The following is a 238281-nucleotide window of genomic DNA, read 5'->3' as shown; positions in this document are numbered from 1 at the left end:
TCAGTGGCGTGTAGGTCGGATAAATGCGACCTGGCCGTGAGGCCTCATGTAAAGCGCTTTGAGCACCGGAAAGGTGGAAAAAGCGCTTTATAAGTGCAGTCCATTTACAGGTGTTCCAGCCTGGAGCACAGAGCTGCCAGGCCAAGTGGATTGGAACGAGAGGCGTGTTTGTTTTTACCAGCGTTTGTGCTGTTGTTTGCACACACAGTCCCTCCAAACCAGCCAGGTGTCCATTCCTTTCAAATCCTCGCCACATTTTTCTGCTGTGAACATAAAACATCTCAACACAGCATTCTGCCTGCAGCAGCAGACTCCATCTGTTCTCGTTCAGACGTGGAACAGGTTGGTTCAAGTGTTCATTCAAACCGATTATTTGCAGCTTTGAGCCATGACTTTTTCTGAAACAGTTTAACTTTGACCTGTCACAAAGCGATGCCGTGGGTCATTGGAGCATTCTGAAGCCTCAAATTTGATCATATGATGATGCACAACACAAAACAGTAGACACAAATCAGAAAAACTTAAATATGTAACGTGAATAAATAGCAGAATAGAGTTAACCGCTGACTTTACTACCACAGTAGATTCCTCTTGAGATTATTTTCCTAAAACATGCGAAGCTTGTTGGTCAATGTTATCCGCAGAACAAACTGTGTCACTGTGCCTTTATGCTTCATATGTGGAAAACATGTGTTTCACCTTCCATTTGGATATTTTAATCGTGCTTAAGGCAGGCTTTAGTTTCTAAAACTCTGAATTATAGTTAAAAAAAATAGCTGTTTTCCTAAAAACACCTATAGTTCACTACACCTATTATTCATTTGCATGTTGTTCAAAATATGCATTTCTGGAGCCACACAGAGAAGCTTTCTCGCTAAGAAGACCTTGATTGTTGGCTGAAGCAAAGGTCTCTCTCTCCCTCGGCACCACATTAAGGCATCCTTTAAACGTCACAAACGCAGCTCAAGTTTGGTGTTGATGCCAGAAAGGTGCCCCCCCACTGAATGCCAACCTGTATTTTTCAGTCATCACGCTGTCTTCCTCCTCTTCGCGTTCTGTTATTTGAATCCCCCTCCTCACCCTCACACGCACACGCTCACACTGTTATCTGGTGCCGCCAGTCAGGAATGCAGGCCTGAGATCAGAGGAGCAAGCAGCAACAGGTCCTCCTGAAAAGAGGTGAGGAAGATCCACACAAAGAATCTGCAGCTGGCTCCGCTACCACGAGGTAGGAGTCAGAAGAACGTAGCGGGGCTTTGCTATGGATGCTATGTATTTCCTGGACAACTGGAGGAAGGTAATCAGCCGTCAATCAGTGATCATAATAATAATAATAAGGTAATCAGCCTTCATCATCAGAGAAGATGAAGGCTCTCTGCGTGAGTAAGAGAACTGGACTTGTCTAGGTCTCAAATACTCCCCCCCCCCCTCCCCGGCTAGTTTATTGTTATTTTGCGGCTGTTTTGAGTTTGATTTCCTGGGGCTGACTCTTCAGAATCCTTTCAGGTCTATCAGAAAAGGAAATATGGAGTAGTGTGTCGTTGTCCCGAGGGTTCACAATCTCACCTCTTCTCATGTGAATGACGGCGGGTTCTCTCCAGTTCCCCTTCATTGTTCTAATGATTTGCTCTGACTTCTCCTGTGTGGCTTTCTGTTTGCTCACAAGCAAGCGCAAGAAGGTACCGGGTTCGATTCCCATCTGTGCGGACTGCGGAGTTTGTATGTTCTCCCCGTGTGTGCGTGGGTTCTCTCGGGGTTCTCCAGTTTCCTGTCACCACCAAAAGCATGCAACTCAGCCAAACTGGTTGCGCTAAAATTATCCGTAGGTGTGAGTGTGCGCGTGAATGGTTGTCCATGTGCGGCCCTGCGATTAATTCCTGCAATAAAGACAAAAGCACTTTTAATGCTGTGTTTTCCTGCAGAAATGAGCTCGTACACTCGTACACTCAACCAGTGTCCTTTCCTCCTTCAGGATCTTCATGTGTCTCAGGGAGCCGAGGACATCTCAGTGGACATGGACCTGAACAGGAACATGCCGGGGACTGGACAGCAAACCTGGCAGGAGTTGTTACAGGTGAATGTGTGTGTTGTGGAGCACTGAGAGATAGAGGGTGTGAGGGAGGGAGGAAAGAGGGGGGGGGGGAGGGGGAGTGAGTCATAAACAGAACTTACTGTTCTTCACAGAAACCGTCTGTATGTCTGTAAGTCAGTTGGTTTCCAGTGTGGAGTCAGTCACACAGTTAAAGCTTTCATTGAGGGTTTCCATTGTGCTCAATGTTGGCACACAGGCTTCTGGGAACTCCCATGGATGTGAACATTTAGCTGGAGGTCCAGCAGACGAGGCAGCAGGTCAAGCTGCAGCAGAGACACTTCCTCCATGGCATCCATTAATGAAACAGACCTGCAGGTTCAACATCTGAGATTCCCGGCTGAGCCTAACAATTCTCTCAGGCACTGAGGAGGGGGTCATGTTTGTGTGGAGTGTTTTCTTATGTGCATACAAGAAGATGGATGGATGGATAAAATTATAATTTACAGTCAAATAAATGGTGCAAGTTTTAAATTTTCAGTGCTTTAAAAACATCTCACCCAAAAGCACATAGCACACAGGTAAGTCTTTAACCTGGATCTAAAAGTCCGAACCGATGGTGCTGATCTCAGTTCGCTGGGACCTTTGTTCCATTTGTGTGCAGCATCAAAGCTAAATGCTGCTTCACCGTGTTACGTTTGAACTGTGGGCTCGACTATCTTACCTGAGTCTATTGATCTCAGAGCTCTGTCAGGTTAATTAACTTATTCTGGGTTTAACCCATTTACTGATGCATCAACCAGCAGCAAAACTTCTAAATCTATCCCATAGCTCGCTAGGAGGCAGTGTAAAGATTTAAAAACTGAATAGATGTGTTCTGATCTTTTCGTTCAGGTTTTTGTTCAACACTTGAACTGCAGAGTTCTGGATAAGCTGCCGTTGTTTAATGCTCTTTTTGGGGGAGCCCAGTCAGGAGATCTCCTGGTCTTGACTTGATGTGACGACTAAATGTCGGATCCGAGTCAATCAGCATGACTAGGTTCCGGACTTGGTCTTTGGTCTCTAGAGACGGGGTGGGGACTCATTATTAACAGCAGTCCTTTTCTCTTTGTTAGCAAAAGGAATAATCTCAGTTTTAATTTCCTTCAATATGATTTAATTGAAGGAAATCTTGGTTCATCCAATCAGTGATTTGTTCTATGCACACATACAGTGAGTCCAGTTGACTCTTCGTCTTTGTGATCCTGTGGGCAGCAAATTATCATCCCACGGACCACAAGTGGCCGCGACTTTGAGACCCCCGCTTTACAGTCTGAAATTCCAACTGTAATTGTCCTAAAACAACAAAGGTGTTGCTGCTACCCTTTGAGAACATCCCCGGAACCACAGATGTTTGTTTCATTATCACCAGTCACCATCTGTTTGTCACCTTTCCCTGCAGAGCACTTCACTGGACCTGACTGAGAGCAGGAGGGGGCTGACGTTCCAGGCAGAGCGCCCCCACCTGGTCAGCCTTGGTAGTGGACGACTGAGTACAGCCGTTACCCTGCTGCCGCTGCCTGAGGGTGAGGCACCTACGCCATCACCAGCCCAACAGTTCCTCTGCGCATCGTTAACGCTGTTTAATGTCTTACAACATCCATCCATCCATCGTATCTGGGGCCGGGTCGCCGAGGCAACAGTCCCAGCAGGGATTTCCAGGACTACCCTCACCGCAGACTCCTCCTCCAGTTCGATTCCTATATCTGTGCAGAGTTTGTATATTGTTTCCGTTTCTGCGCAATAATTCTCTGGCTTCTCCAGTTTCCTCGCACCTCCAAAAACATGCAATTTAGGTTAGTTAGTCAGTTAGGTATTTACTTTTTTATATAGGGACAGTATACAATGAACATTAACCACTAAGGAGCGATGCATTGTACCGGGTTATTGCAAAAAATAGGAACAAATCTATATATTTTATTATTTGTCATTATGCATACAATACAAAGTACAAACAGACACAATTAGATGCTTATTTCCACCTCTCGTCCCCAAACTACCAGCAATTTATCATCTTCAATTCACCGACGTTGCGTGTTTTCGGTGGAGGGAGGAAGTTGGAGAACCCCGGAGAGAACCCACGCCGATACGCGGGGAGAACATGTAAACTCCTCACAGAAATTCCCCAAACCCAAAGTTGGATTTGAACATGAGAATTTGAGACCCCGCTGCTGTGAGGCAACAGCGCTACCCACTGCGCCACTGTGCCACTGTGCTGCTGCGAATTGACCATTCCAAATTGTCTGTAGGTGTGAGTGTGTGCATGAGTCGTCTGTCTATGTGTGGCCCTGCAATGCGCTGGCGATGCATCCGGGGTGCAGCCAGCCTCTTGCCTGTACTCAGGTGGGATAGGCTTCAGCAACACTCGGGGCCCGCAAGCAGGATAAAGCGACTGTAGAACAAGAACATGGATGTATAGGCACACACACACACAGACACACACACGCACACGCACACACACACACACACACACACACACACACACACACACACACACACACACACGCACACACACACTGGTGGCCTGACTTATTATTTCTTTCTCTCTGTCTTTGTTTATGTCTGATGATCTTTTGGTCGGACAGTTAAGATGCTGATCTGTCTGTCTACCCGCCGATCTCTGTCTGTCTGTCTATCTGTCTGCCTGTATGTCTGGAGACAGTGTATGTAAGATTCCCTTTCTTCTTTTGTGTAAATTCCACTGGGGATGGAGATTTTTACATACCGATCTAAGCCCACACTCGCTAATGTTGCTGCCATTTCTTCCTTCTTCAGGAAGGACCACGCTGGGTCATGCTGCCATGGACATTAGCATCCAGGGCCCAGGAGTGGCTGCCCAGCACTGCTACATAGAGAACAGTTCAGGGGCCGTCACCTTGCACCCTTGTGGGAACCTCTGTGCTGTCGACGGGCTCCAGGTCCAGCAAGCTGTCCGTCTGTCACAAGGTGGGAATCACTGCCTGCGTCTGTCGTGGTGCGCTGCTTTCTGCTGGACTGACTGGAAATCCCAACTGCCTGCTGATGTGGATGAGCTCATTCACTGCTAATCATAGATCAGCCCCTGATAACGGGGTGAAAGCAGGTTCATACAATGGAAGGCATGGTTTTAAATAGTCGTCAGTCGAACAATAGCCTGAAAATAAAAGCTTTAATGTGCTGAGATGTTCGGACACTGAAGAAAGAGAGATGGATTCATTCTGAATCTAGAAGAGTGTGGGTGGAGCTTAACCCGGGTTATCGTGCTATCATGTGGAGGCAAATAAGGATTTTCATAGAGGATGACATTTCAGTTCTGAGGCAAGGGTTAGGGTTTCATTTGGGACAAATGAGTGAGTGTGGAAGTTTGGAACCACTGGTGAGTAGTTTAACCCTTTATTGCCAAACGTATCATATTTGATACACATGGTCTTTCAGCATTTTGAGACTTCTACTTCACAAATCGCTGATATGTATAAGCCAACACATGCATCTGCATTTTCCAATAAAGAAATTCTGGATTTTGCAAAATTTACATAAATTAGAGCACTTAGATAAAAATGTATGTTTTTTTCGGAGGGGGGGGGGGTTTGTCAGAAGGGTTAGGGTTAGGGTTAGAGTCCTCTTGTTGCAGTGTGAAAACAACCTTAAGACCTTAAGACCTAAGAGTGTTCTGACGATTACTTCATGGGGCGGCCTTTAAAGGGTTAAATTCACTAACAGGTATATTTTTTATAGCCCAATCAGGGCAAGTGCTGATTAAGCCAACCAGAGGGGAAGTCACACTGTAAGCCATGTAATTGTGATGACAACGTTTACATCAGAGCCTCGGAGGGCGCTCAGCGCATTATGCAATACGGGACTCTTCTCCTGGTGACTCACATTGCTGCTGGGGAGTCGATAAGAACTTATCTATACAAAAGGCAATCAGGAAATACACACACGATAACGTTGCACCTGCCTAAATGCCCTCTGCATATTGTTTCCTATGTCCTACGTGACTTTGAGATGTATCGCTGAGGAACTTGTGTATTTTGTCAGTCAGTCTTGGCTGTGTAACCCTGGCTGTGTAACCTGAGCAGGGACATGGGGCTATTTATACTGCCTCTCTACCCCAGACAGACACCACTCTGGCCCATGAGGGGGGGGGTTTTAGGTCAAAGAGCGAGTTTTGATGGTAAACCAGAATTCATTTTCTTGACCCTGGAGGAGCTGTTATCAGGAAACAGTTCCGGTCGTGATGTCGAGCCAGATTTATGGCAGGAGGTGGAGCAGACATTACTGGTTACACAATGTGTTACCAACAACGCCCATGAGCTACACACATTAGGTGAGTAACAGGGGGCGGTACATTTCAGTGGTACGTGGGCCAGTGACGGATGGATGGAAATGATGCATCATACTGAGTCATGACTGGATGTTGGTGTGTTTCACATTCATTTTAAGGCAGCTCAAGAGTCTGACTTGTCTTGGCTACAATTGATAGAAAGAACATATATTTACTCATTGTTTGGAAATCTTTGGTGTTCTACTGCAATCTACGAGAGTCGAGTACTGTCTACTACAGTGTACTACAGTCGAGCACAGTCTACTATAGCCTAGTACAGCCTGGGACAGTCTACTACAGTCTAGTACTGTCTACTACAGTCTAGTACTGTCTACTACAGTCTAGTATAGTCTCCTACAGTGTACTATACCATTGACTACGGTCTACTATATACTAGTACAGCCTCTTACAGTATAGTAAACGCTCTGTAGTTTATTTCCCTCCTTTCTAACAGCCTGTGTCTCACCCTCTTCCTCCTCTCTCCTTAATTTCTCCCCATCCTCTTTGACAGTACATTATTCCTCCTCCGTTCTTCCTGGGTTCTGTCCATCTTCTCTGATTGCCTACCTGTCTTGTCGTCCTCATTTAATTCCCCTCTCAGTTTTTCCCCTTCTTTGACAGCCTGTCTCTCTTCCCTGTCCTCCCTCTCCCCCCTCTGACAGCCCTCCCCTCGGGGGATGTCTGTGTGTGAACCAGCTGTTTCTTGCTGGAGCCCCTGTTGGGTAGCGTCCTGACGCCCTGGGGAGACAATAAGCGCAGGTCGCGCCGGCTTCAGCGAACTGAGATCTCACGACGCACCCGTCGGTTAATCCGAGTTTTAATAGGTGGGACCAGCGGCCGCTCCGAGCGTCGATCTGCTGAACACATCCCGTGTATCAGGTTAACTATCACACCAAACCCCAGTCGGGATTTGAGCCCGAAACGCCCCCCGTTGCACGTGTCTGGATGTGAAGGAGGAGACATGAAAACGTCGGAGGGATAGTTGACGAACGTTCACCGGAATTAAAGTAAGTAAAGTCGCTCCTGTTCTACGAGCTGGACCCGGTGGCTTGTACCGACCTGAATGGGCTTTGGTGTCTGGTGTCGTTAAAGTTCTCCAGAGTGTTGGACGGAGCTGTCTTGTGCCTCTGCCGGGTTAACTATTTGTTGCTCGAGGAGCAACTAGAGCTCTCTTATTTTAGATAAAGTGTTCTATCGGCTCGTTTGGCTCTCTTTAGAAATCCAATGAATAGAACTTCTGTGTCTCATCAGTCAACTGCGTGTTGTGGACGAGCATTAGTTCTGGGTTGGCCTGGTTTCAGAGGAGGAGGAGGAGGAAGAGGAGGAGGTGTTGGCTCCTTCACTGCTAACTCACTTTGGCTTCCTGTCACTGAAGTTGACAGTGGGGCTGATTGCGAGCTGAATTAGTTATTTCTGATATCTCCTTTCAAGATGAGCCCATTATAAAGGATTGGGGTCTTAATCCACAAGACATTTCAAGAAGAAAATGTGTAATTTACACGTAAGAAGTCATAATGCATTCATAATATTGCAATAAGATACTTATTATATTAACGTCATGGTGTTGAAATAAAATAGCCTTATGGAAACAGTCATTAAGTTGTAATTTAAGTAAAGAAAAAAATGGAATGTATTTCCTCACACATATTTCAATTAATGTTGAGAATTGACACGATGTAAATAAAGTTTTCTTGGCTTAATTTTATGATGTTATTCTAATATTACGATATTATGAATTCTTGTAATATTCTGGGTTCGTTCTTGAAATCTCCATTATTTTTCCTCAGTTTGGCCCCAACACCAAAATATAGATAAATGTGAGACAGTAAATGTTGGTGTGTCACACATGGATCGGGAGCCTGTTGCTGTGTACAGACAGTCAATGCTCGGACTCTGAGCGCTTCCTGCATGTGACTTCTGTTTATAGACTACAAACATATACAGGTCTGTAAATCCAGCCTGGCATGAGCGGACCTCACTTTGTCTGTCTACTATTACACTGCTATTCCTGTTTGCCAATGTGACCAAACCAGGGCTGGCCACTGGAATAGAATAGAGATTTCCTTTCACGCACATTGCATATTCTGAGTACTCCTAGACCCTGACTTCTAAGACTATCAGCTCAAATCCGGAACCAGAACTGTGCTGCAGCTCATTCACGCTCCAATGCTGCGTCATCTGTCTCTGACAGACTGTGGCCGCCTCCAGTGACGTGCGGTGAGGTTCGTGGCTGAGGAGGCCTTGACTCTTTCAAAGTCAGATTTACAAATACTGTATTATATGTGAATTCTACAGAGTAGCATAAATTCACCAACTTGGCTGCTTGCATATTGTCTACTGGTTATGTTTTATATCCCTTATCAGCATTCTTTACACACAGATAAGCAATACTAATATGTTACATGAAATACATGACCTACACTATAAAAAATACACAAATTCAGCGATATTGCCAATACAAACGATTGGTCATACAATAATAACATTTCTGTCACAGATCAGTGGACAAATATTAGCAAATGTTTTTTTTTTTAATCATTATTTGTTTTTTATGATGACACAGGGACAGGCACTGCCTCCCCTGACTGCACGTCACTGTCCGCCTCACTGTAGGGAGAGGATGTGAGGAATCTGGGGGGAGACCCTCTTCAAACGGGCCTCTATGAATGGGATGTGGATCCCAGAGCTGGTAGCAGCTGGCGCTCAGTCAGCGGGTCAGCGGGTCTTCCTGCATGTTGTCTCTGACCAGGCATCCTCTGACAGCACTGAGGTCAAGGAAATGTGTCTGACTGGTTACTGCGGAACAGCAGCAAATGCACTGCGACTAAAAAAACCTCAAGCACACAAGAAAATTAAGATAACACTGAATGATGGGAGAATGATCTCCAAAAGCCACTCATAGGCCTGTCACCTTAGCAACTATCAACTATCAACTATGTAACAGCCAAACATCTAAATCTAATTTTTGCACACAGTTACAGAACCTCAACCTCTAAACATGACAGTTGTTTTCAGGAACTAAAATTTATTCCCAGAAAATTCAAAGTCAATGTTGAATTTTATTTCATCTAAAGTTAAATAAAGTGCTTAAAATGTCTGTCCATTATGGTTTCCTGTATTGAGTCCATCCAGGTTCTATTGCTAGGGAATGGTGAAGGGTTTGGAGTAAAGAAAACTTTCTTTACTTCCAATAAAAAGTTCAAGACTTGAAAATGAACTGATTATCGTGACACTTTACATTAATAAAAAGACTACAATTGCACATCTACAGGTAATTGTCACGCCGTTCAGGCCTGCAGCCTTCTGTCAAAGGGAGCATGTTTATCAGCAGGGGTGTATGAGTAAAGGGGTGGGAGTGGGAGGCATGGAAGGGAACATCTGTTCAGACGAGCGCTAACCAGCCTCTGACATGCTGCTGAGATGGAGGCAGCAGCTGCTGGGTGCTGCATCTGGCATGGATGGAGATGATCATGCTGCATTTTAAAGGTTCTAGCGAAGTCCAGTATGTTGAAGGATGAATTCTGTAGTGTGGAAGTAAATGCCTCATGTCTGTAACTCCAGCAGGCGCCTGATTAGATATACTAAGTTGCTGCATCATTCTTGACTCTAAAGATGGATTGGCTTGGTTTCAATCCTTTTGAATTTTGCAATTCTCCATACTGCATTCAGATACTGGAGGAGTGTGTCAGCTGTTATAATCATAGACATCTGATGTAAACTCCAACACAAGCCCACACCAGCCCACCACATCTCACTGTGGGCAATACCAGCCCTATGGAGGGGTTTGGTTCCAGAGCCTAAACTGTGGGTGGAGGTGAGTCCGACTATATCTAGACAGCACCTCTCAACCTCCCTCCCTCCCTTGTTTTATTTATTTATTTCATAGGAGCTTATGAACTGCCCCTCGTCTGACCTGTAACCCAGGACCTGTTTGCCATGGGAACCCCTACCAGGAGCAAAAAAAGCCCCCTGACAACATAGTCCCTGGGATCATTCTGGCAGTCAAACTCCCACACCATGATAAGGTGGCAGTTCAAGGGGGAGTATGTAAAATAATAGAAATAAAAAATGGTTAACCGGTGGAAGGCATAAATCAGGAATGAGAGAATGTTTTTACAACGAAGTGAGATGCAAATATGCCGGAAGTACAACAGAATAGATTTCATGTAAAACTCAGTGGAATGTTGAATATAATAATTATTAATATAAACATTTGAGGCTGAGAATAGAGAGACGCATCCAGTTTTTTGGTCATCTCCCATCATGGTAACTCATCAGCATCACTCTGCTTTCAGCATGTGATCATTTCTTACAATCTATCAGGCGGGTTATTCCTGCATGGTGGGAATGCAGGGTTAGACCTCGGCTCACCCCCCTCCTCCTCTTCCTCAGTGTACTCCTTTCAACCCAGCACCATATCATTCTCTGGTATGCGAGTCTGTTAACTGGTGGGGTTGACTCTCTGGCCTTTGCTGAGGCTGTAAACCATCAGGTTTCCAAAGCAACCATTTGCCATAGTTTTGACCATCCCTTTGTCTGCAGTGCTTTGTTGCTTTTCAGTGGCACTGCAGTAAAATAAAAAGAAATTATCGTTAACTGAATTAAAGTCAGAGCATCTACAGAGTAGTGAAGCATTAAGTGGTGATTCAAAATGAAAACGAATTAATTTTCAATACCATGAAACTGAAAACACTGAACTTTGTTTTCCTAAATACAACAAGTGTGGAATTCAGAGGGAGCGATGTAATAACAGGCTCTGTGGATAATGTGCTTTTCCACAGAGCCACTGTATGTCTATAAAGCAGAACTTAGGCCAGGGGTGGGCAAACATTTTGACTCGCGGGCCACAATAGGTTCTAAAATTTGACAGAGGGGCCGGACCGAGAACAGATGGATGAAGTATTTGTGTGAGCTAATATAAATGACACATGAAAGCTATTGCATTAAAGGATTTGGCCTTTTACAGGTAGCATTACAGGGAAAAGGTCAAATGAATGAGGTTTAATTATAATACAATTTTATTTAATGATATAATTTGGACAAGTTTGGCGGGCCGGATTAAAAAGATCAACGGGCCGCATATGGCCCCCGGGCCTGGGTTTGCCCATGCCTGACTTAGGCTATGCTCACACTGCAGGCTGAAGGGACCCAAATCTTATTTTCTTTGCCTCTATTCTACCTGTATCCTATATTTTCTTTGCAGAGACGTTGGTGCTACTGCCCAACAAAACGCCATGGCTAAAAACCTGGCGCGCTTCCTTTTTAATCTTCTTAAAAATATTAAGTTGTAAATGTCCTGCTCTGGTTGGACAACAGTTTTAAAATCGCCACATATGCGCCACCGTTACCATTAGGGCTGTAGCGATACACTAATCCCGCAATATAATATGATACACAATATTTGGCTCACGATACTTTTCAGGTATTTTTCATTCCTGTATCTGTAAAGTGAATCACCACATTCTTGTGTCGACACTGTGGGTGTTCCTTAATGAAAGACTTCATGATGTATGATCCTGACATTTTCCACACTGAATATGAAAAATGGCCCGTTTCGAGCATCGCCGTGTCTTCAGGGAACTGGATAACTCTTCCAGGCCTCAAAGAAACATACATCTACAACAGAGATTAATGGTCTGTCAGCCCCTAAAGAGTCCCCTCATTGCAGGGGACTCTTTATCCTTTATAATAAATAGCTGCATTGCTTTGAATGGTGAATTGATGAGGGCTAAGTTGTATCCATAGAACAGCAGTAGCAGACTTTAGGAAAGCCTTTTAACCAGATGGATTGATTGAGAAAATATCATCTACTCAGCTGCAGCCCTCGTTTTGATGCTAATGGCTTTGCTTTGTGAGACCCTTTCATTTTCTTCAGAAGGTTAAGTTAAAGGTCGGTTTTGCTACATGCTTTTCTTGACCACTACAACTATACTTTCGGCTTGTCCCGTGAGGGGTCGCCACAGCAAATCAACCTTCTCCACTTCACCCTGTCCTTTGCATCGTCCTCCCCAACACCAGCCACTCTCATGTCCTCCCTCACTACGTCCATGTACCTTCTCCTGGGTCGATCTCTAGCCCTGTTCCCTGGCAGTTCCATCCTCAGCATCCTTCTACCGATATAGTCCCTGTCTCTCGTCTGGACATGTCCAAACCATCAAAGCCTGTCCTCTCTGACCTTGTCTCCAAAATGTCTAACCTTCACTGTCCCTCTTATTGTCTCATTTCTAATCCTATCCAACCTGGTCACTCCCAAGGAGAACCTCAGCATCTTCATCTCCTCCACCTCTAGCTCCGCCTCCTGTCTTTTCCTCAGAGACACTGTCTCTCCGCCGTCCATCATGGCTGTCCTCACCACTGTCTCTAAGCCGTCCATCATGGCTGTCCTCACCACTGTCTTGTAGTCCTTTCCCTTCATCCTCGCTGACACTCTCCTATCACAGAGCACACCTGATACTTCCCTCCACCCTTTCCAACGATTCTTCACTTCCTTTCCACATTCTCTCCATCACTCTGCACTGTCCCCCTGGGACCTTCTCATGTACACACATGTACTCTGTTTTACTCCTGCTCACCTTCATTCCTCTCTTTTCTAGAGCAGACCTCCACTTCTCTAAATTCTCCTCTACCTGCTCTCACTGCAGATCACAATGTCATCTGCAAACATCATATTCCAAGGAGCTTCCTGTCTCACCTCATCTGTTAGTCTATCCATCACCATTGCAAACAAAAAGGGGCTCGGAGCTGATCCCTGGTGCATCCCACCTCTACACTAAACTGCCCTGTCAATCCTATTGCACACTTCACTGCTGTTGTACAACCATGTCCGTGGTACAAAACAACAAGCAGTACCACGAACAGATGCAATTGGCATTAAGAAACCCACAGGACGCGTAGAGCAGCAACGGAGAACATTGCTGTAGAAAACAGCAGCGACAATTAGGGAACGGTATTGGCCGGTGAACGGACCCGCACACGTCTGCAACCTCACTGCAAGGCGAAGATAACGGACCTGCATTACACGTGGGGACTGGAATAGCAGCCCAACAGGACCCCAAGCAGTCTGGCCAGCTCCTCCGTAATGTTAACGATCAGCTGCACAAATTGGAAATAGTGTGCACAGATGGTGCACATGCTTCAGTCATGCCAAACATCTCCAGCCTTTAACCAGGAAGAGAAGCGACACACACCTGGCTATAATGGGGAGCGGAAATGTCGCCCAGTACGGAGAGACCCTGGCGCAGCACAGAGGAAAACTACGTATGGCTCAACACACAACATGCTAAAGTACCATTCTGACTGGGAGGATTTTTTTTTATAAAGTTGCTTCTATAAAAAAAAACATTATATCCTTTTTTCAGCGTTTTTGACCATCTAATACTCAAAGGACATTCTTGAGACAGCATTGAATGAATAAACAATTAAAAAAACTTTGTGGGCCGCATTAACAAACTTTCCTATCATCCTGCTGGCTTGCAAATTATCATCTCATCGGGCCACGAGTTTGAGACCCCTGATCTCGACGAAATAGGAGCTCGGTGAAGTGAGTCAGACGGTTGCTGATGGAAAGACCGTGAAGACATGCTGGCTGAGCTGACGTGGCGCTGCAGACCGCAGCATTAACATCTTGATGAAGGGTTTCATGTTTTTTCCCTTTCACGACCGGACTGATGGTACACTCACTTTCCAAAAATCAACGGAAACAGTTTCTGCTTTGGAAAATACTGTGCAGAGTTATGTTAAAAATGATGTTACCGCCGCTAAAAAATATGGGTATGGACGTTTTACAGTCTGGCTTCTTCACGCCGCATAATGAAACGTATGGTGAAAAATACAGATGACTTTATAGAAACTAAGAGACTATGAGATGACTGCAGGTGTAAGTCATTTATTATCCTACCTCATACTGTACACTACAACTGGACTTTCGGTTTGTTCCGTGAGGGATCGCCACAGTAAATCAACGTTCTCCACTTCACCCTGTCCTTTGCATCGTCCTCCCCAACACCAGCCACTCTCATGTCCTCCCTCACTACGTCCATGTCTCTTCTCCTGGGTCGACCTCTAGTCCTGTTCCCTGGCAGCTCCATCCTCAGCATCCGTCTACCGACATAGTCCCTGTCGCTCCTCTGGACATGTCCAAGATCTTATCTCTTTAATGTGAGGAATTTTCTGCTGATGTGTGACAAATGGCTCATCAGACAGCTCAGCTGTGTTAACTGATAGAATTGCCTTTCTCTCCTACAACTAAATGAGGTTTCTGCTCTGCTCTCCTCTGTACGGTTTATCTTAGCGGCTAAGCATTGCTCGTTGGTCGCTTAGACTTACAATAAAAATGATTAGCCCCTTTTAAAAAGTGTTAACCCTCCATCACTGCTCACAGCATATGCTAACGGCTCAGCACACATTACTCTGATGGAAATGTAGTTTTTCTTATTTGAATCTACCCGCTGTTTTCCAGGCTGCATGCTGTGTTTTGGACAATCGGCCTTCTTCCGCTTCAACCACCCTGAAGAAGCCATCAGGATGAAGAGCATCGTGCCCCAGGGAGGACGTGTCTCCACTGGGGACTACAGACTCTTTCCAGGTACTTTATTACAGCTATATCGCGGTTCACCTTCCACGGCTTCACTGTATTGCCGGTTTTCTTTCATAAGTATTTATATATCACAGATTTTCCACTGTATCACGGTATTCTGCAGTATGTTTGATTTGTAGGCGTGTGGGAAAGGATAATACAGTAGAGGGTGGGCTAACAGTGCAGGGACGGTTCTTAAAGGTAAAAATAAGTGAAACAATAATAAAATAAATATGTTGTCACTACTTTGCGGATTTTCACCTATCGTTGGGGGTCCTGGAACGTAACACCCATGATAAACGTGGGACGACTGTACTCCATTCAGTACTTCACTGTGCTTCAGCCTTAACCCTTCAAAGACAAGTCTGTCATATTTGATGCACTTGGCTTTTCAGGATTGTGAGACTTCTATGTTAAAAGTTTGAATTTTGTTTAGAGTCCAGGCAAATATCCTTGGGCACTGCTGAGAATGTGTCGGCACACGCCAGACGCGTATTTAACTTTGCGTTCAAGAGTGCGAGCAACGCTTCTGCCATCATAACTTCCAGCTCCTGTCTGTCCTTGGTAGTATCCGTGTGTTTGGTGACATTTAACGCCGTCCTCCCACTGAGGTGTCTCTCATTTGGGCTGTGTTTTTCTGTCTCCTCATCCGGAATGCCCGATATCGATCTCTGTGAAGCAATAAATACAGGAAATACTATGATCATTTCGTTTAGATTTACGGATACAATGGCATTTATCCTTGTTTTCGCGTTTTTAATGAAGTTTAACACAAATCTACGACTTTTCTCATCCTGATGTTGCTTCCACTACTACTACTGCACTTTCATCTTGTCCCGTGAGGCGTCGCCACATCAAAACTATCTTTCTCCACTTCACCCTGTCCTTTGCATCGTCCTCCCCAACACCAGCCACTCTCATGTCCTCCCTCACTACGTCCATGTATCTTCTCCTTCCCTGGCAGTTCCATCCTCAGCATCCTTCTACCGATATAGTTCCTGTCTCTCCTCTGGACATGTCCAAACCATCAAAGTCTGGTCTCTCTGACGTTATCTCCGTAATGTTTAACCATCACGGTCCCTCTTATTGTCTCATTTCTATGTTACTTGTTTGATAATTTCATTGGTCTGATGTGAAGAGACTAAATGTATTGGTGGCATTTGTAGCCCATAAAAATACATAAATTAGCCACATCATTGCATATATGGAACAGGGTTTAAAGCGTGGGGTAAGTACAGTATACAATCAGACACATGCATCAGAATTTTGCATAGGAATAAATTCCAGATTTAAAAGTAAAAGTAATTATATATAAAGATCATATATATAAATGTATGTTAATTCTTTTGACAAATTTGTCAAAAGATTTTATTAAGCCGTTTATATATATATATATATAAACGGCTTAATAAAACGGCTCAATAAAAGGGTTGGGGTCACTTAGAAATTCCCTTATTTTGAAAGAAAAGCACAATGTCTTAGCCATAACAACTCCAAGGACTGGCCACAGTGTTCTGGGGCTCTTATCGACTTTACACACATCTGCACACACACACACACCCTATCTGGTTTGTCTGTTCTCGAACAGATAAATGGCAATTTCTCAGGTTGGCCTCGTTCATTCTTCTAATTGAAAATATCCAAGCGCGTGTCCTGTGCAGCGTGTCATTCCTATATCTGTGTGTGTGTTTTGGTGCTGATTGTGATTGTTACTGCTGCTTTCGGTACCTTCTCGAAGATGAGAGTTGTGTTGGCGGCGAGAGAGATTTCTGAGGCCCAATTTTCACTCATCAAACTTGTTTCGTCGTTGTACTGTGAGGACAATGGCAATAAAAGCATCCATTGAAATGGATGGAAACCTCAACATCGAGGTGTACAGAACCTAAGTGTGTCTGTGTGTGTATCTGTGTTTATGTGTTTGTGTATGTGTATTTATGTTTATATGTGTGTGTATATGTGTCAAATACGTGTGTTTGTATGTTTATATATGTCTATAAACATGTCTTTGCATGTGTATCTTTGTGTGTGTGTGTGTGTGTGTTTGTGTATGTTTGTGTGTCTGTGTATATGTGTGTTTTCAGTGTGTGTGTTCATGTGTCTTTGTATGTGTGTGTGTGTGTGTGATGTAGCAGCAATCCTTGGATCAGTCTGAAGAAGAATGTCTTTAGTAGCTTCGCTGGCTGGGGGACAGTCGAACCACAGACATGCTGGCTGCTGTGGACCTCCTGATCCAGTAATTAAAGCTTTCCGTTGTTTAGGAATTCATTTTTGTCAGCAGTCATACATTCCTTATTTGCCTTCAGATAAAACCTGTTTGTACCACACCCATGGTAATCTGGACATAGTTACCACGTCTACTGGGAAACACAGATCACACACAGATAATAAGTTCCGACCTGATGAACTTTACTGGACTTCAAGGTTCAAGGAAGGACTTCAAAAAAACAAAAAACAACAGAAGAAACACCACTTCAAAATCAAAATATCATTCTGACAGTGGCCAAATCCATCAACCAGCTTGCAGTAAAAGAACATACAATAGGCAAACTACACACAAATGAACATCACAAGTGTGTGATGATCAAAACCGCATTTTAGGACCTATAGTATGTTCAGGGTTAAGTGATTTAAAAATATGAGATTCATAGCACTTTATTTTCTGCATTCCACTAAGAATAAAATGACTGTAAAGTGTAATACTAGATAATATATGATTATGATATCAAATGCATAATGAAAGGGGTCAGGAAAACCCTTTTTCCTGTAAACAGAAAATGAAAAGTTTTCATTTAGCTCTATTCTGGACCAAGTTGTGAACCCCCGTAGATTACTCTTTCCTTGAATGGTCAGATGGTCAGAATTTTTTAAAGCGTGAATCCTATTAGTTCACAATTTGACGGCTGCTGCAGTCCAACACTTAGCAATGGCGCCATTGTCTTCAACACGGCCTGGTCACGTGTGGCCCTTCCACGTAAGAGGGATCAGTGACCGCGCAACGCTCGTAAAATATCTTTGGTGTTACGTCAAGGCAACTGTGACACAGGAAACGGAACAACTTTCTTTCAAAATAAAGGTCATTTTCTTTTTTAAGAGAATGGCGTGTGATGTAAAGTTATTTTTTTTTATTGATTTGTGATATAGTTAAATATATGTGTTTGTTTGATCTCATTTATGTTTATGTTCGAAATAAACTTACTCAATCAATCAATCAATGTGTTCAAAAGTAAAAAATAAAAGTTCAGTATTTCAATACGCCCCAGATAGATATTTTGGTATCCAAAATCATATCAGATTCATTATCACAAAATCCATTTCTAGTTTAAATGGACATTAACTTAAAAGCTATTTATTTATCGGGACGTTTAAGGCATCTTATTATTAGAGTATCATCTTGTACCGTACATTTTATCTTGAAGATTGTCACCGGAAACCCAATGCTACGCTGCGTGTAACTTGACACCGTGGCTCCCAATGCAGCAGCTGTGGCTGGCTAGCTCCAGAGTCCCCGGCTGAAGCATCACCTCCACGGTGAATCTCTCACGTTTCCCGGTGTGCGGGTGGAGCCACGCACGGCAGGGTTCCGTCACGCGAGGACGTGGGCCCCAACGCGCGTCGTGCAGCGGGTGAAGCGCACCGGAAGCTCACCGGGTCGCGGTTCTATCTCATCGTGTGAGTAACAGTGACCGCTCGCTGCTGGAGCGTTACCCCGAGCAAATTACGGGATACGAACCAGCCGAACTCCATCACAAACAGGAGTTCCGGATGTTCGCTCTCTTCTCTGCAGATAACATAGTTTAATAATTAGTCACTGGGATTTCATTTTGTAATTCTGCTCAATTAATTAGTCTTTATTCGACAGCTAGCGTGCTTTACAGCGACCGAACGTGTTCTGATTCGGGAACGCGTGGAGCGAAGTGAATGTTCCCAAGACGGGAGTCGGCGGTCCCATCAGTCCTGCGTTTTACCGGCACGTTACCGGTAGCTTAGCCCTGAACGGAAGTTTGGCCTGATGCGCTCGAGACGTATCAATGACGTCATTGTTTTGGCTCTCATCAAGTGGGATCTATTTTTTTAAATAAATTTTTTTTGTTCCCCTGCTTGTTTTGGGGTCGGCAAATGGGTGCAGAGTCAGGAACCAGCGAAGCGGCCACTGATTTGAGAGAAACAGCAGGTTTGATGGAGAGCTTGGACACCCTGTGACCATAGTACTTATGTTCATATCGGCTGTGAACCTGTATAGTATGTATAATATGTAATTAACCTTCTTATAGTATGTCCACCAGTGTATGTTCATGCACTATGCATATTCTAATTTAATCTGTAAACCCATATATTATGACTAGTTCATAGAACCAAATCTGTGTACACAGCAACTGTTAATCTTGTCTAGTACTGTCTAGTAATTGCACTTCTGGTTAGATGCGAAACTCTGTACTTGTACATGTGCAATGACAATAAATATCAACCTAATATTTGTTCCACTCTATGAATTTGCATGTAAGTTTCTGTTGAGGTTTGATAACCTCTCATGTTTGAGGTCTTAGACACAGTCGCACCAAGTAGTAGCCATGACTCGTGATATTTCGTATCCATTTTGTCTTTGATTTTTATAACTGTCTTATGTCGGTTGTTTTCTGTCTTCCTTCTCTGTGACACCAGAGTCTGGCATCAATGGGAATCACCAGGCCGGTTCAGTCCAGTCCCACATAGCTGCACGGGATAGAGTCCAGTCTGAGCACCATGCGATTGTCAGCTCCATTGAGAAAGACCTGCAGGATATCATGGACTCCCTAGCCATGGATGACCCTCAGGCTTCTTCGTCAGAGGGCAAGAAGTCCACTAGAAGTCAACCTCTTCGCCACTCCCCTTTATCACCCGTGTACAATGGAGGAGGCCGGTATCTGCTTTCGCCTCCTACCAGCCCTGGTGCCATGTCTGTTGGATCCAGCTATGAGAATGCATCCCCTCCCCTCTCCCCCCTCTCTTCTCCCTCAGCAGCCAGCAGTGGGAGCTTCACTAGCCCAACTCCTAGTGGAGAAACCCAGGACCAGACTTCAGCTCTTCCACCAGTGCCTGTACGCTCCTCTAGTTACAACTTCACCACCCAGCCTCCACCTTTGCCCCATCCACGAACCACATTGCCTAACTTCAACAGTGGTGGGGTAGGTCAGAAGGTTCAGGAAAGCCCCAGGCTTAAGAGGCATATCTTAACGGAGGCTCTTCCAAGCCCCAAGCCCAGCCGCAGAGGACAAGGCCAAGATTGGTCTGGAAGCCTACACACCCCTCTTTTCTCCTCATCTGAATCCCTTACTCGAAACACCGTGCCAAGTAGCCCCAGACCTGCTCACAAATTCCCTACCTGTCCATCCTTATCATCCACCAGTTCCAGGACCATGGCAGCCTCAGTGCTCCAGGAAAGGCCTGCCAGCCCCTTCAGAGAGCAGAACAGTCTAGTTGATCGCTCGCTAACTTCCAGCCCCTCCAGGCAGCTTTCTCAACCCACCAGAGCCTTTCAGCCTCCTCTAGACCCCATTATCCATATCATCCAAGGCTCATCCCTCCAGCAGCATCCACGCTCGCTGCAGCCCCCTGAAAGCCCTGGCACTGACCGTAGAAATATGGATTTGAATGGCAGTACTGTAGGGGGTAGCAGTATGAGAGAGCTGCCGCCTCTTAGCCCCTCAATGGCTCGTAGAGGGGTACCGGTATTCCAAGGGGCGCTCCCAGGAACAGTCACCACACTTCGGACTCCAGACAGCCCCTCAAGTCTATGGAAATTAGCTCCTGAAAGTCCACGGCTTCGTCGCAAGTCAGGATCTACATCTGAGGACACAACATCCGGCAGGGTGGTCCGAGCACGCGGCCCGTCACCCACCTCAATGATGATGGAGGGCAGCAGTGGCACGGAAGTATGGAAGCTATCACCTACTAACAGCTTAGGATCTTTGCCTGGTTCATCCCCCGTAGCCAGCCCCAGGACACAGAGGAAGACGTCTGCAGGAAGGCCCCACCCGGGCATGAGGGAGAGGAAGAACAGCATCTCGGAGATCAGTGACAATGAGGACGAGCTGCTTGAGTACCACAGACGACAAAGAGAGGAGAGGCTTCGAGAGCAGGAGATGGAGAGGCTGGTGAGTCTGGAACACATGATAGCTTACATCACAGAATCTTTCAGGTGTATAGTCCAAAGACAAATTTACTCAAATAGTTTATTTGAAGTTCAAAAAAGGTTTTATTTAAAGGGTAAAATCCGATTTTATTTAAAGAATAAAACATATTTTGTTTAAAGATTCAAATTTATTTGACCTGAAGCTTAAAACAGATTGAATGCAATATTTAAACCCTGTGGATTATTTGCTTCATAGTTGCTTTTTAGCTGGAAAGGATAGCATCAACATTTACTTGCTGTACTAGAATGAATGTCACTGTGACTTCATGCAAGTAATGCGGGCAGGAAAAACTAGAAAAAGCACTCGGAGAGGGCGCAGACCTCCGCCACGCAGCTCATTCCCCTCGTAATTAGATTTACACCATCCACATGGTTATCTGCTATGTGTAGCATATACACGTAGCTTGTTCACGCAGCTTTGATTTAAATCCTTAACCATTAAACATTTAAATTGATTTATTATTTCGGTTAAATTGCATAATCCAAGGTGTTGTACCTCCTAAAAGGTCATCTCTCTACCCCAGGGGGGGTGCGAGCACCTCCCATTGGGAACAAAATTCACCCCCCATGCTTACCGATAGTTGGGCTACTGCAGACACACTCTGCACCTACACGCTGCCTGAGTGCTACACATCCCTCGGCTCCAGGGTGTTTAGCTTCCACCATCAACCGGCCTTTTTGCGTGCTTGTTTGAGTGGTTTAAACGACAGGAGGTAGAATTCTGGCACTTTCGTGGTTGGAGGCTGAACTGTTCCAGCAGTGCAGACTGTTGGTGGTATTCATGCCAGTCTATCTGGGATGGAGAGGTGACTCTGCTTCTCTGTCCAGCTGCTGTAAACCGGTCTTTAGACAGGTGCATGACTCGCACACATCATGTCTGTTGTCTTCTTTTCACTCATTTTCAGTTGACTGTATAATGTAGGAATGAGCAGTCCAGACCTGGTACAGTCTGTGGGGCTACACAGTCTGCCGTTTGGTCATTTCTCCACTAGGGGGAGTCACCTATCTACCTAGCACTACATTAGGAACGCACATCCTCGGCCAATAGCTGCATGTCCATCTACCAATCCGGGTTTCATGTTATTAAAAAGGAAATGCTCACAGTTCTTAGAGATACCTTTCAAATAAATGTTTCTCATAATACGTCAGTTTCTTTTTTCCTTTATGCCATTCATGGATACAGTGTATTTAATTTGGCCTTTGAACTAGTGCCCGATTTTAAACGTAACAAGAATTGTTGACTTGATTGCAGTTTCGATTGTCTGAATTTGGTATTAATAAGATCAATCTAAATTGTCTACTAGATATTGTCTGACGGAACCAAGTAAACCTTGGTTGGTTTATTTGTGTCTTGCTTCATGTACCGTGTAAAATAAATGTCAAGCTGTTGTTAAGAGGAGAAACATGAATGAATAACACACTTAGTTTAAGGATTGATGAACCCTGAGTCTAATCAGTGCATGAAGTTAAAAGTCAAGTCAATTTGTCTTGTCATCTGTTTTCTCTCTCCCTGTATTCCCCCCTCGCTCTCTCTCCCTCCCTCTGTTTCTCACCGCCACTCTCTCCCTCTGTAATTGTACCCCTCACACAGAGGGATAGAGAGAAACGCATGTTTAACCACTTTTAACAGCATTACACATGATGATGATGTCAGTGAGTGTCAACCATCATCCCAGCAGTAGATCATCTCCATGGTAACCTGAGTAAATAAAGTACAAAAGCTCTGGTGAAGACCCGACGTTACTGAATGGAACTAAGTACATGAATGTGTAGAGAGAGAGAGGAGGAGAGAGGCATTCACTGCCCCCCCGCCCCCCCGCCCCCCCCAGCAGTCTGAATAATTGCGTCGTAGCTGAGGACTAACCTGAATTCTAATCGTTATTGAAATTAATGATTTAAGCTTACATGTAGGGAGGAGCCTGTCTCTTGGACTGAAGACGGTTCCACGGGAGAGCGGCCTGAGAACCAAAGGCTCTAAATCCTGTTTTAGTTTTGAAGGCGTGAGGGATCACGAGTAATCCTGCGTCCTGGGAGTTTAAGGTGCTGGATGGATAGTAGGGCACGTCAATGGGGTTGAAATTCTGTTCTGAATTTAACATGGATTCGGTGCAGAGAGGCTTTGTGCAGGATGACGTTGGTACACTTTGTATAACCCTCTGGATGCCAAAAAGGTCCTAAAGGACCGGCACAATCCAGGAATAGATGCTCAAATGGTTGGCTAATTGCAGGAGTGGGCTTAATTTGCTGATTTATTTTTCTCGTGAGCTGATACACACGACAGGTTTTAATAAGAAGCATTTTATATAAAATAAAAATAATTCAGAACGTGGAGGGTCTTCCTCACCTGACTGATCATGAGCCAACTGCATCATCATCTGGCACTACAACCTGAAGAACAGGTGCGCCCACACTCCTCCCTCCTTGGGGAACCCCCTTCCTCACTAGCACTCCTTCCTGAATGAAGTATGCATCTTCAGCAGTCGAAACGGCTACAGCAGAAACGTCACTCAGATCTGCACGAGACACAGAAAGTGGAAAATATGTTTAACGCACAGGCTGCTCCGTTTGGGTTTCCTGAGCACCTGCATCCTGATAATCATGTCCCGTAAGTGAAACATCAGCAGCCCTTTCAGACTCTGCTTCCCATGCGTTCTCTGTCAGACTATTTTAGCTGTTTCCTCGTGCCACGCTGACTCTCGCTGCCTTATTCCAGCTTTCACTCCGCGTCGCCTCGTCTGTGTTGGTCACAGCCGTCCGTCAGTTGCAGGTTGAGTCTAGATGTTACTCCGGGTTGTGTTGTTGTGTTTGTATCCTGACTTGTTATTTCTGCCCGTTCAGGCTGCTTTCTCAAATTTCATTTGTTTCCTGACCGAGCCCTCGTCCGTTTGTTTTTCCAGGATAAACTAGTTATTTCTAGTTTCTCCTGTGGCTGGTACTTTATGTTTAACTCCTTGTCGTGACACCAGCCAGTCGCCTTTTGTCTAGCAGTGTTTGTTTATTTTTCGGCTGTGGATTTTTCTTGATTGGACTTTCAGGGTTCCAGCTGACCAGTACCTTCGTTACTGCTTTGGTTAAGTAAACCATTCAACTTTTCCTGCTCTCTGTTCTCTGCCTTCTGGGGTACACTCATATTTATTTATTTATGTATTTATTTAACACATACCATGGGGTCTGCAACACCAGACAGGACCCCAGGGGCAGGCTATTGAAGGAAGCCCCTGAGAGTGCAGCACATCACACCTTGCAGTCAAGGCATGCATGGAACGACATAACCAGGTAGCGGCATGGAGTACAGGAACATCTGTACCGAGTATAGACTCGAGACCCCAGAGCCAAGTCACATCCAAAGGTGGTTGAGAACAATCAAGGCAAAATCCTGTGTGATGTCCAGATCCAGGCGAACAAGATGCTCTGCATTCTGGTGCAGAACCAGAATCATGCACTCAGCTTTGCTAAGCCAGTAGTTGTTAAAGTGAGCTTCAGCAGATCCGTAAGATCCTTTGAAAAGTTCACTTGACCATAGTGGTGGTGGACAAACATCAGAAGACAGCATTAGTGATAGATGCAGCAATCCAGAGCGACAGCAACATCAGGAAGAAAGAACACGAAAAGCTTGCGAAACACCAGGAGGCAGTGCTGAAGGAAGAGCTGGAGAACATGCGAGTGAAGGCATCATTGGTGCCAGTAGTGATTGGGGCACTAGGGGCAGTGGCCCCCAAGCTGGGTCCATGGCTCCAGCAGGTACCAGGAACAGCGCCCGACAATTCCGTCTATGAGAGCGCAGTCCTGGGGACGGCTCGGATCCTGCGCAGAACCCTCAAGCTCCCAGGTCTCTGGTAGAGGATTTGAGATTGAAGGAGACACCGTAGCGCTATATATGTATATGGGTGGCCTTTTCTTAAAACAGATGGAGAATGACCCAAAACATACACCCAAAATGCAATGTAGAGGTCATTTGTTCATAAAATGCTGATGTCTGATATAAATGTGGATTTAATCTGTGTCTGTCTGTGTTGTTCAAACATTTGCTCAGATTATTCTCATGTCAGAATGACGATGTGTCCTTGTTTGCGATTAAAAGGGAAAGATGGATCTAACATGATGTGTCTCTGTGGTCTCTGAATGTTGCTGCAGGAGAGGCAGCGCCTCGAGACCATTATGAACCTCTGCGCTGAATACAACAAAGGAGAGAGCACTGGCTCGGGGCCCCCGGGCCCTGGAAGGATGGGTTTCCCCGGAGGGCCGATGGACGGCCTGGGGCAGAAGCCAACATCCTCGGCCTCGCTCCGTCTGTCGCAGAAACAGAGAGAGAGTGATGAGGACAACCTAAAGGAAGAGTGTAGTAGTACGGAGAGCACTCATCAGGAGGTGAGGACATCTCCTGCTGCCAGCACAGCATCAGCACTGCACAATGGAGACAGACAGGTCAGAGGGACGGCGATGCTCTATTAATAAAGATGCTCTGCGTTCTGCTGCAGAACCAGAATAGTTGTTAAAGTGAGCTTCAGCGGATCCATAAGATCCTTTTGTAAAGTTCACTTTGCCACGGCGTCTTAATGCATCTGAACTTATATATATATATATATGGTTATATTCCAAGGTAAAAATGTTTTACCTTAGGTTCTGTGCTGTTCTAGAAGTCTAACAATGAGATATTCTCCCATATTGGAAGAACCTAGCTGTGTTCTTTTGTCAGTAATGCCACTGCTGGGATTCTAAAGTTTCTCCTGCTCTCACTCTCAGTCACGGACAGAGTTGTCTTGAAGCCAGTATGATCTGTTGTGGGCGGGTCTACAGGTGGAGAGATATTGCTGCATTAGAGCCGAGGCAGCACATTTAAATTAATTTATTTAAATTGGACAGGAATTAGGTCTGACCTCCAGTCTTCCTATCCTCGCTGAACTTAATTTCCTCCCTTTTATACCTGACCTCTAGTTTCCTCTCAATGCAGCATGAAGACTCTTCCGGTTCGGGCGGCGCAGGTCGTCTGGAGCTGGGGTATCTGGAAGACGATAGGTTTTGCGTGGTCGCTTGCATCGATGAGCTCAAAAGCCGTCTGATGGAACTGGAGCAACAGCTGCAGGAGTCCAAGCAAGAGGTAGACAGTACAGCAGGTGGATGCTAGCGGACTGTTAAGACCACATGATGGTGAGTCTGCTCTGCCAGGACTGCCGCTGATAGAGGGAATGTGTGGCATACCTTTCCAGGCAGAGATGGAGTGTGCCTTGCTGCAGGGCGAGAGGCAGGCAGAGCTGGACCAGATAGAGACTGAAGCAGACACCATCTGTCAGCTGCAGCACAAGCTGGACAAGCTGGAAAGCAGCATCCAGAGGGAAAAGGACAAAGTGAGGGTCCAGACACACACACCTGGGGCACAGTTCTGGTCTTTGTTTATTGTGCGTCTGGGTGACCTCACAGCATTGGAGTTCTTGTGGTTCTTTGGGTTAGGGGGTTAGGATTGACCTCTGTCCCCAAAATCCACGACAACCAGCCACACCTAAATGCAGCTCGACATAACGGCTCACCTGAGGGTGGGGGACAATTGCAGACAGTTCTGTCGCAAAAAAAAGCAAACAACAGTGACCATACAAAGTGATGAAATAAAAATAAAAGACACTTCAGCCAAATGAATCATAGAACAGTGGTTATTTGCTCATTAAAAATGCATTACTTGAATTTTTCGTGCTGTAAAAATCCTAATTTTTTGACCTGCGACCACCTGAATGTAGATATTGCCATATGTGGTTTAATACCATGACCAGATATAGTATAGCTAGTTAAAGGGCAGTAGAACCGATGCCATTGCTCTTCCTGAGTTCTAGCCCCTCTCAGAAGGTTCAGGCCCAGAGCTCAAGCTGTGGGTGGAGGTGGGCCCGACCCTATCTAGACGGTACTTCTCAACATCCGTCACAAGCCGCCCCCCCCCCAGCGAGGTGACATTCCATGTCCCTAGAACTAGTCTCTGTGTCCAGGGATCCTGTCACCGAGCCCCCTGCAGTCGGCTGCCACCCAATCCACATTGCACCCGTCCGCTATGGTTCCCTGGTCCACCGGAGTGAAAAAAATCTATCATTTGATTTCTTTATGAATGATGTAAAGTAATCTGATAAGTCTAAATGAATTGGGTTGACCCAAAGAACCAACATGATGGACTGTTAAATTCCTGTCAGACTGTTTGTAGAGGTTGATGTATGTGATGTTCTGTGTGTGTGTGTGAGTGAGAGAGCATTAAAATGAATCCGGACTGATTTTTGAACTTAGGATCTCCACAGTTCAGCATCCAGGCTCCTGCCAGACCCAACAATCCGTCACCACCTGCTTGATGGCTAACATGACCTTTGTCGTGTGCATGGCATGGATTTTGAGCAATGTGTTTCTCTCTCCTTCTCTCCTCCACCCTTTTCTCTGCGTGGTTGTGTCTTCCCAGGAGAGGGCTAATGTTGAGCTTGAGCGCCGGGCCCTGCAGAGCCTCCAGGAGGGCTACGCTGAGTTGAAGAACCAGCTTCATAACTGTCCCGAGTCTCTGCGGGAACAGTTGCAGGAACAGCTCAAGAGGGTGGGTCGTCAGTGACACAGAAGCTTCTAGAGCGCCCCCACCAACCCCCAGCCAGAGGCATCGCTGTGTAGTAACGTGTTCCTGTCATTGAGCCCTGAGCCATAGTACAATGACGAGGTTTATTGTACTAGCTAAGTATTTGGTGAAAACCGAGGAGCTAAATCTGACTTGTGACATCAGTAACGATAACAAAGAGACGTCATGGGATGGGTTTTCTTTTAAAAAGTAGGTTGCTTCACAATGTCCAAGCCTAAAGCCTTTTATTATTGTCATTGTAACACTGCAAACACACAACGAATGACATTTACACCCTAGTTCAACGGGCCCCTTGAAACAACCACACACACGTGCATATAGCATGCAGAGAGGGAACAGGCTGAAGGTGCCGCCATGATCGGCGCAGTTGGGGGGGGGGGGGGTGCTTGCTCAAGCGTATGCTAGTGCTCTGGAGATAGACTGGACCCTCTCCAGCCACATTTCGTCTGAACCGGACTCGAACCGGTGGACTTCTCCGCTTCCCAGCCCAAAGCCCAACCCACCGAGCCACAGCTTGCTTTAGCCAAAGCTAACTCATTGAGTGCCGGCCATTTTCAGCTCAGCTATATGCTGAGTGCGCCAGTTTTCGTGCATTTCCCCCTATTTTCCAAGCCTCACAGAATATTCTTTACTATGACGACGCACACAATGAATCTACCAAATGAGAGACGAAAGTATCTCCCGTCATCAGGAAAAAAGAAGTGTGTTCCTACCGTTGTTCGTTCTGGAGTTATTGGCCGCTGAAGAGAGGCAGATCTCAATGTCAGGGTTGGCAGTGAAAGTTTGGGTTAGAAAAACCGTCTTTAGACATCAATGGCACTCGATAAATTAATGTCTCTAAATGATAAAAAAAATAAAAAAAAAACTCACTTGGCGAACATTGTTAGTTTCCCCACTTAAAAAAAAAAGGAATGAAAACAGTCATTATTGTGGAGAGTTAAGGCTCCACTAACTGCAGCTAGCTTAGCATTTCTCTGTCACGGCCGTCTCGCTCAGACCGTTTGTTATCCTAAGGCTAGGCTGCGGGAGCCCCCCCCCCCTCCTCCTCCAGTCCAGGTCATCGTACTCAGTCACTGCTCGTGATAGTCTGGTGTGATTTGGTCACTGCATGTGTGAGTCTGAGCTGTGATTCGTCATTGCTTGCATCAGTTGTATAGCCTCACTAATCCATTAACAAAGGCCTGAACTAGATCCATTCTGTGTGAGCTCGCTCTCCTGTGATCATTAATGATGCTGTTTTTATTTGCGTGACTGTGTAGAGCAACAAAGTTTTTGTTTTATTCTCACACGTTCTCAGTTTGCAGACGCCAATACATTCTAAATCATATTCTTAGTTTTTATATATCAAGATGTTCTCGACCACGTTCTCTGCGTTCATTCAGATATATCTGCTGATGTCCCTGTTGGAGAACCCAACCAGCCACCGTGTGCTGCAGAGGGATCATGCTCTAGAGCGTGGCTCCTCTCAGCCACGCTCTAAAGGATTTTAGAAAGCTGCTGGCTTTCCTCTGAGCAGCTAGCGTATGCTACTCTTAGAATGAGCTCTTAAATGGATGCTGGATCCCGTTCGCTGATGTTGCATGTGACCCTGCTCCAGGATGGAGAGCTGCTGGATGCAGGAACCAAGAAGTTTGAGGACCTGGAGTTTCAGCAGCTGGAGCGAGAGAGCAGCCTGGAAGAGGAAAGAGAAACTATGAGCCAGCAGCTGCTCCGGGAACGAGGGGAGTACCAGAGCAGCGTGGCACGGAGGAAGGTGAGTTCACACCCGACAAGCGGTGCCCATCAGCCCTGCAGCAGTATCCATCCATCCATCCATCCATGTTCACAGTCACGGGATTTGCTGCTGCCTCTCCCAACTTGTTATGGGTAGAATGCGGGGTACACCTCAAATGTGTCGCCAGGGCATCACGGGGCCACACAGAGACAGACAACCACTCACACACACACTCATACATGCACTACGGACAATTTGGAGGAACCGATTCACCCAAATTGTATGTTCTTGGAGGTGGGAGGAAACCTGAGAGAACCCACACAGCACAAAGAGAGAAGACAATAGGAGAGAGACAGGCAGAAAGACAGGCAGCAGGCAAAGACAGGTAGAAAGACATACTGCAGGAAGAGAGACAGGTAGAAATACATGTGACAGGCTGCATTAATTTAGACCGATGGGCTGCAGGCAGAGAGACAGGCAGCAGGCAGAGACAGGCTGCAGGCAGAGAGACAGGCTGCAGGCAGAGAGACAGGCAGCAGGCAGAGAGACAGGCAGCAGGCAGAGACATACTGCAGGAAGAGAGACAGGCAGAAAGACATGTGACAAGCTTCATTAATTTAGACCGATGGGCAGCAGACAGACAGGGTGTAGACAGATGACTGGTGTGACACTCGGAGGATTTTGGGTCTTCACCCTTTCATGTCCGTCCTGTATTCACCGTTAAGCAGGACTGTTGCCACAGCTGGGACCAGAACGACAGGCAGGGAAGTGCAAACCTCTGCTGAGACCGAAGAAGCCCGCTCAGCTGAATCTGCTGAGATAAATCACACTCATCCGTCTATAAAACTCCTTACCTCAGGTCAATGATGGAGGTTGTGTGTTTGTAGTTACGTAGTACGTACAATGACCATGACACACGTGAAAACTGTTTTTCCACCACGACTTCCTGGCTGCTTGTGCGATAACGCCTCATCATGCGTTGCTGGATCTGCTCCTCCATCCTGATCGATATTCAGTGGCTTCTGCTCTGGCCTGGTCAGGGGTTTTGGTTTAATCGATTAAAGATGGACGTCTTTGTGTAGGAGAAGATGTCCTTTCTGGAGAACCAGGCCAACCAGCTCAGTCTGCAGGCGTCTCAGGAGTACGAGCAGGTGGCCAAAGACCGGACCCTTACGCTGCAAACGCTCCAGAAGGTAACCGGTTCAAACTGGTTTCGGACAGGTGTGACGTTTGCTCTGCAGTTCTGTCCTGAAATGCGTTCTGTGATGACGTTCAGGAGAAGGAGAGGCTGGCGTCCCTGGAGAAGAGGTACCACAGCCTGACAGGAGGGAGGAGCTTCCCTAGGCCGTCCTCTGCAAAGAGAGAGGTGAGGCCTGCTGAAACTGTGTGTGTGTGTGTGTGTGCGTGTGCACACGCACTGGACTGGACACACACGCATGGTTGACCTGCCTGTGATTCCTCTTTTTTGTCTCTCCCCCTAAAACTGACATAAATAACGACATGAAGCGGGGAGAGACGGAGAGAAACGGGAGCAGACGGAACATAAACACGAACAATATGACCAGTGGTTCATTATACGCGGATGAGAGCTGCTATACAGGAAATACTAAAAGTAAAAGTTCAGATGCTAATGCTAGCAGTGATGGTAGGGTTCTGCAGTGCCATGGAGAGAAGGACCTGCAGAATGACAGGATGACTGAAGGATTGTGCGGGAGAATCAATCTCGGCCTATGGCAGCAGTCGGGCGATAGTGAGCTCTTCATGCTATGCTGGGATCTGGCTACTGCGTTAGCTGGCGCTGAGATGCCTCCACCACTTCCTGCTTGGGCTAGACTCTTACTCTGTGCTTTCTCTCTTCATCCTTCTCTGTTCATGTCATGTGGCTCCATCTGCTGTTCTAACTGTGCTGCATGTGGTGTCAGCAGCGGCCTCCCCTCAGGAGCTACATTTAGCACAGCTATTATGCCAGATTGAATGGAGTTGTGTTGTATATTAATAATTGCACTTGCTAAGCAATGTTTTTTTTTTTAAACTCTGACTGTAATATGCAGGGATGGGTCCAGGTCAGGCAGAGTGATGTCCTGTTTTGGCCTATGTGGTGTGTGTCCTCACCAGCGTTGTGTGTGTGTGTGTGTGTGTGTGTGTGTGTGTGTGATATGTGCTCACTTTTTCCTGCGTCATGATGTTCTTCAGGTAGCAGCATTTAAACCTTTTGTTAGTTTCCTCCGGCGAGGCAGAGGTGATGTAATCACCAGCCTTTGTCTGTCTGTCTGTCTGTCTGTGTTCTGGACGGATCTGGCTGAAGTATTCTGGAAATGTCGGGAATGTTACCAGGAACATATTATTACATGTTGGTGATGATCCAGAAGAGATCCTGGATTCTGGATCACTGACATTTATGTTAACATTGCAGTCAATGGAGCTTCAAAATGTGTTCCTCTGTATCTCGGTTTATTAATGACCGAGGCTTCTGGAATTTGACCCAGTCATGGAGGGGTCTCTATCCCACCACCACATTTCAACCGGATAGGATCCAGAATGACGTTGGGGGGAAAAAATATTACATTTTAACATTGAAAACTCAATTTACCAAGCTTTTGGTGCTGATCCAGATCACCGTGTGGACGGTGTAAATCTAGTTAGGAGGGGGACGAGCTGCTCGGCGCTCTCTGAGTGCTTTTCTAGTTGTTTCTGGTTTATTCGTGCTTCCTCATGATGAAGACGTAATCAAGTGTCCCTCCTGCTGCCGCCTGTTTTCACTGCTGTCTTCTTCCCTTTGTGTGTGTGTGTGTGAAAGGACTACCTGACAGTAGGCCAGATGGGTCACAGTTATGGGATGCCTAAAGTGGAGTCTTCCCCGACTTCTCCACTTCACCAGCCCTTTCAGTCCAGAGAGCCAGACCCCGGCTTCTCCTGCCTCCCGTCTCCTCATTACTCCCCCCACTATTTCTCTGTGGAGGTTTGTTCTCTATCTCTTTCTTTCTTTCTTTTTTTCTTTCTTGCTTATGTGCTGGGAGAACGTAGCGTTTGTGTATTCTGTTTGGTCATTTTTTCCATTTTTTCCCCCCACATTTAGTTTAATATAGTGTAATCATAATAAATCTTGGTACTATTTTGGGTAGTTTTCAGAGGTAGGGAGAAATATGGCCGCCCAAAGGGACAACATGTCCGTAGGTACCAGGGTCGAGCAGCTGACACACCAGCATACCATCAAACTGCTCAGTGAAGGTTGGGTACGGCGGCATGAAATCAGCCCCCCCCATATGAACAGCACGGTGGTGATATGTCTCTATAATGTGGAGAAGGTGAACCAGGTGGCTGAGAGTGGTGTGGTAGTTCAGAACACCTTTACCCCGTCCTCAATCTGGCTAACCCGGCTAAAAAGGTGATCATCTCCAAAAAATGCCACATAAAATACTTACTAATAAAGTAATACAACAAGTACAATAAAAAACATCTGTAAGAAAAATTTAAACCTAAGAATCAAGGTATATTATTTGAGCGAACCACTTTGTCCAAAGCCTTTTTTTTAATCTTTCAGAGTAAGATTAGCAAACCACACAATAATACCAGTTTAAAAGCACTTTTTAACATGAGAAATGTTGCAGGAGCCTCAGTGGAGTCTGAATTCACAGCAGCAAAAAACTCCGTCCTTGGACATGTGGTGGAGGTGTGTCGGCCCACTCTGGAAGATGCATTTTGAGTCTTTTATATCCAGATGAGACTGATCCCGTCCCTGTAGAGAGCTTGTCTCCTTGTTTTAAAGACTCTGAGTCTGACCCGATCAGCCTCAGTGACAGTAACAGTAAAAGCATTGATTAACTGACGGTAAAATGCTTAAAGACAAACTCAAGGATTGGAGGGTTCACCTCAGCGCTGCCCTGGAGGTAGGCCGGCCCGTCTCCGGCCACCAGCCCACTTTCAATATTTATTTTTTCTGGTCCTGGACTTGAACCAGTGACCCTACGGTTCCCAACCCAAGTCCCAACTCACTGAGCCGGTGAAGCTATTTAAAGTCATGGTCATGGCTGGATGTGAATGGCTTGTCTCACTCAGCTGTTGTAAATTGGCTTTCGGAACACAGTTCTCAGGAACAACGGATTTTTTGTTTGGGATAATGTAACGCTGAAGTAAAACAAAATGAGATTAAAACTTCAATGTGAGAAACTGGGTCAGTGCAGCAGGATTAGAACAGAGACATGTGAAACAGGAATATGGCAGCTGGAGGGCAGATGTTTAAGAATGTTCAGTCCTAGAATCACCATAATTGCTTTTTTATGGTGCAGAAAACAAATGTTTCTTCCCTTTCCCTGCTGTCTTAGGATGCTCTCTAATCCCTCCTTGTCTTCTCTTCCTCTTCTCTCCTCCCTTGCCTCTCATTGCTGCTTCCCTGTGCCCTCCAGTGCCAGGCTGAGGCCTCGAGGCCCCCACTCTCCAAGATAGATTTAGAGCAGTGGTACCAGGAGCTGATGGCTGGCTCCAGCCAGCTCTGTGGTCCTCCTCTGCCAGCCAAGGCTCCGTTAGGGCGACGGCCTGTGCTACAGGTAGACGCCTTTCCTTCTTCCTCCACTTGTTCCTCGGGGTGTGTTCTCTCCTGTGGGGCTGCAGTTATGCATTGATTATTCTGATGATTAATACAGTAAAAGAGAATATAAGACAGGTTTCTGAAATAAACATCTAATTGAGTGCAAAGTAGGCGCAATAATCAATAATAAAAGTGTCATGTTGAATTAAGCAAATATATTACAGGTCGTCGTAAACCTACGACGACAATTGGTTCCCAGGTTTTTGTCGTAAGTCGATCCAGTTAAATTACTGCAAGTATATTATGCTGCGTCGTGATTCTGTATATGAGGAGTAGATAAAGACAATTTCCTCTTGGTGGACATCGTTGTGGGTTCATTTTGAGATAAAACAAAGTGAAAATGTACTGTCTCCTGCTAGGTCAATGGATGTTCAAATCGTGCTGGAGGTCCAGTTAAATTGAGGTTTTATAGTTTCCCCGTCGTTAGACTTCATGGATGTGAGAAGACAAAGCTTTTGTCAGAACAAAGACGGAGATTCTGGCTGACTACAGGAAAGATGCTCCCTCAAAACATGCAAGAAGTAGCTCAGATCACTTTATGTTAGGTTTGAGGTTTGTATCGTTACTTGCTGACAGATGTAATTTAATCAGTACTATCTTGTGTAACTGTTTTAAAACATTCTTTTTCGTAAGACAGACGATCTTTTACCGGCTTGACTTGACATTCACATTACAGCAATAGTGAAGCCAACACATTATAATTCAGAAATAAGCATTCACGCAAAATATGAATGCAGATCTAAACACAATTAGTAGTGATCGAAGGAATCATTTCACCCCATCCAATGAGATCCATACACGCTACAAGGGTTTTAGAACAGGGGTGGGCAGACTGTTTAACTTGCGTGCCACAATGGGTTCTAAAATTTGACAGATGGATGTTTGTGTGAACTAATATAAATGGCATGTAAAAGCCATTACATGAAAGGATTTGGCCTTTTACAGGCAGCATTACAGGGAAAAGGTCAAATAAATGAGGTTTAATTACAATCAAATGTAATTTAATAATATAATTTGGACAAGTTCGTCGGGCCGCATAAAAAGGCCCAATGGGCCGTAGTTTGCCCATCCCTGTTTTAGAACAACATTGGATTCAAATATGGCTGCATTCACCCAGGAAGTATTCATGCTTGATGTTTCCGTCTATCATTGAACAAATGCCATTTGGGGGGGGGGTCATCAATCTGTTCATTGTGGCAGAAGCAAGCAGGAGTAGTACTGTGTACGAGAATACAAGACTTGCTATTGACCGCCTCAGAGCAATGAATGAAAGCGAATCATTTGCGGTGTGAAAGAGCTGCTGTGCTCGGTGTTCATTGAGAAGCTTGCGTTCAGACGGTGGTTGGCTTCGTTTATTAGTTCACGTATAGTTGATTAGCGTCTATATTATTCACTTATTTATTTGTTGATTGTGACTCTCGTTTTCCTTTCTTTCCTTTCTAATGTTTGTATGTGTGATTAATATGTAAATTAGGTTTTTGTAAATAAACATGCTTTTTACGAGCAGGAATCTGGTCATACTGTAGAATTTGATTTGCTCCTCTTGCAGCTGCAACAACCAAATACAGCCACCAATAGCATGCTTGGCTATTGACTAATATCCTGTGCCATTTGCAATTCAGACTATAATTTGCCTTAGAAGTCATGAAATAGTCAAATATTTGCAGAGGTTGAAATACATGGTATCACACATCTGGACACATTGAACATCTCTGTCATATTATTGTCAGAGATAGAGAGTGACTCGAGTTGGGCGCTTGGTGTTCCACCCAATCAAAAGCCAGAAAAGGTACTCGTAAATTATCATGTGAACAAATAGAAGCTGCGTAGTATAAAGTTCATTGTGAACAATACAGAAGGCGTAAAAAAACCATGTTTGTAAATTACCGGTAAGCTAAATTGTTCTGACATGAAAAGTAAACGACTTTGACAGGGTGGCAGGATGGTTATAGCAACTGCAACCAGGAAGACGTCCATTCGGCCAAATGATGAACTCTTGCTTCCCCATAATGTCTTTACTGCAGCAATTAGCTCCTTGCTATTTTGAAAGGTTGTCTTATTTTGCACAGGCGAGTTTGATCGGGTTTGGATAATAAAGTGGAAAATTTAAACAAAGGACACGTATTCATGAAGCATGTTGGGAGGATCTCCCCATAAGATTATCGACGGCGGTTAAATATCACCGCTTTCATGAACATAAAAAAACCATAAAGATGGTTCAGGAGTTGCATTTGGAATAAGCTGAGTGTCTGAAATCATCATCCATAAATAACGTATCAGTAAACTAGAACGACAATCAGAGATTGCAGACCCTCGCCTCCAAAAGACTATTGGATCTTGTGAGACAGTAAACAGGGCTTCCGGATCAGAGGGGCCAAACCTGCTCTAGCTTGCTGCTCCGGAATGTACTACAAGCCATCTTCTGGACTCTTTTTCCCATCATGCCATTCGTGTCCCTCCCTCTTAAAGTGGCAGTTTACAGCACAGGCACAATTCCAGATGTAAAAATAATTCTAGAATCTGGATCCAGATCCGGATCAACGCCATTCTCGGGGAGGACCGAGCCACGGACAGAACCTTGCTTGTGTAAAATTTTCAAGTCGATTGGGTTACTAGTTTTTGACTTATGCGCTCGGACAGACAAACAGACAAACAGACAAACGCACCCAATTGCAATACCCTCGCTTCCGCTTCGGCGAGGGTAATGATTACAGATAAAGTCTGAGTGTGTGTCAGACGGAGTTTTTCATCTACCGGTATTGTTATCAGTGAGGTATCAATTTCAGTGAACCAGTGTGATCCATCGATTTTTCAATCTCCTACAGAAGGACTCCTCTCGATACCGTTCTTGGTTTTTGTCTTCCTTCAGGTGTTCCGCTCCAAACCGGACAGTGATCCGGATCAGTCTCTTCATCAGCATAAATCTGGTTCTGTGTCCCCTCTGCAACACGGAACATCAACACTGGGACGCAACACGAGCTCGAGGGTACTCAGGCTTCACCCTCTGCACCGTCAGCCTTTGCATTTAGCCATTTAGTCAGCATGCTAAAGCCCGACGCAGGTTTGTTTTTCTCTCGCATGACGTCTGTTCCCTGTGACCCAGCAGAGCCACCTGCTGGTAGCCAACTGCACCGGCAGCCTGCCCAGGAACCTGGCTGCAACCCTGCAGGACATTGAGACCAAGAGACAGCTGGCTCTGCAGCAGAAAGGTAGCGTGTGACACCGAACGATTCATTCTTCAGCACTTCATAATGTACATGTTAACCCTGGATGACAGGACTGAGATAAGCCTGCAAGTTCCTGAAGACGTAAACTGGATGGAAACTGGGCTCCGCTGTTTCACCTTAACAGCTGACTGCTGACGATGCTTGTGATTCCACCAGGTGATCTGTGCGTCATATCAGAGAGGGTTCTCCACCCTGCGCTCCAGAGCTGGTCAGTTTTTAAAAGGAACCATGCCGAGCTGCAGAAAGTCAGGCCCAGAGACAACACAGATAATCCCATCAGTTCTCTTTAGCTATCTCAGTTTCACACACACACACACACACACACACACACATTCAATCTGGAAAGAGGAGCAGATGATTTAATGTCAGCAGTTTGCAGAGAACAGAACAGGGAGCCAATCAGGAGCCAGTTTGAAAACACGCGTGAAAACCAAAGGCTGTCTTGAAGACTACGGTGGAACCTCGGTTCTCGAGCATCATTTGTTCCGTAATACCCTGTTGGCCTCGGATCCACTCGTGTGTTCTACTCCCGAGGCATTTTATTTTGTTCGAGGACCGAGGTTCCACTGTATGTCTCACGGTGAACCTAAGCCCGTCTGGCAGCTTTTATTTATGTATGAATCTTAGCTCTGCCTTCATCCAACCTTCTTCATCCTCCTCTTCTCTGTTTCCTCCATCTCTGCTATGTCATTAACTCGTCTCCCCCAAAGCTTTCTTTTTGTCTTTCCTTGTTTCTGCTCCATGGAGCAGGCCGTTCTTCTCACATCAATTTTCCACGAATGCTTCTGCCAGCAGAGAATACATGTTGCATGTTGACGTTCAGTGAGTTCTGCCTCTGGAGTTATTGATCCGGGCTCTTTACCAGTCATCAGGTGCAGCAGCCATGCTTTGAAATATGAGGAGGCAGATGGTTAGCGTTGTGGTTTTGGCCTGCTGGGCTTCTGCAGGTTTCTTTTACCACATCCTCATGTGTGTGGTTCATGGTTTCCTGGTTTGTGGCGATTGTTGTGCAGGAAGAGGTTCCTCTGTTCGGGTGCACTGCGGACGTTCTTCTTGAATGAATGTTATTTCAGTTCACTTTTCACAGAAACTGAGACGAAGGACAATATTTTAAAAGCTTTTTAACCCTGAGGAACTGAAAAGGCTTGGGTTGAAGCAAATTCTTATTTTGCAACTACCCATTTTCTCACAATAACATCCAAGATACGGATCAACATTTGGACGTTGTGAATCCAATCTACGAGGGGATTGAGATGCTTGGCGGAGGTCTGCGCTCGCCGAGTGCTTTTCTAGTATTATATTACATATTATATCATATATAAATTGATGCATTGGGTCCAGGCTGAGTCTCCCCTTGTCAGAATGTCCACTCTGCCGTTCGCTCCCCCCCCTCCAGGGCAGCAGGTGATCGATGAGCAGCGCCGTCGTTTGGCTGAACTCAAACAGCGAGCTGCTGCCGAGGCCCAGTGTCAATGGGAGGCACTCCACAGCTCTCAGACGCACCTCATGACCTTGTCGCCCTCGTACTCCCCGCTGATGGCCTGCAGTCCTGCACCTCCACCCCTGGTTCACCACTCCATCCTCCATCATCAGCCGCTGTCTGCCGGGGAGCAGCCATACGACACCCTGAGCCTGGAGAGCTCCGACAGCCTGGACACCAGCGTTTCAACAGGGGACAACTCGGCGTGCTCACCAGACAACCTGTCCAGGTAGGACACGCCCAGTTAGTACACACCCAGATAACCTGTCCGGGTAGGACACGCCCAGGTAGTACACACCCAGATAACCTGTCCGGGTAGGACACGCCCAGGTAGTACACACCCAGATAACCTGTCCGGGTAGGACACGCCCAGATAACCTTTCCGGGTAGGACACGCCCAGATAACCTTTCCGGGTAGGACACGCCCGGGTAGTACACACCCAGATAACCTGTCCGGGTAGGACACGCCCAGATAACCTTTCCGGGTAGGACACGCCCAGGTAGTACACACCCAGATAACCTGTCCGGGTAGGACACGCCCAGGTAGTACACACCCAGATAACCTGTCCAGGTAGGACACGCCCAGATAACCTGGCCAGGTAGTACACGCCCAGGTAGTACACGCCCAGATAACCTGTCCAGGTAGGACACGCCCAGGTAGTACACACCCAGATAACCTGTCCAGGTAGGACACGCCCAGGTAGTACACACCCAGATAACCTGTCCAGGTAGGACACGCCCCGGTAGTAATGATAGTAGTAGTAATGATTAATGAGTCAAATCGGCTTTTACTTGTGTTGAAAGTGTGGTTCTGGTACTTTGGAGCTCTGAGATGTTTTGTGGCTAGCTGTATGAGTTGTGGGCTTGTGCTAATGCTGTGTTTTTTGTATTTCACACCAGTGTGGGAGGAGTGGACACACTGAAGATTGAGGAGATGGAGAAGATGCTAAAGGAGGCCCAGTTGGAGAAAGCCAGACTTATTGAGTCCCGGGTAAGAGTCCATACCTAGGGAGCCAAGAACCGGTTCTCAGTGTTTCAATTACTTGGAATCATTTGCCATTTTTGAAATTGATTCCAGTGGACAGGCATAACGTCGCTATGCACGTATCATAATTTACGCAACTTGAGTAGCGACGCCACTCACCAGGCAGCCAGCTGGAAACATGGTGCCTAAGAGGCACAGCTGCTCCAAAGTTTCTCTTTATATCACAAAAAAGGGATGACAGCAGGGCAACTTGCAATACTTGCAAGGTTGAATTGAACTTGCTCGCGCAGCATACGATAACGTTTTGCACGAACGTCGTATTTTTGATCAGCTCCGGAGACAATCTCAACCCGGCAACATTAGCACATCCTCTCCTGCCGCTAACTAACTAGCACTGCCTGACATGTTAGCGCTCTTTGTCTGATTGGAAATAACTGTTATTTCTTAAAAGAATCACTCACGCATTTCATTTAGATAGCATTGTGAGTCTATGCTAACGGTACTCGCTCCAATCTACCGCTAGCTTCTCCGTTAACCGAGGCTGGGAAGACACTACAAGTCCAGAAAGATCAAAGCATATTAAATCATATTCGAGGATCCCTTAAAAGACAAAGAATGTTTAATTGGTTCTCTCTGCTGAAGGGATCAGACATGTGTGACTATCACTCCAGCTGAAAAGCGATGATAAAATGTTTCATGCCCTGTCCTCCAGGAAAGAGAGAGCCTGGCTCGCCATCAGATGCTGGAGGAGGAGAGGAGGAAGAGGGAGGATGCGGAGAAACGGCTGCAGGATGAGACTGTCAACAGGCAGCTGCTGGTAGAGAAGGAGGTGAAGATGAGAGCCAAGAACTTGTCTCAGGTTAGTGAAATGAGACTGGTGGAGTCTGAGAAAATGTGGAACATGGCATCTACTGCACAAATCATTTTCACACCAGCAAATTTATTTAAAAAGACCCGTATGAAGTCTCTTCGTCATTGACGTCATCTATTATTGAAGACCGATCATGATTAAATGACTTATCAGAGCTCGGGGTTCACAGCCAACTGAATTTTAATTTTTGCTAACTGATGCGATGTTCTCGGAGCTCTAGAGGAACATTTATGTCACTTTATCATGTTTTCCTGCTCTGGCACGGTAAAAACTTCAAACGTCTTCTTTGTCTGGCTACAAACTGCGATTATTGGCTGACCTCCCTGAATGTTGTGTTGGACTCGACGGGTCTAGATGCTGAAAATGTTTCATGTTTTAAACCAAAGGAGGTTAAACTGTAAACAATTCACTGGGTTATATTATTTATTCCTGATTGGTTTATCATCAATGTATTGACCTACCGTAATTCCCGGTGTACAAGCCGCTACTTTTTTCCAATATTTTGAACCTTGCGGTTTATGCAACGACGCGGCAAATTTACGTATATTTTCCCACTTTCGTTACGAGCCGTGTTTCGTTAAAGCCTATTTATTTTCGTTACGAAATTAACGCCCGCCCGCGCAAGCGGGGCTTTCCCCCTGGGCGGGCGCCGTAGCTGGGGAGATCCGCGAGAAGGGCCCGGCGCGCGTCCAGAGTCGCCGCCGCCGGACCGCCGCCTGCCCGCCATCCGCTACGCGGTGTCGGACGCGCCGCCCCGCGGGGAAGGAACCCGCCCCCCTCGACCTCCCGGGCGTCCCCACCCCTGCCGCACCACGCTCCCGCGGACGGAGGATGAGGGGCAAGGGGGACGGGGAAATCCCGCCAGGCGGGCGCGCGCGCCGCGCAGCCTCCGACGGGCGGAGAGGGGAGGGCGACTGCTCTCCCAGCCGCGGCTCGAGCCCAGCCCCGCTTCGCACCCCAGCCCGACCGACCCAGCCCTTAGAGCCAATCCTTATCCCGAAGTTACGGATCTGATTAGCCGACTTCCCTTACAGCTACCTTGATCTAACATGCCAGACGCTGTTCACCTTGAAGACCTGCTGCGGATATCGTTACGAGCCGTGTTCCGTTAAACATCATTTGTCTCAATGCACTTGCGGCTTACGAATATGTGCGGCTTATTTTAGTACAAAATATTTATTTTTTTTAATTCAGTGGGTGCGGCTTTTTCACAGGTGCGCATAATAGTTCAGCAATTACGGTACCTTTACTTACCGCTGATGGCCACCCTTTAGCTGCTTACAGTGGCAGCCACCGATTGCGCAGGTTATCCCACTTAAAAAGATGAGAGGTCTGTAATTGCATGGGTGTGGAAACAGGACGACGGATCCGTATTGAGGACAGGATGAATGGGGCCACGTATCGTGAGATTTGGGGCAAAAAAGTCCAATCTGTGGGAGCTTTGAAGATGAAACGTGGCTGGGTCCTTCCAGCATGAGAATGATTACAAACACTCCGCCCGGGCAATGAAGGAGATGCTCCGTAAGAAGCCTGTCAAGGTCCCGGAGCGGCCGAGGAAGTCCCCAGACCTCAACCCAATGGAAAATCTGTGGAGGGAGTTGAAAGTCCATGTTGCCCAGCAACACTCCCAAAACATTACAGCTCTAGAGAAGATCTGCTTGGAAAAGTGGTTCAGAATACCAGCTACAGCACAAAAACCTTCTCAAGAACTACAGGAAACGTTTGACCTCTGTCACTGCCAACCGAGAATACATTATAAAGTATTGATTTGAGCTTTTCCTATTGACCAAATATTTATTTTCTGCATCATTATAATAATAACACATTGACAGACAGTTGAAGTGTACCTATGATGAAAGTGGGACAACCTCTGCAGTGCAGACAGGCAAACTCTTTTGCTTCACTGTATCTCCTGTCTGTGTCCAGGCCCGTCCGATGACTCGCTACCTGCCCATTCGGAAGGAGGAGTTCAATCTGCGATCCCATGTGGAGTTGTCGGGCCACAGCGTGGACACCTGCTACCAGGTCATCCTCACAGACAAAATGTGCAAGGGCTACCTGGTGAAGATGGGAGGCAAGATCAAGTCCTGGAAGAAACGCTGGTTTGTCTTTGACCGCCTCAAAAGGACCTTCTCTTACTACATTGGTAAGCACCATTCAGACCACAGTTCTGGTTCTGGATCAGAGTCATTACTGGAATGGTTTTCAATCTGAAGTCAGTTAGAGGTTGAAGCACTGGACCCAACGGTATATTTTATCCTGGCCGTAAACTCACATCCGAACATGACTCTCCAAATAAATCCATGCTCCCTTGTCCAAATATGTTGGAGCTCGGTTTACTGTGTTAGCAATGCTAACACAGCTGCTAAGCTAGCCGACTGAACTTCGAAGAGCCAGGCGGTGACGCGCTCAATCAAGGACGTGCACGATCACATCTGCGCACTGACAGCATAATGATTTACACTACATGTTAAACAGTTACTACTACTGCTATTACTACTGTAGCTTGTCCCATTAGGGGTTGCCATAATTAATATAATTTAACAACGTTTAGTGTGCTCTATTTCTTGCCAGGTGTTAAATTTAATAAAATACAATATATGTGTGCCAAAATAAATGCCCTCGCGTGCTAGCCATGACACACTTGTCTTAGGTTGCCGACCCCCAGCATAGCCTCTTGGCTAAAAGCATTAATATAGCGCGTGAGCTACAACGGTTAGCATAGCCTGTAAGCTGAAAGCGTTTTCATCTGTTCTGTTTCATTAAGGTGAAGTTCATGAATTCAGTCCATTATGTGTGTGCTCAAATGGTCCGCACACACAGAATGGAGTGGATCCACGCTCATAGAGTGCTACTGTGGGGTCAGTGGGACACACTGTGTTATCATTGCATTATATTATCTATATGTAAATGGCAGCGGTCACAGCTGGTTAAATTCTTTTCACATGTAAAGCAGCAGAGCTTCTTGCCGGGGATGACTGCCAGACAGAATACGTGTCCTCCGGACCTTGAGCAGCCGTACATGTGGCGTGTAGCGGTGTAATTTGATTGGGTGTTGTGGGCTCAAGGACGCTGACTTGCTGTCAGGCCTTTGAAGTCCTCAGACGGTTGTGCTTGAAGCATACCTTGTTGAAAGGGAGGAGGTGCAGTGAGATTAGTCTGATGGTACTTATCATGTTCAGCGTCGCTCCTCTTTGCCTGATTGAGATGCATCTCCTGTCCTCGTCTCCCGACCTTGAACGGGAAAGAGGAGAGGTGACGAGCAACAGTCGTAAGCACAACTAATTTAATCAACCTCAACCAGCAGCGGAGCTCTGCTCATTACCATGCAGGCTGATGAGATGCAGATGACGGGCTGTTTGAATGTTAAAGAGGTCATTATGCGATAATAGCTGCATATTGAAATGGAAAGTGTTATTCCTCGAAATGAAGCGCAGCTCTTCTACCCAAGTTAGCTGGTGGAGTGTTTGTGCCTGGAGGTGCAGAGGGCTGCCGAGTTCCCCACCGGTTCCTGACTGCAGTTCTGCAGTGGCTGATGAAACAAACTGCAACCATATACAAGAGTGCTGTAACAAAGCAGTCAAGTGTGAAAAATAGAATTAGAGGCCTGTTGGTTTTAAAACAGAGGAAAAAGTGCTGTGGTTGTCTTTTGTCACCCATCATCTCAAACCTGTAATTGTTGTGATCAAAGTTTGATTTTGGTTTTGGTTTTCTAACTGTCAAGCATCTTTATTCTGGAGTGATGCTTCTTGGCTTCGCTGGGGCAGAAAGTCTGTCATGTCAAAGCGTGAAGTTTTTTTTTAATGAACCCTTTATCTTCCCTCCCACAGACAAACATGAGACCAAACTGAAGGGCGTGATCTACTTTCAGGCGATAGAGGAGGTCTACTACGATCACCTCCGCAGTGCCACCAAGGTACACTTCATGTTTCTGCTCGTCTCTGCTGGCGAATCCTCCATGAAGCATGTTCACTTAATATTTTTCATCTTTTTATTCCGCCAAATCTGTGTCATCCCAGTGATCCTAGTGTTCCTAGTGATTTCAGTTAGAGAACAAGTAGCAGAACAGTAAGACAAGACCCCCCCCCCCCCCCAGGTCGGGACACCCCTCCCTTACAGGTTGCCATATACAGTCGTCCCTCACTTCCCACAGATTCACAGTATCGCGGATTTTCTTGCTGAACATATGTATTCAAATATCACGGATTTTCCGCTATGTTGTGTAAAAAATAAAAATCCATTATTTTATTGAGCAAATAAGCATATTCTAGCCAAAGAAAAATGAAACATTCAAAAGATAGTAATGAAAATAAAAACACGTAAATGGACTGCACTTGTGTATCACTTTTTAAACCTACCCGAAGCGCTTTACAATTAGGCCTCACATTCACCCATTCACTCCAGTGGGCGACTGCTGCCAAGCCCACTTGGAGCAACTTGGGGTTCATCGTCTTACCCCAGGACACTTTGACATGTGGACAGTCAGCACTGTCCTATCGATCACTGGACGACCCGTTCCACCAACTGAACTGAACCACCATTATGACACATAAACAGTATTGCAGCATATAAAATACGGTACCGCTACATTGAACACGATCTGCGTTCGGAAACCACAAAGAGCCGCAGCTACTGTTACTGTGTTAAAATACAAAAGTGTGTGGAAAGCGGTTTATAACTGAGCATGGGGGGTTCATAAAAGGTAAAAAATACATGTTACTCCCTCTGACTTTTCATCAAGGCTCAAGTCGTTCTTGGTTGTTAACAGACATTTATTTATTGGACGCTCAAGCTAAATAAACGTGCAAAAAAAGGGGCACTTTTAGCTTCTTCTTTCAGCCACTCGGGTTAATTGCCTCGTCATTTCGCCTGTGGAGGTGGATCAGGCCTTGATGTGGTTCTGGCTTTGTCTGTTTCTTTGAACTGCAGAGCCCGAACCCTTCCCTGACATTCTGTGTAAAGACCCACGACCGGCTCTACTATATGGTGGCGTCCTCAGCAGAGGCCATGAGGATCTGGATGGATGTGATCGTCACTGGAGCAGAGGGATACACTCAGTTCATGAACTGACCTTGTGCGCGTGATGAGCAGATTAACACGGCAGGGTTAATCTTCATCCAAGACTGGACGGGCCGTTTCCAGTGACACTACGCCTTGTTTCAACATCACTCGGACTGTTGATTTCATCACATCATTTTCTCTGTTAATTCTGTCTAGATAGATAAAGGGACAGTCACACTGTATATAAACCCAACTATAATAATTTGAAAATGCTTTTGTATACCAACAAATGTAGATCTTGTAGTTACTTTTGTATTTGTTTGTTTCCTTTTTTTTTTTTTTTTTTTAACTTGGAGAATTGCCAAATGACGAAATGCCAAGGTTTTTGTTTGAGTGTTCAATCATGAGGTTGTTCCGCTTAGACAGAGTTTAAAGGGTTAAAGGGTTAACTTAATAATACTGGGTTAAATAGTGAGTCGGCGGCGGGACTGGAGATGACTGGACACTCCAGGGTCATGATACTACACACACCAAAGGCACTCTGCCCGACGACGGCTCAGGACTTTACTGCAGTTCTATGGTTCCCCAGGAAATGATGTCACACAGGCTGTCTGCACAGCATCGGTCAATCAGTAAAAACAGCGAGACGCATCACGTTGATTGGTCCCTTTGCTAAATGTTCCTGCTCACCTATTGGCACCGTTAGATGTGCAGATGATGCTCTTATGTTTTTGTTGTAGCAGGAAGTAGTTGGCTTCATAGAAATATAGGAAACGGCTTGGCTTGCTAGCGCCCTTAAATCAAATGAAATTCCAATGTATGGATGACTGTTTAATTAAAGCAGATATATTATTCATAATTTAATCCAAACAAATCTTCAAAAGGCAATGAATATGACAATCAGCAGGGAGATTTGTGCTGGAACGACTTGTACTTGTGCTTCCAGTCGTCATGCTTCCCGTCATTAATCTGGTTCACTGAGCCGCGCCTAGCAGTGTGCTTATCAGAAGTTAGATTGCAGGGTTGATGCTATGCCTTGTTCCTAAACATGCAGTCAAACACACTAGTTATCTTAGCATTAAGGCCAGAAGCTAGCGTAGTTAGCTAGTCGGTTCTTAATATTTTCATTGTATGAATTGTTGGCAGATTATTTTTATCTCCCGTTAGAACCAGGCTAGCCTTTCCTCCTCTCATGTGGTAATCTGCTTCCAGTTTTTGTGCTAAGATTAACAGAGCATGAGAGTCGGGGTCCGCTCTGTGTTCAGACACCCCTGTATGGTAATGTTAGTTTTTAGAAACGTGGAAAATTTATCAAGTAGATTTTTCTCCAGGTAAAGCTACAGGTATAATACTTTATGAAATAATTCTTAAAATCATTAGTTCAGATTTATTTGCCACTCTGTCATGCTATGATGACTGACGATGTCAACCAATACGCTTTTCCAGTATTTCTGTACGTGGAAATCTGGTTTTTCAGCAGTACGGCGTAATGTGGAAATAGGGAAATCTGTAAATTAAAATTAAAAATAAAGCAGTGATTCTGAAAATACAGGGCCAAAATGATAAACGAAGCTACGAAAGGAATAGTTAGCGATTCAACCCCCCCTGGGATCAGAGTGGACACTAAATGACTCTCACTGAGGTCGGTGTTTTATGTTTAACACTTGACCATTTCATATTTTTGTATTGTCGCAATTTCCTTTATATCGCTTTTATTTTGAAGTGCTTCCTGCTTGCAAGCGGAAGTTTGATGGATGCATCAAAATGAGACGTTATGATGGTTTTTCTCGTTTTTTTTCTACTTGTTCCGGCTTCTGGCTAGAATTGAGAGAACAAGCTCCAACAGTATTTCAGGAGATTCACCGGGAAGGAAATGTTCTCTAGCATTCTCAAGGCTGAGCTTTATTAAAGGCTGCAGAAAACCAGTCATCTTCATCAATGTCTGCCCGGGGTTTAGCGGGTTAAGGGGACCGTCTTAAGTCTGAACCTACTCAATGGGCTGGTGCAGCCTGACAAAATTACCCAGATGCATTTTACATGGTCATGTGGGAGGGTTCTATCATGTCATTATGACTAAGCTCATTGGGTTTTTTTTTATTCATTTGGTGGATCCTCAGAGGGCACCAACTCGAGTGGTGGGTGGAGTTGGAAAAGGGTGCCCCCCTGGATCATCGCCAAAGTCCAACCCAGAAAGGTGTGCTGGCTTCAATCTTAACCAGACATGCAGTGGAAAAAAGAGAGGCACAAATGGAACCTCATTTCCAAAACATTCGTCATGTTTCAGAACAACTGTTTAGTTTGATATAAACAATTTTCACCCTGGGGATAAACGTACGGTGATATCAACACCTATTTACTCAATGCTAACTTCCTTCAACCACTCGGGGGCACTAACACAAGCGTCCCTCTTTGGCCTGAGGATGCAGAAAAATTCAGCTTTAAGACTCTTCTTGGGTCTTTTCAGGTGTCGATCACCAGGTTGTGACTCAGAGAGGTGAAGCAAAAATTAAGAGCATGTGTGGGTGCAATAATGGTTTATTGCTGTGGTGTCTGAGATGCAGTTACTTGAAAAGACTTTAATATATTCTGCCTTTACTTTTCTCTGCATGTGTGTTGATAGGTGCTTCATGCATTATTGTGATCTGTGTTGGAAAGAGATGAACCTAAAATCTATAAAGAGGATGCTCGAATGAATTTATCTTATTGTACGGAAAGAAATACAATTTTTACTTTCGTGATTTTAGAAACTTTATTATGAATCACATTTCAAATTGTACGGCAGCGATTTATCAGCCTAGTTTTTAATTACTCATGTCATGCGGTAGAAACATGCACACAGAAGTCAGCATCACTGATGTTTTCTGAACACATCCTATTTCACACTCAATCACAATCAGCATTCAGACTGTCGCTGGTACTCTGTGCCTCGTGCTTCTTTTATATATGACGTTATAAAGCTCTTAAAACAGCCGTTTCAGAAATTGTCTGCTGTTCTAAGGTTCCAGTGTTGGGAATTAGCAGTAGAACTATTGGTGCTCTTGTGGTTTCTAAATCTACACAGAATCTAAGATTAATTATTATGAGATTTTTTTATTTTTTTATTTTTTTCACAACTAGCTGTGCGTGTTCAAGACTTTCCTCCACCCCCTCCGTGCTGCTTGCCGACATCAACCCCGTCATGGTTTAACAGGTACCCTTGTAGGTTGAACACGTCTTGTCGGTTTAACAAGTACCCCTCTTGTAGGTACAACATGTACCAGTTCGTTCTCCTTTCCGACCACACCTGGAAAAGAAAGACAATTGCTTATTTAGGTTGGCTGAGGAAGACGAGCCCATTGCAGTCAAATCCGTTCCTTCATCAGTGTCAGATTTTACACTTTAACACAAACTCCTGAACACATTTCACGAGTGGCTCGAATGTCTATGAGACAAGAACTTGTTGCTGAATTTGAGTGAGCTAGAAAAGCACAATTGCCCTAACCGCCGCCAAGCAGCTCATTCCCACTTGGTGAAATGAGTGATTGTGCTGTGATAGTCCACTGTGGATTTGTTACCTGAGAGACGTGCAAGGATGGCTGTATCGTCTGAGTATATGAGATATGATGTGGTGGGTGAGATGCTGAGGCAATCATTGGTGCGTAGAGGATGTACAGGAAAGATCTCAGCACACATCCCTGTGGCACCTCAGTATTGATGGCGAGTACAGGGAATGTGGTTGTACCCTACCCACCCTTACTGCTTGCAGTTTGTGGATGAGGTGGATCAGAAAGTTGTTTCTGTTTGGTTAGACGTTTTGGAGATAAGGTCAGAGAGACTAGACTTCGATGGTTTGGACATGTCCAGAGGAGAGACAGGGACTATATCGGTACAAGGATGCTGAGGAAGGGACTGCCAGGGAACAGGGCCGAAACTGCAGTAGTAGTAGTAGATGACTAAATGTTTAGTGGTCATCGCTAATTACATTTTTAGTGTACTGAAAATGTGACTTACTCTTTACACAGGCGGAGGTGTATTTAGTGACGGCTTTATCACCTGCAAACAGGAAAATATCAGATATACCGTAAACATCCTAATAAAAGAGCACCCCCAAAAAACAGTCTCTTAATTTTACAAAACCATCTTGATTATTCATAGATGTAGGTACCTCAAACTAAAATTACTCCTTTCCTATGTAGCAACAAAACATGCATAGCGCTAATATGTTGAAAACAATTGTTTGTCATAATTAAAGGACTTAATCTTCGGTTTAGATTTTTTATAAAAAACATCGCACAATATTTGACTAATAGACCATATGAAGAAATGTCTTAATACTGCATGAACAAATGAATTGGCTTATGATAATACAAACTTTACACAGGCTGAACAGATTAGTGATTTGGCAAAAAAAAAAAAAACACCCAAAAAACTAGATGTACAAAAAGGGCTTGTACATGTAAACATGATCAAGCCCTTCCATGTGTTTGCAATAAAGATTAGTAATCAGAAGAAATCAATCAAAGTCTTACTGGTCTTGTAGTAATCGTAGACCTTGACAGTGGCTGGTTTCAGGTTCTTGACAGGCTGATCCTCCACCAGCGTCACGCTGTATGTCTTCGCGATGCCCCTCTTCAGCTGCAGCCATCACACAAACACATTTTTATAATACACAAAGTCGTGGGACAGTTGTTTTTAGCTGGGACTAGTCAGCCCTGAAGGTTTGTGCTCTCCAAGTGTTGTCATGTATTTGATTGTATCTTAAATGTACACAAAAACACTTACATGCATGCTGCAAAAAATGATGATTAAATGAAAAGAAATATATTTTTAAGCCATTAATGTACAACACGTGTTTCTTTTGTTAGCATGGTTGCTGTGGTTAGCTTCTTAAGGTCGTACTGTTGTTTTAAACAGTCCCTATCATTTAACACAGTATGTGTCGGTCTACCTCTTCCAAGTAGATGATAATGAATCCGTCGATGACGTCCACTTGCTTCACGTTCTCCTGCTGAGAAAGCATCGACGCTCGTCAGACAGGCAGCAGGAGCCACAAAACAAGATGGCACTGAAGCAGTGTTGACTGACCTGCTTCAGTGACCCCTCTACGAAAATGTATCCAGACAGCAGCTTGATCTCGATGATCACCATGTTGGTTTCAGTCCTCCTGCCCTGGTACCTGAGCACACAGACAGTGAGCATCATCTGGTGAATCAGGCTGGACATGAGTGAGCTGGATCCATGAAACCCCAATCACGTGAGAAGCATGTCTCCTTTCTCTCCTTTTCTGTCCAGTTCGAGGTAAATGATGAACAGCAAAAGCAAAGGATCAACTTGACTTGTTCAAGTTTCATTGAAGACGTTTCTCCCTCTCATCCAAGAGGCTTCTTCAGTTCTAAATGACCGGTAGATAGTCCAGATATTTATACTCCTGTTGGAGCAGAAAACAAAGGACCGAACCCACCACGATAAAAAGACCCCTCAGAAAACATTAGCAGGCAAAAGGTCAAGGGTCATTGTCCCCCACCCTCAGGTGAGCTGTTTTAGGTGTGGCTGGGGTTGTGGATTTTCCGCATCTCTGAGTCTCCGTATTTTGGGGTCCACTTGGTCCACCAGATGTTTTACCCAGGTGTCATCCACATAGTCCCTGCTTTCCACCTCTTCCATGTACAAATTGGCTTCTATCGGAGCTATCAGTGATTTAGAACAGAGGAAGCCTTTTGGAAGAGAGGTGAAACGTCTTCAATCAAACATAAACAAGTCCAGTTGATTATTTGTTTTTGCTCTTTGTGATTTATTGTTTCCTTTCTCCTTCAGACTCAGAGATAAGCATGATACAGTTTCTCCTGTGTGCGTACCTAACGGTAACGAAGAGGTTGATGTGAAGTCTTTTGATGTTACACTGAACCTTGGTGGAGATGTAGAACGTAGTGAAGTCAGGAGGAGGAGGAATGTTGTAATGCAGGGAGATCTGTGGAAAGAAGGCCGTCACTCATTAGCTGTACTCTCAACATTGGGAAGCCACACGGAAAACGATGTTACATGGAGCGGCGCTGTAAAAAGTAGAGCTGAGACCCTCTGCAGTCTGGATCAGCTCCATCTTAATCCTGTTGGTTCAAACATAGTCAAATGACTTAGAAATGACTTCTTTGACCAATGCATGAGGCTTATTAATAATGATCATTATTATTAGAGTGATGACAGAGGCAGAACTCCGGGTTGCGGAGGCAACAGTCTCAACAGGGATATCCAGACTTCCCTTGCCCCAGACACCACTGCCAGCACTTCCAGGATCCCGAGGCGTTACCATGCCATCCGAGAGACATAGTCTCACCAGAGTCTCCTAGGTCTTCCCCGAGGCCTCCTCCCAGTGGGACATGCCCGGAACACCTCCCCAAGGAGGCGTCCAGGAGGCATCCGAAATAGATGCCCCAGGCACCGCAGCTGACTCCTCTCGGTGTGGAGGAGCAGCAGATACCCAAAGCTCATGGCCATAGGTGAGGGCAGGAACATACCGTAGATTGACCAGTAAATCAGAGTGAATCTCATCCACCCCAATGCCTAGCCACCGAATAACTTGACAGCCACCTCAGTGACTTCAGTTCTGCATCCTTCATAGAAGACATGGTAACGGGTAAGTATTCTTCCCACCGCCCAACAATATCCCCAGTTGAGGTCAGTAGCAAACTATGAAAATAAAGTGTGACTTATGGTCTGGCAAATATGGCACTTTTAAGGTGCATTTAGTCTTTAGGTTTACTACTTGTCCTACCTGTACCAGCACACAGCCCTTGCCCGTGGCACTGATGGTGTAGACTCCAGGGACTTTGCTCAGCTGTTCCTCCTGGTACAGCAGCCTGTTGGTCTGATCCACTGTGAAAGTTTGCTTCAGGCCTCCTGAGGATGCCACTGTCACAACCGTGCTGCCCACCTTCTTGTAGGTGACAGAACTATACTTAGCCAGAGCCTGGAGGGCTATCACAGTGTCCTGAAGAACAGAGGGGTTAAAACAGTCATGAAGAATTAGTGAGGTTGAAAGGTTCCCATGAACCTGCCTGTGAGGTCCGTCCCACCTGCGTTGTGGAGTAGCCACCATACGAGTTCTGCTGCTGGATAAGCCAGCGGACGATGCCAGACGCGTAACCCAGATCAAAGCCAGAGATGGATGGGCCGGAGAGGATTGACAGCAGCACATAGGCGGTTGTCTCCACCTCCAGGGAATCCAGGCCTGTGCCAGAAGCCCCTGTTATCTTCCAGTGTCGGGTTCCATCTGCCAATCAGATCAATGGAATAGTTCCATCAGATAAAACACGTTAACATTTCAGTTTTTACGATGTTTTAAGCTCTTTTGTGTCGTCATAATGAAAGTGGTGTTTCGCTGCAGGAGAAGAGATGTTGACTTCAACATGGAATGACATATAAAAAGTAGCACAATAAATGTTTTTTTTGTTAAACATGAATGGGTGACTCCCCACTGTGTGTAATCCTCATTTAATTTGTGTCCACCATATACAGCTGACATACTTTCATGGGTCTACCAACACTCTGGTATCTAGTTGAGGCCTCTGGATTCAGACTTTCAATGTTTACAGTAAATTAATTCAGTTTCATTAGACACAAACATGACATGGATATTATGCTTTCAGCATAGGCTGACAGATAACCAATAAAGCCACAGGCTTCAGGTAACAAGCCAGAAATGAAATGTGATTGCACACACAGGAATGAAGCACATCTGACTTGTCTTTTGTGCACCTGTTATCTACAGCTTGTGTCTCAGATTAGGCACAGCCTCATAAATCATGAAGAGCAAAAAACAAAGACTCAGCTGGACTTGTTAAAGTTTGATTGAAGATGTTTCACCTCTCATCCAAGAGAGGTAGAGAGTCCAGGTACTTATACTCCTGTTGGAGCGGAGAACATACAAAGGACCGATGCCACCAGGACAATGAGACTCCTCAAGTGTCATTCACCTTCAGAAGGTAAAGGGTCATTGTCCCCCCACCCTCAGGTGAGCTGTTTTGTTGAGGTGCACCCAAGTATGGCTGGGGTGAATCTCAAACGTTCCAAAAAATATTATACTGAGGTTAAGCTTCACCTTCAGAACCCAGTCTGGACCAGTCGTCACCTTCACCTGGACTCGTTCAGTCCACGGCACGTTGAAAAACACCAACACTTCGTGTTTTTCACTACTTCAACTACTAGACTCGAACGACAGCAGTGAAGACATCTGAGTAAAAACAGGTACTGGCGTCTCACCCTCGGTGATAGACTGCTGGTCCAGGTCCGTAAGGAGTTTTTTCCTGATCGACTCATCTTTAGCCAGGGTGAAGGTGTAGGACAACAGGGCGGTGAGGTACAGGTTGTCCAGCTTGCTGTTTATTGCCTTCTTAAGACAGCTCAGGCTATCATCAATGATATCCTGATATGGAATAGAGACACAGTCAGACTGAACAGGTGGAATAGCTATTATTAGCAATAAGAAAAATGGCTTTCATCTTTATAGAATGATGGTAGACATGACCCAAAATAAGCTCATGATGACATCACACTAACGGATTGAGTCTGAGGGGGAGGAGAGTGATTCAGACTCACATTAAGACTGTCATCCACCTCCAGCAGGGCAGCTGTGATGTAAGCAGTCAGGGACAGTTTGTCATTGACTCCTCCCTGTTTGAAACACAGCAGGACCAATCAGAGAGTAGCTCCACCTTCATGTCGGAGATGTTCAGTCTCCAGCTGTTCGTGGTTTTCATGCAAGCAGATTTTACGACATCATGTGCCCTGGTGGCGATTTGTGCCAATCCAGCAAGCCCGATACTGGGTCAAGTTTGACACTGGTACACAGAATACAGAACCACTGAGCACAGATCAGTTTATTACTTCTGCCCTCATCCAGGATACTAAACACTTTACAGCCGTGTTGGGGGTGGGCTGGTAGGATGGTGGGGACCTTGGACCACATTTAGTCCCGAGGTTAGCGCAGTGGACTAGGAGCCCCACATGTCCCTATGGCTACGTTCCATAAATATTTACAAATAAGAAAAGATTTCTGTTCACATTGAAACTGAAAAGTGACTGACTGTTTAATCACACATTAATAGTAATTGTTCTACAATTTATTTTAAATCTATCTGCATCTATTATTAATTCACTCATTCATTTATTTGTAGACAATCAGTAATTTCTCGTCTTCATCCGGGTCACACTGGAGTCTATCCCAGCTGACTATGGACGGAGGCCGGGTACACCCTGGACAAGTTGCCAGGTTATTGCAGGGCAACATAGATGGACCAATGGACCACTTGGAGTGACCAGTTCACCGAGGCTGCATGTTTTTGGCGGTGGGAGGAAGCTGGAGAACCCGGAGAGAACCAACGCAGACACTGGGAGAACGCACAAACTCAGCACTGAAAGGCCCCAGTTGGACTCAAATCAAGGACCTTCTTGCTGTGAGGCAACTGCACTATCCACTGCACCACTGTGCCACACTAATATTATTATTCAGTTTGATCTCTTCATTTTTACTGAACTAGATGTTTGTCAAACTGTTTGTTTTTCAAACTCAATCCAAATACTACTACTACTGTACTTTCAAGCCCATTCTGGATGTTAACCTGTGACACCTGCGGTGTTGGTTACCTGAAGAGTTTTAGGTAGAAAAGGGTTACTTTTAAACATTGGGTGGAATCTGTGCCCTTCTGTGTGACTGAAGGTGATTACAACATGAGGGGGTGGGGCTGAGACAACCCAGGGAGGGGACAGCCTTGTGACTGGGCTCATGGACTGTAACAGTACACATATAAATATCGCAAGGTAACGGCATCCGTGCTGTCACTTTCTCTGGCTGTGTTGAAAACAGACGTCAGTCTCCTCACAACTTTTGGACGTGTCAGAGGCTGTAGCTCAGGGGTGGGCAAACTTTTTGACTTGCGGGCCACAATGGGTTCTAAAATTTGACAGCGGGGCCGGGCCAGGCTGGAGTGTTTGTGTGAACTAATATAAATGACATGTAAAAGCCATTACATGAAAGGATTTGGCCTTTTACAGGCAGCATTACAGGGAAAAAGGTAAAATGAATGAGGTTTATCATAAAATTTTATTTAATGATATTATTTGGACAAGTTCAGCGGGGCGTATATGGCCCCCGGGCCTTAGTTTGCCCATGTCTGCCCTATACCCTGGCGTAGTCCTACTGTGGAGCTGTCCGTGGTGCTGAAACGCGCCGCTTTGTTTTGGAGGGCCCCCTGAAACAACGCTTCCCCCCCACACAACAAAACAAAAGAGGCGTGTTTCAGCACCACGGACAGCTCCACAGTAGGAGTACGCCAGGGTATAGGGCAGGGGTCGGGAACCTTTTTGACTAAAAGAGCCATGAAAGCAAAATATTTGGACATTTATTTCAGTGAGAGCCATATAATATATTTTAAAAGTGAATTCAACTAAATGTCAGTATAAGCGGTAAGCAGGTAATAAAACTAGCATAATAAGCCTCTGAACGTTACGGACTAACGTGAGCGGACCCCAGAAAGCAGAGAACAGACAGTGCGATGGTTGAATTTATCATTTACACCTGGCGCTGCACACAGGACGAGGGGCGGCTGGAGCCCAACGATAATACACAGCCGAGAGAAAACAAAAAAGCAAGTGTTGCCCTCTTGAAGCAAACGCAGGGCCCCGTCTTTTTCATACATTTATTCCAAAAGAAGGTCCCAGGTAAAAATACATTAAAATAGCTAGTAATCTGGAATTAAGGTGGAGCCAAACAAAGTCCACTCTTGCCACCGTGCACACAGCTGGCCACGCCCACCCCTAATGGCGGGATGACGGCCTACTTTTAAAGTGGCAGCCCAGGCTCAGGGCGTAACCGTGACAGCGTGCTTCCGCTCTTTGACTTTTCACAATAAAATGCCAGCCGTGCAAAATGCCCCTGCAACACAAGCTCTACTAACAGGCGGCGACTGGCTGGTGCCGCAAAGAAAACGGAACATAAGATCCAGACACAAGTGAACAAGTTACTTACAACAAAAAACACAACACACGACCTGGGCGCGGAAACCAGCTGGGGTCAGCACGGGCAAGGCGAGTAAAAAAAAAAAAATATATATATATATATATTTTTTTTTAAATCTGAGCGCAGCCATATGCGATCATCAAAAGAGCCATATATGGCTCGCGAGCCATAGGTTCCGACCCCTGGTATAGGGCATGGGTGGGAAAACTTTTTGACTCGCGGGCCACAATGGGTTCTAAAATTTGACAGAGGGGCCGGGCCTGGCTGGAGTGTTTGTGTGAACTAATATAAATGACATGTAAAAGCCATTACATTAAAGGATTTGGCCTTTTACAGGCAGCATTACAGGGAAAAAGGTAAAATGAATGAGGTTTATAATAACATTTTATTTAATGATATTATTTGGACAAGTTCGACCGGCCGTATTATAAATCCTAACGGGCCGTATATGGCCCCCAGGCTTTAGTTTGCCCATGTCTGCTGTAGCTGCTATAATGTACCCATGAAGACATTTTATAAACATGCTAATAAATCTTGATTCATACTTCAGTCGTAATGCTGGCCAACCAAAAACCTTCGGATGGCCACATTCAAAAACCATGACATTACCTTAAGCTCATTGTGGAAGAGCTTCCCCACTGATTCGAAGCACCCATCCTTCAGCTGCCGTTCGTACAGCCAACTCTTGGCATGGTCAATGTGTTTGTTGTCCACAAAGATGAACGGCTTCGCCGCGTGAAACGACTTCAGCACAAAAGCAGTCAGCCTTGGAAGTAACACAGAAAACACACGCAAGGCTGATAACCAGGAATCCCGGCTTCCTCCTTCCACTAACCCTGTTTTGTTCCTATGAGCTGCACCTGAACCAGGAATAACATTAAATATCAGCTGTACAATCTGGATAATATACAGTATCATGAAGTGCAGGATGTATGGCTACTTCTAAACTCTCGAGTTCCCAAATTATAAACTATTTGAATTGATGTGGAAGACTCTCCCCTTTAGGCTTTAATGGAACTAAATACTTGAGCCCTACTTTCTCCCAAACACAAACACACACCCACACACACTCTCAAACTGCCAAACGGCGCAGAAGCCTTCCAAACAGCAGAGGGGTTTGTTTGGCCCCAGGCGATGCGCTTTAAGCCCGTTAAATGCAAATATTAATATTATGTGGCAGGTTCCCCAGAAAGAAAATCATTAGATGCCTGGTGCTGCCAAAGACCTCCCACTGTATCGTCACGTTTTATTCTCCCCTTAAATGAAGTGTGAAAATATTCAACTCCACATCGAAGCTGTTCTCTGACCACTGATGCAACACCAGAGTTACACAAGCATCTGTTGTTCACGATGGCGCTTCTGTTAAAACATGCACACGTTTAAAGGTTTAGTGACAGGTGAGTAACTAAAGCCAACACAAGGAACACGTGCGTACTCTGTTACTGTGTGTGGAAAGTTTCAGAGAAGTTCATCCATATTCTCAACCGCTGCATCCATAACCGGGTCACGGGTCTGGAGCCTATCCCAGCCGTCTACGGGCGAGAGGCGGAGTACACCCTAGACGAGCCGCCAGTTCATTGCAGGGCCACACAGACAGACAATCATTCACACAAATGGGTGGAAGGATTATTATTAGCCCTCATATTAATCCCACCCCAGGGTCAAATCTTTATTAACATGCAGCCATGTGCTCACCCAGGGTGCATTTATTTATCCTCACGACTTTTCTTTGTTTCTTCCTTTGTGTATTGTATGTGATGACATAATATGTATAACTGTGATATTAATATTTGCATCTGGGGAGAAATTACTCGTGACATTTGTGAGGGGATTTCACTGACCAGGATTGTCCAGATGAATCGCGATTCCCAAAGGCGCTGTAGGAACCATCAGTACGCTTGTACAGGAGCTCCCTCTGATACCCTACATCACACACACACACACACACACACACACACACACAGGTTTAAACTAGACACCTGATAGCTTCGTTAACATGTATTAACATGTAGATTCTCAGTCATCCTGCCGTTTGTGTGAGTTTTAGCAACTCAAACCTTTAGGATTTAGCTGGAGATTGAGGGTGTCATGTTGAATATTGTTAGTGGGTTCGCTCCACAGGTAGGAGGTGAGTTAGAGGAGAAGGAGAAGTTCTTACGTTCCACAGGTAGGAGGTGAGTTAGAGGAGAAGGAGAAGTTCTTACGTTCCACAGGTAGGAGGTGAGTTAGAGGAGAAGGAGAAGTTCTTACGCTCCACAGGTAGGAGGTGAGTTAGAGGAGAAGGAGAAGTTCTTACGCTCCACAGGTAGGAGGTGAGTTAGAGGAGAAGGAGAAGTTCTTACGTTCCACAGGTAGGAGGTGAGTTAGAGGAGAAGGAGAAGTTCTTACGCTCCACAGGTAGGAGGTGAGTTAGAGGAGAAGGAGAAGTTCTGGAGTGACTTAGATGAAGTGGTTCAGAGCATCCCCAGCAGTGAGAGAGTCGTGATTGGAGCAGACCTCAATGGGCATGTTGCTGAAGGAAATAGAGGAGATGACGAAGTGATGGACAAGTTTGGTATTCAGGAACATAGAAGGACAGATCGTGGTGGACTTTGCCAAAAGGATGGAAATGGCAGGAGTTAATACTTTTTTCCAGAAGAGACTAGAACATAGGGTGACCTACAAGAGTGGAGGGAGGAGCACACAGGTGGACGACATCTTGTGTAGACGGAGCAGTTTAAAGGAGGTTGGGTGAGAAGGATCTGTACGGGCTGGCCAGACAGAGAGACATAGATGGGAAGGTGTTGACTGAGGCCAGTAGTGTGTAGGAAGATGGAAGAAGCATTTAGAGGAGTTAATGAATGAGGAAAATGAGAGAGAACAAAGGGTAGTAGAGGCACCTGTTGTGAACCAGGAAGTGACAAAGATTAGCAAGAGTGAAGTTAGAAAGGCGATGAAGAGGATGAAGAATGGGAAGACAGTTGGACCAGATTACATACCTGTGGAGGTATGGAAGTGTCTAGGAGAGGTAGCTGTAGAGTTTTTAACGGGGTTGTTTAATACAATCTTAGAGGGGAAGAAGATGCCAGAGGAATGGAGGAGAAGTGTTCTGGTGCCCATTTTCAAGAAGAAGGGAAACATACAGAGTTGTGGAAACTATATTAGGATAAAGCTGATGAGTTATACGATGAAGTTATGGGAAAAGGTGGTTGAGGCTAAACTCAGGACAGAAGTATTTGTGAGCAGCAGTATGATATGCCAAGGAGGATTGAGGATTTATTTCAAGAGGAGCCTGGGCAATATGAAGCCATTGCTGTGAAAATGTGGAGTGTAAGAGTTTAGGACTAAACACGAAAAAAACCCCAGTGCTAGCAAGTAAACTAAAACAGAGCAGCACCCTCAAGACATTTTGTGCTGTTAAAAACCAGGCAACGGAGGGGAGTTGTAACTTTTCTCACTGCATAGCGAAACATAGAAAACGATTTGCTGACGGAGAATACATGAGAATACAGCCCTGTCGACTGTGGTAAGTTTTGTGTGTGTCTGACACAGCACTGATTTACTATTACATAAAGTAGTTAAGTATAGATGTTTAAACACTGCAAAAAAAACTGTAAAAGCAACAAAAACGAACAAAAGATCTAACCAAATATTCCCTTTTCTATATAAAAACGAGTCAGACCACATCAGGGCTCACCAGACTCTAGAAAGTGTATTGCTCTGTCCTGAATCTCCTTGGTCAGCTGACCCGTGATTTCCAGGTAGATTAGGATAAAGATGTTGGGAGCAAACCGCAACATGTTCTGCTCGCCGCACCCGGACGGCATGGCAAGGAGCTTGTCCAGGTTTTTCATGGCCAGGCCCATCAGGTCACCTGCAGAAGCACCAGGATATGGATGAGAGACTCCAAGGTCACAACCTGACACGGCTTTACCCTGAGCGGGTCCATTAGATGCACATGGTGAACATTCAGTAGAAACATAAAGTGCCTGCAGGTCGTCACCAACCTATTACAGAGACAGAGGCCCAGGCTGACCCAGCGACAAACTTCACAGGCAGCAGAAGAACGACAGTCTTCCCCGCTGGACCATCTAAGAAAAGATAGACCACAGAGGAAACTTTCCAGTGATTTCTGTCTGAGTGATGGATGTGATGATCCAAAGCACTCTGATGTCTGTTTGGCTGGTTAGCTTAGCACATAACCAAAGTTTCACTTTTAATAGACTACACTGAAAAAACATATTAAACAGTGAGCTTTAGGGGTTCGGGTATGGTCTTCTACCACATGACTCAACCACATTAGCTCTTTACTCAGTTTTCAAAATTCCCTCATGCTAAGCTAAGCTAGCAGTCGCTTGGACTTGTTGGAAGTTTGTCCACGGTGAATTTCCAGTCCAGTTCAGATGTTTGCTTCTTCACATCTAAATTCCAGCTGCTGCCATCCTTCAGAGAGGGTGTCTCATTACCAGCATCCAAACGTATTCCACCTGATAATAAAATAGTTGGCCTATCCAAATTACTATCCTGGAACAAACGTCACGTTAACGATGTTCTGATCAAGTCTGCTCACCTGCAGCACAGATGAAGACATTATGGCTGATCGTCTGTGGGGTTCCTTCAGCCTTTTGGAGAAAGACGGAGATTCAGGTCTGCTGGACTCACACACACACACACACACTGGAGTCACGGTTTGCTTTCGCGTGTCTGACCTGAACCAGCAGGGTGCGGATCACTGTGTCAATCCTGCCTTCTTGAGGTACAATGGTCACGGAGTTGCAACACTTCTGGGTCGTTGTCTGGGCCTCAGCGCTGACTATCAGACTCACTTGACCTGAGATCAGCACAGAGTGTGGCTGTAACACGTTTTATGTTTACATGCACTTCAATCTTTATCATATCAATCCAACTCATTATTCTCCATCCCTTCTGCTTCCCATTCGCCCTCATTAATCCCCATTTGTTATACTGTCTCTCCTCCATGCTGCTCTCCCGCTCTCCCGCTCACCCAGTCCCCCACCCCAGCAATCCTTCACACAGACGACGAGTACAGATCAGCCCCCCCCACCACCACCCACCCCGAGGGAGAGGTTTCTGGGTGTTTCGTCAGGGATGCTAGCTGACTAGTTAGTAGAAGTGATTGTCAGCGTTCCTCTGAGGGGGAGTTAGGGGAGCTCAAGCTGTCATTCATCAGAGCCTCGTCTCTACGCCTGCTGAAGGAAACGGAAGGAGACCGATACCAATACTCTGCTTTCACGACAGCAGTCTCTCTTTGCTTCAATCAGCTATTGAGGTTGTACTTGCTTAAGGTTGGTTGAAGAGGTTCCACCTCATCAAAGAGGCTTCTTCAGTTTTTGTTTTGTCTTCTTGACCTGATTAACTGAGAACCTGCACAGACCAGAGCTTGTACTTTGTTGTCTGTCACTTAATTAAAGTTTGAGCTAAAGAGAAAACATCAGAATGCATTAGACCATCAGCGGTCGTCTCTAGGTCCGGTTTTTAGTCAGTCACGACTGTAGGAACCCTTGAACATTTTGGGGTTTTGTGCTGTAGCATCCAGAGTCTGCTGAAGCGGAAGCGGTTCTCATGCGGCGTCACCAGTCTGCTCAATCAGAGTAAACTCTGCATCAGAGTTGATGCAGAGTTTACTCTTAAATTATTTCGCTACTAGTTTCCCTCATTTTGTTTGTGACTCATTTTTAAAAATTGCACAAAGTTGAAAGTTGAATACAAAGTGCCTCAAATAGAAATATTTTGAAAACCATAAAACAAAGAAATAAAACTAATGAATGGGTCTCAGGCTGATTCTCTGTTCAGCCATCGTTTGATACCTAGAGCAGTAGGAGTTACAATCCAGGAGAAGGTCTTGCTCGCCGCTGCACACAGACATACAGTGTACTTGCAATCAGGACAGGGTTTGAAGGTGTACTGGTCTGAATTAGCCAGACTAATCTTCACCTGAGAGACAGACAGACAAACAGACAGACAGACAGACAACCAAGGATGCTTAATATTTACTTTGCATTTTAATTATTTTAAACCATGTCCCTGCAGCAGACTCACTGTGATGCTATTGGGGAGGAAGTTGAAGATTGTGCCTTTGAGTGTGAACACCTCCCCCCGGATGACAGAGGAAAGCAGGGTGAGACTGACAAAAAAGGGCTTGAAGACCGTCAGTCCAGTTTGGGGGGACACACCAAATCCCCCAGCGGAGATGCAGAAAGCTCCGGCGGCCCAATTGGTAATGGTGTCAGGGACCGTCTTCTCCACTGCCAAGGACCCACTCTTCCTATAAAACGTTATGCGCAGAGAGAGAGAGAGAGAGAGAGAAAGAGAACCAGAAGCGTTTCTCAGAACGACGCAGGATTGACTGGATCGTTTATTTAGCTGTTTTTGGGTTGATAATGACCAAAACCCACCATAATAATATGTCCCCTTTAAGTCAACATTAATTATTTGCTTCTTAAATGTGAAGATTTGCTTTTTATAATTTGATATCTTTACAACTGTACTTTCTTCTTCTTCTCTAAGCCGCTCCAATCACGACTCTCTCACTGCTGCGAACCACTTAATCTAAGTCACTCCAGAGGAGCGTAAGAACTTCTCCTTCTCCTCTAACTCACCTCCTACCTGTGGAGCGTAAGAACTTCTCCTCCTCCTCTAACTTACCTCCTACCTGTGGAGCGTAAGAACTTCTCCTTCTCCTCTAACTCACATCCTACCTGTGGAGCGTAAGAACTTCTCCTCCTCCTCTAACTCACCTCCTACCTGTGGAGCGTAAGAACTTCTCCTTCTCCTCTGACTCACCTCCTACCTGTGGAGCGTAAGAACTTCTCCTTCTTCTCTAACTCACATCCTACCTGTGGAGCGTAAGAACTTCTCCTTCTCCTCTAACTCACCTCCTACCTGTGGAGCGTAAGAACTTCTGGCGGTCGTTGTTAACCCGGGTCTCGACGGATCCGGTATGACGTTCACATTTAAAGTTGATTGTACATTTTAATTCTGGCAGTTTTATGCCGGATGCCATTCCTGCCGCGACCCTCTGCATTTATTCGGGCTTTGGACCTAACCCTAACCCAGGGCTACATTAGCTCCTGCTAACCGTGCTACCTATGAGGCTGCATTCAATTTAATAGCTTGTAATAACTACTAACTAACTCTTCAGATTTCCCACTATCAAGATAAATCCAGCAGTTGTTCCATAATCCTGCTAACAATCAAACAGACAAACACATGCAGTCAAAAACATAACCTCCTTGGCGGAGGTCATAATCGGGGTCCATAGCTGTTCTTCATTTTAAATAAGACCTGTCATACTTGTGAACAGCTTCAATATGATGAAATATGAAGTGTTGATCATTTTGAACAGGATATGTGCTATTACCCCACAGTAACTAGGTCCCATATCCAAGTCTCTGGGAAGAAGCTCCTGACGTTCTCCTCCTCCTCACCTCTCTCTACAGCACCTGAATTCTCTTTGGCTAATTCAGGCTGCTTTGGGCCAACTAAGAACACATGCATAAAGAAGAAAAACCCAATTAAATACTTGAACTTACCCAACAGAAACCAGCTCCCAGATCACAGTGAAGCATATTCTAATACTTTTTATCTTCAACAAAATCCCCAGAATACTTGGCAACTGCCGTTTCTGCACTTCAACCAAACCACATGGCATTTTCAGCACAATGGTAGTTACTCATTCTAGGGACAATATCAAAAGACAATGCCTGAGGTAAACCAGCAAACATACCACCTTTCCTGAACGGAAATGGTTGCCATGTAAAACACCCATTAGGTTTTTTCACATCGGCGCTGGTCAGTAATTTCAATCCAATTCCCTAAAACAAGACAAAGAGAGACAATGAGACCAAAACAAAAATTCCCTTAGATCTGCTCCTATCCTTCAAGAGTCATATCAAATGACAAATGTCATACTTTAAATACACCGTAGACGTCATCCTTCTTATTGGGTGGGAATTGGCAGTCGTCAACATGATAGTTGTACCCACTCAGCTTCTGCACGGGCAGCTGGCTGAACACCTGCACAGACACACATGTACATGGGACAGGGTAAGCACAAGACCCTGTCCAGGTGTTTGTGCGACACCTGTCACAACAATTAAGTTGTCATTTGATTAAAAATTCTATTCAGTGGCAGCGATACCTTTATCCAAACAGAAGAGTGGTAGATTAAGGATTTCTCGTAGTCTCTCTAAATCACTCTCTTTGCTGACACATCAACATTTTCTTACAGCTCCAGCTAAATAAGATAGCATCGTTTCCCCCTTTGGCACTCATGAACCCAGCCTTTGCAGGTTTTTCGATTCAAACACCATTTTAGAAGTGCAGCCGTTAACACAGGTGTGCGCCGTACATAGTTGGCAGTGAGTTCCAGCTCTGGGTACAGTAGGATGACGCTCTGGTCAATGGCTCGGACGGAACATAGGGAATCTGGATCCGCACGAAGACTGAGCACTGTCTTCTCCGCTGGGCGCTGCTTGGCGGATGAGAAATTCAGTGACACCTGGACAGGAGACACGTAGGTGGACAGGCGGAGAGCCGATTGGAGGGGACCAGGAACAAGTATGAGACTTAAATACATTGGGCTTTATTGTAAATCACAAATACGGTTTCTTGTCGCTCAGCTCAATAAACGCTGTGACGTGTGGTGTACCTTGTTGGGGAGGCAGAGTTGAATGGCGTAGTTCAGGCTGTCAGCGACAGGCTCTCCGCTGGGCAGCACTGTGTAAATCAACACCTGGGCAACCGGTGCCAGGCTGACGATGTTGGCAAGTGGAACGAAACGTTCTCCTTTGTTGACTGAGGCCAAAAACACAGAACAGAACATCCAGAACATCCACAATGCCAACCTTCAAAGCTTCAGGTCAGCATGAAGCTTCGAAGCTTGGCCTGAACTCGACCAATTTACGTGTAGCAGAAGATGGACAGGACCTCCAAGCCTTTCTGTTCCATAGTACAAGTGGATTAGTTAATACTGAAGACTCGGATAACACTGAAGGCTCTGCATTTGGTGTCCACCGATTCCTGAATTAACCTAATGTGGCTCCAAACATTACATTTTACAGATAAATGTGTGGGCACTTTTCTGTTCTGACCAGATGGAATCTTTGTACCGGTATGGTTGTTGTAGAGCAGGTTGTGCATTTTTAAATTGCTCTCAAATCAAACTAATTATTTATAATGTTTTTAAGGCTGTAAAGGTATGCTTGCTAAGCCAACGTTTAATGTTAAAGGAGACATATTATACCCTTTTTCCTCAAGACAGCGTCCGTCAGAAACGCTCTAAACCCCGAAGCAAAAGTACGTTCATAGCGAGCACACTACCATGGTAACCCATGAGGGACGTTCCAGCACACACAAACACATTTTTGCCAATTTTTGCCAGAACATTACCACAAAAAATTTACTTAATCCACTCTGCTCTTCTTCGACTCATGCAGGAGATAGGGAACAGTGTCTCTACACACACACACACACACACACACATCGCGCTGATGATCAGAATAAACTCAGGATGGAATAAAAATGCTTTGAATCCTCCATCCATCTTCAAACCGCTTATCCAGGATTGGGTCGCGTCGCTGGGCCGGCAGCCCCACACTCCCTCAGAGCGCGGAGAGCTCCGCGCTCTGAGGGAGCGTCTCACATACTCTCCGGAGTCTCCCTACGGAGGAAGCTCATTTCAGCCGCTTGTACCCACAACCTTGTTCTTTCGGTCACTACCCAAAGCTCGTGACCACAGGTGAGGGTAGGAATGCAGACCGACCGGTAAATGGAGAGCTTTGCCTTTCAGCTCAGCGTCCTCTTCACCATGATGGTGAAGAGAGCGCAGACACAGCACGCATGTGCACGCTCATTGTGCACATTTGTCCCTTCTGACATCAGAAGGGGCACGATTTCTTCCAGACGTGTTTCAGGAGGTGATTACAGACCTACACAAACTACGAAGAATTGACTGGATGGTTTATTTAGATCTTTTGGGTTTGATAAGGACCCAAAATCACCGTAATAATGTAGAAACATGAGAAAAGTGAGTTTTTCATAATATGTCCTTTAAATAAAGCTGGTGTTTACCTTTTCCTTCTCCGACATTTACCGCGATACGATCATAATATATGATTGCTCCTTTGGACATCACCTACAAACAAACAAAACAAAGAGTGAAGAGTAAAATCTGGGCTGCAAATGCCATGAGAACAGAATACAGGAAGAGTACCACAAACACAATATTTGCATTGAGGCTAGCAAGGGAGAAGTACAGGGAAGGTCAGAAGGAGCTGCATTGTGTCTTTGTAGATCTAGAAAAAGCCTATGACACGGTGCCCAGAGAGGAACTGTGGGACCGAATGAGTCTGGAGTGGCAGAGAAGTATGTCAGAGTGTATGACAGCAGTAAAGTGTGCAGTAGGAGTAACAGGGGAGTTTAGTGTAGAGGCGGGATGCACCAGGGATAAGCTCTGAGCCCCTTTTTGTTTGCCATGGTGATGGATAGACTAACAGATGAGGTGAGACAGGAAGCTCGTTGGAATATGATGTTTGCAGATGACATTGTGATCTGCAGTGAGAGCAGGTAGAGGAGAATCTAGAGAAGTGGAGGTCTGCTCTAGAATAGAGAGGAATGAAGGTGAGCAGGAGTAAAACAGAGTACATGTGTGTACATGAGAAGGTCCCAGGGGGACAGTGAGATTACAAGGAATAAAGAAGGTAGAAATTCAAGTACCTTGGGTCAACAGTGCAGAGGGATGGAGAATGTGGAAAGGAGGTGAAGAATCGTGTGCAGGCAGGCTGGAACGGGTGGAGGAAAGTATCAGGTGTGTATCAGGCAATAAGAGGGACAGTGAAGGTTAGACATTTTGGAGACAAGGTCAGAGAGACCAGACTTTGAGGAGAGGAGGAGAGACAGGGACTATATCGGTAGAAGGGTGCTGAGGATGGAACAGGGAACAGGGCTAGAGGTCGACCCAGGGCTGGAGGTCGACCCAGGAGAAGATACATGGACATAGTGAGGGAGGACATGAGAGTGGCTGGTGTTGGGGAGGACGATGCAAAGGACAAGGTGAGGTGGAAAACATTGATTTGCTGTGGCGACCCCTCACGGGACAAGTCGAATGTCTAGTAGTAGTAATCACACATTATACCTGAATATCATTGAAAAATGCAATCTCTTAGGCTAAAGACGTTAGCCATCCTTTCTTTTGTCATGCCTTTAAGTCCCTGTGGTGTTACTTGTGGCCAGGGTGAAAAAGGTCATTAGATGTCCATAAAATTCAGGTTCAATGAATGAATTCCAACTAAATCTAGTTGTTAGTTTTCAGGGAATAAAGGGGGTTTGAGGTGATCATGAAAGTATCTCTATTGCTTCTGACTCCTTTCAGGCTTTGAGTTTTTCTTTTTTCTCAATTCTATTTTGTCTTCCTTGTAATCCAACAAATCCAAAGCCTGAAACTGCCTCATATTCAAAGTTTCTCTTTTTATCTTGAGTCCAACTGTTGCACATCGAACAAACCTATTAGTTGAACTTTTCACTTGTAATGAAACCAGAAGAGATAAAAACGGCTTCATCCGTACGGGCCGGCTGAAATAAGTGATTTTCTGGATGATATTGTCCCAGTCTCACCAAGTCTACGTGGTTTTTATGCAATAGCAGCATCCTGCAGATTATCACACGAGTCCTACCAGGTAATTTAAGTTGAGGACAGTCTGTCCTTTCTTTAGCTCCTTCCCGTTGATGATGTACTGAGCGCGCACTCCGGAGTCTTTGTTGCAGGGGATCTCTCCGTTCACTTGCATGAGCTTCACATAACTGCTGCTACTGGAGTAAAATGCTTCCACCGTGAGATAGGCTGACCTGTACACTGGTTTTCGCTCATTGGGCTCAGATGGCTTGTCCCCCTCAGGCGTCCTATATATTGCCTGTTGGCACAACAGCCACAAGTTGAAAGTCAAAGCCTCTAAAACAGGCTTAAAGGTATCAGGAATTCATACATTGCGAAATATTATGTGTCATTATATGTACATATAGAATACTATAATCAATAAATATTGGGAACTAATTAAGTTTAATTTAGAACAAAAATCAAACAACCTCAGTATTTGTGATACAGAAATTATTCATTAATAAAGCCCATGGCTGGAAAATAATGTGACGCTATGCAAAAATCAGCTAAATGCTTTATATGGAAACATTCCTTACTCAAGCAAAAAAGAGCCAAAATAAAATTGATTCAACAGGTATTGATTGTTATTGATAGATCCTGATACCAACCCGTAGCCTGACAGTGCCAGTCCAGTCGACCGTGTTGACTGAAAATGAAGCCAAGCCGCTTTTGTCTGTAGTAAGTGTTCGGTTCTGGTGCTGGACCTTTCCAGTATCCAGGTACACAGTCTCGCCAGCCACAGGTTGGTTGTCTGCGCTGACCAGTTTGACCTGAAACACAGGAAACGCTCTGAAATCTACTGAGACACAAGATGGGTCAGCCCTAATAGTTTCACTGCTGCTGGTCACCAAAGATGAACGTGTTATTACAAAGATGATATAAACCGGAAGCTGATGTCTCATCATCAATCTACCAGTAGAGGATGATATGTGTCCATCTGTAGTGGTCAGGCAGGTCTCCACGGGCCAAAGAGTTTGCAACACAACTAGAAACAGCTCATTTCTGTCACACTGCACATTTACTGTTTGCAGGCGAGCTCAAACATGTTGCACAAGCATATTTCATGCAGGAAAAACTTAAATAAACCCCTGAGAGTCCCAATGTAACAAAAGCAGTGTGTCATCCCGAGAGCGAAGAAAGAGAGAGAGGGAGAGAGAGAGCGAGAGAGGTGTGCGTCTTATTTAAAGAAACAGGACTACCCAGAGAGGCAATCATTACAGTGTCCATGACAGCTGCTAAGCCCAGCTTTGTATCAAAGAGACATCTCAGCATCAAACGTTTAGATTGTCATCTTTAGGTTATCAAAGACTCAATCATTGTCTCTGAGAATGTCCAAATAGAGAGGATTAACAGAGTTCCTATTATACAACACACAGAAGTAGAGCATGAGATCAGTCGATTCTGGAATTATAAATCACAGAAATGTGACAGTCACCTGTTGGAAGAATAAATAGATATCTTTTCAGCATATGTAAAGTAATATAAAAAAATGTTCTACTAAAAAGCCATGTGACTGCCTCCCTGTGGCACTGTGGGTGCCACAGGGAGGCAGACATTGGGGGTTCTCACAGATTACCTTTCCTTCAAATGGTATTCCAGACTTGTAGGCTTCAGGTAAATCTACAAAGGTGACAGTCCTGATGTAGACGCTGAAGCCGGTACTCCCACTGCCTTTCCCAACAACATCTGGGTGGAATGAACACACAGGCCACAGATCATCAGGAATAAATCGTCATTGTGATGCAGGTTCTGCTGTCCAACCCACCTACCTGTGCCAGACTCCTTTATTTCAGCACTCAAGTGAAACTTGTCTTCATAATTGTACTTCTTAACTGCAAACTGGATCAGATTCACAGTTTGTTTCGCACAGCCACTTCTATCCGTCTGTAAGATGAAAAGAGTCGGCGTTAAACTATAGTAAAAGAACTGTATAATGTTTATTTTTTGTTATCAGGAGCACTGACCCTGAGACCATATGTCTTGCACTGGTCCTTCACGGGAATCCAGGTAAATGGGAGAGCTTTTCTGCAAAACGTAGCCGTCACTAAACCAACCACCGGCTTCCCAAAGGTGTACCTGCAGAACAAAACAAAGACACCTCATTCTCAGACCAGTCACCGGACATGGTTTCAATCACAGTTCAGAGAATACTAGTAGTTATTTATGGAACAAGTGTGCTTTTAATTCGCTTACCATAAATTAATTTTAAATCTCATGTAAACTAAACTGCATCAAAATCACATTTAGTGACTTCAGATTTAGAGTAAATATTGATCATATACAGAAGACCGAAATACAAATGAATGATGTGTAGTCTTTACGCTCACTCAGTGTGCTGTCGTATAAAACGGTCGGCTCAGGGGCTCTTGATTTGATCCTTTTATTTACACATTTTGTTTAGATTATTTTGAGTTTTAGTTCAGATATGTTTTCCGTAAAAAAAATGGATTTAATGTGACTAAACATTTAATTCTAGTTGTAGTTTGGCCAGGGCAAAAAAATAAATAAAATAAAAATCCAGTTAAAGGAGTGGATCTCTTTCTTTAACATTGCAAAAAAAGAAAAAAAGCATTTAAATGAATAGATAAAATTTTTCCACAGTGATGGCTCTGCCAACAGACGTCCTCCACACGAGGACAGTGCTTGTGTGTTTTTTAATGGAGGTACGACCTCCTTCTGTGTTCTCCAGGGTCCATAAGAGATTCCTCCCTTCACATGCATACACTAATAAAGTAGGACTTTTTAACGATGCTATAAAGGTGATCTGCAGTCTAGATCACGGACACTTCTAATTGCCGTCTGTCCTGTTCATGGGCTAAACTCACCTTCCACAAATCTTGAATGATACTTCTCGGTCCAGGATGGTGATCACACTGGGCAGGTGAACCGTCACTTCAAACTTTGGCAAAACTAAAGCAGAAGGAAGTAGAATCATTCATCTGAAGGAGCAATCCTTATTTTGGGCTGTTTCTGATTTTCTGTCAGGTGACTGCAGCAGACCGTATTCATCGATGACAAAGCTGTTTGTTATTAGTTCCTCTTCTTCCTCCGTCTCGACGGTGATCTTGTATTTTCCCTTCAATGCCTCGGGAATCGTGGGATAAGAGAGATCAAGGATGCCGCGGTCGATTGTCTGATCCAGCCACTGGGCGACGATATTTGATTTTGGATCCTACATGAAAACAAAGCCTGTTCACTGGCAATGTTTACTGCGGGTAAACGGGAAGGTTTCCAGAGAGCAAGCATAGCAGGCTCGTGAAGATTGAAGGAAAGCTAAATCCCCGATTAGAGGATATATATGTACGATATGTTTGCTAAACATGTTCCAGGTGCCATTCAGGGTCTCATGAAACTTACCACAAGCTGCACGTTGTACTGAAATAGAAAAAAAACCCAATTTTACTTCCCTCAGAATTAGCACAATTCACACCATGCAATAAATCTGCATTTTCTGCTTGTTCAGGAGAAACCTGTTTCCCACCAAAATGCTTTGACAGAATAGAACTTTGTGAATTTGTTCTGAATTGCGCTCCAGCACGAACCCTGGCGTTACTTCTAATGTGATTCGAATATTAAGTCCTATCTGTGCGTCACTCCCTTTGCTGTCTCCTGTGAGACCACCTTGGATCCTCCAACCAATCATCTGAAGGAACTTCACACGATTTCTGATTTAAGCTTGAAAAGTCAGAACGGACCTCCAGCCTGTATTGGTTCAGATGTTTGGGTCAAATGCAGTGGATGTTTATCCCGCTGGTGTACACAGAGCTTCACGCCCACGCGGCCTCCTTTCACCTCCCACTCTCCTGAACCAAAATAGACCTCGCTCCACAGTCACCCACTGCTTGGTAGGAATCACTCCAGATCACAACACACAAAAAAGAAAAACTCACTGTTTGCTTCACTGGGAGGAAATTGGCATCAAATGAGACGATCCGGAACTGGACTTAAAAAACAAAACAAAATGCGGAATCAGTGATAAAAGACTATCGACACAAACATCTGTTCAAAGAGGAAAGGAAGGAAGATTCCATTGAAAGTGAGAAGCTTGTGATGCGTTCACATTCTGAGCCTCATTGTTAAATCCCAGTTTCCCATGGGATCAGATTTGTTGGCTGGTTTCCATCCATCATCCAGAGACCTGTATGCAATCAGCAGACATGTGATCGCTGATATGGCTTAGGATGTTGGCCAGTTCAAGACCGGTGTCGACCAGCATGTACTGTGGCTGGGCTGGAGAGGTGCCAGTTCACCTTTTGCTAAGGTGCTCTTGAGCAAGGCAACAAAGGCCAAAGGCATTTATTCTCACAACCATTTAGCTTCTCTTCTAAATCAACACTATCCGCCCGGGACCGCTCCAGGACAAGCTGCTCCAGCTCGACGTGCCCGACTCCCTCTGCAGGTGGATCACTGACTTCCTGACGGAGCGGAGGCCGCACGTGCGGCTGGGGACTACGGTCTCGGACACCCTGACTATCAGCACCGGATCCCCCCAGGGCCGTGTACTTTCCCCCTGGCTCTTCTCCGTGTACACCAACTGCTGCACCTCCAGCCATCAGTCCGTTAAAGTTATTAAATTTGCGGACGACACCACCCTCATCGGGCTCATCTCGGATGGTGATGAGTCTGCCTATAGGCTGGAGGTGGACCGGCCGGTGTCCTGGTGTAGCAGCAACAACCTGGAGCTGAACAGCCAGAAAACAGTGGAGATGATCATGGTTTTCAGGAAAGTCACAGCCCCACCGTCCCCCCTCGCCCTCACAGACTCCCCTACCCCCATCCCCATCGTGGACTCTTTCTGTCCACGATGCGAGCTGCCATGTGATCTTGTGTCTCGCATGCAGTTGCAGTTTAACATGGCAGCATTGGCGTCTGCAAACATCACAGTGTCGCAGGATTGGCCTCCACGCAGTCACAAACATTCTCTCGAATAAATATATTCATCATCATACTCATCATCAGTCTAAGCACAAACCCCACCTTCAGAGCATTGTGTGGAAGGCACTAGAGATCTCCACCAGGCTTCCAATTTGAAGTGGGTCCCATTTCGTACGACCACCACATGCAGTAACTTTGACGGGCAGGAGGATTCGTGCTGCAGAATGCATCCTAACCCGAACCAGCACCAGCTGGTTCAGGAAGAGGGTCTGTCTGTGAACAGTTGTCATGAACAGCAGAACGGCGTTACAATTGAGATCTACTACATCCCGCCCAAACCGGGAAGCACCGCCCTGTGTACTCAACAGAGACACAATTCCTAATGTTGAAACCACAGACTCAGCATTATGCAGATTCCCTAATGTAGTCCAAAATCATGCAAGTTCAGCAGTTGGTAAGCAGAGAGAGAGAGAGAGAGAAAGAGAGCTGTATTAACAGGAAGACTGCATAGGACATATCCTTACGAAGAGCCATAACATCAATGCTTACTCAGTTGGCCTGGCTTGTAGATGGGTTTATCCGTCCTGACGATGTGGATGAGGGCAGAGGCTTTGATGAGGACCTTGGTCTCCTCTTTCAGAGACACAATCGCTCCCCGAACAATGACATGAATAAGTGCCACAGTGTCGGATTTTACTTCAGGAACCTGCAACACCACAAAGCACACACTCAGAGTAAACCCCAGGATGCATGGACCTCTGAGGACATCCGGCATCCCAAACAGCTGACATGAAGGCCTCGAACCCAGCAACAGAACTCCACCGTTCAAGGTTCAGGGTACAGGTTGTCCTCTTGCATCGACTGAGAACGAACCCCCTACCATAACCCTCTAATCCCAACCCTCTAACTCTAACCCTCCAATCCTTAATCCTATTGCCCTAACCCTCTAACCCCAAACCTCTAACCCTAACCATTTAATCCTTAATCCTATCGCACAAACCTCTAACCCTAACCATTTAATCCTTAATCCTATCGCACAAACCCTCTAATCCCAACCCTCTAACCATAACTCTCTAATCCTTAATCCTATTGCCCTAACCCTCTAAACCCAACCCTCTAACCATAACCCTCCAATCCTTAATCCTATTGCCCTAACCCTCTAATCCCAACCCTCTAACCATAACTCTCTAATCCTTAATCCTATTGCCCTAACCCTCTAAACCCAACCCTCTAATCCTTAATCATATCGCCCTAACCCTCTAATCCCAACCCTCTACCCTAACCCTCTAAACCTAACCCTCCAATCCTTAATCTTATTGCCCTAACCCTCTAATCCCAACCCTCTAACCATAACCCTCTAATCCCAACCCTCTAACCATAACCCTCTAATCCCAACCCTCTAACCATAACCCTCTAATCCCAACCCTCTAACCATAACTCTCTAATCCTTAATCCTATCGCCCTAACCCTCTAATCCCAACCCTCTACCCTAACCCTCTAATCCCAACCCTCTAACCATAACTCTCTAATCCTTAATCATATCGCCCTAACCCTCTAATCCCAACCCTCTACCCTAACCCTCTAATCCCAACCCTCTAATCCCAACCCTCTAACCATAACTCTCTAATCCTTAATCATATCGCCCTAACCCTCTAATCCCAACCCTCTACCCTAACCCTCTAATCCCAACCCTCTAACCATAACTCTCTAATCCTTAATCATATCGCCCTAACCCTCTAAACCTAACCCTCTAATCCTTAATCTTATCGCCCTAACCCTCTAATCCCAACCCTCTACCCTAACCCTCTAAACCTAACCCTCCAATCCTTAATCATATCGCCCTACCACGCGAACCCTGACCCTAACATGCTACTGGAGCTACTGTAATCAATTACACAACGCGGATTGGAACTCACTCACGCAAGAGTTGTGAGGCGTGTTTTCTATGTGTTTGTGTGTGTGTGTGTGTGTCAGGGGCACATGCAGGAGTGTAGATGGCCTCAGGCAGAAAGCAGTCTTTGTGGAAGACCAAGACAAACACCAGGGCGACTGGTGTTGTCACAGAGCTGATTGGGATTGGCGGATCATTTTGCATCAATACGTTGCTGCAGTGGTGTGAGGGAGACCGGAGAGGACATCTGTACAGGGATGTGTCAGTACGCAGCGACTAATCATTGTGCCGTTAATTCGAGGGCTGGAGTATGAGAGGAGAGAACACAGTGCCTGAAGATGGATTTAACATTGTGCTCTAGACAAACAAGTGTTATTCTTTCAGTGAAACGTGACGTGCAAAAGGCCTAACTGTGTCCAAATGTCAGACCTTGAAGTTCAAACAGGCGAAAAAGTCCTTTTCAGGACCCGTCTCCTGGATATCGATGATGTCATTGCCCAGCTGGAGGGTGACCGTCAGAGCGATGGGCTCCGTCGGGGCATGGATGTGGACACATAAAGTCTCCAGCTTCCCTGACGTCAGCTCGGAGCTCACAGTCACTGCATAAAAACTTGGGGGGAAGAGAGATGACAGTAAGTGGGCAGGGTGAGGACATGAAGTGGTCCAGTGATCCAAATGTTCCTCATAGGTCACATTTTGGGTTATATGACCATAAACCTTATTTCTGCATTAATGGGGCCTGTGCCCACAAACAAGGACACCTACCGTACTATCTAGTATCATCTTAGTCAGACAGACACACACAGAATGTAAGAGGATCACAGCCCAGGCGCTACAAATCTCTTTAGCTCACTGCTACTTTTCTCTGCAAAACATCCATCCATCCATTTTCTTGTAGAAGAGACGATCTCAACCGTCTCGTCTCCAGCCACTTCATCCGCCTTGCGGATCACGGGTGTTGCCGGAGCCTATCCCAGCTGGCTACAGGTGAGAGGCGGGGTACACCCCGGATGTATCGCCAGCGCATCGCGAGCCAGACAGAGACAGACAACCACTCACACCTACGGACAACTGGAGTGATCAATTTACTTAAATTGCACGTTTTAGGAGGAGGAAGGAAACCGGAGAACCCGGAGAACCGGGTGAGAACCCACACAGACACAGGGAGAATAAAGAAACTCAAAGAAAGGAACTGAACCCGGGACCTTCTTGCTGTGAGGCAACAGCGCTAACCACTATGCCACCCCAAGTAAAAAAAAACACTGTACACTAAATTCCCGGCATCACACAGCAGATAGATAAAGCTAGAGGCTAACATCTGGTCTAGAGTAGAAGCAAACCAACGACATCTTCAAAACACTCCACAGGAATTACTGAGCACAAGGAAAAGTAATAAAATAAAAATCACTTCCCTTTTAATCCGAGCTGTATTTATGAAATGCTTTCAGACTGATGTTCAGGTAGCGAGAATTATGTCTTAGATGTCAAGCTGTTTATTGGGGTAGATCTTCTACCACTAAAACTCTTAATGTTAGTCTGTTGTTTATAAACAGACATTAATATTTAATGTGATATTTAACTCTTGTCACTTTTAATATTTATAATACATGCTGAATAGAACACTTGTTTATCTTCCTCTAACCTGGAAGCATACTTATGAAGTACCTGCTGACCACCACAGTGTTAGGATTGATTCCATGTAACCATAGTTTTCACTCTCTCTTCACTCTCTCTCTCTCAAAATCTAATGGGGTCTAAGTTAGACCCATCTTCAGATTTTTATTCATCAAGATCCATCCAGCAAAATCTCAATATCTGCAATACGGATCTGATCAGGATTAAATTCAATAAGATAGAGACTCGCGCCCTACATGATTGCATCATAATCCACAAACATCGGTCAATAATCAACAGAGATGCTGAGGAACAAATGTTAAAGCTTCAAAGTGATCCAGAATCCAGGATCTCTTCTCGATCACAAAACTTTTATCATCTGTTCCTGGTATATAATATTCCCAGCATTTGATCAAGATCTGGCCGTAACTGTTTGTTATCTTACTAATAAACAGACAGACAGACAGAAACATAACCTCCTTGATGGAGGTAACAATTGTCAGGTATTCCACCTCACCAAGACTCTTCCTCCTGCGGGCCCCCCTGCTGAAATTATTGATGTACTTCAAGTGGAATTTGGATACCGATGAAAGCTTATGAAAGGCCTTCGGGTCATAATGAGCACAGTACGGATAACATGCAGGAATGTACAACAAGGTCAGGTCAAACGTTCTTCATGACAAAGACCTGAAAACACGATGAGAGGAATTGCAACCCTCCCTTTAAGATGATAATTGGTCATTACATCAGATAATTTAGAGGATTAACCACACACACCCATGTCAGCCATCAGTCCTGGTGCCGTTTAGTCTGAATCCGCTGAATGACACAATGGTTACGTGTTTACAGACGGAAAGCGCTGACACACGCAGCTGTAACACACACACATACATCGGATTTCTGCCTCTCTGCAGATGATCCTGAAACCAACCGCGGACTCCGCTCAGCAACGGGCCGATGTTGGATCAGGGGCGCCTTCAGGAGAGGCCGACCTGGCAAACATTGGGGGGTCTTCACAAAGTGAAAAAGGGGCCACAAAAATATTAACTTACATCAGTACTTTTGGCAAAGCAAATATAAAGGCCCTTCAACCTCCCGGCAAGTCTGACAGTTGTCTTCGTCACTTCTCACATTTGAATGCCACTGTCCGAGACTTAAAATGCTAACTCAGCAGGAATTCATTGTGTGGAATCTTTGCACATTCTGTGAGTTGGAGATTAAGTTATCGGTTAAAATATTGAGCAGTGAAGTTAGTGTGTGTGTGTGTGTGGGGGGGGGAGTAGACGCATTTCTCCTTTCCACTAGAAATGTGATGGTTTGTTTTCCTTTTTAACAGATGAAACAAACGTCCTCCTCATTTAGTCAAGTCACACTTCAAGGAGACAATAAACCAGCGTCTAATACAGGGGTCAGGAACCTATCGCTCGGGAGCCAGATGTGGCTCTTTTGATGGCTACATCTGGCTCGCAGACAAATCTTTAATTATAAAAAAAATTGTTTCGTTACACTCCTTTGCGAAAGAGCAAACCGGCGACTAGAAAGCCGGTTCGCTATGAGGCAGCGATCAGACAAAGTCCGGCTTATGTACGGCGTTCTGCTCACTGGGAAAGGGACAAACGGCGATTAATAGCGGCTCGGTCTGCGTTCAAAAACAGTGTCAAACCAGTCATTTCAGTAGGTAAGTGGTAAACATACATGCCGTTGCATCTATCTATCTATCAATCACCTAGGCAACGCAGTTGAGGCAGAGACACCGTTCAAGTGGGGTGGCTGTATTTCGCTGTTGAAAATAGCGGCCGATGTGCGCATGTGCAAAAGTGTCCACACGACGGCCCTTTTGAGAAGATAGCTGAAAGAAAAAAAGACGAGGAGTATCGTACTTTTCACTTTGTAGTAACAAAGCCATCAACAAAGCCACGCAGCACCAGAAATCACATTAATAGTAAGAAATATCCATCATTGGTTAGCAACAGAATAACAATGTCATTAAAAAGAATTCAGAGACTTATTGTACTTTAAACGTGTTATTAAATAAAATGCACACATTTACTCGTATTTACTTTTAAACATATTTTATGGCTCTCAGGGAATTACATTTAAAAATATGTGGTGTTCATGGCTCTCTCAGCCAAAAAGGTTCCAGACCCCTGGTCTAATATCTTATGATGCTGGGGCCTCTGGGGCCCTTGGGGCCCCTGGGAGTCTGGGCGCTGTCAGAACTGTCTGGTAACCAGAACCAAGAAGAAACAGGAAGTAAAATGCATGAAAAGTTGATTAGTTCTGTCTGATTTCCTCTCATACGTGCCGTGAGGCTCACAACAAACTTTGTGAGCATTTATTTCAGAACTTACGTGCCGCAGATGTTGGCCGATGTCGCGGTTTGCAGGAACACTGTTGCGATGATGACGGCAATCATTCGGAGGACAGACGCCATGTCTGCAGAGTCGGCGTTTGGAAGCAGCGGGACGAAACGAGACGACCGGAGACCGGTGACTCAGATCACAGCCAGCCGGACGATTCCCAGGAGATGGTGATTTGCTGTTTATATGTCCAGACCAAGGCCCCCCTCCCATGGTTAGAGTCACACCCTCCCAGTGCTGGATCCTTGCAGCCTCCTCATTATTCTCGGAGAAGATTAATTTCCCAGAAGTTGAACCAGTGCCCAGAGTGCAGCCACCAGTTGAAAGGAGGAAAAGACCAGTGTGACAGAAACACGAGAACATGTCAGCCTGTTGGTCTGCTGACGAGCACGCTGACAGGAACACAGAAACCTGATGATAAGAGGACTGAGCGGATTGAAATACAAGCGTTCTTTCATGAACTCAACACGGTGCGTTTAAGGTTTGACCGCCACGTCTCCAAGTAGCAGCAGAGCAGACCACAGGTATCAATGAAAAGACGAGAAGCTATGAGCAACTACACTTAAGACGATGAGCAGAGCATCAGTAGCATGAACTAAGGCTTTCAGGTACATGTATGTAACGCGACTCCGAGACGCTACAGGATGGGCTGGCTTCTGAATCCCTTCCATGGCGTTATCAGAGAAGATGAGTTCAAACTGCTGACATTCATGGACATTTCGTCCACTGCATCCCTCTCTCTGAAGACCTTTCATCATGTTGGACATTCAGTTGATGATGGTTGACAGTTACAAATAATCACATCTGGTGGGTTAAACCAGGTCCACAAGTTTGTTGGATGGCTTCAGGTGGTTTGGCTTAATTAGAGAAGAACTGCATTTCTAGATGTTTTAGAGAAAAAGGAAAACATTCTCCCATTTTATTGGAGCTTCAACACTTTTCTAAAAGAGCAAAAAGAGATAGAAAAGAATCAACTGGACCAAAGAGTGGTGGTCAGGACCCAAGAGCATGAATAAACGTCATATACAATAATACTTTGACATACGATTATAATTTGTTCCAGGACCGAGCTCATATGTCAAATCAACCATATATATAAATATATATAGGGGTTATAGAATTTCTGCTTGTGAATCTTATTGGTCACATGATACGTGACTCAAAAAGATAAAGCCATAAACTAGCGAGAATGAGTAAAAAAAATAACAAATGCCCTTAGAGAGCTTCTTTGGAAAGGGGAAAAGTCCAAGCAAGGAGAAAGAAGAGAAGGCGACGGCCTCCAGGAAAAGAAAGCTTCTTTTAACAGACAAACCAGGAGTCATACCTAAAACACAGGTTTATCTGCAGCAGACTGTGCCCCAAGTTATCGAAAGGGGAGCATTTCCTTACCTCCGTTACCAAAGTGCTGGCTCTTGTGGGGCAATTTAGTCATAGTCATAGTTAACTTTATTACCCCGCAAGGAGCAATTTAAATAAATAAATAACAGCACATAACCCAGGAAAACACAAATTACAGTGACATTCACAAAGAGTCTAATAACTGCTGATAATACAGGGATAAATGATGTTTTTAACCGGTTGGGTCGATAAACGAGGCTAAATATAACCGTGACCCGAAGAAAGCAGCGTAAATTCTCCGTACAAAGGATGACTCCCATCAGCCAGGATAGATCTGGCTCTCTCGAATGCCCTGACCTGGTACAGCGCCTGCAGGTCGATGTGAGGAACGCCTGCAATCTGGCTGCATAAGGTTACTACAACCTGATGTTTCTTTGTTGTGCTTCACAGCCAGCGAATGGTACCAGCAGATAAAAGAAACGGTTAAAACAGATTCAATAAAATAAGATAAATAAATCATTCTCATATAACACCTGCCAACATTAAAACTACGGAGCTTCCGATGGGAGCACAATCTATGGTGAGCCTTCTTACAGGCAGATGGTACCTATAAGTACTTGTACTGAGGTACCAGTTCCACCTCCTGGCTGTGTATCATGACGGAGGAAATGACCCAAGGGGTCCTCTTAAAATCGGTGGTCATCTCCTTAGTTTTAGCAACATTATTTAAAAATGATGACCCGCACCAGTACATTTACTCCAAATGTTTTAAATATGGCACCCTTCATGATCACTCTGTCATTCATTGGGTGTATAAAACAAACGAAAGCCGGTAGAGGACATAGCCTTGGGGGGGATCTGGTGGAGGAAAAAAGGACATCAGATAAAACACCAACCCTCACCCGCTGTGACCTGTAAGTTAAGAAGTCCATCAGCCCCGAAATTGGACCCACATCAATGTTAAAAATGTTCAACAACCTGTTGGATGCAGTTAAAAGCAGAAGAAAAGTCCAAAAAAGTTAACGGACTAGGGACTGGGTCCCCTCAAGATGCTTAAAAACCAGGTTGAAAATCGTCCCTGTCGTGTCGTCCACACCTCTACCTGACCTGTAGGCAAACTGAAGAGAGTCCAACTTATCATAGACGGAGTCCAGCAGAACATTTTTAACCAGTTTCTCAAAAGTCTTCATGACCAGAGAGAGACCAGAGATTTTTGATTTTTAAAAACAGACACCTCCTCTCTAAAATCATGCACATTAAAACAATTATAAAAAAGACCATTGAGTTCATTAGAAAAGTCCAGATCTGATGCCCCATTAAAAGTGATGGACAATGCTTAGACTTCATCCCCAGCCTGTTCTTCACCCCGTCCCATGCAGGGCGAGAGTTATCAGAACTCAACAGGTGTTCCACTCTGTCTTTATGCTTAGCAAACTTGAGCTTCCTTTCCCCCTGTTTGGACAGCTCCCGATGTCGCGCCTTGTCCCTCTGGTAAAAACGAATGTTCTTCAGAGCTGTTTTCACAGATTTAGTAGCCCAAGACTTATTATTAGAATAAATGTTAATAGATTTCCAAGGAGTAATCATCTCCTCACAAAAGGAGATATAAGCAACTTTGGAACTCTTTAGACAAGTCGTTAAAAAACTATTATCTACGTACACAATGTTTAAGTCTAATTTGGTGAAGTATATTCTGTCCAGACATGTATAGTATTTTGAAATAAATTTGTAGTTTGTATGATCTTTGTTCTTTTTGTTTTTTTTTGTTTTGATTTTGGGTTTTATTTTTAAAATTGATTTTATTTTACTTTATTTTATTTTCTCTATTTTCTTTCTTTCTTTTGCTCAGTTTGTTTGCTGGGTTTTTCCTTGTATCTTTTCCTTGTTAGCTTTTATTTAACTTCCTTTTTTTTGGTTTTATATATATATTGATTGATTTTGTTTAGTTAATTTGAACTTGAGGGGAGGATTTTTATATAAGCCCTTGCGGCTTCTTTTCCTCTTCTGCACTATTATTTGCCTTTGTAATGTTTTGTTTATGTTTATTATGGTGAATATGAATAAAATGAAATGAAAATGAAATGAAGCAGACACAGTTTCAGCCAGTGCCCATCAGTGTGTGAATGATTGTCTGTGCGTGTGTCGCGGTGGTGACGTGTCTGAGGTGTGCCCCGCCTCTCGCCCAATGCAAGTTGGGATAGGCGCCAGCAGACCAACTGCTACCTGCAAAGTGGGAAAGCCGCTGTGGATGAAACGATCGTCTCAAATAAAATGGATGGATGGATAAATTCAGGGATGAACTGAATTTCAGACATGAACAGAAATGTCAACTTGCAGCTGCTTAACAAAGATTCATGTACCACCCGCTGAAAACCAGTAAATCACGCTGCAGTCTTGTTTATCATTGGAACTGCTTGTTCCTGATTTGTGGCTGATTAAAGATCAACCCCCAAAGCAGAGACCAGTTTGACACTGTCTAGGTAACATGACCACTTCACATGTCTCTGCAGAATCTTATCATGTGCATTCTTTGCCTTTTCCAGCCGACAATTAATGTTTTGGTTTGGGCTCACGTTTACTTGTTTTTTGACCCAAGCAGGGCACCATACTTGTATCATGAATCCATATAGAAATAACCGGTTTTAATCAACAACATGCTGTTTGATGGTTTTATTTTTTGTTGCTAGACATAATGCGCATTTAAAGATCTAAATCAATTATAATGTCTTGGAAAGCTTCTCCTTTTTAAAATATTGAAAATACTGTAACTGTAATGCAAGAAAACGATTGCTGAAAATAAAAAGCCAGTCATCATCTCCTGACTCCAAGCTGCTGGATTACAACACGCACTATATAATGAATAAAATGTCTGTTTCTGTATTGGATCACACATTCAGGAAGGTCCTGTTCACCGACCTACTGACAGAAGTTTAAAGAAGGCCCAGAAATGTGAACAGCTGTATAAATTTAAGAGTCTTCTTCGTGTCAGATGGATTTACCACCAAAAACAAACCTCTTTCGGTGTTTCCATCTTACAAACCAACCCCCAACTGGCTGTGTGTGTCTCTCTCTGCCTCCCAGCATCAGGCTGTGGCTCAGCTACCACAGGGAGCCTGAAGGAGGTGCTGTGGGAGAACATTGTTTGAACTCCAGTAAACCGCAGCTCCCTTCAGCTTCGAGATCAAAGGAGGAAGATTACCAACAACCTTCTCTAATGAGAACACAAAGCCTGGGACACACTGGTACTACTCCCCCAAACCACAGCCTTCCTACGAAAGGAACAGAGACAACTGTAATCTAGCAATGTGCGTTTCTGTGGATGTTGAGTGCTGCGACAAATGGAGTTCATAAATAGCTGTATTCAATGAAAGAAGCTGCGCTATCATAACAACGGTCCACTGAAACTGGTGGATGAAATAAAATGGTTTAGTGGTGAACAATAGGCTAGGAGAGGTCAGGGTAGGATGGGGTAGGCTCTTAGTGGTTAGGGGAGCGTACTTAGAAGAGGATGGGGTAGGGTAGTTAGGAGAGGTTAGGCTGGGGTTCTTAGAAGAGGATGGGGTAGGGTAGTTAGGAGAGGTTAGGGTAGGGTTCTTAGAAGAGGATGGGGTAGGGTAGTTAGGAGAGGTTAGGGTAGGGTTCTTAGAAGAGGATGGGGTAGGGTAGTTAGGAGAGGTTAGGGTAGGGTTCTTAGAAGAGGATGGGGTAGGGTAGTTAGGAGAGGTTAGGGTAGGGTTCTTAGAAGAGGATGGGGTAGGGTAGTTAGGAGAGGTTAGGGTAGGGTTCTTAGAAGAGGATGGGGTAGGGTAGTTAGGAGAGGTTAGGGTAGGGTTCTTAGAAGAGGATGGGGTAGGGTAGTTAGGAGAGGTTAGGGTAGGGTAGTTAGGAGAGGTTAGGCTGGGGTTCTTAGAAGAGGATGGGGTAGGGTAGTTAGGAGAGTTTTGCCCGTAGGTGTGAGTGTGTGTGTGTCTGATTGTCTGTCTCTGTGTTGCCCTGCGATGAACTGGCGGCTTGTCCAGGGTGTAACCCGCCTCTCGCCCATTGACTGCTGAGATAGGCTCCAGCTTGGCCCGCGACCCGATAACAGACAAAGCGGTTGGCAAATGAATGAGTTTAATCCGTTCCGTCTAAAAACACTCAATTCAACAGAATGACTATGGAAAAAACGTCCAATTGCTATATAGATACACACAAAATGATATAATGAATGATATACAGTATTACTGCAATATAAAATGTTATTTTATTATGAGTTTTACCTTTAAGACAGACGATAGCGCGAACAGCGGCGTGCTGTGCCAGGAGGAGAGAGGGAGGGAGGAGGGGAGAGTTGGACGGTACGTAACACTTTATACAGTACTTATACCTTACAGGTACTACATGAACTTAGACATAGTAGTTCTGCCTCTGGAAGGCTTTGTGTTCTTGATTGCATCCTTCTGGTTGAGGATTGTACACATCGTCGATGTACTGGCGTCTCCCATCACTTACGGACACCACGGTCACGTTGATGGATCATTTCATGCTTCATCTCCATCGTCATCATCGTCTTTCCTTCTCACTGACATCCTCACCGCTCGCTTTCTTTGGACCCATCACTGATCAGGAATACTCACAGGTACAGCCAGAATCACTGAACGAGTGAAGCGCGCTCGGAGCGCTCGGCCATCTAGCGTCAGCATCGGGAAGCGCACTCGCACCTCAAATTTATGCTCGCATCTCGGAACGCTTTTATGTCAAATCACTCTTATGTCGAGGTATTAGTATATATATATAAATACACACATATGCAAATGTAATTTTCCTTCAGGATGAATTAAGTATATACTGTATATTTAAAGTTAAGGACAATGCCATTTGCGTGTGTGTGTGTGTGTGTTCTGGATGTGTGGGCCTGCAATTCTCCAGCATGGATGTTGGAATTCTCTCTGGGTGTAACACTCCCTTGGCTCTCTATCGCAGAGATGAGGGGAGAGAGAGTGACACCCCCCCCCCCCCCCCCCCCTCCTCACATCTTCTCCTCAGGGAACACTTATCAAAACAATATGCCGACTGTCATTCTCTTGTTCTCTCTCAAACACTCACACTCGCGCGCGCACACACACACACACACACAGCATATTTTACCACTTTGAAGTCTCGTCATCCTGATGCTTTTTTAATCCCCCTCGTCCTGTCTCTCCGTGTAATCCCACTGTAACTGCAGGGATTCTTAACAATTCACTCCACTCGGCTATTCAAATACAACTGCTCATCAACAAATGACAATATGTTGAGACCAACTATTGAATGGAAGGCTGCGTTTAAACGGGCTGAAGCTCTGGCACCGCCATGCCTCGCTCCCTCCGAGTTGCCAATCCCTGTAAAAACTTAATGTAAGCAGGATTCACAGGGAGCTGCTGGTGATGAAATTATGCTGTAACTGATACCAATGTACCATCGTGGATGGGAGTGCGGCTGCCGGTGTGTGTTTGAAGCAGGCTCTTCCCATCCCACGGCGCTAGTGCTCCCGGATGGGGGGTACAGTACAAACGGATGGAGGGCAATCCAGCACAAAAAGCAAGCAATCGTTGACCGCGGCACGGACGCAGCCTGAAGCGAATGGGCTCACTGCTGCATCCGATGCGGCCGTTCACCTTACTGTAAATATTCAACCTAGAAGCAGGAGGCCAGCTTTCATGCCAAGATCCCGATGGCTTTTCAGCTTTCCTGGGACTGAGATTTGGATTTTAGATCTGAGGCTGAGGAGGAGGCTGGGGAGAGGACGGCTTGGTCTGGACCTGCTGGACCTGCGGCCGGGATCGGCAACATGAATGAATGAATAGTATTAAAAACAGACTCCATCACATCTGAAATTTATAATCTGATTTTAAAATGAGTGAAAAATCAAATATTCCATGTTTTTTTCCCCTTTTACATCCTTAAGGAACCGTCTCTATCATATATATATATAAACACAGTCTTTAGGAAAGACTGGTTGGAGATGATTGCAGGAGCATTGCATGCATCACCACAACTTTTTCTGATCCCCGTGACCCGAGATGATTAGGAATTCATGCGCAACTAAAGAGATGCCTCATGCATAATAAAACTGCACTGTCTGCAAAATAGTGAGATGAGCTCTGTAAACAATGGGGGAGTTAGAGGCAGAGAAACCCAAACCACAGCAAAGCCAAAAAGATATAGATATTTATTTGGGGGGTGGAGGCAGAGTTGCCTATAGCAACAGAAAGGTCTGGTTGTTTTTAATCAGCTTTTGGTTCACGGCGCGGCAAAAGAGCTCACCCACTCAAGTAATGCTATCCTGTGCTTACTAATGAGGGTGGGGAGGGGGGGGGGTCCTACCGCAACACCAGACCAAACAGGTACAAGGAGTCTAAACAGAGGGGCATATTAACCCCCCCGACAAGTGTTGATGTGGTTGGTTCTAAAGATGAACCATCTCTCTCTCTCACACGCACACACACACACACACACGCACGCACACACACACACACTGTTGTTTTAAAAGCAGTTCCTGTAAAACAAAGAAAAACGATCCAGTGATAAATAAACCCTGTTGCCCCACAGCAAGAAGGTTCCGGGTTCCATTCCTATGTTCTCCCTGTGGGTTCTCTGTGAGTCTATGTGTGGTGAACTGGCGGCACGTCCAGGGTGTACCCCGCCTCTCGCCAGCAGACAGCTGGCCTCGGCTCCAGCACGACCCGTGACACAGAGTTTTGGATAAGTCGCTCAGAAAATGAATGAAAGTAATTGTGGATCAATCCCTTCATCCAAATCCATCACTTATATCACATGTGTCAAACTCAAGGCCCGGGGGCCAAATGTGGCCTCCAAGTCATTTTTTGTGGCCCACGAGAGCTGTGTGCAGACATTAGTTTTTGTAAAATGCTGCATCTGTCACACATGTTCTTAACAGCCCACAAGTGTTGGTTGTACTGCAGTTCTGCCCCTCTCAACTGTAACAAAAGAGTTTTGAACAAGTTTAATGCCATAACTTGTGTTGGATGATATTTTTCTTTATTTATTATTTAATATTATTTACTTGAATAAGTTTGATTATTGATCGATGGAGTAGTGTGGTTTTCTTAACCTGATCAATTGAAAGGATTTATGTTATGATAACAGCAATAATCTATCCATATATTTTTACTACTATACAATTGAATATGCAATGTTTGTAACTTAAGTAGTGAACTGATCAAGCGGAAACATTCAGCAACATGGCAATAACAATAGCAACACGCTGCAGTCAGGAAATCAATAATCTGCTGGCAGTGACTATTGAATGTTATTTGAACTTTTTTGTTTTTTCCAGCATGTGCTGACATGTTGACCCCGGCGACATATGGCGCTCAGGATCAGCCCTGGACAGCTCCATAGGGCTACATATGGAGCTGTCCAGTGCTGAACCTGAAAGTGACGCGGCAATGACTCGGGGAATGTTCTTTATCTTGCCCACTTCGGTTGTTTTTTTTTGGTTTGCTCATGTCCATGACAAGACAAGGTGGTGGCTTTTTGGTTTTGCTTTGATTTTGTATCGATTATCTTTGTTCCTGCGTGATGATTGCATTTGAATGGAACTTTTCCACATTATTAGATGTGCTAATTTATTCCCATCTTGGTTCATACTTATGATTTTATCGTTTACAGTATGGCTTTCTCTAACAATTTTTAAGTTACAACCTTTTCAAAAAGTGATATCAAAACTGAATATTTTATTGTAATTACTGTGGTGGCTAAAGATATAAATAAAAAAATAAATAGTTATTTAACAGCATGTTAAGGAGTAGTTACATTCATTTTACATTAAATGACATTACATTTAGTTACATTTTTTTACTGTGTTACGGTTTACATTTGGCCTTTGGAGGGCAAACATGACGCTAATGTGGCCCTCGGAGAAAATGAGTTTGACACCCCTGACTTATATAATTGATGGATGGAAGGATGGACAGACAGACACTTATCAAAGCGTCATTGGGCAAGATCCTGATCTCCGAACTGTCCCAGTATCAGTTCCGCTGGTGTGTGACTGGTTACTGGTCCTAAGGGTGATAGAAGTACAGGCAGAAACACAAACATTCTGGCCAATCAGCTGGTCTCTGGGCGTAAACATTTTCCTCTAAATGTTTACATGTATAATATCATGTCACATTCTGCGTCTTCTTGTTCTCCGTGTTCCGCAGAGGAACAAAACACACAAATAGAAGAGATTAATCATTTGTTTTCTCATCATTTTCTGTACTCCTGTATAAAATTAAATAACAACAACAACAATAATGCTATGGTGCATATTTGTGTGAAACATAGTTATGAAGTGACTATATATATTATTGATATTTTGGACTGTAGACTCACACAAATTGATGGAAGCGATGTTAAAACAGTGGATCAACGATAAAATAAAGTTTCTTCTGCTCCCCACAGCTCACTGGTGGTAAACCAGTCCCACGCTGGTGCTAATGTGTGATGATTAGGAATCAGTGGAATGAAAAAAAATCCCTCCATAAACCAATGGCGTGGCCTCAGTGTTACACAGCTCAACGAATCCCCTGCGGATCTGATGCAACAGGGCTGCAACTGAACTGACACCTCCGCACTGCAACAGCGTGTCCTTCCGCCGCGGCGCTGCTGAAACTAGTGCCGCTGCTTCCAACGTCGGCGTTGCTGCGAGTGGCGGCGGGTCACGATTCACTCGGGCGTTCCAATCAGTTCACAGACGGGACTGAGATCATGACGTCATCGTCACGCAAATCCTCTGAGCAGCAAGCGAACAAAGAAACCCGTCCGTTCCCTTCCAGAGGAGAAAACCAAGCTGGAGCCTGTCCCTATACTGACAGCGGGCCAGAGGCGGGGTACACCCAGGACTCGTCGCCAGCGCATCGAGGGGCCACACAGACAGACAACCACTCTCACACACACACACACTCACACACTCACGGACAATTTGGAGTGATCGGTGCCCGTGAGTTGCATGTTTTCAGATACATGTATGAGGAAGCAGGAGAACCCACACAGACACGGGGAGAACATACAGACATGCATAGAACATACCACCCCACACAGACACGGGTAGAACATACAGACACGGGGAGAACATACAGACACGGGGAGAACATACAAACACGGGGAGAACATACAAACATGCATAGAACATACAACCCCACACAGACACGGGTAGAACATACAAACCCCACATAAAGAAATTGAGGCTGAGGCCCCTAATGAAGTCTACAGTTTTCAGTAATACAATCAGTATTTCTACCATGTTTATAAATAAAAATAGAAAATACCATGCAACTGTAGAACACTGTGATTATAATACACTTAAGCAGTGTTTCCCCCGTGGGTCTATGAACATGCAGAATAAAGAAAGACTTTGGTGAACCGTGTGACTGAAATGTTTTGGCCATTATTATTTGTGCCCAGTGGAGTCTGACAGGAAACGGACTCGGTCTGAGGCGGTTCGGGCAGAAAGCACTTCGGATTCGTTGCGTCTCTGCAGAACGGGAAAGTCCCCAGCCTGATGACGTAACAGCTGCGCGAACGCTGCAAGCGGCGGATGAATCTTGCCCTCTGTGATCAGGTCCGGATGAGAGGAGTTTGGAAGAAGTCGCGGATTTAAAAACTTTCTTTGCTGCATGTGTGCCCGTTGAAATCTGTCTTCACGCCGCCTTCCTGACGCGGGAGCGGAACATGGCTCTGTGAAGAACCCGCCGTCGTCTTCCTCAGCAGGGACGCTCGCGCGCTTCGCTTTCCGCAGCGCACTTTCCCCAACTCTCCAGAAACTATGGGGTGAGTACGGCAGCCGGGGAGGTCCATTCCGGTCCAACCTGACGCTCCTCCGCTGCTCATCGAAGCTAGTCTAGAAAATATGGTTTATTTGCTTCATGCTCACTTTGAAATGTTCCATAAAAAAAATGGAAAAGACGTATTTTAATGGTTTCTCTGAACTTCCTGTTTTGTTTTTGTGATGACATGAATTAATTGTTGCTTCACATCACAAAGTCAGAGATGAAGGAGAAATTCAGAAACAAGTTGCATAAATCTTTAAATAAAAAAGTTACTCTTTTGTCTCTGAAATGGGAACTTTTGCTCACATTTGTCGAAATTAAGTTGTTTATTTTGATTTCGTGGCTAAATATTTGTGTTTGATTCTCCCGCAGGTCCTCAGGCGTTTCCGCATCGCTCGCGTCCATCCAGTCTGCCGTTTGCGCTTTTGAACAATTCAATCGAAGCAGACGACACAATGGCGGCATCGATCCTTCGCAAGAAAATTCCCCCCATTTTCACGGGCGATCTCTGCGCTCCCTTTTTCCGACAGGCTAGCCGCAGCCAATCACGGCTCAGGAAGGGGGTGGAGCCAGCGGCGAGGCAGCAGTTAATTGGTGAGTTCGGCCGAGACGCTTTTTTATTTTTCCACATCCCGAGGTCGGAGCCGCAGTGCAGCGCGGGACTAATGTCGTACAGTGAGTACAGCTAAGTGGATGTTTATCGAATGCAGACGATGCTGTTCAATCATTTTCAGATGATCGGTTAGTTGTTCATTTGGACTCGTTGGATTAGTTGCTTGGTTTTTATTTTATTTTTTTTCACATTTATCGTCTCCACCTTGTGTGATTTCATGTTTCTCGCCTGTATTTTTAATTCAGTTATTCCACAGAGCCGAGGAATGCCCGCACTGACGCGATTCTTTTTCTGTTCATTTTCACAGGCAATGGTCACTCAGACTGGATGACGGAAAAGGTTGATCTGTCTTCATTTGTATCGACAACCGAGTCTTCGCCGAGCTCATCCCTTCCGCCCTCGCCATTAGAACGAGATGTCAAAGTGCCCTCAGATCTGGAGGTCATGACCTCTCTACTGCAGGAGGAGCTGGCCCAGCTGGAGGATTACTTCCGCGCCGAGTCCACGACCACGACAAACAAGTTGGACAAATCCTCAAAATGTGAAAAAGGTGCCCAAGCCATGGGCTCCCAGTCTTATTATCAGTTACCCTATGGCTCGTATGGGACTGGCCAATCAGAAACCAGCCCTGTGGTGGTTACCTTGGCAACAGGGGAGCTGGACTTGACCACCTTCTGTGGCGGACCCATCAGCAGAACTAAAATCGCTCGCCCCGCTCCGTACAACTACCACCACCGCTACCACCACAACAACGGGCGAAGAATCCTCAGCGAGGCCACGAAAGTCGGGGAGGAAGCGGGACTGGATTCGTGGGGCTCCAGAGGGAGTTACTCAGGAAGCACAGAGTTCTCTGTGAACCACTACTCCACGCTGAAGACAGTCAGCAAGAACAGCCTGGGCGGCGTCAAGAAGGTGAGAGAATGTGCTTTATCGTTGAAGGAAGAGGAGAGCTATTGTTTTTCCGAAGGAATGTTTTGTAGCGAAGAGATTGCCCGGGGGTTCTGCCTCGGGGGTTCGTACGACGGCCACCACAAGCGAGAGGGGCAGTTGATGCACAACGTGAAGGTCAATGTGAGTTACGACAGCGCGGGGCTGGAGGTGTTGCACTGCAGCAAAGATGGAGGACTTTCTGCCGGTATCCCCCAAGAGACAATGATGGCGGGCGACGGCTACTTTCACCAGTCCATGGCCAGCACGGAACCTTTCCACAGCTTTATCGGGGACCTGGACCCGCCGCCACAGGCGCAGGCTGCAGAGCCCCAGCACAGCCACTACCTCTATCCAGAATGCCTTGCAGACCAAAGCTATGAATGTCTGTCCAGAGGGGATGGGGACGGGACTCTGTTGGGTGCCTCCATCCACCGCCCCGCCCAGAGGCTGAAGGACGATCCCTGCGCCATCAAGCCTGCCCTGGTGATGAGCGTCGGCTCCCTGGAGTGCGGCGGCGGAGAGAGGAAGCAGAAGAAGAGAGACCAGAACAAAACCGCTGCTCACAGGTAAAGAGGCGCGCCTAATCTCCGTATTTCGTGCTTTTAGTCCTGAACACCTGACTCCTTATTCATGACTGCAAAAATGAAACGTTGTCACTGTGGCAGGCTGTTATGGACGATCAGGCTTCGAGAGTTGGTCGGATCATTGGTGCTCTGCTTTAAATGTTCTGTGGAGTGGAGGAGGGAAGGGAAAGCCCCGGTCTGCCTGCCAAATGCAGCCCCACCTAACAATTTCCTGATGTCTCTGGTAGTTCCGTGATTCACAGGCTGGACAGAGAAGTCCTGGTCATAATGTTAGAGAGAGCAAAGCAGTAAGAAGAACAACCTGCTGCCTGAACACAGATGGACCGGCATGGTCTTTCGGGGGGGGGGGGGGGTCTGCCAGATGTGGTTAAAAGATCAAATCATCATGAATGAAGAAGCAACAGAGCGAGAAAAAAAAAATCTGTACATCTCACTCTTTTTCCACTGCAGGTACAGGGTGCGTAAGAGGGCGGAGCTGGACTCTCTGGAGGAGGAGCTTCACGGCCTCGAGGGACAGAACCGGGAGCTTCGTGACAAGGCGGAGTCGGTGGAGCGTGAAATCCAGTATGTCAAAGACTTGCTGATCGAGGTCTACAAGGCTCGCAGTCAGCGGCTCAAACAGGATGGCAGTGCCTAAAATGTCTTCGCCGGCCTCGCCGCCGACGTCCCAACCAGCACCGAGAAAGACGTCAGGTCAAGCACCAGCTGGGTTTCTGCCTCCGCGGAAAGAAATGGTCGTTTGCATGATTTCGGTAGTTCTTTTCTAAAAAAAAAAACCAATAAAATAAAGCACAATAAAATGAGACGTATGTGGAATTATTCAGAGTGGATGGAGGCGAAGATACCTTGAAGAGGAGAGGAGGAGTCTGGGACCGGATCGGAACCAGCCTCGGTGGGATGGACTGTGGATGCTGAACTTGTCCGTGACCACTGTGATCCGAACTGCACTCAGCCTCGCGACGCTCACGCCCGCAGCGACTGGTTGGCTCCAGTTAGCGCTAGTGACCCAATTCACTTGTGGTTGTTGTGATGAAATTTAGCAGCATTGAGGCAGATCCGTATTAAATATATATATATATTTTATTGTATTTTTCCTTAACGATGTTCAGTTATTTCATTAATGAGTCATTTGCAGAACAAAGGGGGTTTGCTGGAGACGCTGCGTGACGTGCTCCGCAGACGGGGACATTTTTGGAACCTTTGTATCGCTGAAATGTTGCGTATCTGCTCCGCCGAAGACCCGATGCATGTTTGATTTTGGGAAAAGCATGTGTGAGCGTGTTTTGAAGGTGCTATTCTGTTAACTTGCATGGCTTCCCATCTCCAGTCTGCCTTCATCTTTGTCATCCGCTGGAGATGGTTCTCTTGGTTCCCCGTCAGTGATGCTCAGGTCTTTGTTTTTTTTTTGCTGTGAGAAACTTCCGTCGACCTCTTTCCTTTTCTCTCTCTCTCTCTCTCTCTCTCTCTCTCTCTCACTGTATTTTGCGAACAAGCAATCACCTGTTGATGCGACAATAAATCCTTGTTGAATTCATGGGAATTCTGTTTTCAATTGATCCATTAGACGTATCTGAAATTCTGGTCCTTTTTAATCAAGGTAAGGTATCAGGTCAGTCTTAGCCAAATAAAGCCGTTCTCTAGTATCCCTGATCTCTGGACTCTCACACATGCAGAGCATCGATCCGTCATTCCGCAATGTACGCCAGGAAAGAAGGGGGGATTACGGGGTAGGAACAACCCCTCCTGCCCGTACATCTCTGTTTCCAGCCCTCTTTTTGCAGTCAAGATCTTTTCCCAGGGGTCACTGCTGGACAGCAGCAGACATGACACCTGACCGACAGAGCCACGCCTTACCTTAGATTGGTCACCTACTGAAAAACAAACAGGAAGTGTGTTGGGTAAAACGCCACCGCCTCATTTTCTCCGCTACTTCAGTTTTGCTGCTGCTGAGGTCGAGCCTCGGGCCTGACGGGAGCGATGCGGCGCTCCAACAGACAACGCATCTCATCTCCCAGCTCATGTCGGGTGTGTGTGTGTGTGTGTGTGTTTGAGAATGTGTGTGAAATCCCTTGGTATCCGAGCAGTTGTCCGCCTTTCAAGTGCATGAGGCAATATCACACAATAGTTGCAGGAAGAAGCGAGAGACGCGAGTGAACTGTAAGAATCCAGAAGCGGAGGGCGGACTGAGGATGATGCCGGGTATTGATCCGGCAATCTTGCTGTTCTGGGCTTAATGAAAGGCAAGGTGAAAAATAAATGTACTCATTATCCTGTTTAAAATGTGTCGAAGGAAGCGCCTCTGTATAAAACGAGTTAGCTTTATGTGAGGTGATCTGTTTCCAAATAAATTTCATATACCACACAAACAAATGCACAGAGAACAATTTGATATATTTAACAAATTATTTAAGTACATTTTAGCAAAATGAAATATTGTTTTAAGATTAATGTGTAATGTAATGTCTTTTTACACTTGAATCTCATTCACTTTTTGATTATTGTCATACATATACATATATACATATACATACATACATACATACATACATATATATATATATATATATATATATATGAGGCCATGTAAAATTCAAAAATCTATCTCTCAATTGATTTGTACTAAAAAATATACTTTACATTTAACTTCAACAGCTTTAGATTATTTTTTTTTTAATCACCCATTTATAGTTTAAATACTGAGACGAGACGTGTGGTGAGGCAGCAGCCAGCTGAGCCTCACCATGGATTACACCAGGGGGCCCGAACCTTCTTCCTGCCACGGGTTCATGCCAGACAATGTTTCTGCTGACCAGGGGGCAATTAAATAAAAGGGAAAAAAAAGTGGTGCTATGTGTAAAGAATGCTGATGTGAGATGTTTAACATCAACTGCCGCCAATCAAATTGTGACTAAGCTCTGTAGGGTTCATAAAATTTGCAAATCTGATCGTGATGAAGCCATGAACCTCACACACACACACACACACACACACATATACAGTTGAACCGGTTCTTGAACAAAAATATGTTGTTTAAAATGCCTCGGAAGTTGAATACATTTTCTGAGTTCAAACACACGAGAGGAGCCAAGGCGAACCAAAAACACGAGAACGGAGGCGGAGTCTACCCGAGTAGGCTCAGTTTGAGTCGACCTGCCGTAGGAGAAAGACTGCGCACATTTTTCGCTTCGTGTCCGTGTTTTTACACATTTATTATTTTCAACTCTTAGCCATGGATCCAAAGAAGGTGGCAGTAAAACTCCTGGCAAAGAAAAGAGGAAACTTGTGAGAACAACTGTTGAATTGAAGAAGGAAAAAATTGGCAAATATGAAAATGCCGTTTGTGTCTCGGGTCTTGCTGCAGTTTGGTATGGCAAAATTGATGATTTAGACTTCTTTAGAAAGCTGAGATAAAGAGAAAGAGAAGTGGAAAACTCCCAGGATAGTTGCCCAGTCATTTTATGGAGGTGGACTCCCTTTCAAAGGAATAACCCTCCTACCTTCCGTCTGTCCCTCCACGCCCCTCCTGACACCACAGCATGGAGTTTGTAGGTTCTCATTGTGGGTTTTCTCCGGGATCTCCGGTTTCCTCCCATCTCCAAAAACATGCGATTTAGGTCAATTGATTACTCTAAATCGTCCGTAGTGCGGCAGTGGTTGTTTTTCTCAGCGTGGCCCCTGCGATGCACTGGCGACGCATTCAGGATGTACCCCGCATTTTGCCTATATATAGCATGAATAAACAACAATGAATCAATGAACAGAATGGCGGTGAGAGACGGATATAGTGAGACAAACAAAAGTCTCCCGAAAGCTAAGATGAGGAGGTGGATATTTTTTGTAGCCAGTGCAAAGAGGATTTAAATAAATACATTTAATAAACATTTGATATATTGTATGTTTTTACATTAGTAGCTAATTTTACACAATACACATGATTTGGTATTAAATTAATTTTGCCAACAACAACAAAAATCTGAGGAGCCACTTGTGAGCCAAAAGAACCGGCTAAATATTTTTCTTTATTTATTATTTAATATTATTTACTTGAATAAGTTTGATTATTGATCGATGGAATAGTGTGGTTTTCTTAACCTGATCAAATGAAAGGATTTATGTTATAATAACAGCAATAATCTATCCATATATTTTTACTACTATACAATTGAATATGCAATGTTTGTAACTTAAGTAGTGAACGGATCAAGCGGAAAAATTCAGCAACATGGCAATAACAATAGCAACACGCTGCAGTCAGGAAATCAATCATCTGCTGGCTGTGACTATTGAAACTTATTTGAACTTTTTTGTTTTTTCCAGCATGTGCTGACATGTTGACCCCGGCGACATATGGCGCTCAGGATCAGCACTGGACAGCTCCATAGGTAGTCGGCTATATATGGAGCTGTCCAGTGCTGATCCTGAAAGTGCCATCTTTTCCCCGGCATTGACTCGGGGAATGTTCTTTATCTTGCCCACTTCGGTTGGTTTTTTTGGTTTGCTCATGTCCATGTCAAGACAAGGTGGTAGTTTTTTTGTTTTGCTTTGATTTTGTATTTATTATCTTTGTTCCTGCGTTATGATTGCATTTTAATGGAACTTTTCCACATTATTAGATGTGTTAATTTATTCCCATCCTGGTTCATACTTTTGATTTTATCATTTACAGTATGACTTTCTCTAACAATTTTTAAGCTACAACGTTTTCAAAACGTGATATCAAAACTGAATATTTTATTGTAATTACTGTGGTGGCTAAATAGTTAAATACAAAAATAAATAGTTATTTAACAGCATGTTAAGGAGTAGTTACATTTATTTTACATTAAATGACATTACATTTAGTTAAATGTTTTCCTGTGTTACGGTTTACATTTGGCCTTTGGAGGGCAAACATAATGCAAATGTGGCCCTTGGAGAAAGTTAGTTTGACACCCCTGTTCTAGACTTTTGTGCATAAGAGGTGGCATTTAACTGGTTAAATCAAAAACACAACAACAACAACAAAAACAGCATTTAAAACAACTCTACAGCCAAAATCTTGTAACTTATATTTAGAACCCTGATGTGTATTGTAATTGATATCTTTCTTTCATAGACCGTGGCTGTCCTTTGCAGGCGTCATTGTGCTCAGTGTAGCGTCGTCATGGCTACAGAGGAGGAGAGTGTTTGCTTGTCGAGAGCAGGATAAGGTTCTGCAGGAAGTTCCAGACAGTACCAAGTGTATCATGGACCGTTCCCTCTTAACGAAAATGTGTTGGAGGCAGCTTACCTGCAATCACTATGGCAACGTGGATGATGGGAACATCTGGAAGCGTTATACAGCTTACAATTTACTCCAGGGTGCTGCCATTATCTACCAGCCTGTGTTGTGAATACAATTACACAGACATTTGCAATACAGAAACAGAATGTTGGGTTCCGATACGCTGACATGCTTTGTCGACCCAGTTCTCTCAGTATTAAATTTATGAATAAATTACATTCATAAATGTTTCATTAAAAGTATCATTTATGAATGTATTGTTTTTATTTAAATCAAATCTTCATACTTTTTATGGTGTTATTGCATTTGATGCTTATAATTGTTTGTGTAAAATACCTGAGTAAAAAAATATTTCAAAGAAATATTTTGTCTATTAGTGCAAAATACCACAATAAAAATTATTTCAAACAAATATTTTAAAAAGTGACTTTTATAATCTAGATAACGTCAATCAATCAACGTTTTCAAGTTTTCTTGTACACATACTGAAACCAAAGCTAATAGGTGCCCCTCCGCAGCCCGGCTGGGTCGTCATAGTCATCATATTCAGCTATAGCATAATTTGTGATTGTTTCCAAAGGTCTGGAAATGTTCCCCTGATTATAGATCAATTGGTTTTGCAATATTTTAGCAGCAACTTTAATTATTTTCCAATCTAGGTTGTCAAAACCAGGATACGTGTCCTCTGGGGGGCCATTTAACATCTGTTTAACAGTTTTAAGATCAACTATCTCGAGATTAAAGTGGTAGTTTTTACCATACATCGAGTCTCCAATAATTTCACCGTAGAAGTTAAACTATTGACTTTGTTGGTAAATTGTTAACCCAGTTTGGCGCCATCTGCTGGCCTTGTGATTTATGTCCCAGTGACAACATCTGCCACAGTTGATTTCGGTCATTAGCAGAATCACAGGTGTTTTTTGTTTAAAGTAATCTCTGTTTTTAAATTTTAAATTTCAGCTCGTAAAAGACAATTTCTGATACAAGGGGCAGTTTTTGGAGAAATAATCTAATAATTGACAGGCCCTGTCAATATGTTTGCATTCTTCATCCACATAGGATGCTCTGGAACCCGAAGGCCTGTAATAACAGCCAATTGTTGGCTTATAACGTACACGACTCGTCTGATATTTCATTATCAGAGTTAATGAGATGTTCTCTTAACCCTTGTTAACCGTTGTCCTCATAATCTGGATACACCCCGTGTCAAATCTGTCTTTCCTGTACAAGTTGCATTCACTAAAAGTTCAGGATCAGAACTCTCATCTAAATGTGTTCGGACAGTGCCAGGATGGGACTGGGTCGGCGAGAATCAAACCTTTCTTTGAAAAAACCCAAAAAAGCGAGTCAGGTTTGACAAAAGACTCATCCTCGCCAACAGCAGCTTCTTTAGGAGGCATCTTACTGAGCTGCACCAGCAATAGATCTACCTCCAGAGCACTGCCGAGGTGCCCTTGAGTAAAGCACCGTCCGCCGATCACATGGTGGCACCTTCACCCAGTGCCCTGCCCACATGCTATGGGAGGGCCCCCTGTTTGTGTGTGTGTGTGTGTGTGTAATGCTTTGAGGGGCCCCTTGCAGTAGGGTGTAAACATAATTTCGTTGTTGCGTGTGTGGTTTCCGTTCATTAACAATGACCCGAATAAAGATTTCTTCTTCTTCCAGTTCGCCACTAGGTGTCACTAGTAGATCGGAATGTAACAGTCAGGATGGACAGCTTGTTCTGTCGATTCGAAATCAATGCCTTTTTTTTTTTACTTTTACATGACATGTAAAAGGCATGTGTGTGTCCATGGAAACAGAAAATAGGTCTGCCATACAATGAAACACAACTTGTCACTGATATTAGACAAATAGACGGGGCCTTTATTTGTCGAGCACTTTTCAAAAACGTAACACAAAGAACACAACACACATTTAATATCTTCATAACTCGATAGTTAGAAGTGTCAATGGTAAGAATGAAAGAAGAAATGCTGCGTTACGTCAGCAGAGACAGCGAATCCTAAAAGCATAGGAATAACCAAACAACTCAAAAACATATCGGTACTAAAAACAAAATAAACGATCAACCATCAATTATTCTTTGCTGTTGTCGTCATCGCCATTAAAAAGGAACGCTGTTGTGTGCGGCGTCTTCCGTCGCAGTTTCATCTGTGTCCTTCTGCAGAAACTCTGCAAGCCCCCACTTGCAGATCTGAGGTTGGATTGTCGAGACGAGATGAGAGATGAGTTTCTGTGAATATTTTCACTGCCGCTTAAGGCGACGCTTTTAGCCGCAGCTCCTTCCTTCCTTCTCTGACCGAGGGGAAGCCAAAAGCTGCAGTCAGTCACTCTTCATCCTCAGAACGCGTTCATTAATTAACCCGTTAAAGCCCGCACCATCAAGGAATCGTCAGAACACTAACATTTTTGGGAAAAATAAGGTCTTAATGGAACCTTCTGACAAATGTGAAGGTAATTTTATGCTGCGGAGGACGAATAATTGCCCTTTCTTTCAGACTGTGTGACCTTTGTTTTTACTACACTGAAAGAAGCAAAACCACATAGAAAATATTAAACGGCATTTTCTTTTTCTTTTTTTAAGAAAAAAAACCTACATTTTTATGTGAATGTATGCGAATGTATTTTTAGTTATTTTATTTCATCAGTTACTTATTTACATTTAAATGGCTCCTGTGAGCGTTGTAATATAATTGTGTTAATATTAGCACCAAAAACAAGAGTAGCGAGGCAACGTGAAAATGGAACCTTCAGGGTTTAAATGTAAAAAAAATAAAAAGGTGAGATGGCTCCACCCCTTTAAGCAGAAACTCATCAAATCAAGTGCTCCTTGTTTTGTTGGACAGTAAACACTGCAGCAGCTTTCCTGTAACTGACCCACAGTTCAGTTGAACTTGATTTATAATAAGGGATAAGGGTAACCGATCCTGAACAAGCGTGGAGCAGTTTCAACACTCAAAAGACTTAAGGATTAAAACAGTGTCCAAAAATTGAAGCATACATTTTCTTGTTAAGATAAATGTTAAAAGGGGCTTTCGACGTTGCTGATGTGGTGAACTGGAACCGTAATTTTTATTAAAAATTTACATGAAACAATAAAGTACTAACATTAACTCATTGAGTGCCAGCCATTTTCAACTCGGCTGTATTCTCAGTGCCCCAGTTTCCGCGCATTTCCCCCGATATTCCAAGCCCCACAGAATATTCTTTACTATGATTATGCACACAAGGAACCTACCGAATGAAAGATTAAAGTCTCTTCTTTCATCAGGAGAAAGAAGTGTGTCTCATTTTTCGTTCTGGAGTTTTTGGCCGTTGAAGAGAGGCAGATTTCAATGTCAGGGTTGGCAGTGAATGTTTGGATTTTAAAAACGTGAACGGCACTCAAAGAGTTAAAGGGGATCTGCATTTTAGTGTCATAAACTGCTCATTGTAAAACAGCATGTTACTTGAAATTAATGTTTGAAGGACCTTTGGCTTCTTATTAACTGCACAAACAGCTGGAGGGACTTTCCAGATGTGTTTCAGTTGTTCGTGCAGCTTGCTTCATGCCACGCCGTGCTGCTCGGCACCTGAACTTATTCTGCACACCTGAGCGTGGCAACAGAAGTAACAGCGCCTTTTGTCCGTCTCTCTGTTAAACCACAGATTCACAGCAAGCAGCTGTTCAAGCGACTCCCTGTGTTTTCCAGCGCCCATGGGCCAAGGGCCGCCATTACTGCAGCGTGCACATGGTTGTGTATTGTGTTCAAACGAGAGACAAACTGGTGGAAAAAAAATGAGCGAGAGTAAGTGAAAGGTGAAAGCCAGGCACAGCCCCACAGCGGATTCGTGTGGCTTGCGGGTCGAGACGTGTCTCGGGCCTTTAAGTGTTGGCGTGTGATACACGCGGGTCAACAGCAAGCTGGAGCCTCCCTCGAGCTGCCTGTCTGCTATCTCTGCTCTTATCTGCGTCACATTCCTTCATTTTTATTTCAATGCTGAAATGCCAGCATCCAAGCACGCCCGCTTTACCGCCTAGGAACACATTATGCAGCACACTGTAAAACTCCAGCTCCCGGTAAGTTACAGGGAGTTACAGGTTACCGAAAAGGTAACCTGTGTAAAACTAAGTAAAATAAAGTCAGATATGACACCTCCACTGAGGAATAACATGGCGCCTGGGAGGTGGACAGGGTTACACCCACCTGCCTTTAGGGGCGGTATGTCCATATCTGATGGTTTTGATAAGGCCATCCACGTCCTGAAAAAACCACCGGGCAGATTTCTAGACCCTTCTCCCCATTCGGGACTTTCTCTTCAGTTAGCTCCATTACATTACTTTTAGACACATTTGAACAGTAGTTTATATTATTCTGCTGTATGACAGAGGGTTTTTTTTCAGTGCTGGGAGATTCCCTGGTGGTGCCAACCTTTGCTAAGGACTCTAGTTGGACTTTCAGATGAGAAAGGGGGCATGCACAATCTTAGTGGTATTAATACAAGAAAAACATATTTCATTATCCTCAAAAGCTTGAATCTGAAGTTAATTTGCTGCACCAACACCCTCTTTAAATACAGGACGTATATTCAAATAAAAATGCTCTTAATCATCAGTATTGTCAGGAGAAGGAGAAGATAGATAGATAGATAGATAGATAGATAGATAGATAGATAGATAGATAGATAGATAGATAGATAGATAGACGAGACGATCATATATGATATTATTATACCATAAATTATAAACAAAAGTAAATTAATAAAAAAATCATTGGATTGATATAGATTTTCTAGGCACAGTTAGACTGAGAGATGGATGTCGATATGGGCCAATGGCCTCGCCAACCACCACCAAAATGCAATGGAGCAGGATTTGAGCCGCCGTCTTGAGGTTGTTGGATAACCCACTCTGCCATCTGAACCAAATCACTTCTGTTAAGGCAGAAATCCATCGTGGGTCAAAGTTTCACTGATTTTCCGTCAAAGCTTTTGACTTGACAGGAACAGGAAGTCAGTTCTTTTGTGAAATGTGGACATAATGAGAATGAAATGACTCATTAAAAGCAATCGGGAGGTGAGTCACACTCTGCTTCCCCGGAGTGCCGAAGAAGCAGACTGCAGAACCCAAAGGAGAGTAGAGGAAACAACTGGTGCTTCCCTCATCAGATGGCCCCATCTTTCTCTCGCCCTCTGCTTTCTCAGCTTTTCATCCCACAGTCCTTTGTTTCACGTGGTTTAAGGCCACTTGTCTGACTGAAACACACTTATATTTATTTGTACAAGATCTCATTATGAAAAACAGAACCCTATCCTCTTCTGAAAGCCGCTTTCCATCAGCTATCCACTTGTAGCAGTGGCAGTGAGGTCCGGATGATGTGAGAGTAGCTGAACGTTGTTCAGGAGTTTGGAGCGGTGTTCAGAATATCATGAGAGGGGGGGACCTCACAGATGAAATGGTTACGATTGTTTGCTATGCTTAAACCTTCTGCTACTGACCTGCCATGGCACTATTTATTCTACTGACAGATGAAAAGGGGAAGCATTCTTTCCTGAAACAGACATGTGGTTTCTGTGCATTGCTGGTCAGTGGAGTCTGACGTACAGCATATGCAGGTGTTTCCCGCCTGTGCCACTAATGGACCAATCGCAGGAAGTTTGACAGTCATCAAGTGTCGACGAATGTGGCCTGTAGTTTCTTGCAGCTGCTCACGGAGCAGGTATTATTCCTTTAAATGTGCATTACAATGATTATTTAGTTAAAACTCTCATCCTTTTAATATCATTAATATCCAGTGAGGATCGGGTCCTCACCAGGGTATTTTATTTACCCTGTAGCACTTTGAGACTCCCTGGAATTATTATTCATTATTATTAAGCAGCCAAAGAGACAAATCCACTAGGCAGGCAGTGTCAAAACACAGGAGGTCAGCCAGGAACGCAGGAAGGTAGGCATCATCACTAACAATCTGATAGAGAGCAGAGTGTAAGAGCAGTATGACTGATGAGGAGATGAGCAGCAGGTGTCCTGAGCAGCACAGGTGACGTGGATAAGCTGATGACGGGTGTGGCAGGCGGAGCAGAGAGAGATTGGAGCTACGTGGAGCAGGAAGCTCCAGCCGAGAGCTTGACACAAGATGCAGTGGGACTTAAGCTTCCAGACTGAAACACAGCTGCTAACTGACCAATTGGTGGTGGTTATAGAGCAGAAGAGGACTGTGGTGATACCAGCTAACAGCAACATCAGGGGGAAAATGTCCTTCAAGTCGTTGTGGTTGCTCTTTCTGGAGCAGGAATCTCTAGTCATGTTATCGCACCTTGTGTTGCATTAGCAGCTACAACATGAATAGACTCTTGAAAATGGTTCTAAAGTTCACTTGTTGTCGTCCAATTCTTGTGATTTAAGTGTTTTATAAATGACGTACAACATGAAACATTTGCATTCTATCAGATTTTTAGGTAAACTCTGGCCTAGACAGTTTTGGGAGGTTCAGTAATAAACTGTGCCCTCGCCTTCTTTTCGAACACTGGTTGATGTCTATTAATACAACGAACAAGATGTTAGATTCATTGGTCATGTCACAGAATTAGTGGGTTCCATTTTGAACTTTTCAGACAGCTAGCCTCGCTGATTAGCCTTATTACAGTCTTTAAGCTAAGCTAGGCAAACTGTTTCTTGAGTCTGTGTTCTGAATTTAAAGGAATAGTTCACCCATGAATGAGCTGTTCCTGTAACAGAAAGAAACATTTCTGTTTTTGGCTTAATTAGCATTGAACTGACCATCTCATTGACTTTTAACCAATGGAAGTTAAACACCTGTGTAAAGTTTTTATGAAGCCTGTTTTACACTTTTTTTAATCAACAGTATAACTGACAGTATAACATTTGTACCTTGTAGTTATGACTTCGTGTCGATTCTGAAATTAGACGCATGAGTGACATTTGTAAGGCTGTGACATCCCAGGGGACGTTAGCATATCTAAATATATAAAAACAGACCAGTCAACCAGGGCCTTGATTTTCTTCCACTTTAACGCTGTGATAGAGAGCTAGGCAGTATGCACTGGGAAACAAGTAAGTACCGGTAGATTGTTTATATAATTGGTGATATGCAATAACCCACGTTATCGCTAAGATAGCCTGTTGGTTTGAGTAACGATTTAAATGTGCTTCAGTTTTATTCATTCAGATCAAAGCAGCATTTTAATGAAACATATCTTTATGTTTGCTCCAGTTGTGGATTTTGCATTATTTGTCATTTAGAGATCGAGGGTTAACACAATAAAATGAATTTACAGCGTATAACAAACAAAGCCTTTTAGAAACACTGATTGGTTTGTCATTTTACAAAATAATCCGGTTGTTGGACGAGAACATTTCAGCTGAAGTCGTTTGTTTATGCTCGTGTTCCTGTTGCGATCAGAATCCCTGCTGTTGTGTGACTCTTTGGAAAGAGGAAGGCTGGTCATTTGTTAGTTGGCTCGGCGTTTCCACTGACCTGTAATCTTGATATGCAAAATGGAAGCAGTCCCTCAGTAAAATACTGCACAGCTGTGTGGCTTCCTCTTTATGAGTCCTCGGTCATGTTGATTGATTAGGTGTGTGTGTGTGTGTGTTTGGGTGTGTGGTTCAGTTTAATGATCCAGCTTGTTGCTCAAATGGCTTTTCCTGCATCAGGGAAACTTTCTGGCAGTAAAAGTGGCAGATAATATAGAAAATGATCATGCATCATTTTATTCAGATATTTACAGCAGTTTCTTCGTAATACACTGTCAATACAAGTTGTTTTCTCTTCTGTTATATTCTGAGCCGCCCTCAATGTGCAAGAAGTTCAGAGAGAGTTGCTTGCCGATGTCTTGGTTCTTTACGGTGACTTTTAATGCAGATAGTTAAACATGAAGATCACCACATCACCTACTATCAGGATTGTAAACCACTGGCCTTGATAAGAGCCACACCTTTGTTTGCAGTGCCTTCAATCTGCCAGGCCATGTTGTTGTCGGCTGTGTTGCAGGTGTAGCAGGGAACGACAACTTGACCCACAAGAGCAAGCACTTTGGCGACAGAGGCGAGGATAAACTTCCTTTTATTAGGCAGAAACCTTGGACAGGACCTAAGGCTCATAGTGGGCGGCCATCTGTCTTGACCGGCTAGGTTGAGAAGGAGAGAGAGCGACAGCGAGGACAGGTAGGAGGAGATTCAAAAACAAAGAGGTGGATAGAGAGTGGAGAGACAGAGAACAGGAGCAAACAAAAACACAATGAAACATAGAGGCTGCTGAAGATACTGACTAAAGAGCTGCTATATAAAGCTATATATGCTAATGCTAGCGATAGGGACACACACCCCGGCCACCCTCTACAACAGCTCTTCGGTCAGTGTTTGAATCAATCACAAAGTTAAAACTGGCCCCACGGTGCGCTGCCAACGCATTCGGGGTGTCCCCCGTCTCTCGCCCATAGCAAGCTGGGATAGGCCCAGCAGCTCCCGTGACCTGCAAAGCGGATAAAAATAGATGGATTGGCAAAGTTAAGACCTCACTAACTGTACATGCACTCAATTACTCTTCCATTACTCTTCGAATATCTGGAAGTCTGACACATTTGTCACAGGAGCAGACTTTTGATGTACGAGAAGCCCCTTCCCAAACACTGATTGATTATATTGATTGTGTGTTCTTCTGTTTGAGCTGCAAATATTAACATGACAGCTATAACTATCTTCCTACGTTTTTGGGGCTTGAGATAGTGCTTCCACTGCTGGTAATTTCCTTCCAGTAAAAGCTGCTCTTGGATCAGAAGTCAAGTGGCCAGAGCGAGAACCATTCCTTCACATGAGACAATATTCAGGACGCAACTGCAATTCCCTATGCCAAGCATGAATCAGGAAAATAGCTAATTAAATAAAATAAGAGGAATTTGATCTTACCAATAAAGTTTATATAATGCACTTGCAATAACTATAACATTACATAAATATCTACCCGCCATAAATTGTGGTCTCAATAACTGCTTCTGTCCTTCATGTTCACGTTTTTTTCTTTCATAAATTCCACATTCTTGTCTTTTAATTCAGGGTTCTTGGTCTCTATGTGTTGAAGCAGTTTAGAACCCTTCATTGCCTTGTTAACGAAGCTAATCAGTTGTTGATAAACCGTGTTTTAAATCTGACTCCTGGTTTGTCTGTTAAGTGAAGTTTTATTTTCTTGGAGGTCGTCGGCGCCTCCTCTTCTTCCTCCTCAGAACTTTGGACTTTCCCATTAGCAAAGAAGCTCTCCAAAGACGTTTGTTTTTTGATTTAATTTTCACTAGTTCACGTCTGTTTTTAGTAACGCATCACGTAAAGTATGAAAATTCACAGGCGAATGTTACGTTGGTGAAAATCCGGCCTTTTTTCAAAATAAAACACCTTTTAGACGCTAATAATCAATACAACGGAAATTGTATACATTCATTATTCTTTTTGTGCAGCCCGGTAACAAATGCCTCACGGACCGGTACCGGGCCGTGGCCCGGTGGTTGGGGACCACTGATCTAAGACATGCCTCCAGATTTCACCCAGTCATATTGGAATATGGTCAATGCAGTCTCAAATCCTAATGATGACAAGATATCGAAGGTTCTCACAGGACTTGAGAGTTGTGGCCACAGACTTCCATGAAACAGGAAGTTGGTTATATCTCCACTGTTAATGGTGCTTTCTTGAACAGTATGCAGTTACAGTGATCGTTGAAAGTAGTATAGTCCTCATGAATGTGATGCCTGTGTTACCTGTTGATGTTTATTGTGTATTGCTAGTCTTTGTCCCACCACAACACTCAGTAAACGTTTGGGAGGAGATTACACTCATTGTCTGTTTCCTGATTCATGAGATTTGCATGCTATGGCTCTCCTTGTCTTGCTTTACTTTTTCATCACCAGTGCTCAGTGGTTGGCTTTAGGGGTTACACAGAGATGCTGCATGGAAGATGCCCATAATGGAATCAAAAACAAGAAGAGGAGCTTCACATAAAAATCTACACAAAAATTTGTTAATGATGGAAAATAAAATTTGACTCTAGAACTTTGGAGCACAAGCACAAAGATGCTGTGGTAAATGTCTTAATCTCCAATTATAACATTGAATTATTCTAAATTAAATATTTCTCTGTCATGATGAATGTTAACCTAAATGAATTCACCCATTTAAGTTGGTGGAGTTGCAGCAATTCCTTTTAAAACTCAACTGCAATCATAAAGCTGATTACAAAGATCTTTTCTTAATATTACAACCCCTCCCCAGAATGACAATGAAACCAATTACTTTCTTTGAGCCGTTCCATTCTCCTGGTCCCGAAGCAGATTTTAAAGCTGAATTCTCAGACTCCCTTTCAATGATAGTCCTTAAAACATAACCCTTCTGCTCTCCCAGACATAATCCCAATAACAACCAACCAAAAACAAGAGATCAGTGTTTTTCTGATTCCTTTCTCTCATTTAAATAACATACAAATATAATAATAATGCTTTGGTTTTATATAGCGCGTTTCTAGACACTCAAAGACGCTTTACATTGTGCATTATTCATTCACTCCATACTTGGTGGTGGTAACAGCCACAGCTGCCCTGGGGCAGACTGACAGGAGTGAGGCTGCCAATTTGCGCCATCGGCCCTCCTGACCACCACCGGCATTCACTTGCTCACAACATTCACACAGGCAATGTGGGTGAAGTGTCTTGCCCAAGGACACAACGACAGTGTACACATATGCCAGAACAGCCAACCTCTCGATCATAGGTCTACCCGCTCAACCACCTGCGCCACTGTCGCCCCTAGATATGCTGCATCCAATAAAGTTTCTAGTCTTTTTACATGATACAAAGCAGTAATATTACTAGTATTGTATTATTGGACAAGTTGCCAGAATTAAGCTTGCAATCGACTGGAAGGTTGATTTTCTGTGGCAACCCCTGACGAGATCACTGGAAACGTGTGTCAGCCATTTGTTCACGCTGCAACATGTTGCTGTCATTATTAGGGTCAGAGCACTTTAACCTCAGTGACACTGAGCCTCCATCTGAAAAAACAAAAAACAAACTCTTGTCAATCTCTCTCTCTCTGGCCTCTCTAGCGCCAACGTCAGCGCTGACAAGGCCTAAACCCTATCAAGGTGTTCGAGTCAGAGACCCAGTGAAGGAGCTGCTAAGGAGGAAGCGAAGTCTGATGCCACGCTGCACCAAGATAGCGCCCCGTACTGCGGTGAGGACATCCCGACACATGGGATGAACATCCATCTCCATTCATGAACATTTGTTCATGTCACATCTGTGATGAGGCATATATTGACATATGAATGTCGATTTGATCATCTCCCTGCAATCTTCTGTATCACAGAACATGCATTCTGCAAAGGACAAATCCACTATTCATTCATTGGTCCTCCACCCTTTCCAAATAAAATAACTTTTCAAAGTGAACCAGTGACAAGGTGCTTCTATCACTGTGTCATTAATCCTTAACCCAGTAAGGCTGACTGCAGCAAATTCTGTTGTAGAGCAATGATTGCTCAGGATTAGGTGCTGCTGGACTAACCAAACTTTGATAGCTTCTTCTTTGTGAGGCTTTCAGAGGCTAAAATGATAAATAAGAAATGCACAAAAGAAAAATCTATAGCAGTCATGTAGGCTATTCATGATTCTATTCATTATTGCATGTTTTACTGCTGCTTTTTTAAAAGCAGCTTCTGAAAAATGCAAGTGCAGACATTTGTCTGCATATTTAACCTCTTATGATGCAGTCCTTGACATACCCATGCACACCTGCCATTTCTGCCTTTAATGCATGCCTGAATAGTAACTTAACATGTTGCATTCCATTCAGTTCCGATCACTTGTCACCACCGTTCTCCCAGCTCATGTTCTTCACTCTTCAGTCGTGTCATCTAAAGAAATTAACTGAATGATCTCCTGGGACCTTAGTAATTGTCTGGAGGGTCTGACCCGCCAGATAATCTGAAATGTGGCGCATAAAGAAAGAGGCCAGAGGCCTTTATATAACCCAGGTGTTTTTCCATGACAGTTACAGATATTCCCTGTGTAGCTCCAGGCCTGGGCACATAGCCCTATGCAAAATCGCCTGTAATCGTGCCAAAGGTCCTGCCCACTTCTGTAGAGCTGCTACCACAGCAGACACACATTGCCATTTACATACCTACAGTTATATTTCTATGTAACTACATGTATCTAAACAAACGATAACACATAAAAGTGTAAATAGTTCTAAAAGCATAATGCCTTTTTTTAAACCCAATTCTGTTTCTTTTACATGCCATTTTGGCTGCGGTGTCGGGAGAAAGGGAGAAGGGTTATTCCTTTGAAAGGGAGTCCCCCTCCATGAAATGACTGGGTAACTGTCCTTCTGGTGTTCATTCAGTCATTTTCCAACCGTTTTGTCCGCTACCGGGTCGCGGGCCGTGGTGGATGCCTTTTTTTAAACCCAATTCTGTTTCTTTTACATGCCATTTTGGCTGCGGTGTCGGGAGAAAGGGAGAAGGGTTATTCCTTTGAAAGGGAGTCCCCCTCCATGAAATGACTGGGTAACTGTCCTTCTGGTGTTCATTCAGTCATTTTCCAACCGTTTTGTCCGCTACCGGGTCGCGGGCCGTGGTGGAGCCCATCTCAGTAGTCAATGGGCCGGCAGTTCATCGCAGGGCATCCTTCTGGTGTGTTTTTTTTCTTTCTCTTTCTCTTTAGCTCAGTTTTCTTATGAAAAGTCGAAATCATTGATTTTTCCATACCGTACTGTGCAGCGATATCCGAGACACAGACGCCATTTTCATATTCTGTGATTATTTCCTACTTTAGTTCAAGAGTTGTTCTCACTGCTTTCCTCTTTACTTTGCCTTTCTGCTGCTGCCTTTCTTTGGATCCATGGCTAAGAGCTCAAAAGAATAAATGCAAAAAAACACGCACATGAAGCAAATAATTTATTAATAAAAAAACAGAATATGTAGAAAGAAAATAAAGCTTTATTTATATCATTGATACACTGCAAGCATACAATGACATTTTATTTACACCCTAGTACAATGGGCCCCTTGAAACTACCACACATGCAGGGGCCCTTTACTGCGGCGAGGGAATAGGGTGAAGGCGCCGCCATGATCGGCACTCACGGAGCAGTTTTGGGGGGATGGTGCCTTGCTCAAGGGCACATAGGCAGTGATCTGGAGGGAGACTGGCCCCTCTCCATTCACCAATCCACACTCCACATTTCATCTGGGCTGGTACTCGAACCGGTGTCTCTGCTTCCCAGCCCAAGGCCCAATCCCCTGAGCCACTGCAGCAGGTACCCATGCTTTGTTGGCTGTTATCCTTCTATATTAAAGGGACTCTTTGAAATAGCGAGAGATGTGTGTGTTGCTGCTCTTGCCACAGACTGATGTGTGAAGATTAATTCTTCTCATGAGTGAACAGAACAACCCCCCCACTCCCCCCTGAGCCAGCAACATCAGGGTGATAAGGGCTTCTCTCTTAGCACAGAAAGGAAGTCTGAGCGCCTGGCTGGCTGTGATCTTCACAGAACATGCTCAACATTTATATAGTTATATTGTCTGAAACCTAATTAGAGGGTAGCAATATTTTTAGTGTGTGGTGGTCAGAAGGTCGGCATCATGTAAGAAATATTGAAATAATAAGATAATACATGGAAAGATTTAAACAGATTTATTCATTTATCTTCTGAACCGCTTTGTCCGTTACTGCAGCGGTCCCCAACCTTTTTCCTGCCACGGACCGGTTTCATGCCGGGCAATTTTTTTCACGGACCGGGGGGGGGGGGGGGGGGGTAATTAAATAAAAAAAGAGGAATATTATCTTACCAATAAACGTTATAATATGCACTTGCAAAAACTATTAAACAAGTATTACACAAATATCTACTCACCATTAGTTGTGGTCTCAATAATTGCTTCTGTCCTTAATGTTCAGGTTTTTAAATTCCACATTCTTGTCTTTTACTTCAAGGTTCTTGGTCTCAATGTGCCGAAGCAGTTTAGAACCCTTCATTGCCTTGTTAACGAAGCTAATCAGTTGTTGATAAACCGTGTTTTAAGTCCGACTCTTTTCTTGGAGGTCGTCGACTCCTCTCCTTCCTCCTCAGTTGGACTTTCCCATTAGCAAAGAATCTCTCCAAAGACGTTTGTTTTTTATTAATCTTCACTAGTTCACGTCTGTTTTTAGTAACGTATCACGTAAATCATGAAAATTCACAGGCGAATGTTACGTTGGCGAAAATCCGGTTGTTTTTCAAAGTAAAACACCTTTTAGACGTTAATAACCAATACAACGGAAATTGTATAAATTAGTTATTCTTTCTGTGGGGCCCGGTGGTTGGGGACCACTGCGTTACCGGGTCACAGGTCATGCTGGAGCCTGGTACTATCCTGGTACAGGCACTATCCTTGGTACGACCGAGATCGTTTCCAGCCTGGTCGGAAGTCAAACAAAAACAAAATGGTTGACATGAGAGCTGTACTTTTTCTGCCACAGCGTTTTCTTGCTTGGCAATTTTTCCGCTCTTTGGTACGGATGATGGGCGTTGTGAAAAGTTATTGTGTAGATTTCAGACTTGACAAGATGCTATTGAATGCATCACAAGTCTTGTCGGATGCAAGCTAAAATTGTTGTTCCCTGTTTTAGGATGCAGATGCACAAAACAGCCGGTCATCATACACACAAGGTACGTCTTCATAAAAGTACAGTTTCATCAGTGACTCTGGAAGATATGTCTCTGGATGACCTTAAAGACTCATCTAAATCTCCCTCTGAAAATTAGCGACCTCTGACTCTGGTACCAACTCCCAGGCTGAGCCATTGACTGTGGGAAGTGATGGAGGGCTGCAGTATGCAGGGTGGAGACCTCTGCCCCCTACCACCAGTGCTGGCGTGCATCCCACAGCAACACTCTGGTCCTGTGATTATAGCCAGCAGGAGCATCCAGCCCAGACTCCTGCATCCACAACCAGCCCAGCACTGACGACTGATGTGTCCATGCAAACCCTGTGCCCCAGCTACACCATGCTGACCTACACACACACACCGCTGCTCACTAGCCTTGGCGTGAGTAGGGTTGCTGACGAAGCGCTTAGATCACTGGGGAGAGAAAAACACTATGGATCAATGTAGCTGAAAAAGACACTGAAACTGAAAACAAAAAACAGAAATGCAATTCAATCTGCCCTGAGAGCAGTCTCACAGACAATACAATAAATACAACATAATACAATACATAATACTGTATGTATATATGTACAATACAATACATAATACTGTATGTATGTATGTACAATACAATACAACATAAGCAAGTTACCTTTGCAAGTCTAAAAAAAAAGTTGCCGCTTCATGGAGTGGTGAAACACTCACGAGCAGTAATGGCAAACCTTTGATTGTAGCTGATGCTATCCTTCCTAATCTCCCGCCTTCAGTGTTGACAGGAGGTGACTGAGTTATCAGATTATATTTAGTCTGTCACTCAACACAAACATTGGTTGTACGCTTCCTTCTCTTCCTCATCATACTGTACTCACCATACTGCTGCTCACAAATACTTCTGTCCTAAGTGTAGCCTCAACCACCTTTTCCCATAACTTCATCGTATGACTCATGAGCTTTATCCCTCTATAGTTTCCACAACTCTGTATGTTTCCCTTCTTCTTGAAAATGGGCACCAGAACACTTCTCCTCCATTCCTCTGGTATCTTCTTCCCTTCTAAAATTGTATTAAACAACCCCGTTAAAAACTCTACAGCTACCTCTCCTAGACACTTCCACACCCCCACAGGTATGTCATCCAGGCTAACTGTCTTCCCATTCTTTATCCTCTTCTTTGCCTTTCTAACTTCACTCTTGCTAATCTTTGTCACTTCCTGGTCCACAACAGGTGTCTCTACTACCCTTTGTTCTCTCTCATTTTCCTCATTCATTAATTCCTGAAAATAATTCTTCCATCTTCCTAGCACACTACTGGCCATTGTCAACACCTTCCCATCTCTATCCTTAATTCAATTCAATTCAACTGTATTTATATAGGGCCAGATCACAACAGTTATCTCAAGGCACTTTACAGGATTACCAGGGAAAGACCTGCAGGGAAAGGCAGAACCCAACTTGATCCACAAGAGCAAGCACTTTGGCAACAGAAGCAAGGAAAAACTTCCCTTTAACAGGCAGAAACCTTGGACAGAACCTAAGTTTCATGGTGGACGGCCATCTGTCTGACTGACTGGGTTGAGGGAGAGAGAGAGAGAGAGATAGGAGGAGAGTCAAAAACAATGAGATGGATAGGGAAGTGATAAAAGGACAGAGCAGGAGCAGACAAAAACAAAATGTATAAAATGCATCAACCTTTCTCCTCATCATCATGTCAACCGGCTCTAGTTCTAACACGTTTACCTGCTTAGAGGTCTTACCATGTCACAATCTTGATTATTATTATTGATCGAGATGAACATTTAATTCAGATTTGTCTTTGTTTCAAACGATACCCATTGCCACAACAACCTCTCTCCATCAGATGGAACTCCCAGACTCCGGGCTGACCTACCTCCCCTGGGCCCAGCCCCTCACCACCATATCCACCCTGCCCAACCCAGGGGTCAAGTTAGCACCTGGCTCTGCAGTGTTGGCTGGGTCCCCTCTTGTCCACATGCCCTTGTCCATGTCTTTGACCACCATGATCCCTCAGCTAGATTGTCAAAGTATGGATCTTCAGCCAACGAATGTGGACCTACCACTGTATCCGGGTCACCAGCTGGACTCTGAACCACAAGGCCACTCTCTGGATGATGATCTGGGCGTAGAGCTAGAATCACAGAACCTCTTGGACAAACTTCTGGAGAATCAAAAGGCTGATGGTGTCGATGTGGACAAAGAATCGAACAGAAGCTCCTTCTTCACCCTTCTTAGCTGAAAATATGAATGAGTATTTTTCGTTTTCTTTGTTTAGAAAAATAACTTTTGAGACTGATTATAGTTTCAGGATTGTTTATTGAAAATGATTTTGTGGTAATTTGATCAATTACAAGTAGAGTTATATTCCATGTGTAAGTGTAATAAATTGAGACCTGTTCTCGTGCAGATATCCTGAAGTTCACATGCTGATAGACAGTCAGGTCTCCTGACAGTGTTGGCCTGTCAGTGTCCTGAAGAGCTGCGTTTCTTGTTCCTCAATGATGATTTGTGACACAACACATGAAGAGTCTTTCTCCTGCTTGTTGCTGCGAGCTGACCAAACAGGACCAAATGAATAAATAAAAGGTTATGTCAAGTATCATTCATCAAAAGTGAATTGAAGAAGAAACAACACTTAGTTCTGCCTTTAGGAAAGAGACAACGGAAGCTGGGAAGCAAATGCTATGCCTTTTAATGACCAGTCAGCATTCAGCTGACGACAGTTCAATGAAACCCGGCTACAGGCTAAAACAGGTTTAACCGCTAAAACATCGAGGCATATTTAGTACAGTAGATCCAGCAGTTATTAAGATAATAACGACGAGTCAATGGAAATATCTACAATCACCAACAATTCAATACATCAGAAATGTAAACCCACAAAAAGCAGATACTGAAGGGTTTCAGTGGCTGGCTTTATTTGTATAGTTTTTTACCATTTGAAGCTGCTAATATGCTAAGCTGCACTGCTAGCCTTAAATGATTAGTTGGATGTTCTAGCCAAAAAAGGATCAACGAGGATGTCTTTCATCTTTATTACTTTATTATTAATGTTTCTCCATTTCTAGTGGAGTCCACAGAGGAATCCTTCCCTGCATGCGAGGACCCCAGGCTCACATCTCCTGCAGATGGTGAGGGAGGCCTCAGTCCTCCTGTTTCCCCCCCCCCCCCTCCCCCCCCGCCCCCCCCCAGGGGAAACTGACATTGTTGAACAGACGTGAAGGCATCCATCAATCTTACCTGGAAACACCAGATACCGTATCTCAGAGGGAAACGAGCTAGGTGGGATCAACTGACGCAAACATCAAGAGGAGTAACATTTGCTCACACACACACAATTCAAAACTGCAAGCTAGCGTCCAGGTGACACTGCGAGGAGCCCCAAGAGTCTGGCGGGGGGGAGCAAGGATCAGGCTGACAGCCGTGAACAGCACCACTGAAACATGACTCTGTATATTGCATACTTTACAGGAGAGCGTTGCACCAATTATGTGACTGCAGGTTTGTGAGTTCATTTTCTACACCAGCAGCCCATAATCCAAGAGGTCAAAGTTCTGTTGAAGTGAAAGCATTAAGAACATCAAGCCTGTCTCTCATCACCCAGCAGACTGGTATTAATGGGAAATAGTTTTTATGGGTTGTTGACGGGTGAGTCGTAGTGGGACAAGTCCAGGACTGCTCCTTCTCCTTTCAAAGCATCAGCCGAACATTTTATTTGATCTTACATTTTAAAGTCCTAGCTGTCGTGTTTGAGAAGAGCCGCCCCGTTGAGTCAGGGAGAGGGCCTTTAAAAAGCTCCACCTTTGGGCTAAGAGGCATCCCAGAAACATGCCTGTACAGCACCTCTGATTGCATGCAGGGGTGGGACACATGGAGCAATGCCCAGAGCTTTTCATGGAAAGATTGTACCCCTAGGACTTAAAATCTGGCACCCAATGGTGGCTGGGGATTGCAGATAATGGCTTATACCACATAGACCTCTTTCATATTCACTTCACTGTTGCTCAGTAATTGCTGCTTGCGCGAAAATGGTGTTATTGTTCCACATGACAGAGAAACAAGTTTGCACAGGCTTTGTAATTGGAAGTCGTTCATTTATCAATAATATATTCACATTTTACGGATCAGTTTTATGGTATTAAATCTACTCTAGAATGTGAGTTTCCAGTTTGACATGAGTTGATCTTTTCTCTTTGGAGAAAATAATTTTCCTTTATATAGAAAACTAAATTCCTAAAAATAAAAAACAGAAATGTTCCTTCAAAGTAATCCAGAAGTGATGAACAAAGTATTTGTGAATGATTCACCAGATGTAAAACTCTGAAACCGAGGCTGCTTGAGTGAATAAAAGGATTGATTGAGGCCTTTTATTTAAATGTTTCCATGAGCAAATAGTTTTGCTTTGAAATGTTGATGCACGAGTGCATGAACTTTCCTCCAATGATGTTAACAATTCAGAAGCCTCGCTCTCAATGAAGGTTTTCTGTTCACACAGCGTCGAGCTGGGCAACACGATTCAGGACAGGAAGTTCGTTCATGCTGTACTTTTATTTTTGTAAACCTACTAATCACTCTCTTTGAGGTCTACTTCCTGGAGGCACACATGGGACAACAGCCACAGGTCTTCAGTGGGCAACTGTGACGGAGGTGGTTGAGCGGGTCATCCTATGAACGAGAGGTTGGTGGTTCGAATTCCAGCCCCACACTGCCATTGTGTCCTTGGGCAAGACACTTCACCCACATTGCCTGTGTGAATGTAGTGAGCAAGTGAATGTCGGTGGTGGTCAGGAGGGCCAATGGTGCAAATTGACAGTCTCACTTCTGTCAGTCTGCCCCCGGGCACCTGTTGCTACCCCAGGGTAGCTGTGTCTACCCCTGGGTAGCTGTGACTACCCCAGGGTAGCTGTGTCTGCCCCCAGGGTAGCTGTATCTACCCCTGGGTAGCTGTGGCTATAACAGTAGCATCACCCCCACCAAGTACGGAGTGAATGAATAATGCATGATGTAAAGCGTCTGACTGGTCACCCCTGCCCTACTGGCTGCAAAAAACATTTTGAACTTCAGCAAATTTAGTATTTATTTGAGTGCTATAAGTATTTTCATTTAAATTTCAAACAGATTTTAAATAAAATTCATAAAATCATTCCGTTATGGCCAGCAAATTTGTGCTTTGAAAGTAAATCGGAACGTGTTGTCATTGCAGCCGCCACGCTCTCCTCTCGGCTGCTCTCACATCGTGCGACTGTTAGTGATAGTTTTATTGAACACAATCTCATTTTTGGAATAAAAAATGTTATTAGAAAAGCTAACGCTAGCTGATGCTATTGTTTGTGACAGGGCTTGTTCCCGTGTGCTTATCAAGATGGCTACGATTGTGTTTCAGCAGGGCGATGCTCGAACTTCTCAGGAGCTGCGATGAAACAGACCTGTAATATAAGTAATATCCGCTTTTCCCAGGTTGTGATTCAGTCATTGTTGTGTCACAATCAGTGGAGGGATGGAGATTAAATTAATGGCAGTGGCTCAGAGCGAAAGAACAGTGTGAACCCAGCCATACTTTCCTGCTGCTGCACGGTTTGAACTGTAAGTAACAAGTACCGTATCCGTCTTCTTCCAGGCAGCGGCTGGTGATGCAAACAGACATTTGAGGGAATAAAAAGTGTTTGACTGGTTGTACAGGATGTGGGGAAACCCCAGAAATAACATCTGCCGAGATCCGGCCAGGGTGTTTATGTATCCACACAAACGTCTTCACTGCAATAAAATCCGTCCAGTAAGTAATAATAAACCTTCCCAGTTTAAAAACTCAATCAGACTGTATGACTGTGCCATTTCTGGAGCTGCCTCTGTTGTTAAACACAATTTGATCTTGTATTTGTCTGTGAAATATTCATCTGCAGCAGCCGTTGGTTAAACTGGCTTACCCTAAACACTGGAAACAGGCTTTGGTTATGCTAAAAGACGAAGGCCAACCAAGGTAAAGCTAAGTGGTGGGGTTTTTTTTGGCATAGGTTATGTAGATGTGTCCTTCCTCTGCTGTTTATTTCCTTTGTGCTTTTGGTTCAACATGCATTTTTTTTTTAACTGGGGAGAAAAACAACCTTTTCAAGAGTTCAAATGAAATAGCAGGAAGCAGCTCAGTCATGTCGAGACGTGTCCTCAGCTCTGAGCAAAAGCGGGAATATGTAAGATCAACCCGAGACACTGTGAGATGCTGCAGGTCAAGACAGCAGGGCAGTAATACGGTCTGGAGCCGTTGTGCAGAGTCACATAATGTACACCGGAAACCGGGCGAAACCGCTGGCAGAATCCATGCCGGAAATGTTCTCACTGAAAAGGACGGATACTCTCGAACAGAACGCTCTTTCTATTAGCGAGTGTTGTGCGAGTCATGAAAGAATCATTCAATACTCGTGATTCTCTTCACACACTCATGAGTCACGATTCTTCGTCCTCACGAACCATCCCCTGCTATGAGCTGTGAACGAAGGAGAAACACTCGTTACAAGCTAACATCAACTCAGCTCTGCTCCGCTCACAACACAAGATAATTATTCACTGAGTTGTTCACACCTCCCTCCCTGTTGCACATACGAATCACTGAGTCGAAGCTCACATACAAATCACTGAGTCGGAAGCTCTCAGGTACAAATCACTGAGTCGAAGCTCACATACAAGTCACTGAGTCGGAAGTACTCAAGTACAAATCACTGAGTCGAGGCTCATGAGTCACTGAGTCGAAACTCACAGTGTTTTACTGTCTTGTTGTTTGTAGAATCATGACAATAAAGGTGTCTTGACTTTTTGGACTTTGCCAGTACGTAGCATCAGCACTCTGATGAGTGACTCATTTAAACTCGATTCAGTCCGTCGACTCTTCTGAACGACTCACTAACCCCATTCCGCCCCGTTTTCAGCGGCAGCAGCCACTCGACTTGAGCCTGGGGTAGCCATCAAAGAGGATGCTTCAGAATCACCGTAGATGGCAGGGGGTTGTCGGCTCGGGCATAGTTATTTTGGGAGTAAGGAGTGAACCCCCTAGACCAGTGGTTCTCAAATAGTGGGGCGCGACCCCCTCGGCCTAGGGGGTCGCGGTGCGATGTCAGGGGGCACGCCTGTGACCCCGGAGAACATGCTTTTTTTTTGCCATACGAGATAAAAGTGTAATTGCACATCCACTACAGTAGTTGGCAGTGACGTCCTGATTGTCAGAGTGCGCGCAGGGAGTATTATCTCTATGGTGTTTTTGCAGAGCATGCGCGCTGCACACACAGCACAGAGCAGGCGATATGAAGAACAGTTGTAAACAAACCCTCAAGGGACAGCGTGGAGAAATATTTAACAGAGAGACAGAGATGATAAAACAAAGGAAGGTCAGTCGAAAGCCAAGAAGAGGAAATAAGACATAGCGTATGTAGCGCTTTGCTTCACCGTGACTACGGTGGGAGAAGCGGAAAGAGCGGTGTGTTTACTGTGTCTGAAAATGTTGGCAGCGGACAGTATGAAGCCAAAAAAATTAAAGCATCACTTAAAAACAGTCCACCCCAACCACGCTGATAAGCCCCTTGAGTTTGTTTTTCTGCGAAAACGTGCCGAATATTGTCAGCAATCATCTCGCTTTGTAGCTGCTAGTTCAGTAAACCAGCGAGTGATGTTAGCGTCATACAAGCTGGCCCACGCCATAGCAGAGGAAGAAAGAAAATAAGCAATGTTTCTATAAATTTGTCATAAATTGCTCTCAATTGTACAATTTTAATTAATTATCACAGGTCCTAAAGGGTCCTGACAGAGTTAGGTTATAACTAATTTTGCTTTTGAGATAAAAATGAGTTTGTTAATAAACTAACTGAAGCAAATACTTAGAATTTAGAATCATTTTAAATAAAATTGAAGAAATGTACCGGTATCAAGAAAAAAAGGGGTTCGAAACATTAATATAAAAAAAAATTAGAAAAATTTAGTTTTCCTCAAATATTCACTCTTCATTCTTCATTTTTTTTTTTAACTATCAAAGTCATTTTTTATGTGATAATATTTATTTAAAAAAAAAATCAGTTCACATTACTACTACCCGTAGTTGTAGTTTAAGGATTTGATTATTATTATTTTTTTCAGGCAAACTGATGCAATTCAATATTTTCTGTTGCAGACTAAAAAACAATGGTAATAAAGTTAGGGTTGTAAGTTGATCTATATTTCTTTCTTTTTCATGTTCCTTTTTATGTTAATAAGGATATTGGGGGGGGGGGTTGTTTTTTTCTTCCTAGGGGAGGCGTAACAGAAAATAATTGAGAAGCACTGCCCTAGACACACCTACTTGACAAAGTGAAATAGCACCATTAAACGTGAGACATGTTCAAAACGGTCCAGGCGACTTTCTACTATCAGGGTGTGTGCTGGAACTTTGTGTCGAGAGCATGAACAAGCCTCTATAGGTCTGATTCATTCAGTAAACACCCTGTAACAGGCTGCACACCGCTGAGGGACTCACTTATCAGCTGTTGAGAAACACAGTATTTACTTAGCCACTATTCACCTTTTCTCCAGGCCTGATAACGGGTGAATTAGACCAGTAAAACTTTCTGCTGAGAGGAGAGTGACTTTCATTTCTTTCCGACCCAACAGGGAGGATTTAATATAATGTCATTGTTGTGTTCCTTAAACATTAACTAGTACAAGAGTAGCATGACGTTGGGACACAAAGGATTCAATTCCATTTACATAAGTCTGATAAAAACATCGTCTTTTACAGATCCAGTTTAAATCCGGGTAACTTTTCACAGCAAAACACTTTTGTTTTTGGACCCTTTTAATAATTTCTCCCTCATTACCTCCACAAAGGAGGTTCTGTTTTTGCTGACCTTTACCAAGACACTGTTGAATTAATAGTGGGCAAATGGATTTGTTGTGTCTTCAGAAGCTATGGATCTAGATCCAGACGAATCCCCCATTACTGAAAGTGTGCTTTTAGTGAGACTTCGATGGTTTGGACATGTCCAGAAGAGAGACAGGGACTACTGTATATTGGTAGAAGGATGCTGAGGATGGAACTCCCGGGGAACAGGGCAGACGTCGACCCAGGAGAAGATACATGGACGTAGTGAGGGAGGACATGAGAGTGGCTGATCAGTGCCCAATTGGCCATTGTTTCAGTTTAATATTGATAGACCATGTTGACCTTATTTTATTGTGCTTTCATCAAAACCATATTGTATTTTTGTCTCGTTGGTCACTGATCTTTGAAAAACAAGAACTATCTTAGCGAATGAGAGATTCTGAGCACTGTATCAACTGCAGTGTGAGGCCATGGGCATGATTAAATAAAACCCTCACAAGGTCATACGCTTTGATCCGGATATGCTTTTATAATCAGAGGATCGGATCAGGAGATCCATAGTTGGGTCAGGTCAATGACTGTATTGATGATGTGGTGCGTTGCGTACAATTAAATGTATGTTCCTGCCCCCATCTAGAATCATGATATTTTAAAGCTCCATTCACTGAGCTTCCCCTGAGGTCTGGAACCACTCTGGAGGGGGGGGGGGCTATATCTCCAGTCATATCTGTAGCATTGCCAGCACCCTATTATTCCATTAATGCAGTTATAGCCTCAGGCTGACTTTGGCTGCAAGATCCTTGTCAGGAGTAATTATCTTCTTAGCACTTACTTTTCTTACTTTTCCATGGACATGGAATTAAAATATTGAAACAGTTCACCTCATAAGTTTGATAAAAATGTTCAAACCACATTATCTTGACCATATTTAAATCCTGCGGTTACTGGGAGGTTATGAAAGATAAGTCTGTAGACACCACTAATATTCCACACCCTGGAATACCTGATTCATTAGTCAACAATATTGTTCCGTAAAATGGCTTGCCTTAAAATAATGAAAGAAAACGTTTCATGGAATAAAAATGCTCTTCCGTCAGCACTGAGAGAAAACAAATCCCATAAAATAATAATGTGATGTAAAAACATCAGTTTCAGCAAAGAGCTATGGGCGTTTCTTCCTTGTTCATGTCTGTGCAGGGGGATTTCCACAATTACTGGTTGCGCAGGAGCATGAGGGGGCTCACCAACAGATTCTGTGATACACACATGCACACACGCACACACGCACACACGCGCACACACACACACACACACACTCACACACAAATCGCTTACTGCTTTATTCCAACACCACAGAGAGGACTCCTTGGTGCAGTCAGTAAGGTATACATTCATGATTTTTTTCAACTAGTCAAAGTATTTCATTAGAAAACAGTGGAAAATAGGACTAAATTAAGATCACATACATGTGCTGCCTTTTAATGAGTCTGGTCATAAGGAACAAAACACTGATGTAAAGGCTAAGAGTTAGACATGCCAAAATAGCTTTAAAGGAAAAATGTGCTCTGAATACAATATTTACATGAATGCAAACTTTCATACAAATATCCATTTAGCTGTCAATATACAATATGCATATTGTATATTACATATATACATATATACATACTTCTTCTTCCAGAAGGAACCTTCCAAAGCAGCAACAACCTGGAGCTGAACAGCCAGAAAACAGTGGAGATGATCATGGACTTCATGAAAGTCACAGCCCCACCGTCCCCCCTCGCCCTCACACACTCCCCTATACCCCCATCTCCATTGTGGACTCTTTTCACTTCCTGGGCACCACCATCACCCAGGACCTCAAGTGGGAGCCGACCATCAGCTCCCTCATCACGAAAGCTCAGCAGAGGATGTACTTCCTGCGGCAGCTGCCGACCCAGATGTTGGTGCAGATCTTCACCTCAGAATTTCAGTGTTGTCTTAATCCACCATGGAATGCCTCTGCAGTCAATTTTTGGCCCAACATTGTTGCCAACATCACCCCACTGTGATTGGCACTAGTAGTCTTTAGATTCTGGACTGGCTGGGGGTCATGAAGTACAACAGTGCTCATTAGTCCATTTTTAATGTGTTTTGTCAACTCTTCCTGTCCTTGTTTGTCTTGTTTTGTCACGTGTTCCAGTTGTTCCTCCAGGGAGCATCCTGACCAGATGTCCGAACTACCTCAGCTGGCCCCGCACTACCTCAACCCTCTCTGGGATGTATAATAATGCATTAGCTTTATATAGCGCTTTTCTGACACTCAAAGATGCTTTACATTGTGCATTATTAATTCACTCCATACTTGGTGGTTAGTTACTATTGTAGCCACAGCTACCCTGGGGTAGACTGACACAAATGAGGCTGCCAATTTGCACCATCTGCCCTCTGGTGTCAGCAAAATCAAACATTATGCAATTTATAAATGGGCCGAATCAATCTTGACAAAAATCTAAATAAAATAATTTATGGGGTTGGGGAAAAAAAGGAGAGACTGTAACCAAAGGTCACTAGGCTCTGTGAGAGATCCACAAGCTGCAGTGGCAGACAGCCTCCCTATTTATGACACCTGGTATAAAAGACATCCAAGAATGTATCCCCCGAGGCATCATTAGGAGACACCGGTGAAGAGAGGGGAAGAGCTGTCAACCACAAAAACGTTTATCAAAATTGTGTGAGGAAACTTTTTAGGAAAGGATCTCCATCAAATGTAGTGGAGGAGAGGAGAGCACGTAGGGCACCTGAAGGAATGAAGTGCCACAACATACACCTCTGAAATCCACATGGAAGTCTCACCAGTGCTGTTGGCGCGATCCTGAAGGTCAATGGGTTCACCTCTGGAAAAAGCTGCCTTGTAAGAGTAACAGTAAGAGAACAGAGTTCGGAGCAGCAGACAGCCAGATCACATCTCGATCTACATTCATTTAAGTCCCACATTCCCCAATCCTTTCACTTCAATGCCTCAAGGGCCGAATCCTGTGTGTACCTGCAGCAGATCGCTATGTGCCTTGCAGGTGTACACTTTTCTATTGGCTGGGATTGCAAAGGAAAAAATAATGCAAAACAAAAATGAAATTTGCTGTTCTGCAGGTTTTACTTTATCAGGTTGTTCCAGCTGAGGGCAACAGGGAAATATTGTATCTAATATCCACACCAAAAATAAAATAAAATAAAAAAGTAAAGTAATCACAATGGTTTTCGAAAACTCCGATCACAGTGAAAAGTTGTGAAAAGTCCAGTTACACATCTGCATGTGGATGCCTAAGTTTTAAGTTTCAAAACGTCACTGCTTGCGACGAAAACTGCTCTGACATCACATATGCAACTTGCGTTTACATTCAGAAACAGCCTGGATGCCTTCAAAACTGTGTTGCTGTTAACAACTGTCCAGCCGCTTATTGCTTACTTGATGACTTTATATTCCCAAACTGGGTTTAGTAGCAATTCTGCCTCCTTGTTGGTCCACGTGAACAAGCCTGCTGCCATGTTTAATTTTTTGCAAAAGTGACGATGAGAGGTGGAGGGTTCTGATTGGATAAGGTTTGGGGAACTGCACTGCTGATTGGTTTGGCATGCTTAAGAATGTGCTTAAGAATGCGGTTACAGGTGGATGGAGGTTTTTTTTTATAAACAAGGTCGGGTGGATTAGCGCAGGTTTATAATCTTTACAAACAAAACTCTATCCTCGATGTCACTGGAAGCTGAAACGGGATAACTGTGGCCTCTTTTTCGTGTTGCAGTCGGTAATCAGGAATCGATGGATGGGCACAAAACATCCATTATGTACTGATGGACTTTTAAATTATAATATTATATTGGCTTTCCTGAGTAGGATGTAAGTCAGATGCTAAATCTTATTAATTTGTTTGAACATCAGAAGAATGATTACATTCTCACTGTCCTACACTGAGGTTGGGGGGGGGGGTTAAGGTTATAAACCACACCCTTTATCCTTAGCCCCTTTGGGATGTTTGAAGTTAGAATATTTCTGAATCTTCCTCCAACAGTGATGGTAATTTTGCTGCCTTTAGAAACCTCCACGCAGCAGATGAACTTCAGTCCAGTGTTGTGTTGCGGCACAACTCACCCCAAGGTATTATTATCACCTGTTGGTACTTGTTTAAGCCCCCCCCCCCCCCCCCCCCCCCCACACACACACACACACACACTTCTTTCTTTGGTGATATTTGAGAATAGAGCAGGGCGGAGGTGCTACAATTTGTTGTGTGAATATATGATTCTTTAAAAAGCAGATTTTGCCGCCGTCTGTTTGGTGCTGTTTCTCTGTTTTGCCTTCGTTCCGCCCTCGTGTCATGTTCTCATTGCTGCCCTTCCTTTCATTGCGTTCTTCATTTGTTCCTGCGTAAACTGATATCAGGAATAAAGTGCGATTTCACAACCGTGGCTTATCTGCTGTTCTTGTTCTTATCAGATCAGGCGTGTTTTCTTCCGCTGAAAGGTGGATTGTGATGCAGATACACTCGTAGACAGGGAAGCTGGCTCTCCATCAATTATACAAAAGGCATACATTGGTGCATTTTATTTTATTTTCTATAACAGCACAATATAAAGTGTATGAAAAATAAATCTGAGTAGTAAAACAAAAATATCCGTCTTTCCATCCATTCATGACTCATATTCACTCCACCAAAGCACAATCCAATCATTGAAATGCAAAGCAGGCCATCAACGAACAGCCGAGCTGGAGGCGACCACATTTACATTTTCAGGACAGGGTGGCGGTCTCATCATAGTACATTGTAACACATGTCTGAGCTTTTCTGCATCTCCCTCTTCAAGTAGCTTTCCTCCACAGGACAGGTGTACGGATAGTCTGAGGGGTTGTAGTAAGGGGTGTATTCGGGGGCAGGGAAGCTCTCCTCCTGGCCGGGCCAGCAGTGGGCCTGGCAGTAACAGTCCTGGACGTTGCAGTGCTGATAGTGGAAGTGCTCAGAGGTGAAGCCACGGTAGCTGGACATTATTCTGGTAGGAGAGTCGAAGCAGGAGGAAGAGGAGGAGGAGGAGGAGGAGGAAAAAGAGCCCTGTGGTGAGTAGCTGTTGTGGTCCGCCGGATTACAGAGTTTCAGGGACTCTGGTGAAGAAAAGGGAGCCTGAAAGAGAGGAAGACTTGGTTGAAGGTGAAGAGTGTCTCTGAGTTTAGCTCCTGCTGACCAAGCTGATTATCCCTGATCATCGATGGCATTCTATCAGATGTGTCCAGATGTTTTCACATCAGACTCGCTGCTTCTTTAGACTAACTGCTGTACATACAGTAAACCCTGATAGAGGTCCCTGCGAGGGACAAAATAGAATGCACTTGACACGTCACCAACACTAAACATCATGCAAGGACGTGCTTCACACAGAGCCTCCAGGTCAATCACGTAGGGACCCAGACCGGTGTCGGTTACAAACCTACCATCCCATGGCCATAGTAGTCTGCGTCAGAGGAGAGTCCATGGCACCAGGGCGACGGGAAGTTGGGCGGTGGAGGCAGGGGGGTGATGTTGTTGCCACTGAAGCCATTGCTTGGTAGCGTCATGTCCCCGAACTGCTGCTGGATATCATTGAAGATGTTCTCCTGCATCTGAATGCTGCAGGAGCTTTCAAGGAAGGGGAAGGAGTCGCTGCGCATCTGGAAAGCTTGCGCGCTGCAGCCGTTGGCGTCCCCAGGGGGGGCGGTGGGAGGAGGATCCGTGTAGCGACCTGGCGGATCGAGCATAGAAATGAGAATACAAATGCAAGCTAAATATGTTAACAGTCGCTCGGTTCAGTGTCCAATCCTCGTTTGGGTTGGAGGTCGCTGGCCAGAGCTGACATTTCATCAGATTACGTACTTTCAAATCTGTGTCTGATATTTTAAAACGGGGAATTATAATTTTCATGCAGATTTGGCTCTAGATTTATCTTAGCTTTTGTCTCTGGCTGCTAGAATTAATCTCATTTCCAGCTGTTGCAGGAGGATTTACCTGGAAAGGTGGATGTGCAAAGGTCCTGGAGATCTAAGCAGGCCTGAGATATCTGGAGGAGGAGCATAGCGCAGATGTTATGTCAGCACATCTGCTTGAAATTTGAACGAGAACTGTTCTTGTGTTTTTCACAATGGCTTTGTTGCGTGTCACTCATTCATTCATTCATTCATTCTCTTCTGCATTTCCGCTTCGCGGGTCACGGGAGTTTCTGCAGCCTATCCCCGCTTGCTGTGGGCGAGAGGCGGGGTGCACGCAGGGGCCGCACATGCACATATGAACAAGTTGGAGTAACGAATTCACCATTTATTGCATTTGGGGAGAACCCGGAGAAAACCCACGCGAACAGAGTGACAGTCAGGGTGTGTATGGGGAGGGTGAGATGGCGGTTATGGGCGGGGGGTTGAAGTTACCGTTTTAACCTTTTTACTGTTGGCCTCCCGGGCTCGGTGCCTCTGAAGCAGCTCCTTCACCGTGGTCTTCACTCGGACACCTTGGTACACCCGAGGCTTATCTGCATGAAGAGAACAGCGTGTCACTCATGTTTACTAAACAACGAAACAACCTCGTCCCAGCGGACAATAGCGCACTGACACCCGCCCCCCCGCCTGATTCCGACCTGCCTTTAAGCCCAATATGCGTTTTATTTTCTCTAAATAAAAATGTTTAACTTTTGTCATTTCTCCTTGAAATCGCATCTCCACGCTGTCCTCTGCTCCACGAACCCGTTAATGGGCAGCACCGATCGTGACACAAAAAGCACGTTAAAAATAAAAGTAATATCTGTTTAAAGTATCATTTAAAGTATCAATTAAAGTATCATTTAAAGTATCAATTAAAGTATCATTTAAAGTATCAATTAAAGTATCATTTAAAGTATCATTTAAAGTATCATTTAAAGTATCATTTAAATTCGAGGTGCGTAAAAATGATTTCTCAGCACTCCGTGGCTCCTCAATTTCCCCGACTTGTCCCGACCTTAGACCCCAGTTTGCGCCGGGTTAGGGCTGCTTCTTTATGGCTTCACACGGCTCCGTATTTGCTCGTTCGCGGAGCGGAGACTGCGGACTCCGCTGCCTGTATCTGATCCGCCCTGCGCAGCCGCACCCGGTAAAACCAGAAACAAAGACAAAAACTACCCGAGTAAGTAAACATTTCTGATCGTAGACGCATATATAAAAAAACGGACGTTGAACGTGTGCGTCTGGCTATGTACGCGTTATGACTTGGAATATGCGTAATAGTCTGATACAAGCGGAAAGCGGCGCGTGAGTTCATCGCGTAAAACGCTCCAACAGAGCTGAAATCGGTCTGTCTGAAACCATTACCGGGGGGGGGATATTTCGGTGTAAATATGTGGATGTTGTGTTCATGAATCGCACAAAACTAAAGATCGATTCGGGGAAAGCGACGACACCACGATTCAGAATAAAATGTGACTGAGATCGTATTTCATTTGCGTTTTGGGAATGCGCCCTTTGGTTTAAAGCCCGACGCGGATTCCCGTTTAATCGAACCGGCGTTTTATAGAACATTTAATTCGATATTTCAGCCTCGTGCTGTTTTATAATTCACTTGTAAACTCCACTCCAATCCGTTTTCTGTTTTTCACGCTGCCTGCTGCGCATTCCCGTGACAGTGAAACGCTCCGACGCGCACGCAGCAATAACTGGCTGTTTATTTTCTCTATGTCAAATTTTATTCAGGAAAGCGCACATATAAAGGTCTTGAATGGGGGGGCAGATAAATTAGGAGAAAAGGCGTAATATCGTGCGTCTAGAAGTGGCGCGCCGTTTGGAAAAGGGCGATTTGTTACGGAGACGAAGCATCTGCTGGAAACATCATCTGATAAATATTCATACAGCTAAATGCTAGTTGATGATTTGGCGTAAAAGTGCCGAATAGTGGGACAAAATTACGAAGCAGACACATCCCACTCCAAAACGGTTACTCCTAACGTCCTGTTACGCACCAACAGCCCGCTGGCAGAGGCACGACGGCTGAAAACTTTCATGTAGCTGGACTCAATAAAAAAAAAAAAACTATATATATTTGATGGTCATAGTTGCATAACTTGCGTTTTTACCAATATACGGTGATCACAGTAACGCATGCCGCATAATAAATCCTGAAATGTCAGTAAAATACAAAAAATAGGACGGTAAAGCAGATAAACAATTAGTAAAAACTACAAAGATAGAATATGAATGAGGTTAATTGTACTGTTTCTCGTGTTTAGTTTGATGTCAGCCTGCAGTAGAATTCACATCGACAGGGAAACCCTCCTGGTTCTGCTTGTGACGCTGTTGTGCTTTTGATTGTTGCCACTAACATCCCCATTTTCTCTTTTCTCTTTTCTGGGAAAACAAAGCTACAAAGTCTTTTCCAGATTGGAAAAGCTGTCGTGAAACTCACCTGACATGATGGCTGCGATGAAGAGAGGCTCCCTGGGGGAAGACCTGTGGGACTCCACAACGTCCTTTTCTGCCTCAGCAAAATGGCCAAGAACGAAATTTGTTCAAAAGTCTAAAAAAATCTCGACACAAATGTCTAACAGCAGGGTCAGAGCATCCAACAATATTGTAATATAGCTGGGGACATATTAGTTTGAGATTTTCTCCCTCCATGCCTACTATTTAAAACCCCTAGAACACAATGATTTGACAATGATTTGATTGCGCGTTACTTTCAATTTGAATATTCAGAGGCAACAGACTTGTATCACTTTTTAAGTAAAAATCACTTCATATATACATTGTAAAGGCTCCACTTTAATGTAATACAGAACAATTTTACATTTTGACCGAAAAGAATCCACACTTTTATTAATTTTATCCTCCTTTTGCAGTATCAGGGCATCGCTCCCCCTCATTAAGCACTGCAGCACTGAGGGCTTCAGGTGCGCAACTTTAACACCGCATTTCGTTTTAAATCGACCTTTAACCGTTTGCTGCGGCCACTCCTCACGCTGAGGACATTCTCAAACATGTTTTTAAGCTTTATTTCAGAGAAAATGGCATAAAAGTGGGGAAGAAGTGGGCGTGGCAAAGGGCCATAGCCATCTTTGAGCTCGCAGGCCTCCAGCTGCTGCAGTCAGCGCACTCACTCACAGATGGCTGCTGGAGACTGGGGGGGGGCAGCTTTTAAATACTTTTAATATTGTACTTTTTTAATAAAACAATGTAACAGAAATGATCTGTTCCGCAGCTCTGGACCCAATCAGATCTTTAGCCCGCCAGTGTTTCTGTTCATTCTGCATCACTTCACCCCGCAGCCATTCAGACAGAGCGCAGCAGAGCAGAGGATAAATGTCACCGGTTTATAAAGACATTTATTTTATTTTATTTCCCCGTAAAGTTGAATCCAGTTGAATAATAACACGCGCAGGTCAGGCCGAGTAGAGGTTTCATGATGTGGGACCCGCACGTTGCCTAAATAAATGATTCTAAATATCCTGCTGTCTGTCCCGTCTGCTGAATGCAAACATCAAGGTTTAGCAACCTGCTGATTGAAGTCTGGCATTAGCATTAGCACGACATGTATAACTGGGGGCGGCGCGGTGGAGTCGGCGGTAGCGCTGTCGCCTCACAGCATGCATGTTCGGATCTGTGCACGTTTGCATGTTCTCCCCGTGTCTGCGTGGGTTTCTCCGGCTTCCTCCCACCTCGAAAAACATACAACTTAGGTGACAGAAAAAAAAGTTCGTATAGGTGATAGTGCGCGCGCGAGTAGATGTCTGTCTGTGTGCGCGCACGGCCCGATGCGCTCGTGGCGCGTCCGGGCTGCACGCCGCCTCTCGCCCGTCGTCAGCTGGGATGGATGGATGGATGGATGGATGGGTGGATGGATGGGTGGATGGATTGATGGATGGATGGATGCATGGGTGGGTGGATGGATGGATGGGTGGATGGATGGATGGGTGGGTGGATGGATGGATGGATGGGTGGATGGATGGATGGATGGATGGATGGATGGATAGATGGATGGGTGGATGGATGGATGGATGGATGGGTGGATGGATGGATGGGTGGGTGGATGGATGGATGGATGGGTGGATGGATGGATGGATGGGTGGATGGATGGATGGATGGATGGATGGATGGGTGGATGGATGGGTGGGTGGGTGGATGGATGGGTGTGTGGATGGATGGAGGGATGGATGGATGGATGGATAGATGGATGGGTGGATGGATGGATGGAGGGATGGATGGAGGGATGGATGGATGGATGGGTGGATGGATGGGTGGATGGATGGATGGTGTTGTCAGATTGTAAGCGTTGCAGTGAAAGTACAAACACTTGCCATGTGCAACATTCCAGATGTTGGATGAAACCAGCTGTTTGCGCATCGCGCAGTTAACGTTGGTCCTCGCTGCGTCTTGTCCTCACTCCATCACACCCAAGCTCTTTGTCCCTGTCTCCCGGGCTGTCATGGATCATGGATGCATTGTTTAATCCCGGCTGTGGCAGAGCAACGCTCATCGTTTCCCGATGCATCAGTTGGATCGTGGCGCCCCCTCGTGGACAAGAAAAAAGACAACTTCTTCCATCTCGTCCTGCTGTCCCGTTAGAGCGAATTATCGTTCCCTCTGCCAAGGAGGTTCTGTTTTCGCCTGCGTTGGTTTGTCTGTTTGTCTGTTGGCATTGGCAACATAAATCCAAAAGTTAGGATCGTGATGACATTTTGACGAAATGTTGGGAATGTTACCAGGAACAGATTATTGAATTTTGGCGATGATCCGGAAGGGATCCTGGATTCTGGATCAATTTGATATTTTGTTAACGTTGCAATAAATGGAGCTTTGAAATGTGTTCCTCAATATCTCTGCTGATTATTAATCGATGCTTATGGAATTTGACCCAGTCATGTATGGGTGAGGGTCTCTATGTCATCAGCAAATATCATCCCGATCAGATCCAGAATTGAGTCAGTAATAAATAATTAATTTTAACATTAAATCCCATTTATGGATTTGAAAATCAGTTAAAAAATACTCATCAACTCTGATTCACTTTTACTTTTCATGGTTGGTGTGTATAAAGATACCAAGAACAATCTAGAACCTTTTGGTGATGATCCAGATCACCATGTGGACGGTGTAGATCCAGTTAGGAGGGGAATGAGCTGCTCGGTGGAGGTCTGTGCTCTCTGAGTGACTTCCTATTTATTATTATTATTATTATTATTATTATTATTAATATTATTATTATTATTATTATTATTATTATTAATATTAATATTATTAATATTATTATTATTAAAGATAAATACTTATTTTTTTAAAGTGATAAAGATAACACACAAGTATCGGTGTCTGAACAACTGTGTTCATTTTCCTTAGCCAGTTGCATTATTAGAGAGAGCAGCACGCTGTGATAAATTAACTGAACCAGTAGCCCCCGCCATCCAAAATCCAAATCCCTCTTTTGGAACCAGAATAAAATTGTACTGGATCTGTATAAACTTGGCTTTTAAAACTGTTGGATCCAGACTTTAATTTGTATTAGCAGCAAATTCCACACAACTCCATAAACGATGATAGACTTGTCCATGTTTTGTTATTTCCTCAGAAGGAAGTCATATCTCCACCCGTGTCTGCGTGTCAGCATGGATTGCACTGATTTCACCACTGGTCCAGAAGAGGATTGTCTAGATTTGGAATTAGTTGTGTTTTCCTCAGATTTATATAATGGAATAACTTTGAATCCCAAATGTGTTCAAGAATATCCATAAATCGTGGATTTGCCCTTTGACCCAGGTCATCCACTGGAAACGTCTTCAGTCGTCGTACTTTATTAAACCATCATGTTATTTTTTAGAGTGATTGTATGGAATGCTTATGAGTTCTTCCTGTCATGATTTTTGAATACTATAAGAATTGGTCCCGCTTCTCAGGTTTTTCATTGTTTTATTTTCTCAAGCTAATTATGCACACTTACAAAACGCTGCACAAAGTCGTGCCGCTGCAGAGCGGGGATTCCATCGGAAGGCTGTTCCATCATTGCCACCTGTCAAGATCAAAGCCGGTTCATTTGCATGAGCCTCAAACAGCAGCGGCAGCGACAGCGTGGATGATGTTGGCCGTCACATAAGGAAATGATGCTTTAAACACTGAATTCAATTACTCAAATTCATTTTAATAGATAAGGCCAAACAAATGTCACATTTAATGTCGAGTCAATGTGAATACATTTATTAGAGATGACAGGAGCTTGGTTGGAATGATCACACTTTAATAATAATAATAATAATAAAATATTAATTTTACGATTGAAGTCTAAATGTTGTGACTTAAATATAAGGGGTTTATATAATTATTTGCAATTGCAATTTGCAATTATTTGTAATCAATTAAAGATTTAAGTGTAATTACAAAACTTTTATAATTTCATTTGTCTTTGAGTTTTCTTCTCTTCTCTTTAGCTTTGAGAAGTTGCCGCTGATTGGTTCTTCTGGTCATAAATAGCAGATCGGACCTTTGGAAATGCGGCCCTGCATGTTTTCAACTAAACACACACGGACATAAGAACTGCACGCGTCCGACGAGCCGCTCCCCGGTCGGTCTGCAAGTACCTCTCGGCAGGACTTGGTGGGACTTGGCGGGACTTGGTGGGACTTGGACCCTGTAAGTCCAACGGCCTTTGACATTTTTCATATCCGACACCACAAACCTAACAGCTCTAATTCATTAACTTTGTTTCCACTCTTAACGCTTATGAGGAAACTGTATTTGATCACGTCCAAACTGCTTACAATTTCTTTAAACATACAATACCGTAAATAAATACAAAAAACTTCCGACCAGACCAGGTCGAGAACATTCTTCTGAAAACATATCAAAGTGAAGCTATCCAATCAGCTGAGTGTTTCTTGAGGTTGCCACTTAACCCCTCCTTCTGTCCTCAGGTTCCTCCAGTCAATAGGCTCTCCTGATCTCATAGGAGGACCAGATGCTCCCCCCATCCTCTTTGGGCCAGCAGGAGTGGGCATCTTCATTGGGGGCCAAACTGGCATGGCTGTCGGTGGCCTCCTCTGTCACAATTCTGGACACCAGCTCACTGACGGGGCTGCTCATGTAAGGAGGGCCGGAGAAGGAGGCGGAGGGGATGGGATACGAGCTGCTGGTGGTTAGTGGATGGTAGTGGGTGTCCTCCAGGGTGTGCAGGGTGTAGGGTTGGCTGCCGGATCCCATGGAGGTGCCGCGGCTGGGTGAACGGTATTGGGAGGGGCTTCCTGGGGTCTCTGGGCTGGGCATGGAAGGCGGGATGCTGCTGGAGGCCAAACTGTCGGGACACAGAGCTTCCACCTGTGATGCGGAGTCTGGAACTGACTGCTCCCAAGAGTCTCTCTGGGGGGAAGACAAGAGGATCAGCGATCAATTCATTTATGTCCTGCTGATTGGAAAACCTGCCACTACTAGCGGTTAACGTTAAATGAATCCCTTCTCATGCATCACATTGAGATGAAGTCGATGAGAGACAGAGTCTGACTGGCTCAGACGCTGGCAGTGCTCGCGCCAATCTACCGCTAGCTTCTCCTTCCATCGAGGAAGGGAGTCTGCTGCCGTCATTCCGGCGGATCAGGAGATTCAGCTCTATGGAAGCCCGCCCCCATCCCCTGCAAGGATAATGCCCACTATGGGGGGGGGGGTTATTCTTCATAGTTGTGGTTGCACATTGCACAGTTCCATTGGACTTGAGATGATTCCATCAGTCCCTTGTACTCAAAAATAGTTTTATTTTTGAGTACTCGCCGCATATATTCTTCTAAAAAGGAGATAATTTTCATTTCTATGCATTCCTCTGTAATTGCCACAGAATTGTTTGGTGTCTTTTGTTCACAATGCTAATTTTGTTATGAAAAAAAGAATTTCTGGGGACCCCGTAGTACCCCATCAAGGAACACTCGGCTGTGAGCCTCTCGAGACCTCACTGTTGGGTTTGTGAGGTCATGTAACTGGAAAATTCTGAAATAATATATAAGACAAAGTTGATGTTAATCGACCTGTTTGTTCTCCTTTTTCCCCACAGAGGATCGATCAATAATTGAAAACACGGAATCGAAAATGGAATTGGAATCGTATATATCTTATCAATTCCCCTCCCTGGATAGAATAGCTCTTTTTAATAATGTTGAATTGGCTTGGAAATAATTTCACCAAAGCTTCTTGAGTATTGTGAATAAACACGTCCCTTTTCAATCATTTAGTGTTGAGGGACATGCTAATCCATCCATAATCCGACCTGCCAGATGTGCTGCATGGGCCAAGGCAGGCATGTTAGGATTAGAAGCAGATTGGCTGTATATTTAGATAATTGAGAAGTACATTCACATCTCTCCCTTGGAAAGTAAAATCTGAATTTTATTTCTCGACAACAGAAAATTGCAAAAAGCCAAATCATTTTTGGAAGACCATCAAATCTTTGTCTGCTTGCTGTAACTCATGGAATCTTCCATCTAGTAAACGTGATGGTCTCAGAGTAAGTGAGAAAAGTTATTTCAATAATCATTTTATTTCCTCTTGTTTTCTATAGAAATCTGACAATTCTGTTGATGTATCGTTAATTCCAGAGAGACCCATTGGAATTACTCAGGTTTTTAGCTTTACTCCCTTTATCATTACAGATGTCCTGAAAGTTCTAAAAGTAGTCAAACCCACAGAACCAGCTGGCTCAGATAGCGTAGAGCCGCTCTTCCTCAAGATGGAATATTAGCGAATGCTTCCGCTCACTGCCTCCTCATGCTGGATAGAATGTACCAATGGGCACAGACATTTTTTTAACCAGCTGTGGTCCACTTACTCACCGCTGTACACTCTATCCCAGGGGTGGGCATATGTTTTGACTCGCGGACCACAATGGGCTGTAAAATTTGACAGATGGGCCGGGCCAGGAACAGATGGATGGAGTGTTTGTGTGAACTAATATAAATTACATGGAAAAGCCATTACCTGAAAGGATTTGGCTTTTTAAGGGTAGCATTACAGGGAAAAGGTCAAATGAATGAGGTTTAATTGTAATACAATTTAATTTAAGGATATAATTTGGACAAATTCGTTGGGCCGGATTAAAAAGTCCAGAGGGCCGTATATGGCCCCCGGGCCGTAGTTTGCCTTTGCCTGCTCTATCCTAAGGTTAACTGGACATCTTTATGTGCTTGTGGCCTTTGTCGTTAGCACATGTTCCTATTTATTCTGTCTTTTAACTAGGAAACTAAGAAGTTTTAATCTACGATCGACGGCTCTTAGATTAAAAAATCAATTTATTGTTTTATTGTAACTTTGCTGCTGCCCTCTTGGCCAGATCTCCCTCGTAAAAGAGATCTTTGATGTCAATTGGACTAACCTGGTCAAGTAAAGGCAAAGTAAAAGGGGAACACAACATGCAGTATGTAATACCATCTAGATAAATACTTGCACAAGTCAAATGAAATTTATATCTTTAATTTTGTGTTTACCGATCACTTTATGAACCACTGACTCTCAATCCTCGCATACTCAATCCTGCACTTCTCTTTATTTGCCTCACTTAATTCAGATGAAGACACCTGCGACCTGCCGCAATTAAACATCTACAATATTTGATCAAAATATCAAAATGTCTATTAACTTGATTTCACAATGAAAAAAACGAAATCCATCACGTCACATAAATGTGTCCTACCAGAAAATAATGTGAGGTCTCTCCACCAAAGGGAGGCAGCAGTGCGGACAGGGCCGACGGGGACAGGTAGGATCCTCCGGAGCTGGAGAAGGCAGTGGCGCTGCGGTAATCCCCAAACGTCTCCGGGTAGTAGCCGTCAATGAGCGAGGAGTAGCCCGCCACGGTGGAGGGGTCACATCCCAAAGGCTTGCCCACCAACGTGGTTGAATACACATCAGGGGAGAACTGCTTGGTGGACGAGCAGAAGTCTGCGTCTGAGATTGTGGGACGCCTCATGCCGTAATAGCTAGAAAGCATGTGAGAGCCTGTAGGATGAAGATTTCAGACTGATAAATATGTCCTCGTCCTCGTCGTGGTGGCAGGTTGCTCTGTAAAGACAACGTATTCTAGGTGATGGAGGTGAAGAGACATCTCACCTGTCATCGGGACAAACGAAGGCGGGGTGCTTGACCCTCCCTGGGACAGAAATAGCATACAGGATGTAAGATGGACAGCATTATTTCTTTGTGGCTTGCCTGTTGCATCAGGTAAATTCACTTTACTCACATTTCTTCTTGGTTTTTGCGTTGGTTTGAGCCGTTTAACTTTTTCAGAATCCTGTTATCCTCAAATATTACTAACACATTTTATCCTTGGGGTCAAGGATATTTGCCTCTAGAAAAGGATTGACAGAAATTGTTGACCAAGCTTTGATGGATTTGTTGAATAAAAAACAACAACTTGACCTTTCCTCTAGCGCCACCATCAGGCCAAAATCTTGAATTAGTTAATTATTAGGATTAATTTATCTTGAAAAGAAAAAAATAGTAAAACTTAAGAATTCAATATGATGCATTCAGCTGGGATAAGTAATTTCTAGTCAGTGACTTTAGGAACTTCTACCAAACAGCCAAACACACTGATGAACACCAATGAAGTTGGGACTGCCTCATGAACTATAAAGCCTGCCTTCTGGAGCAGATGCTCCATTTAAGATGTGAAGATGGAGACACGCTGGTCTGGAAGAGAGGAAGATCGTTGAAGCAGGAAGTAAAGGAACAATGGGAGGAAACAATGTCGCAGGGGAGTTGTGGAGCCCTTTGAATTATTTCATCTTCACTACAGTGGAAGCTGTGCAACTAAATCAACTGAGCTACTGCAGAGCTTTCTAGATTCATTTTTAGTGTTTCCATCTATTTACTTTATAATTGACGACATCCTAGAGGCTGCTTTTAACGAAGACACTAGATAATAAATATAGTTAAACAACAGAGGCTCTCGTGTGAAAGTAAAATATCACAATTATCAAAGGTTGATAATGAACTTCAAATTTAACACTTAGAGAAAGAGAGAGAGAGAGAGAGAGAGAGAGGCTTTTATATGCGCCTCACTTATTTTGCATGAACTAACAATGTCCTTGTGGGAATACCCCGCCCTCCACAACACGGGAAATATTGGTTCGACTTTAGCAGATGTGAGTAGGACGGTAGGTCTCTCTCTCTCTCTCTCTCTCTCTCTCTTTCTCTCTCTCGCTCTCTGACACATACACAAACATAGTTACACTCCAGAGGAACACCAATGCGTGCAGTGTGTGTTCAGTACATTGCTAAAATATCATGATAATTTTCGCTTAATCAATTGTACAAATCAAATTAGGAAAAGTCATAAAATATGAAGTGAAAAAAAAGTGAGTTATTTTTTTGAATGGTAAATATTGATTGGGATTAAATTGACCCCAAGGTAACAGGACAGCGAGCGTTAAATGATAACATATTTTGACAGGACACATTTTGACATGGCACAGGTGTACGATGAAAGTAAAACAATATACCACATGGAGCGAGGCAAGAAGTGGATAAAGACATGTTGAAATGTAAGACATGTACAGTATAAGGCACAGAGCAAAGGTTGAGGCAGTTCTCAAAAACAAGTGAGAGCCACAGGAAGTACAGGGAATCACTCACAGGAAGTACATAGATCACACATAGTAGGTAAGGAGATGAACCAAAAAAAAAATCATCTCGCTGTCTGTATTAAAAACGTTTGGTTCTCGACTGCAGTTCTGCGCTTTGGGCACCGCTAAGGTGTAAACAGTGCAGTACGTAAGTGTCGACCATTTAACATTAAAATAATGTGCTTGCACAGTGTCAATTTAGAAATGCAGTGCGCTTGTTTATTTGTCTCTATCGTTTATAGCCAGTTAATTTCCTCATGCTTGATCAGTAATATCTGTGATATGTAATTATTACATATTACAACTCCTTACTGTTCTTGATGACATACAACATGGTTGGACAGGAGAGGCTCTCTTTGCATATTGTTAACATGAAAGAGTTGATATTCAGCCCATGTAGGCTGGAACGCAGGCAAATTTTGAGGCCAGAATTTGAATGTAATTTGTTAGTGCCAAGACTTCCTCATGTAGCGCAGATACGGCACAGTGCATCTCTGAAGGCTGCATATGGAAATCATCATTGTCAGTGTGTGTGTGTGTGTGTGTGTGTGTGTGGGGGGGGGGGGGGGTAATAAGTTGATACTTCAAATAAATCATTAACTAATTATTAATTGGGAAAATAACTACATCCTATGTAATAATTAACTATCAGGGAAGAAGTGAGACAGGTTTTGAGTGTTCAAGAGAGGCTTCCAGAAGACTGGAATACAACAGCTAAGGTGATCAGGGAGACAGGTAGGAGAGTACTGGGTGTGTCTTCTGGGAGAAAAGGAGATAAGGAGACCTGGTGGTGGAACCAGTAAGTGCAGAAGTGTATACAGGAAAAGAGGTTAGCTAAGAAGAAGTGGGACATTCAGAGGACAGAAGAGAGTAAACAAGAGTACAGGGAGACAAGACGCAAGGCAAAGGTCAAACAGAGGTCATATGATGACCTGTATGTCAGGTTAGATAGTAAAGAGGGAGAGAAAGGATCTGTACAGGCTGGACAGACAGAGAAACAGAGATGGGAAGGATGTTCAGCATGTTAGAGTGATGAAGGACAGAGGTGGGAAGGTGTTGACAGAGGAAGAGTACCAAATTGAGTCTAGCAAGGGAGAAGTACAGGGAAGGTCAGAAGGAGCTGCATTGTGTCTTTATAGATCTAGAGAAAGCCTATGACAGGGTGCCCAGAGAGGAACTGTGGGACTGCATGAGGAAGTCTGGAGTGGCAGAGAAGTCAAGTCTTCATGTCAATGAAGCTGCCAGTGTCATCAAAATGAGAAGTCTTGACACCATAGTTTCTGGACAAGAGATTCAAATGGGGTTGTCATTTTTTTATTTTGACAGTTTATTTTCAGCGTTTTCCAGTGCAAAAAAAAAGGTCAGAACTCGGTGAAATGACCTGAAAATGCTCAAGACAGCACTAGACACTACTTGTACAAAACAACAGTAAATGTACACATTGCTGTAGTTAGGGGAGTAAGTGAACACAAGATGCTGAATACGTACGTTTCACATTTTTACTGTATATGCTCTTTGCAATTCTACAGCATTGTGCAAAAGAAAAATATACTACAGTCACTGATTTACAACAAACATAAGAAACACCGTTTTGGTAGAGCTGTGCACAAATGCGAACAATATTGCTACATATTGTATCTGAATACGGGTAGATCATTCTGTCACATGAAGAAGTTCCTGTCTGTCTGGACACATCATTTCATCTACATCACAACGGATATCATCCCTTGCAATTCAGCGAGGAAAGAATCTCCTTAAGTGGTGAATCCAGCCTCTGCATGACTCTGCTGTGATTACATGTCCACAAGCATTTGCAATTTGTTCAGAGGAAGGAAACATTTGCTACTATGATGTGCACAAAAGACAAAATGTTGTGGAGGTTGAACTAATTTCATTCTGATCAGAGAAGAGCACCAAAGCGACTGCTGTTTTCAGCAGTAACCCATATGGAGTTGTTTGCGATCACTTTATATCATATACAGGTGGTCCTCACTTTACGACGACTCAGAGTTATGACGGGCTTTTGGAAAAAGTATGTGTTGAGTGAGAGAGTAGGGACTTTGAATGTTGGGACCATGAGGGGAAAAGCTAGAGAGCTGGTGGACATGATGATGAGGAGAACGGTTGATGTGTGGTGTGTCCAGGAGACCAGGAGGAAAGGAACCAAGGCTAGAAGCTGAGGAGCAGGATTCAAGTTGTTTTATAACGGAGGTGATGGAAAGAGGAATGGAGGAGGAGTTATCTTGAAGGAAGAGTTGGTGCAGAGTGTTCTAGAGGAGAATCGAGTGTCGGAGAGACTGATGAGTTTGAAGCTGGAGATTGAGGGTGTCATGTTGAATATTGTTAGTGGATACGCTCAATGGGTAGGATGTGAGTTAGAGGAGAAGGAGAAGTTCTGGAGTGGAAATGAAAGGAGTTAACACTTATTTCCAGAAGAGACTAGAACATAGGGTGACCTTGTGTAGAGGGAGCAGTTTAAAGGAGATTGGTGACTGTAAGGTCGTGGTAGGAGAGAGTGCAGCCAGCCAACATAGGCTGGTGGTGTGTAGTGGTGAAGAAGAGGAAGAGGATGAAGGCAGAGCAGAGGACAAAGTGGTGGAGACTGAAGAACGAAGAGTGTTGTGTGGTTTTCAGGGAAGGGTCTGACTGGCTTAAACAATTCAAGTTGCAGTTCTGCTCACATAAATTATTTTCAGAAAGAGAGTTGCTTCATAAAGGATTCTGTTATTCCGTTCTTTTTACTGCCAAGAAATCTTACAAGACAAAACCCAACATGACGTTTGTCTGTGTGAAAAAAATCAGAAACAATTTAATCTCCAAGAAACTCGAGTAATTTTCTGGAACTGCAAACCTTTGAGGTTTTTAGGTAACGTGACTTTTTGCACAGCGGTGCATGAAAAGTCCTAATGGTGCAAAAGTGAGTGCTGAGGTCAAACAACAGGGGATAGACCAGTGTATATAATAGACCCCTAATAATAAACGCAGTGACCTGCTGTTTACATCAAACCTCATAGCTGGAGAAGGTTAGCTTTTCATTTGAAGACGGCGACTGCAAGGATATCCAGGGAGGAAAAAATCTACTCTGGAGGCTCAGTTTAAGAAGCTGAACCGGACGGCACTACAAGAATGAGGTAATAAGTACACAACAGACTGAGCACACATGAAGGTTCGTTCATAGTAAAAACAAGCTGTCTTGAGTTATATCTTGTTGTCTTTCCCTATCAAGATCCCCATCATCTTCCATTCTGAGAAAATCCCCGCAGCCAATTTTGCTGTGAATATTCCTTTAATGAATTTTGCAAAACTTTACCACACTATCTATTGGTACAGGGACGACTAGATAATGGCTGTGTTTTTATTTATGAGTGAACTTTCCCCTTAATACTGAATGTTTGGATCTAATGTCAGAAGGCAAACCTGCAGCTCGTGTCTAAATGAGATGTAGATGAAGGCTAACAGTGAAGTATCTGCAGCCAAGATGAGGCCAGTTGATTGTCAGCACTGACTTCACCAGCTGATGCTCGACTCATGTATGCTCGATCCTCTGCAACAGTTCTGCCTCCACAAGATGGGCTTGAATAAAGCTACGTCTGTCCCCAGCAGGAGTTACTGTCCTCCTGTCCTCCTCGGGCATCCCTCTGTACCACGATGTAATCTCTAAGCTACAAACTGAATGCAGCTGGAACTTGTCAGAGCTGCTGTGTGGACCTGTCCTCAATTCATCTGTTGCTATCTTCTCCTTTATCTCCAGCACAATCCCTGCATTAGGTGCGTCTCTGGTGGACTGTGTGTCTATAGAGTGGACCGTGCCGGTGCTACACAGAGAGCAAACAGTGAACACTGTCCTGTCGGAGTCTTTTGACTCTGCTTTATGGGGAAAGAAAAGCCAATCTTGCTTGTGCTTGCAGAAGTCTGAGGCCGACCCTGATGCCTCTGGTTGTGTTGCTGTGCTGCAGTGTGTGCATTTCTCAGGCAACAATAGGAGGCTTGTCTGTGGCCAGTACACAGCAGAGGACAATGTCGGCTGACAGGTGTGCATGGAAAAACTTTGCATAGGCAGCCTCCTTCACTGCCCTTTCTCTGTCTTTCTATGCGACCTGTCCAGCTCAGCCTTCCCACCCACCCCCCACCCCCACCTCAGGGGAGTTTTGGAAGATGATGGCCTTCACCGTTGGGAGCATTGTGTCAGTATTCTTTTGTAAGGTCAGGATGGGACTTGGCGCTTTGTGTCTCTCTCTACACACAACGCTCAGCTATTTACAGATTGGTTCAAGGGGAGTAGAGAGGGGGGGAGTGGTGGGACGCACGCGGTCAATGGATCAACGCTGGATCGTTGGCCACAAAACCAGACAAAATGTAAACAGGAGAGATTTTTAAAAGCAACCTCAACCTTAATTGTGTTCCAAAGAGAATGTCAACTGTGGCTGCACTGTTTGGTCAGGGAGAAAAATGAAGTGGTAGGAGACAGAGAAGGGGGGGGGGGGACAAAGGGAGGCAGGTTTCGAGGAGCTTACGCTGTATCTTGGCCCACTGGTCTGCTGGGACCTCTTCTCTGCCAGTAGGTCTTTGACCGTGTGCTTGACTCGTACGCCTTGGTACACTCGCTTAGAATAGTCTACAGAAACATAGAGACAGTTCCACTTCATACAAATTTTCATCCATCCCCACAAATGTGTGTTCATTTGAATGTTTCACAGTTTTATTCATGTCGCTCAATGACTCTTTGGGATCAGCGTGTAAATGTCATGGAAATTATCGTTGGATGGTTAATGCAAATGGTCGGCGAAAACCAGGCAGGTTAGAAGCCGACATTAGTTCAATGAGTTTACAACATAACATCAACATTATCATTTAACAAACTCATCACGAGCATCTGAAGATACGAGCATGTCTATTGACAGAAACAGAAACATATTCAAATACAAATGTTGGTTAACAGACAGGTTAAGAGTTAAAGCTGGTTTTCCACTGACGGACAGACAGACATACAGACAGATAGATCATGTGTGCAGTAATGCAGCAGTAGTGTATGAATATGAATGCCTGGGTCTTACCTGTGTCCATGATGCTCCTGAGTGCTGACACACACACACACACTCTCTCCCACACACACACACACACACACACACACACAGAGGCCTCCCTGCTCTATTTACCGACAGTAGCTGACTCCAGAGTGCTGCACCATACTGAGTGGATGGGAGCTTTAACTATGCCGTCAGGAGGGCAGGTACGTGAGCATGTCATCAGGAGGCAGCTTTTCAAAATGACCTTTATCTATTTGTTTAAATGCAAATGTTTGGTAGGGACGTTTTTGACACTATTTGCATCTACAGTCAAGATTCGGGTTTGGAGGCTTCAGAAGCATGGAAGAGAGACACTGGTATACTTCAATGAGCACTCACTAGTCATTTAAATGTGAAAGGAATGTATTATTCCACATACAGAGTATGAGTTTGGAGTTCAGGGTTTGTCTGTGCATCTCTGGAACAAATGAAACCTTAAAGAGCACAAAATACTCTTGTAGTGTTTGCAGGTACAGTTTTGGCACCTCCACTATGATGGGATAAAGAAATGTGAGAAATCTTTGCATAAAAGGATGTTGTTGTGTCATTTTCTACTTAAATATACTACTACTATACTACTACTACTACTGTGTAGTTGTAGAGTTTTTAACAGGGTTGTTTAATGCAATCCTAGAAGGGAAGAAGATGCCAGAGGAATGGAGCCCATTTTTAAGAAGAAGGGAAACATACATAGTTGTGGAAACTATAGGGGGATAAAGCTCATGAGTCACACAATGAAGTTATGGGAAAAGGTGGTTGAGGCTAGACTAAGGACAGAAGTAAGTATTTGTGAGCAGCAGTATGGCTTTCTGCCGATGAAGAGTACCACGGACGCAATGTTTGCGTTGAAGGTGGCAATGGAGAAGTATAGGGTTGGTCAGAAGAAGCTGCATTGTGATTTTGTAGATCTAGAGAAAGCCTATGACAGGGTGCCCAGAAAGGAACTGTGGTACTGCATGAGGACGTCTGGAGTGGCAGAGAAGTATGTCAGAGTAGTTCAGGACATGTATGACAGCAGTAAAGTGTGCAGTAGGAGAAACAGGGGACTTTAGTGTAGAGGTGGGATGCACCAGGGATCAGTTCTGAGCCCCTTTTTGTTTGCCAGATGAGGTGAGACAGAAAGCTCCTTGGAATATGATGTTTCCAGATGACATTGTGATCTGCAGTGAGAGCAGGGTGGAGGTAGAGAATAATTTAGAGAAGTGGAGGTCTGCTCTTGAAAAGAGAGGAATGAAGGTGAGCATCATCATCCTGGCTGTTTACATTCCACCGAGAGCCGACCAAGATACAGCACATGTGGCCATTTCCACCACCACCTCTAGTCTTCGGACACAGCACCCAGAGGCTCTCATCATCATTTCTGGGGATTTTAATCACGTCACACTGGAATCCTCTCTTGCTAATGTATTTCAGTGTGTTGACCGCCCCAGACAAAAGAACAGAACAATAGACCTGTTTTACACCAATGCCAAGGAAGTATACAAACCCTAACCCTAACCCCTTCCCCCCCACTGGGTAAATCTGATCACAGCCTAGTTCTCTTTGTAAAGAGGATGCCCATGACAACTCGACAGATCAGGAGGAGGTCCCTGGAATCAGAGGACACTCTCAGGGACTGCTTCCAGAACACAGGCTGGAACGTCATAGTGGTTTTGCATGGGGAGGACATGGAGGGGGTGGCACAGTGTTTAACAGACTATTTGAACTTCTGCATGGACATGGTGGTCCCTCTCAGGACAGTCAGGTGTTAATTAAATTTAAATTCATTGTTATTTCTATAGCACCAGATCATAACAGAAAGGTTATCTCAAGGCCCTTTACAGGTTTAGTACGGAAAGACCTGCAAGGAAAGACAGCACCCAACGTGACTCACAAGAGCAATCACTGTAGCGATGGAGTCAGGGAAAACTTCCCTTTACAATACTTTATTGATCCCAGAGGGAAATTCAGGCACATACTCCCCCTGTCTGCTATCATCTCCTCCTCCCCGCTTATTTGCCTGTTTGTTGTCATCTGCTCCATCATGCTTCACTACTCTGCCATCATCTGATCCTCCCTGCTTCATCTGTCTGCCATCATCTCCTCCTCCCTGCTCCACATCTCTACCATCATCTGCTCCTCCTTACTACAATTGTCTGTCATAAGCTGTTCCTCCCTGCTCCACTTTTTTTGTCATCTTTGCTGTCTCCGGGCTCCACCTGTCTCTCAGTGTCTGCATGCGTCTGTGCTCCACCTGTCTTCTATCATCTACCCCTCCCTGCCCCACTTGTCTGTCAACATCTGCTCCTCCTTAATTTATTCGACTGTCATCATCCCAGCTTCACCTGGCTCCACCCGTTTGCCCTTCCCTGTTTCATTTGTCTACTATCTTTTTTTTAATACATTTTATTAACAAAATGTGACATCACTTGCCACTTTGTGTCTTTGTTATTTAGTCTTTTTCAGTTATTTTGTACCGTTTTTCTCCTTGTGTTTGCTCCTCTGAGCGCTGAAATTACAATGCTTCATCACAGTCATGAGCAATACTTTCAATTCTTCAGAGACTGGATGATGCGTTTTGCTGAATGGGGCAATAGAAATGTTTATTCGAGCCCTGCCTGCACAGATTTCTACATTACCTTTGTGCATGAAGGCTAAAACAGTTTAGTTTTGCTAACCTTCGGGGAGGTGATGAAGGCATGGTCCCATATCTTTAGTGAGCTAAACACTTCACCTTTAAATTGGAAAGTTGTCCAAATATGGGTGGAAGTGAGAACCCACCATTCACACTTATCAGACATTGAAACACAAATACAGTCACAGCCGGGTCAGTTGAGGTTACACTTGGAGTAATCAATAACACATTCTATACAGACCTGCAGGCTAAAGGACTGGTACTCGCGAGACTGAACCAGGTAGGAAACTCTTAAATAAAAACAATGCTATACTACAGGAGCTCTTGGACAGGCCCATGGAAACATATCGAGCCAAAGTGAATATAATCCTTCTCTTCAACACTTTATAAACAGTTTATCGGTTTAAATGCGCAGGAGTGAACGTGAGCTGAGGAGATTCTTGAAGTAGACACCTCTGTGTTGAAGAAATAAATGGAAATATGAGGTAATCCAGATAGCCAGACGCTAGTGATAAAGCTATAATATGAACCGTATTTAGACATGAATAATGTGGAGAAAAAACTTTAGCCATTGCCAGTGACTGCCTGGTTGTCATTTTTGCTGCACTGAGGTCATAACTCTTTCTATACCAAAACGTGTATATATATATATATATAATACATACGTTAAAATAAACCAATACCTTTGCCACCCGCGGAGGGGTGGGGGGGTCAAGAGGACGATCTTGCCCAGGTCTGCAGTGAAAATCAGACCTCTCCTGTACTGTAGTGAGGACCTACAACCTGTGGGTGACAGCACAGCATATTTTTGGGTGGGTGATCACCGTCTATTACTACTACAGTATATAACAGGCAGCAGAATCTGGAAGGGCACAGAATAGGAAGAGGAAAAAATGATGAAGCAATGGAATCTGAGAGATACATGCACCTTACAACCGTGGAAAGTGTTAGTCACGGTACTAAACAGAACGCAGCTGTTTCAGCAATTGAAGAAGAGGATTGTTATGACCAAGGTGAAGTCATGGAGCAGGGGAATTGAGCGCTAGAGATGCAAAGTGATCAACCCCAACGGAACTGATTTAAGATCATATTTATCTGATAGATCTCCATTTGTACGTGTTCATAATAAGTCTACGTATACAGAAGTTAGATATGGAGTTCCACAGGGTTCAGTGCTTGGACCTGTTTTATTCATGCTATATACTTCCCTTAGGCAACACTATTAAGAAGCATTTCAAGGACTGTGTTTATCACCTTTTCAATATTTCACAAATGAGGCACATATTAACCCAAAAATACTCAGATAAGGTATTCAATGCTGTTCTAATTTCGTTATCAGTTGTCAAGCTCCTTTATTGTTGAATCAGCTCCCTGATTCTGTTTGTCAGGCAGACACCATCACTATATTCATAAGTAGATTAAAGACTTTCCTTTTTAACTAATCCGATGGTTTTTCCATGTCAATATGCTGTCATAGGCCAACACTGCTGGCATAACCTCCTATGAGACACTGAGCTCCTCACTCTCCATCTGGTTATTCACATTTTCCTCTTTGCATCTCAGTCTGCAGGTCCTTCTGTCTGTGTTGCTGCAGAACCTGGACCTGTGGCTGTCAAGTCAGATCTCCCTATCGCGGGGGTGTCAAACTCATTAGCATTATGTTTGCCCTCCAAAGGCCAAATGTAAACCGTAACACAGTAAAATATTTAACTAAATGTAATGTCATTCAATGTAAAATAAATGTAACTACTCATTAACATGCTGTTAAATAACTTTTTATTTTTGTATTTAACTCTTTAGCCATCACAGTAATTACAATAAAATATTCCGTTTTGATATCACTTTTTACAAAGGTTGTAACTTAAAACATTGTTAGAGATAAAGCCATACTGTAAATGAGAAAAATCATAAGTATGAACCAAAGTTTGTGATGGGAATAAATTAGCACATCTAATAATGTGGAAAAGTTCCATTCAGGCAGGAACAAAGATAATCGATACAAAAGCAAAGCAAAACCAAAAAGCCACCACTTTGTCTTGTCATGGACAAACCAAACCAAAAAAAACAACCGAAGTGGGCAAGATAAAGAACATTCCCCGAGTCAATGCCGCGGAAAAGACGGCACTTTTAGGATCAGCCCTGGACAGCTACAAACTTATCTGTTTGACATTGCTTTTAATGTATAATTTTACTGTTGGAATTTCTATTGATTGTTTAACCGTGTTCACTTTTAATGTATTATTTTACTGTTTGAATTGTATTGATTTTATATCCATATTCACTTTTAATGTATTATTTTGCTGTTTGAATTTTATTGATTTTATATCCGTGTTCACATTTTTATTGTTTGTATTTTCTGTATTACTTTACTGTTTTTATTATGTACACTGTAAAGCATCTTTGAGTTCTCAGAAAAGCGCTATATAAATAAAATGTATTATTATTATTATTATATATTGCCGACTACCTATGGAGCTGCCCAGTGCTGAAGTTCACATTCAGAATCAGGACTGGACAGCTACATATGTAGCCGACTACCTATGGAGCTGTCCAGTGCTGATCCTGAGCGCCATATGTCGCCGGGGTCAACATGTCAGCACATGCTAAAAAAAACAAAAAAGTTCAAATAACTTTCAATAGTCACAGCCAGCAGATTATTGATTTCCTGACTGCAGCGTGTTGCTATTGTTATTGCCATGTTGCTGAATTTTTCCACTTGCTCAGTTCACTACTTAAGTTACAAACATTGCATATTCAATTGTATAGTAGTAAAAATATATGGATAGATTATTGCTGTTATCATAACATAAATCCTTTCAATTGATCAGGTTAAGAAAACCACACTACTCCATCGATCAATAATCAAACTTATTCAAGTAAATAATATTAAATAATAAATAAAGAAAAATATCATCCAACACAAGTTATGGCATTAAACTTGTTCAAAACTCTTTTGTTACAGTTGAGAGGGGCAGAGCTGCAGTACAATCAACAAATGTGGGCTGTTAAGAACACGTGTGACAGATGCAGCATTTTACAAAAACAAATGTCTGCACACAGCTCTCGTGGGCCACAAAAAATGACTTGGAAGGCCACATTTGGCCCCCGGGCCTTCAGTTTGACACATGTGCCCTATCGCTAGCATTAGCATTTATAGCTTTATATAGCGGGTCTTTGGTCAGTGGTTTGCTCTGCAGCCTATATGTTGTGAATCACTGGATTTAATCTAAATAGGTTTTGTTTTTGTCTGCTCATGTTCTCTCGGTCTGTCTCTCCATCTCTCCCTCTCTTTGTATTTGACTTTCCTCCTGCCTGTCCTTATCCTTGATTTTATTATGATCTGTCACTATATAAATAAAAAATGTATTGAATTGAAACAGATCATATGAAGGTTCCTTCACCACAATGGCAATTCACTACTTGATATGTGTGACAGCACGTATAAAGTCCGCCCAGTGTTGATTTATGTTGTCCTGAAATTGCAGGATTTGTATCAACCAAGGGAAAATATCTGCATCGATAAGGGGATGATACGATGGCGAGGGCGACTGCCATTTCGAGTTTTCAATCCACAGAACCCTGTAAAAGGGTCTGTGTGACCGTTAAGTCAAAAGTAAATTTAAGGCGAAAGAGGTGTATTTTGTTTCTGTGAAACATTTGCTTTATATTTATTGTGAATTACCATTACCAATCATTGACCCATAACCTACACATCCAATACAAATTCCAGAAATATATCAGTAGAGGGCAGCACTGAGTCAAAGGTCCAGGTGGGTAATCAGGTATATTGGAGGAGGCTGTGATTCACTTTGGGTTTGGAACGGTTTACAATTCAAGAGAAGTCCATGCTGCAGGGTGTGGACCATTTTTTTTCTTTATTTCATGTAGATGATGGGAAATCAAAAGTATCTATCCTATGTTTACTCAGTTTGGTTTTGCCAGTATGTGAGATATCAACTTTGTTATGTAAATGAAACAGCAGTTAAATCCTGAGAGCAATGTAGACTTGCAGTGTGATAGGTTTGGGTTGAAACAGCAGCCGCTTCAGACTGATTCCTCTCAAACAATGAATCTGTGTCACATAAGTTAAAGCAGAATGTGCCGCATGCCTGCAGGCAACAGCTGCTTGATTCACAGAGCAGGGTTGCAGCTCTGATGGCTCGGAAGCATCAGAGAGGAAGTCAGCTACGCTGTCCAGGCATGCATTAAACTTTATTTTATTACGTAACGGCTGGGCTGATCGTGTTGGAAAATGTGCTCCTGGCCTCGGGAGAAGTGTTGGCAGATCAAACCAGTTTCAAGTCCAAATCTTTTAATCTAAATAAATACGTTAACCGCTTACCATCAGTCAAAAGGAATTGAGCGTGTTTACAAAGGTTGTTGAAAATGGAAGCCAACGTGCCTTTCTTTGCATAAAGAGCTTTGTAATATGCAGAGGTTAACCTGAGAGGTTCTGCCTACGTCCAGAGCACAACTTCAGCCATGCTCTTCGACCTACGCTGATCATGAATCTGACCAGAAACTATTTGACAAGCAGATACAAGCGTTGTTGTATTGTATCATTAACACAGTAAATAGTCCAGCGTTTTTTCTCAAACTGCACGGCTTCAGGTCACCAGTAAGAAAAACAGTCGAACTGAAAACGAGGAGTGAATAATATCGTTTGAATCTAAGACGTCCCTAACCCAAACGTAGGGTTTACATTTATGTTTGGGACGTTTTAACGTCCCAAACGTAAACGGGGAAACTGATCTACAGAATGAAGATCTTTCAAATGAACCTGCAGCCTTTCTGTGTGGATTCTGCATGTTTTGAACGGACGAATGAGTGTGATTGGTTACTTTTCTGCGGTGAACTGGAAACTTGTCCAGGGTGAACCCCAGATCCCACCCATTGTCTGATGGGATGGACTCCACACCCCGGTGACCCTAAACAGAATATGTATGTAAGAACTAGAAAAGCTCTCAGAGAGCACACACCTCCCCCCAAGCGGCTCATTCCCCTCCTAACTGGGTCTACACCGTCCACATGGTGATCTGGATCATCATCAAAAGGTTCTAGGTTGTTCTTGGTATCTTTATACACCAACCATGTAAAGTAAAAGTGAATCAGAGTGTATTTTTTACAGATTTATCTGCAAATGGGGTTTTAATGTTAAAATGAAATATTATTTCCTGACTCCATTCTAAATCAAATCCAGATGAGATTTGGTGGTGAGCTAAGACCCCCCCCCCCCCACCGTACATGACTGTGTCAAATTCTACAGGTGCAGGGAGGTCGCAACCAGCAGGAACCCGTGATCTGATCTCCTCTGTGCAGCAGGTGGCAGCGTGCACCGCAAGAACTCTGCAGCACGAGAGACAATAGATATGGACGTTTTCCTTCCTGTCACCAGATGCTTGTTTTCCTCATGCTCAGGTGAACTCAGTGAAAATAGCAGTGAATTTGTGATTGGCTCTCCTCCATTGAAAGTTTTCGATGGTTAAATTGTCTTTATTTGTGGTGAAAATATTCCATACTGGTGATGCATATTTGTGGTTAACGGTTGTTGTGTTTGTGAAACAAACGGCTGTGACCAATCGCTGCTTGGCTCTTTTACCAAATACCGAGTTATGTTATGTAGTGACCTGAATATGAGAAGACATCTGAGGTTGGATAAAACATATACACGTATACAGACTGAAGACCATGGGGGCTTCCTGGACTGCGAATACGCTGCAGAAGTGATGCCTGCATGTGGGTTTTTATTTTACTTATTTGTTATTACACGTGGGTGTAAACATGCCGGATTGTAGCCAAAGGCTGATTTCCATCTGCCGTCCCACGGGCAATGTAGGACTCGTTCCCGTCCTGATACAACCTGACAGGTGAAACTCAGAAGAAAACGCAAACGCAGTCCTCTAATGAGACAGTTCAGCTCTGGCCAGATGGTTTAAAACTGAGGGAGCTCAAAGACAAGCTGTACCCATGAGTGTCTTGAAGTCCTACCGCAGCTATGTGTGGTTATCAGTCTCCCACAAACAGGGTGGGGCTAAAGGCCAGCTGCTGAGTCATTGGCTAAGTGAAACAGGCTCTCCCCTCCCTCCTTTCCTCCATGGCGCCAGGGGCCATCACGAGATTCCGAGGAATTTACGCTGGAATGAAGGTGGGATTTTCCACGTCTAAACGAGGAGCTTCCAGCAGCAGAGAAGATGAAATCCTAAGCTGTAGTGGAAAGAATAAAACATCAAGTCAACGTCCGAGAAGCTCGTCAGAGCTGAGTGGAAAGGGAAGAGTAATGAATGTCTCATTGTGCCCGTCGGAGGGACTTAACGGGGGGGAGGGGCGCTGTGATTCCTTATTTTCATATATCTGTCATCACTGTCGCTCTATCTCAGAAAATATATGAGCAAATGCAATTTCTCATTCGCCAGACGCACGGCAGCGAGACGAAGCAGGTCCGGAGTTATTCTCAACGTCAAACTAACATTTTCTGTGTAGACGAAGCCCTAATGAACCTGGCAAGGATGTCATTTGTGGAATATTCCATTGCATCCGACTCCATTGATTGGGAATGTGTGACATGCGTATTAGTCATGCCGTGCATTTTATTTTTCCTGGCAGCGAGGCTCGCACAGCAGTATCGCTCTCCTCGCAAACTACTGCATCCAGTTTGTCTGAAATCCCCTCCGGGGGCCGAGCTTCCAGCAGATAAGCCCCAAATATAAACACGCCATGGGCGCATCTGCGAACACACTTGTGGCTCCGCAATAAAAATGTACAAGGAGCAAAGTAAGAGCCCAGCGTTACGCAACGGAGCGGGGTGAAGGGAGGTGAATGGCAGGCTGCTTTCTCGGATAAACTCACGTCCATCCGTCTGCCTTCGGAGTCGGTCCAAACGGAGAAAACATGCCACAGGATTATTCGGTTTGATATTCACTATGTTTGATATTCCGAGAAAAACATTTGCTGCATTTGGAATGAGCTCTGGAAGGGGGATGAATTTCCTCTGAAGGTTCAACAATCAACCAGAGGCCAACATCAACAAACGTCTGGCTGCGTGGAATGGAATCATTTCATCATCAACCCCGAAGAATCGGCTGATCTCGCCGGCCGCGTCACGGAGACCAGTTTAAACCCTCCGGAGGCAGACACGAGGGCCTTCTTCTTTCCCCCACTTACCTTTATTTTTTACTTACCTGTATTTTTTGTCCACCAACGATGATTTGTCTTAACGGACAGTAAACAGAGCTTCATATTTCAGAACTGCAGAATCAAAGATTGAACTTTTGCGGGAAGCTAGTGGGAAGGAGGCCGACAGCCAGGCTTACCCGACGGAATGACGATAATCCCGCTAAAGCCAGATGTTAGCTTTGAGTGTAGCCACAGCTACTCCGCGTAACCTGCCATAGCAACTATGAGACGGCTTCGATTACTTCACTCTTATCGGTGCGAATCCACGCAGCAGAAGGTATTTAATCGCGTTAGGATTTAACGCAAGATAGAAATAAACCAAGGCAAGTTTATTCGTAGTTTTTATTTCATTTACATGTTATACTTTTACAAAAACAATGTTTTTAATACCAGGACAGCAAACCAGAATGCAGCGATTCAGAACCGCCACGAACTCCAGAACACAGAGTGGTCTCGTCAGTTTTTAACAGCCAATCCAGTTAAACACTCAACACCAAACATCACTTCTGTCAGGTACGATCCGCGATGATTTAGTACAGTATCAAAGACACAAAATACAACATCTGATTCAAAGCAGGTCATCAGCAAGTAGCCAGCACTAGAAAGAGTATGCAACAAAGTATACACCGTATGTATGTATACACACACACACACACTCAGCCGATCTATTCAGATTAAAAAAAGAATATCCAAAGATGCCATGAAACAGCAACCATAGTACAAAAGTCACCAAAAATAGATATGCCAGTCTGAAGAGCTACCGCGGCCTTCTTATTTTCCTTCTTTGAAATCAAGGACTGGGAAATGTATACATCAATTGTTCATTGGAAAGGCATGTCCTGTTAATAAAGTTATCTGAAACACGGCACATAAAACAAGCATCACACACAGAAAAGAGGAGGGCATGCTGAGTAAGAGATCCAAGTCACACCGATGAAGGGCCGCGGACAGTCATCGTCAGCTGAAGATATGCTCTCCTCATGACACCAACATGCAACGAAAAAACAGAAACAAAAAGAGCAAATAAAATGCTCGTTCCTCGACAGAGTGTCTTTCACAGATCACAAGGGTCTCTCCATTTGATTCACCTTCAGTCACATTAGAGTAAAACTAAACAATACATTCTTCTTCTTCTTCACCGGTCCAAATAATGAAACCTTTACAGCTCCTGTCATTTATTGCACACTATCGATTCACAAAAATATTATGGGCACTTTTCATTTCAACAAACAGCAGCATTTCATAAAAAAAAAAAAAAATTAAATCATGAATACAGATGGAGAATAGAAAATCCTTTCAGATTGTTGTTTTGTGCAACTAGAGTGGATAGGTCCATTCACAAAGGCTAATCTCTTTAATGTACATCATACAGTGTTTAAAGGGGAGAGCAAAGGACCCCTCTGCAAAATAACATGGACCGCTTCAAATGATTATCTCTTTGATTATGTGCAATTATTGATTGCCGTGGCAAATCCCCAATGTGATCGAGAACATTTGGTCCAAAAGGAGAACTGCACGATTCGCGCTCATTATGAAAGGGTCAAATGGCACGAATCTGAAAACAGGATGACACAAGCCGACACCAGCTCACCTCGCATCACCTGTACAGGTAGGATCAACCCTGCAAGTCAGGCGAGAATACGGCAAGTCAGCTGTTTGTTCGATCAGAGGGCAGCAATAAAAAGGGTAGAAGGGTAAGGGTAAAGTTAGGAGGATGGGGTGAAAGGATGCGGGGTGCGTGGTGGAAGGCCAGGAAAGAACTTTTGGTTGAGATCGAAAGAAAGGGACAGATTCAGGAACTCTTCTGTTCCTCCTAGTGACTCTGAACATGCGTGTGCGTGTTGCAGGTAGGCAGGTCAGATGCCTGGGGGGGGGATTCAAGATGCATTTCATGTATCCGTCATATGATGATGTCATAAGGCAACATCAGGCTATGGGAGATGTCATCGTGTTGCATCACTTCCTGCCTTCGTAGATGCATGTTGTTGTTTTTTGTTGAGGGAAATGTTCTACTTTAGTTTTTCATCTTGAATAAACAGACCCTGGCAGTTCCCCAGTGCTGCTGGGATAACATGGCGCTGTAAGCAGACCAATCTATGTGGAATATCGCTTCAGCCGTCATGCTAACGCTACAACATTAGCATGTTACAATTGACATTTGGCATAGATATCCAGAACCCAAACACAAACCTCATCTGGGATAAATGCCACATTAGCATGTCTTAGAGCCCATTTAAGAGCACAACACTGCAGCTGGGAAAAACCTTTAAACCGATTGTTTTTGTTTCTTTGCTTTGTAAGATTTTCAGTCTCGTTTTGTTTCGATCCAGGATTTCTCTAACTCAAGCTTTGATTTAACAACAGTGTTGATTCAGAGGAAAAAGGTCAGAAATACACACTGCAAAATAATCCCGTGGGAATTTACTGTTATTATATTTTCAAGTTTTTAAACATTTAAAAACGAAATGTACTGTTCAAATAGGTAAAACAAATGCGCATACACACCTGACGAATCATATTCCACAACATCCAACACACATGGCATCCAAATAGAAAACCTACAGTACAAGCTATTGCAATATAGATAATATAGACATTGAACAGGTTGCCTATAGCGACTGCACTGAAAGAAAAATACAGTCTCAGCCCACATGTTCACTAGAGATGAAAAACAAGACTTTCTGTCGAGCTCAGTTTGCAAAGACTTGATTTGTCACTGTTGGCAAAGTCAAGACCTCCTGCTGTTCTTGTTCTTCTACGCCGCTTCATTAAAATGGGAACACTCAGGCACTTAGCAAAGTAGGACAAGGCTTGTACTCAAACCTCAAATTGTCTAAGAAAGAAATGAATTTAGCTTCAGCTGCATTCATGTCATATGGGAATGGGGGGGGGGGTGGCTGCTCAGGTGGTCAATACTTCTGATGATCGCTGTTAGCTTGACAACTTTGTAGTCACTCACAGATGAATGACGGACAGTGACCCTTGGGATAAACCCTCCTCTGTCAGGGGGAAACAGGAAGTCAAACGTGTTCTATGGTTTCCTGTCTTTAGGGAATGGCACATCTCCAAAGAAAACCCGTCCCAGTTTCTACGCTGTCCCTGTATTCAACCCTTTACAATCAGACCAGAACATCTACGGTTGTAGTCTAGAGAACATTTGACCCTCTAACCTTTAGGCTGTTGACATTTTTAATGCATCTTCCTTTACAGACATTCATAGGGTAGTTCCATGAAATAGCCATCGCCCATGTTAACCACGATGTTTGACGTGATCAGCGAAACAGTACATGTGTAGACAAGCCCACTGGTTTTGGTTGGAGGGGGGGGGGGGGGGTTCAGTCTAGACTCATGGCACCAACAAGAAGGCAGCTTCATTCCAGTGAGGAAACATTGAGAACCAAACAGATAATTTACTTGCTGGATTGTGATTGGCTTAAAACATACACACATGTGGGAAAAACATCTTGGTAACTGAAGTCTTCAGGAAACTTCAATCGCAGTGTTTCCTATTTTCCCCCAGATGCGTCCCAGGTGTTCCTTCTAGCAAAGAAGCATTCCAAAAGATATTTCCGCATGACATGACTCCACAGAAAGGCCTGGTGGCCCAACAGAGTCACTCTATGGTGATAGAGGGCAGCTCCTCGGCTGGGGCATGCTGCAGCTCTGGTTCAAGCACACCCGGGGAACTGGTTCCTTCCCTCTCGTCCTCCTTGGTCTCCTTTCTCAAAACCGCCGTCTCGTCAATGTCAAAGGAGGAGGAGGCTTCCAGGGGATCGGGTGACAGGAAGCCAGAGGAATTCTCACAATTCTGGGTAGAGGAGGACACCTGGGAGATGACAGGTGTCTGAACTGAGGAGGAGGGGGGCAAGGTTATAGTGGTGGTAGCGGTGGAGGTGCTACCCGGGTACACCGGGTGATGCTGGGACTCCTCTAGCTTATACTGGTTTCCCAGGGCCTCCTCTTCCTCCTGAACCTGGCTCAGGTAGTCGGGCACGAGGAAATCACTGTAAAGATTAAGTCAATGTGAGATCAAAAGCCTGCAATTTGAAACCATGTCACAAATTATCCTGTTAAAATTTTCAAGGATGTCACATTATCAGATTTTCTACATGTACGTGGTTCAGGTCTACACCAAAGTGCTTCTGCAGAATGCATCATAAATGAGTCTGAAAAACAGTCACGCAAACTGAGCTTCAAAAAGCTGGGCCTCCACAGAGGACGTCACTCGTCCAGAAAGACACACATGAACTGACATTCAGCAGACAGCGTGTTACACACATTGTTACACACAGTACTAGTGGTTTAAGCAGGTGTGAAGAAATGCTGAAAAATAAGAACGCTTTCAAAAAGGTAACAATTAACAGTTCATATTTATAGATTTACAACTACTGTAAATCAGTATTTGTCTTCAAAACAGCTCAAGTTCTTCTAGGTTCACTTGCACAAAGTCTTTGAAGGAACCGGACCGGCACGTTGTCCCAGACGTCTTGGAGAACTAACAGGTCTTCTGTGTATGTCGGTTATCGCAGATCATTCTGTCTCTTCATGTAATCCCAGACAGACTCAATGATCCTGAGATTCGGAATCTGTGGGTGGGCCATGCTAGAATTTCCAGTACTCTGTTCCAGTAGGACATTGGCTGTGCTTGGGGTTGCTGTCCTGCTGCAAAATAAGTCTGGGGCCAGTCAGATGGTACCCTGATGGTGTCGCATGGTGTACACTGAGGACACGATTCGTCCCAACCAAATCTCCAACTCCATTTGACAAAATGCAGGAACCTCTGCCATGGTTGGTGCCTGTGTACACTCATTGCTGCCCTGCTCTCTTGTCTTTTCAGTCCAGAGCACCTCTGTTCCTATTTTCCTGCACAGTTGAGTCGCTTCATCTCATTTCTATGGTGACAGTTATGGAATTTTCTCCACAATTCTTCCAGCTTCTCCTTTCCCGTTTGTGGCTCTTGCTTCAATTCTTATATTCTCTTAAAGGTGTTTCTTCTGGATTAAAAGTTGCTGGGCCATAGGAATGGGGAGTGATAGTGAGGTAAGGGGGGGGGGGGGGGGTGTTCTGTGTGATGCGCTATAATGTGTGAGGTGCTACGATGTTACTTTTCCAAGTGTGATGTTCCGACTGATTTTCTGTACAGCAACGTTCTTCTGCGGGTTTCTGAGTGGCGGTTGCTGCTGTTCGAGGTTCTTCCTGTTGCTCCAATGGTTACTATGTTGTCTTCCTGTGGAATCACCGTTTCTTTTATTGTAATTTTATTTAACCACCAGTTAATGTGGACTTTTGTGTGTTCTTTTGTTACCGGTGTTGGATTCGGCATCATACGGATTGTCTTTTTTCTTTTCCATCAGCTGGGCTGATTGGCGTGAAAGTTGGCAGCGACATGATCGCTACTATCCATGCAGAAGATGTGCCATCATGATTCATTCATTCAATCATTTTAAGAACCGCTCTTACTGGGTCGCGGGTCGAGAGGCGGGGTTACACCCTGGACTTACCACCAGTTCATCGCAGGACCACACACAGACAGACAATCATTCACACACACTCACACCTACGTGAAATTTAGTGTAACCAATTCACCTAATTTTGCATGTTTACGGTGCTGGGAGGAAGCCGGAGAACCTGGAGAGAACCCACGCAGACACGGGGAGAATGGAAAGGCTGCAAGTTGAATTCAAACCAGTGATCTTCTTGCTGTGAAGCAACAGCGCTTACCACTGCGCCACCGTGCCGCCCTGTAATCATGATGAATTTGTTGCCTGACCCTTCCCAATCTTCACAATGCCTCAACAAACCACTTGTGTCTTGACTGTTACATCCTATAAGAGTGCTTTTGACACATCTGTTCAGGTGTGACCTTCATCACTGTCAGTTTGTTAGTGACCTCAGAAGAGTTTACCGTAAATATCTGAGCTCTCCGCCAGTCTCTTGGATGAAAAGTCTTCAGGCCCTCAACACAATTCAGCTGCATCAGGTTCAAGAACACCAGACCCTGATGGAGGAAGATCAGGTTCAGAATTACCAGGACCTGATGGAGGAGGATCCCATTGGGATTGCCAACAGACACACACAACTATAAATCAGGTACAAATAAAACATATGTTGAAAATTCCTCACATTCCTCACTAAAGTGAAGATGAACATTTGAAATGACGCGTCGACCCACTCTACTACAGAGAACGCCACACGTGCCTTTATGTGTAAACAAAACATTAAAGATAAAGAGTGCCGGTTCTGCCAAAGGAGTTTCCACTGTTCTGATGGTTAAGCGTCGACCTGCTTCTGTAAACTGTCTGCTGCCCTGTGAGTGCTGATTAAGAAGTGTAACAGTCTGGAAAATAAAAATACTCCTCAGCTTCAATGAAGGCACGGCGTTCTGCCATTTCCTCAGACGGCTGAAATCAGCAACTTATGAAATGCCATAGAGACAGACAGCTACTGTACAGAAAACGTCTTCAAGAAGAAGCTGGTATGCATTTTTGAACACGAACACGCAGCACGGTGGCGGAGTGGTTAGCACGGTCGCCTCACAGCAAGAAGGTACCGGGTTAGAATCCTATCTGTGCGGAGTTTGTATGTTCTCCCCGTGTCCGCGTGGGTTTTTGTCTGGGTCCTCCAAAAACATGCAATTTAGGTGAATTGATTACTCTCAACTGTCCGTATTGTGTGCGAGTGTGTGATTTTCATCTCTGTGTGGCCCCGAGACGCATCCAGGGTGTACTCCGCCTCTCGCCAATAGCAAGCTGAGATAGGCTCCAGCAAAATGGGAAAAAGCGGCAGGAAATGAATGAATAAACATTATCTATGGACTTAGAACACATTATCTGAGTTCTCCAAAAACTGTATCAACAACACAGAACTTTGCATGTTTGTAAAATTAACAGCCATCCTCTTCCTCATTCTCAGTCAGTGGCTGCGTTTACATGGACAAACTTTATTTAACCCGATCAGAGTTCGGAGTAAAATTATGATCGGATGCACTGTGTTCATGGACCCTAAAAATATTGATCCGATTAGGACTTGTGTGCTCATGCATCACACTTTCGATTGGAATAAATTATTTTTTCATGAACAATTTTTACCAATATAACTGGAAATAGTAGAAGAAGAAGCCGTAGCGACTTCCGTTGCAAACAAAACATCGCTGCGCGCTTTTCTGCTTCAGCGTTATTTCTCACGTTTTCCCCTTTTTCTCTGTTACTTTCCTCCTTTAATATCTCTGGCAACACGTTTGTCTCAGATATTGACCAGTTCTGTCTTTCGCTCTCTCTGCTTCAGCTAGCTTTAGGGAATAGCAGAAGCGCGCTTAGCTGACGTCACAGACATGCGCAGTAAGGACGGCTTGTACCGAAACATCGGAATAAGTGTTTTCAAGCACTCTGATCGGATCATCAATCGGTGTAAACCACCCCTCTCGATGGGAACAGAACCTTGATCGGATTGAGCTTGATAGGGTGAGACTAATGCGATTTTGGTGTGTACATGAAGCATTTGTATTCCGATCGGGTTTTTAATCCGATTAAACGTGTCCATGTAAACGCACCTAATGATGAAACAATAGTTCACCACATAATTTCATCGATGCTGAAGTGTGCAACGTTACATTGCAGCACAAGAAATATCAGGTGATAAAGTCAAACATGTCCGTAAATGTTCAGCAGTTCACATATGAACAACACACTGCATGCATCTGGTGAAATCTCTGCACATCGTCATAACACAATATACATTTTCACAATTACAATCTGTTTTTCTATATGGGACGAATTTTTTTCACGTGATCATAGGTCAGCAGCAGGCCTTCAGTTAGCACTTCAGCTAAAAATGGCATCCTTCTCATGTCATGTCGACACATCCTAAACCTCAAAATGTCACATTACTCTGTCAAACAGGTACATGATGTCTCTCTATAGCAGTCACACACGTCAGGCACACTTAGTCTGAGCATTCAAATCACTTCAATCATCTGAAAAACAAGTCATGGAAGGAGAAACAATTCAATGAACCTCTAAAGTTATTTTGTGATCCAGGTGAGACCTGAGTAAATGATGGAGTCATCGTCCCCGGGATCCTCACCTGCTCTGGAAGTAGTTTGCTAGTTCAGACGCCTCGTGGTTCAGACTCCTCAGGTGTACAATTAAATTGCCAGAGTTGGTGAACATGGCGCCACACGTTTTGCACTCGTAAATCCGTGGTTTGCGGATTATGTGTCGGGAGACCCTCATGTGATGCTTATATTCACCGAAGGACGTGAATGTGGCGCTACATATCTGGCACCGGAAACAGCGTTTACCTTCGTGCTTCAGCCGATGCATCTTTAGGGAGTAGGCCCGTGTGAACTTTTTCCCACAGCGGTCACACTGGAAAGGCTTAATGCCTGGGGAAGAAGAAGAACATGTGTGTTAGCACAAGCGTTAGCATCCATATGTGGGGGAGGGGGAGGCTTTTGACTACATTTTCCCCCAACTGTTTTCCACATCAGTTTCCAAAAATGCCTGTGAAAAAAACCCCTCCCATCGGTTCATCACTAAACCTTACACAAGATGTAGGAAAGAGCAACCACAGCTTTTCAACTTTTATTTAGACCCCATTAGCAACCAGGATCCCTGTGATCAACAATGCTCACTGCAGACCTCTGGCGGACTCGGAGACACTTTCCTGACCCCATTCTGGATGAGACCCAGAAGGCATTTTGCATGATAGTGCATATCAGACCCTTTTATGACTCATTTTTGGTGAGTGAGTATGATTTTTTGAAAAAGCCTCCATTGTAAGTAAATAGGAAAATCCGGGTCGCGACAGTATCGGCATTCATCCAATCCAGACGAAATTCGGTGGCAGGATAGCGATCCCCGCCCTACATGACTGTGTAAAATTGAAATTTCAAAGTGATCCAGAACATATTCTGGATCACTTTGAAATCACCATAATTGAATCAACTGTTCCTAGTAAGATTCCAAACATTTCCTGAACATTTTATCAACATCTGCCTGTATTCCCGCGAGCTTTCCACCGAGCTTTCCCACAGTTACTGAATACAAGTCCTTTAAACAACAAATATGTGTCAAACTGTGGGTGGAACCTCCCATCTGGCTCGCTAAGGGAAAACTCGTTTGGTAAAGCACCACCAGAATTAATTAATAGTTTCACATTGGTGTTAGACGTAAAGATGGTAAAGGACTTCAGGTTCCTCGGGTCAACAGTGCAGAGTGATGGAGAGAATGTGGAAAAGAAGTGAAGAATCGTGTGCAGGAAGGCTGGATCGGGGGGATGAAAGTATCAGGTGTGCTCTGTGATAGGAGAGTGTCAGCGAGGACGAAGGGAAAGGTCTACAAGACAGCAAGAGGTCGACCAAGGAGAAGATACATGGACGTAGTGAGGGAGGACATGAGAGTGGCTGGTGTTGGGGAGGACGATGCAAAGGACAGGGTGAAGTGGAGAAGGTTGATTTGCTGTGGCGACCCCTCATGGGACAAAAAGAAAGTCCAGTAGTAGCAGTTTCACAAAAGTGTCTACTGTCAGTATGTTAAACAAAACTACCATTTGTTCATGGCCAGTGTGGTTAATAGAGAGCTTTTGATTTTTAAAAGCACATTTTACAAACAATATATGAAAACATATAGAAAAGAGATTAACACAAAACAAATATAGAAAATGATAAACTAATCAAATACAGGTTGGTCCTCACTTAACGACGGTGGTACATTCCAAAGAGCCCGGAGCTAAACGATTTCATCGTTAAACAAAACCCGGTTCCCCGACAGCTCACTAAACACATACTTTTATATTTCGGAAAGCCTGGGTCGTCGTTAAACGAGTACGTTGTTGAGTGAGGACCAGTATTCATAAACTAAACCAACCAACCAACGACTAAACAAAAGGAAGCAACATGTTTTTGAGCCTCCGACGGTTTTTAGACGCATTCGGATAAATACTGGGAAAAAACTGTGAGCTGCCAGAACGCTGTGTAAAATCCTCACATCTGCAACCTTATTGTTAATGGCGGCTGCTGTGTATATACACGCTTCCCCACCGGCCTGAACAGAGCTTCCTCAGACCCCCCTCTACATGCACCTCAGCCCACCTACCTGAGTGTATGAGCATGTGTTGCTTCAGGTTTTGAATGCGTGTGAATCTGACTCCACACGTCGGGCACTGGAAGGGCCTTTCAGGGCCGTTGGTGCCAGGCCGGCCCGAGGGGCTGATGTACAGGTGGTAGGGGTACTGAATGCCCTCTAACCTGAAAGATGAACACAGGAAACTTTGTTTTTACACGCTAAAAGAGGAACATGTATAAAACTTGTCCTTCATGCAAGTCAAGTCACACTTCCAGAGGAATCCGGTTCCGAACGCAGTTCTGTGTTGAACCGAGGGTCATCTAAGTTAATGCCAACCTCGCCCTAACGTTCCCAGATCTTTATATTATACTGCATCGGGGCTGACATTTCAACATGACATTTATTTGACGCGAGTAGGTGTGAGCTGTTGCTTAGTTACAGGTACGATGTGTAGATTTACTGCTGAAAGTCACACACCTTTCATCATCTTCTGCATGTCCTCCAGGGTTGGAGGTGCTCTGCATAGATGGCAAACCATCTGACACGCCCTCATCCATCGATCCTGGAAGGAAGAAAACTCACTCGTGAGAGCTGGGCGGGGCCAGACATACAGACTGACAAGTCTGGTGCTGCTACACATCAATAAGCGCCAAAGGTCCTCGGTGCACATCTCAATAGTAAACCTGTGGAATAAGATTGGTTTGGAGGTCAAGCATGCTGTGGGTCAGTAAGGTAGGAGAATAGCCCCACCTATAGAGGAGGATTGTGGGCTGATCAGGAGCTCTTCCTGCACCTGCTCGCTCCCTGGCACCGTCTGCTGGTCACTCAGTGAGCTCTGGGAGGCACTGACCGGTTGCGACGAAGCCTCTTGGACCTCTTCGTCACTGAGACGCTCCACTTTGACCCTCACATCTTCTTCCTCTGCTGCCACTGGGGACGACACCGCTTTGGAGCCCTCACAAGTCAGGAAGTCACTGAGCCTCCGACCCACGACCACCTCCGAGGTCCCCGGGGCACCGGGCTCTAAACAACGAGGACTCTCGGGAAACTTCGACTTGTCTGAGTGGAACCTACGGTCAATACCGAAGGGGAATGTCCACGGGAAGGCCAGGGAGGACTCCACGGGCTGGGCTGCGCTGTCTGAGAAGGAGGCCGACGGGTTGGTGATCTGAGGAGAGGTGATGACCATCTGCGTAGTGCATTTGAGTCCCGGACTTTCCGGCGACGCCATCATTACAAAGCTTTTGCGTTTTCGTCGTGATTCCCGGCATATGGGAACATTTCTCTCCATCACACTGCAGTCAGAAGAAACAGGCGACACACTGCCATCCAATGGCGTCATGGCACAATTTGATGAGGCACTCTCCGGTGCCGATTCTTGTGGCTTATCTGCCCCCATGTTGCTGTTGTTTCCCGCACCCCACAGAATACTGGACTTCATGAATTCTGAACACGTCCTTGCCACTGTGAACATCTGCATGTAACTCGCGGCTGCCAGAACATCGATGATATTCTCCGTGCTAATAGATAGCGTAGATGTGTAGGCATATTCCAGCAGCGGAGCGAAGCCGCTGACGGTCACATGATGGAGATCCAACACAAACTTGTCGTCCTCCTCCGACCGGCCCACAAGTTTGGAGCGGAAGAATTCGCTGCAGCAGGCCAGGACTACTTTGTGGGCCAGGAAGAGTTTATCTTGGACCCGAATGGTGACGTCACATAAGTGGCCCTCGTTGCGTAAAGCGTTGAGCTTCTCCAGCATCTCCTGGCTGTGGGAGGTCGAGCTGTGGGTGAAGGTTTTGACCCCCATATTGGAGTCCGTTTCTGATTGTGCACAGGAAGTGTCCTACAGAAAAATCAAGAAAATACACTTTAGCATCAAAAGATAAAGCATTTAAATTGCATCCCTGGAATCAGTTTCTGTTGAGAAAACAGAGTGCTTAGATATTTAAGCACTTACATTTTTTTTGTATACAGTTGTCCCTCGATATAATGCGGTTCATCTTCCGCGACCTCGCTGCTTCGCGGAGTTTTTTTATTGCAATTTCAGATATTTTGTTTTGCACTTGAACACGCCTTGAAACGGCGCAAGGACGAAGAGGCGCGGTCGGAGGAACTGTGAACTATGCGCGAGTCGCTATTAATCATTTCTCATGTGTTCAACCTCGTAGGTTGATCATTAAAATTAAATTCGTTATTTCTAAAAGCTATCGTGTTTATTTGTTAAGCGTTTGTTTTATAGCGCTCTTCTTCTGTGTAAAAAGAGGCTTTTATTTTGTAGGAGCATAAACGTCACGTCCCTTTTGGGTTTCGTTTCTTCCTGTTGATATATGTAGCCGCTGCCGTTCCTCTGTGCTAAGCTATCCAATAAAGCAGCCCATGAGAGGCTAAAGAGAGCACGAGTAGAATATTTGTTCTTTTGCACTCCAAGCGGCTCTTTCCTCGACCTGCACGCCTTAACATTATTAACAGGAAAACGTTTACTGTACGTACTATATATTTATATTTCTCAAACAAATGTTTAGTTCTGAAAACAGGTTTTGATCTTTGGTTTCATTCTTTAATACTGAAACAATCTATTTAGATTAATGCCCGACTGTTAAACGTGTATAAAGTGTGTGGTGAGGGGTTTTACAGCCTTAAAACATATATGTACATGTATAATAATTGAAAAAAAATAAAGATCACTACATTGCGGATTTCACTTATTGCGGGTTGTTTTTAGAACGTAACTCCCGCGGAAAATGAGGGACTACTGTACTGCAATTGGATGATTGCATAAGAATCAGGTGCGGCAAAGGACCATCCCTGAAATTCTGAACTAGAAGTCAAAACAAGTCTTGTGGTAAAGACAAGAAAAAGAAACTGCATTGTCGAAGGCTGTGGGTGGAGGTGGAGATAAATGGGTGCTCTGAGAGGGGGAGTCGTAGGGGGCGATGATTGGTGGGTGAAAGCACAGTAAGGAGAGCAGAGGACGAAATTCCACATTATGTAACAGCAATGAAAGCAGATGTGAAGTGATGCGAGCCAGACCCATGTGGAGGCCAGTGCACTGCAGGATGCTCAGCAGCTGTCTGCGAGACATGTGGATCCTCTGAGGCATGAGATTTTCCATGGAGATAAACGCTCAAGCGAAAGGGGCTCTAGCAGGGAGAGCAAAGTCCAATTTACGTGCACACACACGCAGGCCAAGGGAAAATACTCCTGGCTATGCTGGCCCAGAAGTAAAAGCAAATGAATTATAGACCTGGCTGAGGTGCGGCAGGAGAGGAGCACCAAATGACATGGACGTGGAAGGAGCTTGGACTCCATGACGGGGGTTTTCTTGACATTAAAGTGCATGAATTACTGCATCAATATGGCATGGAGGCGTACAGACTATGGCACAGCTCATCAGGTGTAATGAAGTCCAGTCTGCATTGGGGGGGGGGGGGGGGGGGGGTCTGGTGTCTCATCGTCTTCTTGAAAATACCCCATAGATTCTCAGGGAGGTCAAGCTCGGTCAAGGGGTCAAAATTCAAGACACAGACAGAGTTTTCTTTTATTGAACAGTCAAGTACCTGCAATATTTTGACCTGAAAAATTCCAATTGAAACTATGACAACTACTTTTTCGTCAAAACACAGATAAATTGGTGAATGGGCTGGGGCCACGACTTCGACACATGCTCTACGGCAGGGGTGTCGAACCTGTGCCGTGGAGGGGCCGAGACGCTGCAGGTTGTCCTTCCAGCCGGTCACTCAAGCGAGTGATTTTAACAGACAACACCTTCAGTTTGAGAGAAGGCGCTCATTAGAGAGATCAGCTGCTGGAGAGATGGAGAGAATATATTACAATCTGCCGATTTCTTTCTTTCTGACGTCACAGACAACTTTTGCTTGTTGTGATTTTATTTTAGGTCAGATAACGCTTGTTATCAGTTATTTCTAAGATTACACCGACTAGTGAATGAAATATGTGACTATGAGTCTGGATAAAAATACTTCTGACGACAACAGAGCACAGTACTTGTACTGTGTTTACATCTTCTACCTGCAAGTCAAGCGGTGGTCTGAGACACAGTGGAGAGGAGAGATTGCCCAAGTACACGCAACACTTGGGTATTGCGTGTACTTGGGGGGTGGAGGTTAATTATCTGGTAACAGCTGACTACACAAACAAGTTTAGAGGCAATAACAGTTTAGCAAACAGCTGCTAGCAGGCCTGAAACGTCAAGTTGGCAGGAGAAAAGAGAAGTTACATCCGTTTTAAAAAATAAAAGTCGGAAATTCAAAGCAAAGTGACGTCATAATACATGCACGTTGTAGCAGCGACGAATGTTGACGTTTCCACCCGAGACGTGCAGCGCATTTAGAAACTACGTGACATTCTGTTTTCATGAAGTCAGACGTCGAATAAAACAATCGTTGCTCGAGCAAGCTTAGAATTAAAATGTTTGATTTTAAAGTCAAACTTGTCTCATTTCCGGTTTGACAACATATTTTGACGCAACTTGCATGCTAGCCACTAAGCTAACGCTAGCCGACGCAACGCAGCGCCCCGCCAGTCGGTCCCTTCTCCGCGTACCAAGAGGCAGACAGCAATGCAGGCGAAGCGAACACAGCGAGGCCAGCGGAACCGGGCACGTCGTGCGGGGGGGGCGGGAGGGGGGCATTTACCTCCTGGGATGGGGGGTCCGGTCCGTGAACACGGACTGGGCCTCGGGATGCCTGCAGCTCGGCTGACAAACGCAGCAATGGACCGCTAGCGGTGCGCCCGGCCCGGCCGCTGCGCTCCGATCACTCACATTCCCTGCGTGCGCGTCTCCGGCAGCCTCCCACGCTCGGTCCTTAACGCTGGCGTGGATTCACATCACAACAGGCTGGCGTTAGAGGTTCTCGGGGTGCTTTGCATTCCTTTGTGCTCCCCACTGTCATTTCTGCGCCGTGTTTGTATCCCCACAATGCAACGCGCCTCGCCTAACCCGCGCCAGGAAGGAAGTCCCCGCTGGCGACGCGTCCTGACTGTGTGCGTGAATCAGAACGCCACGAACAAAATAGCAATACGTTTCACGCGAATTCTTCGCCACCGCATCTTTTCTGTTCTATTCTGTCGTTTCTATTTTGGTACTGCAAAACTTTTATCTAATTTCAACATATCTCCAAATTCTTCTTATTTTGTTTGTAATGAATAATAACAAAAATACTTATAATACAAGGACTAAAAAAACTTACATACTGGACAAAATATCCCCTCACACAAAGGGATTGTATTTATTTAACTGATTGATGTCACAGCTTTTCATTAACTTTAACTTTTACACGAAAAACGTACAATGGACTTGATTGCAGTGATTTTCAGTTTGGAAAAAAAATAACCCATCACAGCTTGAATAAATAATATAAAGCCTGACGGCAATGGAAATGGATTATTCACACTCAATGTCTGATATGTTGTACTTTATTTTATACTATAATATGTGCCTATTATTTGTAGGCCATTAAGGCGTTTACATTGTAATTTATTGTCATTTTGCATCTGTGGTGTAATTTATTTTTAATTGATTGTTATTTTGCATCTGTGGTGTAAAAATGTTTTACTTTGTTATTTTGCATCAATTGAGTAATTTAATATTGGGTTTTGTTTTTATTTGTATTGTTAAATGTCGATGATTTAAGGACTTTCAACGGAAACAATACCGCAAGGGCTTTTTTGAAATGCTCCTCTGAGACAGGATGTTTGACTGTATTTGTACTGTAATACATGCTACTGTGTGACTGTACTTGTACCCTAACATTCTATCTAATAAATATATTCATCATCATCATCATCACATCTCCCAATACTGGTGAGAACCAAGCTTCCATAAGAAATCTAGTTTCCAGCACAGCAGATCCCGGAAAAAGATTCTTGCATGTTTTTACATCCACCTGGAGAAATGTTACACAAAGACTTTCCGTTCATCATGGAGCAGTCAGAGGGAGAGAGAGAGAATCCTTTTTGACAAATGTGTTTATTTGACAATTTTTTACAGAGAAAAATCTCAAAGACAGCAGTGTCTGCTGTGCTAATTACAGGATGCAAATTTTACAAAAATAAATAGCTTAAGAAGAAAGCTGTAATAATAAAATAGTGTGTATATGGTCCTTCACTGAAGGGACATAGGCCGGATGCTCCATCTTTTATAACAACATACTGAAAATGAACCAAAGGAATGAACAAAACAAATATAGATACACTAAACTGAAAGCAGCTGTGAGTGTTTGAACAAAATGCATTAACAAATAAAAGTCTGGAAATGAATGTGTTTCATATATGTGATAGATAAATAGTATGCTTACCACTTAACTTAATAATAATCACCTCCAAAGAATGATTGTTGAAGACAGTGTGAACCACCATTCCTCTGACTGCAAAATAATAATAATAAGATCATTAGCTTTGGTTTAGCATGGGACTAGAAGGAGTCTTTTAGTGGTGAAAACACACAGCACCGTCATCTAGCTTCTGTACATCCTGAGGTAGAGTTCCACTGTTTCAGTTCTCTTAATAGTGTTTGCCAAATGTTCATGAACGGTTTGCCACAGGTAAAGCCGTGGATGTGACTTGATGCCCCCAGTTGGTATCTTGGACAGATTATAAAGCAATGGGTTCCTGGGCACAGACATTTCGAAGCCCCCTTCGGTGGTGGTCCTTTTTTTTGTAAATCTTTGCAGCAAATGTTTTTTATGTTCTTTTTGTGTTGACCACCAGAGACTGTGCCCAGTGACTACCGGTAATCCATCAGTTTGATGAGTGCAGCCGGACCTAAAATGTAAAGTTACCAGTGGGGCTCCTTGAGGCCCTCATAAGCACTCCTGGTTGACGCATTCTGTGGAGACTGGATCAGGGATTTTATTTGGATCGCATCTCTCTGGCTCAACTGTCATCCCAGTGTAGTCTATGCAGAAGACGCTTCGATGGCGATCCCCCCGACCACAAGTTCGTGAGCAGGTGGACCACGGCCCCATCTGCCATATGGGGCACGGTAGATCCCCACAAGCTTTGATGTCTATAGGCTTCAGGTCTTTGTCGCACATGCTGGAGAGGAAGCCTGCACTATCTCGGCATTCCACATTCCTCCTGGACCATCCAGAACCACAGGTCTTGGAGCATTCAGACCACTCCCCCAGTACCCAATCAGGCACACCGAATGGTTGAATCACATGTGAAGATAGCGATAAGCCCTTCTTCTCTTTTGATTTCTTAAAGGTCACATCTCTCGGGATAAAGAAAGTATATTTGACCTTGAGAGGGTTGACATCTCCTGCTGTAGCCAGGATCTGGATGATGATGGCCTCCTTCAGCTGCCTGTAGCTCTGGATCCTCTCCATTGTGGTGGAGGAGCCGCTGTACTTCAGCACAGCACCCAGCACCGGAATGTCCTGTTCCACCGTGGAGACAGAGAAGTTACCATTGAGGATGTAGCCGCCACTCTCCCTCTTTATAGCCAGGTAGTTCCCATCATGTTTGATGCCTCTGTGGCTCCGCTGTTTGATGTCAACGTTGGTGGCTCCAACAGGAATCGTAATGATGTCACTGTATCCAAAGCTGCTGGACAAGACAAAGATCTGAACTTAGATAGGGGACCCTCATCTGCTTTTTCTTCCACATATGTAATAGAGGCTGAATAAACATAAGCTGATGGGGTGTAAGATGACTCTAGTGGTGAAGAAGATGAAGAGGACTAAGGCAGAGCAGAGGACAAAGTGGGTGGAGCCTGAAGAATAAACAGTGTTGTGTGGCTTTCAGGGATGAGGTCAGAGCAGTTCAGGACATGTGCGACAGTTGTAGGACAGCAGTGAAGTGTACATTAGGAGTAACAGGGGAGTTTAGTGTAGAGGTGGGATGCACCAGGGATCAGCTCCGAGCCCCTTTTTTTTGCCATGGTGATGGATAGACTAACAGATGAGGTGAGACAGGAAGCTCCTTGGAATATGATGTTTGCAGATGACATTGTGAGTAAAACAGAGTACATGTGTGTAAATGAGAAGGGTTAGGGTTAGAATGTGGAAAGGAAGTGAAGAATCGTGTGCAGACAGGCTGGAATGGGTGGAGGAAAGTATCAGGTGTGCTCTGTGATAGGAGAGTGTCAGCGAGAATGAACTGAAAGTTCTGAGATCAGGTGTGAACCCTTCATGGGAGTCTTTTTACACGTCAGCGTTGACAATAAAAGGTTGGAAATCTGCGGTGGGAGCATTTTACACGGTGCTGTGGCAGTGAACTGTTCTATTTTGATTCTCAACTCTTGGCAGACTGTAGTGTTGAAGTCATTTTACAAAGAATGGTTTGAGCAAGAATTGCTAATAATGACTTCAACTTCCACAGGGCAACAAACGGCATCGAAACATTTAAGAAATGTTGGTGTGTAAAAGAGGTGTTGTGTTTTCAGTTGTTGGTTGGTTTAATTTATGTACATTTGATTAGTTTGTTTCTTATTTTCTTATTTATTTATTTACGTTTAGTGTGAATCTTTTTTATTCCATGTTTGTATGAGTGTGAGATTAGATTTTTTTAAAGAAAGAAAGATATGATTCCTTTTTTAAAAAACAACTGCTTTGTGATTTCTAGCATAGCATAGCATAGCATAGCATAGGACAGTAAAGTCAACAAGAGCCGCCATGACTTTGTCTGAAACTGTGACGCCTTTAATCAGCAGGACTCGGGACGCTTACGTCGCCTTGTTGTAGGAGCCTGTGATCTTCCTACAGGTGAGGCCACTCCCTCCACACTCTCCACACTTATCCACCTTCTTGTTGGATCCAATCACCCTGTCGCAGCCTGCCTTCACACACTGGCCTTGCACACACACTGATGTCGTGTCAGGGCCGCAGGGCGTGCCGTCAATCACCTGCAAGGACACAAGTGTGTCTGTTCATCAAAAACGCCACAGATTAACAGTGAAAACGCCCCTGCACTGAAACCAGACAGAGGAATAGAGGCTAGAATATACAGTGCATTCAATAGTCCAGTATAACAAAGGAGTCCTTACCTTTGGTTCAAACACCTTGAACTCACTGCTGCCTTTGGCCCTGCAGAACAGCTTACACCGGTCTCTGGGAGAAACACCGGCATACTTTGGGATCCACTGCTTCATGTTCCCATTGTAGTCCAGGTAGCTGAGGCTATTGTACTTCTCGCACTGCTCCTCTCTGAAACTCTTCCCTGAAGGAAAAACACAGAATTCAGTAGGAAGCCCCTCCAGTACAAAGACTAGTCAATATGTTAGCATTAATAATACGAGTAGAACCTGCAGTCTTTGAGGATGATTCACATTAAAATGTCTGATAGTCAAGAACCGAAATGAGCAATCAATTAATTGATTAGTCATCTTATATGAGATTGATAATCAGCCAACTGACTTTTCTCATTAAAACCTCCTGATGTCCTCATTTCCACTTCTACCTCTCGACATGTCTCAATTCCTATCCTCATGGGTAGCACAGTGCGGTTAGCAGGAGCTAACATAGCATTACCATTTTCTGCAGTGTACCGGTCCCAAGCCCGGATAAATGCAGAGGGTTGCGTCAGGAATGGCGTCCGGCGTAACATTTTGCCACAAGAAATTATGCAGATCAATGTAAATAAAAAATACATATTGGATCGGTCGAGGCCCGAAAAGAGAAAAATGAAAGTGAGCAGGAGTAAAACAGAGTACATGTGTGTAAATGAGAAGGTTCCAGGGGGAACAGTGAAGTTACAAGTAACAGACGTAAAGAAGGTAGAGGACTTCAGGTTCCTCGGGTCAACAGTGCAGAGTGATGGAGAGAATGTGGAAAGGAAGTGAAGAATCGTGTGCAGGCAGGCTGGAACGGGTGGAGGAAAGTATCAGGTGTGCTCTGTGATAGGAGAGTGTCAGCGAGGATGAAGGGAAAGGTCTACAAGACAGTGGTGAGGACAGCCATGATGGACAGCTTAGAGACAGTGGTGAGGACAGCCATGATGGACGGCTTAGAGACAGTGTCTCTGAGGAAAGGACAGGAAGCGGAGCTAGAAGTGGAGGAGATGAGGATGCTGAGGTTCTCCTTGGGAGTGACCAGGTTGGACAGGATTAGAAATGAGACAATAAGAGGGACAGTGAAGGTTAGACGTTTTGGAGACAAGGTCAGAGAGGACAGACTTTGATAGTTTGGACATGTCCAGAGGAGAGACAGGGACTATATCGGTAGAAGGATGCTGAGGATGGAGCTGCCAGGGAACAGGACTAGAGGACGACCCAGGAGAAGATACATGGACGTAGTGAGGGAGGACATGAGAGTGGCTGGTGTTGGGGAGGACGATGCAAAGGACAGGGTGAAGTGGAGAAGGTTGATTTGCTGTGGCGACGCCTCACGGGGACAAGCCCAAAGTATAGTTGTAGTAGTGATAGGATGAGAATGAGGAGGATGAAGAGAATGGCTGTGAGCAGCTTTGCTCTTACCTTCATCGTTATCACAGGTCTGCGTCTTGCAGGACTGGTACTGAACTCTCTGTCCCTCGCAGTACTTCCCTCCGTTCTGAGGTACTGGGTCAGTGCACTGCCTGTAGGAAAACTGCACTCCTCCTCCACACGTTCTGGAGCAGTGCTGCCAGGGCCCCCACAAGCTCCAGCCTCCATCCACAGCAACCTGCAGGGAAGCACGGCCAGAAGGAGGGAATGAGCAGTTTGAGTGGTTGGTCAGAACTCAGCGCCAAAAGCAATCCGCTGTGCAGGGAAACCTCAGTCTGGCTTCTGGGCTTGCGGCTGCACCGAGTGTTAGCACGCCGCAGCTTCAGGATGTGACTGCGCTGAAGCCTGGCACACGCCCGATGTCTGCCACTACCCACACATGTCAATGACCACCAGAGGAACCAGAAAGGCCTGTGTGCTTGTGTGTGTGTGTGTGTGTGTGTGTGTGTTCTTTCCAGAAGCTCTATGAATTTGGGCCGGCTAACGTCCTGGCTGCCAGCTCTGGGCTCTTGAACAGATGTGCGATCAGAACACAAGAAGAGGATACCAAGACGAGCCAAAAGAACCTTTGAGAAATATAAATGTTCTTTAGGGAAACATAAAAAGGCCTCAAGCAGCAGATTTAAACTCACCACAAACCCACAGAGCGATAATCCTGTTAGCCCGGAGTTTCACTCACATCTTCTACAAAAAACAGACACCCTTCATATCTCAACAGGCAGACAGTCAGTTTTTATGAGCGTGAAACTGGAACCATCTGCCTCTCATCAATCTGCTCAGAGACTCGGAGCTGTTGACTTTTATGACAATAGATTTGATTGGTCCATTCCAGAGAATGCGCCATATGTTTCAAAGGAAATGAGTCAGCAGGCCGCCTGGGTGCTTTGTAGTAGCATGCTGAGCAGCAGCACAAGCATGCAACACGTCATGAGCGGTAAACTATTGCACAGCGAGATGTGCGTTGCTTCAGGGCTAGAGGGATTAAACCTCCTAAGAAATCACAGCCGCCCGAAGCGGATCCAAAACAACAATGGCGTCCCTCTCTTTTGTTTCTGACTCAAGCATTTCCTGTAGGAACCCAGCAAACGCACCAGCGGCTGCATCACTTCCTGGGTTGGCATGCATGCTCCATGGAGGCAGGCCCCATTGGCGCCACAGGGCGTGCCGTCGGCCCAGGGCAAACTGCCCTTTTTGGTGGCGCATTGGTGGGTGCCGTCCTCCTGACACCACAGCTGGCTGCAAACGTCACTGGCCGAGGTGTTTGGGCACAGGACAAACTCCTCTCCAAAAATCTGCTGGCACTGCTGTCCCAGGCTGTACGTGGTGCCTGGCAGCTCCCTCGGCAAAGCCATGGTGCTCTCCGGGATATCCAACAGGCAGTCCCCTGCAGTCGCAATAGAAACAGCACAGAATGAGGCGAATCAGATTGTGTTGTGGAGAATATGGGCTGTGACATTTGTTTGAGGCATCACAACAGGCAAAAGATATTTGGGTCGAGTTGCATCCTGATAATAAAAATGGTTCTCGATGTAACTGGTGCGTTTCGTCGGCAGCCTGAATCCGGGCAACTGACGGCTGTTGTTCCTCCCATAATTCTTCATAGCATTCAACAAGCTTTTTGTCCGGTGTTGACGCTGACATCTGTTCACTGGAATGAACATTCCTTCGCTGGATGCTGCTTCGAACTGAAACATGCATGGCTGATCGCAGCTCCTGCATTTGGCTGCAGTGGTGAAGAACAGGAAGGAGGCCCTTGCATGACTCGGGTGGGGGGGGGGAAAAAGGTTCACTCTTAGGTCCATCGAGCACCCAAACGCTACAAGATGCACACGGTGAGATGGGGAGGGGGTGGGGGGGCAACAAAGGCGGGGCGAGGCAAAAAGAGAGAAATGGAAAGAGTGTGGAGATGAGGATGAGAATATGTGAAGGGCAATGAAAACTACCAAAGCCACTAATTTAAGGGATGGGTCGCATTTATAAGCAGAAGCCCCCGCTGGACCTTAGAGGAATAATGTCCTCGGTAACAGAAGCCCGCTGTCCCGACAGCAGAAGGTTGTCTCTGACGCTTAGCACAGACACAGGACTCGTACCGTGGCCGTTGTCAAAGAACTCCGTGATGTAGAGAGCGCTGCAGGGTGACCAAGGCGCCGCCTTGTCCAGGTTGGCAAACAGAGGAGCCATCAGGTAATGTCCCCCCAGGTCTCCAAACAGCGTCTCGCAGTTCTTGGAGTCATCGTGAGGCATGCTCAACACGTGCCCTACAGAAGCGGAGGACGGACACGGGATCAGCTGACAGTACGAGACCCGATTGCTGTCATTCCGTAAGCGTGGGCTCACCGAGCTCATGAGCAGCTGTGAAGGCAGCTTGCAGCCCACTGTCCTCGATCACGGAGCAGCTTCTCTTGGGGTCGCACATCGTCCCGACGTCGGCCACACCCAAGGTGTTGCAGCTATTCTGTCCACAGATGTCCTGAAACACACGCGCACACAGCACTTTATTCCACCCAGCATGTAGTGCCCTGTGATATTTAGAAATGCTGCACTTTCAGGAATATTAAGGATTTTCAACAAGTACAGGTATTTTAGCAAATACCTTGACATACGAGTGTAATTTGTTCCTGGACCGAGCTCGTAGCTCAAATCACTCGTAGGTCAAATACTATAACTAGAATTATAACTATAATAAAAATGTATCCGTTCTGGCGTCTAAAAACTCTCAACTCAACGCTGATAAGAATGGAAACAACTTTTTAAAAGTGCTATATAGATACACGCACAGACAAAATGATACAATAAATGATAGACAGTATTATTGATAATATAAAATGTGGTTTTATTATGAGTTTTACCTTCGAGACAGACGGCTAATTGCGGCATGCAGTGCGGTGCATGAGATAAACGTCATGCTTCATCTCCATTATGATCATGCGTCTTTTCTTCTCACTGCCATCCTTACAACTCGCTTTTTTTGGACACGTCATTCACAAATACAGCGAAAATCCCTGAACGAGTGAAGCGCGCTCGCAGCGCTAGGCCATCCAGGATCAGCATCGGGAACCGTGCTCGCATCCAGATACTCAGTCCAAATACTCCTGCTGGAGCAGAAAGCAAACAAGCTCCTCTCTCAAACCACCGCTCTTCCCTGGCTAACGCCTGGACATTACTGTCCACAAAGGAGTGGCCTGTGTCTTTCAGGTGCAGGTGGACTTCTGAGTCTTGTCCCGAGGACTCTCTTGCCGTGAACACTTTTGTTTTCTGCGATTTCATGTCTCTAATTGCATTCCTCCTCTCACGCCACACAGGTGCAGCTGGAGATGAACACACACTCGCATCTGTGGGCAATTTAGTCTAACCAATTCACCACATGTTTCTGGAGGCGGGAGCCGCTGGTTAGCGCAGCTGCCTAACAGCAAGTAGGTTCCAGGTTCTGCTCCTATCTGTGCAGAGTTTGTATGTTCTCCCCGTGTCTATGGGGGTTCTCTTCGGGTTCTCTGGCTTCCTCCCGCCTCCATGAACCTGCAGCTGGGATGAATTGACTACTCCAAATTGTCCGTAGGTGGGACCGAGTGGTTGTTTGTCTCTGTGTGTCCCCGCGATGCGCTGGCGACACATCCAGGGTCTAACCTACCTCCCTACCGCCCATAGTCAGCTGGGCTACACCAACCACGAAAAGTAAAAGAGAATCGGAGTTTATGTGTATTTCTAACTGATTTTTGAATCCAAAAATGGGGTTTTAATGTTAAAATTGGTTGTGAGATAGACCCCACCCTACATGCCTGTGTCTGATTCCATAAGAACTGGTCAATATTCAACCGAGGTATTGAGGAACACATTTTGGAGCTCCATTGACTGCAATGTCAACAAAAATGTCAAAGTGACCCAGAATCCAGGATCTCTTCTGGATCATCACCAAAATGTTATCATCTGTTTCTGGTAACATTCCCAACATTTCCTGAAAATGTCATCCAGATCCATCCAGAACATTTTGAGCTATCTTGCTAACGGACACAGACAGACGCGATTACATCACCTCCGCCTCCGCCTGTGGCGATGATGCAACATTGTGTGCAGATGTCACAGCCTTTGAGCAGCAGCATAAAGAAGCTAGCCCCGGTCTGTATCTGACACCTACCTCTCTGGTGAACAGCATAGCAGTGTCATAGTGCTCTGGATGTCTCTGGCTGGGTGGGTTGAAGAACTGCTGCCATGAGCAGAAGTTTCTCAGAGCCACGCCACCGTTGCTGGAGACTTCTGGTCCAACCTCCTCATCTTCCACCACTAACATCTTCACCAACACCATGTTTACTGAGTTCTTTATGCTGGGGTGCTTGTAAAGCTGGGCGGCCATTGACATCAGGGTCAGAATATAGTGCTGTGGAGGAGAAGAGATGGGATATTCAAAACCTCAAGCTTCCATGAATGGGTTCAAACGGGTAACAGAACCTTTATGACAACGTTCTGCCTGTAGTGCAGCTATGGTGTCTTTAGTAATACTTTTACATCGTATGATTTTATATTAAAGTGAAGAAGAGCCTCCACCTTGAACTGCCACCTTATCGTGGTGGGGGAGTTTGCGTGCCCCAAATGAGCTTTTTGCTCCTGGTAGATTCTTGCATGGCAAACCAGACTAAGAGCAGTTTAAAAGCTCCTATGAGAAAAAGAAACTCACGGACCGCGTCGTTCCGGGACCGGGGTCTCACCCTGGAGCCAGGCTCAGGGTTGAGGCTCGAATGTGAATGTGAAGACATTGACTTCATCTTTCAGGGGGCAGAAATGGAGATAGTCATCACGACTCTCTCCGGATCAATCCCCCACCCCCTTTTTTTGTCCACCTACGTTGTACATAGTATGTGTCTTTTTAATGTATTGCAATTTTGCATCTGTGGTGTAATTTGTTTTGAATTTATTGTTATTTTATATCTGTGGAGTAATTTATTTGCAATGTATTGTTATTTTGCATCAAGTTAGTAATTTAATATTAGTTTTATTTGTACTGTTAAATGTCGATGATTTATGTACTAAGGACTTTCAACGGAAACAAGACCGCAAGGGCTTTTTTGAAATGCTCCTCTTAGACAGGATGTTTGACTGTACTTGTACTGTAATACATTCTACTGTGTGACTGTACTTGTACCCTAACATTCTATCTAATAAATATATTCATATTCACTTCAAGTGGACTTCAACTCGGGAGGTAGCTGATGGATACCGGCAGGCCAGTGTTCTGTGTGCCGAGTGGTTACAGAGTCAAAAACTAAAGTCTGGGAAGAGTTCAGAGAGGCCATGGAGGAGGTCTATCAGTCAGTCTCAAGCAAATTCTGACAAACCATCAGGCGCCTCAGAAGGTCAAAGCAGTGCTGCTAACCTCGACGGGGGGGTGGAAAGAATACTTTTAGAATCTCCGCCTGCATGGAGGAAGCAGAGGCTGAGGTCAGAGGTAAATCTGTAAATCCCTGCTCAGACTGTTGCCTCTGTGACCAGGCCCCAGATAAGCGATGGATGAATGGATGGTGAAGAAGAGCAAAATAAATAATCAACTGGACTTGCTTGAGGTTGGTTGAAGATGTTTCACCTCTCATCCTAGCAGGTTCTTCAGTTCTAAATGACTGGTAGGGGGTCCAGATACTTAAACTCCTGTTTGAGCAGAAAACAAACAACCGAAACCACCAGGACAATAAGACTCATTAGGAGTTGTTACCGTTCCTAAGGGAGTTGTTGTCTCCCCCACCATCATGTGAGCTGTTAGGTTGAGCTGCAACAAGGTGTGAGCCCTGCGACATTCACAAGAACCGGCGTTCAAACCTGAGCGCTGATTTCCTCACCAACTTGTATCTGAATTGTTTTATTAAATGTTAAAATCTTTCAAAAGTTCTCCTTATTGCTTACACACCTCTGACAGAGATAAGAGAACCAATGAGAGCTAAGGAAAACTCTTAACTCTGTTTGAGTCTGGGTGTTTTGTCTTTCAGGTGGACCAGCATCTGTCTCAGGGTGTTTTGTCTTTCAGGTGGACCAGCATCTGTAGGGGATACAACTGGCTTCCGTTTTGCCTTCCCGCTTTGACCTTGTCCATCTGTCCAGGTTTTAGCCAGGGAAGACAGATGGTTTGAGAGAGGACTTAAAGAAGGCATATTTTGCACCATCAATCAGCAACACTCAATGCAGTGTTGACCTCCAAACCCAGACACCACAGCAGTCATCCACACCGGGGTGCATCTCAATAAAACAGCTCACATGAGGGTGGGGGGGGGGGGGGGGGGGCAACGACTCTTATGCACAATAAAGACTCTTAACGAGTCTTATTGTCTTGGTTGGTTGTTTGTTTTCTGCTCCAGCAGGAGTTTGAGTATCTGGACTCTCCACCAGTTAGTCAGAACTAAACAAGCCTCTTGGATGAGAGGAGAAACGTCTTCAACAAACCTCAAGCGAGTCCAGTTGGTTCTTCTTCTGCTCTTCTTGATTTTCCTCAACCGGGATGACTGAGAACCTGGACGGACGTGGATTAAAGTCGATTAATTTCAAATGCAGATATTACTTTAACAAATCTGCCTAATTTGTACTCAGTAAAGGAAACACAACATTTCGGATTATAGCAAACAAATCTGCCGTTTCTTGCTGCTTTTTCGCTGATGCAGCCGGTTTGATGTGAAATCTGCTGATGGGCTGCATTTATCGGTGAGACGGCAGCCCACCGCCTCATGACAGAACAACAAGATGCGGCTGAATCGACTTTGTTACACAATGAAAAAACTAACGGTAACACAAGCAGTCACAAAGTCTTTGCTGTTGAACATCAGCCACTGTTTTATTACCACAAGATGGAACTCACTGAAATAATTTGCTACTCATGGAACATTCCTGTCTTCTTTCTAAAGCGGACCGTTAACACAAATGTGACATCTTGTGTATGAGAGATTCATATATCGTTATCATCATGTGTCCCGTGTTGGAGAGACAGAATTCTCTTCTCCATGACACTGGCTTGGAGACGAAACTGCTGCCTTTCAAGGGGATGCGAGGACATTGGTCATTAAGGGGGTCTGACTCCACCTACATTTCTACTGTTATTCCTGCTTTGAGCTAACTCACATGACATGTTGCATCAGAGGCTTCATTGGCTTGGCGGAACATACGTTCTCGTATGTTCTCATAAGGCGGTCATGTCTTTGACGCCATGTCTTTGTTTGTTAGCAGGATTACAGAAAAACAGTTGGATGGATTTTGATGAAAAAAAGGATATAAAATTGGGTCTGAGTCTAACTTTGATCTCATTTAATTTTGAGAGTTATCCGGATACCAGTCTGGATAAAAGAAATGAAATAAAAATTCATGTCTTGTTAAATATACATTAAATTCACTCACCGAAATTTACAATCAATAAAATATCTTCTGGTTCGGATCCAGATTGATCTCAGGAAAGAATATTACATTTTAACATTAAAACCCATTTATGGGTTCAAAAATCAGTTAAAAATACACATAGACTCTGATTCACTTTTCTTTTCATGTTTGGTGTATAAAGATTCTAGAACCTTTTGGTGCTGATCCAGATCACCATGTGGACGGTGTAGATCCAATTATGAGGGGAATGAGCTGCTTGGCGGAGGTCTGTGCTCTCTGAGTGCTTTTCTAGTCCTATGTTTTTCCACATGTGCTACACACGTGCACGCGCTAAGCACAAACAGACACGAATCTGTCCAATCCCTACAGAGCGCCCTCCTTCCATTTAAAGCAGGGCTGGGATGTCTGAGAGGTGACTTTTTTTTAATATATTATTGTCAGAAATGAAACGTGAATATTTTGTGTTTTATATGAGGCACATCATGAAACACTCGACTTAATGAATTTACGACACTGGCCGAGGATTCTTATTCTGACTCTTCTCTGAGTGACTCTGAGGCTCAGCTGCCAAATCCTGACCAAGTCCTGAGGAATGCGCCTCAGCATTGTTTGCGCGTCTTTTGCCTGACCTCTTTCTGGGTGCGCGGAAGCAAACAGGGAGCCCGTCAACTTCCTCCAGAGCTCATGCCATGTGCCAAGACGTGTCGGAGCGGCACGGAGACACGAAGCCCTGCTCCTGCGTCCCGAGGCTCCCAGAACAGACGGATGGCGCCTTTATCTCCTCTGATACATTATCTCTGAGTGGTTTAGGCTCCTATATCACTGGTGTGTGTGTGTGTGTGTGTGTGCGTGTGTGCGGGAAAGAATGACGTCATCGCGTCTGACCTTTAATTCATCTCCATAGAAGTGGGTCATGGTCGAGTCTGCCACCACGAGGGTCTCTATGAAGCGCGGAGCGGAAACAAAGCGTCTCCGGCGAGGGTCTCTCTGTGCGTCGCTGCTGCCGTGCGTCGAGCGTTCCTCTTTGAGCCTCGCTGGCCGGCTCTCATCCAACAGGAGGGGGGCGCCGGGACCCTTCCTGAACGTCCTCCTCTTGATGACATGCAGCTGCTGTGTAGAGTCCAGTCCCAGCTCGCCGCCAAATTTGGGCTCGATGAAATACTCTCTCCCCTCCGTTATGAAGGAGCCGAAAATCCCGGAGCACAAACTGACAGACACGATCGAGCTCTGATCTCGATCCACGTTCCCTGCGTAAAAGCAGCTCCTGAGCCGCCCTTCACTCTCCTCCGCCTGCAGATCCGCGCGCGTCTGGGCATCTGGAGCGCTGCGTAAAGCGCCAACATCTCTGGCTTTGACGCGCTGGATGGTGAAGGTGGGCGCGAGGAAGCTGGTGTCCGGGACGAGCCGGAGAGTCATGTCCTGGCCGAAGGCGCTGAGGAAGAACCTCGGAGGCTCCTCGCTTCGCTTCCAGAAGCGGCCGCGGCCCCTCCCGTTTAACCGGACAGGTAGAACGTCCTCTGAGTCGAACGTGGAGAAAGCCGCGTTCATGACGCACAGCGGCAAAAACATCAAAATCCGAAAGGAAGACATCATCTGTAATAAAAATAATATACGAGTTCTAAATAATAAAGTTGAATCCGTTTCTATCCCGTATCTGCAGTCACTGGCGCGGCCTTTCCGGTGGCGGCTGACTCCCCTCTGATCTGGTCTCTCCTGATCCACTGTGAAGTCAACGCGCGTCCGCTGCTGCGTTCCGGGCTCTCGGTTTCAGCTCCTGATCCTCTGACCGCGCCGTGTTGTTGCGCGGCCGCACTCCACGCGCACTGGGGGTATTTATACGTTCCGCTCTCCTGCGGGCACGAGGAGGTTTGTTTTTTTTAGGTCCTCGGTTTGCTGGAAATTCTCCTCCCACTCTCACGACTCGAGATACTCGCGAATGAAACGGATCCAATGAGAATACCTCGACCCCCCCTTCTGAAATAGCTTGACACCCATGCTCCTATTATTACCGCAGCGTGCTATGAATCATTCTACACTCGAATTCCGCATCTCGAGATATTTCGGAGCTGTCTGTGAGTGGCATGCCCCCCCCACCCCGCAGAGCCCGGACCCCCAGGGGCCGGGGTTAGGTTTAGCTGAACACTATACTCAGAACCCAGACAAAGGTCTAATCAGCTGGCCACACAAAGAACAAACTGTTTTTAGTTCATAAATGACTGACTCACAAGAAACCCATGTCTTTTATTTAAGACCATAGAGTAGCGTAACATTCGTGATGATGATGATGAATATATTTATTAGATAGAATGTTACAGTACAAGTACAGTCAAAGCCCTTGCAGTCTTGTTTCCGTTGAAAGTCCTTAGTACATAAATCATCAACATTTAACAATACAAATTTCACAATACAAATAAAATAAAAATAAATTACTCCACAGATGCAAAATAACAATAAATTAAAAAGACACTTAATATGTACAACGTAGGTGGACAAAAAAAAGGGGGGGGGGGGGGGGGGTTGATCCGGAGAGAGTCGTGTTGACTATCTCCGTTTCTGTCCCCCTGAAAGGAGAATCTTTAGGGCCGTTTTGAAGGAGGCCAAAGAGGTGCATGTTTTGAGGGCAGGAGTCAAACAGTTCCACCCTTGGGGGGCAGTATTGTAAAAAGATGATTTACCCATGTTTGTCTTATAGGAGGGTGTAATCAGGTTGTTGTTTGAGCTCCCTCTAGTGTTGTGGCTGTGGGTGTCACTAAATCTTTGGAGGTGTTTAGTCAGGACTTTATTTAACACATTTATTCATGTCCCAACTGCAGCTTTTAATGCTGGACAAGACCTGGCATGTCTGGTCATCCTTCAAATCACCTCACGAGGACTCTTCACCCCGAGCAAGGGTGGGTGTAGTTCAACTCATGTGACTGTAGGTGGCGCCAAAGCACTGCAAACAACATTTGAAGGCAACGAGGCGCGCTGAAGCGCCACAAGTTTGTGCAACGTGCGTGTTCACGGAGCCGCCGCACAAACACATGTGCGCCGCTCTGCGTGAGGGTTCGATGGCCGAACGTGGAGCTGCGTGTCGGAGGCGAAGTGTAGTTCTATTCAATTTGTCTTAATGTGTTTTAACCTTTTCATAGGAATGAAATAGACACAGAAACGTGAGGGCACCTGCGCGGTGCTCCAGCTGCTGCCACACCAAACACCAACGGGAGTATTTGGGGAGTTACAAGTGCGGGTTTTCTTTGCGCGTCATACCGGGACGGACGAATGAGCTCTGTCTGTGCTGCGCGCACGTTAAAGACGCGCGGCTGAGAGAGAATCCGGACGCGCAAGACCAGAATGGAGCTGGAAGGCGTCGGTGGACTTGGTGCTGCGTAACGCTGCGCGCCGCAAACACAGAGCCGCAGCGCGCAGAGCGGACTTCTCCCGAGGAGCGGAGATGTCTCTCCTCACCAGTTCTGTCATTATTTTCACCAAACTCGTACTTTATTTTAGACCAACGCGCTGCACGGAGGTGGATTTCTGCGTGCCGGTTCGCGTGGATCATTCGACGCGTGGGAATCACCTTCGCTCGCACACGCAGGTGGATGACGGGGACGTGGTTTTCAGACTCCGCGCATTCAAACAGGACTTCTACCTCCACCTCGTGCCGGATTCCGGCTTCATCGCTCCCTCAGCATCCACCGACCTCAGCGGCTGCTTCTACTCGGGCGACGTGAACGCGGACCGGGACTCCTTCGCTGCGCTCAGCCTGTGTTCGGGTCTCGGCGGGGGATTCTACTATGACGGGATGGAGTATCTCATCAGCCACACCAGGACTGGGGACGCATCAATGACGTCTGGAGTTGGGAAGCTTTATCACAGGTCGCATATCATCCGCCGGAGACGTGCGCATGCGCACTCCGGCAGCAACTTCACCAGCAGGTGCGCGGTCACACCTGACACCAACTTCAACATTTCATTGGAGGAATACAAGCACATCGAACTGGAGACTCGCGGCCGGTTACCCGAGGACGTGTCGAACATCTTGGGGAGGTCGAAGAGGTTTGCGTCGGTCCCCCGTTTCGTGGAGGTGCTGGTGGTGGCCGATGAATCGATGGGCAAATTTCACGGCGATGACCTGAAGCATTACCTTCTGACCCTGATGTCAGTGGCAGCCAGGCTGTACAAGCACCCCAGCATTATGAACTCCATAAGCATAGTGGTGGTGGGATTCATGGTGATAAATGAAGCTGACAAGGGACCAAAGGTTTCCAGTAACGCAGCTCTGACTCTGCGTAACTTCTGTTCCTGGCAGAAGAAGCTGAATAGACACAGTGACAAAGACCCGGGGCACTGGGACACGGCCATACTGTTCACCAGACAGGTAAGCAGAAGGACGAGCAGCCAAAGAATAGAAGCCGTGCACAGTGAATCTCTGCTGGGTTAGGTGAGAGCAGGGGTGGGCAAACTTTTTCGCTCGCGGGCCACAATGGCTTCTAAAACTTGCCAGAGGGGCGGGGCCAGGAACAGATGGATGGAGTGTTTGTGTGAACTAATATAACTGACATGTAAAAGCCATTACATGAAAGGATTTTGCCTTTTACAGGTAGTGTTACAGGGAAAAAGTTAAAAGGAATGAGGTTTAATTGTAACATTTACTTTAATGATATAATTTGGACACGTTCGGCAGGCCGGATCAAAAAGCCCAAAGGGCCGCATATGGCCCCCGGGCCGTAGTTAGATGATGAGAAGACTGGCCCCGTGAAATAAAGTTGGAAAAGGCCCCCACCTTCTCCACAGGAGTACAACAAGAGCCTGAGAGACACAGCCAGACTCAGTGGCACAGGCTGCTCGTCGGTTCATAGTGCTGATGAGTGTTAGGTCTGCAGGTTCCTTCAATCGAATCGGAGCCATTTCTTTCCATAGATGACCTCCAAAGAAAGGCTAGATATAAACTCCTTTACAATTATAATTCCCCTGCTCATTCATCCACACTGATAAAGGTTGACACTCCTGACAGCTTCCAGCTGGATCCCAGCGTGGCAGACGATCCGAGAGGATGGAGAACCGTTCTCCAGCCGTGGTTAACCCCCTCTGTTGTCTGCTTGGACATAGGTCCAGATCATCTCGGTTCTAAACACATTTGTGCGAGTACACTGATGGTAATATGGAGGGTCTAGTGTGGTTCTCTTGAGGCACGTTGAGTACAGCTGCTGCAATAGGAAAATCATGTCGGGTTATGAGGCGAGTGCTGTGGAACACACATGGCAGGCCGAGGGTGGGCCTCAGTGGGTTAACAAGTTCATTGTTCACTCACTCCCTGAGAATGAACAGAACACAATTCTGATATGGTGTAAGAATAAAAAGCCTGCCATGGAATATTGAAACACTGACAAAAATAACATTTTACACTCAGAAGCTCGCTCAGAATGTTCGCTTTGGGACAGAATTGCTGAGCTCTGAGCCTATCCCAGCTTGCTATGCACTGTAAAAACCGAGAAGTTGAAAACACACTCTGTGGGTCACAGGTCTGCTGGAGCCGAGCTCAGCTGGCTACGGGTGGGAGGCGGGAGGCGGGTTACACCCCTGAAGCGTAGTCAGCGCATCGCAGACAGACAGCCAGTCACGCACACACTACTGACAATTTAACTCTTGCGTTGGTGTACAATTAAAATCAATAATATTATTTAATTAATGATAATATAGTTTTAAAAAACGTTTAGGGTTAGATAAGACCCAGCTGACAACAACACCTGATGATATTTATTGCTGTAAAGATCCGTTTGCGGGCGCAGTGAGAGTGGTGACCCCCGAAAGCATGGCAGAAAAAATAAAATAAAAAATTCACAGTAAATGGGAGGAAGAGTTCATTTTTACAACTGTGAACGTTTCCTGTGTTTCATTTGTGGAGCGATTTTGGCGAGAGCAAAACGGCGCAATGTGGAGAAACATTTCCAAACACGCCACACAAGCTACCATGCTAACCACCCACCGGGCAGCACCCTAATAAGCGGAGAAAGACCATGAGCTAAAGCCAAGTCAGAGAAAACAGGAGTATTCTTTTTTAGATTTAGATCTACACATTTCTTGATTATGTATATTCTCCCGAAAATAACTAAAATCATTGGATTGATTAGTTGGTCTCTCAGTCCGATTGACAAAAATATTTCATAGAGGAGCGCCAACCCGGGGGAGCTGAGCTGCCCAGATGGGACGTAGTGAGGGAGGACATGAGAGTGGCTGGTGTTGGGGAGGACGATGCAAAGGACGGGGTGAAAGTACAGTAGTAGTAGACGCTCATGTCTGTTTCACCAGGATCTTTGTGGTTCCACAACCTGCGACACCCTGGGGATGGCTGATGTCGGGACCATCTGTGACCCAAAGAGGAGTTGCTCTGTCATCGAGGATGATGGCCTGCCTTCAGCTTTCACAACCGCCCATGAACTCGGTAAGGAAGTTCCACCATTGGCTCTAAAATGTAAGGAGCATCCACACTAAGGTGAAACTAGTGCTGCGTCTTTGGGTGCTTTCACACTGCCGCTGTTTGCTCCCCTTTACACTGACCAGAGTTCCTTTCCTCGGATAATCCGCTCTGTTTGGGCTGGGGTGAAAGCGCATACGGACTCTGGAGAGGATCAAAAAAAGTCCCTTTAAAACGAGGGTCTCAGTTCCTTTGCAAGAGTACCCTGCTCCGTTCCGTCAGCAGTGTGAAAGCTCGCCGGAGCAAACGCAGGATCCACTGTACGTAGTAACGCTACGCTGTGCATCTCCGGTTGAGGAAATACAGCGAGCACTGCAAGTTGCTCTGCAGAGGAAGCTTAGTTAGCAAAAAAACAAAAGTGGTGAAATATGTACTGCTGTGTGTAGATCTCATTAACTAAATAAGCGTTATAATACTTTAATCTTTTGTTCAGAATCAGCTACTTATCACCGGTAACTGACACGACTTCTCCCTGCAGCTCCACGGCGCTTTAACACAGTCAAGCATGAGCATAGCGTGGGCTGTTCTACTGCGCGAAACTGGACGGTCATTGGATAAATGCTGGGCTTCGTCCCGCCCATCATCGTCTCTGGGGCATGATGATTGGATGATCTGTCTGAGGTAGTGATTTTGATTGACAGTGAAATCAGTTAAATCAGTGAAATCAGCGATTCAGTGATCTTGAAGCGTAAAACACCCGGATCATTTTCCAAGCGTTTCATTGCGTTGTTCTGAATTGAGCCAGAGACTTTACGGATCCCCAGCAACTTTGTCGTTGTTAAAAACGACTAGCGTTGTGTAACATTTATGATTTAGGCCAGAACTAAATGAGCTTCCCTCCTTGAATGAGCAGCAGCCGCCTGGCACCTGACCCTCACCTCCAAAAGACTATTGGATCAGAGGGGCCAAACCTGCTCTAGCTTGCTGCTCCGGAACGTACTACAAGACTCCTTCTGGACTCTTTTTCCCATCATGCCATTCGTGTCCCTCCCTCTTAAAGTGACACTTTACAGCACAGGCACAATTCCAGATGTAAAAATAATTCTAGAATCTGGACCCAAATCCGGATCAACGCCATTCTCGGGGAGGACCGAGCCACAGACAGAACCTTGCTTGTGTGAAAATTTCAAGTTGATTGGGTTACTAGTTTTTGAGTTATGCGCGTGGACAGACAGACAAACAAGCAAACAAACAGCCAAGCAAACAGACAGACAAACAAACCCAATTGCAATACCCTCGCCTCCCCTTCGGCGAGGGTAAACATTGTCCAATCGACGAGCACCCTTTTCAGCCACGTGACGCTGCTCTGAAAGTTCGTTTCGCGAAGAAATCACAGTGTGAAAGCAGACATTTCAACTATTATTATTTAATATATGTGAATATTTTCATAAATCAATGTCATCACCACAAAAATGCTTGGAATCCTCGACTGGAAGCTTGTATTTCTCTCACCTCAGGCCACGTCTTCAACATGCCCCATGACAATGTGAAAGCATGTGAGGAGGTGTTTGGGAAGCTGAAGGACAATCAGATGATGTCTCCAACACTGATCCAAATCGACAGGATCCGGCCCTGGTCTGTGTGCAGTGCAGCATTCATCACTGAGTTCCTGGACAGAGGACATGGTCAGTAACACTTCCTGTATGAGTCCAAGCGCCACCCATCAGCTGGCTAGAGTAAACACACTGTGACTCAGTGATGTCATGGGTTCAGCTCCATCCTTTCCTTGACCGCACCATTTATTTCACATTTTACACTCATAGATTAAAAAACAAACAAAAAAACCCCACCAGCAGAACAATTTCAGAATCAGAATCTTTCTTTTTTTTGCCATTGTTAGTGAAATGATTCACAAACAGTGGTGCCAGTATAGCAGTAGGGACAGGAAACCCCAAGCTGGGTCCATGGCTCCAGCAGATACCAGGAACAACATCTGACATCTCCGTCCAGAAGAGAGCAGTTCTAGGGAGAGCTCAGATCCTGTGCAGAACCCTCAAGCTCCCAGGCCTCTGGTAGAGGGAACCGTGTTTGAAGGAGACACCATCCCGCCCGGGTGGGCAAGCTGACGATTTAAATACGTTTTTTTTTTTTTAATGTAGCCCCTCCCTCTCATCTCTTCTTTCGAGAGACTCAAGTGCACCATTCTCTAAATTAGACCCCAAAGCGCCCAAGTCTGTTGATGGCCCTGTGTATAGGTGTGTGTGTGTGTGTGTGTGCGTATGATGTGAGCGATAAACTGTGGCTTAAAGGTTGGAAAACGGAAGACTTTAATTTAATTTAAGAAGCATGAAGCTGACCTGAATTAAATAAAAGTGATGATCTTCTGTTTGTTATTTAGGCCACACTATTTCAGTCTGAACAGCAGCATGCGAGGCCATAACAGGGGTACAATAAGTATTTGATCATTACAATTGTGTTGCTGCGTTCTTTCTGCAGGACACTGTCTGCTAGACCGACCCCAAAAGCATCTGTCCCTCTCAGACAACCTTCCTGGTTCTCGCTACAACTTGCACCGCCAGTGTGAGCTAGCCTTTGGTCTCGGGTCCAAGCCCTGCCCATACATGCAGCCCTGTTCCAAACTCTGGTGCACCGGCAAGGCACGTGGCCGGCTGGTCTGCCAAACCCGTCACTTCCCTTGGTCAGACGGTACCAGCTGTGGCACGGGCAAGGTTTGCTACCAAGGAGCCTGCGCCCATAGAAACGGCACTTTTCACATCAAGGTGAGGGACAGATATAAAAAACCTGCCAGTTATATTACATATAAATGCTCAGTCGGCACATTTGTCTTTGTCCCAGGTGGATGGTCGGTGGGGGAAGTGGGGTGCGTTTGGAGTGTGTTCAAGAAGTTGTGGTGGAGGGGTTCAGCTGGCTAGAAGATCCTGTGACAGCCCTGCGCCCGAGAATGGAGGAAAATACTGCTATGGCCGTCGCATCAAATATCGCTCCTGTAACCTTAACCCATGTCCAGAAACAGGTAGGCGAGAATGTTCACGAACGCACTGTTGCAAGATGTACTACAAATTCCACCACAGCTCAGGATGTCGAACGATTTCTCCTAAAGCCATACTGATGGTCATTTAATAAATCATTTTTATTGATAAAGGCATCAAGTCTGATTTCAAACAGTTTTTTTGAAATATTTTTGAGAATTATGTACTTAATAATTAAGTAAAAGGTTCAATACCACAGTGCATGATACAGCGACATGTCAATAACATGGCAATCTAGATTTTTTCTTTTAAATTTGTGTACTACCTCTGGCACATCACATTGACATACTCCATTTAGGAACATAGTACTACTATATATATAAAAGATGAAAACTCGGTATTGACAACATTGGGTAACTGTTCAGCTAATGCAGGACCTTCATTAACAAAAAAAATATATTGAAAGCATAAAAAATGTCCTTTAAATTATCAATTGCTTTGATTGCGTTTGTAATACTTCTGTGAAAACCCATCTTCTTATTTATTAATTTTTTTCATTGCAGCACCCATCTTGTCAGCTATCTTAGCTCTTAGCTATTGCTCTCTTCTGAGGCTGTTCCTGAATCCCTAGGTAAGAGTTTCCGGGAGGAGCAGTGCGAGGCGTTCAATGGCTTCCAGCTGGCCACCAACAAACTGGGTCCCTCCGTAGTTTGGGTTCCAAAGTACTCGGGGATCGCCCCCAAGGACAAATGCAAGCTCATCTGCCGTGCCAACGGGACCGGATACTTCCATGCCCTCGCTCCAAAGGTTTGTATTATATTTACGTTCTCAGTGGCATTTCTGTTATTAAAGTTCTTGGCAGCACGGTGGCCCAGTGGTTAGCGCTTTTGCCTCACAGCAAAAATGTCACAGGTTCAAATCCGGCCTTTCTGTGAGGAGTTTGCATGTTCTCCCCGTGTCTGTGTGTGTTCTCTCCGGGTTCTCCGGCTTCCTCCAGCTGGGATAAGCTCCAGCACGACCCGGTCGTGGACGATGCGGTCAGGAAGATGAATAATGGCCATGGCCAATGGACAAATAGACGGCCAGGAGGTCAAAGTCATGAGAATGAAGTTTTTTTTTGTGTGTTTATTTATGTGACTTGCTGTCAGTCATTCCGGCTTTCATTTGGTCCACCAACAGATCTGCATGTTGTTTCTGAAACCCTGCAGGTCGTGGACGGGACACCCTGCTCTCCTGACACCGCAGCTGTATGTGTCCAAGGCAAATGCACCAAGGCAGGCTGCGATGGCAAGCTGGACTCAAACAGGACGTTTGACAAGTGTGGTGTGTGTGGCGGTGAGAACCAGGGCTGCAAGAAGGTCTCAGGAACGTTCTCCAAACCTGCGTAAGTAGACTCCATACCGACGCGTTCCTTACATTTGAGGGGCCACAGCAGAGTCATTGTGCTGCACCTGATTTTGCAAGGTGTGTGTTAGAGATTTATTTTCTCTCTTTGGTTCTTTTATCCCTTTCAGAGGCGTAGAGCCAATGAAGAGAACATTTGATAAGTTCAAGCATTTAATTAATACAATTCAGGTACAAAGTTGGTGAGGAAATCAGCGCTGAGGTTCGACTGCTATTTCTGCAGCAGCTCCAGGGGTCGAACAAAGAAAATTCAGTTTTAACTTGCTTCTCACTCTGGGGCCCATGACCCACCTTCTTCCTAGACATTTTGCTAGCCTAAAATGGCTCAGGGTAGAAGACAGGGTTAAACAACTCAAAATGGGATTGGCTTTTAAAATAGTCAACGCAGCTCTGCGCTCAGTCCCCTCAATCCCTGCATACCTGAACTAGAAAACGACAATCAGAGATTGCAGACCCTCACCTCCAAAAGACTATTGGATCTTGTGAGACAGTAAATGGTGCCTTCCTACTTATCAGCATTTGGAGGCAACGGGCGTTTTAGTCATGCAATTCGAGACAAAACGCATTTTAATTTCAGTTGAAAGTTTGCAGATTTATAATCTGACAAAAGAAAACTTTTGGCTTGGAGCTGAAAAGCTGCCGGTTTGGTCCTGATCAACTCCTGAGGGCAATACCTGGAAATGCATCTGCTAATTGCTTGAAACTGTTGATCAGTTAATCGATGCCTGTAAAGCAGTGGGGAAAAAACAATGCACAAAAGACACTAAAAAGCACGAAGAGTCAATACAGCCATTGTTTAAATAAAAATAATGATCAGAGCTGAGAGTAAAAATAGCAAATGTTATTTTCCAAGTCCAGTTGGACTACCCTACCGGCGGATGATGTATTTCTTGCGGGGCTGTTTGATCTGGATGATGACAGAGATGATGAGCAGGATGGCGACCAGGCTGCAGGTCACTCCGATGATCGCCAGGTTCGTGTTGTCCAGCGTGTCCAGGCAAGTGTCTTGCCTAAGGACAAATGCGTTGTGTCCTTAGGCAAGACACTTCACCCACATTGCCTGGGCGCACGCGCACGCGGCGACCGGCAGCAGACTACAGTTAGAAAGTGTAACTGCTGTAAACCAAATTGCCCTCCGAGGGACAAATCAATAAAAAGTATTTAGTAGTATTTAATAGTATTTATTTAGTATATTTCGAGAAGAAAAAACAATTACAACATGCCCACACAAAGAGCGGCGTGACAGCCTCAGAGGCAAATATGCTGTCTTAAATTCCACATGAGGACCCTCATGAGAGGTTAGGGTTATGGTTACATTATTCCTCCACCTTACAGCAGCACCGGAAGAGGAAATTTGGAGGCTTTGCCCGTCGAAAGAATTTACGGATCCTGTTAAATAACTTCCTTGGCCGGCTGAAGAAGGCTGGAACATCAGGAGCAGAAGCATGAGGTTCTGCCGCTTCTGAAATCCTGGCAGGAAAATAGTCACCATTGGAACACTGGTGTGGTGTTCCATCAGATGGCTCTGCAGCAAGTTCATCTCCACCTTTGGAACACTGGTGTGGTGTTCCATCAGAAGGCTCTGCAGCAAGTTCATCATCACGTTCTTGAACACCATCAGGAGAACAGCCATCTGGATTTTCATCATGTGAGACAGTTGGTGCGTCTTCATCTATCCAGGGCATGTTCATGGCGGCTTGGGTGGTTGCCAAGCTGGAACAAGAACGTCAGTCAGTGAATCAATCAGTCAAACCATGTGTGATGTCTACTACCAGATGCACCGTCACTTACTAGTCTGAGCTGTCAATGGTATTTGTGATGTGCGCCATGGTCACAAATGGATGCTGCAGGGCCTGATGGGCGGAGATTCTCTTATCCCCGTCAACATGGAGCAGCTGTTTTAGGAGGTCTACAAAAACCAACCTGTCCTCATATTCAGGATCGTCAGCTTTTTCATAAGACCTGAATTTGGAAACATTCAATTGAGTTGATCAGTCCCTAATCTTTTAACAAGCACGTGGATACAGTCTTCACTCAAACAGAGAGTACTTACATCAGCCAGGTTTTTCAGAGAGGTGTGGCAGGCTCTGGCGGGCTTCTGCTCTTCTGAGCTACTTGCTGCATATTCTTCCGGAGACTAAAGAGATAAAAAATGTCTGAGTATACATTTTTTAATAGTTGAAATACAATTGTTTTGACCACTTAAAGAAAGCAAAGGAGAATGTGGTAACTCAACCATTAGCCTCCATTCTGGTCCATCAACAACTTTTTCCTTAAGGAAAAATTCTTTTGTTTAAATCTCCCTGTGGAGCAGGTTGTCTTCTGGCTGTCCAATAATCATAACTATGGCCCTCATCTGCAGTCAAAGAATATAGAGGCACATCAGCCACCATTCTGAATAAAGTCTCCACTTGGTTGCATACATTTCTTTGTGTGAGGTAACTCTCCTTACCATATGATACGGTGAGGTGCAATAGAGGAGATGATAAGCGAGGTACAAGTAGGCCAGGATGCACCCGACTCCCCACATATCGATGGCTTCATTGAATGGCAGGCCAAGGATAATTTCTGGAGATCTGAAGAAGAAAACTCAATGATTAGGAGTCGGTTTGACCAAGAGAAGACTGTGAATCGCTGAGCATTTCAGGATGAAGATACCTGTATGAAAGCGGCTGAATAGCACAACCAGTGCGGGCTGAAGCGGCTGGTATCGCATTGCCGAAGTCTATTAATTTGACTCTGAGGGGCTGGTCCTCAACATTCACCAACATAATATTGTCAGGTTTGATGTCTGTGTGCAGAATGCCAATAGTCCTCAGTGCGTCCAAAGCCATAAACAGCTGCAGAGACAAAATAAATAAAATGAAATAAATAAATAAGATTACATATTCTTTCCTGACTCAATTCTGGATCCGATCTGGATGAAATTTGGTGGAGAGATAATAATATTGCCATTCCCAACATTTCCTGAACAGACGGACGGACAGACGGATGGGACAAACGATTCGCCCAAGGTAATAATACTGACCTGTTTAGCAATGGGCCGAATGGACTCCAAATACAGAGAGTTCCATTCCAGTGATTCGAGGAAATCCACAAGACTCTTGTCTAGCATTTCAAATACGAGACAGATTAGCCCCTGGTGTTCAAATTGCTCAAAGAATTTGAGCAGGTTCTTTCTGTCCAAATCGAGGACACTGATGGCCTCCAACATGGACACCTGTGGAGAAAAAGATATGTGAATCTCTTCCTGAGACATCATACTCTGATGGAGAATACTACATCTAAGTACCAAGTTAATCAAATTGAGAATAAAAACACTGACCTCAATCTCTGTGTGCCGTTTGCTCTTTACAAACTTTACGGCTACCTTCTCTCCCGTTGTCTCATTTTGGCACCTGGCCACTTCACCATACTGGCCTTTGCCACTGATCTCCAGTACGGAGTATTGGTGAAAGGTGCCACTGAGAGTGAGACCAGCTTCAATCTCGGGTATCGGTACGGGAACTATCAAGAAAGGCGATAAACATGGAAATAAAAATCTCTGCAATCAATCTGTGAGTCTCATTGAACAAAACACACACCTGAACTGTTAGAAAGCCTATAATATAGGCTTTCTAACAGTTCAGGTTTCTAACAGTTCATAATATAGGCCCTATATTATGAGTTTGGTGTTGGACGGCTCATTGACGCGTTTCAGCCGATAATTGTTCGTTTCTGATGTAAGTTGTCACATATCCCGTGTTGTTGAACGCACCATAGTTCTCCGACGCCTTTGAATGCGCCATCTCCTTGTGAAACGTCGGAGTTGGAAATATAGTTTCCCTGCGCGTACACGCCAGAACGTTAGTCTAATGACACTGAGCCGTTAGAAGCCCAACGTATTGCGCCAATGTGTGCTCGTTTAGCTGTGCATGTTAGTTAACAGTCGCCATATTACACATCTTAATGATAAATACAGTCCTTTATTCCAGCAGTTATTGAATTGCGTTGATACCTATGATTGACAGTATACTGTTTGTTATTGTGTTATTACAGACCACAGCAGAATAAATCAGCCTTAAACTGGACGTCTGTATTCTGTGTCCTTTAATGGGGACACTCCTCCATCACACCTTGCCACTCTAAACCACCTGAATTTCTGGAAGATATGTGATTTATTTAATAATTATGTGCCGTTGATTTAGAATCTGGAATTTGGAGCCCCTGGGGGGCATTCTGTGATTCTCCTCTCGCCCGTTACCCGCTGGGTCCACAACGCAAAGCGGGTGAAGCGACTGTAGGGTCCGATTGAGGTCACATACACACACAGAACAATGAACATTGTACATTTTCCAGTCTTAATATGAAGAAAAACACAAAATACTGGTGATTTGATGCTCGTCTTACCGAATCCACAAGCGTCGGAACAAAATGTTTGGAGAAGTCATTTTGTCCGTGAGGTGTTTTCTAAAGTTGTTGAAGGTTGAATCTGTCAAAAATGCTCAAAGTTTTGTTGAGTGTCAGAACTGGGAAATGATCATTGAGGTCATCAAAGCAACAAGACCAAAGCAACAAGACCATAGCAACCATATCAAAGCAGTCATCAGAGATTACATCTGATTCCAGATCAGTTCTCACAAATTTTTGCAATTGGGTGCGTTTGTTTGTTTGTCTGTCCGAGCGCATAAGTCAAAAACTAGTAACCCAATCAACTTGAAAATTTTACACAAGCAAGGTTCTGTCCGTGGCTCGGTCCTCCCCGAGAATGGCGTTGATCCGGATCTGGATCCAGATTCTAGAATTATTTTTACATCTGGAATCGTGCCTGTGCTGTAAACTGCCACTTTAAGAGGGAGGGACACGAATGGCATGATGGGAAAAAGAGTCCAGAAGGAGTCTTGTAGTACGTTCCGGAGCAGCAAGCTAGAGCAGGTTTGGCCCCTCTGATCTGGAAGCCCTGTTTACTGTCTCACAAGATCGAATAGTCTTTTGGAGGCGAGGGTCTGCAATCTCTGATTGTCGTTTTCTAGTTTGAAATGTTCCTCTTAGACAGGATGTTTGACTGCACTTGTACTCTAACATTATATCTAATAAATATATTCTTCATCATCACTTGTTTATTTATAGTTGTATTAATATTTTTAAAATTGTTACAATACTATAATAGTTTTTAAAACTCAGAGTGTAATTTATCTGAAATATCAGCCACATGGGTCGCTTTTATTTATTTATAAAAGTTCTATTGTTTGCATTTTCTTTAAATAAAAGCATTTGAACATTTCCCACATGTGCTAGAGAGAAAAGCATTTTGGCAGCTTGTCCTAGAAGAGCTTCGTCATGCTGACGTAATTTAAACTTTAATTACATTACTGAGGCCTGGTGGTGACACCCAGCCCTGCCGTCCACATGTCACAGAGTTCCTGTCTCAATGTTGAAGCAATAACCAGGATAAAAAAAAAAATGAATTACTAGACCATGGTTTTCCACTTTGATCTCTTTGCAACACATATCGGACCAAACTTTGCTCACTCTCCTTTGTCTTTACAGTCATGGCTACAACTTCGTGGTGGCGTTGCCTGTTGGAGCTTCGAACATTGACATCCGTCAGCGCAGCTACCGAGGAATGGTCAGCGATGAAAACTACTTAGCAGTGAAAAACGAGCAAGACAAGTATCTGCTGAATGGCAACTATGTGGTGTCAGCTGCTGAGCGGGACCTCCTGGTCAGGGGTGGCCTGCTGCGCTACAGTGGTGCCTCCTCATCTGTGGAGACCCTTCAGACCACCAGACCCTTGCAGGAGCCACTGATTGTGGAAGTGCTGTCTGTGGGGAAAATGACTCCTCCTAGGGTGCGCTACTCCTTCTACATCACCAAGGAGAGCAAGGAGGAGAGGACCCTGCGGAAGGAGGTGAAGAGCCACTTGGCAGAGAACAGCGTCCTGGCAGAGAGTGATCGGGTAGAAGCAAAGAAGCAGAGGATGGGAAAGAGGTCAGGAAGTCATTGGGTGACAGGAACCTGGGAGTCGTGCACGGTAACTTGTGGGATCGGCCTGCAGAACAGGCTGGTGCAGTGCCAGAGCAGGGAGGGGCACGCTGCAGTGGACTGCGGCAGTGCTGAAAGACCTGTGGCAGTGAGAACATGTGGGGATCCGTGTCCCGTGTGGGATGTAGGGACCTGGTCTCACTGCTCCAGATCCTGTGGAAGGGGCTTTAAAAGACGGCCCGTGCGTTGCGTGACCCAGAATGGTCTGAGCCTACCCAGAGACCACTGCTCCGGGAAAAGGAAGCCTCAGGAGCTGGACCTCTGCAATCTGAAGCTGTGTTAGGGCTGAACACTGGTTGAAGTTTGTTAAACTGGTGAACTGACGTGCACATGGCTGCGTTGGGTAGTAATAATCTCCATGACTGCATCTGGAGGCAGCAATCAAAGACAAGCCTACGTAGATGTAAAAAGTCTCCCACCATTGGCTGAAAATAGGAATATATATCGGTTGGTCGACCTCAGTGAGGACATACAGAACGAAGCCTAGCATGAAGATGCAGGGCGATGACCACGCCTCTGCCCCATGCTGTCTTTACATAGTTAGAGGATGAGGAGTGTGAGAAGACCAACCTTTAGCGTTCCAGAATGTGAAATCGAGTACTGTATCAGTGAAATAATTACATTTTGTCTTTCCTCCTAAGCTGCTTGAAGCTTGATGAATTCCAGCTTTGTGCATAAATGGTACTTCTGGTTTGTTTTTATTCTTTCTGGTTTTGTATTTCTTTATGAAGACTGTCATTGTTTGCTCTGCTGTTCTGGATAAAGATCTCCTCAGCCTCCCAAAGCTCCGTGCTGTTCCATCACCTCAGGCCCTGAGTGAGAGGATTGAATGCATCCATTGTGCTTTTTTTTTTGGCAGGCTGCCGCATCTCAGCTGCTCATGAAATGCATAGGATTTGATTCTCTGCTCTGATATCTAAGAACTCATTCATACAGAAACACAACATAACACAGCATCTATCCATCCAGAGACCTCCTGTAAAGCCTCCGTTGGGATGTTAAAGTTAGCATCCATGCTAAAGCACGTCAACTTCAAGCACGGCTTCAAAATGCATGCCTCACCCTCCGTTTACTTACATTAGCAGTCGGAACAAATGGACTGGACTAGATCTTCCTCACAATCAAACACAAACTGACGACCGATTGTCTAGGACCAATGAAGCCTTCAAAGCGATGGCTTGTGCAGCATTTATGATGTTGTTTTTCCAGTATCCTGTGTATACATTTATCCAGCTGTATAAAATAAAGTATAAGTCTGCATACAAAGAGAATACACTGGTGTGCTGATTTTTTTTGCGTGGCCCTCTGGGTTTCCAGGAAGCGTTCACACAGACAGGATCATTTCACGTCTCTGGCGTTAGTTGCAGGATGTTGCCCGTCTGGTCGCGTCTGTTCCAGCAGATCTCTGTCGAGACACGTGAGGCGAGACGGCCCTGATGCCGCGGGACTGCATCAGACGAAAAGGTATCCCTAATCCTAATCTCGTTGTATATCCACTATGCAATGGGCTTTCTATTATTTCCCGTCTGTCTGAAGTTTCGAACGTATACAGCCAAACGGTGAGGAGACCTAGTGTCCCCCTCGTGTCCCAAAAGAAGCTGAGCTCAGGAGCTCCAGCGGTCATTCCAGTGGGCATTCAACAAATACACACAACGATTGATCCACTTTGATTCCTGAGATATCTGAAGAGTCTTGGATGTTGAACATCCTCCTGCTGTCTATGAGAGGAGTTCAAAATTCAGATGGACTTTCTAATGAAGGGCGGAGTGGAGGCGACTTGTCTTCAGCCTCCAGAGGAAGGGCGAGCAATGAAGACGAGCAGAGCATGAGGCTGAGGGATGTGGACAGATGACCTAACTGTGTGACAGCAGACAGACAGACAGACAGACCGGCCCTCCCTATCTGAAGGACCAAGGACAACAAGTCCTTGCAACTAAGCTGGAATAAAGGAGTTTCAAAAAGTATTAGTAGTGCAGGAAATACTCCATTACAAAGGCCAGAATCTTTCTAGAGTAAAAAGAAAGCATTTCTGCAGAATGGGTCACTGTGTCACAAATTATGGGATGGTGATTAATGCAGACCTGATTCACTCTGAAACATCCTCCTCTGCTCCCCACAAAGCTTCAGGGGAAAGAAAAGGATAACATTTCTTGGGGACTAAACTGGGGAATTTCCAGTGCCTACATAGATCTACGTTGCTATGGAGACGTTGCAAAATAAGGTTCTGGGTGTAGTCAAACGGCCTCCTAATATTTCAGCAGTCATCCCGGCTGGAATGAAAAAGCAAAAGAACGGCTCTTTACACGCCAGCCGGATTGGACCGTTTTCAGAACCCTGTACCGGGTCCACGAACGCAGACACTCCATGCATGCTGAAGGCCTGATGGAAACAGGTTTCTCCGTGCTGCTGCACAGAATGTAACAGTCGTGCTTTTAGAACTGCAAGCAAAGGCAGAGCAGCGATCGAGTCGGACGTTCCTGCCGAAGACAACGACCGCTCAGTCGCAGCTCGAAGATGTTTCACCTCTTAAAGACTCGCTTGGTGCCGCTGATCAAAAGCACCTTTTGTTACGCGACGGCGACGGAGGAGCCGGAGGGCAGGAAGACGCCAGCAGGCTTTGATGCCACAGTCTGGCCTCTGCAGACCGTGAACTGGACCGCCATCGAGAACGGACAGGAAGACGGTAGAGGAAAGAAGGAAAACTTCCAACAGCTGAGTTTTGCCATTTGTTTTTGTTTAATATGTTGTTGCCATGGTTACCAGTTCACTTCATGCCACCCAAAAACTAAAACACATTCCCATTATCACGAACAAAAGTCGAGTTTCAGAACACAATCAGGGCTGCTGCCGGTGTGCTTGGTTTGGTGTCGAGGAAATCAAACATCATCATACAAGCAGTCCAATCACTGGGCAACAGCAGCAACCAGTTGGGGGGGGCTGTCTCCCACAGCAAACAGGAAGCAGCAAAGGTCAACCAGGAAGGTCAGAATATCCATCCTCTCATCTGCCAGACACTGAGCTCATTGCTTTCACTGTTTATTTCCCCACGAGCAGCCTCAGCTGTGAAGGCATCCTGCCCTGAAGGGGGGGGGGGTCAGAAGTATTTCAGACTGCCTCCATTCACTCCTGTACTTTATTTTCCCGTCCATAAATCTCTTTCTATGTTTTCTTAAACTCTCTGTGTCGTCATTAAACGGGCCTGAACTCACTGCTGCGCTGCGGGGCGACGAGCGACGTCGCTCGCACTGCGCTTCGAGGCATGTTATTTTCCATACCGCCCAGCTTCTAAAGGCATTTACAGCTGACTCTGCAAAACACAGGAAGAATAAAATGAAAAACCAAATACAGTGGAATCTTGGTTTTCAAACAAAGTTAAAAATGCATCTGAAGTCGAACAGAGTTTCAGAGTTCGAGGTGAACCGAAGACACGCAAACGAAGGCGGAGTCTAAACGAGCAGGTACAGGTTGAATCGACCTGCCGGAGGAGGAAGACTGTGCTGATGTTTTTCTTTAGCTCTTAGTCATGGATCCAAAGAAAGGCAGCAGTAAAACTACTGGAAGAGAAAAGAGGAAAGCAGTGAGAACAACCTAAAGAAGTAAATAATCTCCAAATATGGAAATAGGTCCGTGTCTGGGATCTCGCTGCAGGGCGGGATGGAGAAATCAAGGATTTAGACTTTTATTAAGAAAACCAAAGAGAAAGAGAAGGAATAAAACCCAGGAAGACAATTACCCAGTCATTTAATGGAGGAGGACTCCCTTTCCGAGGACTAACCCCTCCCCCTTCCTTCTGTCCCTCCCCCCCCTGCCAGACGCCGCAGCCAAAACGGGATGTAAATGAGACAGAATTGGTCACATTAACTTTTATTATGCTTTTGTTTTTAGTACTATTTACACTCATGTGCTATCTGTTGTTTAGATACCCGTAGCAGGAACACGTGCACGGACCGATCTGGTCTTCTGGTCCGGATCAGGGAGTGACAGATATAAGCACGTTTGGGCTGAGTGACGTTACAGGTCCAAAAATGTATTTCTTCATTACTTAAAGGCTTTAACTGCACAAATGGAATGTTTTATGGCACAAACAAACAGCAGTGGGGTTTTTTCTATTTTGAATGAAATGGCGGGGGGGGGGCAGCAGCAGCTTCAGGGAGGTGTCAGGACAGCAGGAATTCGGTGTGGCATCTGATGATGGCAAGGGTTGGTGTGTCTCGTTGGTAGGTCAGCTCGCTCACAGGTGCGGCCGGTGGTCCAAAAGAACAAATAATCAATTTGTTCTAAAGAGAACAAATAGAGAAACACAACATGACAGGTGGAACCACTACAGATGGGTGTGTGTGTGAGTGTGGTGGTTTTTGGCATTACAGCACACCACTCGATCCCATAACACTGGACTGATGGCGGCGATGCAATCCTTTTAGCTGTGCAAGGTATCAGATGTCGTCTTGGCTGGGGGGGGGGGTGACGTAACCAGCAGAGCTCAGCGCTCCACATTAATCACTGCCGTCTGGAGCAGTTGGTTCAGCTGGAATAAACTGACCTCCAGCCAAAGCCAAGCCATATTCGGTAACACGGGTTCGCCAGCCTCTTTCCTTCAGCCCGTTTGTGTCGCGCTGGTCAAATTCAGCGCCTAATAAAGCTTCAGCGATGTAATCCATGAAGGTCACCTTCAACCGGCATTCAGCAGGCGCTAGTTGTTCATTATGACCTTCACTGCTGTTGCTCATCAGACCACGTCAGAGCAACCCGAATATGTGAAAGGTTCATTCACTGTCAGAGAGAATCATCTTGGTGCGGAGGTTCTGTGTTCCTTCAGGCTTGTTTGTGTTTGTGAGCGGAAAGTAAACCATAAAATAGGCAAGGAGAAACTTCCCATGCAGAACCCTGTCTTAACTTTGTGGATAAATGGTATTTGAGGCGTGGCATGAGACTAAATAGAGTCTCATGCCACTGATGGGAGATGAGTTGCAGGTGACGGGAATGAAGTGATTGCAGGAGAAGGACCTGGAAGACCGGAGATGTTAGTGTGTGGGGAAAACACAGGCCCTCCTCAAGATGTGAGACTTATGTAATCTTCATGCAGAATTTATAAAGGCCGTTTGGACAGGTGTGATGATTGATTGGGCCGCTTCAGGCAGGCAATCAGAGAAAGGTTCAGAAGATCTGGAATGAAATGGAGGAAGACTGATGAAAGGGAATGTGCAGCAGGCGTGCCTCGCTGGGTTCAGCCAGCTCCTCCGTAGCGGTCTCAGCACTGCAATTAGAGATGCTGAGAACAGGGGGGGGGGGGGGGCAGAAGAACACAGACTCCAGAGCATGTTTTGGACCTTGATAACATTATTTTTAGTAAGATGTTACAAAATTAAATGTTATTTAGATAAAAGCCAAATCCCAAAACACATCATCTGATGAAACCTGAGGAGCGTGCTAAAAGTGACTCTTCAGAAACCATCCGGGTTTCAGGAAGGACCTGATGTTATTGCTGAAGGAGTGGGATTAACTAGCTTTGTAGCTCGGCTGAACGCATCTAGAACACATGGAACATATCTACAACACATCTAAAATATATCTACAACACATCTAGAATATAACTAGATCTATAGCATATATGGAATATAACTAGAACACATATAGAATGTAACTAGAATATATCTAGGACATATGTAGAACACATCTAGAACACATGTACAACATATCTAGAAAGCATTTAGAACATGTCTAAAATATATCAAGAACATATCTAGAACACATTTAGAACACATCTAGAATACATCTCTTATACATCTAGAACAAATGTAATAGGAAAAAAAATTGTGGGGCTATTTTAACTTTTACTGCAAAGGAATATCGGCTCCAAATACCCTGACTCTATGGCACAATGACCGATGACATCATGAATGCATGAGCCTTCAGCGGTGGAAAGTCCCTCTGATTCTGACCACTGGCTCAACACTGCATAGCATTCACCGCTGACCCCCCCCCCCCCCCCCCCCCCCAGCTTCATCCAGCTGTGTGTGTGTTTCAAACTTTCTGCTCTGCCGTGTTTTTACATGCGTACATGTGTGCAAAATGTGGTCCCAGTCTGGGACAGGTGCAGCTGATCCCCAATCCCTCTCTCTCTCTCTCTTGGAGGAATTTTGCAACAGGAAAAGCTGCAGTCCTCTCCTCTCCTCTCCCAATGGGAATGTTTGTCTTCTGTCCATTTGGCTGTGCTCCTGGTACAATAGAGAGATCTCAGCTGTTCTCTGGGTTTCAGTGTGATCCAGCGATATCCCTGCCCCATCTTAACAGATGTGCCACTTCTTGGTGTGGGATGTTTGACGAGTATGCCGCTTTTTCTTTTTCATGACTGGTGGCCCAACATAGAAAACACCCTTAATTAACCATAAATACCAATGAAGGGGAAGTGTGGAAATGAACGCTCCTGTGGCCATGAAACAGCCGCCTCTCACTAGAACAGGCATGGGCAAACCCAGGCCCGGGGGCCATATGCTGCCCGTTGGTCTCTTTAATCCGGCCCGCCAAACTTGTCCAAGTTATATCATTACATAAAATTGTATTATAATTAAACCTCATTCATTTGACCTTTTCCCTGTAATGCTACCTGTAAAAGGCCAAATCCTTTAATGCAATAGCTTTCATGTGTCATTTATATTAGCTCACACAAATACTCCATCCATCTGTTCTTGGTCCGGCCCCTCTGCCAAATTTTAGAACCTATTGTGGCCCGCGAGTCAAAAAGTTTGCCCAGCCCTGCACTAGAACCTCCTCTGATATCTGGGTCTGGGTCATTGACATACATACAGTTTCTTTGATCAGATTATTATCAGTTGCTCATCAAGTGGACTACAATTTTTTCAAAATCAAACTGGCTTTATCTGCTGACCAAAAATGCATATTTCTTTCTTGAATTGATGTGAAATCAGGACATTACTGTTACAACGCGGCCAACGGCCACAGAATGCTGTACCTTTAATATCGTAATGAGATCTGCTTCTGCTCTGACCAAATTAAATGGAAAGAGGTACCCAAAAAGAACCCATCCATCCTTTTGACTCAGCAGACTTTTTCCAAGACAGATTCCTACAAACTGTCTTGTTAAACTCAGGGCTTAACATGCAATGTTTGGACAAATGTGAGAAGAATTTGTATTTTTTTTGTCATTCATTATCTTTAACAATTCTTGTCTGATACCAAAATGTGTTGAAATGAATATTTAGCCCAGTGAAATAGTTGACATAATAGAATTTTCAAAAAAGGCCATACAACATACATTTAATCTTCTAAACAAAGTGAAAATAATAATAATTAAAGCCGCAAGCGGCATCGTAGGCCCTCGCCGGCAGACGCACGGCGCTTTTTCTTATTGTTCTGTAGGGGGCGCTGTAAGGCCGGTTGTCAAAGTTCCACTTTTAAAGTGTCCAGGTATGAAGGATCAATAAGTGTTTAAAATTTGGTTTTGATTGGAGTGTGTATGTGCAAACGGGATCCATTTTTGGTGGACAAAAACGCTCAAAATTCTACCTCAAGTTTGGAGCTTCGCCGCACGGAAACCGTTAAATGTATAAAAACGTTAACGCTGACTCAGCAGTTTTTAAGTTTCAATCCAATATGGCCGCCTTCCTGTGTGTCTGGGGGCGTGGATATAATAATATTTTTTTTTTTGCCCTGACATGACGCATGTCTGTACCAAATTTCGTGGCTGTCCGACAAAGTCTCCGTCGGACCCCTCTCCCAGCCCTTCCATACTGTATGAGGGCTTGGATTCTCAGAGTTGGCGAAAATATAAACAAGAATACAAAAACGAGCACAAAAAGCCAGGAACCTCAGGCCACAACGTGTGTACGCGCTGCCATTCCGGAAGATTTGAAAAAAATCTAAAAATAAAAATAACTTTGTTAAATAAAAAAGGGTAACCAAGCAACAGCTCTTCAACAATAAAACCAATCACGATGCCACAGAAAAATCACATTTACTGTTTTTTTTTTTTACTTCTTTTATTATTATCATCGTTGTTGCTGTGGGCGAGAAGCGGGGTACACCCCGAATGCATCGTCAGCACATCACGAGATTTCTTTAAAAAAAATGCAGATAGCCAATAATCACAAGCACAATCATTTATTTTTTAGTTAATGCTAATGCATCAGCAGAAATACCCACCAACTGTTATTTGAACTGTCACACTGTCAATAGGGATGTACAGCATGAGGCAGCCTTTGAAGTAGCTTTTAACTGTTTTCAAGATGAGGTAGATCAAAGGGGTCGATCAAAGGATCTACCCCTATATATAGGGTTAGGAGTGCAGTGCACACCAAGTTTGTTGTGGTATAATTTGCAAATTATGTCACAGGACACTAAAAACAAAATGCAGAATAGTTTGGGATTAAAAACAAAGTATGTGGATGACAGTCTGTCTGCTCAGCGAAAGAAAGAGCTGCAGAAATCCATGAGAGAGATAAGTACAGCTATCCGAGAGATGATGGGAGAAAATGAAAACAACCCAGAAATTGAGCGTCTGGAATTAAAGGAGTTCAACGTGGATGTTGGCGACCAGCAGAGACTGGATGCCATGGCCATGGAGGTGCAGGAGATCACACGGGTGAAAAATGCAATCAACAGTGAGATAACAGAAAAATATGACCTCCAAGTTTCCCTGAGGAATGAATGCTGGGATTCTGTGATGGTCAAAGGCAAGACTATTAAGGGATTTTACTATGAAGCAGAGGTGAAGAACTATCCTCTGCGAGAGAGAACACAGAAGGAGTTGTCTGACCTTCGCCGAGTTCAGGCGATAAGGGAAGCTGAAGAGGAAGCTTGCATGAGCAACCCAGAGAAATGTTCCAGCCCCTCCGGAGAGATAAAGGAAGAGCAGAGGGAAATCCTCAAAGCAGGAAGTCACGCTTTAACTGGAAGTATCTCTGCTGCGTTAGGATATTCAAATCCTTACATCTACGACCAGTTCAGCCTGAAAACCAGAGAGCAAAAGCTCAACCAGACAGTTCTGCTGCAGGATCTTATTCATAATATCAAGGCAACGTTTAATGCGGACTTTGACGACTTGCATAAGCAGAAGATGCAGGAATTCAACCGTGTGAATGAGAGGAACAAACGCATCAAGGAGATCATGCTGGTGCTGGACATTGATGAGAAGCTGTGGGAGCCCAGCCTCTCCATTTGGGAGCAGCCGGAGAGATTTCTCACTGTGGATGACTCCGAGATTAAAGTAGAAAAGTATCTCAACCCGGAACAGAATAGGGAGGAGCAGAAACCTCTAGCTGCAAATGCTAATAACCTAGACAAAGGTCTTAATGGGATGATGTATGGAGTGCTTGAAAAAAAGAAAGAAGACATCTTGAAAGTGGAAATTCCTCCACCCAAGTTTGCGTTGAATAAACCTGACACCGATTGGAGTGAGGAGGAGAAACGGGCATACATAGATTACGAAAACAAAATTAAAGTCCTGGAAAATGAGAAGGAGAATACCAAAATCTCACTGGAAAATGAAATGACCACCCTTCAAACCTCCTCCAAAGACTCGGCCAAAAGATTTGATGAAAATTTAAGAAAGCTGTTTGAGAAGAAGTTAAAATGTGAAATGGCAATCCGACAGGAAGAGCTGAAGATTTCAAATCTCATTTATTCAGTCCAGATTGAACAGAAGATTGAAAATAGAGAGCTGGAACTCAAGCTCAAGCTTGAAAAAGCTGTGATTCACAAGGCTGAAATTGTAGAGATGGTGAAGGAACATGAGAAAGAAGTCCAGTCATTTCATGACACTTATGATGGAGCTGTAGCTAAGGACAAAACGATGGACAATGAATTCAGGAAGAAGTTCGTTGGCGTACCAAAAGCAGTGCTTAGTCACCTTTATAAGTTATTCAAGCGTCGGCCCAGAGCGAAACACTTTCTGCCTTCTTATGCACTGAACAACTTGCCGACGGCCATGGAGGGGCTGGATGCTCCAGAGAACATGCCAGAAGGACTGAATCCATCGGTCTGGAAGAGGTTCTGTCAGGTCCGCAGAGTCAAAGTAGAAAGTGAACTTCAGCTGAAACTAAAAGCTCTGTCTCTTGCTGAGATGAATGCAGTCCAGCAGGGGAGGAAAGATGAGGAACGGGCAGCTCAGCTGGACATTCAGAACATCACTGATGAACTTGAGAGCCTGCATGAGGAGAAGAACCATCTCCTGACCAACCTCATGGTCCAGGTCGTCCTCAAACAGGACCAGGTGGAGGTGCCCCCCACAGACCTGACTGTGGACTTCAGGGACTCCATTCTTGTCCACAGGAAGGTGGTGGAGGATCTCAATAACTCCATCAGGACACTTGGAAAGACGTGGATCGCCTCCTTGGTAAAGTACAAGCATTTCCGTAGAGGCATCGTCCAGCTGCAGTGGACAGACAAGAAGCTGAATATGCAGATAGAGGACCTAGAAGAGAAGGCGAGGCAGATCAAACTGATAAAACTCAATGCGGATCAACAGAAGTATCTCAGCAGCAGTACCAATCAAGAAAGTTCCGTGTCCACTCAACTTTCCATTCTGGAGGAAACCATAGCTCGTCAAGAAAGGTTTTTTGCTAAGAAGGAGCATGATTGCATTAAAAGAATTGAATTGCACAAAATCAAAGAAGCAGAGGAAACCACTAAGAATGCCAATCTAGCCCGGAAGAGACAAAGCATGGAGAAGAAAGTGGAAGAGCTGAAAAAAGTCCATGGAGCAATGGGTTTAGATGGAAGTCAGAACCCTAAAGTGCCAGAGCGTAATCTGCTTCCGAGGAGGAAGTTGAGGGACCTCGCCAAACAAAGACGCTGAGCGTTGGAGGATGAGGAACTCTCCTTCCTCCACTCTCCTGCCCCTTACGCCTTCCTTATTTTTTAATTTTTTTTAATAATTTGTAAGAATATCAGATTAGACACAAATTATTATGGAATTGGATAATTTTATTGCGCGGTTTAGAAACATTGCTAGTTTTTGCCAATATAATTTCATGTGGTTTTTGGAAATAAATGACACTATTTGCATGCAAATAAATAAATAAAAAACTGGCCCACGTTTGCTGTTTGATCAGGCAATGGCAGTCAAACAAAGACTGGCAGGTCGATTGCCCCAGTTTATGCTTGTGGTGCTCCCAGCAAGCCGTTCTATTTGAATGCCCCATATGCATCTGTACAGTGATGATAGCGGCAATACGTGGCGATTTAGCAGGAGCCTGCAAACAAAGTCAGTGGAATGTGAAATGGCCGAGGTTTCTGATGACGCAGGGGTCAGATCGCCCGTAGTGAGGGAGGCTACCGTGTTGAAGCTCTCGATAAGAATAATGGCGCCGGTTTCGTCACCCTACCGTCTGCTGAAAAGCTTGTGCAGGTAAGGGCTGTCAGGGGAGTGCGGTGTCCTTTCCGTCTCATCCAAGCCAGAACCTCAAAGAGTGGCTGCTCTTCACGCACCCGAGCGATAAGTCCAAACGGGTTGATTTAGCAGTGTATCTGAACAAATCTCCAAAAGGCCCGTAGCATGGAGCAAACCCTGGATCATCAACAGCAGCCCTAGTGGTTACTCAGGCCTGGCTTACATCCACGATGGCTGCTTTGCATGTTTAATGGAATAACATGTCTAATTACTTACAAACTGTTTTCACGGTGTCTTTTATCCGTCTCTCCATCTTCTGCTGGTTTTCAGTGATAAGGCAGCAGTGAGTTTTGATAAATATGGCTGGAGAGACATAATTCATGAACAACATTTGCACCAATTGAGTTATCAAATATTGGTTTTATTTTTATGTTTTATTTTTATTATTTTTATTTGTATTGTTAAATTTGTATTGCAAGGGCTTTTTTGAAATGCTCCTCTTAGACAGGATGTTTGACTTTATTTGTACTGTAATACATGCTACTGTGTGACTGTACTTGTACTCTAACATTCTATCTAATAAATATATTCATCATCATCATCATCACATACAACTCATTCATTTAACATAAACTGGCTGGGAATTTCCTGCATGTCGATCCCTGGAGAAAGATGTAATGAAACCATGCATGCATGTTAGGGGTGTCAAATTATTACGTTAATTGTGATTAATTACCGGTAATTACAGGCCTCTTTAGCGCGTTGTGCTTTTTTTAATCGCATTAATCTAATTTTTAATCTCTAACTTTACTGCTTCTGTATTTCCTTTTTATAAAATCCTTTAATGCGCTGGGCTTTTTGTGCCCGAGTTGTCGGGGATGGAATAGTCAGTGACACCCTGAAGTGGACATTGATTGGGTGTCATTGCGTTTGGGCTTGTTTAGCACAAGCTTATAGGCTCCCATTGTAGGTGGACGGGACAACGTGAGGAGCGGAGAGGGCGGAGAGGGTCGCAAGCACCCAGTAGCGATGGTGCTGCAAACTGCGTCCAATTTGCAGCACCTCCGTGCAGGAAGCGATGACCAAAATCAGAAAGGCGCATGACGGCGAAAAGGAAAAACAAATAAATTCTGCAAACACAGCAGAATGTAAATGATAGGACATGTAACTTTCCCTCTGGGATTAATAAAGTTTGCTGATTCAAGTATATATAATAATTGACTTTCTAAAGCTACTTGTTTGTTATATTATATTTTAAGCTATTGATCTGCCATAATAATGTAATTAATTTAAATGAAAATACATCAAGAGGGCTTTTCTCTTCAATTTTTTAGGTGAGATTAAAACATAGATTAATTAGATTAATTAATTACAAATAATAATAAACATAAAAACATAATTAATTAATCGCATGACAGCACTAATGCATGTATAATTGTAAAAAAAAAAAATAATACACTTCATTCATCAGTCACTAAAATGGTAGAAGTTCATGCACTATGGTAACCGAAGCCTATAGTATAGCCTATAGCAGGGGTCAGGAACCTATGGCTCGGGAGCCAGATGTGGCTCTTTTGATGGCTGCATCTGGCTCGCAGACAAATCTTCAATTATGAAAAAAATTGTTTTGTTACACTCCTTTGTGCATGCACGAACCAGCGACGGTCACCAGCAACGAGAAAGCCGGTTCGCTATGAGGCAGCGATCAGACGAAGTCCGGCTTATGTACGGCGTTCTGCTCACTGGGAAAGGGACAAACGGCGACTGATAGCGGGTCGATCTGCGTTCAAAAACAGTGTCAAACCAGTAATTTCAGTGTGAACGTGGCAAACATACATGTCATGTCTATCTAGCTATCAATCGCCTAGGCAACGCAGATGAGGCAGAGACACTGTCCAACTGGGGTTGCTGTATCTTGCTGTCGAAAATAGCGGTCGATGCGCGCACCTGCAAAAGCGTCCGCACAACGGCCTGTTGCGAGATCAGGAAGTAAACTTCCCTCGTTTTAATCACGTTGTCGGCTCGCAAATTTTAGAAACCCTTTTAAGAAAATAAATGAAAGAAAAAAAACCCAAGGAGTATCGTACTTTTGTCACCTGGCCTATAGGTTAACACGGAGCGCCGGCTCTACTGGCCCTTCTGTTCCCACGAGTCTCAGCAGTGATGACTTCATGAACTTTGACATTCATCAGCTTCTTCCTTCGTGTAACACCGACCTAAGCCTGAGCAACGGAATCAGAGCGACAACTGTCACTCGTGGTAGTTATGATGATGGTGATGATGATGATGATGATGCTGATGCTGATGCTGTGGCGGCTTCTGTTCTTGCTGAACCAGAGCAGAGCTGCTGTTTGTTTCGGTCGTGTTTACTGTCCTTCAGTCGTTCATAAACTCGCCATATTCAAACAGATCCACTTTAAATCCATTCTGACTGGACTCTGCACTTTGGACTGGGCCTGGTGGAACAGAACTCCTGTTCCAACAGCTGGAGCCCTGCTTCTTTATCCTGTAGCACCTCCCTGTGGTGCCTCTAAAAAGTGACACCGGATCACCGGATGGGTTGCGCTGCTGAGATCTCCAGAAGATGCAACGCACACACACACGCACACACACACGCACACACACAGGCTTCAAAATGCAGAGGATTTTATCAGTGCATACAATGTTCAGCCATTGAATTTGTTTCAGCCAAACTTCCTGCATTTCTTTAATCAAAGCTTTGTATTTACGTCCCTGAGCCACTAGAGGGAGCTCGACTCACTGACTGCTGTGAAAGAACCTTGGACTCCAGAATGCTTTCATTTGACCATAAACAGACTAAATCTACATGTTGATGTTGATAAATGACTGGCAGTAATAATAATAATAATAATAATAATAATAATAATATCCTGGACAGATCCTGAACGGAGACCACACATTTGGATGTTCCTATTTCCTTGCAGTTAAATCTCATTACAAACATGAAGTTCAGGTCACGAGGTTGGGTGGAGAGCACAGAGCGCTCTGGGTAGAGGGAGCTGCTGTCCTTTATAGGGCAGTCAGCTCAGACTCGCTCGTCCCCAGAGATGCTGCCGTTTCAGTACGTCTGCGTTTCATTATGGAAGGGAGGAAGAAGCCAGCAGTGCTGGAAGGTAGACCAGAGTGTCGAGCCTTGCTGGAGTGTGACGAGGGACATCTGTCTTCCAGCTCAAGCGACGTGTTGAATGCTGTAAAAACAGCCAATGGGCTCTGTGAAGCAAAAGAAGGTGGATGTCTCCAGATGACTGGTTGTTGGTACATTTTGCACACTTTCCCTGCATAAAAATGAGTAACTATCGAACTGGATTACAGGTGTTGTTGTTGCAGACCGGTGCCGATCACGTTTGCATTGTCTAGGTCTAGGAGGACGTTCAGTCAGAATTTACTGTTGACCTTGGGAACAGCAGGGGACATTCTGAAGTCGAGCTCCATCCAGCAGCTGTTTCATCTCATCTGCATCGGATGGTGCTTCAATGGCCGGCGAGATAGTTGGTCCTTATGACAAAGCAATGTTAGAAAGTATCAGCAATAGAAACGTGTCTCAAAAGTAATCAATAACTAGAAAAGCACAGACCTCCGCCGAGCAGCTCGTTCCGCTCCTAACTGGATCTACACCATCCACACGGTGATCTGGATCATCATCAGAAGGTTCTAGATTGCTCTTGGCGTCTTTATACACCAACCATGAAAAGTAAAAGTGAACCAGAGTTTCACTGTCAGTCGGCAAGCGTTCAATATTTTTTATTGAGTCCATTCTGGATCCGATCCAGATGAAATTCGGTGGTGAGATAGACTGGATCATCACCAAAATGTAATCATCTGTTCCTGGAAACATTCCCAACATTTTCTGAAAGGTTCATCAAGATCTGTCCAAAACTTTTTGAGATATCTTTCTAACAGACAGACGGACAGGCGCCTGCAATCACATAACGCCCGCCTGGGCGGAGGAGGTAATGAATGGAGTTAGTAGTCGCAGTCTCGCTGGGCCGTCTTCCTGTCGGACTCTGGTTCCCTATACGAGCCAAGAGGCACTTGATTTATGTCCCGAGTCAGCTTACAAACACTTATTTAAGCGACATTGGATGTTGTTATTCTCCAGTTGAATCCTTTAGGCGACTTCTTCCAGAGTTGGGCCTGCAAGTCAGATCTCCCACCTGCCTGAAGGGCCACCTACGGAGGGGGGGGGGGGGGGGGGGGTGAACATGCCAAACGACTTGCTGCTCCATTAATAGAAATCAATATTGATAAGTCGCAGGCTCTGTGAATAGCCTTCCAGGCAACCGACCGCCCCCCCTCAGGGAGCGTATTACCGGCACTGAGACTCTTCTCTGTGTTTTGTTCTCTCTGGGGAAGCTCTACTTAAAACTGCACAACCGGCCCACGACAAACCACTGGAGGAAAACGTTTTCATTGTTGAAGGTTAATCCAAAATAAAGACTAAAGACTTCTTATTATTATTTTTCCCGTGAGGGGTCGCCACAGCAAATCAACATTGTAATCGATTGCATGCTTAATTCTGGCCAAGCTTTACGCAGGATCAATCTGGGGATCAATCACAACAGGATATTGATTTTTCGGGAACAGCTGGTGTCACAGTTAAGAAAGTATCCAGAGTAACTTGTGGGTCACATGTTTCTCCTCTTCATTATCACGTCTCTAGCGGTGACCGTGCAGTCAGGGGAGGCAGGTGTAGCTCATTCAGTTTAATGTTTATGATGTGTGTCCTACACAAGTTGCCGTAGATCCCGTGCATGCTTCATATCCTGGTTACAGTATACGGTCTGTTTGTAAAGCCACGCACTCCTCACACGAACTTCCACAGTAGGCTCCTCATCTGCTACTATGCAAAAAAAAAAAAAGTAAAGTAAAGTAAAATGAAAGAATTACATTGTTATCTATCAAGTGATTTGTACTGAAAAGTTATTTTCCATTTAACTTCAACTGTTTTAGATTATTTTTCACATTTATCATTCAAATGCAGAGGCGAAAGAGGTACAAGATGAGGCACGCAGTCTTTGTGCCTCTTGGCAGGAGGCGCTGTGTTGTAGCTACAGCTACAGTCACTAGGTGTAACTTGCTCCATTTGACTTTTAAAACTGAAGGAAGATAAGGACAATACCATAATAATGGGGGGGAGGGGTTAAACTAAATGTGCTTTTTTGTGTGCTAGTTTGTACTTGTAAAGAATGCTGATAAGAGATTAAACGCTGCCAATCAAATGGTGAACAATCTACGTCTGACAGTAATAAAGACAGAAAACTATCACCAGTCTGAGCTCTTTAATCCCAAACAAGCTTAGTCCTCTATTTTCCACTCTGCTACGGAGGCCTCCTCCTCATCGAGTCCAGCAACCCATCAGCTCAAGACGAACCCAACGCAGCCCGATTTCCAACGGGACCTCACCTCTGATGAGCCAGGAGCTTCTCGCCACAGAAGAGAAGTACGCAGGACGGGCAAGCGCAGCACCGCAAAGATATGCGGAAATAACAACCAAGACCTCTTGGATGTGGAGACGCGTGAACACGTCTCGTTATGAACGCGGCAGGAGAGTCATCAGAGAGAAGTAAACTACAGCTGATGGAGGGATGGACAGACGACAAGGTTAGATACCAGGAACCAATCAGGAGTCAATGCTCAAGGAAACGAAAACGAAAACAGACGCGTTTTTCGAGGTGGGAGGAAACCAGAGAAAACACGGCGAGATCTGAATGAAAAACACTTTTCTAAATGTACATTCTGCAAGAAATCAAATAATGACGTTTCAGCATTAAATCCCCCCCCCCCCAGTGTGTCTTCCAGTTCTACCTCTGAAGCCAACAGAAGAGCAGTTCTGCCCCGAGCCAGCCTACCTCACCCCTGATTTTCCTCTTTCGTTGCTAAAGTAGAGCTTAACAGAAAGTCTTCCAAGAAAAGGATCTGATCTTTATCAGAGTATTTCATCCCCACATTTCTTGTTGCTGTCGGATGCATCTGCAGGCCTTAGCAAATCGCTGTGGCACTGACGGAGCGCGATGAACATGCAACATCCACACAGGGTCGGGAACTCGCAGTGTGCAGGGAAACGGGCCCGAAGCAGAGCGTTCAGACGGAGAGAGGCCGCCTGGAATAAATTTAGCACAATATCGTAAAAGATAACCGAGCAGCTAGGGAGCTTCTTGTAAAACAAAAAACGTACCTGCAGCCAAGAAAATAAATGAAAACAGTTGACTTAATAACTCATGTCTCGTAACTTTATTGTTGTTTTTGCAAATATTCTCAAGCACAAACAGCAAAAGTGTGAAACAGGGACACCATGGGTCCAGTGGGGACAACGGGGACATCGGGGACGCCATCGTCTGTGGCGGGAACCAATGACGCCTTAGTGTCGGCCTTGATGAAACTAATCTGTGGCACAGACAGTCTCTTACATGAATGACCTCTAACGCTGATCAAAGGTCAGCTAGGCAGAGTGCATTTTAATGAGCGGGAGGATCAGATGCTCCACTTCGTGTTAGCATTAAACGTCTATTTGCCTAATGATCCTCTCTGCCAGCGCCGGGGTGGCACTCCGTAGTAAAACGCAGCAAATAAATAGTTTCATCAATAAAAAAAAAAAACACAAACACTGGAATGACGGTGAGATGGAGATTTTCCAATCTTGTCAAAGTTGGCCCAGAGCCCTTAAATAACTTAATAGAAACCATTTGGAGTCGAATCCATTCGACCCGAAACTCACAACAATTTAAAGACGGGATTGTTAAAGTTGTGACATTCTGGAATTTTGAAATGTTGACATGAAAATGGAATGTAATTAAGACCGTCTGTGCGAAAGCATCAAGTAACGCACTGCAGCGACAACAACGATGAGGCAGTCCGTAAACCGGGCCCGTCTTTGACCGACGGGGTCCCCTTTGGACCACGTCATGGGAAATAAGGACCAACGACCACAACCCACTAAAGGACAACATGGCTTCTGATCTCTGAGCTCCACGGAGACGCCTGAGGTCCAGGAGACACGAACAGAACCGGACAACCCTGTTGGGCCTGAGACTCTATGATGCGTCTTTAAAAAGGCCGGCCAGTGAACGAGAAACGTTCATGACTCGGTTTCTCTCTGCTCAGGATGATCGACCGGAGCTGATGTGACTGTGCTGGACTGACTGCACATTAACAGGCGTGGCAACAAAGAATTATGGGATGACAACGTCCCAACTTCTTAAAATACATTTCAGTGAATGCCGAGGACGAGAAGAGGAAGAATCCAAGCAGCTCTTTCATTCCACCTGATTCATTGGAATCCTTCCACTCAGCTAGGAGCCAGTCCGGCCATGGAGCAGACGTGGGTGCGGTGAGGACATCAGGTGTCTGCAGGACGCATTTAGAGCGGAGATTAAACAGGACCCAGAATCCGCTTCCTGTCCCACAAAACATGTACGAAGCTGCACAGATAAACATCTGAAGACGGAGACTAAAACAAGATTCTTCTTGATGTGTTGTGAACGAGTCTTCTTCAGGTATTCAGGAGAACACTGCTTCACCTGGAAGGCAGGACCTTCTCTATGAATAGTTAACTACTGTGCTCTCTTTGTTGGGTCACCGTCTTATTTCAGGATTTTTACGGGACACAACAAGCCTCGTGTGTCGGTACTCAGTGCACGAGATAACGGTGGGAGCCATTCACTCGTGATCGATTGGTCGGTTAAATCACGGCCGACTGGGGTTTCTCCTCATGCCAGCAGCTTCTCCGGATTCTTGGAAAGGGTCTGCAACAGGCTCCTCTGGAAGTCCTCCTCGGGTATCTCAGGCAGCAGAAAGTCCAGTAGCAGGTCCAGTATGCAGTAGGCCAGGTGCCTGAGGGAAGACAGGAGCCTCAGGTCTCAGGAAAACTCGAGCACAGTGTCACGCGAGTTAGTGTTTAAAGCAGACCAGATGATAGACGGACGCAGATCAAAGTGGATACAGAGACTCAGAGTTAGCGTTTCATGTTATTTTATACTGGACTCAAATTGGCCCATTAGAAGAGCTGACAGGAAGTGGAGCTGGAGGGTCCCAACCTGAGCCCATTGGATCGATTGTAACTCAGAGGAAGGACGGGGAATGAGCCAGGAAATAGCGCGGTCTCCACATCCAGGATGTGTCCCCACATTCTTGAACGTTGCTAGGATACGTGTTTCTTCCCATTATCAGAAAAATAAATATTCCACTCAACTTAATGGAGATTTAGAGGAGAGAACAGCTGGAAATGATAGCGTGGGCGTAACGTGTGCATTCACCTGTTAATGAAGGGGTCCTGAAAAGAGTCCAGAGCCGTCTGGCAGCTGAGCTTATGCTTCTCTGAGCCCAACAAGTCTGAGACCAGATCTGGAGACACACACACACACACACACAAGGAGTTGGACCTCTGACAGGCCGAAGATGGGAAGCCATTTCATTCCAGCGTAGGCCGGCATACCTGGCAGGAGTCGCATCAGGCAGTACAAGGCCTGCTGCTTGGTGCTGTCCTTTTTTTGCTGACTTGGTTTGGGTCGGAGGGTTGCGGGCAGAGTTCCTCCTGGCCACACAGCCTCCTGGATGACCTGCAGGTACGCCACCCAGTAACTGGTGCACGTCAGGTTAGCCACGCTCACGTCCAGCCACCTGGTTGTACAAACACACAACAGCGGTTTGAAGCTAACGGCACTGATGAGGAGGCTAAAAACATTTCCTGTCGTTCAAGCTATCCGTCCTTTATGACCATATTTCATATAGAATAATAACCCCCAGGACGACTATTCAATGTTCTCCACTTCACCCTGTCCTTTGCATCGTCCTCCCCAACACCAGCCACTCTCATGTCCTCCCTCACTACGTCCATGTATCTTCTCCTGGGTCGACCTCTAGCCCTGTTCCCTGGCAGCTCCATCCTCAGCGTCCTTCTACCGATATAGTCCCTGTCTCTCCTCTGGACATGTCCAAACCATCAAAGTCTGGTCTCTCTGACCTTGTCTCCAAAACGTCTAACCTTCACTGTCCCTCTTATTGTCTCATTTCTAATCATATCTGGTCACTCCCAAGGAGAACCTCAGCATCTTCATCTCCTCCACTTCCAGCTCCGCCTCCTGTCTTTTCCTCAGAGCCACTGTCTCTAAGCCGTCCATCATGGCTGTCCTCACCACCGTCTTGTAGACCTTTCCCTTCATCCTCGCTGACTCTCTCCTATCACAGAGCACTCCTGATACCTTGTGTTTCATCATTTGCCCACGTCTCAACCTGCAGAGCGTTACTCTTCTCCCAGTTCACTTTGGCTGATGCTGCCCTTTCATACGCCTATAAACTATCCAGGAGATGCACATCTCTCTGGCCTCTGACAAACACATTTATATCATCAGCATACGCTGACACCACCAGTCAGGGAATGTTCAGGCAGCCCTGACAGTCTGGCTCTTAATCTATTCAAGAGAGGTTGCATAGCTAGCGAGTACAGCTGACCTGAAATAGGACATCCCTGTCTGATTCCTGTCTTCACCGGTACTGGACAGCTCAGTCCTCCACCCACTGGACACGATGCTATGCTTCACCAGATGGAAGGCAGTAATACAGCAGGAACATGTTCTTCACATTTACCAGCAGCCACCTCTTAAAATAGCATGAAACTGGACTCATTGTTAATAAATTGCACGTGTGTTATATAATCTGGTTAATGTTCTGACCACCACTCAAATGCCACAGTGCGGTCACGGGCTAAATAGAACAGCAGTGGAAAAAGGAACCGCTTTCCTTCAGCCGAACAAGTTGTCCTTCTGAGCCGGAGGAACACGAGCCGGCCGGCGCATCTCAAGTAGCCAATCCCTGGTCATTCATTAAACGTGCAGCTGAAGCAGAGGCAGGGACCTCAAAATAAAAAGATTCATAGAGTGAGCGTGTCAGCAGGACAACCGTTGACAAGCCTTAAAGCCACGTCCTCACCTCCATCATCAAGCTGTCACCACAGACTTGTGTTACTATTTGTGGCAACAACAACAAAAAAAAAAGCACAAACAGCAAAAGATAGACAGGGGATGGTTTTTAGGAACCGGTCAGCGAGTTAACCAGCATGACAGCACAGAAGAATGATGCAACGGTTTGTAGCCCGAAACTAGATTATTGGGGAAACTCAGTGCACGTCAAAGAAAGGTGAAAGTGGTCTTCACTTAGCACGCCACTTAATGAACAGAGCCGCCCTCCGTGTGAGAACTCGATATGTGCCGTGTCCGTCATCGGCTGGCCTCCGCCGGGGCGTCTCGTCTCCGCTGTTAAGTGGCCGATGAACTGAGCTGGGAACGCAATGCTGGCAGACGTGCTGCCTCTTATAGACGAGGCCAAACAAAAAGTACAGCCAGTCATACTTGGCTGGTGGAAATTCTTAAAATAGATGGCCATGCATCAATATGGGGAAACTATACTCTGATAGTGGCAGCACTAGCAGCAGGAACACTAGAACCTGAGAACATTGAGTCTACTAGCAGCAGGAACACTAGAACCTGAGAACATTGAGTCTACTAGCAGCAGGAACACTAGAACCTGAGAACATTGAGTCTCCTAGCAGCAGGAACACTAGAACCTGAGAACATTGAGTCTACTAGCAGCAGGAACACTAGGACCTGAGAACATTGAGTCTACTAGCAGCAGGAACACTAGGACCTGAGAACATTGAGTCTACTAGCAGCAGCAACACTAGAACCTGAGAACATTGAGTCTACTAGCCGCAGGAACACTAGAACCTGAGAACATTGAGTCTCCTAGCAGCAGGAACACTAGAACCTGAGAACATTGAGTCTACTAGCCGCAGGAACACTAGAACCTGAGAACATTGAGTCTACTAGCAGCAGGAACACTAGAACCTGAGAACATTGAGTCTACTAGCAGCAGGAACACTAGAACCTGAGAACATTGAGTCTACTAGCAGCAGGAACACTAGAACCTGAGAACATTGAGTCTACTAGCAGCAGGAACACTAGAACCTGAGAACATTGAGTCTCCTAGCAGCAGGAACACTAGAACCTGAGAACATTGAGTCTACTAGCAGCAGGAACACTAGGACCTGAGAACATTGAGTCTACTAGCAGCAGCAACACTAGAACCTGAGAACATTGAGTCTACTAGCCGCAGGAACACTAGAACCTGAGAACATTGAGTCTCCTAGCAGCAGGAACACTAGAACCTGAGAACATTGAGTCTACTAGCAGCAGGAACACTAGAACCTGAGAACATTGAGTCTACTAGCAGCAGGAACACTAGAACCTGAGAACATTGAGTCTACTAGCAGCAGGAACACTAGAACCTGAGAACATTGAGTCTCCTAGCAGCAGGAACACTAGAACCTGAGAACATTGAGTCTACTAGCAGCAGGAACACTAGGACCTGAGAACATTGAGTCTACTAGCAGCAGCAACACTAGAACCTGAGAACATTGAGTCTACTAGCAGCAGGAACACTAGGACCTGAGAACATTGAGTCTACTAGCAGCAGCAACACTAGAACCTGAGAACATTGAGTCTACTAGCAGCAGGAACACTAGAACCTGAGAACATTGAGTCTACTAGCAGCAGGAACACTAGAACCTGAGAACATTGAGTCTACTAGCAGCAGGAACACTAGAACCTGAGAACATTGAGTCTCCTAGCAGCAGGAACACTAGAACCTGAGAACATTGAGTCTCCTAGCAGCAGGAACACTAGAACCTGAGAACATTGAGTCTACTAGCAGCAGGAACACTAGAACCTGAGAACATTGAGTCTCCTAGCAGCAGGAACACTAGAACCTGAGAACATTGAGTCTCCTAGCAGCAGCAACACTAGAACCTGAGAACATTGAGTCTACTAGTAGCAGGAACACTAGAACCTGAGAACATTGAGTCTACTAGCCGCAGGAACACTAGAACCTGAGAACATTGAGTCTACTAGCCGCAGGAACACTAGAACCTGAGAACATTGAGTCTCCTAGCAGCAGGAACACTAGAACCTGAGAACATTGAGTCTCCTAGCAGCAGGAACACTAGAACCTGAGAACATTGAGTCTCCTAGCAGCAGGAACACTAGAACCTGAGAACATTGAGTCTCCTAGCAGCAGGAACACTAGAACCTGAGAACATTGAGTCTACTAGCAGCAGGAACACTAGAACCTGAGAACATCGAGTCTACTAGCAGCAGGAACACTAGAACCCGAGAACATTGAGTCTACTAGCAGCAGGAACACTAGAACCTGAGAACATTGAGTCTCCTACCAGCAGGAACACTAGAACCTGAGAACATTGAGTCTACTAGCAGCAGGAACACTAGAACCTGAGAACATTGAGTCTACTAGCAGCAGGAACACTAGAACCTGAGAACATTGAGTCTACTAGCAGCAGGAACACTAGAACCTGAGAACATTGAGTCTACTAGCAGCAGGAACACTAGAACCTGAGAACATTGAGTCTACTAGCAGCAGGAACACTAGAACCTGAGAACATTGAGTCTCCTAGCAGCAGGAACACTAGAACCTGAGAACATTGAGTCTACTAGCAGCAGGAACACTAGGACCTGAGAACATTGAGTCTACTAGCAGCAGCAACACTAGAACCTGAGAACATTGAGTCTACTAGCAGCAGGAACACTAGGACCTGAGAACATTGAGTCTACTAGCAGCAGGAACACTAGAACCTGAGAACATTGAGTCTACTAGCAGCAGGAACACTAGGACCTGAGAACATTGAGTCTACTAGCAGCAGCAACACTAGAACCTGAGAACATTGAGTCTACTAGCAGCAGGAACACTAGAACCTGAGAACATTGAGTCTACTAGCAGCAGGAACACTAGAACCTGAGAACATTGAGTCTACTAGCAGCAGGAACACTAGAACCTGAGAACATTGAGTCTCCTAGCAGCAGGAACACTAGAACCTGAGAACATTGAGTCTCCTAGCAGCAGGAACACTAGAACCTGAGAACATTGAGTCTACTAGCAGCAGGAACACTAGAACCTGAGAACATTGAGTCTCCTAGCAGCAGGAACACTAGAACCTGAGAACATTGAGTCTCCTAGCAGCAGCAACACTAGAACCTGAGAACATTGAGTCTACTAGTAGCAGGAACACTAGAACCTGAGAACATTGAGTCTACTAGCCGCAGGAACACTAGAACCTGAGAACATTGAGTCTACTAGCCGCAGGAACACTAGAACCTGAGAACATTGAGTCTCCTAGCAGCAGGAACACTAGAACCTGAGAACATTGAGTCTCCTAGCAGCAGGAACACTAGAACCTGAGAACATTGAGTCTCCTACCAGCAGGAACACTAGAACCTGAGAACATTGAGTCTCCTAGCAGCAGGAACACTAGAACCTGAGAACATTGAGTCTACTAGCAGCAGGAACACTAGAACCTGAGAACATCGAGTCTACTAGCAGCAGGAACACTAGAACCCGAGAACATTGAGTCTACTAGCAGCAGGAACACTAGAACCTGAGAACATTGAGTCTCCTAGCAGCAGGAACACTAGAACCTGAGAACATTGAGTCTACTAGCAGCAGGAACACTAGAACCTGAGAACATTGAGTCTACTAGCCGCAGGAACACTAGAACCTGAGAACATTGAGTCTACTAGCAGCAGGAACACTAGAACCTGAGAACATTGAGTCTCCTAGCAGCAGGAACACTAGAACCTGAGAACATTGAGTCTACTAGCAGCAGGAACACTAGAACCTGAGAACATTGAGTCTACTAGCAGCAGGAACACTAGAACCTGAGAACATTGAGTCTACTAGCAGCAGGAACACTAGAACCTGAGAACATTGAGTCTACTAGCCGCAGGAACACTAGAACCTGAGAACATTGAGTCTACTAGCAGCAGGAACACTAGAACCTGAGAACATTGAGTCTACTAGCCGCAGGAACACTAGAACCTGAGAACATTGAGTCTACTAGCAGCAGGAACACTAGAACCTGAGAACATTGAGTCTACTAGCAGCAGGAACACTAGAACCTGAGAACATTGAGTCTACTAGCAGCAGGAACACTAGAACCTGAGAACATTGAGTCTACTAGCCGCAGGAACACTAGAACCTGAGAACATTGAGTCTACTAGCAGCAGGAACACTAGAACCTGAGAACATTGAGTCTACTAGCAGCAGGAACACTAGAACCTGAGAACATTGAGTCTACTAGCAGCAGGAACACTAGAACCTGAGAACATTGAGTCTACTAGCAGCAGGAACACTAGAACCTGAGAACATTGAGTCTACTAGCAGCAGGAACACTAGAACCTGAGAACATTGAGTCTCCTAGCAGCAGGAACACTAGAACCTGAGAACATTGAGTCTACTAGCAGCAGGAACACTAGAACCTGAGAACATTGAGTCTACTAGCAGCAGGAACACTAGAACCTGAGAACATTGAGTCTACTAGCCGCAGGAACACTAGAACCTGAGAACATTGAGTCTACTAGCAGCAGGAACACTAGAACCTGAGAACATTGAGTCTACTAGCCGCAGGAACACTAGAACCTGAGAACATTGAGTCTACTAGCAGCAGGAACACTAGAACCTGAGAACATTGAGTCTACTAGCCGCAGGAACACTAGAACCTGAGAACATTGAGTCTACTAGCAGCAGGAACACTAGAACCTGAGAACATTGAGTCTACTAGCCGCAGGAACACGAGAACCTGAGAACATTGAGTCTCCTAGCAGCAGGAACACTAGAACCTGAGAACATTGAGTCTCCTAGCAGCAGGAACACTAGAACCTGAGAACATTGAGTCTCCTAGCAGCAGGAACACTAGAACCTGAGAACATTGAGTCTCCTAGTAGCAGGAACACTAGAACCTGAGAACATTGAGTCTACTAGCAGCAGGAACACTAGAACCTGAAAACATTGAGTCTACTAGCAGCAGGAACACTAGAACCTGAGAACATTGAGTCTCCTAGCAGCAGGAACACTAGAACCTGAGAACATTGAGTCTACTAGCAGCAGGAACACTAGAACCTGAGAACATTGAGTCTACTAGCCGCAGGAACACTAGAACCTGAGAACATTGAGTCTACTAGCAGCAGGAACACTAGAACCTGAGAACATTGAGTCTACTAGCCGCAGGAACACGAGAACCTGAGAACATTGAGTCTCCTAGCAGCAGGAACACTAGAACCTGAGAACATTGAGTCTACTAGCAGCAGGAACACTAGAACCTGAGAACATTGAGTCTCCTAGCAGCAGGATCTATACCTGCCTGTGGCAAATGTCTGAGGCGCCGATGTCAGGCGTCCCCCTAAGAGCCGGGCAGCAGGCGTGTCCTCATGCAAGTACGACTCGTACTGTTCCACCCCCCTCCAACACATCAACAGCCCCCACCGTGGAATCTCTGAAGCCACGTGTCCTCATGTTCTGACCTTCATGCAGACGCAGCTGCCCCCTGCGGTGAAGAAGCCTCCATCACTTCTGTCTGAACAAAACCAAGTCCAAGAACTTGAGCGAGAGTCATCGAGCTGCTGCTGCAGGGCTTCAAAACAAAACGAGGTTCTTTTAAAAGCACGACCAGCATCTTCCCACGCCCTTTTTACGCCACGGTGTTTCCACGAGCAACAGGAAACGTTGGAACACGCTGGAAACAAACAGCCGAATGTTACAAAGGCTTAGGCTGTAGTATAAAACGTTTGTAAAAAAATAGTACAGGATTCATGCACTGAGCGCCCTCCAGTGTCCACAGAGATGATCTGCAGCCAGATCAGATGATTATATATCAATGCTTTGATCCAAAACAACGGATGAATCCACAGATCCAGGTTTACAGTGAATTGGAGTCTTGACCACAAACAATTTTAAAATGCGAAAATAGAATAAAACACAATATATTTTTGCCCCTTAATATTCTCTGCGTGCCGACATAAATGCCGTTGCGTGCCAGCCGTGGCTCGTGACTTAGGTTGCCGACCCATTAGTGTCTGTCTAGAAGTTAATCTCATAATAAAACCACACTTTATATTACAACACTGTATATCATTTATTATATCATTGTGTGAGTTTATCTATAAAAACATTTAACTAAACTAAAGGTTATAAGAACAATGGCTACAAGATGGCGGCGCCCGTGCGTGCAGCGGCTCCATGCTCTCCGGTCTACAACCAGGATTAATCAGGACAAACACTCACTATGTGCAATAACTAATGTACTGTATTTCTCTCACCGCATACACTGATCACTTTAAATCATACTTGAATTTTATGGCACATTTACCTGCATTTTCTTATATTATTATTAGGTTGTACTAATATCTTTGTATATCCACTATGTAAAGACAATAAAGGCTTTCTATTCTATTCTATTCTATTCTACAAGAATAAACTTCCCAATATGTCACACCTACAGAAACATTATGGCAATGCGTCCAATTGCATCCTTTTATGTCCCATCAGGGGGCCTAAGAAGGACAAACAAGCGTTTTGCCACGTGGAGACCTCTTGTCCTGCTATGAACACCAGGATTCATTTACTCCTGGGACTCTGGTCGTCTGGAGTTTTCACATGGACTGACTGCTGCAAGTCAAACATGTGGCCTTCAACCCGCCTCCGTGAACATCAAGGCCATCCTTGCGTTGTGCTAGAATGAGTGCAGCGTGTCACCTGTTAATCAGGGTTCCAAATAGGAGCCTGATGGTCCGCTGGATGTTCTCGGTGCACAGCCAGCTCCACTGCTTCTTCATCAGCAGGCAGAGGATGTTCAGGGTCACGTCCGCCAGCGCCGTCTCAGACGCCGCGCCCACAAGACACATAAAACACAACGGAGCATCACACACCAGAGGTCACCCGAGTTACAGGCAGAGTCAGCAGGACGTTACAGACATACTGATGTTTAGCCAACGTCACAACCTGTGGAACAGACACACTTGTGGGTGTGTCCCTGAAGAACATGCATAATCACATTTAATGGCACTGCCCTTTTGGACAGAAACGGAACAGATTCCTAGCAAGGAAAGAATAAAGAATAAAGAAAGAATTTCTCTTTCCATACGATGCTACCGCGGTCATGCATGTAGAGAACGCATGTTCCCATGGCGACTCCCTTTGGTATAAAAACAAAGGGACACATGACACAGCATCCCGGATGATGGAAAGTCATTCCGTTTAAAAACCAAGACGATCCAAACAGGAGGCAGCAGGGGATGCTGGGTAATATCAGTGGCATCCCCCAGGGATGTGTGCTCTCCCTCGTACCGTTCTCCCTCTGAACCGAACACGGCGCCTCAGGCGATCCATCTCAACAGGGACAGGAACACGTCTGCATGCAGGCAGCCGGACTCTGGAACAGCAACTTAGGTCCAGGTCGTGATTGTAAATGATTTTTTTTTCTCAATTAGCTTACCTGGTTAAATAAAAGGTTAAATAAAATCTCTGGGTCAACCACCACCCAGGACAGGAAGTAGACGACAAAAAAAAAACTGTGCTCCATTACGGATTAAATGTCCAGAACCAGGAAAGGGGAACGAAACTCTGGACACAACTTGTTCCACCTACAGCCCTCCGGTAGACGCTACAGGGCAAGAATAGTTCCCTCCCACTGGCCGTTTCCAGACCAACACGCTCCAGTCGAACCATCCAGCCCATCCTGCACATTCTGCACACGTACGCACAGATTAGAGAACGGAATAATAGTCCTGCTGTTTTTCAAAACCGAGATTACAATGCAAAAGTCAGGAAGTCCCCGTATGTGCAAGCGTAATAAATAATAAAGCTGCTTGTGAGTTCTAATCCGGATCACGGGCTTCTGCATGTCCGGGCGTAAATCATGAGACGCGAGTTGAGGCTCACGTCTCATGATGGGAGGGAAACCCCTGCCTGGCTGAACTGAGCGTTTCCTGCTGCCCCATCTCACCAGGTTCCTGACTGCGTTTCCCAGTAAGGCTGTGGTCCAGGTAGCCGCCCAGTATCTTCATTCTTGGCCTGTTCTCCCTCTCTGCCTCAGTTCTGATGGACAGCTTCTCCTGTTCGGTGATCAAAGCTTCCAAGTCTCCCAAAGACATCCCCTTAAACAGCTTGAAGACCACACAGGGGAGGGGACAGGAAGGGGAAGAAAGAGCAGATAAAACGCTGACGCAGCAAACCGTTTGAAGTAGAAAGTGTAGGCTTTGATGTCAGTAACTTACAGTGGTAGTTTGATCCCAGCTGAACTGAAATGGCGGTCTGACATCTGAGCCGTTCATGAGCAGGATGCTTCTGCTGGAGAACTTCAGACGGGCCCTGGGATCGTGTAAACACATGGATGAGCACAAGTTCATCACTGCTAGTCTGAAGAAGGCCAGGAGTTAGAAAAAGTATTGTTGGTGAAAACTCAAAACCAAGCAGGTGCCCGGTCATCCCACAATCTGCAATGAAATTAAGCTTCATCTCTTATCATAACCTTGATAACAGAGAAAAGGTGACTTGAGAATACGTCGGCGCCAACAGCTACGCTTCCAAAAGGCAAAAGCCTAAATCGAGCTTGAAGAGAAGCACGAGATACATGTATTGTTGCACCCCTAGTATATATATATATATATATTTTATATGCACACTGTGTATATTTCCCTACGTGTAAGTAAATCTTTACCTGCTCTTCTTGTCAGAATACATTTTCCCGTCCACCTCTGCCTCATTATCCTCCGTCGGGCTCTGCGGTTCTGAACGAGGAAACGCCGTCTTCAGCGTGTCCACGATGGCATTCACGACAATCTAAACACAAACACAAAGTACCAGTACACAACAGCAACTTAACGTTTTACAGAAAAAGCATGAAAAACCTTTCTGCCATGACACGTCTTGTAGTATTTCGCCTGAATAACATCAAGTATTACTCGGTTTGGGTCAGAATGAAGCGTCGTCAATCAAACCTTGTCTATGCGGGACACGATAAACGGCTTCTTGACAAAAGCAATCCTGGCGTCTGTATTGAGAGCCAGAAACTCCTGCATCTCTTCGCTGTTTGCGATGTCAGCGATCACGCAGAGTTGCTGAAAAAGAGAACACAACGCTGCGACTCCAGCCTCCGGCGTGAGAAACATTTAACCCAATGAAATGTCGCTCCATTCACCTTTAGAAATGTCTCCAGAAGCCCTTTCCTGGCTTCTATCTTGTCACTGTCCATATTTCCAAACGGCATGTCTGGGAATATCTTCTTGGGCCCTTTCACACCTGAAGCAGAGCCAGAAAACATTCAGATAAAACACGTCACAGTCTCCGCCAGACTCCAGCCTCCACACCTTTGATGAGTTTCCGTAGATCTGCTTTTTCCTCCAGTCGCGTTTGCAGGTTGAGGAACTCGCTGTACCTTCGGTTGACCATGTGATAGGCCACCGGCTGGACGGCCGGTGGCCTATCACAACCGGGCAGCGGAGGTTCAGCATCCTCAGAGCCAGGCTGGACGCCTCCCGGGGTCTCACAGGCCATCGCAGTCTCGTACTAAAAAGTAACAGAGTAGAACGACGTAACTAATACTCATATTTACCCCCGGCGGAAGTAGAACTCTCCTCCGAGGTCTTTTAACAGACGCAGTCTCAGCAGATCCTGCCTGACATCTTGACAAGCATCGCTTCAAGGATCTTTACGCTGGTCTTATGCAGCCGCTTTCATTTGCACCAACATGATTCACATTTCATAATGAAGGTATTTAACGAGTAAATGCGTTTCTAAATGAGCTCAAATCATTTCCAATTGCGTCAGAAAAGACTTTCCGGTCCCGGGAGAAGGTTGAGTCGTTGTTAGAGCAGCCTTAAAAAGCCCGTCATTGGTCCTCCGCTCAGAATGAGTAAAGGCCGAGTATCGTATCGGCACGGCAACAGAGTGATGAAGGATCGTCTCCTCCTTACTTTGATGGTGTAAAGGGTGTAAGGATGCGACCCGGTGCCTCGGTGCTCCTTCGCTGTGATGGTGCCGGCGATTCGGAGGTTCTGGATGATGGCGGGTCCGTCGGGGCTGCTGAGGGGCTCGAAACTAAACGAGGGCAGGCAGCAAGAGGCCTGCAACGGACTGTCCTCGCTCAGCTCCCCGGGGCTCGCCAGGCCGCTCTGCTCGACACCCAGGAGGAGCTCTCTGGCTGGGTTTAGGACAAGGGAGGCGCCCTCCCGGTGCAGGTTCTGGAAGTCACCGACCTTCCTGCATGCCGTTTGAACCGAGGAGCGGTTCAGGTCGTCAGGATGCTGCGCCAGGACGTTGGGGCAGGAGCGGTCCAGTGAACAGGAGGAGGAAGCGTCCTCGAGGTACGTCCCGTTACCGTTCCCAGCAGCAACGGGAAATTCGTCCTCCTGGCCCGTCGTCGCCAAGGAGTCGTCGGAGCTCTGCTTGTAGTTGGACAGAGGAGAATCCAGGTCGGAGTCGCTTTCCTGGTAGAACGGGTTGGACTTGCTTCCTCTCATGTAGTTCTTCAGAAAGGGCCGGGAGGGTTCCTCCTCTTCAGCGTAGTTCTGAGGATATTCCCCGTCCTCCGAGTCGAGCGCGTCGTAGCCAGCGAGCTCAGGTGGAGCCGGGTCCGGGTCCGGGTCCGGGACCGCCTCGGCCTCGTCTCCTGGACTGACCGGCTCCCTCCGAGCGAACGTTTGACTTCCTCCTTGCGGTGAATCCGGCTCCGGTTGACCAGGAGTTGGCGTGGGCGGGGCAGATGAAATTAGGGGAACCGTTGCGATCGGTTCCTTTGGTTTTCTCGACTTGCGAAATATCTCCACCACGAAGCCGTTTAACCAGTCGGGGTTGGACAGCTTGGCGATGAGAGGGAGGAGGACGTTGCAGGTGATGAGCTCCCCAACCACCAACCGCCCGGTGTGGGTCTCCAGGTGCGGCGACGGCACCAGGACGTGCAATAACAAATCCACAACTGCCCTGGCGTGGGTCACTTCGGCGGCATCGCTGGTCATGGCGAGATGAGGCGTGGAAAGGCTGGAATAAGCTTTCCACAGCTGCTTGCTCTCTCTGGCGTTCGCAAACGGAGCCATTTGCTCCTTGGCTCTGGTGTAGTCCTGCAGGTGGCAGCCCAGCAGGTCCAGGAGCTTCTGGGTCAGCTCCTGGAAAACGAAGAGAGGGACAGGCACGAGAAAACTCCACGATCAACAAATAGGACACAAAGACCCCGAAAGGACTGCATTCACACACGAGTATGCGTTCTCCGGAGGGATGCTAACGTTTTTAGCCGAGTGGCCTTGAAACTAGTCCCCATCCGTTTGAGTTGTTCAGGAGGAAAAGCTCCTCGAATGCTTGGAGGACGAAGAACCTTCTCTAATCTCCCATCGATACGGGAATGAGGAGCTAATAAACGACATTTGATTGTCTGAACCTTTCCAAAGTGTGAGTTGCTATTTTTTTATCTTCCATCAAAAAGGTGGAAGCACTTTCATCATTTATCCATTAACGTTGTATCGGTTGAGCATATTTTGTACTGCAGCATCACGGGTAGTGCGGTTAGCAGGAGCTGACGTAGCATCGGCAGCAGTTTCTCCCAAGCCCGGACGAATGCCGAGGGTTTAGTCAGGAATGGCATCCGGCTTGAAAATTTGCCAAAAGTTGAAAATGCAAATCATCTTAAATAAGAAAGACACGCCGGATCGGTCGAGGCCCGGGTCAACAACGACCGCCAGCAGCGTTGTTAACCCGGGCCTCGACCGATCCGGCGCCGTTAACCCACGGGACGCTGCTGGAAAATGTGATTACTGCGGGTCGAAGACAGACGAAGAAGAGGAGGAAGACGGGTGCACCAGTAGCAATATTTAAAAAACATTTTCAGATGTGTAAACAAATGATTTATGGGTAAAGAAAGACGAAAACCTTGCAATGAAAATACCTTTCTGTCCAGCCGCCTCGCTCGTATTTTAAGCTCCATGGCGACAGAGATCATGGCCTCCTGGACCTCTTTTTCAAAAGCACTCTCAGAGGACACAGTGGAGAACCAGGAGGTGACAAAGTCCCGGATGATTTTCCTAACGGTGTTGTGAATCTCCTGGTCCAGCTGTTGCTCATCCTCCACAGTTGGCAGGGCCTACAATTCAGACGCGGCAGAGCAAGTTTAAATCCAAAATAATGGTGGAAAATACATGAAAACAATTCCCTGTAAGCAATGAAGCCACGTTTACCTGCTTCAGGCTGATGAACCTCTCCAGGTGGACCACGCTGTTGGACTCCAGGATGGCCTGTGAGCAGAGCCAGCCCCCGAGCACCACCAGCAGGCTGGTGAACACGCACAGCAGCCAGATGTTGACCAGGAGGTGGAACAGCACCAGCCAGGCCAGCACCACACCGAAGCCCATCAAGCTCTTCTGGCCCAACACCTCAGACATGGCCCCCGGTGGCGTCCCGGCTTCACCGGACACCCTCGGGATGAGGTGTAAAGATCACGCACGACGCAACATCCCTTCCTGAAACACACCAATGGAGAGGTCGGATCAGACACACAACTGATTATGGAGCCGGCAAGAAAGAAAAGAATTTCCCCAGTGTGGGAACATACTGATCTCATTTATCCCAAAAAGGCGGGTTCATATTAATTATTGCAGAACATTTTGTCGTTAATATTGATTTGTGCAATTCAATTTGTCTTTAGCTCTCTTTCCTTTTGTACAGGGTGAAGTGCCTGTTGTGTTCCAGGGGGTTGGGCTACAACATCAACACCTCATCCATGCTCAGGACTACAATGACTACAATGACCATGGACCAAGACCAAGTGAGTCATCAAACATGTAATAAAATAGCATGTAATAATGGGATTAACTGTACAAATGTAATAACTTAATGTGTGCGATATAAACATTTCTGTTTTGTTTTCACTTCTTCAGGAGAACTATGTCAAATAGATGAAGACCTGGTTGCCATGGTGATAGAGGACACCCAGCCTCTCAACATTGTGGAGGATAAAGGGTTTAAAGTTAAAAATAATGTTCACATTGAAAACACCACTTCAAATTGATGCTGATATATTTTCCTGTTATACATTGTTTGTCCAGTAGGGGAGCTCGTAGAGCAAAGGAAGCCGCTTCGAGCTGATGAAAGGCTTCAAGGCTTCGCCTGCCCATCACTAGTCCGCAGTGTCAGAACATATTTTTATGCAGTCGTAATAATAATAATAATAATAATAATAAATATATATAGTAATATCCCCACCAGCTAAGTAACGCGTTTGGTTGACGTCACCCCAGAAAAACACCGCCAGTCTGTCGAGAAGACAATGGCATCAAAGGATGGAGGACTAAAGGCTGATGACGTCACATCCGTCACGGACAACATTAGAAACCTTCAGACTGTCAAACACTTACCGACGTCGTGACGTTAGCATTCGAGCGTAGCAGCTACATGTAGCTCCTAGCATCGAGAGAGCAGCGAAACCGAAACGTCCTGACTGACAAATGTTTCCTACTTCATCTATTAAAACATTAATTTAAGGAACCTGAGCTGACATGATCTCGGGGAAGGTCTCGTGAGCGTCTTGATATCGATTGGTTTGTTTACTTCCTGTATCGTGACGTTTGCGTGACGCGTCATCCGGTTGCTTTTGAGGCGCGAGAAAGAGGGTGTCGGAAAATAATATTGTTTTGCAATCCCCAACCTTTTTTTCTACCATGTACCGGTTTCATACGGGGCAATTTGCCGGCGGACCAGGGGCTAATTATTTATTTATTTGTATTTATTTATTTTTTTCAAATGCAACAACAAAAAACTTTTTTTTTAAATACATACAACACCCATAAAATTAAGAATTAAAAATCCAATATAATACACATTTGACTCATTCGAAAAGGAATAGGAATTTTACACTCTTCTTCCTCCTGTCTATACTGTACTTCTCGAAGATATATGTCTTGTAAATTTTTCTAAATTACATTATATTCTTACCGTACTTTAATTGGTTCTTCAAGACCATTCCACAAAACCACCCCACAAATGGAAATACACATACGTTTTTAAAGTATTCCTAGCAAAATAAAATAAAATAAGAGAAATGTAAATCCACTGAAACATATATTATGCACTTGTGATAAATGAAATGATGATTGCAGCCCTGCAATGAACTGGCGGCTTGTCCAGGGTGTGCCCCGCCTCTCGCCATTAGACTGCTGGGACAGGCTCCAGCACGACCGGCAACCCGATGACGGATAAAGCGGTGAAGAAAATGGATGCATTACACCAATATTTACTCACCATGACACTCCACTAACGGTTGGGTGATGAGAGTAAACAGCAGCACAGACGGCAAACATCAGGCACGAGAGTGTCCATAAAGCTCTTATCTCTGGGCCATGGAAAATAAAAAAAACCAGCATGACGAGAACAACAAGCTCAATATGACACTGTGGATAATATTATTTGGAAGCAGAAATGTAATCCAATATTACAGAGAGAATGCAACATAAAAAAGAGTTGATATAAAAATGTATAAAATCATAGCAAGTACACGTTGTCTATGTATCTGGTGCACTGCTATTGTAGACAGTGTAGCCCACATTCAAATAATATTTACAACTAGAAAAGCACTCAGAGAGCGCAGACCTCCGCCAAGCAGCTCGTTCCCCTCCAAACTGGATTTAAACCGTCCACATGGTGATCTGGATCATCATCAAAGGTTTCTAGATTGTTCCAACCATGAAAAGTCAAAGGGAATCAGAGTTGATGTGTATTTTTTAACTGATTTTTAAATACATAAATGGGTTTAAATGTAAAATATTACAAATATATTCCTGATCTCATTCTGTTATGTTTCAACATTTTTATTGGGGGAAGAAATACAATTGAAAAGTCTAATCAAAGAACATAACATTTAGCAACACTTTACTAAACCCACCCCAGTCCTCTTTCATCACAAACAAAAAGATACACATAATCACCCGTACAATGCGAAGGCTTAAGAATACCATGTTTCAAAAAGGAGAAGAGAAAGAAATAGTAATAAAAACAAATTAAAATAATCATAGTTTCAACATACACATTCCAATTATGAGGGGAATAAGCTGCTCGGCTGAGGTCTGCGCTCTCTGAGTGCTTTTCTCGTTTATCCTTTATTGATATTGCAGTAAATAAAGACGCTCAGAAGGAAGAGTTTTCATTGGTTCAGTTTTATTTTGTTTAATGACCCAACATCAATGCTTATTGAAATCAAAAGAAAATGAATTACAATGTAATACCAGTAAATAACTAGAAAATCACTCACTCAAATTAAATAATATACACTTTACTTGCTTGTGTAATCTGATGGCTCAACGTTTGGACACTTTATTTCTGTAACTGTTTCCGTTACATGCGAAGCATTACAGTCAAGTGTTCTCAGTGGCTGAGACTCGTGGTGTCTTAAAAAATAAAGGAGGTGCATTCAACTACAGAAGAACATCCACTGTGAGGAGAATAAGATAGATGGTTTCAGAATCCCCCCTGAGGACAACGCAGCCCTCAGGGGAACGTCTTCTGAAGCAAAAAAAAAAAACCCCGCTCAGCGATGTTGTCCCACCGGAGAGGAAGGTTCTGCAGGTTCTGACCCTTTGTGTCAAATTGTTTCTGATTTGCTTTGACTCCACTTTATGTGGAATGTTGTCTTGCAGTCAATGAGGTCAGGGCGCACACACACACACACACACACACACACGAGTGAAGATGGAGGAAATGAGGCATGCTGATGACTAGCATGACCACACTAATCTGATTTGTTCAGTGTGGTTGACTCTGGAGCCGGTGTGGGAAAATGTTTCTGGAAGACCTGAGGAGTCCCACAGCGCCTTATTAAGATGAAGGCTGCTTTAAATGCTGCTTCACACCTGTGGTTCGTCCACATGAGGGACGGTGTCCATGTTTAACTCCAGTGCGACATCACGAGCGTCAGAAACCAAGAGCATGAAATTAAAGACAAATGAAGCTTTCCAGTATTAAAAATCAAAGGTGAACAATGGAAGTGTGTTATAAAACGTATGCTTTTAAGTGTTAAGGTGTTTTACAAATGTTTTGATGGAAGGATGTGATGTAAGTCATACGACATATCTTACAATGCCTTTGAAGTAAGTTTTGGGGAAGAACGACAGGAAATGCTTGATTTGTGAGAAGAGAGAAGTGGCAACAGGTGGATGTGGCCAAGAGGACAAAGGTTGCAACAAAGATTGTTCAAATTAACGTTGCATCCTCTAGGATTGATCAGTGTATGAAAGTGAGTGATCAGGAAATAACAGTTGTCAGTTTTCCATTGAAGATAGTCGGGAGAAGAAGAAATTGTTTTCAGCGACCCCCTGGCGCAGTTCTATTTTCTTAGAAAGGTTTAGAGCAGAGTGGTGAAGTTAGAAGCCAGAATAATGATTTAATATTTATCATGGACTCTTAATGGATCAAAACTTCCAACCTTTTAAGGTACAGCTTTTTAATGGATTTATTTGTTCTAATTTTATATTTTTTGTATTATAAACCGCTTTGCCTGCCCCTGCCAAACTTTTATTTGATGCTTAAATAAACTTATTAAACTGACATTTAGTCATTTTTCTTTCCTGTTTAGCTCAAGTTTTACATTTAAACATTTTATTCGTGAATTATTTTTCCTGATACAAATTTTTTCTAGTTTTCAGGGTTTTTGAAATGATAAGATTTCATTAGGAAGAACTTTTCTTTTGATAATTTATTCCCCCTTTTCCCTGTTTATCCAAAGTTTTCACAGTTGTGAATCAACTGATTCCTCCCTTACGCCTTTTTTCATTATTTTCAGAAGCTGAAAGGGGTGTAATACAAGCGCACAGATCAGAGAGCTGGCGATAGCGGGCGTCTCCGGAGAGGTATGCAGGAAAACCGGCTGCATGCTTCACCTGAGTTTGCAGGGTGGACGTTTCGGGTTAGTGTGGCAGTGAGCGCTCTGCAAGTCTCCTCAACAACAGCTGACATAGCCCCCCTGCCGAGAACCGGACCCCTTGGATGAGAGCTGGCCCCATTGAAGGAGAGAAAGTCGGAGATCTAACACTTCCTGCCAATCATGCACAGCCTCGCGACAACCTATGAGACATTACCTCTGATTAAGGTGAGTGCAGGCATGAACTATTAGAGGTCATTGATCAGCTCTTGGTGCTTGTGTTTCTTTGCATTCGAAAAAACCGGTGCCAGAGCACAATGCTTGACACACAAAACATAACGTAGAGAAATCAGCTTGCGTTTTCAGGTGTACATTGGAGGACACACCTTCTGGATGATTGGGTTATCTTTTAAAAGGTGACAGAAAGATACTAAAAATGAAAAGGCATGCTCCAAAACGAGGTGAATTGTTGGATACCACGCCAGCATGGGGGGAGAAGGCCGTGCGTCAATGGCACCTCAGAAGTACTGAAAGAACTCAAATGGAGACTGTCTGGAAACTTCGGATTGTTAAGGAAGGAGGGGAGCGACATAAAACAGAACTTTGAAGAATGAAAAAACAAGGGTGAACGACGCTGAAGAGAGGACTGCGCACAATGAAGATCGTAATATGGATACGACTAAAGTGCTTTTTCATTTACTGCGCAAACAAAAGCAGGTTGAGGAGAAAATGCGATCTGGAGAGCCGTGAAAGGAGAAAGAACATGAGGATTTACTCTTTACCAGAGAAAGCAGAGGGAAGTAACATTGTCAGCGCCAATGTGTGCACGCCGCGGTGAATGGGGCGTGGCGCAGCCGGTGTGGAGGTTTTATTTGTGTGCGCTCACCTGTGCGGTGCCAGTGTGTGTGTGTGTGTGTGTGTGTGTGTGTGTGTATGTGTGTGTATGTGCGTGTTGACCGCATAACCGTAAACGCAGGACCGCATGATAAGCAGGATACACCAGCCAGATGAAACATCGAAGATTGCACGGGCGCACGGAGGTATCTGAGGACAATCGATACAACAGCAAACAAGTAAGCCCTCCAGCTGTTCTTTCTGCAATCCAGAGCAAATACACCTGTCAAGGTCTGTGCAACGTACCGCGTGCGCGTCCTCAATGTTTTAACCCCCTCGACTTAGCCCACCGTGGCGTTCGGATTAATTTTGATTTATACGCCACAACAAACATGATTGAGTTTATTGGAAAAACGTATACGTGAGCAGCTGCAATTCCGGGAAGAGGTTCACATTAAAGTGGCGCACCGCGCAACGGGTGTCTCCAAGGAACGCACGGACTGCGCCATGCAGGAGCTCTATCATTCGTTCCCTTTCAACGTTTTAAGGAGAAACGGCGAGTACTACGTGCCGCGTGGTCTCAAAAAGACATTCGAGTTAATGACCAAAGGATTATGTTTTGATAAGGATTACACGAGGAGCGCGCAAAGTGCAGGGTCATGAGGAAACAACTCCAGGTCACAGTTGTTACAGTTGAGAGGGGCAGAACTGCAGAACAACCAACAACATGTGTGACAGATGCAGCATTAAAAAAAACCAAATGTCTGCACACAGCACTCTCGAGGGCCACAAAAAATGACTTGGATGGCCACATTTGGCCCCCGGGCCTTGAGTTTGACACGTGATGTAGATGATGCATGTCAATATTATACTGATGCAGAATTTAGTAGCAACATTGAAACAGAAGGATCATTTACTTTAATTCATTTCAACTGTAGAAGTATGTCTTCAAACTTGAGTAAAAGTCAGGATTATTCCAGTACATTTAAAAGAGAGCTGCTTATCTGATGATGAATGGATGGGATTTCATTTTGTGGGTTATGAATTGTTTCACGTTAATCATATTAGGGAGGGGGGGAGTTGCTCTTTATGTTTGCAGTGATCTGAAATCTACAATCATTGACTATGACTATGGTGACTGAGTATTTGATGGAATGTATAACTGTTGAGATTGAAATGAAGAAACGGAAAAATATTGTTGTCACATGTCCTGGTTGCA

At 44.8% G+C, this 238281-nt stretch overlaps 11 protein-coding genes and 1 pseudogene across 11 annotated transcripts; 6 read left to right on the top strand and 6 right to left on the bottom strand.

Moving 5' to 3' along the window:
* Window positions 1-1261: 1261 nt before the first annotated feature.
* phldb1b (pleckstrin homology-like domain, family B, member 1b) lies at window positions 1262-45639 on the top strand. Its single transcript, XM_068745410.1, has 23 exons — window positions 1262-1297; window positions 1973-2074; window positions 3471-3594; window positions 4844-5014; window positions 14830-14955; window positions 19606-21077; window positions 25250-25540; window positions 26067-26213; window positions 26323-26460; window positions 27543-27671; window positions 29305-29460; window positions 30504-30614; window positions 30698-30787; window positions 32219-32380; window positions 33825-33965; window positions 36876-36992; window positions 37110-37215; window positions 38630-38942; window positions 39614-39704; window positions 40411-40557; window positions 42496-42715; window positions 44400-44485; window positions 45499-45639. Exons 1-23 carry the CDS (start codon window positions 1262-1264, stop codon window positions 45637-45639), a joined length of 4617 nt encoding a protein of 1538 aa, XP_068601511.1.
* A 3601-nt stretch (window positions 45640-49240) lies between these two features.
* LOC137901198 (alpha-2-macroglobulin-like protein 1) lies at window positions 49241-79027 on the bottom strand. Its single transcript, XM_068745207.1, is given in 34 exon segments — window positions 49241-49602; window positions 50079-50184; window positions 50498-50551; window positions 50635-50725; window positions 51405-51517; window positions 52319-52534; window positions 52620-52816; window positions 53806-53968; window positions 54142-54216; window positions 57170-57326; window positions 58402-58483; window positions 60237-60413; window positions 60547-60630; window positions 61110-61161; window positions 61249-61370; window positions 62368-62494; window positions 62600-62825; window positions 63921-64011; window positions 64233-64374; window positions 64472-64576; window positions 64911-65060; window positions 65211-65356; window positions 66632-66695; window positions 68233-68469; window positions 68822-68983; window positions 69790-69899; window positions 69983-70097; window positions 70178-70289; window positions 71039-71123; window positions 71214-71402; window positions 72100-72156; window positions 73638-73794; window positions 75409-75589; window positions 78945-79027. Coding segments are annotated over 34 exon segments (4320 nt in total). The 3' UTR covers window positions 49241-49510.
* An 11035-nt stretch (window positions 79028-90062) lies between these two features.
* On the top strand, window positions 90063-93003 carry atf5b (activating transcription factor 5b). The gene is made up of 4 exons (XM_068745648.1): window positions 90063-90089; window positions 90461-90682; window positions 91009-92197; window positions 92666-93003. The coding sequence occupies exons 2-4, from the start codon at window positions 90544-90546 to the stop codon at window positions 92850-92852; spliced, it is 1515 nt and encodes a 504-aa protein (XP_068601749.1). The 5' UTR covers window positions 90063-90089; window positions 90461-90543; the 3' UTR covers window positions 92853-93003.
* An 11516-nt stretch (window positions 93004-104519) lies between these two features.
* Window positions 104520-114411, top strand: LOC137901780 (POU domain class 2-associating factor 1). The gene is made up of 6 exons (XM_068745822.1): window positions 104520-104535; window positions 108572-108699; window positions 112140-112179; window positions 112276-112563; window positions 113963-114222; window positions 114253-114411. Exons 1-6 carry the CDS (start codon window positions 104520-104522, stop codon window positions 114409-114411), a joined length of 891 nt encoding a protein of 296 aa, XP_068601923.1.
* An 11253-nt stretch (window positions 114412-125664) lies between these two features.
* Window positions 125665-133672, bottom strand: linc.pou2af1 (lnc RNA pou2af1). The gene is made up of 6 exons (XM_068745803.1): window positions 133591-133672; window positions 129432-129500; window positions 127430-127554; window positions 127017-127068; window positions 126467-126753; window positions 125665-126158 (listed from the first exon to the last, which is right to left on the bottom strand). The coding sequence occupies exons 1-6, from the start codon at window positions 133670-133672 to the stop codon at window positions 125796-125798; spliced, it is 978 nt and encodes a 325-aa protein (XP_068601904.1). The 3' UTR covers window positions 125665-125795.
* Window positions 133673-133933: 261 nt separating this feature from the next.
* pou2af2 (POU class 2 homeobox associating factor 2) lies at window positions 133934-143258 on the bottom strand. Its single transcript, XM_068745802.1, has 4 exons — window positions 143127-143258; window positions 137096-137135; window positions 136680-136984; window positions 133934-134365 (listed from the first exon to the last, which is right to left on the bottom strand). The coding sequence occupies exons 1-4, from the start codon at window positions 143256-143258 to the stop codon at window positions 133934-133936; spliced, it is 909 nt and encodes a 302-aa protein (XP_068601903.1).
* Window positions 143259-156982: 13724 nt separating this feature from the next.
* On the bottom strand, window positions 156983-168302 carry zbtb44 (zinc finger and BTB domain containing 44). The gene is made up of 6 exons (XM_068745584.1): window positions 168188-168302; window positions 164280-165375; window positions 164007-164091; window positions 163560-163711; window positions 161548-161848; window positions 156983-157469 (listed from the first exon to the last, which is right to left on the bottom strand). The coding sequence occupies exons 2-6, from the start codon at window positions 165337-165339 to the stop codon at window positions 157079-157081; spliced, it is 1989 nt and encodes a 662-aa protein (XP_068601685.1). The 5' UTR covers window positions 165340-165375; window positions 168188-168302; the 3' UTR covers window positions 156983-157078.
* Window positions 168303-169508: 1206 nt separating this feature from the next.
* LOC137901758 (A disintegrin and metalloproteinase with thrombospondin motifs 8-like) lies at window positions 169509-182907 on the bottom strand. Its single transcript, XM_068745800.1, has 9 exons — window positions 182203-182907; window positions 178109-178348; window positions 176314-176446; window positions 176067-176234; window positions 175068-175360; window positions 173968-174154; window positions 172540-172712; window positions 172223-172398; window positions 169509-171098 (listed from the first exon to the last, which is right to left on the bottom strand). The coding sequence occupies exons 1-9, from the start codon at window positions 182905-182907 to the stop codon at window positions 170354-170356; spliced, it is 2820 nt and encodes a 939-aa protein (XP_068601901.1). The 3' UTR covers window positions 169509-170353.
* A 1248-nt stretch (window positions 182908-184155) lies between these two features.
* Window positions 184156-198415, top strand: LOC137901757 (A disintegrin and metalloproteinase with thrombospondin motifs 15-like). The gene is given in 10 exon segments (XM_068745799.1): window positions 184156-184208; window positions 184496-184728; window positions 184731-185677; window positions 187609-187741; window positions 189232-189399; window positions 190211-190494; window positions 190571-190748; window positions 191336-191511; window positions 191913-192088; window positions 197638-198415. Coding segments are annotated over 10 exon segments (3126 nt in total).
* An 8082-nt stretch (window positions 198416-206497) lies between these two features.
* Window positions 206498-208945, top strand: LOC137901754 (cilia- and flagella-associated protein 43-like). Its single transcript, XM_068745796.1, has one exon. It carries the CDS (start codon window positions 206498-206500, stop codon window positions 208943-208945), a length of 2448 nt encoding a protein of 815 aa, XP_068601897.1.
* A 228-nt stretch (window positions 208946-209173) lies between these two features.
* LOC137901864 (sialidase-3-like) lies at window positions 209174-209738 on the top strand (annotated as a pseudogene).
* Window positions 209739-215724: 5986 nt separating this feature from the next.
* Window positions 215725-231762, bottom strand: snx19b (sorting nexin 19b). Its single transcript, XM_068745297.1, has 13 exons — window positions 231559-231762; window positions 231270-231464; window positions 229309-230496; window positions 228703-228901; window positions 228534-228634; window positions 228334-228453; window positions 228054-228175; window positions 227611-227704; window positions 227327-227499; window positions 226091-226228; window positions 217932-218116; window positions 217753-217840; window positions 215725-217330 (listed from the first exon to the last, which is right to left on the bottom strand). Exons 1-13 carry the CDS (start codon window positions 231760-231762, stop codon window positions 217207-217209), a joined length of 2931 nt encoding a protein of 976 aa, XP_068601398.1. The 3' UTR covers window positions 215725-217206.
* Between the last annotated feature and the right edge of the window lie 6519 nt (window positions 231763-238281).

The sequence above is a fragment of the Brachionichthys hirsutus genome, chromosome 11, assembly GCF_040956055.1.
Source record: "Brachionichthys hirsutus isolate HB-005 chromosome 11, CSIRO-AGI_Bhir_v1, whole genome shotgun sequence".
Taxonomy (NCBI): Eukaryota; Metazoa; Chordata; class Actinopteri; order Lophiiformes; family Brachionichthyidae; genus Brachionichthys; species Brachionichthys hirsutus.
Note: the sequence above shows the minus strand (reverse complement) of the source record. Positions and strands in the feature narration are given on the sequence as shown.

Excerpts from the sequence above, each read along its gene's own strand:
- linc.pou2af1 (XM_068745803.1), bottom strand. The coding sequence starts at position 133,672 with ATGAAAAATGTCAAAGGCCGTTGGACTTACAGGGTCCAAGTCCCACCA. Across the intron at positions 129,501-133,590 it reads CCACCAAGTCCTGCCGAGAG|AAAAGGACGTTGTGGAGTCC; the intron begins GTACTTGCAGAC and ends TTGCTGAGGCAG. Across the intron at positions 127,069-127,429 it reads ACAGTAAAAAGGTTAAAACG|ATATCTCAGGCCTGCTTAGA; the intron begins GTAACTTCAACC and ends CTCCTCCTCCAG.
- zbtb44 (XM_068745584.1), bottom strand. The coding sequence starts at position 165,339 with ATGGGGGTCAAAACCTTCACCCACAGCTCGACCTCCCACAGCCAGGAG. Across the intron at positions 163,712-164,006 it reads CATGCAGAAGATGATGAAAG|GTTAGAGGGCATTCAGTACC; the intron begins GTGTGTGACTTT and ends TTCATCTTTCAG. Across the intron at positions 157,470-161,547 it reads GCAAACTACTTCCAGAGCAG|TGATTTCCTCGTGCCCGACT; the intron begins GTGAGGATCCCG and ends TAATCTTTACAG.
- atf5b (XM_068745648.1), top strand. The coding sequence starts at position 90,544 with ATGGCGGCATCGATCCTTCGCAAGAAAATTCCCCCCATTTTCACGGGC. Across the intron at positions 90,683-91,008 it reads GGCGAGGCAGCAGTTAATTG|GCAATGGTCACTCAGACTGG; the intron begins GTGAGTTCGGCC and ends TCATTTTCACAG. Across the intron at positions 92,198-92,665 it reads AACAAAACCGCTGCTCACAG|GTACAGGGTGCGTAAGAGGG; the intron begins GTAAAGAGGCGC and ends TTTCCACTGCAG.
- LOC137901758 (XM_068745800.1), bottom strand. The coding sequence starts at position 182,907 with ATGTCTTCCTTTCGGATTTTGATGTTTTTGCCGCTGTGCGTCATGAAC. Across the intron at positions 176,447-178,108 it reads CTATGCTGTTCACCAGAGAG|GACATCTGTGGACAGAATAG; the intron begins GTAGGTGTCAGA and ends CGTGTGTTTCAG. Across the intron at positions 174,155-175,067 it reads AGGAAGTGATGCAGCCGCTG|GTTGCTGTGGATGGAGGCTG; the intron begins GTGCGTTTGCTG and ends GCTTCCCTGCAG.
- phldb1b (XM_068745410.1), top strand. The coding sequence starts at position 1,262 with ATGGATGCTATGTATTTCCTGGACAACTGGAGGAAG. Across the intron at positions 25,541-26,066 it reads TGCACAATGGAGACAGACAG|CATGAAGACTCTTCCGGTTC; the intron begins GTCAGAGGGACG and ends CTCTCAATGCAG. Across the intron at positions 29,461-30,503 it reads GCAGCGTGGCACGGAGGAAG|GAGAAGATGTCCTTTCTGGA; the intron begins GTGAGTTCACAC and ends GTCTTTGTGTAG.
- LOC137901754 (XM_068745796.1), top strand. The coding sequence starts at position 206,498 with ATGCAGAATAGTTTGGGATTAAAAACAAAGTATGTGGATGACAGTCTG.
- LOC137901780 (XM_068745822.1), top strand. Across the intron at positions 108,700-112,139 it reads AGATAGCGCCCCGTACTGCG|GATGCAGATGCACAAAACAG; the intron begins GTGAGGACATCC and ends TCCCTGTTTTAG. Across the intron at positions 112,564-113,962 it reads GCTCACTAGCCTTGGCGTGA|ATTTGTCTTTGTTTCAAACG; the intron begins GTAGGGTTGCTG and ends CATTTAATTCAG.
- pou2af2 (XM_068745802.1), bottom strand. The coding sequence starts at position 143,258 with ATGAAGTGGAACTGTCTCTATGTTTCTGTAGACTATTCTAAGCGAGTG. Across the intron at positions 137,136-143,126 it reads CCAGTGGGCCAAGATACAGC|GGAGGGTCAAGCACCCCGCC; the intron begins GTAAGCTCCTCG and ends TTTCTGTCCCAG. Across the intron at positions 136,985-137,095 it reads TTCGTTTGTCCCGATGACAG|GCTCTCACATGCTTTCTAGC; the intron begins GTGAGATGTCTC and ends TTCATCCTACAG.
- snx19b (XM_068745297.1), bottom strand. The coding sequence starts at position 231,762 with ATGTCTGAGGTGTTGGGCCAGAAGAGCTTGATGGGCTTCGGTGTGGTG. Across the intron at positions 228,454-228,533 it reads TTCTGGAGACATTTCTAAAG|CAACTCTGCGTGATCGCTGA; the intron begins GTGAATGGAGCG and ends TCTCTTTTTCAG. Across the intron at positions 228,176-228,333 it reads TCGTGTCCCGCATAGACAAG|ATTGTCGTGAATGCCATCGT; the intron begins GTTTGATTGACG and ends GTTTGTGTTTAG.